Source organism: Anser anser (genome assembly GCF_964211835.1).
Source record: "Anser anser genome assembly, chromosome: 6".
In the NCBI taxonomy this organism is placed as follows: Eukaryota; Metazoa; Chordata; class Aves; order Anseriformes; family Anatidae; genus Anser; species Anser anser.
Window position 1 is genome coordinate 37,105,275 of NC_139726.1, and position 249,738 is coordinate 37,355,012.

Below are 249,738 nucleotides of genomic sequence, written 5' to 3' on the forward strand. Positions count from 1 at the left end.
GGGTGGAATTTTTAAGAATTGGATTGATCAACCTGGGATTCAAGGTGCCAGGCATAGGTGGAGGCCAATATCCGCATACAGTAAAGGTGATTTACTTAAAACAGTTGGATTGATGTTCTTCCTTTATACTTACAAAAAAAAAAAAAGGCTTGAAACATCTTAATACAAAATATTTCTCCTGTACATTAAGATTTCAGTATTGTGTTATGTGTGAAAAATCTAGGTTGACTGGAGAACTTAATGAAACTATGGCATTGCTAGATAATATAACTGAAAATTGATCAACCTGGAGATTTGGTCCGCCAGCTATGTTTGAATTTTAAGCTTAATTCCAATAATTAATTAACTTTTTTCAGAAAAAAAAAAGTATTTTATTGTCTTCTGCAATACCACCATTCAGTAAACATGAAACTCTCAGAAATACTTTTAACTACAACCTCAACAGGAAGAAGTGTACTTGGCACCAGTGTCTTTGTGGTTACAAAGAGAAAAAATTAGTCCACAGAGTAATCAAATTTTTAGTTCTTTATATAATCAAAAGTAACAGGAAGGGAACAGTGTGACTTGCTGCACAACATGCATACAGTATCTGATATTTTAATGTCACTGAAGTAGTTTATTGGTTGAGGAGATCCAGCAGAACAGAAATGATAGCTATTTCATGGTAAGAGGTTTTACAAAAGCAGAAATGCTCCAAATTGGTAAATCCATTTCAATACAAGCCATGAAAATATCTGATGCCTTGGGATTTGCCCACCAGCAAGGAATCGAGCTCCTCTTTCCTAAAGCGAAGCTGCAGTCACTGAGACATCCCATGTGGCTTTTGAACCAAGCCTGGGCAAAAACCACTTTGATGATGAGGTGATGCCACCTCCACCAGCATTGCTTTGTCTGGAGGAGCTCCCAGGGACTGGAGCAAGACCTAAATCGGGCCTCTAAATGTTAACTTTCTGGTAGGCGTGAGGTGCCAGGAGGAAAGGAACGGGCTGGTTTGTGGCTGATGACATGAGGCTGCAATCTGATGTGCTGCTGCACCGCCTTTGTGGCTGGGGTTTCTGTGTCATCACAAGGAGCCGGAGCGCTCTTTTCCCCGTATGTGTGATGTCAGAGCAGCTCGGCTGTGTTACCCACCCAAGCTGCAGTAAAATGGTTCCTAAAAACCTGTTATCACTATGAGTAAGACTTTATTTATTTATTTTAATACCCTGTTTTAAGACATCCCAAACTGGCTTGGCTTGTTTCAAACGGTACCATTCCAGAGGTGCTAAATCAGAAATGACTATTTACAGTACCCGTGCATTTCACGCGCATGGGTAGCTTTCAGGAGGAACTGTTTCCTTTGTTATCCTAGCTGGGCAGGAATGTTGATGTTACACATGCTCATAAGACGGAGGGGGGAACATAAAAGCTGCAGTACAAAACCCCTTTGAGTTGCCAGTGGCACTTGAAATGTGCTGCAATGGCAGGTTTGATGCTCTGAAAAAAAAACATCTGCTCACCCATTTTTGGGCCAGGTGGGTGGTTCTTAGGACCTCTCCTGAGCTCCTAAATATCAGTGACAGCGTGCAGCCTACGGAAACCTGCGGTGCCTGTTATGTACTCGTTAGTCACTGACACAAAGCTGTGCACATCAGAGAGCAGCTACAGGTGCCAGGGGGAGAAGGGGAGAAGAGGAAGAAAAATGTGCCGCGCTCCGGGGCGAGCAGCTGGATTCCCCACTGGTCCGCGGGAGGCTGAGTTAGTAATGTATGAAGCACTTTGCTATGGATGGGATTTGTTTAGCCCGCGCAGGATTTGTTTTTCGCTGCTAGCACAGAGCTGAGCAGCCCAGACCGTGTCTACACGCTCCTGTGCGGGCAGCCCCGAGCCACGTCCCCAGCAGCGCTGCGGCTGTTTGCACAGCGCCGAGGGCAGGGACCTATTCCCACGCTTACTCAGCACAGCGCTGTGCCTCCCCTTTTTTCACCAGGTGTTATGGCCACATCTGACTCGTTAGCAAAACTCAACCCCTTCCAGGAAGGCGGCGAGCACACATGGAGGGTGCCGGGAGGACAAAGAGGAGGGCTGGTGGCTGGCCCAATGTCTTCTTCCAGCTCTGTGGCACTGAGAACAAGACGTGGTTCCTCTGCCGAGGGCACTGACCTGGGTGAACAAGATAACTTTTTGTCATTCTTTAAGATTAGAGGAAGGCAGAAGTCCATATTACCAATATTGCCAGGAAGCTTTCAGGAAAAAACAGGCACCACCACAGAAAAAAAAAAGGGGGAAGGGGGGGGGGGGGGAAATCCCCGTAAAAAAAATCCAAACCAAATTAAATCTTCAAAGCCTCCATCCTGGACATAAATCCCTTATATTTTTTTTCTTTGGAAGGTTATCATTAGATGATGCAAGACCGATGCTGAACTTCCAGCCCATTAGCCTTCGTGGAGCCGGCTGGCGGCAGGGTGGTGTGGTGGGTCTGCAGAGCAGAGCAGTGAAACCCTCCTGGGGCAGAAAGAGCCAAGAGGTAGGTGCTCCAGGGCTCGTGGGGCTGCCACAGAGGGTGTCCTGTGACGATTCATGCAGGAATCACCCCTGGCAGGGACTGGCCCTGCAGAAGGTGTTCATAAAGCTTTTTGAAATGTTGACTCCCTTGGCTAAAACAGATGGAAAAGGGCTCGGCTTGCTGGTAATTTAAGGGTTGGTGAGCCACTGCAGACAACTTCCCAGTGCTGGCTGCCCTGTGCTGAGCCACATGTGTGTGAAGCAAGTGACTCATCTCACTCCAGGGGAAACGCAGAGGTGCGTGCAAAGCTGTGCCCCACTCCAACTGCTGTTCTCCCTCTGATTTTAAGTATTTCTCTCATGTATTGGCCAGCCAGCCGTGACAGCAGGGCTGGTTTAAGGGCTCTCAGCACGTTGTTTTTTTTTAGTGGAAAGCTGATACCTATTTTCTCTAGATAAAAAAGGAGGTACTGTATGTGTTTGCGTGTCTGTAACTGGTGTCCTTGTGGACACAGTGGGGTTATTCTGGCACGGCCGCAGTGCGAAAGTGCTAATCTCCCCCAGCTGCACTTATTAAACCATTCAAGTAAAGACCCCTCTGATGAAGGAGCAAGGCTGTGAGGTCTGGTTTTTGCTATAAGACTCACTGGAGATCCAAGAAACAGCAATTGTGAATGTTAGGGGGCTTTAAGCCCATAAATCTTTGGGACTTGTCACTCATGGTTTTTCAGATCTCCAGTTGAAAAGACAGGACTAGCTCCTATGCTCCCCATCGGTATGGGGGAAATTTAAACCGATATTCCTCTGGGGTGTCGTCAGGGAAATCATGACCCCAAAGGCCAAATACTGTGCGCTCAGGAGATACTGAAAGCAGCAAGCTGCTGTTTCCTGGAGTCACCAAGACACCAGGGTCTGCTGCTAGCTTGTTAAATGGGCATGCTTCAGGGAGCTGAAGTGTAATCAATGTTAAAAAAAACAGCTGACCAAATCCGTAGCTTTACTTAGGAGCTTGTCAGAGGTAGGTAATGGCCTAGTAAAACTTGGTGAAAGGTGGCGTTTTGGGGCCTCTGTATATTTTTAATCTCTGCGTGCAATAAAGCACTAAGCATCAGCTCTTGCTTTTGCTGGCAGATTTCTTGCAGGAAGACCTACTTGGGGACTCCAGTAGCTCTGAATACCAATCAACTGAAAGGAAAGGGGGAGTTTGGACCAATTTCTCTGCTGGCATAACTCCATTAAAGCCAGAGGGTGAAATCACAGTCCTGTTGAGATGCATGGGATTTTTGCCAGATACAGGACTGCTGAGAACTCTTTTAATAACTCAACCCTGATTTTGCTTTGAACAGAAACCTCCCTGTGAATCTTAGCCTACAAACATTCATATCTTGCACGCAGAAGAATGTTCTGCAGCAAGCAAATGAGCTTGGAAGAGGATTTAGCTTCATCACTGGAACCCTGCTGTAGAATTCGTTGCAGGCAAAATTTGACTTGTGTGGGTAAGGCACTGGCTGAATGGCACACACATTCAAGACCCTCCATGATGGAAAGGCTCCTGATTTGGCTGCAGTCACACACTTTACCAGATATCCCGTGAAGTGCACAAGCACAGTTTTGGTGCTGCCTCTTTGGCATGACCCACTCATGCAGCCAGTGCTCATTAACATTTTTAAGACCAGATTATTGCAGGAGTCCTAGATACTGACAATGCATCTCTCTCTTCTCCCATCCAATTGCATAATGCTGTCATGGCTTCTGGGCTTCTTTTTTGGCCAACTTGTTGTTCCTGAGTATTTGGGAGTCTTCTGGAGGGTCTTGTGCCTGAAGATACACCAGCATCAGTGCCTTCTGTGCTTATGCTGTTTGTGGAAGACTGACTGCACCTCCAGTAAGGAGGTCAGAAGGCTGGTGCTTCCATTGCCTGCAGATGCAAGTAGGTAGCCTTATCATCCTAAGGTTAAAAAAGAAGCAGGAAAGATAATGCTAGGAAAAAAATATATATATATATAAAATTCTGGTTTCTTTAAACATCATAAAGAAGCAGTGGTTTGCTTTGCAGGTCACCTTCACGGCAAATGGGAATCATTCAATCACTGCCAGATAATATCAAAGTCATTCTCAGGGGCTGGCAATTGGAATGACAATTGAAAAAAATATGAGTAAGATTTTAAATGTCTCTTTGTGAGACAGAGCAAAATTGTTCATCAGTGGAACAGATACTGGAAATACTGTCTTAAAGTGGATCTGAAAGGAACATGTATCTCCTTGACAGATAAGAGAAGATGGCCAGTTCTGTCTTCCCAGCTTAGTCCCAGCCCTTTACAGATACAGAGGGAGTTTGTGACCTTGCTTTCCTACTCTATGCATCAAGCTTAGTAGAGCTCTGGGTTTCTTTTTGCGCTTGAGAAGACAGACAGGAAATTTTCCATAGAATCACAGAATTGTTGAGGTTGGCAGGAACCCCTCAGATCATCCAGTCCAACCGTCCTCAGGCAGGGCGAGCTAGAGCAGGTTGCCAAGGAACATCTCCAGCTGAGTTTCAAATATCTCCGTGGATGGGAACTCTACAACCTCTCTGGGCAACCTGTTGCAGTTTTTGACCACCCTCACAGTAAAAATAAATAAAAAAATGATGTATTTTCATGTGTTCAGATGGAATCTCATGTCTTGATTTGTGCCTCTTGTCCTGTCCATGGCACTACTTAGATAAGTCTGCTTCCCTCCTTGTTGGGATGGACCTCTCTTGAACATGGAGGAGGTGATCGTTGAATACCAGACAGCATTTCTGGACCTAGCCTCACCAAGACTGTAGCAGATCTCCAAAGAGGCCAAAGTCTGTTCTTCTGAAATCAAGGTTGGGGTCCTGCCTTTTGCCCTGCTTGCTCCTTTGATAATCCTGAACCACACTATCTCATAGTCACTGCTGCCAAGGCTGATCCCACCATCACATCCCCAAACAGTTCTTGCTTGTTTTTAAGTATCATGTCCAGGACAGTGCCCTTCCTTGTTAGCTCCTTGATGACTCGTGCCAGGGAGTTGTCACCAGCACACTCTAGAACTCTCCAAGACTGCCTGAGCTCTGCTGTATCCAGGGCTTGGGTATCAGGGTGGTTAGTCCCCCACGACAACCAGGACCTGTGAATGGGACGCTTCTTCCAGTTGTTTAAAGACCCCAGTGAGGGCATAGTCCTGTAGCTAACTGCACACACACTTCCAGCAGGTCCTGAGGAAACAGCCGCAAGGGAAGGGAGTTGCTGAGTAGCAGCAACCTTATGAAGTTCCGTCTGCCCCTTCCTTCTCCGGTCACATTCACAATTAGTTGAATTTACACGCTAAACCTTCCAGGCCTTGCACCTTTTTCTGGCACCATCGGCACTCCAGCTGGATGTACTGACACTCAGCTAATGTCAAAAAGCTGTCACAGAACAGCCCAAACTGCACAGCAGCTGACACCAGCTCTCTCCGTCCAAGTGCTCCTGATGGTTTTGCAATTCAGCTCTTCCCCTTAGGAAAGGTAGCAAGGCACTTTGCTTCCCCTCTGCAAAAGCATACTTAGCTGGCTGGGCTTTCCCCTTCTACTCCTGTAAGCACAAATCTGTAGTTGACAGCAGTTAGGAAATGCTTGGCCATATGTTCTGCCACACTGGGGCTCTGGTCACACAAACGTTGTGCAATGCTCATCTGTAGGCCGTGGAGCAGGCCTGCTGGGTGCAACTCAGTGCTCAAACAGGTGCTGGACGCAAGAATCTGAGGGAAAGGTGGTACGAACCACAGGAAAATTTGCTAAAGCCCCCAAGAGCTTAATACCACACTTCTGTCCCGAATCCTGCAGTCAGTGCAGATAGGGAGATGACAAACTCACTCGGTGGCCTCTCCCCTGCCTGTCTCTTCAGTCCGAGCTCCCTGGTTCTGCAGCCCTGTCCTGAAGAACCCCAGCAGTGACTTTAACCTGGTAATGCTAATGCCTCCAGAGTGGTCGTGAATTGCTTTAATAGTCACTTGGGAAAGAGATCAAACCAAACTCCTTTCCAGGAGCACCAGTGTCCCTAGCAAAGGTTAGAGAAAAGTATTTTTATCTGTAGAACCGGTAGAGTTTTTTCACGCGGCTGGCGGCCCTTTCGCCTGCCGCTCTGGCCACTCGTCCACAGGCAGCAAGGCGAGCTGTTCCTGTCCAGACAGCCCCCACCACAGACCGCTGTGAGCTCAGAGAGATGCGTGATGTTGGGGTGCTGGGTTTTGTGCAGGATGGAGCTCCCGGCGTAGGAACCGTGCACGAAGGCTGAGGTTGCTCGGCTAGGTGGCTGCGCTCCCTGCGGGGAAGCTGCCATCCATTAATGTCCGACCAGCACGTCCCCAGCCTTCACAGTAACGTGTCCACAGGTGGCTTCAGGGCGCACGCACGGGCTTTTTGTGCGTGTGCCGAACAGGATCGGGTCTCGTGTTTTTGCCACAGTAAGGGTCAAAGCACGGTAAGGCGCGTCCCCAGGCCGTCCCTCCCCCCGCCCACCGGGCACCCGGCTCCGGCAGCATCATGGCGGGGGACACGCATCCCCCCCCCCCCCCGGGCAGCAGAAAATGGCGGCGGCGCGGTCCAATGGCGGCGCTCCGCGTGCCGCGGACGGTTCCATCCGCCTCCCCCCGCCCCCCCGCCCGGCGCCTCGCGTGGTGGCGGCCGAGCGCTATAAAAGCGGCCGCGGAGCACATGCTCGCTTCAGTGCCGGCGGCAGCGGGACGGGGCGGGTCGCGCCGCCGTGTCGGGGGGAGAGGGGGCGGTGGGCGGCGGGAGAGCCTTCCGGTCAGCGAGCAGCCCTCGGTGCCCGTGTCCCCGTCCCGTGTGAGGGCTGCCGGTGCCCCCCTGCCCGGCCCTGCGCTGCCGCTGCCCCGCGGGATGCGGGCTCGGCCCGCCCCGCCGGCCCCGTCCTCCCCGCCGGCCGCAGCATGAGCGCGGCGAGCGACGCGTACCTCTTCATAAAAGACATAAAACCCGGACTGAAAAACTTAAATGTCGTCTTTATTGTGCTGGAGATCGGTAAGTGGCGCCCGGCACAACTCCCGCACACGCCCCGGGCTGCCCACGCGTGTCCCCCGTGGGCGGGGGTGCAGGGCGGGGGTGGGTGCCCCCGAGCCGTGCGTGGGAGCTGTGCGCCCCCGGGCTGTGCTCCCACCCGAGCTGTGGGTGCTGTGCAGCCCCCCAGCTGTGCTTCCACCCGAGCTGTGCTTCCCCCCGCAGGGCGAGTCACCAAGACGAAGGACGGGCACGAGGTGAGGTCCTGCAAGGTGGCCGACAAGACGGGCAGCATCACCATCTCCGTGTGGGACGAGATCGGCGGCCTCATCCAGCCCGGGGACATCATCCGCCTGACCAAAGGGTGCGTAGGGGCCTGGGGGACCGCTGCCGGACAGCACAGCCCCCCCCATGGCCGTCAGCCCAGTCCTGGGGAGCCTTCTGGCACACAAGCGACGGTTTGGGAGTGGAAGCAGGCTTTGACTCCTTGTGGAAAGACACAGATGACACAGCTTGCCCTGTTTGGACCGTGTCCTTATTCCAGAGGCAGAACCCTGAGATCACTTGCCAAATTAAAGCAGTCTCCTCCGCCCCAGAACATGCCTAGTACAAACGTATGCTCTGGTGGATATGTAGGGAGGGCTTGTATTTTTAATGAGGAGCTGGTGTTTCAGAGACTTACTTTGGCTTTAGAAAAGCTCTTTAGGAGACCACTTCTCTGTAGGAGGGGGGAACATGCAACAGTCACTCCTCATCTGTAAATCAAGCAGGGCAATGAAAAACATGTTCTTTTTTTAATAGCTAGTCCTTTACTCTAGCAGTCAGCTCCTTAATGAAAGGAGGGAATAATGAATGTCCCTGCAACACAGGAAAGTTGCTTTTGATTGGGGTGGATTTAACAGAAATGACAGGCAGAGGGGAACCTTCTCAAATTCACTGTAAAAATTTATATTAGGACTACGCTGTAGAGCTTGGTTAGGTGCGATTGGATTTGTCACAGAGAGCCAGTTTAATTTAAAAAACAACCACATTATGTTTCTTAGCTGAGAGAAAGTACACTAGCTTAAAACAGAGTTTAAAAATACTTTTCCATGTTACTTTGTCAGTAGCAAAATTATTGTCGATTTCATTTGAGTTCGTGTCAGTTAGTTTACACTTAAAGGTGTACTGCATTGGCACTCCGGCCTACAGTACTGCAGGAGATGTTGGTGCTACAACAAGTACAGGTCCTTTTAATCTGTTTCTGTGAAAAACTAGGTAAAAGTTCCTCAGTGGAGCTGCTAACTGAGCTCTTGTAGTGGTTCATTCGAGTGTAATTCCTGCTTTTGGAATGAAATTTTATGACTCTTGCTACCAAGACTACAGCTGCTTCCTGCTATGCAAATATCATTCTCTATGAAATAGGCTGACTCCTCAGAGGGAGGAGGTTTTGGGGAAGCCTGCTTGCGTGGAGAACACGTGGAGCGCTGAAACATGCAGAATGAAAGCAGGGCTCTGGGCCAGCACAAGGCCTTGTGTGTAGCTGGTGTTGAAACAAATTGTGATACTCCTCAGCAGCCGTACTGTGCTCTGCTCTGAGACTGGCTTACTGTGGCTGCTTTGTTAGTTTGGTGCTACCAATGGGAGGGTTGTTCCATCTCCGTGTCAGAAACGGAGTTTGGCTTGTATGAATTAAATCTGAGTTGACATCAGGATTTGAGGGTGGCTAAGTCATGCCTTCATGTATGTAAATTGCAGACTTGCTTAGGACTGTGTAATGGCTAAAGCTAAGCCTGTTCTGCTTTGGCTCTTTTGTTAAAAAAAAAAAATGCCCTCACACAGGCATACAGGGTTCTCTGAACACAAATTTATATATAACTCGGGATTCAATGTGGGATGTTGCCTTTGAAAGGCAGGTAGATTTTGATTTCTTCTGGCAGGTTAATCTGACTTTCCAGTGCTTACTGTTGCAAGTAGTAAAGTGTAGTTAGGCCCTATGTGTAATTACCCCTTTCTTCTGCTGAATTTCAAGCCATTAGATGCATTCCTCCTCAAAAGCAGACGCTTGCTGATTTTGGTCGTAGGCTGACTAACTCATTTACAGGAAGCTGCTGCAGTTAAGAACTTGGAATTTAGAAATACTGAATTCAGTGTTTTATAACCAGCTCCTTCTGAAGCAAAAACAAATACCTACATACCTGGAATACCATTGTGCTGGAGATTATCATGATTTGCTGGGTCTTGTCCCAGTAAACAAATGCTCTACATCTCTCACTTGTTTCTGCTTTCCTTTGTGCTCTGCCTCAAGACTGTCAAGCTAGCTTGTTATCAAGGGTTAAGCATAGAGGGGATCATATTTAAAGCGTAAGGTGGCGTTATGAGGTGAAGAGCATTAATCTTGCTTCTGGATGGGAAACTCCTGAGACGTGCACCAAAGTGTGGACCCACCTCTTCACTTGCTATGCTGAGATACAGAAAAGGCCAGCACTGAACTGGCATTGTGGTCCTGCTCTGCCAGCCGGGCCCCTCCGTGGTGCCTGTGTTAGAGCCCTGTGAGGCAGGATGGCTCCCAGTCTGAGTAGATAAGGCGAAGGGCAAGAGAAGGGCCTGTTATCTATATTTCGTAGAAACCTGGAGCACAAGGAAGTGGTGACTCGTTGAGATTATCAGTGACTCCTGACAGCGGAATGTCTGGGGCTCCTGCTTCCTTTGCCAGATCAACACGCCCATATTCCTGTTAGCTCCCTTGCGCTGCATCTGCGCTTCCAATGTGCATTTTGCAACGCTTCTCTTACATGATGCTCTTCCATGGAAGGAAAACTCTGTGGAACGCTTTGTATAACTCAAATTCCAGTGCCTGGAGCCAAGTGCCTCTATACAGAGAGTGCACTCGTGCTCTGCCTTGTAAGTGACTGTTTCTGCAATCCAAAAATGATACTTTTGCATGTCACTTGGAATGCAGTGATCAAACTTGTACCTTGGAAAAAAAACAAAAAGCAAACATGGTAAGGACCTGTACTAAAAAAGTAAACGCTTACTATTACACACATTCAGTAGCAGTATCCTCCAGTGAACAAAGTTAATTCTTCCTGGCTGCTGCTGGAAGCATAGTAAGCCCCAGACCTGAGAGTTGTAACAGTGGTAACATGGGTACTGCTTTTGGCAAAGTGCCTTTCTTCCGCAGGAGTAGTCACAAGGTTTGCTCCAGCCAGGGAAAGAGCATCAGATCTCAAAATACTTGGCTGGTTTCCTGGAATTCCCAAAGGGTTCAGCCAAGCTTCCAATACCTTTTGCTAGAAGTAAAACATAGGAATCTATAATCTTCTAATGCACTAAAGCTGCACTCGAGATCTCTGGGAATTGTTTTTAGTCCATTAATTCTGATAGGAAGTAATTTTTTTTACCTTTGAAGATGGCATGTTTCTGCTTGCTTTTTCAGCACTGGTCTTTTTTATTATCTAAGACTTTTTTTCTTCTTTTCTTTGGCCAGGTATGCATCTCTGTGGAAAGGATGCCTGACACTTTACACAGGACGAGGAGGCGAGCTGCATAAAATTGGGGAGTAAGTATTGCATGCTTGTATTTGTGGTGTTACGTGGTGTTCCCAACAGAGCATCATGGTAAGTATAGGATGGGGTGGCTCTCATTAAATAGAAGCTTGGTCAGCAAAAAGGTGCTGATCGGCCTTGGATAGGTACAGTACAGACATCTGTGATGTGATTTTCCACATGGTATGGTAATGAGTTCCAGTCCTCTAAGGATTTTAGGCATATTGAGGTAAATCAGCCTCTGTCACAGTACAGGTCTGGATTCTACCTGGAGGTGGTGGTGGGGAAGTGGATAAATGATGAGGGACTTAGTCTGCATTGCTTCCTTAGACCTCAGGTTGAATAACCACTTTGGTGGAAACCCTGTGTCTGTCTCATGCTTGAGAGACAACCAGTGTAAAGAAGACAAAGGTAGCTTCAGTGAATCATATCTAAACAGAAGCAAGCCTCATTAAACCTCCTTTAAACTGCCCACAGAGTGAGGCGGTGACTTTTCTTGACTAAGAACAAGCATGAGTAACATACTTGACAGGCAACAGGGAAAATAGCAACCTTTTTCTAATGAGAAGAGATTTTCCACTTCACACAGTGCTGTAAGAGGCCTTGTAGTCATTAGGGAAGTAGTGCTGTGGGGTGGCCCCCTCTTACAGGGTTCAAAAATGCCCTGGGCTCATCTGGATTTTAAGGGATGACCACGTTTTCTGTGGTGCTAAGTCATTGCTACCGCTTCCATGTGGTTAGTTGGTGGGCCTATTGCGTAGGACTCCCTGTAGGTGGAAAAGGATGCTTTGAATTTCATCCCTCGTTTCATACTCCTCTGTGCTATGGTAATGGAGCTCTCTGTAGTATGGGAGCGTGTGGGAGTATTTGTTTTCCCTTGAGATCTAATCCAGCCATAACTGGGAGCAGGCTGGGTGAGTCTGTGCCTCACCTGACCTTGTGAGTGGGTGCTGGACAAGATTGTGTAGATGGGAGAGGCTGAGGGAGCTCTTTTGTTACTTCTTGTTTTCTTTAGACCATTTTACCTCCTAGAGTAGACGTGTACTTGCTCCTGCTTAACTGACATACCCTCACCTGGACGAAGTGACAGCTTTACCACAAGCCTGTGAAGGGATCAAAAAGCTAGCAAGGCCTTTTAGTACCTACAGATACTTTCTGAAGGTGTGAGATCTGGGTTAGTGACTTCTTGGTGGTGGGATATGTGCAGAATATATATTCCTGGAGTTGCAGAGTTGAGAACTTTAAGGACGGCTCTAGAATGTCATCATAATGCTGATTTCTTCTCAGGTTCTGCATGGTATACTCAGAAGTGCCAAACTTCAGTGAGCCCAACTCAGAACACATTGGACAGAACAAACTGGTATGTTAAACTTGTCTGAGACTTCAGCTATAAAGTGCTCTTCGTTCTGAATGCTTCACACTAGGCTGTGATAAGATATGGTCCTTCTGGAAAAATGGATTTGAATTGATACATAAATAAAAGTCAATAATTAGCGTAGCAAATAAATTCTATGTAGAGCCACAATAAGAACACAGGAGAAAAATCCCGTTCTGTGAATCTTTGGAACTTCTTTCTGACCCGTGTCTTTTTTTACATTTCTCTGAAGGCACAAGGTGAACAGAATAATAGTTCTGCATCAAGTAATATGAGTTCTTGTACATTCGGGCCACTGGGTAAGTCTCTTTCATTTTGTGGAGGTGAAAGTATAAGAAACAGTTAATGGGAATGAAAATAAATTTACCTTAAGGGCTTCGACACTGGGGGGTACAAGCCTGCTCTAAAAAGTGTTTTCACTTGGGGCATGAGTCTGCAAGCACAAACACAGACATTTCCTGAATAATGGTTTCAGGTTTTGTCCCCAAGAAGAGGAAGAAAATATTCATAGTGTCTGTGTCATGTAAAAAGACTTTACTAATCCTAGGTTGTTCTGATGCTTTCAAAGAGTTCTGGCAGCACTTGAAATTCTGTTTATAAAGTGGAGTAGCAGGAACCATTTATTTTTTAAACCACCTGAGACCTTGGTCTTAAAAATGCCTTCTTTAATCTTGCCAGTTACCATGGCTTTTCTGCCAGGTTAGCTCCTCAAAATAGATAGAAGTGGAGGTAATCTGAATTCTAATATCTGACCTGACTGCATGGCTTTGTGATATACTACTTAAGCTTTAATGCCTAATAAGAAGTTGCTTCAAAGGCTTGAGTGGGTGTAAGCTCAGAGGGAACCTTATTTGTGGCCTGCCTACACAATGCCCAGATTCAGTGCCTGGTGTTTTGTAGCTGAGTTTTGCTGGTGGATGGCAGCGAACTGATCCATAACTTGCTGCTGGAAACCTCCATGTCACTTCAGTTTGGTGACTGACTGGTTCTTCCTTAGCAGCATGATGATCGTTTCTTACTTTAATAAGGAGCCCTCTGTGTTCCTTTGAAAATAATGCTTCTGAGCAAAGAGCCCTGCCTTTCCTTTTCCAGGGTGAGGCAAGTGGGCTTTTAGCCCAGTTGGTGTGCAGGCACCTCCTTGGTGTCCCGGTGTTGGGTTTTGGGCAGCTTTGTTTCTGCTGACCTCATGTTCATGAGAACTTAGCGCTAGCTGACTTGCTCCTGTGACTGGACCTCACAAGACAGCTTTCTATTTCTGTCTGCTAGCAGGGAAAGATGCAATAAGCTATGTGCAGCTTGATTGTCTTCTGCTCATTTCTACTTGACTTCTGCCCTGCTATATCTCTGGAACATCCTAGTTGTGTGACCTACAAGCCAGAGCATGTTTCTGAAAGCATCAGTCTAGTTTTATTAGACTCCTGTCTCTCCTGGGCAGGGAATTAGCATGCAACTCCCTGTGGCCCTTCTTGCTTTTGTTGGAGGTGTTGGGGAAGGGATTAGGGGGGAAGGTAAGCTGCAGTTGGGATCTTGGGAATGCCAGAGGGACTTTTTGTAGTGCTCAGGGTTTGCTGATGGCTGCAAACTCCATATGTTCCCTGTTGTTAAACTTGTGTAGGGAAGCAGTGATTTCGTTCAATGGAACATGTGATGACCTCTTTTCTGTCTTTTTAGGAAACGGTTTACAAACTGGACCTGAATCAAGTGGATTCCCATTTACATATAATCATGGCCACTCTTATGCAGGTAGTGGGAGAGGCAATGGACGAGGACCTGTAAATCCAACAACAGCTAACAGTGTTCAGCCTCTTCCCCCTGCTGTCAGTAATGGGAGGGACCCACGCAGAGCCTATAAAAGATGACTATGCCAAATGTGGTTGTACAGCTTGCTTAAACTCTACACTCTACTTGAACACTTAATTGCACTTTTATTTATGGTTAACTGTGAACCAGTTTGTCCTTCGTTTTTTACCTTTTGGTCTATGGAGCAGACGATGTGATCTTTTGTTTTGCTTAGGGAAGCACAGTGAGTCTTCCCCGTAAATTAAAGGGGTAGAGGGAGAAGGTGGATATAAGGACATAAGGGTAATGGTTTGAAGAGCCTCAGTTAAAACTCAGTACTGTTTGCTAAATGGAAGAAAACTTCAGTTACATGTATGTATTTTTCTGTTTCTGTTGGTCAGCCATATAGCCTTAAAAGGTCCGTAATGTCCTGTGTGCACATAACGTTGATTTCCCATTAGTGTTAATGGGAGTTCTTCGTACTGGAAGAGAAATGAGGGAGAAGGGCAAAGCAGCCTTAGTAAACTAGGTGTACTTGGAATGAATACAGCTTGTAAAAGCAATAAGTGTAAGGAAATGGTGGTGCCAGTACTTTGTGGTATCTCCTAAATCAGCAAATGAATAACCCAGACAAAAGTCAAAGACCCGGTGAGCATGTTGAAACTTGACTTCTGATTCCAAAAATCAGTATGCTATTTTAAAGACTAATTCTTCATCATGCCAATTCCAGAGAAGGCATATGCTATTTAAAGAAAAATTCTCCGTAATCCACCATTATCAGTGTCAAGGAAAGCAACGTTAATTTTTTCTTGTTTTTTTTTGCTTTGGGTAAAAGCCTGGATGCTCATTCTTGCTTTGCCTGGAATGTGAAAGGAAGATCTAAATTCAGACAGCATTGGAGAATACTGTTAGTAGCTGTAAAAGCTCAAAGTTACTTTACAGGACTCTGAATCTCCAGGAAAGAATGAGTTTCACAAACTTCTCAAATGCTGCATTACATATCTTTTTAATGAGGCTGAGTACTTTTCCTTTCTTCATTCACTTTTCCAAATGAATTTTGTATTAGATCAAGTTGTATGTGTGGATTGCAGAGGCACTGGCCAAGCACACAGCTGCAGTTTTGGTGCTGCTAAGCTTTCCTTCCTCTGTTTTATATGGAATATCAATTATCCCTTAAAGAACTTAACCCTCACCCCACTCTCCCTTGGGGGAAGCTGAGTTTTTTTTTCCAAGATTACAAATGCCTTGACTCTAGGTAACTGTCCAGTGCCATATTTCAGATCAGGTTTAAAAAACAACTTTGAAGCTGAGGTGTCATACTGGATTCATCTGTTTAACTCTTCTTTATAGCTGACCTCTCAAATAAAAATTGCACTAACTATTTCAAAAACAAATTAACTTTCTTTCTGTCAAGCCATAAAGACTTAATGACAAAAGGCTATTTCTGAATTGCAAGTTGTCTCTGTTATTCATGTTATTTGAAACTACCCCTAAGTTACTGATGTTTACAAGTTACATTTGATATTTGTTTGGTAGTCGCACGATTTGTTGACAGTTGCCTCTAAGGGGCAAGTTCCTTGCTTAATCTGAAATACCAAAATGTCTTTAAAAGCGGGCAGCAGCAACAACAAATACCTGAAGGAAGTTTTAGGGAGACCTGTATGCTGTTTGCCTCCGATTTGTTAAAGTGCTACCCTGATGCCTGTTGCCAAAATTTGTCCTGCACACAAAAGAGTGGCATGCCTCCTGAGGTCACTCGCTGGTGCTGTTAGGGGAGAACAGTGCTGACTTGTAAAGCATGCAGTGAAATCGGGGAAGTGGTGTAAGGTGATGTGTAACTCAGGGACTTTAAATTGCTTACATATTTAGAAAAAGTCATCTATGGAGTCTAGATGTATAGACAACCTTTTATGTGGTGTTGCATTAAGATGTTTGATACGCTTGTGAGAAGGAATCCAAGAGGACTTCTAAACCTGTGAAGTACGTGTGACGTGTTCCGAAGGTAAATGAGCTGTAAGTATGGTGTGAGAGCTGTGCTTTCCAGTTGTAACTGTAAAGGTAGTAAGTGAATAGTTGAAGTGATGGCATGGTGGTGACTTCATATTCGTTGGGGTGTATCAGCTGTGGATCTCAGAAGTCCTGGTGGTCTTGGTTTCTCTACAATAATAAAGAAGGTTGAAATAATGGGGAACCTGGTTTCAGTGTATGCAAAGGTACCTGGTGTTTGCAGCTTTATGCATCTGGGCTTTTATTAAGCTAATAAATTAAGTTGTTCCCATTCAAAACTGAGAATTGCTGATAAATGTTATAATTGAAATGTTGCTGTCAAGTGGATGACTTTCAGTTGGGAGGAAAAAAGCACAAGAGGCTGGTCTCCATGTTTTCAAGGTTAGTAGCATTCCTGCCTTCATCTTTCTTATGTGAAACTATTTCAGTTTATTAATAAATTTTTACTTCTTTGCAGGGGAAATCTGTGCCCTGAAAAGTCACATGGACTTAAAGTAAATGTAATAGCAACTTTTCAAGGTTCCTCTGAGCTTCCCGTGAACCTAAGACAAGGAAGTTATTTCCCTCAGAGGTATCAGTGTCAAGATAGTGAGTTCTCAACTTGCAGAGGAGTCTGGGAGCCTGCCTTACATCTGGATCCTATCACCTCAGTGTATGGAGGCTTTGCACAGAAACGTTTCCCTATGTAAACAAGCAGTGGTCATGAGTTACTCACACTATAAGCTGCTTCACAGGGTTCAGTGGCTAGGTCATTACGGAGTTTTTTTACACCTATCTGTGGAAGACACCAGAGGTAGGATTTTTGTGAGGGTAGTTTCAGTCTAGGTAACACAGGCCACCAAAGGAGAAAGCTGGAAGCTGTCCACTTCCCCAAACAGCGTTCTGCAGTGTGGCTGAGTAGTCATGATGCACTTGGAGCCACCATACACCCAGCTCATGTCACATCATGGTGCCACTCTCCTCTTCCTCCTTAAAGGGACTTCAGCAGTAGGGAGTTCTGTTGCTTATCTGCTGCAGTCCTCTGTGCTGCTTTAGTCCTTCCTCAGCCTGAATCCCCTTCATCCACAAAGTGGAAAAGCAGCCCTCTATTGCCAAACAGTGCCTAACCCTCAGTGTGCTTGGGGGCCATGCAATCTACATCCACAGTGAAAAGGGGAAGGTGCTGTAACACACAAGTGCTGGAGCAGGGCATGTGATTGCATAATCACAGGTCTCACAAGACATCTCAATAGCTTTGGCCTGAGAACTGGCAGCTTGCTGTCCTGTGTGACAGCTATTCCTGTCCTTACAAACACCATTAAGAGCATAGGCTCCTGATAGGCACCTGCTGCCCGTGCAGAGACGCTGTGGGCTGTGTGAAGCACCTTTCCTGTGTCAGTGCAGTCTCTGCAGAGATGATGCCATTAGCAGAAGTGCAAGGATGTCAGTCATGGTCTGTCAGTGAACATGGCTCACCTCTGAGCCCAGGGGATCATTTAGGGGAGGAGGAAAAAAAAGTGTTAGCTGTCTGGGTCCTTAGCGTTTTCATAGGCTTTAGTGTATAGCTAATGACCTGGCTGTACCCTTCCTGTAGGGATCTTTGTATCTAATGTCCACACCCCTCAAACAAAGGGTTATTATCTGTTTCATAAAGGCACTTTACATCAGCAGCTCCCAAAGTGCTTGCTAGAACTGGGAACTGGTAAAAGCAAAGGGTTTTTAGGCATTTCTGGGACAGCTTTGCTGGGCTGCTGCGTGGCCCATGTGTTCTCAGTGGCCCAGTGATTTCCTTGTTCCTCTTTCACATATGTAGATTTGCTCTTTTTATTTTTCCCTAAACTTCGAACCAAGCAAGGCTTTGCATGGCCAGGTGCAGTCTCGCAGTGTTTTCCAGGGGGGTCCAGTGAGGCGTGTGGCTCTGTCTGTCTTGCCAGTGGCTCGCTCCTGACTGGTTTCAGGAGTTTCTGCCCTTAGCCCAGCACCAGTGTGCTACTGAGGAGACTGCGGGGCTGTGACTCCACGTGGCTCTGATGAGGCTCTGTTAATGATTACAGGAGCAGTAATGATTTCAGCAGTGTGTTTAACCCAGATGCTCCCCCTGCTGTGCTCTTCTGCTGGGTGAACCCTGCCCTTGCTACCGGGGCACAGGGTGCCAGGAGACCCCCAGCCAGCACCCTGCGTGTCTGTCCCCTGGGTGCCCACCTTGGTAGCTGTGCTCAGAAGGAAGCATGGGCAGTCCTCATGGTGCTGGTACCACCCTGGTTTCTTTCTTTTTTTTTTTTTTTTTTTTCTGGTTTCTTCTGCAGTGGAAGACGTGACAAACCAAGCAAGGGGCGACCGCCTGACAATCTCTTCAAGAATTCATTCAGAGGTGCACTTTCTGACGTGAGCCTTAACCACGTTACTGATTCCCTTATTCTCATCCAGGGAATTTGAAGTTGTTGCGGCCCTTTGTAGGGATTATGCTTTTTGATCTGTGATGGGCGTTTGTGTATATATATATTTATATGTGTATACACAGCATCTTGCAATTGGGATGGAAAAAAAATAATCCTAAAAAACCCTGTTTACTAAACTACAGAGGATAGACTTCAGAGGGATTAGAAACTAAATGTGGAAGTTACTAAGGGGAACAGTTAAGGACTTCATTTAGCTTTTTAATTAAATAACTATTTTTTTCCTCAGGAAGAAAGTAATGTAGATATAGGAGCTTCGTCTAAAACCACCTCCCAGCTGATAAACAGGCTCTGGGTTGTATGTTTCCTAGGGAGCAAGATTAGGGACGGAGTAAAACATCAGGATTTATCAGAGCTCAGGAAAGAAAATTCTTGTGTGCTGTAAATGCACGTTCAGAGTTAGCTGTTTCCCGTGTGAGCTGAAATGGGATGAGGTCTGCTCTGCAGAGGGACAACCCAAGGCAGTGCAGTCCCTCCAGTGCTGACTAGCTACCACGTTAGGTAAGCTGGCACATAAAAGACAAAATCAGCTTAGTAAATCATTAACCAGGACCCTCTAGGAGTGTGTAGCTGCATGTTGCGTGACCCCATGGGGGTGGCTGGGAGTTCCCTCTGAATTTAAGCGTGGTTTGCACTAGGTCCTGTGCAGGCAGCAGGTTCCCATCTGTGAAACCAGGGGTGGTCAGGCAGACCTGTTGGAAGCTGAACTCCTAACTGGTGTAGAGGCTGAACACAGTGGAAAACCTGAAAGCCACAACCAATGTGTAGGTTTTTCTTTCTAAATCAAGAGAAGTTTAGAAACACAGGTGAAGCTTGCTTTCTCCATACCCCGCCCCCCCAAATCCTGCCAGGTGGGAAGTGCAGCTATTAGCATCTGATCTGCTGCACCTGGTGGTACTGCTCCACTCAGCTCCTCCGCGCCAGGGCAGGCGTGGGCTGATGCTCTCAGGCGCATTCATGCCTGCTTGGAAAACCAGGATAGCTTGGAGATGCTGGGAGAAGGTCTGTGGCAGGAGGGCTGGTGGAGCTGGAGGAATCTGGCTGGTGGCTTCTCGAGTCTGTTCTGCAGGTAAATGTTTAAAACATTGGGCAAATGCTGCCAGGGGTGGCTTGGGGAGGGGGAGTTGATTTTGGCACAGGGCAAGAAGGAGGATGCATTAAATGGTCTACTGTAGCCCTCTCCACCGTTATTTTCTATGATACATGCATTAGCTTCGTTTTTGTAATTTCCTCCTTCATAGGTTGATTAATACTAAATTTAATTTTCTGTAATCAACTTGAGCGTGTAACTTGGAGAGATGAGGTTTAGGTTGATTGCAGTAAAAATCTACCTAGCTCACATAAAGCAAAACTATTTTTATCGCTAAATTATGCAATATTTTCAGGGAGCTCTGCAGCCTACTTATATTTAACCTTTGAATGGAGTGCTCTATTTTTTCAGATCAACTAATGCAAACTTTGTAAATGGGTTTTTTAATTATGAGAGACCCACCTGTATGCCATCAACAAAATTATTAGCAAGGCAGAGAAGGATAACCAAGACTGCTGTCAGACTTCAGCTGAATGTGAAAAACATTTAAATGCCAAGAACAGTGGTTGCCAAGAAATAACTTTAAACACCAGGTGCTGGAGGAACAAATTAATATGACTTATTTTTAGAAATAGCAGATCGAGGCCTGATGCAGGCATTTCCATGTACAGCAGCAGCACTTGGCCATGCAGTAGGACTAGCAAAATCAACGCAACCTTCTCTTAAAAATAAAAAACAAATAGATGCAATTTAATTAAAAGCTTTTGTTAGGGAGGGAAAGAGAAGCTGATCCCCTCTCTGTTATTTGCAAGACTCCAGTGAGCTGCTCCTGTGCTGTTGCTTATTGGACTTGCCTGTGATGTGGCTTAGGATGACCTTGAGGTAAGGAAGCCCTGTGCAAAAGCCATTTTTGAAATCTTTGCCTCGGCACTTGCAATCGAGTTTCATTTTGGCTGTGCTTTACTGCTGGCAGGGCCCATTGCTAAGGACAGTGAGCCTAAATGTTCTTGCTGAGCTTATTTCCTTCAGTAGTGGAGGGCATCAGAGGTAATTTCTAGAGGAAGCAGGACCCAAAACGTAAGTAAGTATCATGAAGCCGCTAAGAAGGCTGTGTCAACTTTGGAAAATTGCTGCAATTAGCTTCCCATAGCTTTTTTAGCAAAGTGGATTTGTAGAAGCCTTCTGGGGCACTTCATCAGTGTTTCAGCTGAAGACATGAGTTACAAAAACCTGTGTCTTTCTAGTGGATGCACATGGCTGGAAGGGGCATTGGGAAAAAGAGGTGCATTGATAAGTTACTCTGTCGCATGTCTGGTGACAATTTAATGATTGGTAGTATCTGTAATGACTGTGGGTTTTTCTGGATGTGCTTCAGCAGTCCATTTTCACTGGGCAGAGTTTTCATTTTTGGGGTGTGTGTGTGTGACAGGAGAAGGCACATCCTTCTATGGTTTTGGAAATTTGATGACCAAAGCTGGCAAATTGCAGTTGTTACCACAGGCTGCTATGTTGGCCCAGGTGGTGTTGCTGTGCCCCCCAAGGAACTGACTTAAGGGATCAGGATGATGCATGCAGGGATTGTGATGATGTGTTTAGCCTGGGATCAGAAGTACTAGCCTCCCAGAGGATGCTGCCTGTCGTCAGGGTGTTCTGTAAGTGGTGCATGGGAGGTGTCCCTGCGACTGTATTTTTAGAGATTGCAGGTGTTTCCTGTTCCTCCAAAGATGCTTGGTTCACCCCATCCCACGACATGAGGACTTTGTGATTTTGTTTTCTTCTTGTGCTTTTGTTGGTGTTTCAAGGGAACTTGCAAGAACCCCACTGTGCAGCTGTTTCTTCTCTGTCTGCCCCCTCTTTTATCTCTCCTGAGAAGGTCTGTGCTAGCAGCAGTGGCAGGTTCTCACCTGCGGTCCTGCAGGAACTTCCTCTGTCTCTTGCTTATCTTCTGCCTTGTGGCCTTGCCCTGCTGCCAATACCCAGTTTCTTTCATATAACTCACATCTGTCTTGTACGTGTTATTAGTCATTTGGTGTTTGACAGGTCTGTCTCTTATCATTCCTGCTGGTTCTGGTTCCCTTCTCTCTTACCGAAGTAAATTGCAGGCCTGCCCAATTAGAATCGTAGAATCATAGAATATCCCGAGTTGGAAGGGACCCATAAGGAGGATCATGGAGTCCAACTCCTGGCACCGCACAGGTCTACCCACAAATTCCGACCAGGTGACTAAGTGCACAGTCCAATCGCTTCTTAAATTCAGACAGGCTCGGTGCAGTGACTACTTCCCTGGGGAGCCTGTTCCAGTGTGCGACCACCCTCTCAGTGAAGAACCTCTTCCTGATGTCTGGCCTGAACCTCCGCTGCTGCAGCTTGACACCATTCCCTTGGGTCCTATCGCTGGTGACTAAAGAGAATAGATCGGCACGTGCCCCCCCACTCCCCCTCGTGAGGAAGCTGTAGACTGTGGTGAGGTCTCCCCTCAGCCTCCTCCAGGCTGAACAGGCCCAGTGACCTCAGCCGCCCCTCATACGTTATCCCCTCTAGGCCCTTCACCAGCCCTTGTCTGGATGGACACTCTCCAACAGTTTTATACCCTCTTTGTACGGTGGTGCCCAGAACTGCACACAGTACTCGAGGTGAGGCCACACAGCGCAGAGTAGAGCAGGACAATCACTTCCCTTGACCGACTAGCGATGCCGTGCTTGATGCACCCCAGGACACGGTTGGCCCTCCTGGCTGTGAGGGCACACTGCTGGCTCGTATTCAGTGTGCTACCAACCACAACCCGCAGATCCCTCTCTGCGGGGCTGCTGTCCAGCGTCTCGTCGCCCAGTCTGTACGGATAGCCAGGGTTGCCGCGTCCCAGGTGCAGGACCCAGCACTTGCTTTTGTTAAACTTCATGTGGTTGGTGACCGCCCAGCTCTCCAATCTGTCCAGATCTCTCTGCAAGGCCTTTCCACCCTCATCCGAGTCCACAACTCCTCCAAGTTTGGTGTCATCAGCAAATTTGCTCAGAACACCTTCTAGTCCTACATCCAGATCATTTATAAAAACATCGAAGAGGACTGGCCCTAAAATGGAGCCTTGGGGGACCCCACTGGTGACTGTCTGTGTCAAAAAAGAAACGTGTCAAAAGCTTTACTGAAATCCAAAAAGATCATGTCAGCTGGCTTCCCTTGATCGACTAGATGGGTGACCTTATCATAAAAGGAAATCACGGTAGTCAAACAGGACCCACCCCTCGTGACCCCATGTTGGCTGGGACCAATGACTGCATTGTCCCCCAGGTGTGCTTCAGTAACTTCAAGGATCATCTTCCCCATAATTTTGCCGGGCACTGACAGGCCTGTAAGAACGCACCCGTCCCCGAGCCGCTCGCCTCGGCGGGTGACTGCAAAATGGCCGCGATGCCCGATGCAGACGGCCCGCCGCTGCCGGCTCTGCCTCCTCAGCCTCCCTCACGAGGGCTGCAGGGTGCCGGCGGCTCCCTCAGCTGCTTCGAGCGGCCTCGATGCCGGCCAAAAAGCCGTGCCCGCCTCGATCCCCCGCGCCGCTGCGGATCGCGTCTGCCCTGGAGCCGATTGCCTCGGCAAGTGGAGCCCCCCGTTTTCTCCTGAGGTACGTGTGACACTGCATGCCCTCTAGCAGCGCTGCCCCGACGCCGGAGCCTCTGGGGCTCGGGAAGGCATTTCGTGCATCCTCGTAACAAGTCGTTCACAACTCCCCGGGCACCGGGCTTCAAGCTCGGCCTTCGAGAAGACTTTGGTAAAGAAGAAAGGATCGTTTTTTTCCTGACGGCTGCAAATGAAAAAGCTTTTCACTTGGGAGTTGCGGGTCATATTTATGGAAATGTGGAGAGCACTTGCAATATTTATAGTGGTTACAGAAGCGATTGAATCTATCTTTTATTGATAAGTATTTACATGCCCACAAAAATCCTATTGTGCAGTATTTGAGAGAATTTTATTTAGATTTAGTATTTTGAAGTAATTTTTTAGTGCTTCTTTATTATCCGTGGAGTGCAAGATTCAATATTTCAAGTCCAACTGTCACCAAACAGCCAGAGGTTTTTAAAAGACTTTTATTTTACATAAAGATAAATGTTGAAGACACATTTTGCAGAGGCACCATCTGTTCCATGTTGACCTTAATTTTCTGGATGAGTGCTTTTCCTCAAATGTTTTAAGTCTTGTCTACATTTCATTTGGTTGGGAGTGTTTAGGTTATTTGTTGAACAGGAAATCAGATATTCAGAATGCAAACACACCATTACATTGCAAATTATTCCCTTTGTATAATTTAGCAAACTGCTTGGTAAATAATTCCATGGAGTTGCGGGTAGAGCTGCCTCTCTGACATGCGGCAGGTGCCCTCGGTGGAAGTGGGTTTCTTTGAATGCCACCGCCATGCCTGGTGCTGGGAGGTGGGCTGCGGGATGCCAAATAAGAACTGGTGGTGGCAATGGTGTGTAAATGTCTTTATTCCTTTTTCTGTAGGTGTCTTTGGGCGAGGATGGGATAAGGGCTTGTTGGCTGGCTTTGTGGCCCTGGCAGGGTTTGCTGTTCAGGCTGTCTGGACAACAGTACATGATTCTAGCAGAGGGAGGTCACTGAAGCAGCTGTGTCTGGTACACATCATTTCTGCAGGGCAATATTGCCAGCCACCTCCCTTTCTTCCTTCATATCCTTTTGCTCTCACATCTTCAGCTACAATAGGCTTACAGATGAATTCTGGCTTCTTTGCCCCCAGCCTTGCTCTGTGGCTTGTCTGACAAACTCCCTTGTGTTTTTGATGCAGGTTACCAAAACTGGGCTCCTGAATCCTGACCTTACACTGCCTTCAGCTGTGGGGACAGGAAAAATACCCTTATCCAAGTTGTCTACCTCCTTACTAGTTCCTTCCTGCTTTTCTTCTCCATAAGATAAAACATAAAAGTCATAACACAACTCTAGGTGCATGCTATCTCTGTTGATAGGTGGTTGATTTGGACTGATGCTGGCCTGCAGCAGCAATTATTTCAGTGACAAAATGTGCACTTGGCAGGGGCGGTAACGTCTTTGTGGTTTTGGGTTGCGAGCGGCATTGTAATCCTGCCCTCATGTTTCTTCTCCTAATGTAGGAGATCCTTTCACCCCTTCTGTGCTGCAACATCTATAGTCTGAACATGGACAGGATATTGATTTTTTTCCCCCTAGAATATGGATTTGGAAATAAAACTAATGATGTGGTAGAAAAAGTGATAGAAATTATTATTATTTTATGCTTCAAGAAAATCCCAGAGGAGAATGCTACAAGGACCACGCTCTTCTGAATCAACCAGCTGGTTTCCCTACAGCTCTGCTGTACGAGTGCCTAGTAAAGCCCATTTCAACGTCATACTGAGATTTAGGGGAAAATGGCTAAACAAATATCTAAATATCAAGATTGTGGTGTTTCTGAATGCCAAAACTTGTGGAGAGAGACACTGGCAAGGTGGTAGCTGGTGTGCTGGTCACCAGCCTGGCTCTGTTGGGCAATACCCATTGCGACAGCAAGTTTTGAGGGAAGTGCTGGAGAGGGAGGGAGGTGCTGACCTGTAAAGTAATGAAATGCGGAGCAGCTAAGTTTTGTCTCTAGTGGTAATCTCTAGCATCTAGATTTCTGGCTCTATGCAAGGATAGGAGTGGTTGGTATTTGAGAAAAGCTAACGATGCTCTCCCCCTACTACCGAAACAGATACCTTTCTGCTCTTTGAAGAACTGAGAAGTCTTGCAAATGGGAAATGTGAGCGGGTTTGGTCACTTCAGTCTTGCTTTGAGGTGGTGATTTATAAAACATGTTGAATTGCATGCCTGTAAATGGGTGAAGAATAACTCAGCAGGAGAGTGTCAAAACTGTCCCTTGCGCCTTTGGGGTTGGCCCTTTCAAAAGGCAGGATGTCTTGCTTAACTGCTGGAAGGTCAGCTTTTAATTATTATTGCAGCTAATCTCAGTTTGATTTTCTTTTTCCCTTTTAATCCTGTCAGCAGTGGCAGAAACAGCTGTTAAAGGAGGCTCACTGCAGAGCAGGGCCTCCCTCCTGTGCTGAGGCAGAGGTGGGCAGTCAGGCGGGGGCTAACAAACACAGCATTGGGCTGGTGGACCTCAAATCCAACCTCTGACTTGGATGGCTTCAAACATTGGCCCTATCAAGAAGCTAGACGTCTGTCTTTCACCAACCTAAGAAAATACCCGGAGTCTGAGCAGCAGCTTTAGCTAATGACAGAGAGATTATTGCCATACTGCCTTTAGTGTGTGGTGTCTGGACACATTGCAGCCTCATGTTCCTGCTCATGCTGCCCTTCCTAGCTGGATTAGCAGGGCTGGGGCATTTTGGGGTTATTATTTTGGCTCCCAAACAAAATGTGAAACCAGGACGGAGCCTGAATCTGAAGTAAGGGGCTGTTGGGAGACTACAACATTGGTGGAGTAAGAGAACGAACAAAACATGCCCTTTTCAAGATATATCTACATTAAAAACGTTTCTTTCTCTTTAGCAGAGAAATGTTTAGTTTTACCAAAGAACAATACGTTTGTTTCCACACATCTGCCTTTCCTCAGTGTCTTAAGAAAATACCTAACTTTGGTAGCATCATCATCGAATAAGTGTTTTAAAACCATTTGGGGTACATTCATTATGTTTCTGCAGCAAGAAGTCTGTTACACTTTGTGCAAATAATTCTTTTGAGACAAAGCAGCCCACTTCTATGTGATCTAAAGAAGGTATCCTGCAAGTACTGCCTTTGCTTTGGCATGGACATATCTGCACAGCAGGACTGAGTGTATTTAAGATGACCAGAAGTATTCTGACCTGCTGGATTGCAAGCTAAATAGTTATATGGTTTCTATAGCAATAGAAGTCATTATTTAGAAGAGCACAACTTTCTTAAGTTGGAAAGAGGGGAATGAAAGCGAAATACTTACCCGTGTGAATGCCTGAACTGTCATGAGATGACAATAGATATAACATCTGTTGTAAATCTAAGGGGCTAGGGGAGGAAGCTGCTTTCTGCTGGCATGCAGGAGAGGTCCCTGCTTAAAATAATAAAAGCAACTCCATTCCCCCAAACCTTCAAACCTCAGCTCCGTGTTTTTGCATTGCTAGTACTTTTAGGTTTGTATTGTGATGAAATCCCAAACCCTGTGTTTGCTGGTTGCCCAGGTCTTGTGCGTGATGCTACGACAGCCGCCCTCCTCGCTGGGCTGCCGCTGTGTTAAAACCCGAGCTTCAAAGCAGTGGCCTGGGCTTGGGAGGAGGGTGGCCAGAGCAGAAGCCAGGTGGGTTTCAAGAACTGTATTCAAATTCGCTTCACACAGGAAAGAATTGCTATCGCTGTTTTGTTTGAAGCTGTAGTTCTCATAGAGCATGCTCCACTTGGAGGAAATTGCAACAAATGCGCGTGTTGAAAAGCAGAACATCGTTTTGCCTTATTAGAGCTTGCTACTTACCCTGTGCAATCTCTGGATTGTAACTAATTAATATAGCTACACCTAAATACTGAGTTAGCTACAGCTGAGAAGGAACTTATTTTTCCTGAGTGTTTTTTTTGTGTGTCTGCTGGAATGAATGGGTTCTCGGGGTGCTCTCTCCTTTCATCCAGAGTTATTCACCAGGAATTGGATGTTGTAGTGATGTAGGCTGGCGCTGCTGTGCCATAAGCTCTTTTCTCCCTCGCCTGGGTGGCATTAGCACTTGGGGCCCTTCAGCCGAAATCTGAAAGAGAAAAGGATGTGCCTTTGGCTGGTCTCTGTGAGATCAAAGAGCATGGTGTTACAGTTTGAAGCCGAATGTAGTCGTAAACATCATTTATTGGTTCATCCAAATGCAGACAAATAGTTTTCCCACTTGCTTATGAAAATAACATCGTTTACTCGCCATCTGTTTATTCTACACTATATATACTTTTTCCTTCCAAGACAAAATGAAGATCTTCTGATTAGCAACTACAGTAAAATGTGGCTGATTTATTTGAGAGAGCTGCTTTTTGCCAAGTACACTGCTGTAACAAAAGTACTGTTTGTTATGACATTGTACTGAGTCACTTGTTGATGCTATTTGAGGGAGAGAATGTAGTTAAGAAACTGGAACAGGATGTTCATTTTATTTCAGTACTTGTAATCCTGAGTCATCTCTGATAGCTGATGAAATACAGAAACTCACATTTTCGGCAGGGCTTCTCTTAACATAATTTTGGGATGCTGTAATTTGATACAGGGTGGAAAAATACACAAAGCTGATTTTATGCAGAGAGCTTTATTTTAGTTGTCACTCTCTGCTGGAGCGCTCTTAAATTTTATACATCTGTGGCACTTCGCCGTGTCTTTAAATGTTCTGTCGGTGGGCTGAAACATGAGCTGATGCCTCTGTAGCACACAGGGCTATGCAGGTATTTAAATTTCGAGGACACTGGCTCAAATATGTGGTTTCTGGCTGGTTTTGGAGATCACCAAGGTTGCTTCTTGGTTGGTCCTGCTGGCTGCTCGCGACCTGCTCCCACGGCAAAGGTGGGAAGTCCAGGGGCGTCCGGCTGCATGCCCGTGGAGCAAAGGGAAAAGGTCCACTTCAAGTTTTAAGTGCAGTTTTGGATATAATCTTATCCGAGCCCGTTAACCTGCCGGAGTATGATTGTTAAGGTGACTATCAGATTAGTATGAATCATCAAATGTGCATTACTATTTCCTGTGTGAATTCAATAATGCTGGTGAGATCCTGAAGCCGAGCCTGTTTTCTCATCGGGGCCCAGAGACCTTTCAAAATAATTTGCATGCATCGCTTCAGCTTCACTTCAGGGTGGCAGGCAGCAAATCTTTAAAAGCCCAGCTTACTTATGGGCAGAAAATAAAGAATATTGACTCTGTTAAAGCTGTGGGAAGAATTTTTGTAGGAGGAATGTAATTATTAGATCTGAAGTCTGACCAGGATTCACAATACTGCCATGAGATGTGTGTGAACCAAGCAAGAGTACCCCAAAAGTCTCCTTCCCCGCTTAATAGGAAAGTAGAGTGAATACAGGGTATGGAGGTAAAACTGTACAGTTAAATTATCTGCAGCCGGGTAGTGAAATGCATTCATCCCTTCTGGCACTGCTGCTAATTCATATTTAAAGCGATATGAATTTCATGAGCATTTAAAAAAATCATATTTTAAATTCAATTTGCTGTCAACTCATTTGATGTTTTGTGTAAAGTCATTTCCCATAAACAGGTTACTGAATATCAAAAGGCTTGTCTCATCCATAATTTTTGGAAAGAAATAATATTATAATAAAGATGAGAATGTGGTTCTCATGAGTCAGGAAGCACTTTGGGGATTGTTGGTGCTTTTTGGTGCTTCCCTTATCACAGTCAAGGAATGGCCTGGGCAAGTAACATGCGTTCTGCAATGATGATATTGTTTTCTAGTAGGTTGTTCTGAAAATAATTAGTGTTATATATATTATTATAATATATGTATATATACAAACATATATTTCCAGATATCAAAGAGTTGGATGAAAATGGATTACAATACCTCATATGTGACAGACCTCTCAAGCTGTACAGCCCATGCAGCATTTAATGAACCGGGTAATATTAGTGGATATATTGAAAAAGTAAGGTATGTTTATTTAGAAGTGTAGAAGAAATAACTGCTGTATTTTCTTGGCGTGGGTTTCTTACCTGTGCTTGGAGATGGCTGGCACCTGGGAGGTGCTGCACTATGTGAAACAGCATCGAAGCTGCTACAGAGCAGAATCCTTTGCAAAAAGAAATAAATTGGTCTCTGGATGCCACCAATCTCTCTTCCAAGTGCTGAGTAATGTGCCCTGGGTGTAAGCACATAACATGCAGGTAAGCAGCTTGGGCTCTTGCGAAGATTTGATGGATTCCTAACACAGCAGATCGGGCCAGTAAGGTTGAAATAGCTTTTTATTTATTTATCTGCTTACTTGAACGAGCTCCATTGTAAAAGTGGACATCACCCTCTGTCTTTGAAAACTGCTAGAGAAAAAAATATCAAGCCCCCCAGTTTTCCAAAACCTATGTGTTTTTCCAGTGGATGATTGCCCTGGAAGGGTTTGGTTTTTGTTACTTCAATTAGAGAAGAAAGCTCTGCCTAATTGCTAAGTGTCAAAATGCCCTCAAAAGTAGAATTTCTGTGCTTGAGGCAACTCACCTGAAGCTGCTGAAGCATTTCTGAGCACTAGCACCCCCTTAATTCAGTTCCTTCTTTCAGCTGAGCTCGTGCACAGCGCTGTCTGACGGGGGTGGCCAGCCTGTGCTCCCACTTCAGGTGGTTTTTTGAGCTTGTTGAGGACCTTGGGCTGGCACGGAGGTTTCTGGAAGGCATTCTGTGCAGGAGTCAAAGCAGCAGGGATGGATGAGGTTGGTCTTATTTTTGTGGATGCTGGGAGTTCGCAGTGCGAGGGGACCCTGCTGAAACGGCCCCATCCCAGCCCCTGGCCGGGGCCCGCCTCTGCTTGTCCCCAGGGTTCGTAGCACAAGTCGTGTGGTCCATCCCGCCTGTCCCCGTCGTGTCTGGCCTGGCTCCAGATGTGGGACCCACACGGGGCCTTCCCCTTCTGAAGGAAGTCCCCCCTACAAGTCTTCCCCCTGCACGTGCTGCAGGATATTGTTGGTGAGGTTAGGGAAGACCCAGGGCTGAATGGAAGATTTGGGTGTTTACGTGGTAGCACTTCCTGCTGCTCATTCCTTGTGTTGCTTTTATGAAGAAAATTAAATGCATCCCGGAGTGTCACAGGCGTCTGGGCGTAGCCTGAAAATGCCGACACCGTTGCCTGGATTTGATTCATGGAAAAAAAATCAGAGCTGGTGGAAAGTGGAGCATGGGTTAGGCAGAAGGGGGGAAATGGGAATAAGACCAGCTTTCCCAAGTGAGTACGTAGCTTTGAAGGAGTAGGAGCCTGATGTGCACTGGTAATGCTGCAGCCTGCACGTTAAGGTTGTTATAGCACAAAGCAGATGGACAATGCCCACAGCAGGAAGCTCGGACCATTACAGTGGGATCAATGCTCTCTTGCTGTGGAAAAAACTTGGGGCACTCTGAAATGTGATGGGTTGTGTTATTAAGGGGCTCTGCTGAGATGCTGCGCTCGGTTCCTTGCCCTAAAACAATGGCTCGGGCACGTCGATAGGTGGTGCAAGCTTGCTGCGGTTTGTGGGGATCTGGAGCTTTTTGCTCCAGGGCTGCAGTACCGCCGGTAGTGGGATCAGGGAGGTGAAAGCTCGGTGCTGTGCCAGCCGTAGGGAAACGCTGAACCATAAATACAACCGGGGCTGCCCCAGCCTCGCCAGCGCCTGAAGCCGAGAGGGGGAGCTCGGATAGCCCAAATGAGCTCCTGGAGGAAAAAAGCTGCGGCGGGGAGGAGAGCCAGGCAAGGAGACTGCTAGTCTCCATCCTCAGCACGGCATTAAGGGGTCGTGGCGACAGGTGAAAACCTTGCTGACGTGGAGCAGAAGTCAACGTAGCCCCTAGCTTGTCATTGAGAGCTAAAAAAAAAAAAAAAGAGGGGGGGAGGGGGAATCTAAAACAAAGCTGGGAGCTGCAGTAGAGCTTTGCAGACTCAATACGTAATTGCACGACTGCTGATCAGGCTGTGTAAGTGTCCTGTAGGATTCGCAGATGGGTTGTGTCGCGGGTCTGGGAAATCTGGTGTAAATCAGAGAGGCAGAGCTGGTGGTTTGCACGAGCAGGAGGCCATCAGGACCTCCACCGCCAGCGGAGCTCTGCCATAGCGTTAACGGTGGGGTTGTGGAGTCTGAACTTATTTGTATGGAAATATTTGGTCCAGCCCTCTCTTTGAAATAGCTCCCTGCGGATAGGTGTCTGCAAGTCCACCCAAGGGCAGCTCACCACACTCAGGCCCTGCAGTGTTTGATGCCGGGGGGCCATGAAGCCCAGGAGGGAAGCACAAGCCCATGAGAAGCAGTCTGTGTGCAGGAACAGTTTCTACAAGGGTTTGTTTCCCTGCTCGGGAGCTGGCAGACCGCCTGCTCGCAGCTGTCCAGGGAACGATGATTTCTCTTTGCGGCAGCTTTCAAGGTTTTTAACCGTGTCTGTTTCATGTAGAAACAAACCAAAAAAAAAAATCTTCTGGACCGTTTTAATCAAAATGGAAACATCTGGCTGGGGAGTAAAGATAGCGGGTGTGTTTCCAATGCAGTGCCAATTTTGCTTCTGCCTGCTCCAGTGTTTGTTAGGTGCCAAGACGGGACGTTCAGTCCCCCCATATAGCACTGACCTGCAAAACCCAGGGGGTGTGCGTCTGCTTGTGCTCTCTGCAGCCCTGCTGCATGCTCTCCTGAGCAGGTGAATTGAATCTCCAAGCTGAAAGGTCTTCTGGAAAAACCCTGTGCTTCAGGAACATGCTGCTTGGTTAACAATGTCTTGGGCAGCAAGAATGTAACTGGAGATGCAAGCAGAGCAGATAACGGGGTTTAGACAGCTTTTCGGCATGGACACATGGACAGCATGGAGACTTTGCCGGGGTTGTTGCCTGACCAAGGCCTTTGGCAGATGGCACAGCAGAGGAGCAGACTGCCACCATCCCCAGGCTCTGCCCAGCACGATGGGGCACTTCTCTCTGCGCTGGGTCAGGGGGTGGGGGCGCTCTGCGGTGCAACAGTGAAAGTGCTGCATCGAGATCTCTCGTAATAATCCTTGATTAACGTGGTTATACTGCTGTTAAAGGCTGTTGCTGGACGGGGTTAAGGAAGAAAGACCCGTGAGAAGCAGGACTGGTTACGCGTTATCTCTGTGGATCTTTTAATCTCTGGTGTGGTACAGCCTGATGTTTTCGAGCCTGCCTTGTGAAATGGCAGAGAGAAACATATTGCTGCTGTCTGGGAGCTTTAATCTTCACATGGAAATAAGCTTTTCTTGCAGAAGTAGGCTGCTTTTTCAGATGCTTTCAGAAACGCTGATGTTGTGCCTTGGTTGATCTGGCTAATTAAAAATGAGATCCTGTCAATCAAAACCATTACTTTAATGGCAATGGCAAAAACGCAAAGAGCAGCTCTAGTAAATCAGTGTTAGAGAGAAATGCGCCTCATTTCCTCCGTCTAATTTACTCAGGAAAAATTTAGGCTTTTATTGTGAGTCTTGATATTCGCAGACCTTTCTGTTATTAATTTTTACTGTTTTAATTACCGCTGGCTGCCCAGACAATCGATGCAAGTTTATTCAGAATACTTCATTACTTGCCTGAAGTTCGGGGAGGTCGCAGCGAGGTCTCTCCTCCAGCTTTTATATACCAAATTTCTCAAATCTTAGTAAGTCTCCAGGTGCCTTAGTAATTAATTAAGCTCGAAATGGCAAATATGACCACCTAGCAGCAAAACCTAATCACATGCAAATAGTGCATTTGCTCAAGCGGTCCTCAAAAGCAGCACCTCCATCCCCCTAAAAACCTGCAAGACCTCAAAACAGCAAAAATGCTTGTTTCAGATATTTCGCTCATCTGTTCCCCATGTACATCTGAGGAACAGATCCTGATGTTCCTCCAATCAGCCTGGCTTGAATCAGCTCTTTGGCTTGCGCTTTGTCCCAGTATTTGCTAACCCCAGCACCGCTCGCTGTCTTTGCAGGCATTCCCAGAGTCTCCCTTGCAGCGTCCCCCCGAGCCTGCCTGCCCCTGAGCTCGACCCCTGCCGGCTTCTCTTGACTCTACCTGTGCCGTTTCCCAAAGAAGTCGGTGGCACAAATTTCTGACCCCTGCTTCAGCCTCCTCTCTGAGCACTGGAAGTTGGCAGGGATCTGACACAGATTCCGCGCGCGTTAACGACAGAGCCTCTTGCCTTCCCGAGGAGGAAGCCTCAAAGAAAGTATCTATCTGCTCGGGTATTCCAGCTCTCCTAAGCCCCTAATTACAATTTCATGACTTAATCATAAGCTGCCTTTTCCTCAGGTCTGCTCGTAACATCTTCCTCTTTTCTGCTGTTGACACATGGGCTTTCCCTTTAATGTCTCAGTTGTTCAGCTCTGAGGTGAGTGATGGGACTGAAATACCCGATGACAAGCAGGGGATCTTTCAAATTCCTTTTGAAATACACCTGGAAATTGTAAGTTCAGTTCTCAGATGGAAAACTCAACTGCCTGCCACCCGAGGGAGGCAACCAGGCAGGAGCTTCCCGCATAAACAGGCGAGTGGCACAGATACAACACACGGCCTTGATCTTCAAGGGTCTCTGCACTCCACAATCCAGCCCTGCTCTTTATTGGGTGCCTTGTGACAGTATTTTCCTTAAGGCTTAAGCTTCCAGTCTTCTGATTATGAGAGACTGCTTTCATTAACTAAAATTGGCCTGAAAGCATGAGGGCGATCAACAAGGAGATGTTACAGGCTGGAAAACTGCGAGGCAAGGATATATAATCCTATGTTGTAAAGCTTTTTGGCTTTAGAGGTCATGGCTTCTTTTTGAGGAAACCAGAGGTGATAATTTTGGTGTGTTAATGGCAACTATTCGCAGCTGGCTTTTATGGTTAAGGGTTTTTTCCCCTGGTTTTGTTTCTTTAGGATATACCTCCCTGTGAAAAGCCTTGTTTATTTGATTTTGAGAAGTCTTTTTGTCTTGTATGATTTTTACATTTGAAATGTGTTTTTTCTTAGACTGGGAGATCAGGATTTTTAGCCAAACTGCTTTGAGCATGGCTGTTGAGGTATGTGAAGGTGGAGGCAGCCTATTCCAAGTTGTCTTCTTCTGGTCACATCTTCAGCACCTGTGTGTTGAGGTCATTTCCCCTTCGGATGATACGAACATGCAAAGGGCAAATGAAAATTTATTTATTTATTTTGACTTTATCGTAGTGAGAAAAGAGAACACGTCCAAGTGGGGAAGAAAGCAAACCCCGTCTACAACAGCTCCAAGCTAGGATGAAAAATGAATAAAATGAGTACCCTTTATTTCCCACAGGTCCTGCAGCAAAGGTCTGCCTTATCTTTCTAAGAAAAAAAAAAAAAAGATTAATTTTGTGTGTGTGTGTGTGTCTTCTCGACCCGTTTAGCTGGCTCAGGTCTCCACACATGGTACTGTTATTGGCGGACACACCTGGGTGGCTGCCAGGATGCTTGCTGATGGCTGGGGAGATGCTGCTGTATGGAAAACCCTTCTCTCCTTCGCCACTTGTGTGGTTTGTCTGCTGTCATTGGGCTTGTGCAGCTCGGCCAGGCTCGCTTTGCCCTCCTGTGGCTGACAGAGGATGTTCAAGACGGCTGCGGTGTATCCTGTGGGTGCATCCATCCATCAGCTGTCCTCACACCTCACCCTTCGCTCAGAGCGTCTCCTTTGTGGCTGTGATCTGTACTTTGGGCTTGCTTCTGAGGGTCTCCCCTGGTCACCTAATGAAGAGTTGTAAACACGTGATCCGTATCGCCTGTGTTGTTTTGAACATCGCTAACTGGAGTAGCTGGGAGAGAAAATCACCTCAGGGTTTGTTTCCTCATAGCGAAGTACAGCCAAATTCCCATCAAGAGCACCCCACTGCCAGTTCTTTCTATGAACCCCGTGGATAAAATAATTGACCATAACAGGAGCTTCCTCGGTGAGAGACGGAGCATTGAGTCACTTCTCGAAACACATGCACTTCTACCCCAAAATAACATTAACGTTGTCAACCTCCTGCAGAACTGCTGTGCCCTCAGCTCTTCAGCTCTGGCTACCTCAGGTGCGTGCTGCTGACGGCGATTCAGCTCTTGCTTTGTTTTCAGCATCTGGTAAACCAAATACATCGAGAGGGCCAGGACTGGGGTGCTGGCTCTGCGTGTGGCTGCCTCCTCAGCCGCTGCAGAGGTGGGCAGTGTCGGCAGTATGCAGGATGGCTCCAGCGCAGGGGCTGGCCACGTCGCAGGGCCGTCCCGTGCCGTCGCGGGGATGCTGCCTCCCGGTCACTCCGATTAAGCAGCCGGGACTGCAAGGTGATGGTTTTCTGCTGAGAAATTGGTTTTCTGCTGAGAAACTGGGGGTGTCGCATGCGAGAGCGCGAAATGGCTTCCAAATTTGTAGCTGCTGCGTGACAGGGTGACTCATTTGTGGGCAGGGGAAAGAGGCTTTTTTTCCCTCATTGTCAGGTTTTGAATGTGAACGTAAGAAAATCTCACATTTTAATAATGATGAAGAGAAAATTACTGAGACAATGGATGCTGCTGATCTTTGTGTTTAACTGAAGTGGACTCAGCAGGTACTTGTTGGCAATGCTTCACGTTTCAGGCTTGGTTCAAGGATATAATCGGGATATTTTGAATTTTTAGGTGGCAAAAGTAGAAGACAGCATGAACAGATGCAAAATAAAACTTTGTGAAGAATTATGTCTTTAAAATACTGTAACTGGATCAGCGGTTCACTGGTGCTTCATTTAAGATAGCCAAGATTTAAGCAGTTTAGGTCAGGTAAGGGCTCTTATTCTCTGCAGACTTGTTGTTCCCCATAAATCTCATTTAACTGTCTGTAATGCTGGTGAAGACGAAAAAGGACAGGGTCAAGGGAACGAAACTTTGAGACACTTGAATTGGAACCCTTTAAAATAAATAAAAGCCACCACTTCAGATGAATGCAACAGACGAAAGGAAGCCAACAGATAATACAGCAGCTCCTAAAGCAGGTGGGAGCTCTTCCCTTCAGTGCTGTGCCGACGCTGGCACCCCATTTGAGTTGATTTTGGTCAGCACTGTGTGCTTGTTGCTCTGGCTGTGGTGCCAGTTCAAAACTTACCCAAAATCATGTTTGAAACATTTTATTTTTGTTTAAATAAGATTTTGGGCTGCAAAATTATTTTTTTCAACTCCTTGTCCCTCCTACAGGTACAACATACTTGTTTGGTGAAGCTACAAAAAGAAATCCATCATTATAATTCTCTCAGAGTGATGGTAACAAGATCTCTCCATGTCACGCTGGAGCTGTGTTCCTTCTTTGCGTTTTTTTTTAATAGAGGGGGGTGTTGAGTGTTGTGCACTTTTGCAGCCAAAACTCCGGATGCGGTAACTGGGACGTTCACAAAGTGAGAAATCAGCTTCTTGGCTGCAGCATTAATGATTGCACGTGGCTTAGCTGGGGATGGGTGCTGTGCTTGGGAAGATACGTCCCTGCCTGCAGCCGTGAAATTTCCAAAGCAGGACTGGAGCCCTAATGTGATTATAATGCAAGTCAGGACGTAATTCTTAATGCAGGAGGGGATGTGGGAGTGCAAACCCTGTTTGATATGGTAAAATCGTCGCAGTTCTGTAGTTCTCAGCCTGAAGTTCTGTGCCCATTGAAGATTTCCAAAGTTGGAGCTTTAGCATTGCTTTAATGTGAAATATTTATTTTTACATTACAAAGAAAATAATGGCCTAGAAAGGGAAAGTGTTCACAAAACACCAGGATTAGGACTGTGAAAAATTGCACAGAAAATTACTTTCAGGTCCACGTTTCAGGGCCAAAGTGGCCTGAGCTCTCAGATGTGACAGGCAGTCGCGGGCTCCTCTTCAGCTCTCCAGGAGCTGCTGAGCGCTCAGTGGGTGTCTGGAAATGAGGCCACCGATTTAGGCTGCTGTGTGGGGACTGAATGGCCTGAGCTGAGGCAGCCACTTCAGGAAGTTTTCACTGGATTCACATAAACTCTTCAAGTCAGAGTATGTTATTTCACATTTCCTGTGTCCAGCTGGAGACAACTCCGTTCTTAAGTTTCCGATGCAGAGCTCGCCTACAACCCTGGGAGGAAGGCAGGTATTTTGAAGCAGTGTTGCTTTGAGGTCTGTTTGACCTCTCCAAACTTACTTGCTCTTCCGTACGAAGAGCTGAGTGGGTGCTTGATGGCAGCTTGGGGGCAGGCTGGCTCCCATCCCTGCCACTGGACTTAACAGGAGGCTTGGTGTTGCAAGCTCTCCAGAGGGTTGAGTCCCACTAGCTTGTCCAGCTACAGGTATGTCGTCCTTGGAAGGGATTTGGCCGTCCTGCTCCTAGCTGTGTCTGGTGATGGATGCTCCTCAGCCCCCCAGCAGTCTCGCTAGTGCCTCGTGGTGGCTGCTGCTAGGAAGCATCCCCTTCTGATGTTCTCTGTCTGCTGACATATCACCTCATTACTTTTTCCCCTTCCTTTTGGGAGATAATATCTAGATTATCCCTTCCTAATTTTGTAAAGTCCTTCTCATATATAACATTTAGGAAGATTTCCTTTGATCTTCGCTTTGGGCAGGAAGGTTGAAAGAATTACGACAGATTTGTTTACTGTTCCTTTGACACTTGGCTCTCTCCAGTTGGCCACAGATTTTTAAATTTCTGAGGTCTAAAGACGGCTGGGGTTGTTGTTGTTGTTGTTACTCCGTGGGGATTTGTTATAGATGCTGCATTTTATGATGCAAGTCTGCAGTAGGACATTTTTGGTCCGATTTTATTTTATAGCTCCTTGCCACCATTCCAGCAGCGTTCCTGCACCACTGCCTTGCCCTGCCCTGTTTCATACCGGCCCTAAGTATAGAGCATTGCATTTTTCTTCACAAGAGTACAAAACAGGTTACATTTTTAAGACTGTTGGTTCTCCTGACTTGTCAAGATCATGTTCATTTTAGCCCTGTCTTCAAACTTCCTTACAGCTTTTGTCATCTGCAGAATTAGTAAGCATGTCCTTCTCCATCGTCCACGTTATCTGTGAAAGTGTTCAGGCCACCTAAGACAGATCATGGTGGAAAATAGCCTTTCAGTTTGACAGCGAGCCGCTGGTGCTGCTCTCTGAGGAGAGTCTTGAGCTTCTGCACTCTAGGTTATGGTTCATGTTAGCTAAAGATGCCCCACGTCACCCTGCCTGTCAGCTGGCAAGGCCAGGGGGCCTGGGCACTCAGCACGGGGTGTGCTGGTCGTTTTTAGCCATTTTTATCACCACTGTCCCAAATTGCAAGATGGGGCCTTCACCCCAGCCTGCTTGGAGGTGCTGAGGGCTGTGCCTTGCTGGGCTCGGATTTGCCACCCCGAGAGCTGGGTGCTGCTTGTCCCAAACCTGCCGCCCTGAGGTGTTACGGCCGGGCTGTCGCTTTAGTTTACAAATGACCTTGTGTATCTGTGCGAGGAAGGGGAAATCCTGTGCAGTGAGCCCCACCTAGAGAGGAAAATGCCGAGGGTGGGTTTCAGCGTGTCCTTGGGCTCTGCTGCGTCGCGTCCCGCATAGACGAGCGGTGACTCATAGCTCCGCGACAAATTCCAGTCTCTAGAGTCCCTTCCTTCCTTCCTTCCTTATCTGCCTGGCTTTGCTCCACGCGGGTCAGCAGGACGGGGTGGCTCAGGGCCTGCTGCTCAGGCAGCCCGAGGGTACGGGCTGGGGAACGGGGAGGGAACAGTGCCCTAATCACAATTTGCCTGGGACAACTCCAGTGCCGTAATAAGAAGAGATTTTGTCCCATGATTTGTTGTGTCTGCTAATGGGAGGCTTGAGGAATACACAGCATTCTTTCTGGATACATATTTTCCCCTGGAAGGCGATTCCTCACCGCACACTTTTTCCTGGAGCAGACGCTGTGTTCTGCACGCAGCCCGGTGATAGCACCGAGCGAGGCACGCCAGGCGTTCTGCACCATGTCGTAATTGGTAGTCATAAAGCTCCGGCTCCCTCGTGGGGAGGAGGGGGCAGAGCTTTGAATTAAACCCCCCGTGGATGGCAGGAATACAAGGAATGCTGATTCCTCAGGGTTTCATCTCGTGAGGTGTAACGTAAGCTAAGCTGGGGAGCAATGCTGGTTGCTCCATCTCCTGAGGCGTTTGAGTCACCTCTGTGCTGTCAGAGGGCAGGTTTTCAGTCAAACTGACATGCGGCAGTGGAACCAGCAATAATAAGAGTTCTTTCTTCTGTGTTGTTTCAGTGGTGCTAAGGACCCGTGCCTCGGTTCCCTCTCCTGTGCTTTCAGGGCGAGTTAGATGGATCTGACATTCACAGCTTGTTAATCACCAGCACCCCAGGTAAAAATAACTGGATGCTTTAAGTGCCGTAAGATTTTCTACTGACGCTTAATAACACCCTGGATGTTTCTCTTAGCTCCTGTACCATTGTAGTAATTTGATCATCGCAGCATAAACCTGTTTTCGGCTGCACGGAGCAGGCAATGGGCTGGATGGCTGGAGCTCTAAAAATGGTCCTGCAAGTTTGTGTTAGGCTTGGCAGTTTTGTTCAGGCCTGTTTTATTCAGCTTATTGTGAGAGGGGAAAAACAGGGACCCTCAAAGTCCCACAAAAAGGAGAATGAACACTGCAACTGATTTTCTCCCCTCCTCTGGGTCGTGGAAACAACCGATTTGTGGAGTGCTTCCAGAGGGCTGCTGAATGCCATTTGGTCTGCGGAAACCTTCCGCGTGCTGGCGGCGGAGATGAGTAACAGGTCCCGTGGGAAGCTCGGGCAGCCTGCCCCAGGGAGTACCACACCTGAGTGCCACATCTCAAAATCCACACGTCTGATTTCTGCCAGGTGTATTCGGGGGATGCCTGTCTCCAGCTAGAACAAAGCCACCTGAGATAACACTGCCCTGTGTCTGGCCTTCTGGGGAGACATAAAAAATACCAGTGGCTGTTAAAGGATTCTCCGTTCATAGCTGGTGTCCCAGGGTGTTGGCAGCCGGGTGATGCTCTCGTGTCACTGACAGGAGAAGCCTCTGCCAGAATTTGGCTAGCAGTTGCATGGGCCCAGCCCCAGTTGAGAGGGATTGCTAGTCAGGTGCTTCTTGGAGCTCCCACCTGGAAGTTTAAGAATTACACCACGCTACCTGGGGCCTGAGAAGCTAATTTTCCTCACTTGCAAACGTGAATCAATTGGTTTAACAAGCAATACTTTATTAAATGGAAAGAAGGTCTTGAGGGAAGAGAAGCTAAGTAACATAAAACACACTTAATTTTAAAGTGCTCTAATTGCTCCACAGTCCTGCTGTGGAGGCAGCTAGCTGCTTCCCCTTCCTACAACACCACCTCACAGGTTGGGGGCATCATTTTTGGGGCATTTGTCCCTGGTCCTGCTGGAAATGAGGGATGATGGTCTCGCTGTAGGAGATGCTTCTGCGGGATTCAGGACTAATGCAGTTTTCTTCAGTGCTCAGACTGTTCGATGACCTCCAGCTCACAGGAGACCCACCAGCACGTTGTCAGAGTCAAAAATGTTGAGTACCCATAAACGTCAATTTTGCTTTCATCTGGTGGGAGATCCCGCTGCCTGATCGGACCCTGGTGTTGTCTGAGTTGGGGAAGCCCATGATCTTGTGACATTCCTGGGTCTCTGTTAGGGACCGCTTCCATTTTGCATAGCTTCATTTACACGGTGTGTTTGGCCGGTATCCCTGATGGGAGCTGCCTTCTAACCTTAAAGCACTGGAAAATACCGCAGGTCTTGTCTGTGCAGCGTTGATGGCATTCCTTACGTTGGCGCGGCATGACACGCTCATTCCAGGGCAGGCAAACTCTGCCGTGGCTGTGCTTGTGTTAGTTCCAGGGAATGCTTGTGCTGGAGGGAGAGATTTACGCATCAGGCATGTCTGAATGACAGATCACTCCCATAGTAATAGTTTTAGGTTTTAATGCTGCTCTGACAGTTTGCTGGAAAGCAGATGAAAACATCCTCGCAAGCACTGATACACGAAAATTCCCTTCTAAGCTGAGGGAGGAAAGCTCACCCTCCCTCCCCTCCCAGCTCACACCTTATGATGTCCCTGTTGTTATTAAAATGGGTTTAAGGACATTTAAAGTTTGAAACTGCGCTTGGTTTGTCTCCCTTGGTCTGTCTCCTCAGCTGCTGCTGCTGCCTTGCTTATCTACGCTTTGATTTTGCTGGCATTTCTTATCTACTGCTTGGGGTCTGTTGGACACATCTAGCTAGGAAAGTAGTAATACTACATAATAGAATAATACTGGCTGGTAGGATAATACTTCTGCTCCGGTATAAGGGGACTTTATACTCTTGGTAACTTGGAGCTTTGAAATGATCTGGTTTTACTGGACCTGTTCAAGATAATTGATATTTTTGCCTTTATGTCTGTGTCTTGAGGGCTGAGCCCACATTCCCTGGGGGATGGAGACAAAACCGTGGAGCCAGAAGCTGTGTTGGGCCACGTGGGATCCAGATGCCTGAGTGCAGCTGGTGACTTCCCCCAAGAAACCTGTTGCTTCGGTGGCATAAGGCTCTGGGTAGGTGTTCTGCTGGAGCTGTGATGTCTGTCACCAGCTGGTCATCATCTCCATGTGCGAAGGAAACCACCCAGAGGAGCCATGGATCTCCTTGAGGCAGCTGCTGGCAGGGCTTTATAGGGCTGCAGAAAATGTGTTTGACTTATTTGGTTCTCCCAAAGCAGGGTGTGAAGCTCTCCTGTGGGAACAGAGCTCCTTTACCCTTAGGCTAAATAAATCTTACTTCCTGGGCGATTGCACGACAGGAGCCCAAAGCTGGGTGGTGTTCTGCGGCAGCGGTGGGCAGCACATTTACCTGCTTGTGGAACAGGGTCTGCTGTGGGTGCTCCGGGCTCATTCACCTGGTGGGTACCAGTGGGTACCAGTTCATTTCACCTACTGGGTGCCACCAAACAGTCCATCTGAAGCCTTTGGAAGCAGCTTTCTAATGGGTGCTTGCCTGCCTTAGGAAAAGATGCTACCCCTCCTTTTTTCTTGCTAGCTTAGGTTCTGAATTAGTTTTTTTCTGACATAGCTGCTTTTCTCTGAGAGGTGACCCACTTGAGCAACGACCCTTCTCTGCCACGTGCAGGTAGCGGTGCTGGTGTGCAGCCCATGCTGCTGAGCCACACTATGGCTGTGGCACACAGTGTGCAAGCAAGCTGCCCACATCTCAACCCAATTTGAGCACTTTCTTTTTTGGAGATGATGTCCTCAAGAGTGTAGTCTTCTCCTCCACCTCTCATGAGGTTTGCGAACATATGAAATATTCTGAGGATAATAGGGTCTGCGTCTCTGTTTGGATGCCTGCTTATCGCTGTGAGACAGGTGCCTGGAAGCAGTCCTCTGGGGAAAAACCTGCTTGTTTCCACTATTTGCACTTTATTGTGGCAGTATCTGAGAGTCACAGTTAGGGTTGAGAGTTGTGTCGTGCAGGGAACCGATTACGAGCGAGCCTGAGATGAAAGAGGAGAGTTCCTCAGGGACAGGCTCAAGTTTGGTATTTCTCTCAAGTTTTATGGAAAAATATATTAGCTTCTGAACGAGCGGCAGAACTGGTGGTATTTACGGCCGGCACGAGTGATATAACTTATTTCATCATCTTACTTCAGGCTCTGAGCAGCAGAAGGCTGATCCCTGGGAAGAGGATCTGGTAGGCCAGGCTCTGAAAGCATTGCACACCTGAGTGGCAAATTTTGCCATTCTTACCCTGTACCTCTGGTTTTGGAAAATGCTAAGGTTAAAAGCAGGTGTGAAAAACGCAAGGAGTCAGATATTCACCATGTATCAGAAGATCTAGCAAGTGTTCAGACATTTTTGTGGTGCAGGGTAAGGAAGTTGGTAGGTGCCTGTGAAAACTCGGTTTTCTGTCAAGCATGATCTTTTTTTCCCTAGTTCCCCCTTTCTGTTTTATTTATTCTTTTTTATTATTAATGAGAAGAAGCTCCTTATGAGTTACTGTAGATCTAGTTCAAAATCTCTTCCTAAATCACCGAGATTTTTTTACTAGTCTAGTTCATGCTGACAAGCAGCACAATCCACAGGAAGCACCATTAATTTCAAGGAACAATTCGGCTTTGGTAAAGTTGATTAGTGAAGAGTATTAGGTAAGAGTTTCTGCAAAACTGAAGGTGTCAAGCTATTACCAAATCTTACATTGATTTTACCAATTGTCACATTTCTGACAAGCATTTTAATTGTTGACTGGAAGAGAAAATGAGCATTCGTGTTGTTCCTCCTTTTGCTGCTTCCTTGTTTTAGGGAGAGGAAGAATTCATTATCCCGTGGATGGAAAACAATTAAAATGTTCTTTCTTTCATCGCTGCATGATAATGGAGCAACAAAATGGTGTCTCAGACCTGAAGTCCTGGAGATTTTTTTGGGGGAGGAAGGAGTGCAGTGTGCTGCTGAGCTGGCATAAGAGATGTCTCATTTGCCATGAACCAGGGGGTGATTGAAATCTCCCTGTAAGCTACTCTATGAGACGTGTTTATGCATTGCTGAAAAAAAAAAAAGCAGGCTGTAGGAGAAAACACCACTGCAAGCAAAGCTTGAATAGTAATGCTCAACGTGTAGGCAGCGCTCTGCTCACCTGGCTGGCTGCCAGCCTGTGTATGATACAGGCATCGGTGTTTGTTTAATGTGGCCCTTATCAAATCCCAGAGCTAATATTTGAGGTAGCCCTCCATGACGGCAAACAGGAAGTGTTTGAGCGAGAATTAAGATATTGTGTAGCCTGCTCCTCCGAACAGGAGCTGGCTGCTTTACCTTGAACCCAAGGAAACGTCTTGCAGAGGTATATTCGATCTGTGCTCAGGGAAAGGTCTCTTACAGGCTGGTTTGTGTATTGCTCGTGTAGGTGTAAATAAGTGGATGGTGGAAGAAGTGATTCTGAGAGGTCACTGCTGATGGATGTCAGGACCACCCTCCCCTTTGCTCCCCTCCAAAAAAAACCCAGCCACCACAAAGCCACCAAAAAAACCCGCCAAACTTATAGTTAGGTGGCTGCAAAGGTTAACGTGGGTTAGTGGAGGCCTGGTGAAAATCAACCTGATAGTGCCAATCGTGGTGGTAATGGTAGTGGATAGAATCGGGACAGAAAAGCAAGAAGCTTGGAAAGCAGCAGGCAGAGCAGCGAGGCAGGATGGGGAAGGAACAACAACCACATTTCCTGTGCTAAATCCAGTGAAGAATGAAGCTATTATATATATTAAACGTAGGTGGCTTTTCCTCACCAGGCAGTATTCACGTAGCACACAAAGCTGAACACGAAAATCTGAAAGCATCCCGATGGTATCTAAAGAGAATGATCGTGCAAAAGAAATTTGTGGCTGTTGGGAGGAGAAAGGAGCACTTCTTGCTAAGGGCAAGACTTAACTATTGGTGTAAGAACAATAACAACTTGTAATGCTGCTGATGGTGAAGGTTTGACGTCCCCAGGCTCTTGCCAGGCTCGCCGTGTGCTTTGTCAAGTTAAGTGCTGGAAGGAAGCACGCTGGCTGGAACTTGCTGGGGTGCGTTAGGTGGAGGAGAGGAAACTCTGTTTCCTGTCAAATCATTTTTTCAGCTAATGCTTTTTTGCAGTGTTTGGCCAGCTCCGTAGTTGAGTGAAAATTCTATTCAGGGAAAAATGCAGAGCTCCTTGAATAATGTATGATCTTACAGACGAAAATATCCCCATTGTGGTGGGGACATGGAAACCGTCTAAAACTTGTCCTCACCTACACAAAGCGTTATTCTGGGCGAGCTCCTTGAGCTCTGTGGATCTCAGGAATGTCAAGTAAACGTCTTACTGTTTCTTTTACCCCGAGTTTGTTGTCACCTGGGCAGCAGCGCGGTGGCAGGGGAATGCTGCTGGTGGCAGATCTGGCCGTGAGTTCTGCACGTGGTCCCGGCGGTGACACAGGTCCCCGTGTCGTGGAGGGGCCCACGTGCACCTTGCTGCTGAGTCCCCAGGTGTATGTCATGCCACCTTGCCTGGAGGATTTAGACCAGAAGAAAAGCACTGCAGAATATAGCCGATCGTTTCTGTGCTCTCACGCTGAAGCACGGTACAAAGAAAATGAGAGCAGACACTGAGCACCGCACAGTAGTGTGGTGATTAAGATTTATAGAGCCAAGTACTCTTTCAGATTGCTCCTGTAAGGGTGCATCAGAGAGGAATTTTGCCACACTTGCTGTTATAACAAGCAAATCAGATAAGTTCCAAGTAGGCAATTTTTTTCTCCACCTTCAGTATTTACTATATGTAACACAATTTGAGATAATTTCCTTTTTCTTTTTTCTTTTTTTTTTCTTTTTTTTCTTTTTTAAATAGAGTTTGCAGATCTGATTTTGTTCTGTTGCTTGGGATAGGATTGACCCCCCTACAGGTGCGTTGCTCGTGCAGACAAAACACCCTGGCTGTCGCCGAATGGAGACGGTCTCACCCCGTCCGTGTTTGAGCTGACCAGGCGTCATATGGATGCAGTTAGTGTGGTGCCCAGCTCCAGCTACTACGAGATGTGGCGCGTTATCTTGGGGTAGCATCTGACTCTCACCATGCCTTCCAGTTGGCCTGAAGCACGGGCAGGGTGAGCTCGTGTCTGTCTCAGTGCGACCGCTGCCTCTGCCTGAGAAGTATTGCACAAAACGGTGCGTGAAAGGCTTGCAAAGGGCTTTTGCAAAATCCTTACCAAGTGAAACGTTGTCAGTAATACAAAGCTGTTGCTGTTAGAACTGCTATTTGAATAACTTTTCTGCACGATCAAGAACCACCAACTCAAGATCTCTTATCTCTGATTTTCTCTAAAAACATTAAGACCTTATTCATCTCCCACTGCCAGCACCGATTTTGACTACTGTCACATCTCATGAATGGAGACTGCCTGAATTTGTTCAGTTTTTCAGGACGGATGCTGAATACCACGATAGTGTAGGCACTGTAAGAAACGTCAGGAGGAAAACTTTTGAGGGGCTTTGTAATTATCAGTTGATAGTTAGTTAAAGGTGTCTGAAAATTAATGGGACTTGGGTGTCCAATATTTTTTTAGGTTTTAGTTTGCTAATCCTTGATGGTGAGGTTGGATATACAGTTGTGCAGAGAGAAACTTCTCTTATATGTATACATATGCATGTATGAGATACATATATGTTGGGGAATTTTAGCAAATGTAGCAAACTTGAGAGTTTCTGGAAAAGTACAAGCAAATGCCAGGAGCAGAGCAGGAGAAAGCTGCTGCTGACTTCTGGGCAGCATGGAGAGGAGGGGAACCAGCGGGTCTGTGCCCACCTCCCCGCAGAGCCTGGCCCACGCCGTGAGAAGGGACCAAAAAAAGGCACGACTGGAAAAAGGAACCGAGGTGAGCCGGGCAGAACGGGTTGGTTGTTTCTCAGCAGATGTGTAGGAATGGAGCAACTCCCGGGGGAGGCCAAACATGAGGGAGAAGTGGCCCAGTGTGGTTGCTCATCTCTTAATATAGCAGACTTCTTGGCAAAGCAAAGGGGTGAGGCCCGGGGAGGGAGCAGAGCTGGGTTTGCTTTCCCAACCGGCTTGCCATTGCAAAGAAATCCCACTGCAATGGGAAATGTGCACTCAGTGGGGTTTAGGTGGCTGCCTGGCCAAGAGGACACCACGTTCTTCTGTGACCAGTGTCTGGCCCCGCCACCCCTCCCTGCAAGTCTTTGTGGAAGCAAACAGGCATGGCAAATATGTGGTGGTGCTGCATGAGCAGGATTTGGCCCAGAATTATTTCCTGCTGCAGTGCTGGCTACTTGGGAAGGAGGGTGAGAATAGATACTGCGCTTTTCCTCACTGTTGATGTCGCACTGCAGCTATCTCCCAGTCTTTTTACATTTCTTACTCCTTTTCCATCCTTTTGAACCCTAGGCCTTACTAACTCTCATTCTCCTTTGGTTTCCTGGTTTTGTTGCTGCCTCTTAATTCTGCCCCATCCTTTGCTTTGAGGTCTTTGTCTGGTTTCGGTGCGCTCTGGCAGTCTCTTCTTGGTGGCCTCTCAGCTCCTTCCTCCCAGCTCCCCACCCTTCCTACGGATGGCTTCCCTCTCACGCTCCATCTCGCGTGCACGTCCTGCTCTTCCGTTTCTCACCTACCTTTTCCTATTTGTTTCTCCTGCCATGTACTTCTCCCTGTCTCAATTCCTCCCTCTGCTCCCAGCCAAGTGTCAGGTATCATATAATTAAGAAGTAATAGGAACTGCTTAAAAAAATGATGGATTTATAGGATTCTGTTCATCTTTTTTAGTGAAGGAATTTGCAACAATTCCAAAAATCCATAAAAAGTTTTCCAGGTTCTCACGTTATTTGGAAGTGGATGCCATATGTATCGCGTATATGTCATACGTAGTGTTTCAGAGCTACTGCATAACGTGGTCTTGTTTGAGTTGAGCCCTTCATGCTGTCAAACCTGAAGCAGAAGTGCATGCTTTGGAGCATGGTGGCCTCAGCTGTTGTTTGAAGAGGTGTGCAGCAGCTTGTGGACGTTGTCGTTCTCCCAGAGAGCTCACACCTGGACGTGCAAGCAGAAAATCCCCTCTTTCTGGATTTACGTAGGGCCTGTTTACACAGGTCTTACACAGCCTGCCGCCTCTTGACGTTCTCAGTCATAATGTGCTCAGTGACTTTCATTCTCCACCAGTCATCGACAGAAAAATGGTAAACACGGTAGGAAAATGAGAGTTATTTGTAAGAGGTAGCAAATTGCATACAGCTTTCCCTGTGATAGCGTGGAAACAGCAATTGACTCTGCAAATATAGACAACTTGTGTGCTTTTGTAATTTGTTTACTGCTAGCCAGACGTTCTCGCCGTCCCCTTTCCCATGTCTCTCTCAGTGCTGTGTCGAGCTGTAACGATTCGAGGACCAGGCAGCTGGGTAATGCAGCTCATGTTGTCACCCCCATGGGGCTCATTTGCCTACAGGCATGTCAGAAGGAACAAGTAATATAAGGGTATCTATAACCGTAGCTGGCAGTGCACTGAAAAGATGCTGAAGCTCACTTTAAATGAATAGCGTAGGACAGCGGGAGCTAAGGAGCTGAGAAGTAAGACAAATCTGCTTGCACGGAGCATTGCGTTCAGGCAGTTAGGCTGTGCCTAGTACTTGATCTAAATGAGGTATGTGTACATGGTCTGTAGTGTCGGCATCCCCTGAGTGCTCTTTGTTCCTAAAACAAAGTTTCTTGCACGTTTTCAGCATCCAGCACCATTGGCGTCACCCGCACCTCTACAAAACGTACGAGTTGCCCAGAAAGGCTGCAGAGTTGGTCCTTGGTGTTCAAAACCCATCTGGCCACAGTCCTGAGAGACCTGCTCCGAGCTGCGGTGTTGGACCCCGCTGTCACCAGAGGTCCCTGCCCGCCGCCACCATTTGGTCATCCTGGCTCTCCTGCTGCATCTCACCGTGCTCTGGGTTCGGCCTGCACAGGGACTGCTCCTGGATGAGGTAAGGCTTGCAATTTACAGAGAGCATAAGTAGGTGTGGGCAACGTGCGGGTCTGTACGTCGCTGACACTCCTGTCTGATGTTGTCTTTCATACACAAGTGTAACACAGTTTAGGGTTTGATAACTTCAGGCTAAGAGGTGGAGTCAATGGCAGAGGGCATTACAGTGACCTTCTGTTCCCCGAGTTCAGAAATACGAAGGCGATCGTTTCTTTTTCCAAACCTGCAGGGAGGCGTTTTTGAGTCTGTGGAGTGATTGATACCACGTTAGCTGGTGTTTAGCTGTGTGCTGGCACAAGCCTGTGCGTGCTGCTGCACACTGGTGAGGCAAGACAGAGCCCAGTGTCCTCGGTGCTGCAGGCCTGGGGTCAGGTTAGCTGTTTGGCGTTGCAAAGCAGTGAGACAAGCCTGTTGTCTCCCCGTTTCAAATCATGACTCTTCACTGCATGTGGGTGTCCTTGGTTGTTTTGCTCATCTTCTTTCCTAATTCTGCTCCTGCAACAGACACCTTGGGTTTTGTGGGAGCTTTGCGCCAGCGTGCAGCAGATTGCATTGCAGGGGAAATGTGGGAGACAGCTGTGGAAATCTCTGGTGATGATCTGGTGTCATCATCTCTTGAGCTATCCCAGGGAGCTGTGTGGTTAAGTTGCTCCCCAGCCAGGTTTTCACTTAAGGAAGGAAAGAGAATGGGATTATTTCTGAATTAGCTGTAACTCTCTTTGGGCTGTGTATTGCAGCAGTGCTCGGTGAGAGGAGAAACACGGGAGAGCTGAATGCCCTCAGTGGGCAGAGCGGCGATGCTTGTGCCACCGTGCAGCTGCTCGTCACAGCAGGGCATCCCGCTGGGCTCAGTTCCAGCTGCCAGACCCCAATTTACTAACTGTGGTGGGGAGGACACAAATTCCCTTTCAGAAGGTCAGTATCATCTACGGTTAGTGAAAACAAGGAAACTTCTTCCCCTTCTTACAAGGGAAACATTGCCGTGGAGGCTTTAGGAGCCACCCGGCTGTAATGAGTAACGAATGTACTGGGGTTTGTGCAGTGTTTAGATCGGCCTGGAAAAGGGAAAATAATGGGAGTCTCCTCTTTCTGCCTGTGTGTTCAAACGAAGGAAAATCAAAGCTGTTCTACTAGAGCTATATATCAGCTAATATATTTTAGGAACTGTGGAATGATCATAATTACAAAAAAGTCCTCCGGAGAGAAATTATGACTCATAGTTTATGTTCTCTTTAGTGTTGCTATGGAAAAAGAGGTTAGTGCCAGTGGTCACGCAACGATATTAATCTGTGATCCGAGAGAAAAATAAATAACCATCTCTAGCTTAACCCAAAGCAGAGTTATTCTGTTTCAGCAGCGCGCTGCGTGGAAGGGGATAACCGCGTAAGGGAAGTTGGAGATGACATCGGTTATCAGCACGAGGTTAGGGAGAGCCCCTTGCTTCAATTACTGCATGCGTCAGGCATGCGGCTTGGAAGGAAAAGAGGAAGGGAAGAAAGGCGTATTGATCAGAAGGAGGGCAGAACGGATCAGCCACCACTGAAAGCTGCAAAGGTGCTGATTAAAATGTCTTTGTGCACCCAGCTTGGCCTTGGTGCTGGTTTTAAGGTGGTTTGTGAAACCAAACCCTCGCAACAGGCGGTTTCAAGTGGTGGAAAGTGGCTGTTGGCCTTTTTTTCCCATTTATTTGGGAAAGCGAGGGCGGTGAACCAGCCGGTGGAGGATGCTTGCGTGCTGAGTCAGCACCTCCCGGCTGCGCTGGCAGCTGCACCCGCACCCTGCCTGTTGTTTTGTTGCCTAGGCAAAGCCCTCACTGGGGCCAGACTTTGGCTTTGCCCTGCTGCTGGTGCTCTTTGCAAGTGAGAAAGCTGCCTGACATCTTCCTCATGGCACCCAGGGCTGGCGTGCCTGTCTCAGGGGCTCACTGTGTGAGTTTTGTACCTGCGCGCTCGGTTTTGTTGTTACAAACCTGAGCTATGCACGCTCCTTGGTGTACAGTCACTGGCAGCAAGGGGTCAGACCCTCGCTTGGTGTTTTGCTCGTGAGGCATCAGTCAGCACCTCTCTGGCACTGCAGCCTGTAACAACAAATGGCTTTCGTTGCGTTGAAGGGTACACGGGTATATTTCACCCTCTGGTCCTTTTCTTCTTCGTCCCTTTCCTTTGTTTCTTTAATCATCAAACATGTTTCAGTCAGGCGAGGGTTTTCACTGTAATTTGGCAGTGAAGTGCCGCAGAAAGCCACTCTCTGTGCCTTTGCCCTGAGCAGCCTGCCCATGGGGGAGCAGTTTGGGGGGCAGCAGGATGCTGTCATTCCCCCCTGAAGCGGACAGAAATGTCAGCTGCATGGTTGCCATTTCAAGTGTCCGCAGTTACCGTGGCAAGGAGGGTAAGCCAGCAGTTTTTTAAGAAGCAATTGCGTGAACAAACCTGTCACCACCAATGTGGCGTACCCCTGCATGTACTTGACACCTGCCAGCATGACAAGGTCCAGGCACATATTTGAGATGCTCTGAAAGGCTACGACCGCTGCCACAGTCATTCTTCGTCCTGAAACAGCAAGTTTTGTGGACTAATCTTTTTGGTTAGGACTTGAGAAGGGAAGGAGAGGGGAAGGAACAGACCGGAGGACATCTAAGGAGCCTGAGCTGCTCACTCTGGTGTATATGAGAGCACAAAAGCAGACGTTTGTGAATTGAGTCATTGTCTTTCCCTCTTGCAAAGCAAGTTTTCCTCTTGTTAGGGCTAAAGACCTGCTTGTACTTGTAAAGTTGTGATGGAGAAAAAGTTTTTAGTTCTGCAAATGATCACTGTGTGTGTAGTGTATACTGAAGTGGGTACATGGATTAACTCATTAAGGTGCTTAATACCTGTGTTTTCTATGCTTTTTGCTGAATAGCATTGTAATGCTCTTAAATCATCGCACCTGTGATTCATGTCAGCATCTGTAAACCTGGACAAAGCGTGTCCAGGGGCAGTGTCTGAATTGCAGCTTAGCAGGACAAACAGACCAGGTGTGTCTGGGAGCGCAGTGGGCAGAACACACCGTTCAGTACAAATATGCTTTCAGGACTATTTCAAGCATTAGAAGTATGCTGCAGTCCAAAAAGAGTGCAGGAGGAGCTGGCAGGTTTGGGGAACTGCCTGGCCATGTTCAGATGTGTTGGAGATGTGGCAAGGGTCTGGGAAGCAAAGCCTAAGTGCTGGTGTTCGCATCGCTAAATAGCAGCAGAGGGGGAGAAGGAAAATGGAATAGGTACAGTGGGACACCTGTCATAAATGCTTGGCCTTTGAATTTAATCTCTGCTGTCTCCTTGCACTGCTTCTCCCAAAGACTGACATGGCCGTGTTTCATGTTATGCTTTTATTTGTCATATTTGTCATTAGTTACAAGTAAAAACGCTGGAAATCCATTGTAGTTAATACAAAATAAAAATATAGCTGCACGAGTTATGCCATGATTTTCCTTGCGAATAGTATCTCCTATACGATGCCATATACTTGAGAGCTTAACTCTTAACAGTACTCGCCTACAATAAGCTCTTATCAACTAATTTCCAGTGTGATTTACTGGTCACAGATACCGCCCCTGCAGAGCAATATCTGTTAATCATTTCACAATGGTATTCCTGTTGTAGCTTTTACTTCCACTATAATTTGTGATTTTAAATACAAGTTGAAGGAAGCAAACTTTTAGTGCAATGTTAAGTATCAGTAGAGTTATATGTATATATTAAAAAAAAAAAAAGACCCACTGCATAAACAAACAAGGATGTAAGGTGACAGTTGTGGGTGTTGTGCTTCCCTTTCCTCCCCGCACCCTTACCTTTGTATAGTGACAAGAATGGGCATTCATAGTGAACAACCTCCTCTGTAACCTCTCGTTTTCCCCAAATTTTGAAAAATTAAACATGCAATTTTGAGGGTGTGGAGGCAATTTTGAGAAAAGCTATTAGCAGAGAATCAAATCTGCTTTGCAGACTCTTCCTTGCAAGAACTCATCCCTGCCATCGCATTCAGTCCCTAATGCAGTTTTCCCTTTACACATGCCTAAAAGAGCATTTTCTCCTTTTTGAAGTAATTGTCCTTACATCCCTGTAACTATCTAACTCTTCTGTGTAGATATAGCTCTATATATGAAATACTTTGTAAAAAGATAAATTATGCTATTTCCAAAATACTCTGAGATACAAAGTTGTGCAGGTGCAAAGTTCAATAGTATATTGCTATAAGGATTAAGAATCAATTAATTAGTGTTATCTGAGTATATATTCTTAAAGCTGGGAGTACAGATTTAATATTGTCAGGTTTTGATTTTGCCCCTTTTTTTTAACATTTCATAGCATTTCATACTTCAGACTCTTTCTGTTTCTACCAAATTCCTTTTTTTTTTTTTTTTAGATTTATGATCCATTACAGGTACAGTACCTGATTACACATTCATGCTTGTCACTAATGTATTTCCATAACTCCAGTAGATTGAAAAACATCTTCTCATTTCCATACAAACGCAGTCATTTCTTCTAAGCGAGAGACTACTGGCAAAAAAATCTTGTGCCCATTGAAATTGATGGATCCAACTTTTCAGTTTTGCTATGCCCTCTGCTCTTCTGGCCTTACGGCGTGGCAGAGCAAAGCCCCCCACCAGCTACAGGGGCACGCAGCTACCGAGGCTGTTAGTATTCACAGAGCATAGCAAGGAAACTGAAATCAAGTGTTCTCGTCGGTATTTCTACATTTACATACAAAACTACTCACAGTGCTAGGAAAATCTGTGAGGGAAGAAAACAGAAATGTTTGGGTTTTGACTACTCTCCCTGCGTTTCTCTGACCCAGCTATAACAAAGCCAGCTAACCGGCTTGCTTCTGCTAGACATACTCTTTTCCTGCTAGTCTCTTACGCCAGCTGACAGCATCTCTACATTAATAAACACCAGTGAAATGGCCTAAAAATTGGAGCACGTTGCAGCCTGTCGTTGACCTCACTCACTCTGCGTTCCAATGTGATGCAATAAATTATCATTGCAGAGAGCAGGCTGGAGGAAACTGGATTGCCGCTACCACCTGTGTAGCAGAAACCAGTCACTCGCCTAGGCAAAACCATGCGTATCCAGAAGGCGGAGGAAGGCTCAGATATTTTACGCCGTTTGGTTTATCTGCAGAACCGCTGCTTGGGTCGTTTCTTCGTCGGACTCTTCCATTTCCCCGCTGACCGGTTTGTTCCTTTCGTCATACAGTTTCTGGCTGGGAACTTCTAGAGGCACCCCATACTCTTCATCATCTTCAACGATGGACAGCTCGATGTTGTTGTTCATCACGGCGCTCCCTTCCATCCTGGCTTCCTTCTCTAGAGAATCGACGACTGCTTTGCTCTCCTCGGTCAGAGATGTGGTGGGTGTCATATCTGAGTGCATGTCGGCAAATGACATCTCCTCCTCGTTCTCGGCTTGGTCGTTGCTCGCAGTTTCTGCAGGTCTGTCCTCGGCTTCGGCAGGGCTTTCTCCTTCTCGGCCTTTCTTCACGTTGAATGTGAGGGGCGACACTTTGAAAGCTGAACTCTTGGAAGAGGAGGATTTCTGATGATGTACTGTAAGCGATTTCTTGATCTTCTCTCTCCGTTCAGGCGAGACGATCTTTGTGCCGATCTTGTTCATCTTCTTCTCGATATTCTGTCGGGAAAATGCTTTTTTGAGGCTGTCAACCTTCTTCAGGCTGGATTTCTTAAGTTTCTCAGCTCTCGATTCTTCTGTTTTCTCCTCTGCACTGTCACCCACATCATCTTCGTGAGGCATGTCGTCATCTGAAGACAACTCCACTGTATGCAAGGTTTCTTCCAGTGTCTTGTTCTCATCCACAGGCTCTTCTTTTCCTTCTGTGATGCTGGGAACAGGCTCTTTTGCAAAAACACTGGCAGGGATTTCATTTTCCTCCTGAAAGAGTTGACAATATTTGAGTTTCATAGTTCACAGGACACAAATTTAATAAACAAAGCACAACCCTGAACAATTACTTCATTTTTTTCATGAGATGAAGGCTGCTGAACATTTCTCGTTGTTTCAGTATATTTAACCAGTAACAAGCCACTCAAAGCCCACTGAACCATTATCTGATACAGTTTAAGACTAATGAGCTGTCAACTGTACGATTTCTCTTTTGGAGTGAGTTGGGATGTATACAGAATGGCAATCCTGCTCTTTGTCATTTAAATTAGGTACTGTTATTGAACAGTTTAGCTATGAGGTTGTGCGCCTACCCCTGGGGAGAAGGGATGGTATCATGGTTGATGAGGCCCTGTTACAGACCTTGTGTTGACCTAAAGAAGTCGTGTAACCCAGTAGGGCCTTCGGTTTCTCTAGGCAAAGGCTGGGAATGTCTCTGCAGAGATGCTGGGTGCATCTGACAAGCAAATGCAGTTAGCATCTTCCCCTTATTTTGGAAAAAATGCGTGTTGCTGTTAAAACTGGATTGTTGGTACTGAGAAGACTCGAAAAAACAGTGAAGCTTCTGGCTGGCACCGGGCTTAGCAGGATGTAGGGCATGAGCTGCTATTCCTTCTTCTCCTTTATATCATTGTAGTGGTCTGAATGTTACTTTCAAGAGTCGAGGCAGTCAGCTTTTGCCCACTGGATGCATGAGAATAAGGTTCTGGGAGACGCTCCCCACTCCCTGCCTAAGTCTACTTGCTTTGGGTGGCAGGTACCATCACTGCCATGGCCTGAGGTCTTTGGGGAAAAAACTGTCAGGAGCGGGGCTGGCCAAAAGGACCACAGCTAGTGTCAGTGTGCCATAAATGTGCTTGGAAATCCTCCGTGCTGCATAGATGACTATACTGAGGCACTGGGGGAATGCCTCTTGTCATCCTGGGGAGAGGACGGGGAGTCTGGGGAAAATCTGTCGATTTCTTCTCCCACGGGTTTTGCTGTAGCCAAGCGGCCCAGGATGGTTAGAGCATGTGCTGTTCTACAGCTATTTACAGCACAGAAAAAAAATGGTAAATTTGGTTGGTGTATTGGGAAATATTAAAAAATGTGGACAGGGCAACTCTGTGGAGAAAAAAAAGCATACGACATACAAAAATAAACAAATGTATCACATAGAAAACACTGGTAGTCACTTCTAGTTAAAAAGAAAATGATTGATTTTTAGAAACAAAGCCAAGAGAGGGCCTGGAAGGAAGGAAGGTATCTAAAAACCAAGCAGACTGAAGAAGGGCAAAAGGTGCAGCTTGTACGGAGCCCCGGCAGCTCAGGCGCAGCACAAGGAGACACCTGCCCGTGCCAGGAGAGCAAGGCTCCCAGCACACGCACCTGTCCTCGCTGGACTGCTGCTCCTCACACCTGCATCCTCTGGGCTTGCTTTATCCATTGCATAAGAAAGCAGTAAGTGCTGAGAGAATTGGCTGCAGTAGTCTCATCTTTGTCCCCAGAGATGTGGGCCTGGGATTACAGTTAAAGGGGTAAAAAGGCCACGCGCACTTCCAAGTTCATGCTCATTGTTTCAGGGCTGAGCATACAGTTATGATTGCTGAGAATAGTGCCTCGAGTTAAATTTGCTGGCCAGGCTGCATAAGGGCGTCCTGATGAACAAGCAGAAGATGCCACACTACTTTGTGCATGGCTGTTTTAAAAACAAAATAGCAAAGTCTACCTTAGGGCATTCCTGGAACTCAGCAGTACGCCGGTGAATAATTTTACACCAGTGGGACCGAAGTGTGTTGGTGAACATCCCTTGAGGATATAAAAATGAAGATTATCACAAAATTGATGGTTGGGTGCAGTTTGGGTGCTCTCAAGGCTTCCACGTGCTTTCCGGGATGAGAAGCCTCTCTCGGGTGCACTTGCACAGACACTGCTTTCTCTGCAGCAGGACACCCAACGAAGCCAGCACCCTTCTCCATGCACCCATCCAGTTGTTGCAGCTATCTGCAGCAGTGACCAAGATATCAAAAACAAAACCAAACAAACCTGCACTAGCTGTGAGTGAATGGAGCCCTGGTACAAATATTTGTATTTCTCTCCACTGTAGATAATGAAACGTGGATTGTGTGAGTGGGTGCAGTGCTAAATTACTCCTTAGAGCATGAGAACTTGGTATAAAAGGTAATTTACTCGTCTTGTGCGTTCTTTGCAAACCTAGGTAATTGCGTAGGGTTTTAAACACCTCAGTGTTCAGGTGTGAGCGCCTGAATGGAATAGAAAACTCTGATTTTAATGAGGAAAGGGGGCTGTAGCTTTTGAAGTATCAAATCTAGGAAAGTGGCATCATACAAAGCTGACCACTGTGGTCTGATCCACAGGTGGGTCGGCACGGCTCCTTTCAAGGACAGATTCGTGCTGTGCCTGACGTGGTCATGTTAAAGTTTTCATTAAACTACTGCATGATGTCCCTGGAAAACACTGGGTTAGATTTTATTTCAACTTTTATCATGTTTGTGAGCAAGTAGAAGGGAGACTGTCGAACTCCATATTTACTAAAAGAAAAAGTAAATCAACCAAACTTCTCTCTCCATACATTAATGAGCTAGTGACTCAATTAAAAGCAGGCACTAGGTGGTCTTTGGCTATCAGATAGTGCTGACATTCGAGAAATCCCATCTCGGTCTAAGCTTCCTGCATGGCCTTGAAAAACAGCAGCCTGTGGGCATCTATTACTCTGCTTGTAAAATGGGAATGACATGCTTTCCTATCTGATGGTTGTAAGAGACCTTAGGATCACAGGAACCATTAAAATGCAAATGGAAATAAATTAGGTAAAAGGCTTTGGAAATACAGAGGAGGTATAGCAGCGGTGCTCTGTGGTGGAACAGCCTTTTCTATTTCAAGTAGAGTTGCTGGTATCACGTCGTAAGTGGGCTATTGGTAACTTTTCAGCCTAACACAATTACGTGGCACCTGTGTTCTGTTTTGATACGTTTTTCAAGTAGCCTGGTATTCCATTTAGGAAGACGAGAACAATACACTTAAAAATGCCAACTGTTACAAACTGCATAGCTATTTTCCATGTAAAAAACAAAACAAAAAAAACTTTGATCTTTTCCTCTTGATCTAATCAAAAATTCAGAGAAAGGAGCGATACATATTATTATTTTTACATTTGAGCTCAGAAATGGTACCTGCATTTTCTGACACAAGTTTGTATCTAGCCTAGCACCTCTGAGTTTTATTTGTTCTATGTAGGGTCTGAACAGAAGTGTGCAAGTTCTCCGTGCACAAGAGCTGTTGTTAACACCAGCAGTACTTGCAAGGCTAAAAGCAGTGCCCTGGTTTTCTCTGATAAGCCATTCTTAACTTCCTGCAGGTCACCATCTCACCCACATCTGTTACTGCAAAAAAGGTGACATCCGTAACGGGGTAGTGCGAAACTCCACAGCCTACGTGAACGGGGGGGGGGATTTACCTAGAACTGCTGAGTCTCTGGTGATGCTGAAGGGAAAATCTTTTGCTTTGTTTTGGATTCCTGTTAGATTTGCCATACTGCAAGGAGTAAGAGGCCTCAAGAAGAGGAGACTTTTCTGCGCCTACGGCAGTTCGTGCTGCTCTGGTTGTAGATGGTGTTATAATGCCTAAACGATTACAAGCCTCACACTTGTTTTGCTACACAAAATAGGTATTTGTCAGAAAATGACTAATGCTTCTAAAACCAGCAGTGCCTCCACCTACTTTCCCTGAGGCACGTACAAGCTCCTCAGACCAGGGTGTCCCAAAGCTGCTGGGACTGCGGGTGAGGAGGAGGATGTTGCTGGCCACCATTTGCACCTCCTGTTCAGACTGGGGTGGTTTGGGCCTGGCCACAGCAACCCTCTGCCCCCACAGCACAGCTGGATTGAGTCCCGAGAGCCACATGAGATATTTTTTGTTGTTAATCAGTGTAAGAGTTATCAATATAAGAGTATTCATTTGGGGATGAAGCATTTACCAAGAGCAGCATCTGAAAGGGGCTTGAATATTAGGGTGCCTGACCCCTAAGCTGTAATTTTGTCATATTTTATCTGGCCTATTCGCTACTAAACATGACATCTTATTGAAAAATTAAACACCAGCCTTTTTTATCTTGTATTTTGCTTCTGCAGCTAAAAATAAAACAACCTACCAAACCGCCACCAAAAACCTGGTCATGTGGCAAGCACAAAACAGAGGGGAACAATGCCAGAGCTTAACGAGGATTTTTGAAACAGTCACTTCAGTGTTTTGCTAAATTGCTGTGTCATTTGTAATAACTTTTGCCTCCTCAAACGCTCGGATGCAGCGCCACTGGAATATGTCACCAATTAAAAGACATGCAAACTAGGAACAATGCGGACAGTCTAGGGAGAGAAAACTAGGAGCATTTGAATGGCAAATATGTAAGTAGCTGAACTTTCCTCAACACAGCTCACTCTCAGCATGTAGGCTGGGGGAAAGCTGCTGCTGGTGACTTGCGGCATGGTTTCAGAAAACAGTGATGTACGGGATGTGCTCAGTGCTCCTCCGAGGTGTCGGGGAGCTGGAGGCACACGGGGAGCGAAGCACAGCCCTGTTCTCATACTGCCTTCCTAAGCTGGGAAAGCAGGGCCTAATGAGACCTGCGTGAGCTTTGTTTTTAGTTTTAGTCAAAAAGAAGTCTCCCCAAAATGAAGACACACGCATCCAGACTTCCCTTTGTTTTTAAAGAAATCTGGCGTCAATATGGCTTCATTGACTTCTCCTTCCTGCTATTGTTTTTCTTTGGAAAATTATGGTCCCCCAGCCGGCCTTTTGCTCTGTTTTCCTCCCTGCAGTTCTCCTGTGCTGGCCAGCAGCTCGTCCCACCTCCAGCTTCGGCAGGCCCCTGGGTGGTTGCGTGGCAGTGGGTGCATCGCTCGGGCTTCTGGCAAGGCCCCCCCTGGGTGCGGCCACTTCCCAGTGGAAAATCCCAGCTCCTCCCAGGAGAAAGCCCCGGGGCTGCTCTGCAGCACCCCAGTCAGTGCCTTCACTGAGCTGCCATCCTCCTTTTGGTGGTAGCCACCCTCCAGGAACGTGGTCAGCACCATCCTTGTGATGTAGGACCCGGTATTAAGGGAAGGCTCTGACTCAAGTAACCAAGGCTCTGACTTTGCAGTGCTGTTCAGCAGCAGGAAACAAGCTGTGGGGAAGCTCCTTGTCCTCTGACCCCTTCCTGGTCAGGGTTTACCTTCACCCGCTGCTGCAATCACACCCAGGGGCAGCAGCAGTGGGGGTCCCACCTGCCCAGCACACACACAGCTGTGCGTTTGCCTGCCCTCTCCCTGCCACTCCTTCCTAAAACACTAACATGTCAAGTGCTTGGAGAAGCCCAGGGGTACACGCCTTTCAGTTTAGCTCCTTCATGGACTAATTTCCACATTCCTTCTGGGGTGGAAACTGCCCTGCTCTGGACAGGCCATGGCTCCTCCTCTTCTGGCTGTGCCACTGCAAGCTGTCATTTTGGGAGAACAATAAGCAGGGAGGTGGGGGCTTCCTCCCTGGAAGGACATGCCTTGGGCACTGGCCAGGCTGCCAAGCTTTAAATTTTTTTTTTCTCTCCCCCCAACAGAAAAAAAAAAAACAGCCTAAGGAGCAGAGTGAGCAGCTGACAGCTGTAACACGTTTTCTTTCCTTCCCCCAGCATGTTGTGTAGGTCTATTTTTTTTCCTTTCTATTTTTTTTCCAGATGTAAAAGTCATGTCCTGTGTTTAGTTAAAGCTCGCGCCGTGCTCCGTCCAGCCCATTGCTTAAAAAGGGGAAAATATGCAAACTGCTGCTATCACTGGATGGGCTCCCAGGAGTTTTAGCTGAGATTTTAGCTCCTCTCTGAATGGGGTGGGAGCAGGGCCGAGGGCTGCGGTGCTGCCCTGCTCCTGGGGGCAGAGGGATGGGTGCTGTTTGGGGGCTGCCAGCAGCGAGCAAAAGGAGCCCCTTCCTTCCCCAGGCTTGCTGAGTGTTAGCAAATTGGGAACTTTCTGAAAGTTTCCTATGAGTTAACAAAAGGGGCTCTTTGCCCAAGTTTGCTAAAAGTTAGGAAAACAGGGATCTTTGTGCCAAGTTAGCGAGGAGTCAGCGAAATGGAATCCTTCTCAGAGCTTGCTACGAGCTAGCAAAATGGGCTCTTTCTCTGCATTAGCTAACAGCAGGAAAAGGCTCTTTCTCAAGGTTTGCTGAGAGCAAAACGGGATCTTTCTCAATACTTACTAAGAGTTAGGGAAAGGGGCCCTTTCCCCTAGGTTTGCGAAGAGTTTGCAAAATGGGCTCTTTCCCCAAGCTGGCTCAGGGCTAGTGGAAAAACGAGATGGAGAAAAAAAGTTTGGAGGAAAAAAGAAAAAGAGGGCCTTTTCTGCAAGTTTGCAAACAGTTAGTGCACAGGGCCTCTTTCCCCACGTTAGCAAAAGAGGCTGATTCCCCTGTGCTGGCTAGGGCGTAGCCAAACGGGTGCTCTCTCCCAGTTGGCAAAGAGGTGGCAAAACGGGGTGCTTGTCCTCAAGTTTGCTCATGGGTAACAAAGCGAGGCTCCTTCCTCCTTGGTAAATTGGTGGAGGAGGGCTCCTTCCCTGGTTTTGGTAAGAGGTGGTGGAGATGGGGACCTTGCCTCTGGCTGGGTAGGGCCAGCGGGACCGGAGCTTGTCCCCAGGCTGGATAGGCCGGCAGGACGGGCCCCCGGCCCCCCGGGGTCCCCGTGCCGGGCCGTGCCGGGCCGTGCCCCCCGTGCCGGGCCGTGCCCCCCGTGCCGCCCAGCGCAGCCCCCCGGCCCCCTCACCTGGAAGATGAGCACCTTGAAGCGGTCGCGGCGCAGCAGCTGGGCGTGGTGCTGCTCCAGGCGCCGCACCTGGGCGCACTGCCTCTCCAGGCGCTCCCGCACGGCGCGGGTGTGGGCGCACACCTTCCGCGACTTCTCCAGCAGCTTCTCCACCGCCTCCCCCGTGGCCCCGTGGCTACGGCACAGCTTGCCCAGGTCGCCCTGGATGCCCCGCACCGCTCCCTCCAGCCCCCGCTGCCTCTGCTCCATCTGCCGCTGCTGGCCCTCCACCGCCTCCAGCATGGACACCAGCTTCTCCAGGAGGGCCAGCACGGTCAGGGCGTTCACTTGCCCCCCGCCGGCCTCCGCCGGAGGCGGCGGCACCGCGCTGCCCCCCGCCGCCTCCCCCATGGCCGCCCCGGGACGCGCCGCCGCCCGCCGCCGCCGCTCTTAAGCGCTGCGCATCCCCACCCCGGGGGAGGATTTGGGGACGGGCCCGGCCCCGGGGCTGGCCCGCCCCGGGCCGCCCGGCACCGTGGCCGGGCCCCCTTCGCCCCCCCCGGGTGAAGTAGCGTGGCGCTGCCTCCCTGGGAGCATCGGTAGGTGGCAGGAGACACCGCGCAATGAGGCGGGGTGGCGGCCCCGGTGGCCTCGTCGTCGCGGGGAGAGGCAGGGAGAGGGGCCGTGGAGAGCGGACGAGGCCTCGGGGCTTGAAATAGTAATAGCGGTAGTGATAATAGCGGTAATCATAATAGTAATAGCGATAAGAGCATCATCGTCAATGGTGGTATCGTCATCAACGATCGTATCGTCGCCAACAGCAATATCGTCATCGACAGTATCATCATCAACAATCATAGCAGCAGCAGCAATATCGCCATCAACGTTAATATCATCATCATCAACAACGGTAATAATAATAGCAGTCTGGTGCTGGACAGCTCGCTTGGTGGAAGGAGCACCAGGAGCTGCTTGGCGGGCAGGAGCACTGACCCCATTATTTAGAATAATGCACAGCTGCTCCCAGGGCTGGTCCAAAGTTGGTCGCTTGGGGGAAAGGCTCTGAACTTGAGCAGGCTTTGGTTGCTCATCCCTGTGCTGATGTTCCCAAGCCCAGGACGTTTCTTTTTATCTGCTGTGCCTGGCGTTTGCTTGGCAGCAGGACTGCCTGTTGCAGCACAGATAGTTTTGGTCATCGTTTCTAACACTTGGGTGTATGCAAGTCCTCCATGACTTTCCTGTAGACTAAGAGCATGGATTATTTGGAGTCCGAACAGCCCTTTTCTCTATGTAGGAAACAAAATATTTTAATAACGCTGCCTTAAAAATGGATGTGAATCAATGGCTTAATGCAGATGAGTTAGTTGATTCAATCACCAAATGGTCAAACCCCCGAAGGTCCTGCAGCGCTGCTGTTGTTACCTCATTCTGTTATTTTTGTCACTTTTTTCAGGCTGCAACTTGTATTTTGCAAGTTGTGGGAGCTTGAAAAAAATGTTATTTCGTGAGTAAATTCACTTAGGAAAAAACCCACTGAGTCTGCCAGAGTTGTCAACAAGGAAAGTATGCCAAGACTGTAAAATATGCGGGCTGGGAGGGGAGTGGACATATTTTAAAGGGAACAGCCCCAGCAAAACCCTTGTGTTCCCGCCTGCCCTCCTGAGGAGCACTACCTGCTATGTTGTTCCTGACCCGCTGGCATTTTCCCAGGCTCCCACCAGGTTGCTGCCTTTTTCTCGTGTTGGCCAGGCTGTTCTGAGCCTTCTCTGGAGGTCCTGAAGGTTTTTGAGGTTCTTCCAGCTCCTGGCCCGCTGTGCATCCTAGAGAAAACCTACGGCATGGTGGTCAGCACGAAACACAAGAAGTATTTTCCCTGTTTATCCCCCGCCCTGGTAAAGCAAATCCAGAGACGACATCACTGCGTTAGCAGCAAGGCCCCTCAGCACCCACCGTGGGCCACTCCTTGGGGTCCCCGTGACTTAGGAGGGTCTCCCTGGGGTCCCCACCCCAGGGACATGCTGCGGGGGAGCGGTGGCACGAGGCCGGCAGTGAGCCAGCCCCGGGATGGTGCCGCTTCCAGCCAGCGCCGAATTCCAGCTGTGGGGTCTGACACCAGCTGTCAGGTCTGATTACGCGGCACATTTGTAACAAAGCTGTCAGGTTGGCTGGGCTGCCTGGTCTTTGAGGAATCGGAGTGTTTTGATCCAGTTTTTATTATTTTTTTTAAGCTTTATCGATTAGTTCAGAAGAGCAGTGGAGGAGGTTTTTTGCCAAGTTGCACTGCATGTTTTGCTGGTGAGAAACTTCGTAGAGGAAAACACTTTACATTTATTTAGAAAGAAGCAGCATTAAAGAGATTAAATTTATCAGGGTCATCTCCTGTAAGTCAAGAGTTCTTTTCATGTAAAGTCAATGTGCGTGAATTATACGGGCAGAAATTTGAGGTTAACTCACTCATCAGTCACATGATGCTGGGGATAATAAATGTTTTATGCCGGAGCATTACTGATAATTTATTAGGCATGGAATAATAGGTAAAACAATATGACAGGAGTGGAAGGAGAGGGGAGCTAATAGGGGAAGAAGAACGGCAGGGACTGTAGACATCATCCTCAGCTTATCGAATTTCACGTCAAAGCTCCCACCGGCTTTAAAGGGATTGCATGAGGCCATCTACCCGTGGAGAGCTGGGAGGCAAAGAGCTGATTAAATCGCTTCTGGCCTGGCCCCTCTCCTAGTGCTAAACTCAGGCCATGCTCCTGCCCCAGTGGCCACAGGAGGGGCTTATGTGTCACCTCTGGTCTGGGGCTGGTCCGGCTGCCAGGCGGGGACACTGCAGTGACCCAGTGGGAGGGATGTCCCCCTCCTCACGGGTAAGTCACACTCGGTTCTGCTTCATTTCAGGTTGTCTCGGAAGAGGAGGCATTAAGCAAGGTACAGAAAAATGAGATTAAGTTGGTCCCTCAAACCATAATGCTGCCTTTTAAAAATATTTAAAAAAATGAAATCCTATGTATGTTATGAGCAGGTTCACCGGTAGCATCCATTTTGCCTTGTGCTATAAAATCGTTATAGAAGAAAGGTAATTACAGAGGCACAGTGATGGATTTACATTGCATTTGTCACTAAGCGCCCAGTTTGGACCAGTACAGCGAACCCAACCCTGGGGATCACTAACTGGCTGGCTGTGGCCCTGCTGAAGCCTCATTTGATCGACTGATCATTCATTATTTCAGGCAGACAGGGCTATTGCTTCGTCTCTCCTGTCCAAATTGGGGGCTGTTGCAGGCTGGAGTCTTAGGAGAACAAATATATGGGAGTGGGAAATTTGGAGAGTCACTGCTGGGAGAGATTTTAATATTTGGGGGAAGAGAAAAAGATGAGGATGCCTGGCAGGAAATGTATCATCATAAAAGAACATGAAACTGCAATTTTGCTCTCTTGTGCAAATGGCATCCAGCGGAACTTAATATGCAACGAAGAAATCCACTTCCACTTTATCGGCCAGACTAAATCATGTTATGCACAGGAGACTTCCTTTTGCCATGTGCCAAATAGTAATAATTTTGTGCAGACTTGTAGACAAGTAAAAAAATAAGCCACATAAAAATACCATATGTGCCAAGCATTTTCTGTGTATTTCCTCAGACGTTTGAGGAGCTCAATAATAAACTACAATTTTTCTTCGAAAAGCAAATTAAGTTTATGTGACAGGGGAAAAGAATAGCTTCCTTAGCTTAAGATATGGGAGAATATTTCAGGCACTCGGTTGGGCTTTTCAGCAGCTTGAGCAAAAGCGAGGTCAGGACACCAGCGGACACAAATTGAACAGCATATGGGCAGTCAGGCCGGGCTTGGCAATTTGTTGTTTTCATCTAGAGAATATGTGGGGCACCGAGCAGGATAGGCAAGTCCATTAGTATCAGAATAATGATTTAAAAAAAAAAAAAGGGAGGTGATATTAAAAGGACGTGGAAAATGGCAGCATCTGCAGCATGGCCCGTGGGTACCTGCTGGGAACTAGCTTTGCTTTTGGGGCGAGGACCCAGCTCGGTCCTGTAAGCATCCTGATGGATGTGGTGTTCCTCCTGATGGAGGAGGTGTTCAGTGGCAGGCAGATAGCCCTTCTGCTTCCTCTTCCCTCCTCCACTAGAAGAGAGTAAAAATTAGAAAGCTTTTAGAGTTTGCACTGGATGCACATGGATACTTTTTACACCAGGACCCTTTTTATTACAATGCATTTTCAGTGATTTCTTTTCTCATGGAACTTCTCAGGGAACGCTGGGCAAAACAACCTTCCCGGCGAGGACGAGGACAGCCCGCCCCCCCGCAGCCTGTTCCCGTGCTGTTACAGGGGGCTTTGCTTGAGGCGATGCCTCTTCCCCACGGAGGGGAGCTTTCTAAGGGTAAATCGGGGTTACGATCAGTGTTTTGCTAAAAAGGAAGCCGCCTTTCTCTGGCACATTCCTCGGGACTGCCATTATTGGTAAAAAGCTGGCAGAAGAGCTTTTCCTCACTTGTAATCTGGTTGTTTGGAAGACGAAGATAATGAAATCACATTTAATGGAAGCAAATAGTGCATTAATTATGTGAGAAGCAGGTGAATTTAGGCGATCTGTTTTCTGCAGATAATTGGGTGACTCGAGCAACCTTCTGCAGACGTACCGCCGTGTGCATCCCTCGACTCTTTTATTTGGGATGAGCCGTAGCGGAGCTGGAGCCCGGCGAGTGCCTTTCCCTCAGTGCCGAGGCTCCTGTCGTGTCGTGTCCTGCTGCTTCACGGTCTTCAGGTGACATCGCAGGAGATAACAGTGCAATGCAAAGCGAAGCGTCACAAACACGACGTGGCATGTCCAAAACAATACTTGCTCTTAGTAGATCAGTTACCCTTTAAAAGCGAGCGTTTAGGTTTGTCCTCAGATAATTCGATGGCTCCCATCTCTGGAAGGAATGATATCAGCCTGAGTTACTCCTTCTGATGAGCGGCGATGATGGGACAGGAGGGCATGGAAAGGATGAGAGAGCATCACGCTGGGGGTGCACATCCCTTGGCTCAGTCTCACGCCCCTGGTCAAGGCAAAGATCACAACAGCGATGTAAGAGAGAGGCGAACAGCAACCACCACGGGCCGGCTGGCCTCAGTTCTCAGTGGTAATTATTTTCAGTGGCTGAAAACACTTATTAATTTAGTTATATAAAAAGCTGCATATTTTTCAGAGCTCCTGTTGAGGTTAGAAGAAAAAAAAGGTTAAATCAGGTACCGAGCATCCGTGACGCATAGTATTAATATCCTATTTATTATCACACAGCTATTAAGTGTTTTTATTCAGAAAGATTGAATAAGCAGAAAGTCCTCTACATAGGACACGGCTAAAATGTCAAGCTGCAAATTAGTTTGTTTACTCAGCGAGTACCGAGGCTTTCCGAAGCGCTCCTTTATGTGCTGTCATCCCCTGGGTTGCGGGCAGGAAACTTGTATTCAAAGCAAAGCCACGAGCTGGGTGAACTGGTTTTTTAGCCTGGGCACAGATCACTAGGAGTTATTTACAAGCGTTGGCTGCAGCGCTGAGCCCTTAACCATTGCTCTGTGTTTCAGATGTCCATGTGCTGGTGCCCCGGTGCTGCCTCCCTCCCCCAGTTCAGCTCTGCCCGTGCTTCCTGCTGTCACCCCAGACCTGCTGGAGATGGTCTGTCTTCTGCGAGAGAGGAGGGCGAAGCCCCCTGCCACTAACAGCTCTTTGCCAGCTCTTGCGTTGGTTGGGGTTTGTTGAATGTGTTTGAAAAAAATCTGGGGAGAAGTTTAGGTTCTCTAGGAACTGATGGTGGGACAGCCATCTCCTGCACTGGCCTCTTGCTGGGCGTCAAATCAGGATGTCCTTCCTGAACAGATCAGCCCTGACTGCTGCTCATGCTGCCAACACGAAAATCAATTAATCCCTGCCACATGGGCTGCTCCAAGCAGGAAAGCAGCACATGGCAAACTGGTCCGGCCCTGCAAACCCTTCTGTGTCTGTCACAGAGGGCCTATCAAAGGGGAATGACCTTGTTGCTGCTATGTGATGAGACAGATGTGAAGCGATGACCCAGATGTGTAAGGCAGCCTGTTGCTGGTCCTCCAAACCCACCAGCTGCTGTGCCATTGCTTTTCAGCTGCCTCTCGCACTGCTTCATGCCTGCACCGTGCTGCTTGAGTAACTCCACAAAACCCCTCTCTGAAGTGGGACATAAATCAATGGCACGTGTAGCTAGCCCTGCCTGGACCACGGCGGGTCCCCAGATCCCACAGCATCGATGTCTGGCTGCCACGGAGCCTTATCTCCTCTGCCTCACCTTGCTTACAGGGTGAGGAGGGTTGGCTCTGGGGACTCAGGGCACAGGACGGGTACGTGGGCATGTCCCCCATCCTGTAGTTTTCCTCAGCTTGGGATTTTTTTGGTAGTGCAGACCTACAATTAAAGGGAAGTCCTCTCTACAAAAAAAAACAAACCGAGCCATTTTCCCCTCCAAATCTTCTGACGGCATTACAGATTGCTGAAAGAAAGGTCTTCATCTGGGGAAGGTTTTTTCTCCCAGCTTGCTCTCTTCACAGTTTCACTTCCCAACCTCTTCAGTGCTTGCCAGGAGCAGGACCCACAAATCTAATACCTAAAAGGAGCTGGCAAGGCCACGGCAGGAGAAAGTTGTGATTGAAGAAACGGAGCCTCAGGATTATATTTAGTAAAATGTTTTCTAAAAACAATAGTAAATCGAAAACAAACAAAAACCTGCTTCCTGACTGCTAAACACGTTTGTCCAGCCTGAGAGCTTTGCTAATAGTGCTGCAATGTTTCCTAGCGCTCAGCATCACAGCAACTACTTTGCAGTGTATTGCTTCACAGCGTTACGGAGGGTTTGTTTGCTCGCTTGTTTCTGCATGATCTCCAGGCATCAGGGGATACCCCGGTGGGGTAAGGCAAGTGAGATGCTGCAGGGGTGTGCTAGATGCTGTTTAGCTTTTAACTCTCATGGACAGACAGCAAAAAAGAGCTGGCTGTTGCAGATTTCCTAAATGTGACTCCAAGAAATAATATGAATGGAAATACTCACTTCTTTAGCTGACTGGTGATGAAAAATATCATTTAAGAGATTCAGAAAAATACCTTCTGCTCTCAGACAACGCCCAGCTGACTGAGAAGCTTACAGGGAAAAATGCAAGCTGAATTTTGCATTAAAACGTCTTTCTTTTCCATCCTCTTTCTCTCTCTCACTCTCATTTTCTTACATGCTGATAAACCTTTCTCTCCCCAAGCTTATCATCACATCGGTCCGCTATTTTGTGTAGGGCAGTAGCACATAATTCGAGGTAACATAGCCTGAAGGGGCAGCGTGCTTTAAAGATGCTTATTTATTTATTTATTCCCCACAGATTCAGCATTATTGGGTCAGGCAGCAGGTAGCTAGCTGCCTTCTGTAGCTTTAATGAGTTTCAAGAGGACCAGGTCAACAGGACCAGCATCATCTCTGTGTCATTTGCCATATCTGCATCGTGCATCCATGAGAGCTCTCCATCCTGAGATGTAAAAGTGTGGGTGTTAATAAAAATGAAGCAGTTAAAAATAAAGCCTCTGGCCAAGCTGCTCTCAAGATATTTGCCATAGGGATGATGCACGAGGCTTGCAGCGAGTCGGCGGGTGATTTGAGGAGCTCAGATCCAGGCTAAAAAGAAAATAATCAGATGTTCTCCACCGCATACTTTGAGCGAATACTTCCACATCTCCAGTTACTAAATGCGGTAATATTTGGACAATTAGAGTCATACAGAGGAGGACATGAAATGTCAGGTTGTAGGAGGTTAAAGTCTTTTAACTTTTTTAACTTTTAACTTCCCGAATCATTTTCCTCTGGCATAAAAAATTTGATTGCCTCCAGAATAGCCTTGTTTAGACTGCATTTGTTGATCTTTATCTTGCGAGCTTACATCCTGCAATGAAACCTCAGTGCTTGCTGCTTCCTGGGCTGGTGGGCTTGTCCATCGCCCTGCCCAGCGTGCTGCAGGGTCGTGGCCCCGTCTCCATCCCTCTTCCTGAGCCTGGTCCCGTCCGCTGCTGTTCCTTCTGAAGGACAGCCAAGTTGTCTCATGTATCACAAGCCCTGTCTCGCGGAAATTGCTCTCGACTGCATGGTTTCCTTTGCCGCACAACTTCTAATTAGGAAAAGGTTAATTCCTCACTGTGGTTTGCTCTCAAATATTATTCAGGCTCTGGTTACCGTTCCCTATCACCCTCCTTCCTCTGTCTCTCATGTAAAAATAGCTTTTAAAGATAAGTCGGATTCAGATTTCTGTATTTTTGCCTGTTGCCTTGTATGTCTCTATCTAAAAGCATATTACTTGCGTCACTTTATGTGAAAGCCATGTAATTATTATTACTATTTTTTTTTTAGTTTTGAAAGGATTTTTCTTTTAAAGGGAAAATGGCACATCTCTGCATTCTTTGTCTTAAGAGATGTGGGGATTGTGAAACTTGGCGGGAGGAGAGGTTTGACAGCCGGCAGTGACAAATAGCAAGAAGGGCTAGCTGATGTCCCTTGACATATTCATTCTAGTTAGTGGACAACAGTGGTCATCTACACAGGCTTTTCAGAGCTGAGCTTTTTTATTTTTGGATTTAGGTTTTGTTTTCTCATCAGAAGTATTAATTGAGTTCAGCATGACTTTGCCAGCTGGCCAGGTAGTTGTCATCAATGGTTATTCAGTCCGTAAGGCTGCCAAATTCTCCTGGTGCTTTTTAGTTTGGTTGCACACACCAACGTTTGTGAAGACATGCTTCCAAATGACTTTCCAGCGTTTGCTGGCAGAGGACAAGGTGGAGGTGTACAAAAGAGAAAACCACCTCACAGTGGGTGAGGACAAGACCCCTGGCCTTGCTGTTACTGCTCACAGCAGCAGTGGTGGTTCACTGCGGCATCTCTCTCCCCCAGGTCTCCAGGCTGCCCTTCCAGGGACCCAGCAGTGTCAGTGGAAGAAGGCCTGAGGGTGACTCTCAAAAACTAGCACTAGGAAGCACAGCCAGCATCGAATGGAGGTGCTGCAGGTCTGCAGGGCAGCTGAGAAACAGATCTGCGGTGCCGCCTAACACCAAAGAAACCAATGTAAGCCATACCGTGAAAAGATGTAGAGGCAAAAGCTACTGGAGAACATCAGGGCTGCTGCTCTCTGGTCCTCCTGCAGAAGAAGTGTTGCGTCCTCAAACCTTCCGAGTGACTTCTGAGAGCTGACGTGGGGAGGCCATGAGTGTGATAATGAAGGTAAGAGGGTGGTGACAGGTATTTTTAGCAGTGGTTGGGATGATATTTGGTGGCATTAAGGCACTGGGTCTGATGGCACCTCAGAGGCCTCCTGGGCCCCTTTGGTGCACTGTGTCCAGCCCCAGGCTTGGGCCTCAGGTACAGGCAGCTCCTTGGTCCTGGCTGGCTTCACGCTGCTCTCTCCAGGAAGCACAGCACTGACAGGGTGAAGGTATGCAAGAGGAGCACTGTTGCGTGTCCTGACTCTCTGCTGTCATCTGAAGTCAGAGACCAGAGGCTGGGCGGCTGGACCTTTGGTACGCCCTGGTGTGGCTGGTCCTAGGTGCTTGTAGCTGCTGGCATAGCAGCTGTGCTGGTCTCGGGAGGTGACCTGCATCCAGATCAGGCCATTCCGTTCCCCATGGGAGAAACAAAATCAGTGATTTGTCACCTGTCATTTAAAAGCAAAGTTCCACTTGGTAGGGCACAAGCAGTTAAAAAACAATATTGCTGGACCAACAAAGCTATGTACGTTCACCTCTCCTCCCCTGAGGGTCCCAGAGGAACCCTCGCCAGGCTCTCCTGCAGCGTTAGGGGAAGGACAGGCGACGAGCCCTGCGCCAGCCCTCATTGCAGGCCACGGGCTCCTCAGAGGGGGATGGTCTCTGGGCCTCGGCAGCCCTGCTGCTTGCTGAGCCCTCGGCTGACGGCATCGGTGCCGCTGGGTGCGGGAGGACGTGCGGGAGGAGGGCTGCGCCTCGGTGGGGGCTCTGCTGCCTGGACAGACCCATGCTGGGTCAGAGCCCGCGTCCATCCGCCTCCCGGGGCTGCCGGCCGGGCTCCTCCACACAGAGCAGCTCCGCAGCCAGGGCCATCGGCGACTGCTGCTGCTACCGAGCTTGTTGCTGCGTCGCTAATGAGCGAGTGGCTGCGAGTTCATTTCCCTCCCCTGCACTGGTTTTCCAGACCCCTTCTGGAGAAACCACACCAAATTCTGACGAAAGCAACATTGCAGTGTGCTAGATAAAATTGCAGCTTTTTTTTTTTTTTTTAATTTCCTTTTAGCTGGCGCAGAGTCTCTGAAGGCATCAAAATCAATACTTTTTGCATACACTGTGCTGCAGCATTTGAAACTATTTGCTCTTATTAGGTAACATTTCCCTAAAAGACATCACTATTCCTGGTTGAATATCATCCTATGCAGCTGGGGAGAATGAGGATTTCGAGGAGGAGAAGGCTTGATGCAGCCAAATACCGACAAACAAACACAAACCAACCCAACCGCCGTTTGTGCTGCTTTTGACATGTTTTCCACTGACATCTGAGAGGTTTTCTGTGAAAAGAGCAACAGCCAGAGATCGCCTTCCTGCACTGAAAACATCAGTGAGCAAAACGTTTCCATCTTTAGAAAGGAATATGTATGTTTGGAAGGAGCATATATATGTGTGTATGTATAGAGAGATATATATATATACATGTATATATTTTTCTGCATTTTTTCGCAGTGAGAGATGCATACATACCATTTGTGTCCCATCCCCATGCCAAGCCCACCCTGCTTGCCACTCTTTCCACTGTTTGAATCCCCACTGCCATGGGCGACTGCTGTGAAACGCTATTCCTCTGCAGGCAGGAGCCCCTCAGATTAATAGTATGTCTGAAGTCTGGAGAGAAAGAAAGAAGAAAAAAATCATTTAAAACATCCCATTAAAATGCCACTCCACATATGAAAGAACCCATTAAAACTTTTATGGAGCTTTTTAGATTTGTTTCCCTGTTCTGCGTTTCATGCTGAAGTCGGGCACGCCTCCCTTGCCATTCCCTGGTGTGACAGACATTTCTGCCTGTGCCAACAGGGATGATTGGCTTTCGAGGCTGTCCTTGCATGTTCTTGCTTTTCATGGCCATGGTTTTACAAACTAAACTATCAGATACCCTGTGGGTGAGAGATGTAAAAGCTCCCAAGGCTTGTTGCAGGACCTGGGTCCTCCTCTCCTGGCCAAGGTTGGGCACGTTCCTGTGAGCTGCTGTTGCTACTCGTGTTCCCCCCAGCCTGCTGGCCTCTGTTTATACAAATATAAACATTTAGCATTTGTTCTGGTAACTGTTGTAACTGAGAAGCACCAGAAGAGCATCGCTCTGTGTCTGCCCTTGTTTCACAGCCCAGCACGTGGCTGCGGCTGGGGGCACGGAGCGGGGACGTGTCCCCATTGAGCTGCTGCAGTTGCAGCTTTAACCCTGGGCCGCTCCTAAACAAAAGCTGCTGGTCATGGCACATCGTGCATTTGGGATGCCAAATAGTTCAGTTGCTGCTTGGAGAAGTTGTGTGTTTATGAATTTAAGACCAGCTGCTGGGGCTTCCCTGCTGCAGACCGACCCACCTGGCTCTACAAGCCTGGCGCTGGCTGCAGGAAGGCAAGCAGCCTTCGCCCTGCAGCCACACCATGTCTCCAGAAACCTTTTCATCGTGTTCCTCGTTGCTCCGGAGGATAATTGCTTCAAAGAGCAGCCCCGGTGCCTGGTATTTCAGTTTGTCTTATTACCTTGGTGCTTGCCAAGCCAGCCGTTCTTGCCAAAAACGGAGTGACGGCTGCTGGCAGGACTGCCTGTCTTGCCTGCTCACCCTTCCCGCTAATTTTTCCTTGAATGCAAACCTGCCCTTCATTTTTTGGTGAATTAGTTGTGCCCACACAACAGTTTCAAAGGGCAGGATTTAGCCCATGGTTTCCTCTCTGCAGGCCATCAAAGGGTGTTGCTGGAATACGCACTTGCCGCGGGGAGCAGCCGGCTGGCACCAGGCAGGAGCATTGCATGGAGCCGCATCCTGGCGGCAGTGTGGACGGACAGACACAGGCATGCCTGCAGAAACGCAAAGCTGTTTGCTGCAGGACGGTCTTGTAGCAAGGATGGAGGTAGGAGGTGGCAAGTTTGGGCTGGGGGAGTTTTCCCTGGGCTTCGGGAAGTACAAAACAGCCTCGGGACACCCGTTGGACGGTCTGGATATAATCGCCTCTTCCCCTTCTAGCTTTGGGTTTATTGCAACATCCTCGGTATAAATTTTTTAGAAGTGTTCAGTGCAAAATGGCGAGGCGGTAGCAGTTCCGGCACAGCTGTGCTCATGGTGATGTGCGTCGGGGTTGCCATCGTGGTCACAGCAGGGCACCATGCTTTCTATCGCCGTTTCAAATTACCTGAACAGCCAGGGGTTATTGTTACATCTTTAAGATCCCTAAAATTGGACATTCCTCCAAAAAAAAAAAAAATTAACAAAATCTGATGCTGTTAACCAGGGGCTGGGCAGCAGTTGCAGGGCTGGACGAGGTGGGGTGGAGAAGCACATCCTGAATTTGACATTTTTGTGTAGGACAAACCCACCGCCAGTGATGCCATGGCTGTTGCTAAGCAGCAGGTGATGGTCGCTATAGCCGAAATTCGGCTCTTAAAGGTACATTTGCGAAGAGCAATCTTTTGTGTGCGTGAAATTAATTTGCAGGTGTATGGGTTTCTATTAGGTAACGGTGATAAAGTTTTGAAGTGCTTCGGTGCGGCACTAAAACAGGATACAGTGTGTCGTGAAGCTACTGCGCAGCAGAAAAGCATTAAGCCCTCCCCTTTAATTAATTGGAATTTAAAGCTGGGCTACCTTCCTCACCAAAATAAATTAACAGTAAATCAGGTTGCAGAATAAATTAACAAATTAAGCCAGGCTGGTTGCAAAGTTTAAAAGACAGAGCGTCTGCGAGCTGCTTGCGTTGCAAATGCAAAGCGTTGAGCCGGCCGGGAAGGCTCTGGCATAAAGATGTCACGGCTCGGCTGCAGGCTGGGGCAGGCTTCTGGGGTCCCCTGGGGCTCGGGGGCAGCTCAGCCGCTGCGGGGAGGCTCGCCTGCCGGCAGCGGGGAGAGGGGAGTCGTGGCGAGGTGCTCAGCTGTATTACTTTCAGGTGGTTGCTACATCTTTTCTAATTAAAATAAAATCATCTTAGGACTCCTGAAATGAATATTTGGTATAATAGATTCAGAAAGTGATGAAAATGTTTTCATTAAATAGTGAGAGAGGGAGAGAGACCCTGCAAGGCATAGCATTTTATCTCAAGTCTCTAATAACATTAATAAACTCTTTAATCTTTGTCACGTTTATGACTTAATGGCAGTCCTTAAAGACATGACAGACAAGCAAGCGCTGCCAGGTTCCTTTAACCTCTACACATTCATATTCTTCCCGGGGTTTTCATTAAGTGGAAAAATCCCTCAGCGGCAGGCTCGGTGCTCCGTGTAAAGCCGTGCGTGGCGGAGGAGGAGGCCGAGCCCTGGCCGGGGCCAGGCGGTGGCATCGCCATCCTCCGGGGCCGGGAGAGAGCGATGATGGAGCCTTCCTCTGCCTGCCAGGGGCTGTGCCAGCCCTGGAGCCACCGCACTGACCCTGCTCCCTTCTCCCCACATCCTGCTCCATCGGCGTCCCAGGGGGCTGCTGCTTTTCGTGGAAGGAGGGCATCCGGGATGCAGCACCCAGGAGAAGGGAGAGGCCCGGCCAGTTGCGTGGTCAGGGTAGGACGTGCCGTCGGTTGCTGACAAACACATGCCTGCGCTTCCAGACAAAATCATCTGCTGCGAAGAGCCGCGATGAGGCTGCGTGGTCAGTGCTGCAGTTGTGGCTGCCAGCTCTAGAGCTGCCGAGCACAAACTTCGCTCTGCCCCTGCACGCCGCTGTCCCGTGGGCCGAAAGAAGCAGGTGTCCTGGGGAAAAACAGTGTGTGCTGGGGTAATGAGAGGGCTGCACGGCAGGATTGCCGCAGCTAGGAGCTGAACCCAGCCTTTCTGCTTTCCTTTTTTATTATTATTTTTGCAGACTACCAGCAACCTGGCACTTTGTAATCTTTGAGTCTTTGACTATAAAACCTAATTAATGCTCTTTTAATGTAAGGTTGTTTTTTTTCTTTTCCTTTTTTTTTTTTTTTAATCGTTAGTATCTTTTTAAATGTTATGTGGAAGTGCAGCCTTATTTCCCTCTGTTGACAAGGGTTTGGCCCCAAAATAGTCACTGCCACCGCTGCCATCTGAGCAGTCATGGTTGGAAGCAGATGGAGGCTTCACCCAGGGGGGCACCAGCTGCACGGCTCCACGTGGTGAGCCCAGAAAGAGGTTGTCAGCAGCAGCTTGGCCCCTTCAGACCATCCCTCCCTGCCTCTCTTTGTCCCTTCCCCAGCTCAGGGGTCCTGGTGGGGCCAGGGGCAGGATGGGGCAGGGATGCTCCCGTCGCAGGATGCACCCAAGGGTGGCTTGAGAGAGTCTTAAAAAAAAGTCTGGGGGGGTCTGTTTAATAATAAAAAGCGATGGGTGACTTAGAGATGGGGCAGTCAAGGTGAGCTTTTCAGGTAATAAAATTCAGAACAAAACCGCTTTGGGGACTCCTGAGCCCACCCAGCTCAGCACCTAGTGTGGAAAGCTGGGAAGCCTGCCCCTACCCAAAGTGACCCGGGGGCAGGGGGACCTGCCGTGTCCCAGGGCGAGGCACCAGCCCGCTGCAGGAGGCATCGCACCTGGGTTTGGTTCAGCGTCATCTGCTGTGAGCACAAATACCAGCTCGGTGGCTCGGCTGTTGTCAGTGAGGAGCTGAACCATCTTTGGTTGTTTTGCAGTCAAACGCCAGTAAAAAAAATGAGGAATCACCATTAACCCCCTCCTTGATTTGCATAGTTTTGATGCCATCAAAAAAAACAGACAACAGTAATGTAGCATAAGGAGAATTTTTAAATAGAAGCATTACATTTTAAAACCCTAATAAAGATAAAAGCAAAATAAGCACTGGAGTTTGAGTTTAGAGAATGGGGAAAGAAAGATTATTCTGTGCTGGTAAAGTAATGAAGGTACTGGCTGGTAACAATGTTTAATAGCACATTAATGCTGAATTACTTTGGAATTTCTGCAGAAGTCGAGATGACATCCACATAAACACCAAATGAATTCCAAATGATTGGTATTATCATAAAGAGCACCAAATGAATTAATAATGATGGAACACTTAAACTAAAATGTTATCTTCCCTAATCTTGTGTCTCTCTTATGCACTGCTCAATTCATTTTTACCCAACTATGACCCTTTCTTGCATTTGTCTTTTCATTTAAAAAAAATATGTACTTTTTTCATGAATGTTTCTCGCCTGTGCTGTGTGAAGCAGGTCTTGGACCAGTCTGTCTTCCTGACGGTTTTGTGTTGGCATCACAAAATTCAAGAGCTGGATGGCAAGACATCTGGACGAGAGACACGTCGCTGGGAAAACGACTATGACTGATTATAGCCATCATAATAACAGTTCCTGCTTGATGGATCCACATGTGCGCAGACCTCGGGGCACCCTTAACAATGCTTAATAAAGCAAATGAGTCCCTCTGCAGCCGACACCAAAGGTCTCCCCCTCCCGTGGAGAAGCCCAAGAGGTAAGGAAGCCTCACCTTGCCGTGCAAGCAACCCAACCGAAAAGGATGACAGGTGAACCTGAAGTGAGGGCTCATTTTGGGTGCTGGGTGGTGCTGGCCTGTGGGTGGAGGAGCCAAGCCCCAGTGTGGGCTCACCCCCGGGCAGACTGGGCTGGTGGGATGGGGACACCAGTGGAGGTGACAGCACCATCGCCTTCCCGCGCCGCCCCTGTCCCATCCTGGTGATGTGCCAGTGGTGCATCATTTTTCCACGGTGTGGAAAAAAAAAAAAAAGAGAAGGGAGAAACTGAGCCAGCTTTGGGCTGCCAAGGCACGGGGCTGGGTTTTGCTGGGGAGGTGGTGAGGCCAGGGGTGGCAGCATGTGCTGCAGGGGAATGGGCTTTTCTTCATGTACAATATCCACCAAAATACATAGCGATATGTGTTTTACACTTATATGTACATATGTGTGTGCATGCTTAGCTGGCAGTTTTCCTTCGCTGCAGAAATGTTTGCCGTGCCATTGCTGGCGGGCCCTGGCCCATCACGCACGATTTGCTTCTGTGACAGCAGCAACATATAATTACATTACAAATTAACTTGCAAATGCTGGTGGAGACAAACTCAACGGTATTAAAAAAAAATAAAAAAGAAAATGGGTTTCATCTTCCCACGTGCCTTGTAGCTGGTCCCTCCAGCCATTCTGCATCTGTCAGAATCAGTGCCCTGGGAGCACTAATCATTTTTATTAACCATTAAACAAGAAGCTTCTTTTTATTTGAAAATGTAAAACATGCAGGAAGCGCTATCTATAGCCTCTAATCCAGGTCACATTAACCGGCTCTTCCTCACCTACACCGCTGAAAGCGCCTCGCTGTAAAGCCTGCCTCTGTGCCGCATCCAGGCGGCCGCACGCAGAAGCGGGCTTTTACCCTGAGTAATTACACCCGCGTGTGGGTGCCCTGGTGCAGAGCAGGTCCTCCCACAGCTTCCTGCCCTGTGGCCTTGCGAGGTGCTGCCAGGCTTCGTGCCTGTTCCTCGCCTTAACACCTTGTGCTGGGGAGTGGTGAGGAAGCCGGGGCCGGGCTCCGATGCCCATCAAAACTGCTCGCTGCTCCCTGACAAAGCCATCAATAAGCATCAGAGAACAGAGTGCTCACCTGGCTTTTCTTTTTTTTTTTCCCTTTCTTTTTTTTTTTTTTTTATTATTATTATGCAGCCTTGGCTGCTTCTGTGTGAGACTGCGGAATATTTTACTGCTTTGTGGCTCTCATTCAATACGGTTAAAAAAAAACATGAAAACTTGTTCTATTTATTTTTTTTTTAAATGCACCTTTGTTTTCAGCAGCCCTCCTGCTGGGACAAAACTGTTAATTAAACTGGAGCTGAACTAAGCTAAACCCACCTAATATAAAAAGCATTACGGCAGACCGAAGAGGTGGCACCGAGAGACGTGGCTGCCTCTGACACGTCTGTCTGTCTGTCTCTGCAGTGCCCCAGCCTCCTGGCTGCCCCCCATGTGGTGGCTGTCTGCGTGCAGGGCGAAAAAAAGGAGCATTTTTGGGTTCCCGTGCCAGAGAGACCTGAATTTAATGGGCTCAGTTGGCCGGGTTGTGGCTCATCCACACCATAACGCTGGATATTATCAATAATAAATAGGCTCTAGAGACCTCGTTGTGGTGGCTCAGAGTATTTCCATCCACCTCTAAGTCCAGCTGAAGTCACTGGAGGGGGGAAAACAAACTAAAAAAAAAACCAACACTACAGCAAACCGTGGGCCTTCCCGGCCCCACTTCACCTACAGATGCCAGTGCCTGTAAGCGCCGTGCAGCCAGGCGCAAACCCATGAATAAAAGAAAGGTGTGTGGACTTTGATGGGCGGTAATGAGCCTGGCTTCGACGTGAGGTGGTAACTTCCAGGCTGACGAGGAACGCCGCGGCACAGCGGCAGGCGTAATAAGGGGTGAAAGCAAGGATGCGGAGCGAGATGTGTCTGATGTTGGATGAGAGGAGAGATAGCCTTTAATCATTTTGTTTTCAAAGAAGCTTTAGCGAGCGCTTTGAAGAGGAAACTTTGCGAGAGCGGCTGCTGGAAAAGCGGAGGCAGCGCCAGGCGGCGCCCAGCGGCACCCGCCCCCTCGCTTAGCCTGGCTGCGGCCCTCGGCCCTGGCTGCGGCCCTGACCTCCGCGGGCTGCGGCCTGCTCGGCCGTGAGGGAAAGGGGCTTTTAACGTGGGCCTGATCTCGTGCTGCCTCATCTCTGCCGCAGCAAGAAAACACAGCCCAAATTATTATTATCTGGTACTTATGATCTAATTATTATATTTTTAAATGTTATTATTTGAGGTAATCACCGTTTCTCCTGGTGCAGAAGGCAAGCTAAAGGGGACAGTGGCTACAACAGGCTTCCCAGTCTCCCTTCAATATGACTGTACTGATGACATTGTTAGTGCTGGATGGGAAGGAGTGATAGCGAGCATCTGGAAGGAAGAGCATTATGATGGCGGGGTGTTTGGGGAGGGAGAAGGCATGGCTTGCATGTCCCGCTCCGCAGTTGGGCTGCATGGTGTATGCGTGGTACTGATACATGCTGCTGTTATTGTCAGCCTGCATGCCCACACTAGCATGTTGAGGCCTCCGTTTTGGCGGCACAAGGAGGTCTCTGATGCTCGGTGGGAGCCGTCCCCTGGGCATTACAAACAACATCACTTTCCTCTTTCTGCCCTTAAGTCTGCAGCAGGTACTTAAAACCAGTCTGGTTTTCGGAGGTGTGAAGGATTTGTGGCAGGCTCTGCAGCTGGGGATGCAGCCAATAACACCTCTAAAACGCGGGCTGTTCAGGGATTAAATGTGGCACTACACAGTAAATGCAGGGCCAATAACTTCAGCAAGGCTAGAGACGGTGTGTGGGACTCCTATTTCCACTTCTAGCTATTTTCAGATGGGCTAAGAATTGCTTTTTTTTTTAAAAAAAAAAATGTAATTTTATTGCTCTAGCTACATGGCTATGTGTATGTGTTAACATTTGATTTTGCATTTCATGTAAGTGACTGAAATAAACAATCCAGAGCTGATAGTCCCAGTGGGGCAGGGGGACGGGACATTTGGATGCCGCTCAAAAATGTGAGTTTGTGACAAGGCTGGCCTCCAACACCTCGCTCAGAAAAGCACAAAGCACGCGGGGAGGCTGAAGCCCAGTGCTCCCGCCAGCCCAATCCTCAACCCAACGCTGCGGCGCTCCCTGCCATCACTGCGGCGCCTTCAGCTGGTGGAGGAAGCTGCAGAGGCGCAGCGTGGTGCTGCTGAGATGCCTCCTGCCCGCTGCCTGCCCAGGCACCGCACTCCCACGCCCATCAATCAGCATAGACCAGGTGCTGGGAAGCATCTCTTGCCAATCGCCTTTTATTACCTTCAAAAATTCAAGAAACCCACAACAAGACAAAAACTGAGACCATGTGAACATCATGCAATGGATTCACTTTAAAGCAGGCTGGGGTGGGATGGTGGGGAACCAAAAGCCATGTTAGAGCAGAAATACTGCTTCACCCATGTCTGAAGGCCAGATATCGGGTGGGCTGTCACCAGTAGGGCTGGTGGCGACTGTTGTGAGTGACCAGGCTAATGCTGAAGGCAGGAGATGGAAACACACACATGATCCATCACCTCGGGTAACCCCAGATCTGATTGAGCCCCAGATGCAATTTCTTACATGGAGGTGACGGTGAAAAATACTCCTAATGTTTGTCATGAGTAGTTTGAGCCCAGGCAAATTCTCTTTGAGAAGGAGAAGCACAGTGAGTAATGCTACAAGTTGTTTTGTTTTTTAGTTCAATTATGTTACTTAGTGTGACCAGTACTCCAGCAGTCAATCAGTGGAGTGGATGTGCTCCAGCATGAGTGAAGAGCCCACTCTCTGCCCTTCAGTGTCACTCTGTCATCTTCAAAATTCATAGCACAAACTCGAGTAATATTAGCTTCCCAAAAGACAGTGTTTTGGAGAGTTTCAGCTACCATGGAAATAACTTTGCATCTTGTCCATCATGTGGATGTGACAAAACACATGCCCTTATTTTCCTGAGATATAGCCAACATTTGAGTTCGTTACATTTAATGGAGTAGGGTCACCCATAAAGTTATTCGTAAGGTATTTTCTGAGTGGTTTTTCACCTTCTCTTTGAAAAAATAAATTATATCAGCATGTTCATGAGGTACAAATGGTGCTGGCATTTCAGCTGTTATTATGTTGTTAACTTTTTTAACCTAATAATTTTCAATCAACAGCAGGAAGCAATTTTCACTCACTCCAGTGACCAGAGTTGGAGATGCTGCAATGCATTCTCGCAGGGTTCACCTTGACGGACACCTGATTCCCTCCCAGACTGAGACATTACCCCCGGCACTCCCATAAGCAGTTACCAAGAATTTCCATTTCCCCTTCAGTTAGGACTTAATTTAGAAGGCAAGGATTTTTCTAAGCTATGGGAGAGTAAAGATAGATGGTATGGGAGAAGGTAGCTGATGAAATGTAGTTGAGTCCGGATCTGAAATATTTTATCCCTCCTCAATGTAGGTTAAATTATTCTTCACCTTTCCCACATCCATAATTGTCGCTGATCTTGGACCAACTCAAAACCCTACTACTGAGCTCAGTAGACTCAAAATTGCCACTAGAACTGGAAAAAGAAAGAAAAGAAGATTTGTTAGTGTCCATGTACAATATCCCAAGACTATACACAGCTATGAGATACAGCAAATTTAAGAAAGCCAATTTTTTTCTCATCACTGAGTATTTATTATATATAACAAATACATGAAAAAGAAAAAACTATATTGTGTGATATAAATAGTTTATTTACATTACAGAAAAACATCAAGACAATGTATACTATTTCAAATATATCCATACATAATCAAATATAGCTGTAGTACATGTTCTCATTGGTGTAGATTACCACAAATGCAAGGCAACATGTGTAGATCTTGTCTTAATCTTTTGTCTATAATACTGTATTTTGTAGTCCAAGCTCTCTGCAGTTAGTTTGGCCATTGTGGAAACATGCGCTCTTTAAATTAACCTTGTCGATGCTCTCGTCGTGTTGTCTGAACTGTAGTGCCCTGTGTTTTGCTTCTGTCTGTGGATTCTGTTGCTCCTGGGACATTTCCTGGAAAAGAGAGTTGTAAGAGCACGCAGTTCGCAACAAGGCATCTGCTGCATAGACGCCGCCCGCGGGCAGCAGTGGACGTGAGTGCTAAAGAGGGACCTTCTGGCACTCCTCGGGTTTCCTCCTCGAGGCGATGGGAAGGGCTGGCTGATGTCGAGGGGACTGTGCCTCACCCCGTATTGTCAGGGGACAAAAACACCAAGCCATAAACAAAAGCATGGTAGGGGAAACTTTTTAAGATTCCTGCTCCTTACTGCAGCCCCTACTGTGCTGTGGTGCTCAGCTGTAGTTGGGCAATTATTTAAAATACTGAGATTATTTTCAGCAAGGTGCTGTTGGACAATTTAGGAGGGTCTCACGCTCACCTGCCCGGCACCACAGGCCCAGAAAGTATTTACAAAGCAGATGCAGCAGTAGATGTTCCTGCTGACTGTCCTGAAGAGCTAAGCATCTACAGCCGCTATCAGGTTCCAGGGAAATGCTCCATGCTTGGGACAAGAGTGGGCAGCACCTTTCCCTGTGGGTGTCCACACCTTTCCCTGTGGATGCTACACTCCTTACAGCAGCTGCACTGGAAAGACAAAGCCTTATTTTCTTTTGACTGGCTGCAAAAGCAAAGCTCTTTTGCATTGGGACCAAACCTCATGGTGCTCCTTGGCAAGGGCATGTTTCAACCTTGCACCCAAAGCAGCACTGGCTATGGGGAACGTTTCCTTCCACAGAGAGGCACCCTTAGACAGAAAGTGTGGGGATGTCCAGCCCTTGGTGACAGTCACAGGTTACAAGCAATGGAAAGCCAAAGGGTTGTAGCTGAAACTGCCGGGCTAGCAGAACTGCAGCAGGGTGACACCAACACCTTCTGAAGATCTTCGCACTCCTTGTATTTGTGGGATCAGCAGGAAAATGGTGAGCTACAGAAAACCAGCCAGCAATAGGATCAGTCCCTCACGGGGGTGACCTAGCTGGCATTTTGCAGAGAGCAAGGAACAAGCTCCTCCTGAGGCAGCCACGCTCCTCTTGTCTCCAGCTGATGCTCAGTAGGAGTTACACCCACCTGGAGCACCCCAGAGCATGCTGACACGGAGGAGAATCCCTCTGCACTGAGCTGACTTGTTTTTCTGTGCCATGAAGCTGCCTTCAGCGGCACTTTGTGAAGCCCTATAGGTCATGCTGGGGGGGGGGGGGGGGGCACCCCTTCTCAGTGCCATGCAAGCTCATGGCACTTGCCTTCAGCTCCCTGTCAAGTCACTCTCTAGCAGCAAAACGCAGTGAAAATTTCAGTGACCCTTTCCAATCAAAAAGGCTAGGGCTTTTTTTTTCCCTGTTGAATGGAAATGATGCTATAGTTTCATGACTCCAACTGAAAGGCTAAATAAGAGCAAGAGCATGAGGACTTACGAAGCATTTCACATTGCTGAAACACAATTATATAAGTGTCTAACGAAATATGGGTCAGATTGTCCTGACTTGTCGCACTTTTAAGCCAACAGGACCACCCCCTCATGAGAAACTGTATAGCTGTGTGCTAATTTTGCCTCTTTCCTTGCTTGGAAGCAGGAAAGCAGTCTGCTATCATTACTACGGGAAAAATCGGCTGGCATTCCCACCGCACTCAGAGGTTATGGCAGAGCTTTCATTATGAAAGTAATGCAGACTTGGGCTAGTTTGTGATTTCACGACAAACTCATTGTTCACTGCCTGCTCCCCAAAAGGCCGCCAACCTTCCCCGAGCAAGTCGGGGAGCCATCGTTAGCAGACGCTGGGCTGATTCATTCAGCCCCACACCTGGTGTGTGCTGACAGCCTCCCAGCCCCGACATCCCCAGGTGGCCTCTCCTGCCCCTCCTGCCAGCGGTGGCGCAGCAGGACCTGGCAGGGTGACCAAGGATTCCTCCCACGTCCCCCATGACAAGGATCTGAACCAGGTCTGTCCCAGCCAAGCAAAGCAGAGTTGGGGAAAAAAAGCCTTTGGTGGCAGTTTCAGCCGGGAAGCCACAGCTGATGTGGCCAGTGGGAAAACTGGAGTGGTTTTGTAAGAAACACGGAGGGAGTGGGTGGCTGAGGGATGGCCAGGGCAGTCAGCAGTCCCGGGGGATGTGGCCGTGTGCTCCTGGAGAACAGAGGGTATGGACTGCTCCAGCTGGACACAAGGAGACATGCACCTTGCAGGTGCTTCCCCAAAATCTGACAGTACCTACACGGTCACTCAGTCCGAGGTTGAGAGAAATCGATTCAACCATAGAGATTACTCCAATTAAGGCTATGAGAAAGCATCTCTTAACCCAAAATACCCGTGTTTTCATTGCATAATACACTATGGCACCGATCGATGGAAGCAAAGATGTACTCTGGAAAGGCACCAGGGCCAGGTTCTGACACGACGACTGCTTAAATGCAATGCTATTGGACTTACAAGTATGTTGTGTCTGGGTTTCTTAAGAGGGGTGTTGGCATTTAACCAGCCTTTCAGATGTAATAATCACTTACTAAAAACAGAGTGACAGCTTTTCCTCAGCCGTAACTTTTACCGGAAGACCTCTGTGGCGCTTGGCGGTGGAGATGCGCTCCCTTCCGACCACGGCAGTCACAGCGGTGTGAACGAGGCACCAGAGCACGGGCTGCCTGCCCACCCTCCACTGGGGCTTGCTCGCAAGCGTGAGTTACTCACAGTGCGATTCATAGCAGGTGAAACGCATTACGCATTCATTTTTAATTAAGTTATTTCTTCACATAAATAAGCTGCAGTGACTAAACATTAGGGAAGCACTAAAAAATGCAAAGCCATAAAGAAAACTGCTGAAAATCATTATGACACCAGGCCGTACCTACGTTATTTACCATCCTCCTCCGTTTCCATTGCTGCCTGCCCTTTGCCTTATCTCTACACTCAAAGTCCTCTGGCGCAGGGCCCGTGCTCCATCACTTTCCCCCGTACCTCTTGCTCAGTGGTCCCCTAATCCTCCACCCCAGCGCCTTCCCCAGTGCCTTCCTTCTGCTGGCACTAGTGATGAGTAGCCAGGGGGCCAAGCTCATCAAGGAGCAGAGCCCTTGAAGCCCAAATCAGGGCCTTCCAGCACTGGTAGCCACCACCCGTATATGCACCATTTTACAGGTAAGATTTTAGGAGCAGTAACAACAGCTAGAATATTTACAGTGGTATTCTCATGCAGCTCAAGTGCAGGGTTGGGACACAGTGCACCAAGCTCTTTTGATAAATTAATTAGGTGAAGCTGCACTGAAAAGAGCAGCGAAGGATGTGGCTGTACTGGCCTCTGACTGCGTGCAGTTTCACTGCTTTCTCCCAGGAAGCTGTGAGGGGGGTTTTAGCATTTTCAAGAGTTCAGGGCAGGGAGTTCAAACCAGTGCAGTCAGGTTCTCTGAAGCAGATGACTTCAAAAACTCAATTACTTATGCATATGCTGCCACAACACTCTCCTGTCACATGGATTTCTCTTAAGCCACTTAAGAGTACACTTTTGCAAATGTATCTCAAATCATTATGCCGGGATGGAGAATGCTCTGCAGTAATTACACGCATTACAGAGAAAAGTCAAAAGATCGTAAATTAACTTGGTTACAAAGTCTGTGGGAAAAGGTAATATCTATGTACGAAAACAGGGTGATAGGTAATTTGCATTGCAGTGCCAGATCACTCAGCGCATACTGTCTTCACTCTTCAGTATAAGGTACTTTGATTTACTGCATGAAGGTGCCAAAACCACAGTCGCTCAAAAAAATGATACTAAGCATTTTTTCCATTATCAGTTACTACACCACCTTCTTCCTACACAACCTTTTTGGTTGTTTGAATTACTTCTGCGAATACCACCACAATATTATCCATTGCCTCTTCCAGCATCTAGCATTGAGTTGATGGCCTCAGCTTAGCCAAAAAAACAGCTTGGTTTCATCAGATGGTTTTGTTTTATGCATTTAGGCCAGAGAAGGATTTACGATTTTTTTTTTTTGTCTTTTCCAGGAGGAAATGCTACGTTTGTCTTCCAACCAGGTAGTGCAACAGAGGGACTGAAATATATTAGAAATTTTGTTTTCTACAGAGGTGTTATACCTAGCTTTTACTTTCTTGTGTTTTTTATAGAAATTTATTTCTAAAAGAGTGCTGTATTGGTGCTGCCAGCTGAGTGAATTTAACCTTGTGATTTCTGAGAGAAGCCTGAAGATGCCTGAAGTTCAGAACTCACCCCCAACCCTCCCAGAGACAATCATATAGTTCAGAGGGGAAGCACACGTGGAGGGACTGTGTTTATCCCTCCCTTCTGAGCCACCTTGGGGCTGTTGTTTCCATTCAAATAAGCCCTTCCTCCTCATTAAAAAATAATTTAACACATGGCTTGGTGTGCCACCGTCTAGTTTAGACCTTAAACATGTGCAGTACCTTTGAACATGTATACGAGCCTAATGAAATCATTTAATCAATGGGATTGCAAACAGGCTTAGAAGTTTGCATGCTTTGCCTGATTAGGACTAAGGGAATGGGCCCTTAAGGAAACCAGATGGAGATACGATTAGTTTTATTAAGTGTTGATCCAGCTGCCGTATTTATATCCCCCTTATTTATATGAACAATATTTGTCCAAGCATCTGAATACAAAATAGGAACCTTCATTTGCTGTAGGAACCATCGCCACCTAAGTTTGATTAAAAAGCAAGTAAAAATGCTGTTGTAACAATAAAGGAGCACTGGCTGGTGGGACCAGGCGATATCACCTGTTTGCTGGTGAATTAAATGGTATTTGTTATCACAAGTGTCACTGCAGAAATCTGTATAATCAGTGCATAAAGCAGGAAAAAATGTCCTTTTTTTTTTTCTATTGCAAAGTATCAGAGATACTGACCTTGTAATACAGAGGACTACAACACAGATGATAGCAATCTGGATAGTTCCAATCACAGCTGCTATTAAGACATACTGAAATCGTACCGGACCTGGAACCACATATAAAACGCTGTAGTCCTTTTTTTCACAGTGTTGTCCAGTATAGCCGGCATCACATCTGAAATGAAAAATACTTCTTCCAGTTACACCTGCCAATTTTGAACAACTCTGAAACAAAGTGTATCTAAAACATAAATAAATAACCAGTGGCTTAAGCACGAGCTTATGCATTTTCTTTTTGCAGGATGGGTCCCCAGCAAGAGCACTGGTGCCTTCTTGGACGTCTCATAGGGAAGGCTCCAAGTCCTGTGTCACTGAGGTCTGTGAGTGCAAACCACAGAGGTTGTGCTGGGAGGTGCCCAAAGGACCACAACTCATCTAGCACCGGTGGAAGCACTCGCACGTCAGAAAAAGAATCCATTTAGTACCTTGCACAACATATTTTAGATTTCTCCCTTTCTTTGGGGAGGTGGGGGAGGGCTGAAAGCCATCTAGTTGTGGCTCCTTATGCAGATTACCCCTAAGGAGGTGATAAGCAATCATCCAAGCTCCATATGAAATGTGATTAGATGTTCCTGCAAGTGGATACATCATTTACATTTTGTCTGGTTGCTATAAAAAACCCCGTGTTGATGCTGCAACCATCCACCCCAGTGCCGCCCGCTGCGCTGCTCACCGGTTCCCGTCCTGCAGCCCTGCAGCTCCCCTCTGTGTTTCTGGGGAACGGGCAGCGGCTTTCCCCTTTAGCTCTGTTTCCACTAAAAAGCCCATGCAGGAAGAAGCAAAAGTTGGTCAACAGCAGCAGCAACCACGGTGCTTTCACCACTCCTCCTCATGCTGCCCTAACGTCCTCCAAAGCCACCTCCCACCCAGGGGGACCTCCTTAACCCCATCTTGCTGCCCCGCCACACTGGGGACAGAGCCCTGGTGGCACCCCTCTCCTTCAGACCGAGGGTGGCTGCCTGTGCACTTTGTGCTGTTTCAAAAATATTTAAACACACCTGGAGGTTACCGAGTGTTTTTACAATCAATTAACACTGTGCATAACTCAATACTGCCTTGCCACATAAAGCGGGGACTTTGTTGAATAATTAAATCCTAATCCATTTTGCAGCACAAAGGGCCGAGGTTACCATCATTTTCCATAGTTTATCTAGAGTAAGTATTTTTGTAAGTTGATATTTCCGTGCATGTAGCTTTCCCTCCTCAGCAGGACAAGGGTTACCTGCAGGACGGCTCCAGCATGTTAGTGGAGTGCTCACACTTGCCGTGCATGCAGAAGCCATTGTAATGCTCTGGACAGGGGATGTAGATCCCTCGTGCACTTTCTTCCAGTTTATTTGCATTCTCTGTGAACACAAGTGAAGGCAACGTTAACCTGACAGCACAGGGCAAGGTGAAGAACACAACGTATGAAAGAGAGGAAAATCAAAAGGAGGAGATGCGGAAGATGTTTATGTGAAGCAAGACAAGGTTTGGCATCTTGAAACAGGTGCTCAGGCAGGAGAAAAATAAACTGATGCAGACGTAAAGCTTTGCAGGGTTTTCTGTCATTCTTCTGCATAGCTAATTCCTGTCGAGTTACAGCAAATGAGACACCAGAAAAACAAAATCTGACTATTCCCAAACTGATTACAGAGCTGCACATGAGAGATGCTCCATCATTTCCATTACCCTCTACAGATTGCCCCCTCACCCCCAGGCAAGGCTTGTTTTGGCTTGAAATATAATCTAGGATGCACTCCTCTTCTGTTTGGGAGAAGTCATAATCACAATATTTCACAGTTACCAGAAACAAATTTTTCCATGTAACCAGTGCTTATCATATCTCAAACAATAATACTCCTTTTCCTGTGATAGCGTCATCTAGATACGATTATTTTTTAAAAAAAGGAGAAAAACTTCATGGTGTCTGAGGAAATGCCATTTGCACACTAGTGAGCTGAGGCACTTGCATCCTCCCAACGAAGCCCCTGGGTGCTAAGGCCCAGCTGCGGTCCGTGCTGTGCCCCTCAGCCACGTGGCCGGCTGCAGGCATGCCTAGGCATCCTCCCACCTGTGGGAAAAGCGCGTGCGGCAGCTCCAAGACTCAGATTTTCAGAAAGAATTTCTTTCCTGTTGCTGCTGTCCAAGGAGAGTTTTAAGAGTCTCTGACAACTTGCACTAATAAAGTAGGCGATGTTGTCCTTATGTTAAGACAGACAAGGACAAACTCCCAGAAAACATGAATGACAGGGCACCCTCTACATCCCTTTAGAGAGCACGAACTGCTCTTTCATCTCCAGGACTTTCAGGACATTTTGGGATCAAGCATGACATTCTCCTCTTTGGGAGAGATGAAAGAATAGGGTTGAAGGGATGGGAGGAAGCAATGCTAGACTTCTTCCACAGCCCTAGCTGTTTTCTCTTAACCTCCAGAAGAAATCTGCAGCAAACACAAAAGCACAGCCCATGAAGTCATAAACCGAACCAACAGTACTGAATTTCCACCTTTTTTATTAAACAGAAGGGATTCAGTTCCTATGCTTCCATGAGATACTCCAGCCTGCGGGTCCCTAGGGAGGTACAAGCAGACACCGAGCTAGTAGCACTGGTCTCCAGGAGAACCTGTCAGTTTCCTATGAGGCTGCCTCTGTCCTACCAACACTGTATGTGTGTGGCAAGTGCCAGCCACCAATGGACCTTCCCAGAAATGCTGATGTCCCAGGACTTGTTGGGCTCCATCCACATGCAGTGCCCCGTGCCCGATGGTTGCTGGCTGTGCTGGACCTCTGCCATGGTCCACATTCAAGTATGTTTAAGGAAAGGTTGGACATAGTGCTTAGGGACATGGTTTAGTGGGTGATATCAGTGGTAGGGTGATGGTTGGACCGGATATCTTGGAGGCCTTTTCCAACCTTAATGACTCTAGGATTCTGTCCTGAAAAACGCAGAAAGAAATAAGGGATCCTTACTAACCTGAATTTTTTTTCTATTGCTTCTACTTGTTTCCTTCCAATCTTCCTCTGGTGGAAGTTTGCTTCCTTTCTGCAGAACAAGAGAGTGCTCTGCCTGTGCCTGTGTGTCGGGCTCCAGTCCTTCCCTCCTAGGTACCACGACATCTGTGTGATGCCTGTGCACCAGCACCAGCCAGCGTGAGGATCCCTCCTCCCTCGGATTAGCCGGCAGTGTTACTAAAACAGTCAGATACCATTTGGTTTCAGTTTTCTTAAAGGCATGCTTCAAGATGGTGAGGGAAATTGTTACTTTCAGGACAGCCCGATCCGCCAGGACCTGAGAGGGGGATGCAGATGCTCTCCACCATGTGTAGGCCGGTAAAGAGACGAACGATTTTCCCTCTTCCCACAATCGTGTGGGTAGAAACTGTGTTTTCCTTAAAAGGGTCTCTAGCACACTTTTAAGCAAATCTAGGATCCCACAGAACTTGTAATTACACCTACAGTGTAATGTTAGGATGGAAAAAATGCTTTGCTGAATTAAAATGAAATGGCCTTAGGCCTTGCTAGCGCTTGAACAGGACAAACACTTCCTAACACATCACCTGGCTAGGAACAAACCACAAAATTCAGACATGAGTTGTCCATAGACTCTTGTTTTGACTGCTGACTCTTCTAGAGCAGTTAGAAATTGAACATAAAGGCAGAGAGGGTGGAAAAGCTTATTTCTTAGTTTGATCTGCCATTTCAGTCATTCAGAAGGCAGACCACTATAAAGGTACCATTTAGTTCAGACTAAGAAGTGCCCCTCCTCTTCAGGCACATTTTGAATTCCCCCAAAATCTTTCCCCAACTTCAAAACAGGTTATTTTTCTCATTACACAAAACATCTTCTCAGACTCAAAACTGAGATCCAAACACTGAGACGAGCTTTAGAAGTTCCTTCACACTGAACTGCCTGCTCACGTTTCTGAGGGCGCTGTGCACTGTTCAGTAATACAGCCATCGATGAGACAGCAACTGCCACCAACACATCCCAGGGTCTACATCGGTGGTACCAACTGTGGAACAAGATCCGTAAATCATTTCTAAAAAGGGAGGATATGAAGGAAAATATTCTTCAAATACAAATGATGGAAGAACTTGACAAAGTTCAAGAAATGAAAACTAGGCATTAAGTCAAATAAATTACAATTCCCCCCCTTATTATAATTTTGGATTACTTGTACATTCAGTGCTGGAGGCAATCCTCGTTAATCAGATCACAGCACCACCGAGCTAAGGAGCCCCTCTACCACGCCAGCCTTATGCCTACAAAGAGCAGAGCCTAAAGATGAAGTTGCCCACTTTCTGCCACACGCTCACCGAGCACTCACAGAGCAATGACAGGGACCAAAGGCACAGCTAGTCAGGTTGCAGTAATGCTAAATTCAGTAGCAACTCTTCAAACATCAGGCTTGCGGCACTGTTATTGGCAACTGTGTGCACCAGAAGGATGAATTCGTATGTTTTTCTGATGGCTAGAATTTGAGACAGAAAGGTGTAAAGCCTAAAGATAAAATTGGACTGACTCGGCCAGTCTTTCCTACCTCTGGACAAATGTAATTCCTGCCACAATCCTCAAAATGCTTCTCCTCTTGATTTTAAAAAGAAGTACACCCTCACCCTCCTGATAACAGTATTCAGGAACTTTTTTCTTGGAGCGTTTTCCTGACAGAAAATGCCAGTGTGATGAAACCAACATCTTTGCATTTCTGCAACATTTTTTTGCGTCTTTAGCCTAACATGACATTTCATATTGTGCGCATCTTTTGTTACTGTCAGAACATGACATGATAGCCTATCATATGAGATACACTAGTCAAAACAGATTATTTTTAAATGCATTGAGGCCAGATGCTACTTTGTGTAGACTGAAGCAGCTTATCATCTTGAGTACTAGAAGAGTCTCCTAGTTGAACATTGCTCTCCAACCTTTTTTTTGGATGGCAGGGACATGCTGAGATGATGAGCTATTTTGCTGGGGTAGGAAATTGGGTCCTGGAAATTATCCGGTGTGACTGATCTTCATTCTCCTGATGGATTATCTTCTGAGAAGTTATACAAATTATTTAAAGCTATCTTGTCTAAATTCCTTAACATATGGGGCTGTTCCTCTCCTCTCCTTAAAAAAAAAAAAAAAAAAAAAAAAAAAGGAAGAATTGTTTCAAATATGTTTTGTACTATTTTACTTTCTGGTTTAACTATATGCCTTCCTTTCAAGGTTTTTGGAAACGGAATGTGCACCGTGAGGATTCTCAGGTAAGTCTCTCAGTGAAGGCTGAAAATCAAACCATGAAGCAGGCTGTCCAGCTGTGGGACCTGACTTTGCAAGTGATGAAAACAAGGCAGCCAAACTATTCAAGAAGGCAGAAGTATGGAGCTTCTGTTACACAACTGAACGTTTGGAGTAGCTCCACTGACAAAGGAATAAATCCATTAGTGCCCTTGATGAGGATTACATGAAGTACTGCCTGAAGTGCACAGCAAATTCCTCCCAGGCGTAAGTCCCTGCAATCCACTTTGGAGAAAGTAGATAAAAATCTAGGCAAAAATAGGATTCTTATGTCCAACAATTGACTGCCAGGCACTTAACAATCAATTGTGCAGGGCTATTAATTCTGTTGTTCTTGTTTGAGTCAGGGAGACTTTCCAGATGGCTTCAGGCAAGCAAAGTGGAGGGCCACAGCCTGTAAACTCTCATGTTAGCATTTACAGTGCTGAGGAGCTTATGGAAGTAATAACTGATCGGTTATGTCCATATGATAAAATATGGGCTCAAGTACAGTGCTAATACCTTGTGTACAGTCATCACAGGACTGAGAGAGGTCCTGCAAATACATATATACACATATATTGTATCAAATAAAGGAGGAGATGGTAATTGATGTGCAGTGAAAAATATTTTGACACCTATCTCATTGGAGACAGTGGTTAAGGAGAATAGACTTAATAATTTAAATCTTTTAATACTGCTGAGGTCAGTCACATTGGCAGCCAAAAGCTCTCACTGATATTGAGGTACTGACTCCTTATACATCACATTTTCAGAGGATTTATAAAAGGGGAAGGGATTCTTGGGTTAAATATACATCCTTAACCTACTCAACCCCTTTTACTGTTCCCCCCTTCTACATCCTTGGCAGCTCTCCCAAAAGGACACTGCCTAGAGCATAGCACCGGAAACTTATTTAACAAAGCTCTTCTGATCTGTATGAGAGACTCGGTGAGACAATTCTTATCTGAAATCAAAATAAAGGTCCAGAGAGTGCTGCCCTGTGGCACAAAAGCAGAGGATGCCCTGAGGTTTGTCGGAGTGACTGGCTGCGGGTGGGAGCCCGTATCCTGCGGCTGAGCTGAGGGACAGGTCATGCTGCTCATCTGCAGTCCTCGCAGAGTAAGCATCTGCTGCTCTTTTTGGGGAAAAGGGACTCGGCAGCATTTGCAGTGTCTGCTGAAATTCAAAGGTGCCGCTGTGAGATCAGGAGGAATGAAGTGAAAATGGTGTCATGTCTGAAAGTGCAGAACTGCTTTAGCAGGCTTTCTGGTACCTTCCCCTCCCTGGTATCATCCACCAGGAACTGAGGCCCCACAGCAACTTACGAGGGTGAAGCCCTTCAGCAGGCTTCCTCTGTACCTCCAATGAAGAAGCGTACTGAGAAATTCTGGCTCTGCTGTCCACCAGCACAGCCCTGCCTTGCCATTAGCAGCTGCTCTGACCTGACCTATTAATTATCCTGATCCAGTATGTTCCTTTCGTTGAAAACCTTGTGAGCACCTTGTTGCTCATGATCTTGCGAACAGAGCGGCTCCGTACATGGAAGAAAAGATGCGCAAGCAACCTGCCTGAAAATTACAGCTTGGGTAGGCGTTGGACTGGCAATTTAGGAGGAAGTGCTCGCTGCCACTCGAGAGGGGATTCACCAGCCCACTCTCCCTGCAAGCTGGTGGAGGTGAGACACCAAATGGCAGCTGAAATTGTCTGGCACCAGTATGCTGTAGCCCTAGGCTAAATGCATCCTGCAGCCACCCAAGTACACATTTCAAGCTAATCTTTTTGCATAAAGCACACAAAAAAAATACCATCCCCATATTAGCTACTTCACCAAGAGGAAAAAAAAGAAATGTAACCTTATGAATTAAATTACATTCACTCCTTTTCTCAGGCAGAAAATAGGCTTGCTCATCACAGTAATTTATTAATTTTAAATGTCCCCATGCAAATGAGTTTCCTGGAATAAGCTAACATCCACTTTCCTTTTTAAAAATAATCTAGTGCTTTTTACATTTGAGATGATGGTAAGATGTCCTGATACACTTCGAAAAAAAATATTGTGCTCCGTCTTTTGCAGCAGTGTATCACAATTATTCGACCTGCTGCCAATTAGTAATAGAAACTAATGAATTAAGACACTAATAATCACAGATGTTCAAATGGACAACAAAATACTTGAAGCCTGTAGGCAGATATCTACGGGCTATGGCGTATATGTTAAAGCTATCTCGGAACTTTAGAAATTCAAAAGTACTTTCACTGACGCCCATGAATGTTTCCTCCCTATTTGAGATGACTGCTTGACATTGGGCAACCTGTTAATCTTTTTCCAGTACACGACAAGTCTATTTGTCAATTCAAAAGTAAATGTAACCTTTTTTTTTTTTTTTAACCTTCTTTTGTGTTTTTCACTGGCCACAGCCCATCCATATTCACTGGCTAGGCACAGATGCCTCATCCTAGAGACTGTAGAGACCCCCAGCACTTGAGGCTCTACCCACATGAGCAGCTACTGCGGTACAAGGTGCAGTGCAACCCCACACCAGCACAGCTGCACAAGTCCACGCCAACAACCACTGCTCAACCCTCTGGACAAGAACACTCTGCAGCATCAACCAGGCTGAAGGGGAAAAGAAAAAATGCCCTGTGGGCTAAGGCGCTTCTTCAAACCTCATGTCCTCAGCAGTCAGGTGCTCATATCAGACACACGTCCTCTCTGGAGCTACCGTTTCACTCAGGGACGCAATGAGCAGGGTGGGCTGCCATCTCGCTTTGTCCTCTACCTCCCCACCACCACGTTTCATCCACTTACCCCTATAGCGGCCCTTGGTAGAAGCAGACTTGCAAAAATATATCCACGCTTGGTTTGAGGCCATCAAGAGACGACAACCTGACTGCCTCCTCCAGCAGCTCCACAGAGTGGTGCATCACTGCGTGTTTGGGGCCAGGGTCAGCCTAGCTTCTGGGGCCGGCTTGTCACCACTAAACTGAGAAGGTCTTCAGTACCCCGTAATGTCTCTGTGTTAGCTGTTCCCATGCTTTTGGGGACAAACTAGACTTTTTAAGATCGCCACTGTAAGGGCACATCTCAGGGCCTTCAATCATTTCTGTGGATGTAATTCAATGACGCGAGGCCTTATTGTGGATGTATCAAAGCCCTGGGTAGAGGGGACCTGACAGTCTGTGCTTTCTTCTTTTGTTCCAGGATTGAATAAATCTGCGTTAACACCATTCCTAGAATAGATTAAATCCTCCTTTGTGCTAACTCAGCTAATCTTTGGTTTTGGCACGCCACTGATATCCCCGTCACTCAGGTCCCCCCATACAAGAGAGGCGAGGCGGGCCCCACAGGAGCTGCTTCCTCCCCGTTCAGGAACCAGATGAGCGGCCAGATCTTGTAAAGGAATAAAGCAGCACTTTTTCTCCTCCTGTATGATCTCCTTAGGCAGCTCATGACAGAGCCCTTAGAGAATGAGTTAACCTTATTATCATTGTAATGCTGTGTGGAAAGAAAGTTGTTGTCAGTGTAGAGATTTGTAAGGTTCCCTCCAATTAGGCTGTGTGCCCGAAGGCAGCGGCGAAGGCTGCATCCATCACACGTGGCGCGGCACGGGCAGAGCGGGTTGCACCGCTTCAGCGAGAGCCCTCTCGATGGCTGAGAGGATGGCTCGCCCCCCTGCCCCTCCACCTCTCCTCAAGTTTCTCCTTAATGCCAGTGCTGGACGTGGTCATAAGGGGACCACGGCTTCTCTCTATGCATCCTCCCCTCTGAAGAACTATGTCTGGGAGTTGCAATTTACTCTTTAACACCAGATTAAACAGAGATAGAAACACCATCCCAGTTTGCGGTTGTTACTGGCAGAAGATGCTTCTTTACATGACCAAATCGTGTGTCCTCCACAGCAAACAGGCATGGATCTGCAGAGTGAGGCAAAAGGTGGCTAGGAGGGATGACGACCTAGAAACCAAATAGCATACAACCCTCTATGTTCAGAACTGTCTTTCAGGGCCCAAATTTTAGTGCACCTCCAGAAAAAGGGTTCTTTGCACTGTGCACGCAACAGGGGAAGCACTCAGGTTCAGGACCCAGCCCTTTGTCCCTGTTGTGCAGCCCTGTGCAGCACTTATCCACGTCTACGTCTCCTCTAGAGCAAACTCAGCAGCTATTCCCAACATGCAGCGACAGAGCAACATTAGTTAACTTAGTTAAGTGGTGATTAAGGAACAAAACTCCTCAAACTTGACCGAGTGGTGTCCTGCTGTTTCTGCTTTGTGTGCTACCATGCAATTTCTATATCAAAGCTGCCTTGCTAGTGCAGCACTGGAGAGCAGCTTATTTATATGTAGATGCAGCTATATGACATTTCCAAATGCCATACATTTGCATATGAAGGTTCCACGATTTTTTCCCCTTTGAGTAAACAGAGTCTGCTGTGACTCCAAAGCAATGCCTTCAATAAAGTAGAGCTTTCTCAGAACCATCCTCCTTAAGAGGCTAAAAAGCCCTGAAACAACTCATTTTCATAACTTGGCAGCCTTAGCTATCAATACAGTCTATGGGCAGGTCTTCTGCTTTACAGCTCTACCTTTGATACCGAACAGAGTGCATGGAGAGCAAAACTGCGAGACCTTAAGATTTCCTATGAAATGGCTGAAGAAGATCTGCAATATAAATCAGTATTTGCAAATAGGCCTCAGACATCTGATGGAACTTGTGGCCATCCTAAAAAAGGCGGTTGGACATGCTCATTACAGCTATGAAGACAGCATTGATTTTTGCTGCTGATCTTCCACTTCTGAACAAGAGCAGGAGATTGTTGCAAGAGCTGCTTGGGACCTCCAAAACTGCAAATATCAACAGAAACCACAACCTTACGTAACGCCACGAGAGCCAACTGGACATTACATAGTCAGCTTTCTCGTCAAAGAAAGATAAGGCTGAGCAGATGGTACGTGGGCAAAGTTTCAACCTGAATACATTGCCTTCTGAACAACAGCAGTGCTAGGGAGGCATCCCAGTTTCGGAGCATGAGGCAGCTGTATGTTACCTGCACATTAAAGAGCTGCTCCTCTGCTGTCCTATGTGGGATCACGGAGCTGAAGAGCTTCCCACCAGTAACATGTGCGTGGAGAAACCAGACTCTCAACACCTCCACTTTGTGAACATTGGCACTGGGACGAATAGCAGGATGTGGCACCTGGGAGCCACCAGAAAGTGTGGGAGTGCTGGTGGCTCTTGCAGCAGATCGTGGAGTAACCAGGAATCAGCTGGGATTCTCACTTGTGACTCAACTCAGCTCCACGGTGGCAAGAAGACAGCCCCCAAGTCCTCCCACCCTGCCGAGGTGAGGAGGAACCACCTCCTGAACTCAACCTGCTGCCGGGTGACAACAACAGGAGCTTTCTGATTGTAACAGCAGGCACAGCAACCCCCAGGAGTCACCTTTAACTATGGCTGCAGTCCTGTTCATCATGGCTTATAGAGTTTCACCCACCTGCCACTGTGTTTCTAAAGGACTTCACCTCCCTGACTGGCGGATAGCATCGATGTGACAAATGGGATGAGGGGCCAGAAAGCTGATAAATACTTCTGATACAACTCTAAAAATAGTGATGGGATATTTGTACCCTTCTGATACTTTTTCAGCAGTAGATGGATATGCATGAGCTAAGTTTTAAGACAGGTGTCAAGAATATTGATGTATGGAGGGAGCTGGATCGTTTGGCCGGCTCCGCCACGGGGGATGGCTGTGTGACGAATGATGCTTCCCTCGCCCAGGAACGTGTGTGGGGAGGGGCCCAGGGGGCTGTGCCATTGGTGCCCATGCAGAAATAAAGGATTCTGGTTGCAATGGCAGCTTTGCCCACCGAGGATGTACGCTTTCCTCCATGGGGATGACGGAAGGGGAGAGGCACGGTGCCAGTGCTCTCAGTGCCTGGTGGGACTTGGCTTGGTGGGCTGGCATGGGCCTCTTACCAGCTGTGACTTCTGCACGGTCTGAAGGACTACATAGGAATTAAGCTGCCTACAGATGAATTTCATAAATGTAATGGGGTCAAATATGCAGCCTGGTTTGGATGGAAGAAAACGATACGTTGGGTAAGAGCTATAAACACCAATTTGGTGCAGATTTGTTGTGGGGGATTAATGAAAAGGAGCACTGTAGTGCCCTACGTGCCTTGCAACTACAATCCTAAATTCACTTCAGGATTTCTGACCCACCTCTGGAAATATGTAAGTCAAATCTGCTTTTTCCTCTCCCTTCCAGGCCCTTCATTAATGTTTACTCCAAGGGCCACAGATTCACACGTACTATCCCAATGTCCTCAAGCTATTCCCTCTTTGGCACCCATGAAGCTGGCTGGCAGGAATTTTCACATTGATGCAAGTGGTGACTCTTCCAATATTTAAGTACCATGTTGATGAAAATTGCTTTTAAGCAATTTAACTGTGGATTAACAAAGCACATTTTCATATTTGCACGGAGATGTACTTATCATCTGTATTTACCTGATTATATTCATAGGAACACACACATTATATAACAAGATTCTGCATTTCCATCAATCCTCACCCCGTCTCTTCAGTGATGTGAGTGGCTTTTACTGGCAGAATAATCGGGCAGACAATCAATGAAACAAAGCAGGAGCTTCATTTTGAGACACTGCTGCAAATAAAAGCACACCCTAATCCAATTACCAGGCTGTCCCCTAATTTCCAATAGGAACTCCAGGTCTGAATGGATTGTTTTCTGCTGAGATCAATGGATGGCATGAGGCAGTATTTGAAAAGGTCTCCGACTTATTTTTAGGCCCACCAGCATGATGTTATAAGAGGTTAGTGTTTGGTTGCACACTTCAAGCAAACTCAAAAAATTACAGCTGAGAGCGAGTATGAATGGCAAACCTGCCAGAGAGGTCTGATCGCAGGCACGGAGACGGAAAGGTTAGCCCAGGTACGTGACAGAACGGACAAGCAACGTCATTTTAGCTGCAGTGCGTCTCCTTCAACCCTTTTGACAACCTGAAAGTTTCACAGCCCTATTTTTGCACTAACTTTATATTCCATTTTGACTACTGAAGGCAATTTTTTCTTTTTTTTTTTCATTTTATTTTTTTTCAGGGGGGTCTTATGTCTGTAAGGTGCTTCCAAGCTTCGGAGTGATATCCAAAAGCTCCCTGCCCTCCTTTTTCTTCTTTTCCAAGGTAGCATCTGTGCTTGTAAGAACATGGTTCCTGAGAGAATTAACCCAGGAAACTGAAGAAAGAGCTGTAAATTTGTAAGAAAATAAGAGACTGAAGTAAAAATGCCCAGCTCCTATTCATGGTATTTTGAAGGCGTCTTGAACCACATGCCTTGCAAATCCCTTGCGCAACCCTTGGTTATTTTAGTTACCGGAACACGACCCTGAATGGCCCAAGACTATTCAAGAGAGATGATGTTGACTGATGTTGACTAACAAGCATGGTTTCAACCTAGCTTGTCACTGCTTTTGTTCAGATTATACAGAAAAGTAAATACATTTTATTGGCATGTTGCTCAACTGTGATCATTCCTCTGCACTGAGCAAAGCACTGCACTTTTGAAGGGATGAATCCTGCTCAGTTTGCTGGCCTCGATTTTATTCACCTGTCTCCCCTGAGGAATGAATCATAAAACTGATGGCAGTGGCCTACAACTTTGCTTTCTGTATCTGCCCAGTTGTTGTTAAAATCTTTTGCAACACCTGAGAGGATTGTTTTTTAGCAGACTGTGTGTTAGAAATTCCCACTCAGTAGTGAGGAGTTCAATATGTTTCCTTTCGCATGCCTCAAGCTGGAAAGAAGCCAAATGGGAAAAAAGGGCAATTTCTCGAAATGGAAAATTTAATAAGAATGAAGATGGATGAAAAAATGTCCAGAGAAATCAGGAAGCCATTTAAATTCAGTGGCCATTCTCCCACTAGCCTCAATGAGGCCCGGATTTTACCTACTGCCTCTTTAAATCTTATCCCCTCTTCTAATCGTATTTTAAACCAAACAGCTGACATCCTTCTGCCCAGCCAAGGCCCTGTAAATCACTGAAATACAGGGTAGAAAAAGAAATCTGCAGTGCCAGATGTGTCTAAAAACAGTCAGAGTTCTCGTAGAGGCAAGCTGCAGAGGAAGATGTTTAGCATACATTATGCCTGACAAAACACTGATAGTTTATCAGTTTTGGTATTATCAACCAACAGCAAGCCCTTCCACGGCTCCTTCATTTGCAGAGCACACAGACAGGCTAGACTTACGCTACTTGATTTCAGAACGATATTTTTTACCTAATCCTTTCCCATCCCAGCTTGATGGAAGCATGCTTCCATTATTAAATGAAATCGTAAATGAAATACCCTGGGGAGGGGGTGTTTTTGGTGTACACCTGACACAGCTTTAAACTACAGATGAAAGAGGGAGATTAAAACCATAGGGAGGGTTTTAATTTTTTTTTCCCATCTAAAAAATATTTTGCCGTTATGTAATGCTGTCTAAAATGGATAAGGCTGGTCAGAGCAGCAGCGGGCAAAGAAATGCATTTCAATTCAGCGTTGATAAAATTATGAAATGCGCCACCACTGATTACATAACAGCACATTTCGGTTGCAGCTGCTGCATTTACAGGAGGGGAGTTTCACGCTACCCTAACACTGACGGGTACATGCTAAAATGACAGCCCGAGGCGGGGAGAAGTCACCTTGCTAAGCAGGTAGATGCTGCTTTTGAACCTCGGTTTATAACAGTGCTTCCTCCTGCTCAGTGGTACGGATGTGTGTCCGGAAACTCCACAGCTGGGCTTCTCCTGAGTCCAGAGGAATGCTCCTTTGGCAAGAAGGAGTGGAGAAAAGAGAGCTGGCATTCAAATGCTGCATCTCCCACAGCGTTGCCTACTTCCTATAAGCACAATCCTTTTTTCTTATGTCACAAATTTTTGTCACTAATGGTTTCAGTGTCTAATACACAAAATGTTAGGAAATGTGAAAAGAATAGATACATTGCATTGCTTGGCCAAGCAGTGCAAGATGCATGTTTTAGCAGATATGTTCGATGAAAAAAAGTGGAACCATTCAAAAGTGAAGTAAGCAAAGTGAAAATAATATTTGTCTGTCTTTACTTTCTTTACCAAAATATACTAAGCTAGGCAAAACCTGCTACTTTTCTCCATATAGCCTATTTCTGAAGGTCTCCCAGTTCCTTCTTCTCTTCCCTAACCAAATTTCTTTTCATTCTACCACATGCATTTGTAATTTCTGTGTCTAGGCTAACTCCTTACTTATCTTTAGGCTTAGGTTACCATTTCAGGTGTCGAAATGAGCAAATTATCTCATGTTTGTACTGTAATTTGACATGATGATACACCTTCTATAAAAGATGTTTTAGTCAGTTCTGAGTAGCAACTTTCCTTAATATACAACTTATTTATTACAACTGTCATATACTTTCATCTCGTGATATTTTGACATCCAACATTTCATAAAGAATGCCAAAATACCCATGAAACAAAATTCTGAAGAAATTCAGTTCCATGAATATTTCAAAATATTTTTTTACATTTCAGACTAGATCAAACATGAATATTTAAATGTTGATGTTTCCTGAAAATGGATATTCCAGCAGCTCATTACAACTTTAACTCTCAAATCCTTGGGAAGAATTCCTAACAGCAGATTTTCAGAGACGAGGCCCAAAATAGAGCTGCTAGGCATAAAAATATACCACGATACTCCTCAACTCCCATTAACTAATTCAAATTAGTGTTGTGGATGGCAAACAGCTGCTGGGCACCATCTTGAGCAGCATCCTTCAAGGACAGCTCTTGAGCTAATCAGAGCACATGGAGCCCAGAGGAAGGCTGAAACCGAGGGTGAGAGAAATTCCTCCCCAAACGCCGATAAACCTGACACCAGCTGGGTCTGGGCCCACTTGCAGTAAATTTAAATATGGGTCTGTGGAAGCCATTTAGCGGCTGGACCCTTCCTGCACTGTTGGATGGCGTTAACGCTGGTACTCTTCCCATTAGGGGCTGCACCTGGGGCTATCTTAGCTCAGAACCGGCAAAGACACAGAATTGACTTGGTGGCACAACATGATTTAGTCAGATATAGAATAACCTTTTCCTTGATAACCCTAAGTCCTGCCGCAATGACAGCACCCACGTGCTCTGAGGGGCCATGCATTACGGCAGGTATTCCAGATGTTCAAGACAGCTTTCTAGGGGGATTGTAGATCGCGTTGCTGGTTCTTCATTTCCAAAACCCTCTGAAAACAAAGGCTGGGAAGAAACAGATCCTGTGACTGGTTTTAAGTAGAGCATAACTGCATGACTAACAACCATGATGCTGTTTTTCTGAGGGTCCCCTCCTGCATTTGTTTTTTCTGGGTATCCCTTGCCTGAAGTGATCCTATTTAGAAGGAAGGCGTCTGGTTAAGGACAACTCAAGGAATCAGGCCTGTTTCAAGCTGTGTTGAGTTTTAGGGATCACATTTTCATGTGGAAGCAGCAAGGCCTCTTTTCTTTTTCCTGCAGGCTCTACCTCCCTGGGAGTTTATTCACGCCTCTCACCAAAATACAGAACAGAGGACAAAAGATAAGCAGGCTTATATTTGCCCAGGAAGGTGGATTTCTATATTCCAAATACAACAAAATACTGAGAAATGATACATGTTTATGGACTGGGACACAAATGGAAGAACCTGTAGGAATGCCTACGTGAGCCCTGGTCTGCTCATCCCTATACCACATACCATTCTGTTTTTATCCATAACCTTTAACAAAGCAAAATGTTACAGAAGACTGGTTACACAATGGTGTAAGAAAATAACAACACGTAAGGTACACGGTCCTGGGGAAGCAAGAAGTGGGAGACAGTGCGTGAGCAAAATTCACGAATCTTGAACAGTTTGGAAGTAGACTGATAGAAGAATATACTTGTATTATGAACTCCACCCCTGCCCCCAAACCTTGATGAAGTTTGACAGCTGAATTCATTTTCAGGACTTAAATATTTCAGGGAAGCTGGTAACAGCAGAATAGCCTAGTCCAACTTTATGGTTTCAGGCTGCCCATGCTAGTCCTGGTGCTGCAAGGCGGTGTTTGCTTTTCCTGTTCATTCCCTGCAGATCAAATTCTTAGCCTGGACATAATGTATTTTCAGGTTACTGTGCTTGTGCCCAAATGAAATAGCTTTTATTATAAAGTTCATTCACAACATTACTGAATTTGTTTATTAGGGGTAAAAGCATAAACTGATTCGCAACTTCTGATTCACATTCATTAGTGACTAAATTAAGGTCTAAGCTTTAAAGGCACAAATGGAAATGCTCTTTTTTCCCAAGCTACGTAAGTCTCCATAAAGAGATGTCTAACAGTTCACCTGAGACCCAATTTAAGTTTTAATGCTAACAATTACAGGTTCCATGAGCATGACACCGGGAAATCATAAGTAATGAAAAGGCACAATTTCTCTCATTATAAAACCACACGCACACACAAAAACAAAAATCCAAAATAATGAGGCACATTTTACCAAGCTTACCATACGCAATTCAAAGTTAAAGGAGACCTCTCAGGATCTAAAGATAAATTTAAGACTGTTCTGTGTAAGAAAAGCACTCCATAGAACTACTGCTAGTCTTGGGATAGCCTAGGCGGCAATTCCCACACCTGCAAAATTACATTAATGCCCCAGTTTTTCCTATTTCAGAAGGAAAACATCTGGTCTACCTGACGACACAGAAAAATGCCAGTGGGACTTTCTGCACTGCACCTTTTGAAAACGAGGAGTTAAATGACAAAAAGAAGCAGCTGCAATTTTTCATTTAAAAAAAGCTTGCAGGACAAGTGAAGGTTCGGGGACCAAGCTGACATTGCTGGCTACTCACACTTTAGTTCAGAAGTAGCTGACAGTGAGATTTATTAACCTACCAGGCAGACTCTATCTTTACATTTTTTATTTTCTTCTGGATATCACCAACGGTGGAGGAGCTGAAAGGCAGCAGAGGGGCTAGAGACCATGGTGCTATCAGAACATGATAATCTCTCTTTTGCCTTTGAAAATCACTCAAAGAGCTCCTGAATAGGAAGAGTTTTCTTATGTGTTTTATTGTGCTACATAAATTAAACTAAGCTACACACAGTCATTATTTTTGAGTCAATGCTATATTGCTTTCTGTAAGCTTGATTTTGGAAGCCTCCAGATCCCAGCCAGAGAACTGAGACGTTTCCTCTGCTTTACTTCTTGGAAAACTTTTCTATCAGGATTGCCTGGATTGAATAGACAAAAATGCCTTCTCCAGCTGACTCTATTAAGAAAGTATTTCTTAAGTTAAGACCAGCTCTGTTCTTACATCATATTGAATTTATAAGCCCCAGGCTTCGGTTGTTTGTAGACATTTACATTTCTGAACAATCGGACATCTTGAAGGCTATCTAGGCACATGGGGCATAATACAGTTGTATCTCCTGGAGGGAAATGCCCTCATTGCTTTCCCCAAGTCACAGGCCAAAAATATCTGAAATGTATGGCCTGAAATTCAGTCTATATGGAGCTCTTTCACTGTTTTGAAGAGCTCATCTGTTGCCTTCTGTGGATTTTCACTGCAAATAAACCTTATGTGTGTTTTAATAAAATCTTGCACTTGTAAATGCAGCTAACAATCCTAGCTTTATGTTTTTAAGAAATGTATAAATTGTATTATTCTTGTATTCACAAGTGTCAGTAATGTGTGTGAATGCGGGTGGCAGCCACACCGAGACAGCATTCCTGCTGCCACACAGCTGTCAAAATAGTAAAATATTTTTTTTTCAATTTTTAAGCAATTCGATGGAAAAGCAGCAACATTTCCTAACTAATCTATTTGTTTAGTGTGACAACCTCTGACTTAGAGCCTGACTAAATTGAAAGCCAAGCAAATCTGCATATGCAAGGATGCAATTTTCCTAGTGCTTTTACAAAGCTGAAGATGAGAAATGGTTTCTCTCTCTCTGTGATGGATGCACGGTGTTCAGCTCTATGTCTCACTTGCTAATTCCATTAAGAAGAAAGGCAAGTCTGGCTCACAAAGGCAGAGCAGAATTGCACGATAGTTTATATGCCATAGCTAAGCTCTGGGGCTTTATTATCCTTCACCAGTTTAATATATGTCTGACAAAAATTAATTTAAAGGGGCAATGTCTAGTGGTTTACACTCAAAACAACCTGGAAACTTGGAAACTTTTACAATCTGGAGAAGGAATCCACTCTGAATTTCTTATTTTATTCCTGGAATTGGAAGAAAAAACCTCACACTTTGTAGAGAAATTTGGTGCTGCTGCTCTGATTCTTGGGCCCCACCCAGGGACTAGTACAGATGATGAAGACGACTGTGGCTGAAGTCAGGGGGGTCGGCATCAAGGCTGTGAAGAAAGGCATGCATCACCCACTGGTGCTTCCTACACATTCTAGATCAGCAGATCACTCTCAAGTTTCTTAGAGAAGCGTGGCTTCTTCCCCCAGTCAAAGAGATTAGAAGTTAATGAAGCAGAACGATGAGGTTTCACCAAGTTTGAGGATAGTTTTCTTTTTTCAAACATAAATGTTATGCTGTATTTATTTTGGAAAAGGCACGGTCCAAGACTCTTCTTTATCCCTGGAGTGAACAATCTGTGGTAGTTCCTGTGGCCTCTGTGCCACAGACTTGGCCCAGCCAAGGGCAGACAGTGTGTTGGCACAGATGGGTTTTGCCCTTTTTGGTGGAGCATTCAGTTTGCTTTCACAACACAGCCATCTGCTAGTGAGCAACCCCAAAATACAGCTCAAAACAGCCATTTGTGGATGTGAATTTTCCACCAAAAGAGACTATCATGACTTAAAATGCCCTTTTTTTCCCTGTTTTCATCATCTTTGCTGCATGGCTGGAGTTTGGCTGCTGAGACTTGATCTAATCAATGTTCATAGAGAGAGTTTTGTCTGGCCTGCAAGATCGTATTATTGAGTAGGTCTATCAAATTTGTCAGTGTCTTCACTGACAATTTTCATGAATATATAACATTGAAATATGGCTCATCCATGCCCACTTATTCTTTTTAGTCGTTAAAATGGCTTGGAAAAAAATCTTTTTAATTTGATAATGAAAAAGGATAAAATCAGTAAGGGGTATAATAGCTAATATCCAGATCTTAAGAAGGGAATATAAGCATTAAATAATAATAATAAAAAGACAAATGAATAAACAAGATGAAAACTCCTTGACTGCTCAGACTATTTAATGCAAAAACGCCACTGAAACAGCCAACTTCTTTATGCAGAGAAAGAAAAACAAACTTATCCAAGAAAACATCCTTCACAGGACTTTCAGACACTACTTTCTAAAACGTACATTACACTTACAATGCTTACAAATATTTTTCCATAGAAGTTGTGAGATCAAGTACTTTTCTACTGGATTTGAAGAAAAACCCTGCCCTTTCATATATTGGCTAAAACTGAATGCCATCTCACAAACTCGATCAACATCAACAAGCTGGTATTTGCTGAAAAGAGTGAAAATCCCCCAAAGTCTGATAAATTCTTCGGGGTGTCAGAAAAATGAGAGGGGCCAGAATTGTCCAAGTAGAGGCACGGACACACAGATGTACAGACACTGTGCTGACACGTGTTACACACACAGGCACGGGGCACGCTGCCTTCTGTGTGTCTCAGGCATTTTCAACTCAAAAGCAAATCATGCCTGCATGAAGAAAGAGCACTTAAAAAACACAAGGCTATGCCAAGTTAATGTAAAGATTTACGTTCCAAAGGAATGAGTGCTCTCAGCTTTGCAGACTGAAAGATTTACGCGTTCATTAACTGGGATCAATGGGCTTCAAAGAAGAACAGGAGGGAGCAAAGACATTGATTCAACAGACAGTGTGAATGGTTCATAATGAAAAAAGTCCACTGGCTGTTGGATTGTCTGCAAAGGAACTGCCTCCCTGGGACCCCAAGATCAGGGTGCGTGGGTTTTGATGTGCTGTTTGGTTACTACCTATCCCGTTTGGTTACTGTCATTTTTACGACGAGCATTTGGCACCACTGCATTAGTGTAACAGACAACATGGACTCATAGACTCATTTAGGTCGGAAAAGACCTTCAAGATCATCAGGTCCAACTGTCAACTTGACTTACTAAGCCACTTCTACAACAATTATTCCCACTTGTTATTCTTATACTAACCATAATCAAACTTTTCTGCACTTAAGGAACGTGAGTAGCCATAGCTCTGCCTTCCCTGCTCAATAACTCAATTTCCTCTTGTGTTCCCTGCTTGACTTCCAACTTCCATGAAGCTTTGCTGCAACCAAATTTCTCCTCAGGACTGCTACCCACCATCTCTCCTTTCGAGTGTGGGCTGAAATATCATCTGTCTGCTAAACTGGAGCTGTTCTCCTCCTGCCCACTTCTGAGCTGAAGGTGCCTTCTGTGCTCCTCTTCCTCCATGACCCATGACTTTGCTTTCTCATCTCATTGCTATTATTTCCTCCTCCTCCCTCGTCTTCAAGCTGCCTTTCCTCCCATTTTGTTACAACTTGGTTGCTTCATGCTTAAACATGCTGTCTCCTCTCTCTGGGTGATGTGGGTCACTGCCAGCTGGGAGCTCAGTTACCGGGCAGGAGCGGAGTAGGACAGGTTGCACAAGATTCAACGAGGGGCTGCAGGCCTTCAGTCTGATTCGGGGACCCTAGTAATCTCCCCAGCTCTCCAGCAAGGAAGAGAAAGGATCTAACACAGCTCTATTTCTTGTCCTTATTTCTGACTCAAAATAAATCATATTGGCCTAGTTTGCCATAACTTCTGCCCACCCCAGGACACAACCTCAGCTCTTCCAGTCTTTTAAGAAAACTGACTGCAGATTTTTCTTTCTGTGCATGACTCTCTTCACCTGTGGAAGGGCTCCTTGGCAGCAGGAAATATCTGGACCATGGCACGTCTTTGATCTTTTGGAAAGTAATCCCAGCATTCACTTTCTGTAGAAATTTCTTCCTTCGCTGCTTTGTCCTGCAGCCACCCTGACACCTCGAGCTCCTCTGGCACATCATTTATTCATAGCTCTATGTTTTAATCATCACGTACCATTTTTAAAGTAGGATCAGAACAATCAGTTTCTAACGGTTGGGTGTCATATCAACACAGGGCCATCGTGCACACAGAGCCCTCACAAGGGGTGACCAGACAAATTCAGTAACACTGAAGCAATCTCATGGTAAGAGATATTAAGACCCGTGAAACATCAGCTGGATTTCACCTAAGCCATGAGCGAGCTGCTCAGGTAAACCCAGCAACTGGCATCTATTCTCTTGAAAGACCTCCTTTTGAAATACAAAAATCTCACAAACCTAAGCTGTGAATACAACACCTGACACATTTTCACCATACCTTCCTAAATGCTTGAATTCTCAGCATGAGCTGTGAACATTTGGGTGAGTGCATGCGCACCCACACCCCCGCACACACTCAGTTTCTAAATCAATCCTCCGAGGCAAAGGGTGTAAAGCAAATACCTCCCAAACCTCACTAGTATTTACATGCTTTTAATTTCAAATACCATATAAGGCTATTTGGCCATTATGTTTTACTGTAGCTTCTAAATATATTAAAACCGTTTATCACTGTAAAAAACATTTCAAGAACCTTGTTAACTTAACAGTAAAACACAGACAGATAATCTTATCTATTATGGAAATGTTTCATCATATCACAGCTGTGCTAGGCTCTGGATTTTCGCTTTCTTAAGCCTGTATAGATCATGAAAAGAATATGCATACTATATGCATAGTAATTCAATAATTTTCATCAATGTCTGTTAATTCTGGCAAACAGTTTTACAACATTTATTATTTCCACTGCTGGAACAGGTGCTTTATGTTCAGAGTATCTGTACATTGATAAAAATGGAAGAAGCCCATTTGTTAAGGAGATAGCTCCTAGCAAAACAAAGTAATAAGAACACAATGTTTTTTAAAGCAAACAAACAAAACCATAGCAGAAGATGAGGACACATCACCTCCGTAAACAGAGGAAAAAAGCGACTTACATGTTCTTGCCAACTGTGATTCTCACGGAATAGGAACCATACCTGCATAATCTGTCCGTGCGTAATGCCCATCTTCAGATTTTGTAGTTGCTGTGGTATTATCTGTGTTAAAAGAAATACGTTGTATTGCTTGGGGAGCCTCCACTTCCTACTGAGTACGCCCCAGTGCCCATGCAAACATAGCATCCCTTCCATGCACAGCACCGCTGCTGGCTGCAGGGCTCCCCTGGGCTTGCCAGGTGAAAACAGCAGGAGCGGGCTTTTTGGAATGAAACACGAAATATCTTCCATTAAGAAAACACATTTTTTCTAACAATATGTGACAACAGATTGCAGCTGGGATAAATCTATCAGTGTAAAGCAGGACTTGTCATTTCTGCTCTACTTGAAGTAATTGGGGAGTTTTAATATGTACCCTGAAATGAACTGTCACGTAGGGCAGTTAACTTTAAAGAAATGGGAATAAATGAGAATGCCTAAAACGTCTAATAGACAGGTATAGTATGGCCTTGTAAGTAGACGTACTGAGGATTTATAGGTCAGAAGCTAAGGGGGAAAAAAGCTATTAACTGTCCGAGCCCCAGTAGACACTTTATTTACAGGAGCTATTTAAAGGCAAATTTTCTTCATTTTTATTTCTGAACAGACTAGAGTTTTTAAAGTCAATTCAAGGGTCACACAGGTGATAAAGCACCCCGGGAGCTGGGCACAGAGAAGCATGGTATTCGTGGCAAACACAGCTAGTCTCGATGTGGTATTAACAAAATTTCCTTCCAGGCACTGCTGGCATCCCATGAGCCCAGCAGATGAGAAACAAGCACCAGCACTGTGTACCATACACATTACAGGAGTCTAATGGAAATGCGAGAAGTGCCAAATAAGAAGCCAGCCCCAGTTCTCTTTTTTTTTTTCCTCTCTGAACGAAAATTGAAAACATTCTTTGAAATGAGTTTTGTTATGAGCGTTACCTTGACATCGACCCAAAGACATGACTTCAATTTTCTCCTGTTTCTGGCATGATGCCTCTTTGATTTGACATGCATTATCATAAGATTTCCCATCGGAAGCACAAAGAGGATTGAAGTTGGTTTGAGAACAGTCAATGTTGCACACACACCTGAAGAGACAGAAGAGAGAAAAAAGAAGAGGCTAATATGAGAAAGTTCTTTCGTGACATCATAAATGCATCTCAGAAAGAAAAGTGTTTGTATTTTCCTGACTGAACAATGCAAATCAACAGAATGAAAGTGGAAAATTCTCTTAAAAGGTCATTTGTATTTCTGGATGGAAATGAATGCAGGGAAAGAGGAGAGACACAGAAAACAAAAGCAAGAAAAAGGACACGTTAAAAAGAGAGTTATAGATGGAAAATTAAATGACAGCATTACCAACTGCAATTTCTTGTAAACCAAAGAACATCCAAGCAGATATATGAGTAATTTACGTTGCTGTACCCTCTTAGATTAAAGAAACCACAAAATTTACCTCACAGAATCACAGAATTAAAGGGGTTGGAAGGGACCTTGAAAGATCATCGGGTCCAACCCCCCTGCCAAAGCAGGTTCCTTAGAGCAGGCTGCCCAGGTAGGCGTCCAGACGGGCCTTGAATATCTCCAGAGAAGGAGACCAAGGGAGACCTCTGCTGAGGTGCTGCCCAAACAGCATGGGTATGTAACACAGAATCAGTGTTATCCATTAATTATATCAATTTAGGATCAGGTAATATGGCAGCTATAGGCATTCTGATCATAGTACAAGGAAGAGATGTTGAAACCACATCTCATCCTACAGGGATGACCCCCCGTGCCAAAACGGAGGGTGGCACCAGCGAGGCATCAGGTGCATCGCCAGGGCCATGACCCAGCTTGTGAGCTCCTGGGCTGCTACAGGATGTGAACCAAAAGCTTGGTGAGGACAGCTGGGGGTCTTGCTTTAAAAGCATGATCTGGATCTCAAGTAACATGCTAACGTGGACACATCCTCACGTTAGCGAGCCTTGCCCATTGCTCAGAAGTTGGAGAAGCCTAATTACTTCCACCACCTTCCAACGCAGCCTTTTTTCTTTAGGTTTCTCCTGTTCCATTATCATTAGTGATGTCAGACACCCTTGGGCATCATCGGTGGAGGAAAGCCATGCTAATCTTCCATCCTCCGCCCCCTGTACCAGGCAGCTCAGTCTCGGTGAGGCTTACATTAACACCGAGGCAATCCTGCTCGGGGACAAAGCCAGAGGTCTAACCTGGCAGCCGCTTCGGCTCTTCTGAGCATGTAATTGTGCACACGCTGCTATCCAAACTCTTGCTGGCTCCTTCTGACATTTAAGGTAGAGCAATGCCAGTGCCGCTCCATCTCCAGCCCGCTGGTCGCACTCAGTCTCACAGTGCCTGCTCCGCGGCTGTGCCTTTTCAAAGTTAAGTAATGGAAATGCCAGCCTGCCAGCCTCACTGCTTGACTTCAGAAAGTGTTTAAAAGTCAGTTCCCCTTCCATTCACATCACGCATTCGGACACCTTCAGCCACGGGAGGTGCAGCAACAGAAAAACTCTGGGGGCAAGGACTCGGAAAGAGGAATCACAGGGAATCAGATGGCGTGGGTCAGATTTCTTCCATCACCCCCCCTTAGTCTCTGACTTCTGCAAATGTGCCCAGTGAAATGAAAATCTGGGGAACCACAGCTCGTATGCATTTAGGCTTACTTTACATTAGGTAGATCACTAAATACAGAAAACTTCAGCTCAAAGAGAGGAAAAAGGTGAAAATCCAAGGCTATAAATTAAATTAAACAATTTCATAACTAGTAGAAGATGGGAGTCTGGCTCCCTGTGTAGCAATTTCACCACACTGATGAATATACAGAATATAGGAAAGCATCCAGTCCCTTTCCTAAGAACCTCCTTATCAGCGGAATAAGGATGTTCTGCTCCCCCACAGTATTAACAGCCGTCATTTCTTCCTGCAGTCATTTCCAGCTTCCCACCTTAGTCAAACTCACTTCATTAGGAACAGTTTACTGCTCGAGTAATCAGAATTTTTTTCCACGTTGCTCTACCATTTGCATTTCAGATGGGACACAATCAGCCATATGCTCTTTTTTTTGGTAATAAACCAGCTAAGAAACAGCTTCAATACTCAACACCTAGCTACAAAAAATGAGTGTGGGTTAATATATATTATGTCTCAAGTCAAGAGAAAATTAAGTCAATGAGAAAATTAAAACAAAAGGATACTCTTTAGGGGAAATCTAAGCAACTTGGGATGCAATTTAAAAAACACCCAGGGGATGTACGAAGCTAATCTTAGAGTAAGGCACTTAAGAGACGTATTTTTAAAGGTGTTTAGATGCTTAAAGATGCATGCAAACATTTTGTGTGGGATTTCTGAAATCTCAGAGACCTCTCTCTCGCTGACTTCAAAGACCATTTTAGAGCTTATTAGGCATTTGTTCGCATCTTTTGATACCTTACAAAAAAAAAAAAAGTTCCCCAACGACTTTTCTGACCTCTCTCAGTAAAAGTGAGAAGAAAACAAAGATTTTCTAAACCTCAAACCTTAACTGCGAGACCAACCTTTCCTACCAGGCAGGAAGCCTACAGCAGCACAGTATGAGCAGGATGAAGCACGTGCTACTTGTGCAGACGGCAGGATGCTCGTGTTTGAGGGACACCAGAAAGGGACAACTGCTGCATGACACTATATGCTCAAGTCTTACGGGAACCCCTGCATGAAGCCTGCATTTTGGGGTTGACTAGATAGGTGATGAAAAAGCACTGCAATACACTTGTCACCAGGATCTCCTGACTGAGAGGTCTGTTTGTCATCCACCTCTCGCACAGCTCTGAGAGGAGAGCTTCTGGCTTGCAGCTGTGGCTTCTTATGGCTTCTGCACTTGCATACACAAATCCTATTTAAAGACTGCACAATTAAGACAACATTAAATATATGTCAGGAAAAGCTAAAGGTAGGATTTCATCATTAAGATTAATGTACTGGGTTGCTGACTCTGTTTAATTTATAGTGTTCATCTTATCAGGGAAAATGACAGTATATTAAAGCACATTTTTTTCAGACTAGAGGAACAAGCAGGCTGCCATTTCAGCCATGCCCACAAAGTCAAGAAGAGCAAATTACAGGGAAGAAGGTGAAGCATTTACTGCAAACGTGCGCGTCCAGGCACGCACCGCCACAGAGCACACATCGTTCTGGAGCAGGATCCATCGCTTACAGAATAAATACGAAGTGAGTGGCACTTCACATACTCCATTTAATGAAATCCTATCGCTGGAGGCAAAGCTGCCTTCACTTCTTGAAGCATGATGACCATCTCCTGCTGGATGAGGAGAACCAAGCTGTGATGTCCCTGCTTGGGCCCCAGTGTGAGGTGCCAGGCCAGGCGAGACCCCCTTCAGTCCTTCAGATCCTGCACTACATCTCTGATTTTAAGCAATTTGGCCGTCTCACCATTTTATCATCCTGGCTTTGACTTCCGATTATAGTTACATCAATAAATCCATTTGGTTTCCGTATTCCTAAGGGTAGCACTGCAGAAAGCTCGGCAGCACAAAGGCTGGCTGTTTTTTCCTCGGGCTCAAGAAGCTGCGAGAAGGTTAATGAGGTCTCCTAAGGGTCACAGGATGAAACTGTACCCAAGAGCATACACAAAATACATGTGTAAGGTTTACCCATGCTTTCTGCAGGGGAAAAAAAGCAGCTTTAAAAGCATCTGTGTGGAAGGAGTGCTTCTAAGATGTCAGCCGATACCCTGCAGCTCCCCCGAGAAAGGAAAAAATACTGAATGTTGTCCCACAGGCTCAGTGCATCCTGCAAGTAATGGGGCTCACAAGTTCATTGATTAAAATTTGGGCTGTCACTGTAAACAATCATTAAACAAGGCTCAATTTCTTACATTTATTCTTCCAGGTCATTATGATTGACTCTGATGAATTCCGTTTCTTTTATATGCTCTATTCTATGCCATTTCATACGATTAAAATCTTGGAGAAGCTCAACATCCCACAATCCACTTAATTATTTTGCTGATCACAAAAGCATAAAAACAAAACAAACTAAGAAAACCGGCAAACCTGGGCTCCTCCTTGGGGGATTTGGAGCTGACTGCCTTTGTACCTCTTGTGGCACAGCTTTGTGGCATTGCTAGACCCTGCAATGAGGACATCGTGTCAAGGCACAACTGGAAGATCTCTGTAGGGAGCTGCCCATTCCTATCCAGATCTGGACCATGAAAAAGGACCTAGCCAGGCCTCAGTGAGGTCTGCATCCCAGAAGTGATGGCAATGCTGCTTGGCCAGCTGGAACAGCCAATTTGGCTTTCTACTGAACTGGTCTCTGTAAAAATTAATGGGGTCAGTGAACCCGCCCTGGGTGAGTACACAGTGAGCGCCTGGTCTCCCACCTCCCCACTCGCCTGCAAATAGCATATAGTATTGTTCTCTGAGCACAAAGAGAGGCTTTGCCTGCAGAGAGAATGCTGCTGAAGAGAGGATTCACAGCTATGATGGACTGTCCCTGGAGTGAGGAACAGCATTTTAAGGAGGTGTCTCAATAGAAAGAGAGAATAGTTCCTCACCCATAAAGTGCAGGAGAATGCTATAATTATACTTCCTTAGTTCATGAATATAGTATAATCATCAGTGACATAGAGATGATAAAATGAAGCCCACTCCACACTTTATCTCCGCTCCTAAGACAACTATTCAGTCTTTGTTTTCAGCAATGTACAAATGAAAAATAATTAAAAAAAATTACTACACTCTATCTGTATGTAGCATGAGGGAGGTTTCATACGTAGCTTGATAGGAAGCAAGAAGGATAAATGTGACCATGCTTCTAAAAGAGCAGTTTTACTGGGAACAGATGCAGGAATGTTTTTGTCAGAGTGAGATGGCAATGGCAGCTCTTCCCTATTCAACATATTTTAATTAGCCTGCCGTAGTTTGGAAACCTGAGAGCATCGTTGGTACTACCTCTGTTTATTAAAGATTCATATTCAGACTTTGCTGGCCATGGGTCATTTGCTTTTTGGAACCTGAGCAACAGAAAATTGTGTCTGAGATATCTGCAAAAAGTACTTAATGAAATGACTAACGTCTTCAGCCAAGTGTCTAGTTGATTACAGGGTCCAAACAGCAGAACAGCAATAAATCTGCCACAAAGAGAATTGTCAGTCAAGAAAAAAGGCATAAAACCAAACAGACAGGGAAGCAGGAGCTAAAAATGTGAAAATGCAAATCCAGTGTTATTTTTACTAGTCAGAGCTCTGATATTTGAGTGCATATGCTAATTTGGTCAAGTGTGAGATCCAGCCATGTCTCAGTGCACACTATTTTACAGGGAAAGCGATGTTCCATTCTGCAGTCATTTTAAACATGTCATATATTTTCTCCAGGCAAAAATAAAAAAGCAAGGAAAAAAACAACATTTTGCAGCATAAAAAAGCCCAAAGCCTTCCCTTTGCCATAAAACAGTGTATAAATAAAAACACGCTTGTTGTACATTTATGATATTTCCGCCAGTAAGATTTCTTACCCTCCTCTGTTCTGACTTTAAAGCAGTGATCAGAAACTCAAATTTCTGGTCGGATATCAGTAGTTTCCTCTCCAAGCCCCTGCCCCTCCAAATTGGACATTAAATGGCCATTTAAAGCTAACCTGGCAGTGTACGCCTGTACTGAGAGCTCCGCAATCACTCCCAAATGTTTTCTCCATCATTTGGATTCCTGCAAGGTTTTTCTTTTTGGTAGACAGGGCACCTTTGTTGACATTACCAGCAGGCTAGTTGAAATGAAGCCAGGCTGAACATTATGCCTCAATACTCCAACAGGCATTGCAGCGTGGTTCAGCTGGGTGTCAGGAGGCAGGCAGGAGTGCTCATTTACCCGGGCAGCTTTGGGCATGTTGAATACATCTCAACACAATCCCACGTGGAGATACTTCCACCAGTTCTGAGCAGGGGCTGGCGAGGTTAACCAGGCTGGGCAGGTCCGTGCTCACACGCCTCAATTGCCTCCGCTGTTCAGACCACCTCTGTGCTGTTGCACCATGCCTTGTTAAAACACACCGCCTGATAGAGCCCTTTACAGGTCACTTCTGCTACCAGCCTCACCACCACATCAGGGCAGCTCAGCAGTTGGATTCCTTTGGGGGGGCCTGTGCGCACCTCCATTTCAGTAGCAGGCCATCAGTGGACCACTGATCTCATACAGACCTAGAGCAGCCATGATTTGGTGTTATTATATACATTTTACAGAGAGGTAAATCATACTCCAATGTCCTCAAAGCCTCAATGTTGAGTCCATATGGACTTCTGGTAGCTTGGTCAAGCTCAAGTGAACTACAGTGGTCTCTGCAGCTTACAGAACACAGCCCAAGAAGATGGCACCAAAGCTGTGCTCCAGGAAGAAGGCAAAACTGAGGCAGGCTGAATATCACGTACACACACATACATCCATATAAAACAGTATGTAAAGCATGTATTCAGAATGCACAGACACAATTTTTACCTCATTCTATGAATTATACCTTAACACCTGCTTGTGCATGCTGGAAGACTGAAATCCTATTACCGCACTCTTAAAAACATCATTGAAAGGCTTAGAGTGTAGAGATGCTGCAAGTCTACTTCAAATCAAACTTTATTTTTGAGGCAGATGCAAAACTTTAGCTGCAGTGCAGAACAATAAACAATACATATTTTATAATGGCAGCACAAAAATAGAATGCGATATTACTTTCCTGGGTCTGCTGGTGCTTCTCTTCTGCTTTAAGATCACAAGAGAAGAAAAAGCGTGGCTTTCTTTGAGTGCCTTCCATTCAATGTTATCTAGTTATTTATTTATTTTTCCTTTTTGTCCTTTGTAGCCTGGCTTCTGCTCTGAGCACGTCTACTTCTCACAGTGGCTTCCCTAGGATATTTTACCTATTTCGACTGTTCAAATGTTTATCTTCACCCCGAGTAAAAGGAGAAAAGCTTGATTCCCTCAGGGTGATGCAATGTTTCTGCATGGCATTTCAATAGCACACTGTTATTCAAACAATTAGAAATCACAGAGACCATGCAAGGAATTATCAGCATCCTGCATAGAGAGTTTTATTATGCAGTGCATAATGAAAATGATTTGAAGGACCCCAAAGCATCATAACAGAAGGAAGCGCTGAATAATCAGGTGTTGTTTTTTTTTTTTGTTGGACTGCAAGAGCCCAAGATGTTGTTTACTGGACATATGTCAAGCTAAAATGCACTAAAGTGGAGAATATATTTATTGCTGTCCTTCCCTGCATACCAAATGCAACAGATTTTGTAAGCCTAGCTGCAGCATGGAGCCAGGAGCCGGGGTAATCGCTGTACAGCTGCCACGCTGCTGCTAGAGAGCAGGGAGTGACTGGCAATGCTTAAAAACGGGAGGCATTTTTCAGAGCACGTTTGCTCTGAAATTGCCACAATGACAGCTCACGGAGGTTGTTTCAAAAGGTTTCGTGAGTGTCGTCTGGGCACCAGCTCCTCCATCATGCTGGACCTGCCTGCCCCGGTGAGGAGCTGGTCCCACACTCTACCGTTTTCCAAGGCTTCAGCCTGGTGGCTGCAGCTCGTGAAACGGCTGCCTTCATCTGCTGTGTGAGATGCTGAAAGCAGATTCCTAATCCTCCTTTCTTTTCTTTTTTTTTTCATAACTTTCTTTACCAAGTTTTCTGTAGGAAACATCACAAACTTCACCTTTGCTTCCCTCTTACAGTTCAAAGCACCAATTATAATATGACCTTCATCTGGCTTCCTGATGTCTCTGGTGCCCTCAACAGCACGTTGAATTGTATACTAACACCTTCAGGGCAAAATAAATGTTTCACTTAATTTTTTTTTAATATCGTTTCCCTTTACAAGGAACTAAGTTGAGCACGATAGTCTTTGCTAGACTGGATGCTTTAAACACAGAGAATTATAAGGTTGATCATTGGGTTTGAAGTGCAATGGAAAAATCCTCACCCCAACTGTGTGACTAGAGAAGAAATTTCTAATTCTGTTCATTGCCAATTCAAGTGTCTACAGGTATCTAATATGTGAAGTTTATTTAAAGCACGAAGAATAAAACAAATGCGTTCTTATGGCTTGCCTTCACTTGGTGTCCTTCACGTCTCTACTGTCTGTGTTAAAACAAAGCTTTGCTGACTCCTTCTCTCCCTCTGTAAACATTTGACGCTGTCCTTCACCAACATTTTATCGCTGTGTGCTCCAACTGCTGATACCGTTGGCTCCGGTTTTGCAGCCGACATTAAGACAGGAGTTGTTCCAATGAGTTGCCGCGTTCCACCCCGGCCTGCGAGGCCCGTCGGGAAGCAGGGGACAGCGGCCTAGCTGCAGGTCCTGGCACGGGCCTGGCCACACAGGAAGGCTCCATCTGCTCACCAAGAAATGTGGCACCAGCTGGGCTGGGACCCATGGCAAATTTCTGGTTTGTGCTTCCACATAACAGCTTTGTTAACGACACTGGAAGTTACTTCTGAAAGCGGGCCTTGATTTACGAGAGACTGAAGGGATGAACACCTGTGTGTCACAAGCCCCATACCACACAGCATGCGAGACATCCACTGCCGGTGGGGAAGGCAACATTATGAGTGACCTTTGTATCACCAGTGAGATGAAAACCACAGTAAACTAATTCCTCCTTGTAAAGGCTTCCTTCACACGTGCAGAATCAGACTAACCCTCACCACAGACTGCTCTGTGTCCTCAAAGACCCGTGCCTCCCGCTTCTGAGGAGACCTGCCTGAGGCAGGACCATCTGAACTGGCTGCTCGGCAAGTAGGCTGACTTCAATTACAAAATAAAATCCAGTCTAGCTATTTAATGAAATTTTAGGAAGGTACTGCAGGCTCTCCTCCGGGCTTTGCACCTCCTGTGCTGATGGAAATAACGCAAGATAACCTCATGTCATCCCGCACAGTGGTGAAATGAGATCTTGGTGCAGCCCACAGGTATGAGACTGGGACCTGTGCAACTTGGAGCAAATCGCTTCACATGTACAAGAAGAAGAGAGCACTGCTAACCCTCTTTTTTTCTAAGAAACCCTCTTTTTCTGTAGCTGAACGCTGCTGTAGAAGTAACCCTCTTCAGGTGTGGGACACAGATCAGTGCCACCCACCTGCACCTCCCAGGGGGACTCGTGTCCCAGGAGCGCCTCAGTGTGGGAGGCCTTCGTTACAAAACCGGCAGACCGAGAGACAGCAATTAAGTCTTTGTGTCTGGGCACATCCCACGCAGGCTTTTAGCTGTGATTTGCTTTCTAGAGAACCGCCTGCATCCTGCAAGCACACGTGGGGAAGGTCCGGCGTCGCGGTGGGCTCCCCGAGGAGCGGGGCAGGAGATGGCTGCTGTGGGGAAGGGACACCTGCCAGCCTGAGGTCAGCCCTGCGCTTTGGCTTGTATTGAGCTTTTGCCAGGCTGATATTTAATGCATGGGATGTATTTTTAATGGCTCGGATGTGTGAACACATCATGGCCTTGATGTTCCTACATGGGCATGTGAAGGAGCCGCCGACCTTCTGCGACGGATGTAGTTTTAATTTAATAGTTAACATAAAGTGGGATGGAAGAGATGAAGTGTTCTATTAAGACATTTGATAATAAATTGGAAAGTGCTTTCCCAGTGCTTTATGTAGTTATTCTCTCTGCTGATCTATTTAGCCGACACTTGTAATTCTGAACTACAAAGTTGTATCCCTGCTTTCGTAAACATACTTACATAAAACCCAATAACAACACAGCCTATTTATTGCTAAAATGCTAGTAGGAAATTGGAAAAGGTATAAATACAATTCATTGCTGGTGATCTCCTGCCCCCTGAAGGCACTGTAAGACTCCAAATCTTGCTCAGTTCACAGCATCATAAAACTGAAGCAATAAATGTCACTCCTTTCTTGATTGCGCATTAGGCCAATCGGCTTTTTATTGAGACTAAATAGGCTGTCATGAAGGCACCTTGCAGTTTAGTACCAGGGCACGGCTTTGGCTAAATGTGGGGCTGGGGAGCAAAGAAAGCTTATTTTTAAGTAACTAAAAAGGTAGCAGTAAACAGGAAATATGAAAAAGCTGCAAAAATGCATTGCTCTTCCAGGTCTGTGCACTTGTTCTTTCATGCAGTAATGCCCTGATGTACACAGGTGATTATGTGTCAATGCACATTAATATTTGATGTGCATTATCATATTATCTCTTATGTGCACTCTCGCAATCAGGTGAGCCCAGGGTCTCCCAGACATGGGGTTGCACAACCGGGTAGCGGCTTTGACCGGGAGCACCTGTGCACAGCTCTGCAAAGTCAAACGGGGCCCTTTTGTGTGCCGCACACAAAGCAGCAAGGCTGGGAATGGTCTGCACGATGCCCTGCATTACAGCGACAGCACAAAACAGACTGCCAAAACCTTTCCTTCAAATGCAAATAAAGGTGTGCACTCAGAAAGCTGCTACGCTTTCCTACCAAGGACTGAAAGACGCAGTCTCAGCTTGTGGGAGAAAAGAGAAGAAAAATCCCCCAGGTTCATTAGCTCTCTTGTTAAACGGGGCACATAAAATGGTTGCTCTGCCATGTTGTTGTGTAGGCTCCCCAGTGATCTGCACAAAATGAAAATACAGAGGGATGCTGCTGCTTTCTCACGCACCCTTGTAACACTCATGGATCAGCCTTCACGCAGCCCACAGCCAAAACCTCGAGGCCAGCAGTGCTGCCACCCCCACGTCCTCCAGCACGTGTATGCCCCACCATGAACATGTTTAATGTGCCTGCCACACGCTGCCTGTGGAGGCTCAGGCAGAGCAAGCACCGGCGAAGAGGACCTCTGTGCTGCCTACAGGTAGGGCCTCCATAATCCATGGTGGCTCCTCCGTGCTGCCCAGCAAACAGCAAAGCAGAGCGGCTGGAAGTCAGCTTTAGGTTATCTCCCTACTTTCGCAGCCCTCTGTCCTTCCCCAGTCTGTCCCCAGCATTCCCTGCCGTGACCACCCACTCCTCTGCTGCCTCTGTGTCTCCTGTCCACAGGAACGGAGTGGTGGGCCCCTAGGCTGTGTAAACCTGACACGAAAACTTGGCTATTTTGAGCCATGCTTTAAAATTGCAGTTTTTTACTTTTACTTTAAGTTGAAAAGACTAATCATTGTAAAGACAGGTGACAGCTCTACATGCCTTATAAGCTATTCCCCCCTTAAATTTCAGAAGAATTTGTGTCTTCCTAGTATAGGAGCATTGAAAGATGATAAGACAAGGAAACAAAACAAAAAAATCTCAGAAGCTATTTTTGGCTTTTCACAAATCAATATTTCCTCTGAAGCAATTGAAGCAGTCAGTAAGCCAAATTCTGCTTTTATCATCACAATTTCCAAGTTTGCACTCTGTGAACAACTGTGTATGGAGTCTATTCTCCCTTCTGCCAGTGAAAGGCTCCACTGGCTACCAAGAAATTATTCCCTGTTTACGATACTGGGAGAGAATATTTGCCTCACTGAAGTCGGTGGAATAACTTTCATTGACTTACATAAGCTGGAAGTTCACCCTCTGAAACTGAAACTGAAACCCAAGTCTGGACCAAGCATCTGAAAGGATAAAAATCTATAAGCTTTATGGCTGAGTAAGAGTGTTATCCCCTGGACACATGGTGAGTTTTGCTATAATTGCAAAAGATAAAAAATGTACGTATCATATAGGGTCCCTAAAAGACTTACTTGGGTGAATAGTACAGATGGAACACAATGCAGTTTTGCATTTATCTGAGAACATTTAGAGCCATGATATATAGTCTATATGACAGACTTCCTTGATGCATAGAGAAAATACAGTCAATTTCTTTGGGTAGGCTAAATTATTTACCAGACCGCTCCAAAGTGTATTGGTAATAAAACACTATGAAGTATAAGTAACTCTAGACAATCTTGGCTTATGTTAAAAACATTTTTTTTTAAAGGATGTTATTAGGAAAATAAATCTTGAGAATCTGGAAAGGCAGGAGCTTGTCAAGTGAGCATAAGGCTCTGAAGGACTGTGGTCACTCAGTGGATGGAAAGGTCAAATTCCCCAAAGTACCAACCTGTGGGAGTTAGGGACCAAAGTCTCACTTCCAAATTAAATAGGATACTTTGGCACAGGATATAGGATGTAAAGATGGTAAGCTGATTTTTGGAAACTTACCTGACTGGGAAAAAATGGCTGTTTTAGACTAAAACCAAACTAAATGTATGCAGAGTAAAACAATTTCAGCAGATGTCCAAACAAGTCATCATTTTTCCAAGCATTACTTCTTTCTGGCCAAGCCACTAGTGCATTCAACTTAGAAATACAACGTGCTTGTTCCTGCCTCCCACTCCTCAAAAAAGATTGGACCATAAGCTGCTTTTAGAGAAATGCTCTCTGAAGATAAACGTAACTTCCTGTTCCCCATATCTTCCCTTGCTCTTTCTACGGATTCATCACTGAGAAAGGAGAAAATCACGTCTTGATCTAAGGCCCTTTTAAAGCCAGTGGGAATCTTTCTCCGGACATGGTTGGGCACTAACCTGGGCTGGTTTTAAGTTCAAACGGTCTACTGAAAGATACCTACAATACCTCAGTAGCTTGCCAGCGAGAAACCTGAGAGGAATCGTGGCAGACAGTGGAGGCAGCTCTGCTACTAGGCCAGGGCTAAGATCCTCAGAGGGTGTAAGCTGCTTGGTTGTCTCCTGTTGTGCAATGCAAAGACTGCATGCCACAGTCCCTTTGCTTTGCTGTTATTAGACATGACTACCGTGCTCCCCATGAAGATCTATGCAGCAGCAACCGTGTTTTATGCCTTAGGTATGATCTCAAGTTAAGCAGAAATGTTAGCCTTTGCAAGATTGAGGATTTTAATTATTTAATTCCATTTCGGTGTTTATTTGAACCATGAATCCAACCACTATGTTTTAAGACCTACTACTTTCTCTGGAAGAGAAAGGAAAGCAGCAGGAAACTGCCATATAGCTACTGTATAATGCACAGGACATTGCAGATGTTAAAGTAGCTCGTTGTTTCTGCATCTGGAACAAGTAGGTCACACACAGTTATTATACACACTGCTGAACATGAAGCAGCCAATACCCGTGTAAAGTATGTGAGCTTTCAAACTACCTTTTAGTACTCTATAGTAGTACAGCATCTTGTTTGCAGATGCTTTCGATGAGAGCAACTGATGGAAGGGGGAAGGGACCCAAAGCTGACTGACCTAATTGCTGGGTGGATTGAGAAGCTGGCAAAATCATTCGTTTCTTTTATGTGTTTTCTTTCTATACTATAATAAAGATAAATATTGATTGTTGGAGCAGTATTGATTACAGGGGTAGTGGTTGATGGCAGCTGCATGATTTGCACAGATATCTTTCATGTACAGTGCAGTCTACTTGCATGAGAAAGCAGTTTCACCATCCTCACGTGTTGTGGATTGCCTGCCTGTTGTACAGGAGCATGCACCCGCTATATATTAGTGATTAGCAGTAAGATATGAAACAAAAGACTGGAACAGTTCACCTTCTTAATACATCTTGAGCGTCTGTTTGCTGTGGCTAAGTGGAGTTTATTGTCTCAGCCATGCGGAAAGAAGCACAGGACGCAAGGGACGTGCTGCAACTCCACCGCCTCCCTTGGGAACACCACCTGGCTGCACGTCACGCAGGAGAGCCTTGTCCCTTCCTTCACCATGCTCAGCATCTCAGGAAGGCTGCCTTTCTGCCCTTCTGGGCCAGGCATCAAACGCTTCAGGAAACCTGCTGCCCTCCCCGGATCCGAGGGTGGAGGAAGTGGGATCTGAGGGACTTCCCTCCTTTGCCCTAGGCATCGAGTGTGCCATGCTGCAGAGCCCTGTGCAGCCCATTCGAGGTCAGGCACTTGTGGCCAGGCACGCTGCTGCCTCTCCTCTTCCTCCTGTGGGGAAGGCAGAGGAGAAATCTGTAGGCATGGCCTCCTTGGACACTGCCAGGCTGCAGGGCACTCTCTCCCGAGCGTGTTGGACATCTCTGCGTCTCCTTACTGCAAGCAAACTGCATCTTATCCTGGGCAATCCTGCACTTTGAGTCTCTGCTGCTGGCTGACCTTCTGATTTTGAAATTCAAAGGAAAAGCACGCATATCTAACCCCAATTCATCATTCTGATTTTGATTAACTCTACAAGTCAGAGGTTTGTAGGCTTTAATCTTGCTTTAAGAAAACACTCCTGTCCTCTCTTCTCCGTGTCTTCCAAAAGGAAATTCAACAGAGGGGTTTTTGCTATTATTTATCTCCCTTCACTTACTTGGACGTGTCATGGACCTCTGGAATAGCTGCCCAGTATCCATCCAAACCACGGCTTGCCCAGTGTGGAGTGCTCTTATTTCCTCGGTGGCTCATAAGGAGGAGATTGATACTGGAATCTAGGTTTTTGACATGGTTATGTACTGACACTAAGCCACTTTAGCAGATGAGCAGGCACTCCATTTGGTGAGTACTATTTATATACAGTGAGTGAGTATTTCATGGATGCTTTTTGGAAGATCTTAGAAACACACCACTGTTCAGAGCGTTACGCTTCATTCTTCATTTCCTTTTAAGTATATCTCTCGGGGTGTTATGTTGAGTAGCCCTGTCTTACAAAATCAATTATTCCTTAGGCAGCTCAGAAATAAAACCCAAAGTAAGCAACACCAAATGTCTAATTTACCAATAGATTGCAATCCAGTGCTAAAGAGCATAGCCACTGCCCTGCTTTAAATATTCATGAAGCTCACTGGTGCAAAATGCATTAAAGGTGGGAATAATGCCAGTAATACACGATCTTCTTAGTGACAAGAAGCTTTCACATATTAAAGTAGCAAGATGTTAAAGACTTTCAACTGAACAGTCTTTGTTTTTAACCCAGAGAAAGAGATTCACTAATGGAATGCCAAATTGCATTCACTCTTGTGATATTAGACTGCAGAATAGGATAATAATATATGTGTGTTTTACCATGCCTCAGAAAACCTGTTATTACAGACGGTTCTTTTCTGCCTTTTCTTCGTACTTTCCAGAAAATGTTCACACACGTATCTTAGCCCTTCGAGATGTCTTTTATGTGGCAAAACCCTACCGAAATCCCAGGAGTCTAGCCATTAACAGATTGGTTTTAAGCAAATAAAACGATTTAAAAATAATGGTGACACACTACAATAGCACAATTCAGCTGAGTGACAATTGACAATGAATAACAACAAAAAAAGAGTTAAACCAGAGACAAGGGACTGCAAAATAACAGACTGTGGCAATGCAGAATAATGTTAATTGTCGCTTTAAATCATCAGCAGCCCAACCACATCTGCTATCACACCTGTGCTCTCTCCTCTGATCTACTCTGACACCCTAGAAATACTAGGCAAACAGCCAGCCTCACATCTCCAGCTCTCTAAGGTCTGGCTCTGCTGCCAATGTGCATCCCCATTACTTAGAGTGGACTGGACACGGATCCTGCACCCCCCTGATGGATAGGGAACACCGCTAGTGCTGGGCTTCTCATCCCGTAACAGCAGCTCTGGGGCTGCTGGGAACCCTGACCTCATTTGGACTTTTAGAAACCTCATCAGTTGGCTGAGATAACCAGAGGAGCCCTGCTTACATCTGAAATTAGACAGGTGTAAAAGCATCGATTGAACAGTAAACTGGAATTTCATTTCCCATTTAATTTAAGGGCATTTTCTGCACACCAAATCTTCGCAGGGAGAGGGGGGAAGTGCACCAAGATATAACTATCTGGTGCCAAACACGGAAATTCAATTAATGTACATTTGAAAGAGGGATCTAGGTTCCCCATACATGGCCCGCTTTTATTCCAGAAATAAGAATAACAAAGAACTAACACCCGGAAGGCTCATTTTTTAGAAAGACGCTTATCCACGACTAATCGAGGGGCAGGGACAGGAAAGCAGAGCTCTGTTGTGGCGTATGAAGTTGTTTACTTCAAAGCGGACCTTTAACAGGCTTTGCACGGTCTTTTTACTTCTGGTTGGAAATCTGCTTTACTGCCTTTTAACATCTTCCCAGCAAATGCCCTTCCCTGCTTCCCGCCCCGAGAAGCATCTTCCCCTGCAGAACGACTACCTGTCAATAAAGATTGAGAACTTCAGCTCCTGCAGCTATTCCGCTGCTCTGTATACGCCAAGCTGTTTCAAAGGGGAGGAATTAGTTGCAGAAGCTGTAGTGGGAACGTTACTGGGGTAAGTTGGATCCGGCTCTTTTATCGAACTATTTCTGGAAAAAAATAAACACTGCTACACAGTACTTGTGATTAATAATGTTATCTGGTAGCTAATTTTATTCCTCGCCCCTCTCTTCTGCTGCCTTCCAACTTGAAAGTGCACTTAATTATGAAAACATGAGCATCAGACTGTGGATTTTGATATATTAATTTAACCATCATTTTGTTTCAACACAGCACCACCAAACTCTCAAGGATAACTGGTCAAGGAGACAGCAAAAATCCTGACACCAGAAGTAATTTCCTTAAACAGAGTCAAAATTAAGCACTTTCATCCATGCAAATCTCTTTGCGTTATTGCAAACCTGTAACCAAGATGCGTCTTGTTCCTGTTTTTTAACACAACAATTTCTTTTGGTAACTGGAAACAGAGCAAGACTTCTGTGGCTTGTTTGCTTGGTATTTTTTAAAGACTAGAACAAGAGGTTATTAGAAGCTTAGCAAGACCAAACCAAAATGAGCACAAATGGATTACCATATTCCTAAGCTGCTTCACTGAATAGCAGAAATGTTTATAATGTCATGCCTGACTAATATCACATGGATGCCCTGTGTGGATGAGGTCAGCTGCCCAACACTGGTCCCAATTATCATGTTCATCATTCATTCATTCATTCCCCTCTGCTCCATTCTTACTGTTCAAGTTGAAGTTTGGGCAATAATGCCTTACTGATATCTCACTGCCCAGTTTCTCTATCCATCCTCTAACTGCTGTCAGCCCTCAGCTTCAGAAGCATCATTCAGATCAAAAGCTCTAACATTTGCATGATTATTTTGTTGTCTCTCTAAGTTTATATTAATTACTTAGAAATATGAGTCTTGCTATAAAGGCAGCCTTAGAAGTACAGCTCTGTGAATAGCTGCTTTTTGATCTACATTGGCTGTTCCAAAATCACGATGAAATGATTAGTTTAAAGTTGACTTACTATGAAGTATTTGCATAGTATCTAGGCAAATTGAAAAATTCAGAAAAATATTCTGAGTTGATAGAATTATTTCCCTTCAGCTTATGTGATTAAGGTTTAAAACAAATGAACAAACAAGAAGATTTTAAAAACCTCTTTTTAAAAATAAAAAATAAATTTCCATTGAGAAAATGCTTGAATGTACACTCTATTTACTTCAAACGTTTGAGGGTTAGATCTTTGACTCCAGCAACTAGAAAAAAGTGAGACAGATTTTCCACATTTCTAATGCCACACATGACTTAACATGATGATAATATTAATGATACTTTTTAACCAGAAAAGCTGTAGGTCAATTAGTTTTCCCAGTTCTATTTTTATCAAAGAATAAAGCTGTAAAACCCCAGATGGAGTAACATAAGTTGTAACTGCAACAAAATGGATAACAGTGTTTCTGGACTTTTTCTAAATTGTGCATGTTCAAGAATTATAAACCAATCTGTTTTATACATTTTTTTAGAGTAATAACCACCTCAGTCACTGTCAGATGAATCTCTGGGTGCAGAAAATTGAATATCCAATATTTTAAATGCTTTCTAACTCACAGTATATTTCAATAATACAACATTCATTAAAATAGAAGAGTAGACCAAGTTACTGTACCAAACATCCTCTGCATCTTCGTCACACTCTGCCCCAAACTGGCAAATGTCACAGGTCGATGTCTCTTTTTGATTGGTTTCACCTGAGCCTTCATTGACTGTTTGATGGAAAGCAGAAGAATACACATTAGTAAAGACAGCACCGTAGCAAAGCACTCCTCTCTCTCTAGAAAAATCTATTCGCCGTGTTAGCTTAATGCGCTGCTCACAAAGGTGACGCTTGGCCAACAGACAGCGTTTCTGAATGGGACCTACACAGAGATTTCCTTGTTGGCCTGTGAGAAATTCCCTGCGTTATGGAGTGAAAAGGAAAAGCAGAGAAAAGCCCTTCCTCTTCCTTCTCCCTTCAAACACTGACTCCTTCCAGCTGCAGCTTTGGAGGTCTGCATCACCACTGAGCCTCACTGCCTTGTTCCCGGGAAAATAATTGAGGCGCACTGACAGCATCACCCGCTGCCTTGTGTCCTTTACAGGTGAAGCCTTGAGAGGCACCCACGGGAATGCTTTCCTCAAAAATGTTTTGAAAGCACCTGCCGCCTGGTACAATTTTATCCACTCCAAAGACAAAACGTTTTTCTCTCCAGAAGTATTGCTACAAGCCCCGAGGACCAGTTATCCCTGGCAGGAAAGATTTAGTGCTGTCCAGAGGAGGGGACAATCTCCAGCACGGGTAAGGAAATCTATCCAAACCTCCTTTCATTTCCGAAGCATCATTATTTTTCCAAAGGCCCCTGCAGCACAATGCTCTCCAAAAGTCCCAAGCAGTGCAGAGACAAAGCTCCACGGAGCAGCGTCCTTGCTCCATGCACCACGTGGACAGCCCTGCATGCTGACCATGGCACAAGGCAGGTGAGATGTGGTGACTTTTAGCAAAAAACAACAAACCAAGTGAATCCCACAAGTCCCCAACTGGCTTTTGCCATCCAGCGCTGCTGTGCTTTGCTTCTGGTGCTCCCAGCCTACTTGCAAAGAGCGCCTAAAACCAGGCGGCCCTGCTGCTGCTGCGGCATAACCTTTGAAAAGCAGGAACAGCCCACCTGAATTCTGCATCTAAGGGCACCAAGAAGAGGGTTTGTACAAAGAGCCTCAAGAGGCATTATCTACATTTGTACACAAGTATACAAGCACCTTTTGATATCTTTCAAAAGGGGCTGCTTTCTATCAAGACTCTACCTAGCGATATCCTTGCAGAATAATTAAGCCAGCCCAGGCTTCAGGTATCCATCAGCTTTGACAGATGCTGTTATCTGCAGATACGTTCCCTGCAGCACCACCCTTTCATTCCTCTCTTCCATTTGGAGTCAGCACTGCAGTGTGGGTTTACTGCATGTTTTGGCCCAGCCAGCTGAAGCTGTGGACACACTGAAGCGTGTTGGTCACCAGTAACACCGATGGGACAAACTGACTGCCTGATGTGCATTTACTGCAGGAGAGCATTAACCGGAGACTTTCGGGTTGGAGTGCTCTGAATTGAATAGGCTGCTTTTGTTAGGTACTCAGGAAAGAACCAGAGGCACAAGCTTTCACAAAGCGTTTGGAGGAGAAAGGGTTTTTGCCTCTAAAAGAGAAACTGTGACCCCAATCCCCATTTTCCAACACATCTGCTTTCATACCCTGGACGAGTTATTTAGCCTCTGCCCTGTTCCCTGCTTTGTAAAATGGGAAAAAATGACATTTTCTGATGATCATAAAAGGAAGAAAGAAGAGGTTTTGCCCCATTTGTAGAAGTCTGCTCATCTTTACATCCATAATACTAATCTGCAGAAAGAAAAAGGGAAACTCAGAAAACACACTTTGGATTTTCGTTCTACTGCAGGCTTTGTAGGGAGGGTCTGAGATGTGTGTTTTCTCTGTCCTTCAGTGACTGAGGAACTTGCTAGGCTCGCATCTTGTACGAGCCGATGTACAAGAGCGGACAGGGTGTCTGAGTGCCGTTGCCTCACACCATTAGCATCTCCATGGGCCACGTGTGTGATCCTGAACCTACTGCACTGGGGAGCTCACGCTGCTGCTGCCGTACAGCTCCTCCCCACTTCTCTGCAGCTGCATCCATGCCCGGGTTTTTCACTGATTCTCCCCTCCCCCCGCCCTTTTTTAATATATATAGAAATCTTTTTTCTGGAGAGACAACTTTGACAGGCGTTCTTGGCAGAAGATTTCCAGTGGCTAAGATATTAGGCAGGAAACACGATCTGGATTTATCAAGTCACGTTGCTTCTCTGTGCCACGGTTTCTCTATCTGTAAAAGGGGAACAGTATTTGGCAGACTCCCTGGGAGCTGTAATGAATAACTGTACAAAGGGACCCATGGGCAGAAGACTCTTGTGACAGTCAGGCACTCTTTACCTACCAGGAATATGACAACTGCTCCAATCCACGAGCGTGAGAACATGTTCTTAAGGAAAGGAGCAGTCATTTCTTTATTTTGTTATTTTGCAAATCACTTCCCTCATAATTAAAAACATATAATTAAAACCACTTCCTTTAATTAAAAGCAGGCGCCCTATTTTTTTCCTCCCTGTAATGTTTCTACTTATAATAACCTAGCAGGGTTGGTTTGACCAGGGACTTCACACGGGTCCGCATCGCTAGCTGAGCAAAACAGCTACTTAAGTCATTAAAATACATAATTTGAAAGATTCAGCAGTCTGAATAGAAGGAACTGATTTCAATGGGAACATCCAAACTAAGGCGCAATGCAGTTCTGAATTTCCACGAGAAAATAACAGGTAACCCCTCCATGTTTTATAAAGAAGCTCTGCATCCAGCATGCCAATGTACACGCTGTCATTACATGTCCAAGCATACAGCAGCCTTCATTAAAAAACACAGCTGTTTCTCTTTCTCTCCTCTGTTCTCAGTATCTACAGATAATATTATTATTTACATTTCCTTAAGGTGTGTTTTCTCTTCCTACACAAACACACATACCCGCATGAGAGCCCCCACCCACAGACCAACAGATGCAGAGGTTTGTTTTCTGCATGCTGTGCAGGTAAGTGCCTGGATAAATCTGGGCATCTTAGAGTTATTTTCCCAATATTCCCTGCTGCTTCTTAGCTTGAGGACTAGCGGATGCTTCTTTTCTAAGGATACTCTTTTTCCTTTCTTATTCCTGGCTGCACTTGCTGATTTGCACTTGCTTTCATATCTCAACTGAAAAAAAAAATGTTAGTGGGAATAATACAGATTCTGGATTCCTCTTGCTAAAAATAAAACCAGTACGATTCTTTGTTCTCACACAAGTTAAAAAGTTCTCATATTAGCAACTGTTGAGGTTTAACACCAGGACCCTGCCTGAACGTGGCAGGCTCCCGGGGAGCTAATTGCTGAAGCCCGCTGCTTATTACACACGCAGCTGAGACATGTTAAGCTGCAAGTTCCTATTTGTCTTAGCAAGATTAGCAACTTGCAGAGTTCAAGGGAATGCGCTAACATGGGTTAGCAGGTCACTAACATTATCTGAAAGTCACTTCAGAGACTATCTCACTCTGCTAAGCAATACAAATTCTTTAGCTGGGACACAATTTACAGAGTCAATGGGCTGTGGTAACCACAACAGCTCCTGTTTAAATCATTTGGTCCTTTTCTGGCATTCTCACTGCACTCAGATCAGATAGTTGTGATTTCCGAAACATCTGTATTGTTTGCAAGCCATACAAGAAAGAAACCGCCTTTGAGAGATGTTGCTTTGCTTCTGTAGGTGAAAAACTAGATTGAAAGTATCATCGGTACATCGCTCTGACTCTCTTAGTATCAGGAGAAATCCAGAAGCCGCAGACTGGCCACCCCTGTAGGTACCTCTTTTTTTTCTTCATACTTCCATCTCTTTGAGTCAAGAGTCTTCTGTAGGTGCTGCAACCCTGGCTATAGGCACGGCTTCCCAGACACACACACTGCTAGGAACTGATGACTGGTGGTTTATCTGTTTTAACAAAAGGACACCAGAATATCTGTGCTGGAGCTTCTGGATAAACTCACTTAGTGCCTTTCCAAGACATTCCAGGGACGTCCAAGGTGGAATGGAATTAAACTCTGCAAGTTCCAGAAAAGGCGCTCAAATGGGGTCATCAGGACTATGCAGAGCAGTTCACGGTCTTGATCTGAGACACACGGCGGCACCTATTTCCTAAATGACACAAGGACACACAACTTGCCTGATCAATCATACTGTGAGGAGCTGAAGAGGAACGAGGAGTTGGTGAGCCATGAGGGAGAGAGGCACTTGGGTGGCACCCTCAGCTAAACACTCATCTCACTTGGCTAAAACCCTTCCACATACATGTCTCTGAAGGCAACAGGGAAACTCAGGGGAGTCTTAGTTCAGTTTTCATAGGCCTTTGTAGGACTACTACTATTATTACAATAATCCTTATTCAATACATTTTAACTTTACTGGAGAACAACAACAACAAAATGTATTAAACATCATCATCACACGCTTGAATATACAAAAATATGAGTATAAAAATTGCTATGATTTTTGTTTTGGTATTATGCAGTATTTCTTTGATTAATGCGATCAGATGTAAGCTGATTGCAATCCCCGAGCAGGCGTGACCTTCTTGCTTTCATCATGCTTAATCCTGACCAAAAACTGTGGGATTGCCTCAGCAGAGTGCTGAGCCCAAGCTAACACACCTTGGGCTTCTTAGCCAACATGTTTGTATGACCCAGCATCTGCAGGAATTCACTGCGTAAAGACACCCTAAGTCAGGTTTTTATGTCTACTGCAGTCCATGTGATGCACATCTCCGTACGCAACCCAACTAGCAAGTAGTTGTAAGGACAGCCCAGTCCATCACAACCTCTCTTTCCCTAACTGCAAAAATGTCTCCTGTCAGGGTGGGTTTTTACAGATCAACTTTGCACTACGGCAATTATAAGTAACAACTGTTAGCATTCTGGTCACGTGCAGAAATTACGACAGAATTAATACTTGACTACTAGACTTGTCACAGCCGGATGTCTTTGCTCTCGCTGAAAGAAGAACTTCAAATGAAATTGATCTAGATCCCTTTAACAGGATTATCCACTAGTTTTTAGCTATAAAATCTAGGTAGTAACAAGAATCACATGAAGATGAGGGGCAATGGCTGTTTTTGTGTTTTGGAACGAAAGACAACATGCAAATTAAAATGTGGAGGAGGAGAAGGATGATAATCTCCAGAGCAGCTGAGGTGATCCTGTCACATGCTGCAGTCTGAACAGGATTGCTCTGGACAGGTGACAAGGAAGAGCAGACAACGTGAGAAAGCTCTGAGAAACAAGGGCAGGGAACCAGGAGAATTTACTAAATGTGTTAGAACAAACACTACCTGCACCTCCACCGAACAGCTAAAAACACCTCACGGACGAGGCCAATAAAAGCCCAGATGCTGCAAGTGACTTCTTTCTAATCAATAAGTCTTTTTTCCGAAAGCATTAGCTCAGTCAAAACCTGCAAAGTGAGAAAAATGAAGGGTGTGAAGCAGGGGGTGGACTCACGAATGGCTCTGCTCTCAAAGCCTGGCAGAGGCTCAGAACGACATTATGGTCAAAATGAAAAGAAAATGGTCTACTGTGTCAGTAATAAATCCCAGCTCTGACACGTCTTGTTCTGCTTTACTCCTGCTGTCTGGCTCCATCTCAATAAATACAAATTTACTATCTCTCTTTCACACACACAAACATGCTGGGGAAATTACTTATCGCATGAGGAAGCAGCGTCTCTGCCCGGCTCAGGACCTGACTCAGAACTTCTCAAGGGGACCCAAGATATTCTCCCCCATGTCAACAGGCGCTGACTGCATCGGTTTCTCCATGCCACCAAGGGTCACTCCTTGAAATCACCTCTCCACCATCGATAGGCAGGTTATTTAAGCAGTGCCAAGCTTGTGCCATAGCTGAGCTGGATGCCCATAAAACCTGGTCATGTTTTGCAGGGCTTATACTGCTTCAGGTCCTGCTTTGGGTGTCTTCACGTTGCCATTCCCAGCTGGGAAAGGTTGGTGGGCTGAGTTCAGCACGATGCACGTACCTAGTGAGGTTTTCAGGGTGGAACTAGATGTATCCAGCCAGCTTGGACTGCGGATAAAGTCTGTTCTTATCTTCTTGCTAAAGACCATGCAGATACAGCCAGGCACTGCTTTGATGCCAATCAGATTCAATTTGCAGTGTTTTCCAGCTCTCATACATCTGCTGTGACTCTCAGGTTATATATTTTCTTAAACTCACAGCTGGTGGATTATCTCAATGTAGAAAGATCTCAGTTTCTACATGTATTTGTTTTGAAAGGTATGACTAAGCTTTAGGGCTGTGGAGAAAAAGCTTGTGAGTATAATAAATGCCAGAAACTATCAAGTTTATCATTTTTGAAACTCATTATTTTTATGGGGCTGATTCACGTTTTTGCAGTCATGTGCAATGCTGTGTTTATGCTGAACAGGAAAAAAGCACTTCTGAACCAGAGCTCGCGCTGTGCTGAGTTCCCCTGCACTTTGTGCTACCAGCTCTGAGTCTACCATGGATACAGTATAATTTGTACAAGAAAACAGAGCCTGAGATGTGCCTCGAGTTCAGTCAATAACTAGTGTAAAAATTGCTTTGCATTATCTCTGAGCACTGCTGCTCTCTCTGGTTCCATCTTTATTTTTTACCTCCTATCTTGCTTTCTGTCATGCCTTTCTTCCCATGATCTTTCGGCTTCTTTCCTTTCCCCAACTTTTCAGTTTCCTTTCAATATAGAAACTAAGCTGTAATCTCTAAGATTTTCACTAAATGACACAAAAAGCATTCGGAGAAAACCAGAGATAAGCGCCCAGCCACTCACCAGCTACCTCCCATGAGCTCAACACAAGGTGTCCTTTGGCTAATGCTGAGGTGTAAAGCCTCTGGTGGCCTTCTGCTGGCTGCCCACTACATGAGATGACCGGACACGAGATGACAGGACACTCACGGTTATTATCAGGCTTTCGGCACCTGCCTGGGAGCTCACTGTTGACCAAACCCCAATTTGGGATGATCCTGAGTAAACTCATCTTTGGCTTTTCCTTTTATTTACACATGCCTGTCTGAGCTTAGCAACTTGAACAAAGGAGTCTGATGAAATAATGGGAGAATTACGATTTACAATTTCCACTTCACCTCCTCTATACTGAATAATAAGAAGATGGCTTAACAATACACGTATTTGGTTTCAGAGGAGCAGAATTGCTCCTCTGTGTCTATCTGATTGCAGTTCTCTCCTTTCAACGGGCGCAACTGGAGGTCTCTAAGAGCACCTGGGTCAGGACACGACCGCCTACAGACCTCTGTAGGGACTTGCCTGTATTTGCACAACTGTTGCCAGGAGGGAATGCATTCAATTCTTACTCAAAGTTTATTTATTCTAAATAAACAGTATTTGCTTGTTTCTGTCTCATGCATATCCCTGCTGCTCCCACAGTGCATTTGGTAAAAAATTAAATACGTTTAGTTGAGGCCAGTTTCTCCTAGCAAATATCTCTAATGGCATTTCAAAAGGAATGGCTCATTGAATAAAATCCTATTGTAAGCTTTTTGAATGCTGACATGAAACAGCTGTGATTATTGCACCCTTGTGCGGTCCCTCTACAAAATTTGATGTTTGCCTGGTGCATGTGGGATGCCAACATCTCAGATTTATGAAGGTGTACAATGACCAGCACTGACAGTATTTGCCAGCTTGAGGAAGAGGAGGTTCATTTAATTTTGCCAAGAGCTTCCTCTCATAAACAGCATTGAGCAAAAAGCCAAATAGCACGTGGGGACTATTCATCTTTGCCTTGCATTAATTTAATTTTAAAGAGAAATCACTTCCTTGCAGGAGAATTTAAGGAATAGATGCAGCTTGTTGTAAACACGCCTGCGATGCTGCCAAAGCTTTTGTGGCACCAGTCCCTGCTCTCATGTATTCCAATATGCCCAACAGTGCGAACAAAGCAACCGAATGGACATGCCCACAGCTGGACGGATGCAATACGACGGGTCACCAATCAAGGCTGTTATTAAAGGGCCAGGGAGGAGATTACTATAGTCCTAATTGCATGGACCAGATGATCCATCAGAATGGAGGAGAAACAGAAAAAGATGTCTGATTCCTCCCTCAGGTAGACTAGCCTGCCTGCACGGATCATTAAACCCCGGCGCTGTGTCAAGGGAGATGGGAAGCTGCAGTTCAGGAACATAGCCAATATCATAACACCTTTCTTACTGTCAGGAAAATATCCCTCAGAGGCTACCCAGAAGGAGGATCAAGCCTGAGCTTTTTGAGGCCAACTGGCCCTATTTGCCAGAAGGGAGGGGAGCCGGCCAGGCTCAAAACCCCCTTCACCCCTTCTGCAGATTGCCAAGGTGGCCCCAAACATCCTTTCTACAACTGCCCTTAGAGCAAGTTCCAGTGAGCAGCAGACACCAGTTCAGTTGGAGGAGCACGGATCAGCAGTGCCTACTGTGTGGGAAGATGTCAGACGTAAACCCCAGAAATTACCTGCCCGTGCTTTCCTTGACCCCAGTCAAGAATTCACATCCAGCCTGAGATCCTAAACACTTACTCATTCTAGGCAGGGAGGAACTTGGATCTCTGAATTTAAAGAAACTCAGTGGGGGAAAAAAAAAAAAAAAAAAAAGGAAGGATCCAACCCATGGTTTCACAAAGCCCATAATAAGGAAGCCCAAAATGGGTGATGTGACTTTCCGGGACTTCTTGCACTGAAAAGTGCTTTTGCCAGCTTCCTGCCTGGTGGAAAGATTAACAGAAGACTTGAATTTGAAACTGTATAGCTGCTCAGTTTTCAAGAATCTGAATGAAAGGAACAAAGATAAAGCCTAAAAGAGCTGTCTAGTATTCATTTGGTGACTACTTCAGTTTTAAGGTCTTTGTTGCTTTGCTATTGATTTAAGTCTGTGTATCCTTTTGAATATTAGTATGGCTAGCAAGATAGCAACATCATACATAAAAATGTTCTTTATTCCAGAACAGATGAAACTCCCAGTGGTAAAAGAAGATTTAGGCATCTCTGAAGATTTCTTATCACTGTGCAACATAACTCTCTAATGGTTCAGTGCCTTGGAGGGTCATCTGAGATCACTTATCACATAAATCAAATAGGTGGCAGGCTATAAGAGCGGAAGCCTATAGCAATTTCATGTCTTTGCTCGCAGACATCAAATCTATCTTTTAGGCAGACTATAGAGGAGATAATATGCCACTCCATTTAAGCCATTGAAGAAACCCAAATCTGGGTATTAACCAATTTTACAAAGCTGCTTCCAGTCTTGACTGCACCACAATTATCTTGGGTTTTAAATTCTAAAATGTGGCCCAGAGAAGCTGGGCCTGGTTCTAACTTGCACAAAGGCTTCCGTAAATCACTGGCAATGGAAGGTGGTGTCAGAGCGAGCGAAAGTCCAATTTATTTTAGGTCCATTTACATAATCAGGGTGGTGTAAAGAGGCTCTACGGTAAAAATGAGCTGGGCCTACCTTTCACTGAACTCGAGAAGAGAGTGGTTTTCTTCATCCGCTCCACTTTTCTTCTAATTTATATTAATTTCTGTATGTTTCTGTGGTGCTCGTGCAGGTTAGGCACGCGTAGCCTGGGGACTGAGCAGCGGAGGAGGCACGTGACAAACTCACACTCCGTAATGGGGCCTCAGAAGGAAACCAGCAGCCAAAAACTGGGCTCAGCAAGGCTGTACCCTCTTGGATGGGAGCCACCAGAGATGGGTTTTCAGCTGCTTCTTCCCCCACCAGCTCCATCATCAGCCTGTATGAAAACAGCAGGCCCCAATCCCCCCCAGTCCAGTTCCTGGCCCAGAATAATTCCAGATTTCTGCAGGCACACTCCCTGCTCCTTTGTTTTCACCTCTGAGCCGAATCTCTAAACTTTCACAATCAGGGCTCATCCCTGTGTTTGCTTGTGATCTGTAAGTGAAGGTAGTATGAGGGGGACTGCAGAGTTTATGAGTGCTGCAGAAGATACAGTATTTATGCAACACAGATCCCATCTTTTAGGTAACCTTGTCCTTCAACAAATACAAATACATGTTACAGCAGTTAACGGTGTGAAAACGTCCAGCACTAAGATAGCCCTTCAGGATAAATGGGAAAAATCAGCAGAACCATTTGCTGGCAGCCTGAGCAGAAAGGCAAGGGATCTCCTGAGTGGCACAGTCTCTGCTGGAAGGGTGGCAAAGGTTTAAGAGAAGTAGCCTCCCCAAGCCAGCTGTGTGGATGAATTGAGGGATGCCATTTTTGTGCCAGCAACTAGAATTTACATAACTGCACACAGGAAAAAAACCCCAGTCCCCTACAAACAGGGCAAACAGGACGAGTGCAACATGTCGATCTCAGCCCTGATATGAGAAGCAGAGAGCAGGGGCTGCAAATCCATTTACACCAGAACAACATTGCCCCCCAAGTGTAATTTTACAGATGTGTTTATGATAGGGGGGAGCCATATGGCATGAAAGGTTTAAACATTTAATTTCACTTTGTTTTAATATGCTGCATATACAGAAATTTGGAAGCCCAGCAGGAAAATGCCAGATTTCATTCTCACTTAGTTGTGATTAACCTCTATGAGCTCGCCCAGAGTTTTGTCATCTGCAAAGTCATTCAGATCAGGGAGGATGTGAAAGCCCTGAAATTTCTGCTCCGGCTAGAGCACAGCAGCTGCTGAGCTGGAGCTCTTTGAGGGGACTATCCACCCCCAGCATCGCACCCTGCTCCCCACCTTCCCCCAGGCACAGGCAGTGTAGAAGGGGCCGTGGGGAGATAATGGTCTGGAGAGACTTTCCTTCCACATCTCCTCCAGCAACTGCGCCTCTTGGCACCGCACGGGTTGCGTCCGGAGTAGCCTCGCGGCGGCAGAAGACCACCGAGCAAATGGGTGGTAGGTATCAGGCTTTGCAAATATGCTCTTTCTCATTAATATTGATTCACGCACACAAACACTTTAGCTATATTCGCTGATTGCATTACCATTGCAGAAGTGTAATTAACAAATTAAAAGGGAGGACTGTGATTCAGTTTAATTTGGGGAAAATCTTTATTTAAAAAATGAGTCTGGTGTTTGAGGATCATTCCCCTTTGGTATTCATTTCAGTGCCTTGGACATGCTTTAAGAGAGGTGCTTTTATAAGAAGAAACACATCCTGAGTACGTTGCAGTACTGACATAGGCAGGTATATAAAGAAACATCAAGACAAAACCCAAACAAATGAAAGAAATCCTGATGTGCTAAACCAGATACTAGATTGCAAATGAACGCGTGCCATCAGTGAGTGAGGAAAGGGGCAATGCCAGTTGGAAGCTGCTCAGACTGATCGGAGACTGAAGGCTTGCTCACAAAACCTTGGGAAAAGCAACACAGATTACGCACCGTCAGTTCAAGAGAAAGCTAATGCCACAGGTATCTGTGGGAGGAGGGAAGGGAGAAAACCTCCTGTACTTGCTGCCATTCTAGATGCGTACGTGATAAAATAAATCAACTCTGCTAAGTATAGGGACGTTTGCAAGAGCAGTCAAAACTCCCAAGGAGCAGCTGGACTGCTCTTCTCTCCCCAGATCAGCTGAGCTCACCTGGAAGAATGGCTGGGAAATGATGCCTCCCTCCCCTCCCATCTCCTACAAAAACCACCCTTCAGGTGATCTAATATTATGAGAAATCATAATCATTAAGGATTGATCATGCTAATATAATTTTCTGGATGGCTTATTAACCTACTAAGACATGTTTTTTCTACTTCCCTTCATTAGCGACAGCAATAATTAGGTAAGGCCAGAGTAGCAAAATTGATCACATGCTACTGCCGAAGGGGACAGAGAATGTATCATGCACATTTAGCATAATGTTCTCCAAACTCCAGATGCATTAATTATATTTAGTAACACTGCTATTTTCCACCTTTGATAGAAGGAATCCATTAAGGTAGGTATTGTAGAACAAAGGCTTATTTTTCTCCTGTTCCAAAATTGAGTGTTTTCTTTTTCTTTTATTTTTTTTTTTTTAAATAGTTCATGATACAAAATGAAAGGGGAGAAGAAAGCATCCTTGTCTCGAAGACCCACTGATCCTACGCCCTTTTCTTCATCCAGCCCTGGCTGTCAGAGCCCAGGTGAGAGCAGGAGGGCCACGGGGCTGCGGCTCGGAAAGACGAAAGGCAGGCGCATGATGCGCTGCCACCAGCAGCCTCCAGAGCCCCCTTCCTCATGCCTCTGGGTGGGCTCCGGACAGCCCACATCCCACCTGCCAACCCTGGGCACCCCAGCCAAGTGCCTGCAGGACATTCAGGTGGTCCCACGCAGAACATACATATACTTACATCTGTAAACGTATGACATGCTAAGGTGCGTAGGTGCCTGCATGCTCCCGACCTGCAGCCCCCATGGTCCTGCTTTGGCCCAGGCCCCACAGCAGGCACCAGCAGGTACCAACCAAACCTCCTCCCAGGAACACGGGGGACCACAGCGGAACCCTGTTGGGGTCCCTGCGTACAGCCACAAGGTGTCCAACGCAACACCGTGTGCATCTTCAGAGGTCCCTTTCAACCCAAACCATTTTACTATTCTACAGATATTTGGAAGACATTTTTCACGATGAGGGTGCTGAGGCACTGGAAGAGGTTGCCTACAGAAGCTGCCCCATCCCTGGAGGTGTTCAAGGCCAGGCTGGATGGGGCTTGGAGCAGCCTGATCCAGTGGGAGGTATCCCTGCCCATGGTAGGGGTTGGCACTGGGTGGGCTTTAATGTCCCTTCCAGCCCAAACCTTTCTGAGGTTCTGCAATCTTGTGAAAACTGCTACACTAACTTCTGTGAACCGCCACACCACCCTGCTAGCATGGGAAGCTCGTGTAAGCACGAGATTGACAAAGGAAATGCAGCGATGATGAATTTTTACATCTTTTTTTAACGTTCTAGCAGCTGGCTTTCCCTGAGCTCTCTCCCCATGTAAGCAGTAAGCAGCTTTCTGGAGATAAAAGCATTAAAGGGAGCTGAAAAGAGTTGACATTACAAACTTGGCACTCCGATGTCACGCTGCACAAACAGCGAGAGGGAGGATCTGCCAAAGTGAAAGCCAGAGATAATGTGAAAAGCATAAAACCAACATATTGACCTTATTTAAGCCCAAACAGTTTAACACTAGGATATTTAACACAAAAATGTTGAAACCACTATTCCGCACGCACACGGATGTTTTCTTTAAATACGCAATTGACTTGATATCTGCAATCCCCCTCTTCAGATGCAAAACCCAAAATAATGATTATATCAGTCACTGCTTAATACATTCAACTGTGGCCCTGATTTTCATGCCTGAATGGTCATTTACATATCATTACCCACAATGCCTTCCACTCCGATTTTTCTTTCTAAATAGAGTAATGCATTTAAAGTTGTCATTTTAAAACAAAAACGCTTGAAAGGGGGACTTTCATTTCTCGTTATCTTATCTATGCTCTTAGCAGCTAATAGACCAGAATATTAAACTGGGAAATTCTCGGTGTGTGTGGCAACTACTATAGCGAGGAGATCTTATAGAAGAGGCAATTATCAAGGGATTTTGCTGAACTTTGGAAACGCAGATAAACACGAACAGAAAAGCTGGAGCAAACCAACCAGAAGCAAAACAGTAATTATAGTATGTTCTTCTATTTTCCTAACACAAGCCCTCATTGGGGGCAAGACTAGTTCCACGCTGGAAAAACCACTGTGGGCACGAGGGGTGGCTAGAAGCTCGCCACGCATAAATTACTCTTTTTCAATTAATACTGCCAGGCCCACAACAGAGGAAAGATTTATTTTTTTTTTCCTCCTCCCGCTACTTTTAAAGTAATTTTCTGCTATGTTTAATTAGGAAGTTTCTCTACAGAAGGGAATGTGATAGAAGATTAATTCTCTATCTTCTCCCCCGCTGTGTCAGTACACACAAGCGGACGCCATAAACCCCAGTTAAATACGACGAGGGACGATCGAGCACGGAGCTCCTTTCAAGAGGTCGCGTCCACAAACCGTAGATCTCATTCCAAAACAATAGAAACGAGTTAGAAAATGGTATCTCGCCCTAGTGCTGGGCCACAGAGGAGTGATTGCGAGAGCTTCACGGCGCGAGGGTTCACCATGCCGGCTGGGAGGGTTTGCTACCACGGCTAACGATCCCCCACGCCGCGGGATGAGGAATGGCATCGCCACCGGCACTGATGCTCTGGGTCTTTTTCTCCCATTCGCTACTAATAATTAGCCCTCTAGTATTCACATCCTATTTTACATCTTTTATGCCACGTATGAGACAGCAATTAAACAATAAATAATGAAATGTTCGCTGGCAGGCAATGTAGTAGAGCTTTTTTTTCTGAGCGAACAGACAAAGGGTGCAAGCTGTATTTGTTTTTAATGAACAGTGAAGGGAACAAGCTATTTACCCCGAGGACTTAAAATCCTATGAATGGTCTATTGCCACCAGTGCTGAGAATATCAGGTTAACGTTCTTTTTTTTTTTTTTTTTAAATTGAAATCCAAGGCAGAGTAAGAACAATCAGTTAGGGAAAACTCAGACCTACAAGATAGTGGGACTTGCAAGACACTAGCCTTTGACAGAGAGGGTAAGCAGTTTTCTCCGAAGTTTTATTAACAGAGTGGCTGCACATCAATACAGAAAATGCATGAACCATTTAGAGGAGGGAATTCAGACATATAGCCAGGTAGAGACTGGGAGCCCTGCTCACTGATAAACTAGGACCTTGTTTTAGTATGACAGAAGCTGTCAGTCTGCTCCTGGGGACAAGCTGGGTCAAAAGATGACAACTGGCAGGAAAAAAAAAAAAAAGGATAATGCAGAAGAAACTCCATCCTCCATTTTATTTTGCACTTTCAAAAATAAACCAACATTTTGGCTAGTCCAATGTCTGTTGATTCCCTCCCATTCTTAGTTGTTTATAGGGCATTCTTACCCTGCTCTGCTTGACACCGGTGTGGTTTCATGTAGAGAAATGCTCCAGCTGAGCATTTAAGAAGGGGCGGCTACTTTAGCAGAGTCCAAGGGAGAGCCACGAAGGTGAGGTGACTCAGAAAACGACTTCCATGGTGAGCTCAGGGGAATGGAAATTTTTCACTTTGGGAAAGAGAAGATTGAGAAGCGACTAGTCGTCTGATATAAAAAGGAACGTTAAAAAGGCTGCTATAAAAAGGATAATCAATTGTTCTCCACATCCAGTATTTCTGAGACAAGAGATAATTGATTTAATTTATGGCAGAGGAGATTTAAGAGAGGTATTAGGAAAAAAGTCTTTCCAACTTCTAAGAACTATCAGGTACTGGACTAGGATGCAGAGGAATGAAGCCAGTGTGCACTGCCCTTCCGAGACTGGTCTGTGCAGAGCTCAGCAAGGAACAGTCTCGAGAAACAGCAGACTTGAGAAAGATGGATTAGATGATCAGGTGAAGCCACTTCCAGAACTATTTATCTACTACTTTATGATCCATTTTCTGCAGGTTAGGCAAGGGCTAACTGTGTACTACACATGATTGAGTCTTGTACAAATTCCCATTGAAGTCAAGGGGCATCTTTTGGTAACTTCTTTAAAACGTCTTCATGTTGGCTGGGTGCGTGATGTCTGCCCAAGTATGGGGCCAGTATATATACTTGCATAATCTCCACAAGTTCCTGACTCCTGCAAATTCAGAGGACCAGGTAATGCCTAGGACCTCGTGAACAAGCCTCCCCCTCTTCTGATCCTGAAAAAGCAGGGGAGCTGTCTTCCTCCCCCTGAAGTGATTTTTTTAGACATGATTTGAAAATGTCTGTTCCAGCTGACCAACTTTTTAGTTCCATTACAATCAAATATCTTTTAGAGAAAAGGCATAGAACTCTCTTAATGGAAAACATTTTTTAAAAATTTGTTAAATGGGTTGTAAAATCTATGTTAATATAGCAGTACAGGTAGTGCACTGCGCTTCCCTGAGCGGTCATGAATGCATTTCCAGTGCTATCTCTTTGTTTGTCTCTGGGGATATAAAACCCAGGGGCTGCTCCTGCTCAGGGTGGGGGTCCTGCCCAGCAGTGGGCCACCCCAACATCTATCTGATGCCACCCATCACGGACCTGGTGGTGGCTGTGTCCCCATACAAAGCTGGTGGAGGGATCTGCCGGCTCCGAACCTGTGGGATGCAGAGCTGAGCATCTCGGAGCTGTGCTGCATCGTCTGTCCCCATAGCAAATCCAGCCTTTTGTAGCAAATCCCATCTTCAAAGCTTCCTCAGGTGCTGGTGCTCGCAGTGAGTGCCCACACCGTTGAGCTGCCAAGGTGCACATGGATGCAGGTTTCTCCCCTGTTTTCCTTTGTCAGGCCCAGAGCAGAATTATGGTTTATTTGCACAGTGATATGGTTGATTTGCACAGTGCCTTTCAGAAAGGAGATGTAAAATGATGAATCAGAGGTCCAGACACAGCCATCTGTCACATCCAATCAGCATGCATGTGCCATGTGAATGCCTGGTCACTCCAGTAATTAGCTGCAAAAGCTGAATGGGCAATTTTCAGCCAGGAATTCATCAAATGTATTTTGATGCACAGAACAATTAAGAATGTGACATGCAAACTTCCAGATACCTTCACATTTTCTCTTCACTTAGCTCTGGGGGAACTCGCCCTCTTTAACCTTGTTAGTGCAAGGGGGCACAGCAGGAGTCAGGCAACGGTGAGCTGAATAAATCTCAACCAGGCAGTCTCTTTTTAAAATGCAACTTTTCCTTCCAAAACCTCTTAGATAATGATGGAAAAATAGTCTGCAGTGAATTCTGATGAAAAAAAAAAAAACAAACCAGAATAATAAATGTGTCCTATGTGACTGCTGGGAAAAATGAAGGGTCTGATTCAGGTCCTGTTCTAATCAACGGGCCTCTCTCCATTACCTCTGCTAACAATCGCGTTAAACCTTTTGTGTTCGGGTGAGTAGAGACAGCCCATAGATAAGAAGCAAGGAAGCTCAGTAATTCAAATGGCAGCTGAGCATCAGGCAGGTCACCCGAACGCACTGTGACGCTGTAAATGCGTACGTACGAATCCAGAGAGAATGGATATAGATGCACAGAGATGGTATGGATGTTATTTCAGCAGAGGGCCAAACCCTTATTTTTTCCTCCTAAACAAGGGAAGAGGAGATCTGGACAAAACAACACAAAACATACAGAAGGCAGCCATGTCCTTTAAGCACATGGTAGATGTGCGTAGGTCTCTTTGCAAAAGCCTTTTCAGAGTGGAAGAAATGTAAACATCACCTAATTTAACCACTGCTTTCATGTACCTTATTTTACACTGAGTTGCCATAAACTATCCCCGTAGTATTTTGTTGTAATTACACGCAGTAAAAGGAACAACCGGGTAATTACCTCAGGCTCCGCAATAATATTTCCACATTAAAATGTAAGTACAAGGTGCACAGCTCATGTCTGTGTTTTAACTGTAGGAAGAACAGAGGACTACTCATTTGAGGGGAAAAACATGCATTAAGCTCTCTGCCAGGTCCATGGCTGTCATAATTTAGGCTGGGCACCTGCCTTTGCTTGGAGCCCTGCTGCCAGCAGTGCAAGGTTTTATAAACAACCCCTGGTGCCTCTAAAGAGCGCTCATCCTCCCTGAGAGCCCAGCACCCCCAAGGTGTGCAAAGGTAAGGTTAAAAAAGTCCATTTATAGGTAAGGAGAAAAGGAGAGGCGATGGTGTTGGGGATGGAGACAGAATGGAGAAAGTGGTCCCCGCGCATGCCGCTGCCTGGGGTTAAAAGGTACATCGGGAGAAGCTGCTCCTCCCCACTGCTGTGGGGTGACAATTACAGATGTTCTGGGGGAAGGTGGCGTGGGATTATCCATATTTCAAGTCCAGAGGGTTGCCTTTCACTTTGAAGGATTTTCTGTCTTTCATCAGCTTTTGCGCTTCATTTAAGCCCTAAATAAAGCACAAATATCCCATGGGAATAAACTTTACTCTCTACCTGTCAGAATAATTTCCTACCTGAATTAACTTGTGGATGCACTTCAAAAATAGACATATCTTCTCTGTAGCATGATTACTTGCCTGCTTTATTTTCCAAATGTCTTTTAGCGCTGCTTTTCCATTTTGGGTGCAAGCAGAATCACGGTAATGGATTGATGGGGTGAAAAATAAACACGGGCTCTGATTTTGTGCAACATATATGAGCTGGTTTACAGAACGCCCCGCAGGCATGGTTGTTCGCTAATAGCACCCACAGGGGCTCTGTGCCTGACCAATTTCTTAGCACCTGCATGCTTTGCAGATATATTTGTAATGAATTCTTTTAATGGGAATTTTGCATCCTCTGTTATCATTCGGCATCAGGCAGGGCTACGCAAAGCCCCCCCAGTCCTGCCTGCTGGAGGCAAGAGGGGGAGCCTTTAAGATGCCCCGTCACGAACCTCATAAAGACAAACTTCAAAGAGCAAAAACAGAAGGGGAAAAAAAAAAAAAGCAGAAAGAAACGTTGGTTAAATAACACCACTGGCAGTGTGGATAGTAAACAAACGTCAAGGCGATAGCACTGAGCAGTCACGGTTCGTTCAGGCTTTTCCCCGAGAGCCGGGGACTGCTTCAGCCCCTCTGTGCGGGGTGAGCTTGTCCATCCCTCCTGCAGCCCCACCGAGCTGCAGCCCTCCAGACAGAGGCGATTAATCCAACCCACCGCATCTCCAGCCCACTGACTGATAAGGTTTCTTTCAGCTTAACAAAACTGTGTCTCTCTGTCACATCTTTCATTCCAAGATTTTGGAAAAAAAAACCAAAAACAAAAACCTTGGTGGTGGCTGTGTAGCATCACCTTTCTGGTTACATTGGTGGAACAAAAACTATTAAAAGTTTTGATTCATTTTTCAAGTTTCTTTCCAGCCTGAACATCCGCATGGGAGCATTCAGAGACGAAGGCATTTTTTTTGCTTTGCTGCACAGGATTGAAAAGATAACGGTGGATGTACGAAGTCTGCATGGCCTCGCTTTTGGTAGAGCAGAACACTTCCTCTGCCCTCCATCACTCAGGTGCGAGGTGAGGTCAGCCTGCATGGATGGCTGCTGATGTTGGGAGAAGGCTGGTGGGCAGCGGGGAGCCAGCCAAGGGCACCCAGCTGCACGCACACATCCACCAGATGCTCCTTCTTGGGCTGTGTTACCGCCTTATTAACGGAAACAGAAATCCTCTCTCACAGCCTTCCTATCGCAGGTAGCTTAATCAAAGAGCTAAAAAGGCAAGAGGGTAAAATCCCAGCCGGGCGCTGCACTACCTCTGAGGAAAATGCTCCGCGGGAGCAGAAACCTCCGGCGTCCCGGTCGCTTATGTGCCCGCACAAGTGGTGCTCACCACTGGGAGCTCTGGTGCGCCTACCTGCTTGGTTAATGCAGCTGTTTTCCTAGCAGTATTTCTGCACGAAAATAAAATTCACACACTTCGCATCCCCTGCACAGTAAAGGACTTTTCAGGGATAAAATATAATTGCTGAGCGCATCAAGCATGATTGATCCCTCTGCATTTCCTGGTAATTACCCTGAAGAACAGCGCGCATTAGACCCTCCCTGCTATCAGAAGTAGTGTCTGGGGTCGGGTGGTCAGGCTTACTAAAATACCGCCTGCAGCAGGCGACCTGTAAGGCATATATGCACATCCTACTTCAGTGCATTCGGTTTTGTTCTTGGATTTGCATCTGATCAAAGGAAAACTTCTATAAAGCTATTCTACCACACCATCGTTATTTAGAACAAGCAAAAGAAAATAGAGAAAAATAAATAGAACAGCATTGTTTTCTACTGGCTTCCACATTTTTTTTCTTATTCATTTGATTTACCACCCTTTATAAAATGTATTTACAAACTGAAGTCCATATGTAGACTTGATTCTGGATTTTAACCTTTACAGAGCATCTATTTCCCCTCAGGAAGCATAATTTTTTTTACAATGGGTACTTTCTATTGACAACATAGATTAACAGCAATTGCTGCGTATCAGAAAGCTCCGTCTCACCATTTGGTCAGGTGTGCCTGTGGAAGAGGTACCTACCTGTTCCCCCTTTTGGCCAGCACTATCTACACCTACTGACAGTCACTGCCTCTCCTGACAGGTCCAGAATAGTTTATCCTTGTTCTGAACTCATCCCTATTCAAATACAGGATCTGAGGCTGAAATATATTACTATTTACCCAGTAGTACTACAGCTTTAACTTTTGCTTTGAATCCCATTATTTCTGATCCTTCTAAACCAGTGACAAACCTAGGTGTACGTGTAAAAGCCGTCCCAAATTGCTTGTGCTCCTTCAACGTTGGCAAGGTAAGACGGTGCACCTGCTCTTTGCCTGCCTCTCCAATATCTGGTTCAGAACCCTTTCAAAACCAGCAAGGGTATTAAGCAGTTGAAAAATGTTGTAATCACCTGCACAAATCCTTGCCAGGTCATAAACACCACGTCTCTGTGAGCTGTTCTTCCCTCTTGCTCCCAATACTCAAATGGATGGATCTAAATGGTTGAATTCGCTGGGCTCTAAATCACGTCAAAGGCATCATTAACAAATGGATAAAACAACACAGGTCCTTCTAGGATACATTCAACTTCCTGTAGCCTATGCAAAACCCAGGTGTTCCCATCCGTTCTCGTCACTATCCTGGCTTGAGAACCCAGAGACTTGCCCACAGTTCAGTGATTTATTCTTGGGCAGTCCTTGGGCACACTGTGCCATTTTTTCTTTACCTTCTGCAGCCAGCACCGTGCCAGCAGACGTTCCCTGCCGTCTCCATAACGCCTCAACGCGCTGTTTGCTGCGTGCAGAAGGCCGAAACTCCTTAATATTCGCCCTCTCTGTGCTGCTCTCGCTGAGCAGCTGCCAGCCTCCCTGTCTGCTCACACTCTTCGGCGAGTCCATAAAACACTTCTGCAGTCCCAAATTGGCCTCGTGACACCGCGGCTTCTTCCTTAATTGCTTCCACAAATTTTAAACATCGCTATCGCCTCTTACTTTGGAGTTAGATGGGAAGGAGTGAACCACAACCTCCACCGACTACTCAGAACAAGGTATTTGTTGCAGATCCATTTTTTCAGACCTCTTAAGTACACTTATAATTCACAGCAATTTTGTACAGTGCCTGTGCAGAGCAGGCTGTGGGGTGAAGACAGTGTTTTCATGCTATTCCTAACGCATTTTTCTTCTCTCTACATATCCAGCACCCACCCACTTCATCAGGTTTGGGATTTTAAGTGCTAAAAATATTGTTCCTAGGAATGGGCAAGCCACTGGTAAGCTTTGAAGGTTTGACCCCAAGGACGCTTATTCTGCCAGGATGACTCCCATAACCACAGCATAGCTACCAGACTCTCATTTACAAGTCATCTGCTCTCAAAGCTGCTGAACGCCAGAGGAGAACCCAGCAAGAGCATCCTGGAAACACTCCCATACACGTTAACCTTCAGCTGGGGGACTCCTGAGCCGGAGGAAGAGGGAGGCTTTGCACAGGGGAGTGGTGGTTGTGTGATGCTGAAGGCAATGGGAAGGGACAGGGGACAGCCAGTGAGAGACTGGCCACTCTCCTCAAGGGCTAAGGGACTAAGAGCTGAACTCAGCTTTACAAAAGCGGAGGCCAATGCTCTCACTGCCAGGCAGTGTTCCTCTTCCAGTTCAGCATCTCAGCCTGGAGCAGAAGGCTTTCTGGCAGGTAGGGCGTGCGATGATGAAGCAGTACAGACACTTGGCCTATCCTGCTAGAACACGCAGAAAGCAGAGACACAGAACACCAGGGCCTCCACCATCGAGTTTTGGAAGAACCATGCTAGCGACGCCGAAATTTGTGCCTTGCCCACCCAAACAAGACCACATCTGCATCTTTTAAAAACACAAACTTACTTCAACTATAAAGTTCATATATATCATATTTTTAAGGCAATTCAGGTTACTGCAGCAATTTAACAGACGTACAGCCAATACAGTGCTGTCTGGGTAGCGGTTCTGAATCCAAGTGGCTACTAAGGGCGCAAGAACAAGAGTTAACTCCAGCCTTTAAAAAATAAGCAAACAAACCCCACCTCTGTCTATCACTCATTTTATAGACCTCAGCATTTCATGAGGCTAGGCGTATCACTGAGTAAATAAGCTTGTGGACTCAATTTGACCATTTGTACAAATGATGATACCTTGAGAAGGGAAGGAAAGTCATTGCATTACAGAAGGGAGTTTGGCTGCGTGTGAATAAAACCTAGCTGCCACTGCATATACTGGAAAATGACCTGAAATCAGATTTGCAGCTGTGCTGCCAGGAGATTGGAGCAGCAATCCTCTGCTAGACAGGAGCTGATATTGTTTGTGATCCTCCAGCATATCAGGAAAATGTCCACACCCCTCCAGCAGACAGCAGATTTGCTGAGCTCCATGCAAGCCCTACAGAAAGGGACGCAGCTTGGACACATCAAATCCCAAACAGGCTACATGCCTATGAAGAGGGGCTGCTTGCTCAAGGTAGGAAAGGATGAACATGTGAAGTGTGGAAACTTTCAGACGTCTGGGATGAAAGGCTTTTTTAAACAAGCGACTTCCCTCAGAGGGGTCTGGCAGAAGAAAGGCACGGCTGGAGCTTTCTCCTCTGAAACTCCCCGCAGTCCATGGCAGCTCTGCGCTGCCCTGGGTCAGCTTTGGACCCAGCCACAGATGCCAGCAGAAGCCGTCCCAAGAATGACATCGCCGGTGTGGTGCAGCCTGCCTGCACCCCGCACAAAAAACATCAAGGAGGAATGCGGAGAATTATCCCAAGGGAAAGAATTTACACTTGGGCAAAGCACAAAGCTTTGTTTTTGTTACCCCTTTCCCTGGGCAAATCTTCTCTTTCCTCTTTCACATTCACCCTTGAATTCTTCGTTTACTTCTTGGGGATGCGGGCAGGTTTCAGCTGCCACAGCAGATTTTAAACAGCAGACAATAAATAGGTGATCTTCTCCACAGGGGCCTGCAACTTTCTTAATGTTTCATTACAAGCACATACAGCCAGCTTGCGGTGCACACAGTACAACTTGAAAGAGCTACAGGTCGAGGTATCTCACAGCAGAATATTACTGTGGATTTAGCACTAATTCCAGCTTTATTCCTTTCGTAATTCCTGTATCACATAGCCTTATCTACACAGATAGAGTCCCTTAAAGCGCACTTCCTTTGATGCATAGATGGAGGACTGCTGTCAAAAAATGTAAGATTTGCTTAGAAAATAAATCACGGCTGTATTTAGACCACAGTCCACTCCAAACGCCCAACAGAGTTCAGTGCAAACAAGCAAAGGCTCCCCTTGGTTGCCTTCAAAAGTTACATTGCAGACAAACCAGCAGTCTACCAGGGTGATGGATTTTAACCTCTTACAGTATTTCGAGGATGGCCACCGTCTCTCAAAGCTAACACCACCATTATCAGCACAATATTTGCACACCGTGCAGCTAATTTCCCGACTGCCTCCGAGTATCAGTGTCCCTGAAGGGCGTACTATTGATCCATGGGTAGATTATGTTAGTTGCTTGGCTTTGGGAGATACGCACTCGCTCGCAGCACCCTTGCAGAAAATGGCTATACTAAACGAATGCTTTGCCTAAGTTTTCAGGAGCTCTTTAAGCCAAATCATAATGGTGCAAGACATAGATCTTTTGATGTCAAACCCTGTATGATTTTACAGCTGGCAACAAAGAAAATTTACATTTATAGTAGACAGCAACTTTCAGCCAGGAGGATTTCAAAGCACTTTATGAACGATCATTCAAAACAAATAATGCTGAATAAAGACATTTCTGGGTTGAAATATAGCAAATGTTGAGCAGAACTACTCAGCAGCTCAGGGTAAAAGGTGAAGAATACCCCATCCAATTGAGCGTGTGTGATGCAATTTTAGTTAGGCAGGATGCAATTACAGAAGTTGGAGTCTGGCCAAGCCACCAAGGTTAACTACTCCATTTTTTCAAAAAGTATCATGGGATTTTCTAATGACCACAAGTTAATGATGTTGTGTCTGAAAGTCAGCATCTCTCCCCTTACAGTGGCCTTTACAATCATTTAATAGCAACAGTCTGGTACTGGACCCAAAGAGAAAATCCCAAATTGCTACTCCCACTGTTTGAGAAATCAGAAATTTTCTCTTAGAAATATAGGATTGGAAGACATCAAGTGAGTCAATAGATGCACTAGTCTCGCTCTCTAGAATCACAAGAAAGCTCACACCTATAATCACCACACTCATCTGGAGCCTAGAAAGTTCAATACACCTTCTTCCAGACTGACTTCAAAGTAGGAACACCATAAACTTCATACCTTTCACAAAAGGACCTGCACAGATATGTGATAAATTCATCTTAGTAGCATCCTTCAATACTTTATAAGGTATAATATGGGCTGTGAACTTTGCAATAACTTGCAATATATATACTCTTTCACCATGAAACGGAAGGATCTAAGATTAAATACACAACTGTCGCATCAGATTGCTATGGACTCTAATAGGAATTGATACATGGATTACTTAAGTAATAAAGGGACACTGCTCCATTAATCCATCAAATCAGAGATACAATTAATTACATAGTAGGAACATATCCCTGTGCAACACAATGAAAAATCACTTGTAAGTCAAACGTGACTTTTAAAAAATTCATGAGATTGTATTAAACTTGCAGAGTTTAATACAATTAGTACAACATGAACTCGGTGTTCTTTGTACCACTTTTTCTGTCCTCAGATATGAACACTGGGGTACAAATCTTCAGCTGAAAAAATGACAAATAAGTCACATGCAATTCCCATTTTATTTGCCATGCCTACCTTTGTTCGAGTTTATCTCGGCCTATCCATTTCTTTTAAACCAATGCTTTCAGGCTGTTCGCTCAGACAAGCGATGATCTGTGTTTTCATTTGTTTGTCAGATAACTCATTACAAATAAAATGCAGAATTTAATCTTGGTAACAAATGGTACTTGCAACAAGAGGAACAGAAAACCTGAAATCCCAAAGGCAAGTATAATCTTCCACTGAGATGTTGAATATTGCCTATGTGGACTAACCCATCAGGTACTACTAGGTGGTGAACATATGTAGCACCACTGCTACCTAATACAAAAATTATACAGGTCAACGAGCCTTGGGAATCACAGCCATGATCTACCAAAATCAATGGAGGTTTTTTTGTTAACCTCTGTATGCTCTGACCGTCACATACCAGATTAGGACAGCTTACCACCTAAGGAATCCACCCAGCTCGTTGCCCATGTACCTTGTTGAGCGCTGATCTGATCAGGTAAACGAGGTATTATGACTGACTGACCTTTCAAAAAGTTCTCTATTTTGCCTTTCTTCTGCAAGTTATTAGATGAGTAAGTCACAACAGCCTCTGGTAGCCTGGCCTCAAAAAATCCAGTACTCTAAACCAAAGGCAAAATAAATCAGTCTCGGAGAAGCTGGGGCAATTTCTCATGTGGAATGAATCAGAGACCTCCTCTGCCAGCCAGGAAGATCTCAGCTGTTATCAATGCACCTCACACCTTGCTTATAGGATCCATCTTTTGGTAATTCATTAAATACTATGCAAAACATATGATAGCTTTGCCACTTGTAACACTTAGCACATTATATTGTCTTTTGCCAACAGTTACTTTTTCTTGGTGCCAACATCAAACTTGCAGTGCTAATGAGAACTTAATGGAACTGAGATTCACATCGAGTTTGCCAGAATTTCACATTTTCACACTTTGTAACATTATTAATAGATGGTTCTTTGAGTTCTCACTTGTTTAATTGTTTGCAGGTGAAACGGTAAACCTGATCTTTGCTCTTACATTAGCTGGAAGTGAGCATATGTTTGTGAATATCTGTCAAGAATTTCTCATCTGCGAATTCATTTCCTGCAGATGAAAAACCTATCTTCTGGTCTTAATACTCTGATCTTTATTTGATTAAAAGGATTCATTCAGATTCATCTCCCTGTGATACTGCATAATATCATGGTGCCCTGCCTGTTTTGTGAGATCTCCTTGGAGGACATTTCTTGGCCTTGCTCCACGTCCCCCACCCCTAAAGTACCACTGTGGCCACACGGCTGGATTTCACTCGCTGCCTTGAAATACCTGAGGGTGCTTAAGTATGCAGGAGATGAAGCCAAGCTATATTCAAAGGTCTCCTCTGTCATCCGAACTCAGAATCTAAAACCTGATGTTAATATTAACAAAAATGGTTTGGGAATGGAAGTTCCTGATGAAAACAGAGGGATGTGCGCACACTTAGTTTGGATTAAACTTGTGGTGACTGAAACATTTTCCAGCTAGATGTGACCAAACAGAAACGAAAAGAGATTGAAGAAAATGTAGTTGTTAGGACTGTGTTTTCTCCCAGCAAGGAGGGTTTTACAGCTGTGTGTTTGGAGAAGGAAAAAAAAATAACAACATTTATGTACCTTGGTATGAGTGCAATAACTCAGCAATAACCCAGCACATAAAAAAGGAACACACAAAAGCCTTCGGGTGAAACTCTGTGCTGTGCAGATTGCTTGTTTGTGTTGCCGGTTCACCTTCCAGCTCTCCACAATGGCAGTTTTAGGCCTGGTAGAGGGAGTGGATGATGCTCGGGCTTTGCCCACTAAAAGCAGCCCAGACAGCTGCCTTCGGATATTTGGCTCTTTACACTCAAGCCCAAACTTGAACACACCAACCAAAAGCAACGCAGATGGCTGATGTGTTGGATGGATGGATGGAAAATGAAATCATTAGGAAACTAAACTGGACTAAAAATTCATCATTTTTCTTAAATAAAAAAGTCCTTTTTAACCGAAGTATGTGTTTCAATGCCAAAGTTTCTGTTTTAAATTAAATTAAGGTTGGTGAGGCACTGGAAGAGGTTGCCCAGAGAAGCTGTGGCTGCCCCATCCCTGGAAATGTTCAAGGCCAGGCTGGATGGGGCTTTGGGCACCCTGATCCAGTAGGAGGTGTTCCTGTCCATGGCAGGGGGGCGGAACTAGGTGGACTTTAAGGTCCCTTCCAACCTAAACCATTCTGTGATTGTATGAAAATGTTTGTATTGTTTGTGAAAGAGCTCAAACTTCTAACTTAGGTGGCTCTATCCATTACAAAGGTGTCACAGTCACTGAAACTAACTGGTATTTTCAAGGCTTTCTCTTAATGACAACGCCTCCTGCCACCCCAGCTGTTAGGACACTGATTCTGCTGCTGGGTTGAGAGTAAGTGAACAGGCATAAGCAGCAATTCAGCTGGCATTTTTCTTATATGAGAAATATCTGGGATCCAATTCTGTGCAACGTATCTTCCCAGCGTGGTTGTAGTCCCAACACGGTGATGCCAGTAGGACTTGCACACATGTACCTCTCCAGACAACGAAGATGAAAAAGTATTTATTTTCTTACAAGATAATAACTACACAACTCTAACTAGAGACAGGCAGAAGAATAAAGGCCTTTATATTCACAAACTAAAACTATGGGGGTGGCTGAGAATTCATCTATGTTAAGTGTCTCACACTTAAAACCAGATTTTTTGTGATCGAGCCACTAGAAGAAGTTTTTAAGAATGAAAGCAATAACAGAAATCACAGTGTAAGTGCAACCATATTTAGAAAACATTCCTTTCTGCTCTTTTTTTCCTAAGCAATAGCCTCTGGAAACCTTGCTTAGCTGAGCTTTCTAGGAATCACAGATCATTCTGGTTCTGATTGTAGCTGATTTTTTTTTTTTTAATTTTGACATGAAATCGGATGATCTAAACACTGGAGTGGTTTTGGCAGCACAGCTTTTAAACTTCTAGGAAACTATTTTTTTATTTATTTTTTTACTTCAACTCCTTTCAGACTCATTGCTGGACCTCACACAGCCCTTCCCCTCACATCTCTGAACAGTCATTTGAAGAGGCTCAATATGTTATGTGTGCCACATATTCTTGGGTATAAAGTGAGAATAACTTGCCAAAATGTCAACATAGCTTCCATATACATGAAGACCATGAAAAAAAAGCTGCCTGTTAAATGGTCCTTAGGACACCAACTTTAGGAAAAGCATATTTCAGAAAATAGAACAAATCCCAGAAAACTCTCACTTCCTCAGGAGGAAAGAAATGACCTGTCCAAATCCACCACTGATCAGAATTTTTTGGAGCTCCTGCTGTTCTGCATCAAGTAATGGGGGTCTTTCACCGCCTTCCATTTCTTCGTTCTAGAAGAAATCTACCTCATCTGGGATTTCATCATTTTCTATGCAGTCTTACAGCCCCAATCTCCAACGCTGCCAACAAACAAGGCTCTTTGCCAGCAGAAACATTCTCAAACCTCTGTCCTGACCAGCCCTCCCCTCCTCCAGCAGGCTCGCTCACACCTCCTGCAGAATCACGATACTTTTTCCCTGCTCCCCCACATGTTTGAACCCCCTGGGACCTCTGGTCCTCAGGTGTCAGTCCCACTCCCTTCTCCTCTAGCTCTTAGAAATGTTATTAACCCCAACACCCACAGTTTTGTGCCTTTGCTACAAGACCTATGAAGTCCATAATCCTTCGTCACACTTCTCCTGGACATCATCTTGTGGCATGAATCATACTCCAAAAGAGAACAAATTCAGCAGCACAGTCAGAGGGAAGTTACGTCGCCGTGGTGTGACCACAGTCCATTTTTACAGCTTCGGCTGTATCCTGCAGCCTTTCTGTAATTAGAGGCTCCACTCACTCACCCTTCTACTTTTAGAATGTGAACTCTCTAGGTCTTCTTTTTTAGCCAGGAGGAGCTTAACACAGTATGGATATTATCACCATAAATAATAAAATAGTCTTCTATCCACCTGCATCAGTAGACAAGCACGGATCTTTATAGGTGCTCCTACAGAGTGTTTCTTCTTTAACTCTGAACTGGGATTTATACAGAAATGCAAGCTCTGATCCACAGACGTATTAGACACCATGATTTTAATGGGAGTTTAACAGTCTGATGCGTTATTTGATTTCTAAATGTAGTTAGCGCCAGCCCATCATTAGACATCAAGGCAATAAGGTGGCCCCAGGGAATGCTTCCCCCTAGGCCCTAATCATCACTGTTGGCCCTTAAATTTCACGCCAAAGTGTTAGTTCATTCAACGTTTTGCTCTTTTTTGTTACAGCTTAAAGAAAAGGACAGAGGGTAATTTCATACACAAATGTGCTAGAGATTTGGTGTTCATCTGGTGTGAAGAAGGCAATTTAAAAGCTCTTTTATTTAGAAAATCTAAATATAAGAAACTTTGGCCTTCATTTATTGGGATTCAGAATCAGGTCTGGAGACCAATAATAGTTCAGCTCACAAACCATAAAGACATGTAAGCCCCACTAATTTCATGCTCCTTTAATCTGCTTTCATCAACTGTGTGGATTTTGTAAAAGCATTCGAAAATTAAATGTTACCATTTAGTAAAAAGCACTGACTGACTTCTAAGGGGTTAGCTTGCAGCACTGCTGAAAACATTAGTGACACAGTGAATAATCCAGTGCTATGAGCTTCCCAGCACTACATGATTTCTATTCCATCAACATAAATATTACTGTATGAAAGATATTCTGCTCCCTTAATAAAGGGAGAGGAAAAAACACTTGGCCTGGATGTTGATCTGCTTCCCATGAGGTTATAAATAAACTGTTCCTCGTGGTCTCCAAGAAAAACCAGTTTGGATGTGCTCAAATATCATATTCATTAACATAGATTATATTTACACAAATAGAAAAAAGACAATAGCGAACAAGGCCATTGATTTCAATGTAACAAGCAATGCAAAGCAATTGAGCGCTGTTAAGCAACAATGCAAGCAATATTGCTTTTACCAGTTTCATAATAAATTTTTCAACATGTATTTTCTTCATTTCTATGATCATTGTTATCATGAATAATTGCATTAAGAGTGTCGGTTCATCAAATTAACTTACAACTGCAATAACCTCTCATGAAGATTTTTAGGATAATAGTTACTGTGAATACGGAGAGCTGAGTTCTGAGGAGAAAAAAAAAGAAAACACTTAGCACAAATGAAAACACATTGTGTACAGCAGATCCCGGCACTGTGTAATATAGTCACAAAGCATTAACGGAGAGCAAGCCTGATGCCATTCAGCTCATCAGCTATCATCAGTTTCTTGACTAGACTTTAGAGTCAAATTTAGATGGTGGTGGCAATGTTCAAATCGTAAGAAATACAACAGGAACAGCAACACCACTGGGGCACTGAGGCAGTGATGGAAAGACCATAGCCAATCTGGCTGTGGTGTGATTGTGAGTAAGGCAACAAAACTTTGGGATTTTTCTGATGACATATTTCTCCAACGGGAGAACGAGATACGTATTAGTGCCAGTATCTGAATGCTGTGCTCAGCTCTGGCTAGCCATGCTCAGGTAATCGGAACTTCTGGATCCAGCAGAACTGGTTGAAAAGAATGGCTACGGAAATGGAAACGAAGAAACAACTACATGAGATCACGGCCTGTTTGACCTAAGACAGAGGTTCAGAAGAGGTGTGATGGCTATTATGGGACATTGTGGGAACAGAGAGAGAAGAGATATGTTGGAAAGTGGGAAGAACTAGGTCTCTGCCAGGGCTATATGTAGCTAGTCAGCTGGCTCCTGTCAGAGGACATTTGGAGGGTCACCATGGCCAACTTCTTTCCTGATAATTCCTTTCCCTAATTTCCTGATCCACACTCAGGAATTCCAATAAAATTCAGCTTTTCTGTTTGAACTTTTACATTAAGCTTTTCACTGCTCTGGAAGAAAATGACAGCATTTCTAAAGGTTTTAAAACCCTTGATGATGTCTTCCAAAGTAGAAAAAAGGAGAAGGAGAGAGGAAGAGGAAGAAAATGCATATGGAAATATTATTCCTTGATGAAATCAATCAGTATTGGTTTTGATAACATTATATAGCATTTGTCATGCCCACTTCCCTCCCCCTCTGAAAGAGGCCAGTAAAATCCTGACATTATGAGCTCAGCTAAGTCTGCTCTGGTTACTGCATGATCTCTGCAATAATGAGATCCAGGCTGGGTTAATGTTTCCTAAGGAATGGAAGATGTTTAATAATTTTTACTCAAAGACTGCTGCTAAAAGTAGTAATAGGTTCATTTTGATGCCTTCAGCGTTCAGAACATATGGGCTCCGGTGACTTTATCACAGGCCTGGTATGGCTGAAACTCACTGGAAAAAAAATCACCCATTTCACAACTGCGTCCAGAATCAACTGGTAAAGCCCTTTATAAACGGAAAACAGGGGAGGTGAGGAAAAGCACTACATGTATTTGTTCAAAGTACAAAATGTGCAAGTTAGATCTAAGGAAATAGTACTTGATGACTTAGCTGGAACTATACTATGCAAGGCCAACCTTTTCTATACTGTCTAGAGACACGTTGTTCATAACCTCGGGCCACTATCAGCAGTGTGTTGCCTGCAACAAAGTACTATGCGCATATCAGTATTTGATGAACTGAATGAATAAACGTTAAATCCTGAAGCAAGATGTTCCTTGTGATCTCTGTTAAAAGTCTGCAACCCTATAAAACAACAGTCTTAACATCATAATCTTTGTGGCATCTACATAACCGTGAGAAATGAGTTAATTTTCCATACACCGTGTTCTGCCAAGCAAAGTTATTTTTCCAAATACTTCTTATGTAACTGTGAGACAGGAAAGGCGAGACTGGAGCTAACCCCTCACACGCCCAGCCTGGCCTGATGAGATGCCTTCTGCTAATTGGAGCAAGCTTCCGTTCAGCTTCACTCGCCTTTGGCTCTTCATCTTCTTTGTGTACCCTCAGAGCAAGCCCTGGCCGAAGTAATGGGAAGCAGCTTCTCCACTACTCGTGCAGTACTGGAAAATCTGCCTTGTACTGGGAAGCTGCTGTTTATTTCCCAAAACGTATTCATGTCAAAGCACTTTATCGAGATTCAGACTTTTCAGACTGGGACATTTGCATGCAGGACCCAATCTACAGTCAACAGATTTCTGTTAAGTTGGATGCTTGGACTGGCCCCATGAATCTGCATTTCCAGAGTTTACTTTTCTCCACTTTAAATACAGGCTTCATTTAGGGACCTTTATGCGTTTCTATTCTTTGTAGTTACTCTGGATGACCATAAAACAGGGACATGCAGGATAAATCAAGTTATAATGCAGTGCTGTTACGAGGAGTGAGCAAGCAAAGCTCAGGAAGAGTGGCTGCAGAGCAAAAGTTCAGCAAGCAAGGACAAGGATTCAAGACTGATGAGGAAGTACAAGAAGCCCTGAGACTACCTTAAAAATAGTATTTTTTTCCCCTGGGTTTCAAGACTGCATTTCCAGCTCTCTTTCTACCACTGAGGGGGAAGAGAATCTCCTTTAAAAAAAAAGAAAGCTTGGGATCTTCACTAAACCACACATAGTTAACTCTGAGCTTGCGTATGAATTCAAAATACCACAGAGCCCATGATAAAACCACACAACTCGCTAACAGGTGACACCCCCTGCTACGCACAGTTGGGACAGAGGCAACCTTCCCAAGGCTCGTAAAGCATTTACGGTTCTCTTGACAACATACACCTAGAGCTGAACTCATTAAGCCAATATTAGCATTCCCAGTGCTTTTAATGATCTCCGAACAAGGCCTCTAGAGACAGCTGATCTCTGTCCGAGACAGAGAAGAGAAAGCCAGTGGTACTGAGACGGGCGTTTTCTCAGCACCCCACAGGGAGGATGAGTGGCAGCTCCCCAGAGGCTTGGTTTTCCTGACCTGGACCAAGACGTGAGCCTGCAGTTGCACCGAAATACAAAAAGCAAGACCTGATTCGGGCATAAATCAAGAGGAGACAGAACGAGGCCTAAGGGGAGCAAAGAAAAGATGGAATCAGGAAACCACAATTAATCATTTATCTTCTTGGTATCCTGCTAACAACGGAAACTTCCAGACTAATGATTATTTGAATGCAGCCTTACAAGTCATGTATCATCACTGAACAGAGTATTAAAACATCAAATAAAGAGTTTTAAGATTAACAGGATGTTTACAAATAATTATTAGGAGGTGATTGCCTAATTTTGGACTTTGGTTTGCTGTATTTACTTTCTTATATTCAAATATCTCCATATTTTGTGATATTTACATATATCTAGTTTGTGGCTTCACATAGTATTGCTATAAAAATGCTGATTTACTACTTATTCAGACACAGTATGCATTTTACTGTACCACAAATGCAATTTGCCAAGCTGTTTTATTTCTTCTTTTGTAGTTCTGTGATTAATTCCTTTGATTTTCCTTTATTTATTTTGCTTAATAAATTTTCATGCATTTTGTTCAACAAATAAAGTTTGGTTCTTGTTAAAAAAAACAAACAACACACTACATAATTTCTAAAAGGAAAAAGGTCTTTCCTCTCAGTCTTTAGGTTTATCTCTTTGCCTAAATATTACCCCTCTATAATGATGAGAATAACCGTATTGAACGTCCATAAAATTCCACACGATGTAGGAACAGCAGTGTTTTCTGTCTGGAATTGGTTACTATCATTTGCAAGAAAAAGAGAACTGCCATGTAGATAATCCATTATAGGTCAATCTGATTTACAGGCTGATGCTTCACCACTGAACAAGGCTGGAACATGCCCTCCACAGGAGCAGGAGAGGTTCTGGTGCTGTGGGATGCTCTTACTATGGTTTCAGGGTGGTCCACGGCTCAGTTGTGCTAGGCGCTGTACAAACAGGGACGTTGTAGCTATTGCAGTTATATTCAATTTTCTTGGGTACAACCAATATGCAGTAATTCTTACAGGATATGGTAAATTGACTTCAACACATATTTTGAGCATATTTCCCTGCCCATTATATCCCATGGGTAACCCCAGACGCATCACAAAGTCCTTGAGCAGAAAAAACGCTAATCGTTTCCACATGAACGTCCTGTTAACAGCACCAAGAAGGTCAAAATTCTCCCTAGGCCACCATGCAGGAGACAAGTACAGGACAAACCCTTTGCCTGTCCCAGCTTATGGCTTCCTGCAAGGGGGTGAGGGCAGGTAGGCCCGGAGCTGTGGAGAGGGGCCAGGCCTTGATGTCATCCCTGCCAGCAGAGATGATGCTCCCAAACACTTCTGTCCTGGAGGCGCTGGTGCCTGTCGTCTCTAAGGTTTATATACACATTAACACGCAGAGAGACAAAAACACTTTGGAGGGCATATAATAATTCAGAGGAAGAGCTGAATTTGAGTGCTGTGAAGATCCTCCGGCCCAACCTGTCCCACTTGCCATTGCCCACGTGGGTAACCGCAGCTTCCCCGTGCAGGTGCCTACGTCCAGGGGCACGCAGACAATGCTAGTGCCTCCCTTTGCCCTGCGACAAGTGCAGGAGGCATCGGAACAGAGCACCTCCCTTGCATGAGTAATTATACTGGAAGGAATGTAATACTGAGGGAGGAGCAGGTAAGGTGATGTGTTCTTTCTGGGTTCTGGTTAACGACATACCTTTGCTTCAGAAGGCAAAATATGCTTCTACCAATGCGACTACATGAAATTGTACATACGTACCAGTGCTTGTTGTGATCACAAACCAGCAACACTTCTTACTATGTAATTTTGATCAAGAATACATACAAACACTTTCTATTTAACTGTTGAAAATGCTTAGAAATCAAATTCCGGGTACAAAGAGTGATGTTTCTGAAAGCACCTATCTGGGGCCAGAGTTAAGGATAAACACATCTGGTAATTTTCATTTCCTCTGTTCTTTCAGAAATCTGTTTCCTCCACTGGCTCATTTAGTCAGGGTCAGATTTATGAAGCGTGAATCTGCACTCTCAAAGCTCCTTCTACTATCTCCAGAAAACTATTACACTTATCTAACGTATCTCAATTGCTTATTTGTAAAATGAAAGTAATGGCACTTCTCATAAAGGAACTTCATCACGAGATGACGTACACTCTGACTGCTAATGCTGCAGTATTCTTCTTTAAGCCATACCAATGCTGACATTTTACTAGTGTTTTAGCTTTTCTCCTCAGTATTGTTAGAGCTAAAAAACAATGCTTCATATCATGTACTGAAATGCCAGGGCAAAGAGAATAGTATAAATATATAAAAACAAAACAATCTAAAAACGGTGATTTTGATCTTTCAAAAGACAAATCACAGATTTCTGCCTCTAATGAGATATGGGATGATAAAGGTCACGCTGAGTAAAGAGCTAAGCCAATGGACCAGTCCAAGAGTTTCAAAACTGATATTGCTCCTCTTGTCCCATCAGGGAAAAAAAAAAAAAAGTGATCCTTTGTATGTATTGCAACAAAATATTAGACACACTAAAGAGACCCATTAACTGTGCTTAATGCAAGGCCAACTCTAAGCTTACCCAAGGATGTGAAGGCTGAAGCACAGCACTGTGGTATTTTAAATGCCACAAAATCATTCCATTTATTCTTTCAAAATACGCTTTCAGTCTGAAACCAATAAAAGCTCTTCCACCGCTGCACATCTTTAGGAGGATTATTAATGTGATATAGCAGAAGTTGCCAGGTGACTGTGAAAGGACCTTTGGTCAACAGTAACTTGAATTAGCTGCTGACATGAAAAAAGAAACGCATAGTAACACAGCTTTGCTCAGTTTGGGACTTGCTAGTTCAGGAGCTGATGCAAATCTGATACAGATCTGCTCTAAAGTACGAGCACATCAGCAGATGACTTCTGTAATTCCTAATTTCTGGCTGAAGGTTTTTTTGGCGCTTCCTTCACTGAGGGGAGCTGGGAGGGGAGTGCTGTCATGAAACACATCCCCCGGTGCTTCCCAGCACAGTATGAACTCTAAGAACCTGTGGTCTCCCCCACTGATGCAGAGGTACAGAGCCACTGGACTTCACCTCCTGCTCCTTTCTACTCAGCCTGCACTGAACTGGTTTGGCCATCACCTCTGAGCTCTTCAATAATGGGTACTGCCTTAACACTACCTAAGCAAAAAGTCTGAGAAAACAGCCATACAATTTCTTCTGAAGAGTTTACCCTTCTATGTCCCCAGCTGCACAAATACTGCAAGGTAGAAGCTGAAAAAGTGTCATGCTCTCTGCCTTTCTTTCAGAAGCTACTTTAAACAACTTCTGGGTTAAATTTGTCATTATGCTCTTAAGCAACAATCAGTCTGCACTGCAATAATCAGCTCCAGCAGACTGTGCAGGCAAAGACCAAGGGAAGCTGGTCTGCAAACTGGAGAAGGCAGCAAGAGGAGGAAGTGAAGAAAAGAAAATGAGGGTACATTTCTAGTGAGGCTGTGAAATGAAGCAGTTTTGCTGTTTTATTTACTGCCCAAGTGAGCTCATTATTGCACAGAATCTGGGGAAGATTGATTAATTGCAAAGGGGCCTAGCATGGACATTGCTATTGTCCTTTTAATTCCAAATAAATACAGTATCATACAAATTGCATCTAAGGGGAACAAAAAAATCTTTTGTCCCTCTCAGCAGTAAGGAAAATACTAAGTAAACAGTGTTAATAATAGAAACAAAGGGATGGAGTCTAGCAGAGCTTTTAGGTCACTGACTCCATTCATGGAAGGGGGAAAGAAAGGAGGGTAAGGTACAATCTAACCTAATTATGGCTTTGTAAAAATTATTTTCAAGCCATTAACTGAGATTTGGCCTACTTAGATCGTAAACTTCTGGGGGCAAAGCCTTGTTCTTTTTGTATTTGTATGTCTTGCAAAACACAGTCCGTGTCCCTGATCAGAGCTCCTGCGCCCTGCTACATTAACACACCGGTGCCCACTGCAAGAGGACCTCCGAAGCTTGCACTTGGCCCAAACAGCTGGGAGGACAGAACTTAGTTTGAGATTTAGGAGGTGGGAAAAATTAAACTGGTTAGTTTAATTATCAATCTTTCCTAATAACTCCTCATAATAATGAAATCCTAGCATTCCTGGTTTTAGAACGTGTAATCATGCTCTCCATGCAGAAATCAACATGAGTTAACAGCCATGCCAGGAAAAACATATTCCTGAGAGCTCACGGGTATGTATACACATGGTTCCACCCAAAATCAGTCAACCCAAATCTGGGTCAGTGTAAGAAAATTGGTGGAATTACAAAGTTGTGTGGGAGAAGACCTCTTGGGGAATGATCCCAACCATCCTCCAAGCTGGAAGTGCTATTCACTGAGAATGAGCACATTCTTTTTGATTTTCTATTTCTTCCAGGTCAGCTGCCTGCCCAACCTGCCATGTGCCAAGAACCACTTACTGTCATGATTTTGTTGTGAATCGCACGGTAATTGCTGCGCTTGTGCAGACCTCCGGTGCTGAAACCATGAAAATGCACAAAGGCTTTGGTGGAGCTAGTGGTGGAAGGACTGTGGAGGAATCCTGCCTGACGCTATGATTGCAGAGAAAAAACTTGAAAATATAACTGCACCTTTAAAGATCCTGAAACCAAAGGGGAATAATAGAACTGAATAGAACTGAAACACATTATTTTAAAAACAAGCTGATTTGGGAATCATTCCTGATGTTGAAATGTGCCATGACAGAAAGAGCGGCGTAGAAATTCTGTGTTCTTAAATAGCCCACACCTTCCAGCAGCACCACGGTGATTACAATTCAATTGCAGGTAAAGAAGTTCCACAGTGTAATTTATAAGTCATCTCAAATCTGTGGAAAGCTCTGGTATATTACAGGTAAAAGCACCTCACTTCTTATACAGCAATCATCAGATGTCAGAAGTGCAAGTGCTTGGTTCTACTGGTATTCAGCCTCGTGCATAGGTTGGAAAAACACGTGCAGAAGATTTGGCCAGGAGCATTATTTTTTAATTAAGAGAGGAAAAAAAAATCTTTAGAAAGCATCTTAAACCGACAAGGTGAGGTGTGTGGAATGACCTGAGACAGACAGGCACTGATTGAAAGCCATTGAGGTAATTCCAGAAGTAATTAGATCTTTGGACAACAAAGTGATGAAACAGGACAAATGACCTTTTCTCATTCGCACACTACCAGCTTATTTTTCTGATTTGTTTCACTCTCCAGGAACAGTATTTCTTTTAAATACTAGCAGAAAAAATATGGCTATGGCACTGAGCTGGGATGCAGAATATCTGGATTCAGTGCCTGGCTCTGCTGCAGATTTCCAATATGACCTTGGGCACATCCATTAATCTCTTGCATCTCAGTTCTTTTGCAGCAAAATGGGAGGAGAGCTACTACTTTTTGCTTGCCCACTCGCCTGCCTTCTCTATGGAGACTGCAAGCATTTTTTGAGCAGTTTCCTGGCATAACCACGTCTATAAATTTAGCAGAGGCTTGGAGGTCAAGCGCTGTGCTAAAAGTCAAGCACAGAGAGGCTACCACAAGAAGCCAAAGATAGTGTTTGGAAGCACTCCCCGGTGTCCGTGCAGACTGCCAAGCAGCTGTACTAGCTCTGCCCTGGGTCTTTGCTTCGGGCCCAGGGACAGGAGCACTCCTCCAGCCCAGGACACACGTGCCCAGCTGATCCTCCAGCACGGGGCTGGCAGGAGCAGCGCTGCTGGGCCAGCTAGCAAATGACACGGAGTTGTCCTCCTGCCTGGCCACCAGCGACCACCCAGCTGTGGTGCACATGTGAGACAGCTCCCAAGCTGCTGGCTGAAGGATTTCGCTCTACCCGAGATAACAGAATCATTTTATTGAACTCTATAGGCAATGTTATAATTTTTATAAGATAAAATATCAGGAAATTATAGATTGCCCTTACAAAGCTGTTGTGAAAAGTTACAGTCCCCGGCGTCTAATCACCACTTGCCTGCATGAATGAGAGTGCAAATATATAAATATACACCCAGACACTGACATACACATTCTGTCTGCATATCATATGCGGAGATACCTATGTGTGTATGCATACATATCATTACACACCCACACATGATCACATTTCAACATGAACAGGAATGTCAGAGTTCGTCTACCATCAGAATAAACATCCAACTTGATACATTTTTCATAAGACCTCTGTGAATTCAGTATAATTACATTTTTGAGGATGTATTTTGCAAACGTGCCAGATAATGCCAGAAGCACAGCTTTGAGTTGACTGCATTCTTACTCCCACCAGTGTCCTTGGTATGACAGTTTTGATACAAACAGTGTGTATTAGATCATTAGTACAGAGACAACCCTCTCTCCCTGCCATGCTTTTGAAGCTCAGGCTGATGAATGGGAACTTGCTACTTTTGCATTCAGCTGGGCCCATGTATCAGAAAGCTATGCCCAGGTAATGGCTTTTAGATTGCCTCTGACCACACTCCTAGGGCGTTCCCTCTCAGCCAAAACAAAATCAAGAAAATACATAACATGCCTACAATCAATCAAGGTATAATTTTCTGGAAGCATATAGAAAGTCATTTATTGACTAATAAGGCAGCCAATTATCCAGGGTCCATTAAGTAGCATGAGTGCTCAAACCTCCACCCACATCTGTAAGATTTCTCAGTGCTCCATGTGGACAGGAGCACACGCATGCCTCTGGGGGTGATGCAGTTCCTCTTATAAAGCACAACAATATTAAACTTAGAGAAGCAAGCAAAGAATAACGAGTCAAAGATTTCTGTGCATGAAACAGAAACGATGATTTTTTAAAAATCTTAAAACACTTGGCAGAATATTTCAAAAGGCAAGACTTGTAAAACTCCCTTTGCATGAAAATAGCTGGGAAAGGTGACAGTAATTACAATCAGGAGTTGTCCAAGGATGCAGCTTTACGTTCTGAATCACCCTTTTGCTAATCAAGTCCCTGTATTGATCACTCTCCTTGGATGCTTTCCCTTTCACCCTGGGGCGCGTGCGGTGCTCTCCGTATGGGAGCCTTCACAACTCCATTATGGCAAGGCGCTGAATTTCATTTGGAACAGAGCAGGGAGGTCCTGCACAACACATACTTCAGATAAGTAGGAATACAACAACCTCTTTCATTAAAAAGCCAGAAAGGAAGCCTCCTTACATCACTATTTATAGACTTTGTTATTTTTCTTTGAGATCAAATACTGGCATAAACTGCCATTTCTCTGTTGACTTTGCAATTACACACAACGCTTACACTGGCTACACACTCATCCTGCTGATCCTCCCTGTCATATTTTACTGACTTGCTCCTGTGCAACCTCTGCTCTGAATACAGCAACGATGCTCTGCTACCTCTCAGAGTCAGCAACTGGTTTTAAAAGATTTATCCCAACTTTAATTAAAAAGATAGTTATTACATTCACATTTGAAATGCACTTTTTTTTTTTAAATGGCTTCTTTTCTGCTATGATAATAAAATTGGAAAAATTCTGAAAGTTCTAATGATACCAATGTGTATTTAAATTTCAAGACACACTAACTTTAGAACAAGATAATGTGGCATTTTAATTATGGCTTTTTTATTTATATATTTCCTATGTGGCGCAAGACCCCTTTAATGAAAGCATGTTTTGGAGGAGCTTCAACACCCAGCATTATTGCAAGTTTTTGAATGTGCCAGCAGCTTATCAGCTAAAATATGTTAATTTCTCTAATGGGGTAATGAAGTCTAAATGCTTTCAGGAAGACATTGCTATGATAATGGGTCTACTTAAAACACAACATTAGGAGAACCTTGATTACAGGTTGCTCAGTAGTTTTTGACTTCCTTAGGAACCAGGGTTTTTTCCATACCTAATTTGCTGCAAGAGCTGCTGGGAAGGAGACTCATCTCCATTTACTTAGTCAATCACCTTTGATAACATAAGCAAAGGGACCGTTTGCTGTCTGAAGAAAATCTACAAACACAACTGCAGGCTTGTTTTTACAGTCAGGAGTGCCTCACCATGGCAATTGCCACCACGTATTAATTTGGTGCAATATTCAACTCACAGTCACACAGCTTGAAGGGGAAAACAGGGAAGCAATGCCCAGTATAGAGGCAGTCAAACACAAGCTGATGGGTTAGTGAAGTGGGTGACAATAATACTCAAGCGGTTTTACATGCACATCCAGAATCACAGAATGGCCAGTGCTGGAAGGGACCTCTGAAGATCATCTAGTCCAACCCCCAAATCCATGTGAGTTGCTCACGGCAGCGCCAGACGGGTGGCTTTTTGAGACCGACTTAGAGCTGCAAAGGCTTGGAGGATGAAGCAAGTGAGGCTGTGACACATGCAGGGGAGCACGAGACAGGGAGGTGACAGCACTTACATGAGAAGCTGATGGAAAGTCACAATGAAGAGACAGGTTTGATGAGAGGAGATAAAGGAAAGAGAAGAGTTATGTAAAGTGATGAAGATGGCATGCCTGTTGAGGAAACCACCTGACCAATGTCTCTATGCATCTCCAAATCAAGACTCTCCATTTGTATTTGTACAATGCTGGCTAACCAGAAGACTCTCCCACAGAGGCTAGTTTTCTAAATTAGGCGCTCCTCTTAGCTTTCTAAACCTCTTGACTCCCTAAGATCTGAACCTTATCAATGACTATTTCTTTCCGCTTCAACTTACACCCATGCAGACCTCAGTGCTCACCTTCAATTCTCTCACACTTTGGTCCCATGCAAAGTGGGATAACCTTGTGCTACTTCTTGATCATTAAGGCACAGAAACAGCCATGGTATCTGCTTCTTTGTCCCAGTCAACACATTTACACAAAGCACACAAAGCCGTAAACAAGGCCCCTTGCAGCTTAGTCCTGAGGGAGCTACACCCTCCCTTGCTTCAGGGATGGGGTACAGATGTACCCTGTATTTTACCATCTTGGCCCAGCAGCAAAAGGCTTTTACCATGGCTGTTTACCACCATACCCATTGCTGCAGTTGGCTGCCTTGTTTTTGCTGGGCCATGAGTTCACTGGCCAGATCATACATGCATATATCATTTCTGCATATATCCTACCAGCTGCAGGATCAGGCCATGACTGCCTGGGTCAGTCAAGCCTGCAATGGCTCAGCTTGCTACTGAAGGGAAAAAAACAAGTATGTGGCACATAAAGAAGCTTGTCAAGGTGCACCCTGTGCAAAAGCTAGCAAACTTGTGCTGAAAATTAAATAAGAAAACTACTAAAAAAAAAAAAGAGATACTACTCTGCTTCCCAGTGCACCACACCAAGTTCTGACCTCAGACATCACATCTGATTTCCATTATAGGAAAATCAAGAAAGCCTGACCCTGTCGCACAGATACGCTCTTTGAAAGGAAACGAGCTTGCTATTTGTCTCAGTGTGTTCAGCAGGGACATGCACTCCCACGTTTTGGAAACAAATAGCTCTGTAAACCCAGCAGTATTGAGCACAGCGTGATCTAAGTGAACTAAATACTCTACCTTGGTATTCGCATTTTCCCCTTTATCAAAACAAATAGTAATCCACTCATTAAATCCAGTATTTCTGGAATTAATTCAGCAGTCATTACAAATCACCTTTAATTGGATTAGCTATAATTACAATAAAATAATTCCCTGAAATCATAAGAAGTTATATTTGTAAGTTGTTTTTTTTTTTTTTTTCATAGAGATACAAATGTGAGGCGAACATATTAGAGCCAAGAAACACTTCAGAGGTAACTATCAACCCCTCCTCACTCTCATTCTTGTCGAGCATGCCTGTGCATTGCCTGCTTTTGGCCCTGGTGGACCTGCTGTGTGCTCGGCCCTGACAGGCCCCAATTAGCCAAAAGAGTGATTTATGTCTGCTCTGACGCTTGGCCTGGCCTGGCCCATGCTGTGGCAGTCCCTGAAGAGGTGACTCTTCTCCTCAGGCATCGGCCTGCCCCTGATGGCAGGGCATCAAAGCCAGGCCTGCGCTTCCCAATTGGACATTTTCCTCAGCGCAACATGACAGGACTTTATGGGGCCAATTCCTCACAGGTTAGGCACCCACAAACTATTTACTGTACTCCGGGCCTAATCGCCATCTTGAGAACATATCTAGGCCCTGTCCTGAAGTGCCGGTAGTGCTGTGATTTTGGGCATGAATTTCAACCTAGGTCAATAATCAACTTGACCAACAATTCCTCTGCCTTTGGAAGGCATTATTTCATAGCCAAAGGTGCCATGGACCAAACTTGCCTCTCAGGTTGGCTCTGCCTCTGCTGACACACATCAACGCAACTCCAGTGATGCTGGCCAACATCAGCTGGAGTCTGGCGCACAACGTGTACAAGACGCAAGATCCCTTGTCCTGCACATGAGTTTATAGCCTCAGAAGCCATCCAGGTTTCTCTGCTCATATTCTGGTATGATATCAAATGTTGTGTAAGGAAGGAATCAAACAAAATGGGGCAATGACTTATGGGCATGGCTGACCCTGGACAAACAGAGTAAATTTGCTGTAAATAGAGGGTTTGCATTCGAGACCTTCATTCTTAAAACCAAATTACATGGCACATTGGCAGGAGCCCTGACCCTGCTCTAACACCAGTCACAATTTCACATTTAATACATGCCATAAAAATAGCACATTTGATTCACACGAGCATGTCATGTCACATAAATGTGTAACAGCATGCTGCAAGTTACATTTGCTACCACTTGTATGAACGTGCTGCCCTCCCTTCCATGTGGCCCAGTTCTCACAGCTCCTTGTGAACAAAAGTACAGCAGGAGTTAATCAGACTGAGCAATCTGGAAATGCATTTTGAAATAAGAGAAGTCAAATTAGCTACTATGAAGTATAAAGCACAAAAAGTTCCATAGAAAAAAGAGGGAGTTGAACCAGGTGCTGTATTTTTAAAAATACTCATAAATTATGCACATTTTATGCAATCTTACTTTGTCTAAAGCTCTAGCGTTTCTTTTTAACTAATCCCTTAAAACAAAACATTTCTCTAGGGCTTTCAACAGCATCTCTTCTTCCTTTGCTGTTGCTAATACATACACCTCTGATCTGATCCATCTCCCGCTCCCCATTTCCCACAAAAGGTTCAGGGCTGGTGGTGCAATGTTTGTTCCACTTAAAAAGCAAATTTTTTTTTCCCTGAGGAAGAGAGAAGTGGGACTGAGGACCACCGTTTAACTGCACAGCAGCTATAGCATCAAACACAGGTTCGCCTATCCTGCCCGCCTTTTTTGCTATACGTCATGGGAAGCTGGGCCAGGAGCTCCTGGAGGCCAGCAAGGGACAGGGTGGCTGTTTCTGGAGGGAGAACCTCAGCTTTGTGCCCCTCTTTGGCTCAGGGCCCCCATGTGAGACAGCCAGCTGAACCAATCCCTAGAGAAACATCACGTAATGGTGGCTCGAAACGTCTCTCTGGAGAAGACATGACAGTCAACTCTGAGGTACTAATCCTACAACCATCTCATCTAAGTAAGTGGTGGCTGCCCTTCCTCAGCCCCTTCCCCGAGGCACTTCTGGACGGGGTTTGGCCCCATGCTGAGCCATTTCAATGCAACAGTCAGCAGAGGATGAAGCAGCGGACACGCCAGCAGTTTTCTGCTGGTGTGGTGTACTGAGGCCAGGAAAACAGCAAGGCCAGCAAAATGCAGGGCAGGACCTCGGCAGCCCGCAGCGAGATGAGCCGAGATTGCTGTGCTTGTCAGAATGGCCAGATCAATATGTAAAGGAGAAGGAGGGTAGAGAAAGAGTAATTAGGAAAAATAAAGCACTGCTTTCCTCAGTTTCTCTTCAACTTCCATTGCCAATCATGGCACAAATGCTCACGGAGCTCATATTTAGGACCTTTGTTCAAGAAATTGCGTGCCCCAATTCATTTTGCTTACAGTGTGTATACTGCATGAAAATACAGCCTCTGACTTGATGCTCAGACATTAGGCAGACATTAAGTATTTTAATATTGCAGTTGTAATTACATGGTTTTTTCTTCTAATTTTGGAAGGATAATTCTTTGGAATAATTACTCTGAGTCTAACTAAGTTCTGGGGAATGTCTGAGTCACCAAGAATCACATCTGCACTCCAGTAAAAAGGCTTGGTGAAATTTTGAACATTTTTATTCCTACTAATTACTAGAGCTGGGAAAAGCAAAAAGGATCCGTTGGTTTCTGCCTTTAAGAAACACACAGTCTGTTTGGAAGATGCTACAGGGATTTCCTCTAATGGAAATAGTATAGTTGCTATGAGAAGTTTCTAACTTAAAATTTGCTGAAGGTTTTCCAATTCACAATTAGAACAGTATGCTTATATGATACTCTCATGCTTAAAGAGCACACAGCCAAATTACTAACAAATCTCTCTCAAATCTTACAGGCTTTCCACGCAGAACTCCTGCAGAGTCATAGACAAAGCACAGGAAAACATGCAGTCCACACCATGCAGACAACTTGAGTTTGTAGTGCAGTCACTGCATAATAAGACACTAAAATACTCCCAAAAGAACTGAAAAAAAATTGCATATAACCGAAACTGCCATTTAAATGTCAGACTTGCAGAATCCCACCTCTGAATTTGCTTATTTCAAAGCAACCAGTAACCCTTGAACAAACAAACAAATGAAAAACAAATGGAACTTTTCGGCGTTCAGAAAATGTGATTTTGCAACCGAAAGGTCTAACGTTTTAACAAAGTCATCAGCAGATGAAATAAAGTTCAAGTGGAGCTGTTGTACTTTATTCTCCTCCTTCCTTGCCCATTTGTAATGGGGATTTATTTCATTAGCTCAGGGTCTCTCTCGGTGCTGCTTGTGTGTTACCCATGGGTCTGGAGTCCTCTATTCATTCACATTATTTGAATAATAATGCATATGTATAATCCTCCTTCCTCCTGTAACTGTTCTACTTGAAGAACCAATTAATTCCATTTGTTACTTCCTGCTGTATTATTTCTTCTCTACAAGCTGGAATCCCTTTAGGATCCAGCCCCGTCTGCCCTTGACTACTGATGATTTCCTTGGATTTTCAACCATCAGAGCCTCTTCCTGTGGATTTTAGAGCATTATTGAGATTGTCAATTTTAATAATTCAGGTTTTCATAGCCTGTGCCTGCAGCAGGCCTTAAAAAAATAAAAAAGAACAATCATGCTTTCTTTCAGTTTAAAAATGAACAGACCATTATTTTGTTATTTTTTAAAAAATGCAAGTAACCTAATCTTTTATATTGTACGTTGATATATTATGTGCTACCTATACAAACACTGACACAGCCCTTCTCTTCTGCTAATGGCCAAAGCAACAGCTACAAAGTGCCCCAATCTTTATCCTTATATGTAAAGAAACAACCAGGCTGGCAAAGAGAGGTGGGGATTCCACAAGAACCAAGTAAGGAAAGGATCAGCCATTTAAATGACTTTACAGAAAACACCGAGTGCTATTCTTCTTTGAATCCATAACCTGTTATGGAATGGTACAAGCCATTGTATCTGATACAGCTACCTGACAACTTCTTTCAAAACATTATGGATGAAAAGCATTTAGTATGTTTTCAGGAATTCTGCTGTTGTGTAAACACTCAACTACATGGTCTGTAAGCACTTGAATAGATACTTAAAGGCACAAGATTTAGAAACAAAGGCATTTCCTGAGGCATCACACTTTAGGGAACCCAGTTTCAGATTTCCTTGTACTCCCTTTTTCCCTATTGCATGACAAGGAGAAGCATTAAATGCTGAAATTAGTTTAAGTGAGGACAAGGTAGCTAGATGTCAGATTTCAGGCAGAGCTACAGGACCAGGCTCTCTCCCAGAACTGCAGCAGATGAAGCTTTAAACCTCTGATCAATGTGATGGGTCTGCCTATACGCAGAGCACTCTGGCTTGGAGTGGATGAAGGGCGTTAAAAACCTTTCCTGTTCTTCTGCTTATGTGAACAGCACAGTAACACCTTTAGTTTTAGCAAGGGTTTCTACTGATCTTTGATAGTTTAACAAAAACTGTAAATGTGAACAGAAATGCCACTTTCCCTAGGTACTCTTCCCATATCACTACCACCACTTGGGGCTGAGAACAAGAGACAAGTAAATGGGCAGCTTTTTCCTTTCTTTCCATTGCTTTGGTGCCACTGGCCACAGCAGGCCAAGCTCTGCAGGATGTGTCCCCCCTCCCACTGCCTGTTAAGGTGCCCGCAGTGCCCACAATTTGCAATGGCCAAAATGCAATGACCAAAAACGTGGCTGTGGGGCGTAAGAGACTTCTTGCTAAACCTAAGAAAACCTGTGCTTCAGGAAGCTGTGACATCTGGCCTCTGAGCATCTCCTCCCAAGCAGCAGCAATGCATCCCTTCTTCTACTACACCTGGCTGTGCCACGTCACAACAGGAACAATTTGGACCCCAGCATGCTACTACCTCTAAATGGGGAACGTCAAATTGTTTCCCTTTCTTTGGTTTGACCATGACCTTTAAAAACAACTGTTTTTTTTTTTAATTCTTTGTGGCAGTGCAAAATTAGCTTTAGATCTGAGTTTCCAATTACGCCTCCCTGTAAATAAGCAGCACATCTGCTGTCAGAGCTGCGCAGATACCGAGAGGCTCATGCTGCTGAAGTTATCCAGGACCAGCTGAGATTCAGCTCTGCCCCAGTTTTACCCAAATAATGATTTCCAAATTAAACCCACCATAAGGCCACTGATCAGACCAAGAGAGAGCTTACAATATCTGTAAGCTTTCAAAAGCTGCCTTCATTTCCTCCTTTTAGTTATTGATCTATGCGAGTGTATGAGTTGATCTGTTTTGAAGGGAGCGTTATTAAAAAAGAGGGCACACTGCAGCCAGTTATGTCAGGTTATGGGAACGCACCGCAGTCAATCGCCTAACAATTTGTAACACTACTCCTTATAAATAAAACTAATAATGTCCCATTAGCATATAAAATAGCATACAAAATATACAGGGAGGAAATGGACAAGTTGAAATGTTGGGAAAGAAAACGTTCTCAAGCATGGAAGTGCCTCCCTAAAGGCCACATCTCTTTTGCAGGAGAACTGAAGCTGAAAGGGGTGGACAGATGCATACAAAACAAGAACCAGCATAGGGAAGGGTCCTGCATGAGCTGACAGCTCTTGTGTTCAGCCCTTGGAATCCCAGGAAAAGAGGATATTCAGGGAAATGACGAGAAACACATTTCATTCTGGCAAGGGGACCATTAAGCTCACGACCATATCGCCAGAGCCCAGGATTCATATTCACAGTTGATTCTCACATACAAACACATCTTCTTCTTCTATGAGACCATTCATGTTCGCATCTATGAACCTCGACGCAAAAGCCAAGCGTTCACCGGTAGGTTTTAGCAAGTAATTTCCCACTAGGGTAGTTCAAGGATGAAGCTTCTTTCACCTTCTTTGCAAACAGCTGCTCCTGGCTATCACCAGTGACATGATTTGGAAATACATTGACCCCAGTCTGATTCATTATGAATATTCACATAGGAACATAAAAACTGTGTGCATGCATTTATACACAGTAATGCACACAAAATATGCATTAGGCTGCCTTGTAATGCTCATACCTACAAAAGGTTAAATAGCCCTAGGTGACAGAGAGCTATTTAAATGGACCTTTTTATAATGGCAAACAATAATGCATTCTGGTTACCTTCTGACATGGCTTCCTTCCAGTCAGCATTAAGGAGAATTACTACCTGATTTTAATACATCTTGGTTCAATTTCATGCAGGCTTATTGTCTTCTAATTATCAACACAACAATTTGATCTGCATCCAGATTAAGGCACTGCCCTGACTTCTAACACCAGAGCAAGGCATGTGGTGGTGCGCTGATTTCTCAAGCAGTAAGCAGTTTGCTGTTGTCTCACGTCCCCAAGGCACAAATAAGCAGATGCTGCATTAAAGCTTGTTTTACAAAACTGCTTCAGTTGTGATATACATTTTTAATATAATATACAGAGTGCATTAAAGTGAAAACTGCCAGGGCCAGAAAACTCATACAAATTCATTAGCAAGGCCAGCTTCTCAATTAAGCTGAGTTGAAGACTAGATCTAGTTGAAAAGAATTGTCCAGAGCAGCTGAAACGAGCGAAAAGCTTGATCGTGTTTGCCATACGTGAGCATAGCTTGGTTTAACATTTCAGGTTTTTGAGCACTGGTTGGGATTGTTTCTCAGCAAGGACAAGCCTCACTGACCTTTCTCTTCCTTTCATCACAAGGATACCGTGGTTGGCTTGAAAGCTTGAATTTTGTAGAATATTGCTATCCTGAGCGTAAAAGCAGAGGCGCAGCTTTTCAGATACAGAACGGGTTCTGCGTAGGAAACACCAGCAGCCAAATATTTTGGAGCACCTGCTGACATGCCTTCATTCATGGGTAGGTTTCAAAGATCAGAAATTACATATTTTGCTTATGAAAGACAAGCCAAAGTAGAAAGCCACATTTTCACTCTCTTTAGCTTATTTGCATTTCTTATCTACGCTCTTCTCCCTCAATTGACATTGTCAGTTATAGGATAACTGAAGAGCACCTCTGGAGTACTGTGTAGTTAATCCGCTGCACTGCCTGTAAACTATATGGTGAAGTGGCAATTACACCAGGAGCTTTTATAAAGCACAGGCTTTGCTCTTGCTGCAAACGGAGGTGAATCTTTGTCGCGCACTTTGAAGAAACTCAAGTTACCAGAGGATTATTGTTACAAATACGTTTAAAGATGATGCAATGTAAAATATATCAAAAATTATTCCAGTCAGCAACAGATTAAGGATTACAAAAAGCATCTGCTAGCTGCCTCTGGTAAAACATTACATTTGTCTCGACTTTATTTCTGGGATACCTGGCTACTGCTCCTAAGAGCTGCGTTGTTGCACAAGGCTGCTATAGATTACCTTAAAGGAAGAGAAGCTGTGTAACACAGCCTTCTGCAGCACAGTCACAGGATTGCTGTCCTTTATGAAGCCCTCCAGCACTGAATCTTTCCAGACAATGACAACGCATCCACAGTAAACGGGATGAGTTGACAGAATAGTTTTCTCCCTCACTGCTGGCTCTTTCTTCTTTAGTTTTTCCCTTCGCTGTCTCTCTTGGATTCCCAAAAGCTGCTCACCACGCCAGGGTGGCATGTGACATCTTCCCCCTCTCGACACCCACACGCGCGCATGAGAGTATGCTCACTTTGGTCTACATGAGACCACAGCACCTTAATCACAATTTTCTTTTGTCATGGAAGATTAATAAAATGAGGGCTCCCAGTACTTTCGGCATGTTTATACGTTCAGCTCAGACACCAAGCTGAACCGGTCCAAACCCTTGCAAATGACAATGAATCCTAAAAAAAACAAGGAGAATTTTCATCACGTGCCCCTCTCTGAGATACTGCCATTTGACAAATGACAGAACAAAATGACTTGCCTGTGCCTTAATTTCAGGCTAGAATTGGTGTGGATTTATGCAGTGACACTTGTATCATACGTGCTAGCAGCTTCTACCACCATACCAGTTGTGGGCACTAATTCAACCTGACCTTAACAACTTGTGCAATCTGACAGCTCCCCATGCTGTTCACCTGCTGGCAGATCGGAGGCTGCCGAGGCTCTCGCATTCCCTCCACGTCCCTTCAAATTAACAGCGTACGATCAGTCAGTCCTACGGTGCCGCTAAACACAGAAACAGCAGAGATGACTTTCTGCGGCCCTGTCTTGAAGTCACAGCACTCCGAAGGGAAGGGAGAAAATGCGGATTATTTGCCTCATCACCATGCAATGTCCAAGACAAACGAGGGTGCATATTCCTAATTGCTTGAATTGCACAAGCAATCTCTTCTTCTAGAAAGAAGAGACTTCTGAAAAGTTTAATGAAACACGATGAAAAGGTTTTTTGTACCACCATTTTTCCTGCCCCTAGGATCAATCAATTTTATTTTTAAGATAAAGCAAAATCTCTCCTTCCTATGAATTAGGTTAAAAAGGAATGAGGCAGGAATATCTAAAGATAAAGACAGCAAAACACGATGATGGTGAATTTCTATGCTACTACGTGTCGTGGTTTCTTCCCATTTGTTTCTCAACTCTGAACCTTCTTGTTTTGTGTAATTGCTTTTAAATAACTATAATGTTCTAGAAAATGACTTCGTATTTTCTTTCTAATGCTTAAATTACTGAAAGATTTTTTTTCAGCATTACTTCCACATTAAGGGTATTTGTTTTTTGTCTGCCCTGGCACTAGCTCGAGACAAAACGTAGATTATTCTCAATCTAGTTGACTTCTGTAAAAACAGACATAGCTTAGGACTGGACTTCCTGACTGCCTAGTGAAATCAAGAGCATCTCTTTTAACCAACACATGCTGTAGTGCAGCAGACAAGATGGAAAAGAGATACTTAAACTGTAAGTGTAGGGTAGATGGGCAGGCACAAAGAAAACAGAAAAATCCTGTTGAAGACTGCATCTTGCTTGTTAAAAGTGTTACTTACAAGTAGTAAGAACAAGTGTCTTAAATATTAAAACCTTTCACATCTTATGTACTATTGTGAACTCAAAAATTGCTCATGGTATTGTTTTCAAGTAGCAAAAAATCCTCCTTAAGGATTTTTCCTTTTAGAAGGAAAATATTAGCCCAAAAGCACCCGCCATCCAGATAAAGACATCCAGAGAAGAGTACCTTATAGCAGAGGAGTTAGAAAATGCTGCAGCTTTCCAACCCGTATCCATATTTAATGGTAATGGGTTCACTTACAGATGTAATTCTGATTGGAAAAGGTTTTTTTTCTGTGTATAATGCTCTCTTTTTAACAGAAATGTTTTTGCTGCTGCCTATTGGTGATGCTTAGACATCCGGTCATTTGGTGCCCTCACCTTTAGCAGAATGCTCAGGTGTTAGGATGGAGGGCTTCAAATGTCACCTACTTCACATGCTATAGCCTAGTAGAGCATAGCACGTGAATGGTAAATGAAAACCAAAGGAAAATGCCCAAACGCGTTTTTCCAGGACCCACAGCATAGGCAAGTTGTGAGCTCCCCCTGCTGACACGAGGGAGCCCTGCCTGGCACCACCACTGCCACCACGGCTGGGCCACCAATGCCACAGCAAGATGCTCACCACCAGCGGGAAGAAGCCAGAAAGAGCTCTGATAGCAAGGCTGGAGCCATGTGCAGCTCAGCCCCGGCATCTGAGATCTCACGGTTTGACATCCTAACTGGCCGAGTGCCCTTGGCTCCTTTTGGGAAACCAGCTACGGGCAGTGCAGGAGAGAGCTGGGTCAAAAGGGGTTAGGATGCCAGGGGTGCCGGGCATGGTGGCAGCTGGCTTCTTCCCTGCCACTGCCCAGGTGGAAGCTCCCAGCACAACTCCTGCTCACGGATGGCTCAGTGGGGCCATCTACACCACATCTCCTGCTGAGCACCTCCAGTGCTGCCTGCAAAGGCTTCATATGGCAATCCTCCCACTGGCTTTTAAAGGTCCCCTTCGGCTCCTTGGAGTGACTGGAAGACACCACCCTTGAATTCCTGAGCCACCAAACGCAGTCCTGTCCCGCTGAGCCACAGTTTCACTTCCAGCACAAATACCCTGGTACATCACCACCGATGCTGGCACATCAGGTCACAGAAGGAGAGAGAAGATACCAAGGAGAGGCTTTCTGAGAGCCAAGGAAGGAAAAAAAGACTAACAAAAACTGAGAAAACCTGTGCCAAAACCACCTTAGACACGTATCCATGACTAAGCATTATAGCTACGCTGCTGCTGCTGCACAGAGGGTGCTGATCTCTGGTCATGCCCTAAAAGCACTGATGCAACAACACGCACAGATTAATTGCTGAGAAGCTTACATATTAATAGCAGAAGTTTTGGTCAGAAACATGTGAAAATCTGTAGGCACTGGAGCAATAAAAAAGAACTGGGGCCGTATGGTGAGTGAACAAAGTCTGCTGAAGAATGGTATATTTCTGCCTTTGACTGGGACTTTCCAGAGCTGTCAGCTGAGCTGCAGAATTAGAAACCTAACATTGCAGCAGTCAGTTTTTAGATTTCAAGCTGTTCAAATGACCTGTCTCCAGGGAGGAATATCTAGCATGCAGGAATCAATAGCAAAACAGGTAAAGATGCCAATGTCTGGGGGCAGCCGCCCCAACAAAACGCCCCAGTCAGCCAGGCCAACCTACTGAGAAGATGTGAGAGAGGGTGATGGAAAATCGTGCTCTCTCTTTGAATCAGTACAAGAGATGCTATGTACTATTCACTATATATGTGAAATTGTGGCTTGACTATACCCGATTCCACATTACAGACTGATCTTCCATACCCCCTCAGTTCACACTGTGGCAGTGCTCCGAGCTACTCTCCAGTGAGAACCTAAAAGAGCCCATTTTATCATATCTTCACCCCTGAATGCATTACAAGTGACATCGCTTAATTTTAGCCAATCTGAACAGCTAATTAGATGTAAACAGATTGAAAAATTGTACACACGGGACAACTCATTTTTCAAAAGGCCACTAATCTAAACAAACCTTAGTCCATTCATTTAGTTCAACATTTGTCTAAATAAATTACAGCACAGACTTGTCCTGCACTGGCCTTGTGATTCACACAACGGGCTCCCTCCTCTTTTGATGAAAATCTCAGGCGCAGTACAAAAGAATAAGTTATTTGTTTATCAAGACTCTGTAAGAACAAAGATGAAGATGCCTCTGAGTCTAGTGAAGACATGTATGAGCCGAAGCAATTAATCTCTCCCACCTCCCAAAGCCATCTCACACAGTAATACATCAAAGCCAGGGAGGCTTTTTGTAATAACAGATAAAATCAAATGATATTTAATTGTGATCAATACACATTCCAGCTTCAGAGCTCCTTGGGTGCGATCCTCCTCTCTGCTCCTGCCCCCTTATGCCAGAATAAACAGGCAGGAAAAGGATCCTGGTGCTGGATGCGGTTGTACCAGTCCCTGCCCTGAGAATCAGAGAAGCCCTACAGGCCAGAGGGGAGCCCGACGGTGCCCACTGTGACTCAAGAAGGTCAATGGCTGCTGAAGTTATCCAGCACAGGGCAACATCAAGAAGTCTTGGGATGAAATGCACCATAGCGTGGCCTATTTTTAAACACAGAGCAATCAGCAGGGCATTATGCGTGAGGTTTTCTATTTGCTACTAGGGCCCACATTTCCTCCATTACCTGCATATGTAAATGTACACAATTAGATAGGAGAGAGAAGAGATGGAAGTGTTGTGGATTTTTAAATGAACAAATATTTTCACATCATCAGTCCAGGTTTCTTAACATAGAAATCTTGCTGAACATCATCTCAGCCTATTTGGCATGCAAACCAATCTACAGGACCAGGAATTAAGGGACTGCTGAGCACCTGCTGTGACCTGCCACGTGACACAGGCTCTGGGACTTCCAAACTCATCCTTGTTTGAGCAGAGCAATCTAGGCACGCAACTGTCAAAACTTCAAGTGACAGAGAATCCGACATAACTTTTAATTGCTTGCTTCTATCTGCTGTTGCCTCCATTTCTAAGAGTCTAACCTTCGTTTCCAGCCTGACATCTTGTTAGACCTTTGTCTGTCAGAAAAAAGAACCCTTTTTCTGCTCATTTCTGTTCCCCACAGAGCTACTTACAGATTGCGTCCTACACGCCCCTTTCCTTTCCCCAGACAAAGCTCAGAGCATCAAAGCTTTCCCAGCAAGGCAGCTTCCCCACCACCACCCCAGCTGCACACGGGGGGCTCTCCTGCTGCTCAGGACCTTTGGAGCTGGAGGTGCTGCCTCCGCTACATCAACACAAAAGGTGGAGGCAATCTGACATCCTCAAGAGTCTACTTCTTAAATATACAAGGATAATGGTAGCCCTTTGGGTTTACATAGGAATCTCACAAAAAGCCCATCAACTGCCAAGGCTCCAACTTTCTTTGTAGCATCACTGGTTCCCTGGGGGTTTCCCCACCTTGCTCCTCTGGTTTCCCCTCTTTGTTCCACGGTTGTGGCATCACATTTGACCCCATCAGAATGCCTACTCCTTCTTGTACCAGTGTGCCTACCAAACGAGATCGGATTGTTTCTGTGATCTGTTCATTTCTTACCTCCCCAGCCACATCAGCGTGACCAATGAGTAATGTATGTTCCCACCCGAGCCACTGGCAAAGAGAAACAGATAAACAGCATGAGGCTGATGCCTGTGCTGGCCATATGAAAATGATAAATCCACTTACAGTCATGTTGTGAAAGGCAGTTTTTACTCCACTAATTATGTACCATGTTAATTTTGCATGATTCTTGTTCCTTAATCATACTGTCGTGTACTGGCATGCCAAATACTTCACTGACATCCACGTACACTACATCAATATTGCTGTCTTTATCAAGCAAATTTGTAGCTTCATAAATAACATTTCAATTAATTGACAAAATCTGTTACATCAGCCCATATTGCTTGGCATTAGTTCTCATTTATTTCTTTATTAATCAGGTCTGGATCAGCATGTCCTGCTCTACCTCGATCAATGTCAGATTGACAAGCCTATAAATAACTAGATTTTTTCCCTACCCTTTTGAATACCCACATACCTACATTCTCTCAGACCTTTAGAACTCTTCCATGTTCTCAGATGTACTAAAAACCACAAATTAAGGTCCTTAGCTAGCTCTTTTTAAACTCCTGGCTCTAGTTATTTGGAGCTGCTGAAGTAAAAAGGGTCCTGTTTCAGCAGCTGCTTGTTTTAATGGGTTTAAATAAGCACCATCATTGTCTAACTCACGAGTAGCTAGAACAAGTGAGATCGAGGAGTCCAAAGCATTAAAAAAAATCATGAAACACCACGGAAGAGTTCTGACATCTTTTTCCCCAGATCATATTATTTTCAAAATGCAATTTGGAGTTCTTCCTATTATGTAGTATTTAGGGCTTGTATTCAAGTGTTCTCCTGGCCAACAAGGACTAGAAACATTTTACAAGTTTGCTTTAAATGAGAACCAAGCATCTTCCATACCTATTCAAAAGCCTGGGCTGAGAGAGTGATGATATCATCTTAACTGGTTGCACTGTACCGTAAAACTCTAACTTGTCTGAATTTGATGAGTTATTCTGAATTCTTGGGCTTGTGAAACGCTCATTAAACTTACCCTATATGTGTGTTTACATAAAGTAGCCAGCAATCTCTAGTTTACTAAGTGTCTGGGAAGCAGTCATGCCCTTCCTGAAGATAAATTCCCACTGACTTCAAAGAGAGCAGGCAAAATTTCTGCTTTTATTTACTAATCTCTGAAAGGGAAGAAATCCTCTTAGACAAAAGGGAATGTAAGCGTCTGATGCAGAATGCATTAGATTTTCCAGATGCAATGGAGGTCTGAAACGTAAGAGTTAAAGAAAAGCAAGTACACAAACCTTGCGAGAGGACTTGGCAGTTTTCACCCTATTTGTTCTTTGTTAGGTCTCATGAGAGCATCTAACAAATCCTATGTCACGCCAAAACCAGTTCAAAGCAAGTGCCTAGTGAATCAGCTTCTTCAAGCAATAAACCACAGGGAACCTAACTGAAAGATGCACAAGGATCTCAAGACCTTCTGGTCACTCCTGGACTGCCTCAGGCCCCACTTGTGGAAAACATCCACATCGAGAAGTAAACTTTGAAGTCAATGGTATTTAAGGATGTGCTAAAAATTAAGCACATGCCTAAACACATACTCTGGCCCATGAAGTAACAATGTGTTCTGAGCAAGCGTAACAGAGCCCATGGAAAGCTTGAGAAGCATCTTTCTTCCCTGTGGAAGAATTTCCTGTGTAGGAAAGCCAAACGATGAGCTAGATTCACCTCTCGCTGTCAGCACGGCTAATCTCCCCACTTGTCACAGGGAAAATTAATCCAGGTTTACAGAGATGTAGCAGACAAATCTAGTCCACTACATTTCTCTTTTGCTCTGTTTACAGTAACAGACCAATAAATGAGTGTTTGTGATAGGATGCCCTCTTTTTAATCTGTTTGCTGGAGTATCATAGGATTTGTTTGCTGGTTTGATGACTTAGTTATTTGTGGATTTACAGATTGCACATGATTAGACAGCATATTTTGGATTTTTTTTTTTATTCAGTTTTGGTGTGGATGGGTAGTTTGGATTTTTAAAGTGAAACCAGAGCATCCTCAGGATATTATTTTTTTTGGTGTAGGTGAGTATTCACAGCCTCCTTCTGTAGCTCTGAACAGTTTTAAAGAAGTACTAAAAAAATGTAAGAAATTGGATCATTTAAGAAAGCAGCTATGAATGGAAGTCATTCTGACCTCTTGTCAGCAAAAGGCTCTGGATCCTCAGGGTATCTTCGATTTGTTTTATTGGTGATTTTTTTTTCTCCCCAGGAATGACTGAAAAACAGGCCACATATCATTCACTATGGGCCAACTCTTTCCCGTGATATTTCTCAGCGTTGACTGTCTACCTGATGGCAGTTGTGCATTCAAATCAAGAACACAGCAAGGACTTTGGCCCATTAATAACAAAGTAAGCACAGGGATAAAGCACAGCACATTTCACGGAATCCTGCACTATAATTTCAGAAGCAGTAAGCAAAACATGGGCAGAACTTGGGCAACTAAATCCAAAACCAGCATCTTCCAAGCTGGCACTTATAAATAACCCCAGAGAGCTTCAAGTCCGGAGGAGCTCTGGGGAATTCGCTGGAACATCTCAGGCAGGCAGGGTCAATTAGCTCAGTGTTTAGCTCAACTTTACAGGAATCCAAAAGCAGGATATTCTTATCATTTCCATACCTTCCTAGGATTTCCAAAATATCTACTGCATCCCACCCAGTGCAAAACACCAACAGTGGGGACCTAAAAGTTCACTGCTTAGAAATGCCCAAGGACTTCCCATTCGGTCACCAAATACACACAAGATTCATCCTTTCCCAGTTTTTTAAAGGCCACAAAGAGATGCTAACTGCCTTTTCCCGAGCTAAACTCTTACACAGGTCAGATGTGCACCAGCCCTGAACTAAAAGTCAAGTAATCACGTTAGGACAGTGAAAAGCTTGAGCTAATAAACCCAGCCTTTCACAGAGCTTATTGGTTTAGGCTCGGTGCCACGCTGAGGTTAACAAGGTAAAAACCTGTTTAACAAAGAAGACATATATTTGACCATCCACAGTCGGGTCAATCATTTAAGATTTAAACATTCCCTCCAGAGGTATTTACCCTGTCACACGCACGTTGCTTATAGTTGCTTTTGTATCTGCTGATACTGCTTTAAATTATACTAACCAAATGAAATTAGAGTAGAAGCAGTTTTCCTACTGCCTTATTGCAGTTGATAACAGCATGTGGGGTCTGCAAATATTCTAAACTCACATGAGAGAGCCCTGTATTACCTGTTATACCCAGCTAAAAAAAAAAGAAAAAAAAGGACAGGATGTGCAGGCTCAAAACACGAATTCCCTTTCTTTTTAAAGTTAAATTGGAATAGTCCCATTATTTTCACATATACTAATACACGTGTATATGTGTGCAGGTCAGCATTGCATTTTATACACCATTTCATTCAAACCAATAAACACGCCAGGTTTTATGGAGTATTTTGGCTCAACTGTTATTGCTAGGACGGTGTTTACAGCAATATTCATTGTGTTCTGCATAGCCCTGCCTATCAATCAGCCCTGAAATAAAGCAGAAAGAGAAATCCAGGGAAAAGCAGCAGAGCTGCTGAATCCAAGCCAGTCACACAAATCCAGCATGGACACATGGGCAAAGGCAAGTGGGTCAAAGTAGCTGTTTGGCTGTTAATTAAATAAAAAGATATATGCATTGTATTATAGTTTGCCTTAAAAAACAATTCAGGCCTCACAGCATTAAGTTTTCTTTCTTCTCTTTTGACTGTATTAGTCTCTCAAGATGACTGTTGTTCCGCACAGATTCATAATATGTACGTGTTTACTCACACATTTCCAAGCCGACAGGAAAGGCAGACCAGAATTCCAAATGTATGATTTGATCTACATGTTGGCACCTACGAAGAGCTGCAGGACTCCAATTTTCTGGATAAGATTGAAGGCATAAGCCGAAGAGAACAAACAAACAAAAAAGCCATTCTCATCCTTAAAATACACAAACAAAATGAGACGGAGAAAAAAAATGACTGCCCAAAAGGCTGTTGATTCTCAGGTATGCCTAACAGCAGCACATTAGGAATAACTTTAAGAACATTCTTTGTGGATTGCATGTGAGCCTGCTGACAAGCAGTATGGTTCAAAAGACAGAGCACCAAAGCACCGTGCATTATCGCCAGGTCAGCCACTGGAGCATGATGCGGCTTTCAGCCTTTGCCTAACTTGGACGTTCAGGCTCTGCTTCACAGATTTCATCCTCTCCCTCACTGCAAAGAAGTGCCTCACGGTATCAGGGTGTACCATGCTGGAGCCCTAATCTTATAATTAGTGCCCCTAGATGCTACTCTAAAATAATGGTGACGATGATACTGATGAATTATGACTTGTTTATTCATTCAGCTTTAGTCTAGATCATGAAGAATTAACATAAAAACCAAACTCTGATAAGATCTGCATACCCAGGGGCCCTGTACGATTCCCATTAGAGTCAGTGGGACTTTAATGGAAATTGAATGAGGCTCTGAAACTAATTCGATGTAGGTGCTTGTGTATTGCAGCGCCGGGGGATCACAGACACCTGGCGTGATCGGCACCCACAGTAAATCGATCAGGCTATGAATGCAAGCCAATCAACGGAGCTAAGAACATGGATAATACACAGAGGGGGGGAAAAAGCCTTCAATGCAGAAAAGAAACCAACCAAAGATGTTCTTAGTCTGTTAAGTACTATAATAAAATACTGCATCTTGAGTATGTCACTGTTTGAAGGCAGCTAGGAAACGAGCACGAATTCATTATGAACTCACTCAAGACCAAAACATGAATCACTGGGTTCTAAAAAAAACCCGCCCAGTAGTCTAGAGAACGGCATAGATGAAAATGAATGGAATCTCTTTAAATTACTCTGTATAAACTCTTTCACATTCATTCTTTCTGCCGCTGATTAGTATCTCTCTGTGATACTGGCTTTTAAATAATTCCACACTGTACTCAGTTTCTGCAATCAAAACACAGAAACAACTCTTGATTCTGCATTTTTAGTCTTCGTTTACTGGGGAAAAAATGTCTTCTGTGGTAAGAAACTTGACCACCTACTATTCCTACCCATTTACTGGATATCCCCAAACGTGACTGTGTGCCAATGGCTCAGTAACCCAGTGACATTAAATTTCTCCCATCACTTTACAAATAAGGGGACTTTTGTATTGCTTTATTGAATATGTGATTGCTGCCTAAAGCAGTAATACATCACCTCTGGAAAGCCCCCAGGATTATTAAAATGATAAGAAGTTGGGAGCCCCTGCTCCCAGCAACCCTGAAAGTAAATCAGAAAACTCTAAGACCTAAATACTAAAGCTAGAAGAGCTTTCTGCAAACCCATATGGGAATGAGCAGAAGGGAAACGTGGCTGGCAAAACATGACCTCTGGCTGTACTCTTTCTGCTCTACCCAGCTTCCTGAGAAAAATGAGGCTTGTGTGACCACACGGTGCTGTTGTGGACATCTGTCCATTGCACCAACCCCTTTCCAGGGATTCCTGAACCATCATCCAATTATGATTTCACTTGACAAAAACTCCATTGAGGAAAAAACAGGACTGAGAGCTGAACTGTTACCAGTCATGAGGTAAACCACCACAAAGCAATAAGGTTGTCATGTTCCAAGAACTGGAAAACATTGTGTCCTCTACCAGTTGGCAATTTGAGTTAATTCCCCATTAGGTGCGTACCTTATCAGACCACATAAATCCAACCACAAGATACAAGTCTGTTGGAAAGCTAGTATGCTCATCTTGTGGAATGATACACAGAAACGGTGCAGAAATCTATGGGAATAATATGGAGGGGCTCCAGTAAGAAGCAACATCCTTGTCCACCTCCGAGTGCAGGAAGGCAGATGTTCCTGCCGCTAAGGACAGTCCCCAGGTACTCACACTGATCACACTGAAGGATCACCCTTTATGGGTGCCCTCAAATAGAAATCCACCCACCCTTTACCCAAGGAGAGCGAGCCCTACACAAATACTCTCCGTGACCCAGATCCTTTTTCGCCAAGTACAGATGCTTTTGTACTAGATCACACAGCAAAGAAGAGATCCCTATGACTTCCCAGCCCCACTGACGTTATCTGGCTGGATTTTGTTTGAAAAGTCTTTTCAACAAGAGTCTCCTAAGCCACCGGTTCCAGGAGGCTTTGCCCAGCCTGCCCGAGCCCCCAGCAGGCCTCCAGGGCCCCAGGCACTGGTTGGCAGCTTGTTAACCAGGGCTGCTTGGAGAAGCTTACGAAAGGCAATCTTCTTTGTCTCTTGTTTTTCTGAAAATTTTCAGAAGACCTCAGACTTCTCCTAGAACAACTTCCCACTCATGACTGTTGGAGTGGATTTTACAAGACTTATTGTGATGACATCCAAAATTTATTACAGCTTTTACAACAAGACCATGTGTAGTAAAGAGTGATGTAGTGACAATATTTACTTGGCTGGATTTAGCTTCTTAGGGCACATAAATATACTTTTGCACTTTAAGAACAGCAGTGGCTGCCTACTAAATCTTGTATAATACAAGGCAGCTTTGTAGACCTTTAAGCACACACCAACTTGACTCTGTCTACTTCACAAATTTGCTTCCTTATTATCTGCCTAGTCAGTCCCCATGGTCCTGTTCTGCTCATCTTCTGTCAACCTCAGCTTTTAAAACGAAATTGTTTGGAAATCATGCTTTTAAAACCCTATGCCTTCTGAGTATGGAATTCATTCCTTTAGGAAGTGGGCATGTGTGTTTCCCCATCTCCCCCAGTTATAAAACAGACTGGAAATCTTATTCATTTTCCTTAGTATGTACATGAAAAAGTCACACAAAATCCATCATTTGAAAATTGATTATTGACTGAGTGTGTGAAAATCCCATCTTAAATTGTAGATTTCTGTTAATCTGAGATCTGAATCAGGAATCTCTTTGATCTAGTCCAGTTCAGAAAAAATATTTAAAGGGCGTGAGAGCAAAATAGGAATAGCTAGACAAAATTTTTTAATGAGGTGTAATATTTTCAGTTGTGATTTCTGGGAGCCAAGTCTGAAGCATCTTAAAATGTTCTGATTTCCAGAAAACAAACCAAGTCCAGTCTCTGACAATTAGGCCCCTTGCAAATGCCCCATGCTCAGGCTGTTGATTACTTCACAGGTAAAAATAATACTTCACCAAAACGCTGCGCTCTCCAGCATGCTGGTTACCAAAACTACAGGAAGACTGGGTGATACTTTACCAGATCGCAGAAATGTATTTGAAAAACCTGAATCCAGACAGGACTGACAGCCAGAACCAGCCACAAAACTACACAAGAGCCCAGACCTGCTGGCTGCCTGATGCCGAATCCTGGCTCAGCTCCCCATGGCCACCATGGTTGGAGGAGCCTGGCAGCATCCCAGCCCAATGCTGACCTTGCCCCTCACCTGCCATGGGTCTCCTGCAGTGCCTGGGCAGAAATGAAGGTAACTCTTCAGGGCAACCCTCTGCAGCCACCCAAACTAGCCCTGGTCTCCTAGCCTCCTGGGAAGCCTGACCCACCAGCCCCACAATACAAGCATCTCCCAGAAGCCACGTTCCCTGCCCTGAGGTGAGGCACTACCCTGAACCACTACTTACACTTCCAAGAACCGGTCGCACATCCCAGAATCAGTGTTAAATGAACAAAACGATAAAAAAAAATAAAATAAATAAAACCACAAAGCCAACCCTCAACTTAAATGCAAGTTTGCTACTGTTTTACAGCATCCCCCGTATGCAGCAAAGGGTTTGGACTATTTCCCTGTTTGTTTTTGCTGCTGCTGTTCTTAGAAGAAACACATAATTCTTCTCTTGTGACATTTTTCATATCTTTAAAAAAATGCTCTCCAGTACCACAAAATATTTGGCTTGAATCCTCCAGTGAGAAGAAGCCAAAGGTTTGGCTCATGTTTTAAAAACAAAAGGAAATATTACTCTAAGCATAAAACAAACGAGTGCAACAGTAACAGTAGATGGAGATAGAGCTCCTAGCACAACATATGAATAATTCCAAGTCCTATTAGAAGGAACACAGCTTTCTGAATTTCCCTAGAAAACGGCATGTCATTAACTAGGTTCCAGCTTGACAAAAATGCAAAATGTCACTTTTTCAGAAAAAAAGTCCAGCAAAAGACAATATGTAGTGTAACAACAAAACTGCAAAGCATATCCCCTTAGAAGCTGAAATTGCAAAAGACAACGTGTGTACACATAAGCAGTGTTATTAAAAGATGGCTCTTACCTCCATCCCCAGATCCTGAGCCAGCATCTGAGAAAAGAACAGAATGAAATTTATATTCATGTGCTACCGTATGTCCTGTAAGCATGTAAGGCAAGATTGTTCAGTCAAATGTATTACAGCGTATCTCATGTTTGATGTCATCCCTGGGTAAATTGTAGAGATGTAATCTGAACGTAGTTCACTCAAGCCGTCTTTCTCATGTCTGAACTCTCTTACTTTAAAGTCTCTATATAAGACTAAAATAACGTAAGCCCTGGAGTGCTGTGATGTTCTCAGAAGCCGCTGCCTCATTTTGTTGTACTGAGACTGATAAAGCAGCTCCAGGAGCTTTGTTCCCAACAGTTGTGCAAAGTCGTTTCACGTGGCCACTACTAAACCCTCAGCATCAAACAGGGCTTTTAAACCCATCTGTTTGAGGCCAGACCAATTGGAAATTCATGGCATTGTCTGCACAGAACAGTGACATCTCATCAGATCACTAGTTTGAATAAACCATTTAAATCCTTATTCAAAGTCCGTAGATAAATGATCAAAATGCCATTTTTCTTAAGGTTGTGGCCGAGGTTCAAAACCAAGCGTTTTTGTTTTCTTCTGCTCAACGTTTTGCTGGATGGAATGACCAGATTCACAAATTCTGAAAGTGCAACATCGCAAAATCTCCAAGCCCTGAACTTCATTATGATACTTTCTAACCAAGACAAAGTACAGGAATGCACGCATGAGTAGGGCTAGAAAATCCATACGAGGAATTTCTCCCGGAGGGAAGGGAGGGAGGCTGTCACCCCTTACCTCCCTTAGCAGCGGGTTTATCCATTTATCGGCATCAAGAGTAATAGAGTTTGGAAAGGCTGCTTGGGGATTCAATTACCCTATGAACTGTTAGATCTAATTTACTGACAGTAGGATCTGGTGGATCTGAACTGGCTTGCACATGCCATCATTACTCAAAGTTAAAAAATTGAAAACCTTTATTTAAATAAACCTGTCGCAAAAAAGGCACAGAATGATAGAATTGCACAGCAAGACTCCATGGAAGAGAGACAAAAGAGGGGTGGAAAATAGAACAGAAAACGACTGGCTCTTTAGAGAAGAATCCCACGTTTCTCCTCCTGCCCTACCCTTTGATGCCCAGACCTCTGCCAGCCCAGGTCTCTGCTGGGGGCCTGTGCATCACTCTGCCCTGTTCCACTGTCAGTAGCAAGCAAGGTTGGGAAAAGATGAAATAATGCACTCAAATCAACCCCTTAATCATGAAGTCTGAACAAAAAAAGACCAGTTGCTGTGCTGAGAGAATTTACCGAGTCAAAGAAATCCTATGCCACAACAGGCTTTGTCAGCCTGAGCTCTACTTAATATCAATTTATAGACAAAAAAAAATCTGCATGTGTTTTTTTCTTGAAAATTGTCAGGTATCAGCTTCAGAGAAATTTCTTTTCCTGGATTTTTTTTCCTCTTGTATGTATGAAACACAAAAAATCACAGCACTGCACAAAGTCTGCCTGATGCACTTTTTTATTGACACCTCTATCCTCACCTGAGAAAAAAAAATCTGCTTTAAGTTTAAAGTGCTCTCTCAAGAACAAAGCCTTACTCCTCCTATTCTTTTCAAGTTAAGTTCACTGTCCAGCTCCAACAGACACTGAGCACAAAGGAAAAACATCAAGAACCCCTGTGCCTACGCAACTCGGTTTTCCTGACTGATGTGGCTCATTCGCTCTTCTAGCTGCTTCACAAAAGTAGAGACACGAACAGCTCATGATGCTCAGAGTTAAGTGAGGGCGTCTCAAATACCAGTCAGTTTTCACACATGTTCTTCAATGAGTTCTTCCAACAAATCCAGAAAAACAATTTATTGCGCAGAGCTGTTCATTAAGGGTTTTTTGGGCTGGTATAAACTGGCTTGGCTCATTACAGTCAGTGGAGGTCTGCTGAACTACCAGCTGGGAAGCAGGCCCTACACACACAAGAAAAAATACTAAGGAACTGCATTACAGGCAGTGATGCTCCAGGCCTACCCTCTCCAGATTACAGAGTAGGTTGCTGTAATCCAGATGCCCATTTATCAAACATCTGCTTGCTTAATCTGCTGTCAGTGACCTGTCATCATGGCCCCTAACTGCAGGCTGGGCTGCGTGACCAGCAGCACAGGATACACACTTCAAAAAAGGCATGAAAAAACTTCTATGCTGTACCCTATCAACCTATGTGAGGCTAGCTGTTTAAAAGGAAAGGATGTCAGCAGCATCTTCTCACACTCAGGACTGCCAAGAATTAACCCACGACAAACTCAAAGGAGGGATTCAAACAGCTCCTGCCCTCCGCAGGCAGTTTTATCCAGGGGCACGCAGCCTGGAGCACACGGTACGTACCGGTCGCGCATGATCCTTCGGACACGAGGAGGATTTCGCTCTGCTGCTTGCAGGCAGCCTGCTTCAGGTAGCACTCGTTCTGGTAGGTGTCGCCGTTGGAGCCGCAGACGGGCACGTAGTCATTGTTGCACTGGGGAGAAAGGCCAGGAGCGGCAGCGTTAGCCATGCAGGTGGGATGGATGGATGGATGGATGGATGGATGGGGCAGCCCCGATTTGTGTGCCCCCCCTGCCCTTTCCAGTACTAACCCCTCGGGAAAACAACAAGGAGGGAGGCACTGCCTCCCTGCTTCACATTTACAGGGGCTTGAAGAGAGGGAGGGGGGATGTGGTAAAGAAGAAAGGGAGAGGAGCAGCAAACAGCCTTGTGCGGGTGAGGGAAGAGATCGCCCGAGCGAGGCAATATTCAGCAACCACTCACTGAGGTGTCCCCTGTGAGGAGGAGGAGGGGGCACTCCCAGACAGGGAGCATCGGGCAAGGCAAGCGGCTCCTCTCCGCAGCAGCAGCGGCTCCTCTTGCCTCTCCACTGGATGGCAACAGGCAAATTGCAAGGAGCAGGCTCTCCTTTCCCCTCCTCCTCCCCATCCGCACACCCTAGTCACAACAGAGATGCTCCTGGGTGCCCAGGGAAGCGTCCACCTGCCCTCACCCCCCTGCTCCAGCACCCCGCTGCAATTAGAGCTGGAGGAACGGGGCGAGGGGACAATCGGTGCTGAGCTCGGCAGCCCTCTCTCGGCAGGCACGCAGCGGCCGGGATGCTGCTGCTGCGCCACGGCCGGGCGCTCCCCGCTGCGCCCGGCGGGCAGGGGCAGAGGTGCCGCAGCTCGGCATGGAGCCGTGCCCCTGCCTCAGCCCAAACTCCTGCCCAGCTCGCCAAACCACCCCCTTCCCCCCCCCACCGCTGAAGGATGGTTTCGCCCTCGCCTGTTCGTTTTAATAAAAATAATTCCATTTTATATAGAAAATTGGGCAACCTACCGGGTGCCGTTATCTTAAGATAATCACACTCCGAGGCTTAGCAATACTTGGATGTACCCTGTACATGGTAATTATACTGGGGATATGATTATCTCATGATTACTGTACTCCTGGTATGCCTCATTGTTTAATTATAACAAATGGAATGATCGCAATTATTATTTACAAATGCTCACCTCTGCTTAAATCCAAGTAAAAATTAAAAAGAAATCACACTGCCTATTTCAGCTATCTCGTGCCACAAAGTGGCAAAGGTGTGTTCCTAACGCGCAACCTAAAGCGCAGAACCGAAATCCCAGGCATGTAAGCATCAAACAGGCTTCAACGTGAATGACTACAGAAACAACTAACACAAACAATTGCACAGACTGCATTAATTGCAGGCCTCCATGCGGAGCGGCTGCCAAGAAATTATTCATAGTTGATCAGAGTGACATTTTGATTGGGCCGAATCAAATGACATTTTCCTCACACGCTGTATTTTTTTAAATCTTCCAGAGCTGCGTCCCACCTCCAGTGTCCTCTTCCTTCAGAGCAGGACAGAAAACCAGCAGCAACAACAGGGAAAATCCTTTTCTTCCTCTCCTGACGAAGGGCTGCTCCACGCAGAGATTATTTTCATGACTATGCTCCAAAGCTGAACAACGCTGCAAGCAGAAAACACCGACTTCATCCAAAAGCTCTACAACAAACGCTGGAGGGTGATCTGGAATACTTAACCAGGACAATTAACACAATCATGCAAATTTTTTAAAGCATGAAGATTCAAATCATGCTTGTTTTACACATCCTCTCTGCTTGACACCCGTGGGACTTCTTGTCAGAGCAATCTGTGCAGAACTCGGCCCAAAGCATCTCAACAAGCCCTCTGACGTGTAGAAACAATGCTGGACCCCGTTCCCAAGAAACACGGTGGAAACTGCTGGTTTCGCCCAGAGCCAGAGATGATCTTTTACACTGACTCAGCTTCAAATCTGAAAGGCCAAGCAGCCCTATGTTAACAATATAAAACGTCAAGAGTGAAATCTTGAGCCACACAAATTGGCAACAGAGCTGCTGTTAGCTGGGCTAGAACTTCTTCCAAAGCTCATAGATGCTAAGACACATTTGAGAGACACCAGGGCTCCTGAAAGGATTAATTCTCCTCGCAGAGGTTTTCCCCATCTCTCGTGCAGCTGATGACACGCTCGAACTTGGATTTGGACGGCAGAGGTGGAGGTACTCCACGATGAGCACTAGTGATGCATCCTTTTCTTTCTCAAGCTGTGCTGGTCCCAGAGGCATTTCTTCATCTGCTGCCTGTTCATCCCACCACCACCTTTGCACAACTGCTGTTTGGATGGAAAAGGCCAAACTAAGGAGCTGCAGGGAATGTGAGAAGCAAGAGCCTCCAGATGGATCCTGCCTTGGTTTGGGCTGGGGGGCTCAGAAAGCCATGATGAAGCCATGGTGGAAGTCACCCAGGAGAGAAAACGACTGCTGATGAGAAGGTCTTGGTGTTAGAAGTCAAGTAACTCGTGGCCTTCTTTCTAGCACTGGAGGATATCAGACCTTGACTATCATGGTTTCCTCAGTCTAGCAACACATTTGTGCCACTGGTTTAGGACTCCGTAGACCAAGCCCCAGACATGAGTACGATTCTCCAGCCCTAAAGTAAGGCCTGATCAAGCACACAATGAAATCCACGTCAAAACTCCCAGAAACCCAGCAGCATGGTGCCATACTGTCATGTCCTCTCTTATGCACTTGGGTTTTTAAAATACACCTGTATATAAATGTATCCAAACTCAACCAACTATCAGCTGGAGGTGGCCTTTCTCAGCATGAGCAGCCTTGAGCACTCACAATCAGCCGGAGACAAACCAGCTCTGGAAGTGCTGGGTCGGTGCTGTGCACTGAAACCATGAAGGTTTGCTCTCTAAAGAGAACGATGAACTTGTGTAACTCCTTCTCCAGGTAACACTGTCAGAAGCTTGACCTCTTCCTGCTCTCAAACTCCACTCCCAAAATGCCAGCTTTGTTTGGAACCAAGTAGCACGACAATATATTCCAGAAACGTAATACCAAGCTGCAAGCTGGCCAGGCGAGGCTCCAGCTCCAGAAATGCAGAAGCACAGGAGGGATTCAACTTGCGTGGGAACAGGGCTCCTCACACACAGAGCAGTGAACACTCGCAGTCTTGGTCAAGAGATGCAATGCTGATGGAAACGCCCTCGTATATTTTTGGATTCATTTGTAACATCTGAGAGGGAAGTGATCCCAAGCTGCCAGACGATGGCTTTGGGAGGACTTGAGTGTAGAGGGAGCGGTGTCCCCAGCTGTGGCTCTGCACCTCCTGGTGGCCCCGCTGAGCTTGCTGTGCGGTGAGCAAGGGTGGTGGCTGCCACCTCGCTCAGCCCCACCGCTGGAGCCAGCCCCCGGGGCTTCAGGTGGGGCTAAGCGGGATACAATGTCCTCTGACACAACGCGTGGCTCTTGTCACGAGGAGTCCGTGAATGGCCCGTCATTTTGTGAAAGAGAAAGACAGGAGAGCCAAGGAACGCACAGCCCTGTCTCAGCGCGTGCCCGCTTGCTCTTCAGCGAGAAGAGTACAACTCAGATCTTCCAGAGCAGCCTGATGGGGTTTACCCCCTCAACAACAATTATTAATTTTTTAACCCCACATGGATAGACATGATGTACATCTGCAATCCTGGTTCATGGGAAAAAAAACACACACAACCCCACACAAACCAAGGCTGCAGCAGCCCCAGTTCTGCCTCCCCCAGGACCTCAAGACCCTGGGGTTGGCCAGCCCAGGCCTTTCAAACAACACGGAGGCAAAATTAGCTTTCAGTCCTTGTCTATTCTCTCAAGCTGCAGCGAAAGCCCCTGGCAAATTCAGGAGAAAACATAAAAAGTAATTAGAATGATGAGGAGCCTGCTATTGATTTGCTCACTATCACCCCAGAGAGCTGTCACTGAAACGGGACACCTGAATTCTGAAGGAGGACCCCCTTTCTCGTGACATAAATTACCTGGCTGGCTCTGCCTTACTTGGCCAGCCTCAGACACCGCATTAGAAACTGATTTTCTACTCCGGCAGCGTGTGGCTCTGGCTTGTCACTTTGTCAGCTGATGTTAAAGCGAGGCAGCCCCCTGGGCGGGTGCTTTTCCCTCCAAGGTTGCAGCCAGCCCCGTGTCACCACAGGGGGCTGCAGTCAGCCCCAAGCCACCAGGGACTCGTATCCTGCCTCGCGAAATCACATCTCCCACCACCCCCAACGCCTGGCTGCACTCCCTGCAGACTACGAGTCCACTGCTTAATGCCAAATGGGGCACCGATGATGGGACCCGAGCACCTCTGGGGGTCCCCAAAGGTCCCAGCACCAATGGGGCAACGTCTGCCCCAGCAGTGGAGCAAGGCACCGCTGCTGCATTGCATCACAGCCTTTTCTTCGAAAGAGAAAACAGAGCAACCCTTAAATCACTGCACATGCTGAGCCAAGGCAAACGCTCCTTGCTGCTCTGCTCAAAACAGCATCCTAACATGGATTTTTGATCGCACGCAAGCTAAAAATGGAACACCAGAAATACACGGTCAGTATGAATTCTCTCCCCACGCAAGGAAACGCAGCCACTTCAGCAAACTGTCTTGTTCTTCTTGCAGAAAAGTTCCTTCTTTGTTTTAAAGGAAGGAACATTTGTTTAATGTTCCTTCGTTTGGAATTTTTACCCAAAGTGAAATTTGGCTCTAGAAATATAAACGATACTTATCACGCTTCAAAGCGAATAGCCAATCAAAGCTCAATAATAAATTAATCATTACAGACGTGCACAATCTTGAACTGTGCACTATTTGGCCTGCTCTACTGTAAACATTCACATCAGCATTGCAAGTTCCACAACTTCACAGATCTGCATTAAAATGCGAGAAACCACAGAGGCATAAACGTATATGCAACACGTGCTGGTACATGCTTAAAACTCCTTTAGTTTGCTCAGTTTTTATTCAGGTCATTATGGAAAGCACAGCTGTTTTGCAAGTTGGCTAGAACATATTAAATGGAATCCTTCATAATGAAATTGTCTGACTTTGAGGATGCCTGAGGTTTAGATGTAGCTGCAAGAGGGAGAGAGACGGCACAGGAGGAGAAGGAAAAACCCCACTGCTCAGCAATAACCCGCTACGGCTGTATAAAACCTAAAGGAAGTTCATGATTTTGGAACAGAGGGATTTCTCTTTAATCTGATCAGCTGGGCAGATAAACAGTCAGAAGCATTGTCACTATGCAGCCCTTCCTGAAAATATTGCATAAGCACATTACAGATCCATTTCTTTAACTAGATCAGAACTCTGAATACAATAAGCCACGATCTGTATCAGAAATGAATTTAGAAAGGACTCTAAATCCTTGTTAAAAGGGCAGAGAAACAAAATCAGAAATGCACAACCTGAAACTGCAGACCCGAGGGGACATTTAAAGCCGTAGCATCTGCATTTTCCCAGAGAAACTTATGTCTTCTTGACACCAGTTGGTTCTCCTGCCAGCTTTTATACATGCTGCCAGGTTTTCCCTCTAACTTCTCTGCACGTAGAGAAATAAATTGCCAAGTGACGGGTTATAAAGAGGGATCCTTGCTTTGTATTCTCATTAATGAATTACAGAAGGAAATATCAATCTTCTTACCTTGAACTGACAGACACAAGTCACACTGTCTCCAATCCTTAAACACTCCCCATCAAATTTACAGGTATTGGTGTCGCAGAGAAAGAGATCGTTTTCTCTGTCATCGTAACCTCGAATGTAAAAGGAAAAAAAGATGTCAGCTTTGGTCTGGCAAGAGGAACAATACAGGATGATTGTGTTTTAATGCACAGAGCACAATAACCTTGTTGATGAAACGATACAGTCCAGATTTTCTTTTGTCCTTCCCTGTCCTCAGTTTTCCACTTTTTCCTCTCATCTCTCCCTCAGTCCTTCTATTAATCCTTATTCCCCACAGCCTCACGCACTTTTTCCCCCTCTCTATTTCACGACTCAATTTCCTCAAAAGTCACCCAGTAATTACGCTATTTCACTGCTCCGGGTCAGGAATGTCATCAACTTAACCCCACACAATCGCAGATCTGTTGGCCAGAAGACCAAACTGGAATTTCTCCAGCCCGTGGTGCAACAAAGCCCCCCGTAACGAAGACGAGCAGGCTGCGTGCCTTCCGCGATGCTCTGCCCGACCCCAAGGAAGTCCGCTCTCCCCAAGTTAACGGGAGGAGCGCCGGGCTGCCTGCAAGCCGCCGAGCGACGCCAGCTCCCTGCCTTCAATTCCCCCAGCAAAACCCGACAGATCTGCCCAGAGACCCAGATCCCGAGCATGAATTTCAGATCTCGCTAGCCGACTTCCCATGCCAACGGCGCGCGGCAGAGGATTAAGCAGAGCAGCTAGATCACGTTCCGAGCCCATTAACATTTAAACCCATCATTTTTAGTTTTCTTCCCCCTCTCCTTGAGCCGCATCGCTCCATGCTCCCAGCCAGGAGAGCGCAGTGGACGCCCCGGGGGCAATGCGCACCCCGCTCCTGCAGACCCCCGCGTACAAACTCAACGCGGGGGTCAGAGCTGCTTCGTGGGGATGGGAAGGGATGGGAAGGGATGGGAAGGGATGGGAAGGGATGGGAAGGGATGGGAAGGGATGGGAAGGGATGGGAAGGGATGGGAAGGGATGGGAAGGGATGGGAAGGGATGGGAAGGGATGGGAAGGGATGGGAAGGGATGGGAAGGGATGGGAAGGGATGGGAAGGGATGGGAAGGGATGGGAAGGGATGGGAAGGGAAGGGAAGGGATGGGAAGGGATGGGAAGGGATGGGAAGGGATGGGAAGGGAAGGGATGGGAAGGGATGGGAAGGGAAGGGATGGGAAGGGATGGGAAGGGATGGGAAGGGATGGGAAGGGATGGGAAGGGATGGGAAGGGGGCTCCCCCCCGGGCCGGCCGTGCCGCCCGCCCGAGCCGCCTCCCGAGCCGGGGTGCGGGCCGGGTGCCGGCGCGTACCGGAGCAGTTCCAGCCGGTGGGCGTCTGGCAGTCGCTGAGGGAGGTAGGGAAGGCCGCCAGCTTGTCGGGGCGGGCGAGCAGGAGCAGCAGCAGGGCGGGCAGCAGCAGCCAGCAGCAGCAGTCGCACAGCGCCCAGCCGCCGCACTGCCGGGGCGCGGGGGGCTCCCCGGGCACCATGACTTCCACACTCAACTCTCCGGCGGCGGCGGCAGCGCGGGGCCCCCGGGGCCGCCGGGCATCCCGCCCCCCCGGCCAGCGACAGCGGCGACGACGGCGACGGCGGCGACAAGTCGCTCAGCGAGCGGCGACCGACGCCGGGGCGCGCGGCGGAGCCCGGCGGGGCGGCGCGGGGCGGGGAGCGGCTGCCATAGGGGCCGGGCGGCGGGGAGCGGGGCGCCGGGCGACCGCTGGGGCGACCGTCGGGGCGGCCGTGGGGGCCGTCGGGGCCGCCGCGCAGCCGCCGCCGCCGCCGCCTGCCCCGCTCTGCCGCCCGCATCCCTCTGCGCGGGGGAAGCAGCGCGGCCCGGCCCGCCGCGTCACGTGCGGCCGCCGGCGCGCCCCCATTGGCCGGGCGGCGGGCGGAGGGCGGGGCGGCGGAGCCCCGCGGCAGCGCCCCCGGGGGGCTCCCCCCGCCCCCCCGCCCCCCGGCACCGGGCGTGGCGGGGGCAGCCGCCGCACCCCACGCGGGGCTCGGGGCTCGGGGCTCGGGCCCCGCTCGTCCCGCTGCGGGCTGGCAGCCAGCCCCGGGAGCACCCGGCGGGCAGCGAGCGCCGGTTGTTACTGCCTGCTAGCGGCCGAACCGAGCCTCGCCCGTCAGCTGCTGGGGGCTCGCGGAGCGCCTGCCGCCTGGGAGAGCGATTGTGTCCTCCTTCAGCACTTCGATTCACTTTTTTTTTTTTTTTTTTTTGCCGTGTCATTATTCCCTTTACAATCATCTTCTGTTTCCCCTCTCACCTCCTCCTCTTTGCGTTTAACTTGCTTGTTCTCTCTCACATTGAGTTGGCGTTGCTCACCGACACTCTGCTCGGGTGGTCGCTGAGGTGCCCAAACCCCAAGGCGCTGGCTGGCCGGGCACGACAGCCCCGCTGCCTCGCCAGGAGAATGTCCTGCTTGCTCCTGCCTTCTGCTGCCTCCACCCGCTCCTCGTTTCCTCGTCCCACTCCACCGGTTCCATTTTCCCATTCGCAGTTACCACAGCCCCCGGTTTCCCTTCTCATTCTCTTTTTCCCATTTCCTCCACCTCCTCCCTTCTTCCATCTCCAGCCCCTTCACTTCCTAGGCACCGATCGCACAGGCACTGGCAGGCTCCTTATTTGCAGGCCCATCTGACCGGACGGTGCAGGGAAGCAAACTATTAGACCAGCCTCACAGCCAGGCCCTTTCTGATCCGTCTCTCCTGTCGCTATAACTCACAACCGAGACGATAACACACGAGTATCTGGCATTCATAGAGTGTCATTAAATACAGCAGCAGAAGCCCAGCTATGGCCCGTCCTCTCCCCAGAGTGCCGTATAACACGGCAGTGACTGACTCTCCTGCGCACAGTTCTGACTTAGATTTACCCTGTTTTATTTTCAGCCTCTCAGACAACAGGCACTGTCTGCTGAGACAAAGGAGCCCCTCTATTTTTATGCTTGTTTTCTGACTTTGGAATATGGAAGCTCCACCAGAGGTCCTGTAATTGTCACAACACCATGCCTGAACTACGAACCTGAAACCGCCCGAAGGGCAGTCTGGTTAAGGCACAGTTAAAGGGGTTCTGCTGTGACTAACACTGGTATTTTCGTTAAAAAGGTTTTCCCTGTTGATATGTAAGCCTTACTCATAAAAATATTTTTATGAAAAAAATATATCTGCCAGTGTTCCAAAAGGGATAGATAGACCCACGAGCCTCGTTTCTCCGTTACCCTCTCTAGCAATTTCTTCTGAATTGTAGAGACTGAGATACAACCATTTTTTCATACAGTTCCTAGCTCCAAATCAGGAATTCTTTTGCCCTACTGATCCCGTGCTGCCCATGCAGTCACTTGCCAACACGCTATTCCCGGCTGCACTTCAGCACTGTGGTTAGCTGACACCTGCCATCTCGTACTCCCTGGCGCTCCCACCCCACCTCACTGCTACACAGAACTACTACTCGTAAGCCACGCAACGAGCTCACTGCCAAGCAGGCAGCTTTACGCTCGCATGATGTACAAATCGCAACCAGCATCCTCTGAAAGACATACTGAGTCCATGGTACCCCGTGTCAAAGCCAGGTACCAAAGAGCAACAGCCATTGGTACAGTTCCTTTTAGTTATGTGCTTGGCTCCAGTGCAAGATAACGAGTATGTAATAAGGGAAAACTACATCCTGTGTATGAAGCCCACTATCTGGGCAGCTTTTAGTTGCCTTTACTACATAAAATAGGCAGCTGATAAGGATGTAGTTTTATCCAATGCACGTGATCATCTACATGTGTTTGGAGGACATCAGCTCCCAGAAAATAAGCAGGCTGAGATGTTTCACGTGCTCTAAGGATCTGTGGGTGAGGGCAGGGTCTGCCCTGGCTTGTACCGCACCCCTCCAGCTACGACTGGTCAATGGCTGAGGCCTGCGACCAGGCTGCACCTGGTCCCCGTCCCACGTCGCCACGTCTGTGAGTAATGCCTTCTGTTGCTGCGCTTGGCTGGGAGACGATGTACTGCTGACGAATTACGCAACCTCAGTTATTCACACTTGCACTACATCTTGGCTGTGCTGCTCTTGGAAGCCTGCAGTCTCCCACAAGTTTCCCAGAACTTGGGAGAAGCCAACTGGTACAGAAGAGTGTAGCAAAACCTCCTTGGCAATATAAGCTACGGGTACATGAGACCTGTTCTTTTTCTGCTCTGTCTACCCAAGACTATAAAGCTGAGTTCATGGATCCTTGTCTTAAAAACACTGTATGGCCTGTGTCTGAGGTCTCTAAAGGCCCTAGGATAATGACCTTGGTCAAGAATGCTGATAAAAAAAGGCTTCTTTTTACAATACAGCTAACGTTCATCAACAACATTTTCCTCAGGTCAGCACCAAGAGTACGGGACCTAGGTTCCACAGCTGCTAAGAACAAATCCTACTAAGGGACACTTGAGTTAGCCTCTTCACTACCTATACCGTATTACCTTATGTTCATGAAACACGTATGTACAGAATTTTGAAAAAAAAACAAACAAACAAAAAACAACGACAACAAAACCCTGCACAATTCTTGAGAGTATAAGAGCTACACTGCGTGAGTGAACTATTGCAAGATACCACCACTAGTGTTAGTTCCTAGAAATGGTGAAAAAAATCTATTAAGTCTACAAGAAAGAGAATTGAGCAAATAAGGTCCTAGCCAACACTAACAAGAAGAGTACAAAGGGGGTCACCTGTTTTCAGTGGCAGTTCCTCGCATCAAATGAGCGGGTTTGATTCTAATATGCAAAAATCCCACCAGAAATAGCTTGGGAGTGCAGTTCCCAGTTAGAGGAACCAACCCTGAAGGAAAGGTACATGACAGATGCCACCTGCTCCAGCAGAAGACCAGTAAAGGAGACACAACCTGGATGAACTTGCTGTGTATGAAGCTGGAACTCTTCCCCTTCATGGAAGAACAACACTCTCTTAAGGCCTGTGTATTTTCAGGCTTGGTTTGACCAAAAGTTGGCAGACTTAGCCTACACATGTTTCTGTCAGAAGTCTGTGAGTCTCTAGCAGATTTTATGTTCATCTATTTTTCATGTGTGCAGGAAAAGTGCATGTGGGCTCACTCAAACGCACAGGCAGTAGTCTTTGCCTACATGTTATTTTACAGATTTTATACAGCTTCCAGCTAAATCACATATCTCAATGCAAAGTGTACCATTCCTAGATATCACATGAACTTTTAAAGCTCTGAGCGATCCTTTGGGTCTATAAACAACAAGTAGATTACATTCATCTACATACAGTCAAGACTCTTTTTCTCCCTACTGTTGAGAAAAACATGGCTCTTACTCTTCACTTGAACTAGTGTGTAATCCAAGAACAATTCATGGCCAGCTTTGAGAAAAGTGTGCTGTATTTTTCATTGTAATTAACCGCTTCAGAGCAAGAATCCTCATGTATAAAGATGAAGAAAGGTCTCAGCTTTCCTTGAAAGATGGTTTGCCTTTCAGCAATGCGTCTCACACTTTGATTTTTGACTGAAACATTCCACTGCTTTGGTGACCTGTTATGCCAAAAAAGCTGTCTTGTGTTATGCTTTACTTTTAACTGAATGTTCTGGCACATACCAAGAAACAGAACAAAGTATTGCAATATATACTGGAACACTGTTTCGTGCTGCTCCACACATGAAATTGATGTCAGAAAAAATTGCACAAAGGGCATGGAAAATGTGAATATATGCTGTGATCCTTTTACCTTCAGTTTTAAATAGATGGATTGAAATGCATGGATGCTAAAGATTTATGCATCTGTTTATAGTCCATTCTGGAGTTTTAACATTTCATGCAGCTTGTAGGAGGGAGTGTATTATTTATATAAAGTCATGGTTATTCAGCAGTGTTTATTCCTGAAGAGCAACAAAACATCTTCAAGGGAGAAGAAGAAATTCATAACTCTGGTTGACTACCAGGGTTAGCCAACTTAAATCTCTTAGTTTTTGATTTATGAAGAGACTTGTTCCTACATGCACCTTTCTAGCACTCCTACAAGCACCTTTGTAGCACTAGGCATCTTGTTACCAGCAGCAGGCATCACCTCCTTCTCCCCAGACAGACCGCACAACAATGGATTAAGTGACTTGACAGCTCTTCAGAGAGTCAAGACAGACAATTGGTCTTTCCAGTTATCTTATCTCACTGGAAGTGTAGAGGTTTATTTATTTATTTATTTATTTATTTATTCCCCTAGTGGGTAATCAAACTGTTTAAATGAAGAAGAAAACCAACCTGGAGATGTACAACATTTTCAAATGGCATTTCTCAGTCAACTTGTAGCCTCACCTTCTGTGAAGATGAATCTTGCAGAAGTTTAGTTCAGCTCACTTCAATCAACTGTATTGTATCCTTTTCTTACCCAGGCATAATTCCTGCAGACCACCAAGGCAATTTAGTAGTTTAACTGAGCAAATCCCAGGTAGTCTGTCTTATCCACTCTTGGCAATACTGTCAGCAGAAACACCTGAACTGTATCTATCTGTAGAGGCAAGAGAGCCCAGCCATGGAAGACGCATGAGCTATTTCTGCTTCCTTTCAATAGATGCTAGAGGATGGGCAGATAGGACCGCTCAGTAGTTTAACAGATCAGGTACAGCAAGGGAGAAGTGCTCTTTACTGTGAGATAGCTGTCATTGCTGAAGGCCCACAGAAGACACTACACGCTGTGCTGAAACACCTCATATGGGTCCTCTGACATGTTGCTAAGAGTAGATCAGAGCAAGACCACAGGCGTGGTTTCCCCATAATCTCACAGGCAGCTGGAGGCTGGGACTTCTCAAGGACAAGAAATAGTTAGTATTTGTGTGGTTAACAGCTCCTGATGGATTGTCTTCCCATGAATTTCCCATGAACCACGCAACCATATGGCAGCCAGGAGGACCTGTGGCCATGAGCTTCTTGTACTGTGTGAGAAGATACTTTCTTAAATCAGGCACCTGCTAACGTCATTTGATACTCCTATTTCATGCATTATGAAGCAGTAAACAATCATTTCGTATTCAGTGCCTTGTGTCAGACCGTATCTGTAAGCCCTGCTCCATGTCTCCCGATGTATTGCTAAATCATTCTCACAGATAACAGCCTGTCCGTGCTTTCCTTTCACATATGGACGGAGATCTAGCATCAATGTCCCTACACAGGAGAAGTGCCAACAAACAATGTCTGACCATTGTGTGCACTGCCCGCATGAGTGTCCCTGCCTCTATAACTGAGCACATGCTATGGGCGTGCTCACAAGGACATTATCTGTCACACACGAGGCTTTTGGGAAAAAGGACACTTGTATGCCCCAGGCAAGCATCAAGAGATGGATAAACGTGGACTTCAGTTCATTTACAACAATATGGTATCGTGCCAAAGTGACCAAGCCAGCATGGTAGCTCGTTCCTTTGCAGTGAAAAGCTGTGGAAAGCTTATGGGCAACCTTCACCTGGCCTCTATCAGGTCAGAGGATGAAGGGTCACAGGAGTATTCCTGATTGGTCTTGGGAATTTGGCATTTATGAGAATTAAGTATAAGAGAAAAATCTCTAGTTTTAGCCATGGAAAGACTCTTGAAGGATTTGCCTAAGAAGGATTCTCACCAGGATCAGAAATCCATAGGAAATTTTTATATGTATATACACGTGCTTCAAAATCCACCGTTTAGGTTTCATAAAGCCAGATTCCATATCTGAGAAGAAAAAGGCCTGGAAGAGCTATAGTTCTGACAAAACGACCATTTAGCATTTTCTGTCCAAGGACCTGCAAGGGATTCTTGGTCAATACCAACGCTGTAAGCAGCAGACCACCACCTACTCGATGATGTTCTAAGGAAAACCAATATTGTTTTCCCATTAACATATAGCACCAATATTTAGCCAGGTATAATATTTCATCAAGCCACGCTAATCTCCAACCTGATATGGGAAGCTATCATGCATATATTTAACTACCTTAAACTAAAACAAAACAGCAATACAGAGAAGCATTGTTGAAACCAGGAAACATTTCTCTCCTTATCATGTAATTAATTTTTTATTCAAAATGTCATTGCTTGTGTGTGATAGAAACATTTTTTATGATCAGTCAGGCAAAAGTAACTATTATTTAGAAATGATTTGAAGGCATACCAACTCAAAACAGTGAAAAATGCAAATGAAGGTGCTTCACTACCTAAACCACTGATGCTAAATGATACATATAAATAGTAACTTTTTTTTTAAAAAATGACTTGTAAAGTACATCAAGTAAAGCTCTGTAATAATAAAGAGACCCTTGCTGCCTTAAATTGAAAGTTTAATAGCTTCCATTTAAAGAAAGAGGGATAAAAGGCAGCGTATGGCCCTAAATACCAGCACAGAGTGATTTTTTATAGGTCTGCGATGTGCATAAACAGAAAGTATCCTGGGTACTGATTGCCCAACACATGGAAATTAAAGTGCCTTTGGCACCTTTGTGCTTGTGACAGCCACGGATTTACTCATCCCTCTCTGCTGAAGATCCGTTCCTTTGCTGATCCTGCTCCACTCCCAGCACCTCTCCCGTGAGGTTCGGAGGCACACCATGCATCATGCTATCCCACGGTCCCCTGCTTTTTTCTTTATTTCATAAAACGTGCTACAAGTTTGGAGCAAGGTTGCTACTATTCCTATTAATCGCTGCGCAGGAGAAATACACAGCAGTTACAGCACAGTCCTATTCATGCTAGACAGTCATTTTACGTGGCTGCGGGCACGATCCCCGTCTGCCAGCAGGGTGTGGTGGTGTGGGATGCCAAGCTCTTGGGTTTAAGTTCCTCTATGAGGACCTGATCACACAAGAGACTTACTCTGACGTACTGCTGTGCAACCATTCAAAACAGATTCACAATAACCTCAATTTGTAGGCTGGGTTTTTGCTCTAACAGGCTCCTTTTGCCTCACCTAAAGGGCAGAAAACGGATGCAAAGCAGATAATGGCAGCGAGCGAGTGGAAAAGTTCGCTGCGGTCCCGTACCCTGCGTAAGCCATGCTCTCACTGCGAGGCTGTGGACAGGACGTGGAGGTGTCTGGTGGTGGAAGGCCTCCCAGACCCCACACAGATGATTTACAAGGTTAGACTGCTTCCAATAATTCTTAGTTATATCACAGCAGGAAGACGTAAAATCTGCTGCATGTCAGCTCTGTAACTGAGAAGGGTTTTGTGGATGTATAATATGTGGATAACAGATAAGGTGCCAGTAGATGGCTCTCAAGATATGAGGCCTATGGCTTTTATAGGACTGAGACAACTTCTTGGCTACCGCCTAACAGCTGCCTTTGCTGCCTGACAGTTAGTTAAAAAAACACTCAAACTGTATTTTGGGAAGGTGAGAGGATAGAGACTGCATGAAAAAGGGCATCTTCTATCCAGACCTACTCAAAAATATCAAAGCTCTTAGCTTAGTTATTTTTAATTATTCAAGGCAAAAAATGCAATCTCCTTTCAGTAAAGCATGCTTGAAATTTCCCTGTATTTCTTTAAGTGAGATTTAAGGGCTGCTCAAGCAGACTTGTTATAGCTGAGAGAATACTTTTGCAGTACCCCTGTTTCTCTGTGAGAGAGGTGCTGGCAGCCCCAGCACAGTAATGCAGTAAGTTACATTTTCTTAACTAAACAGAGGAGCTGTGTCTCTTCAGAGTTGGTTTTCTCAAGCATATGAACTAACGCCCCTAAAGTGAGGGGGTCCACGAGGGAAGCTCACAGTTAGCAATGCTATGGAGGTTTGAAATTAATTTTTAGTACTGTGTGAGTGAAGTAGATAATATTTAATTGCCATTTTTGAGAGGAGAGGGAGAGGAGATCTCATTCTAAATCTGGGCAGTGATTTATATCCCAAGCCCAAATTTTGTGAATTGAGCAAAGATAGATAACAGCAAAAGCAATCAAATTCTTCCAGCTATATAATTGTGTCTAAAGGAAGGGAGAGGATTTGTACAACATAACTTTATTCAGACAGCTGGCCATGTAGTGTATGAACTAGAAGTTCTGCTTGACAATTTATTCAATTCTTTAATTAAATTTGTTTCTTTTGATGCTCTAAATGCTGTTTTTCCACATAGCATGTCCTGAGGCCCACGCCACCCCACTGGGATATATTTTCCTGGTCAGTGACCCCAGTCTATATTTATTATACTCCTTCTGTTTCTTGGTTTCATGGCAGGGACAACTGGAGTGATTGCTGACTAAATAATTAGCCAAGGGAACTCTTTCTCTGTATGTATCTGTACTCATTAGGCTAGTGAGAAAACGTAACTTACTTTCATAATCTATTTCCCTATAGGTACCTGGCACTTTCTGGGAGCAAAGTAGGGAGAAAATGCAATTGCTAAAAGCTCACACACTCATTATTAGACTAATGATACCTGTTCCTCTCAATCTGGCCTGATAAAGGCAGCTACAGAAGAGAAGGTGTAAAGCTGCTGCTTCCCACCATAATAAAAGGGAGAAATGCAGGCTTGAAATATTCCCCTCCTGCCCTCAACAAAAGTGGGAGTGCATATAATATTATAGTATTATATAAGGTAGTAGAATAACATAGTAAAATAATTATTGTCATTCACAGCCACAAGCAAAACAAGGGTGAAGACACAAGGCACATCCTGAAACTGCCCAGTGTCAGGAATCCCCTTAGTGACCTGGTTTCCTTCTGTGGCCACTGCAAAGAGAATTTGTGTCCTCCAGAGGCACAATAGTTCCTAATTTCGGGTCTTGCTCACATGGATGTCTCTTTCCTGTTGCTCCCCCCCATCCCCTCCACTCCCACCACAGACTGCAAAGGGAATTTCAGGAAAACGGCTGGGTTAGTTTAGCCAGGTAAGTCAGGTTTCCAGCCTGTTTCATATGTAGACACTTCTCTACTTTCAGCCTACTAAAAAAAAACCAACCACCAAACCTTGCACAGAACTCTGCTCTAAGGTTTAAGAGAGAACTGTTGAACTTAAACTACACCAGTGTAAATTGCAGCTCTGAACTGCAGCCTATCAATGGGTATACCGTAAGCTCTGGGAGTCATGTAAAAAAGCTTCCATAAGATCATAATTTCTATTTTTTTTCCAAAACTCCTCGTATACAAGGAGGTAGGGACTGGTGGTATCATTGGTAGAAAGTCAGATGACATTCTGATTCCACTCGTTATTTCAGTTAGCTGGGATTTCTCTCATCAGCTTTCATGACTAATATAGTCACTCCTTGATTTACGTACTATTATCTCCTTATGAACTTTGGAGAATCCAGTGCCCATTTCTTTTTATTAGAGCGCTAGAAACCATTAAAGAAAAGCTCACCTTGAAGTGTCGAAGACAAGGTGGTTCTTCTGCAAATATGGGCTATCTAATGAACTCACAGCTTTCCCTACAGAATTGTTCTGGTTGTGGTGAGGGATAACAAGAGTTTCTGAACAGAAATTTGATAAAAAGGAAACTCAGAGTTGCACTTATCATGCTTCTACTTTTACGGATCTGTGCCCTGATTCAGGCTGCCATTCTGAACATCTGGTGTGTCTTGAAAAGAAGATTCTTCCATGTGGAGTCTAGTTCCCAATTTCCTCAACTATTATTTATTACACCGTTTGGGTTTTAGAAAGGATTGTTGAACCAGTGTGGATAATCTAAAAAATAAACTTAATCTAAAACTAATGCAAACTGCACAGCATAGGAGATTTAGAAAAGCCTACTTAACAGTCAAGCAAAACCCTTTCATTTATCTTGGTACTTCCTGAGTCTAGCTCTAAACAGATATGGGACCACAAGGAAAAAAAAATTAAGAAGTACTTTCCAAGCAACCAGAGGGCAGAAATTCTGCACACAAGCCTACTTGCAAAAGATGGTGAGAGCAATGCTGAGGGATCAGAAGTTTGGACCACCAGGCATCGCTCAGTGCCTGCCCCGTTCAGTCTTATGACCCTCTCCGCATCAGCACACCCCAGCTACAGCCGACACCGATGTTATGCGAGGGAAATGCAATCAGGAGGAGCAGCTCATTGTGCGAACACATGGACTGTGTCTCAGTTGCAGAGCGGTACCAGAAAGTTTCAGCCCTTGTTTTGAGAATGGTGTCTATTACCCACACTTAACCCCAAAGCATCTTTTTTAATTTAAATGATGGTTGCCTTAATAGCTTACTGCCTGAAATGTTCTTTGATGCTGAGGCATAACGCTCCCCAACTGTGCACAATCCAATATAAGGCGCCTGTTAATGCCACATGCTGGCACAAACTGTGTTTGGGAGATGGAAAGGTGATTAGCACCTCCTAAGCTCTATCCAAACAGAAAGCTAAAACAATCTGGATTGGATGTGAACATCACACACAAAATTCTTTAGTGTCATGTGTCTTCAGAGCAGAGGTTAGCGCCAATGGTTTCAGCAAATGAAGCAAAATAATCACAGACTCAAGGCTGTCAGGAGTTTGAGCAGCAGTACGGTTCTTATGCTGCTCGTTAAATGTGGTCCCCTAACGCAGATCCCCAGGAGCTCGTGAGTCCACATGGAGCACTGTGTTTTTCCTGTGGCCTTGCAGTAGTGGACACTGACTCCAGGCAGGGCCAGGTGTCCCTTGCACTAGATGCTGTACAGCAGACCTTCTTGTAGCGAGAGGGATCCCCCACTCCTCAAGCAGAGTAAAAAAAAAGAGTAAAAAAGCTGCCATTTTGAGGGGCAATGATATTTATTTCAAGTAAATACTATTTGATTACCACACTTTTTTTCCTCTTTTTTTTTTTTTTTTCTTTAAGGCTAACCAGTGCGAACAGCTCGCATTGCAATAACAGTGCATTGCTTTGCAATAACAACAGGGAGGATCCATCCAGGTACCTCTGCAGCAAGAGTGGCACGAGGCTCCCAGCCCAACCAGCAGGACTTCAGGGCGCATGTGGCCATGGAGGTGTGAGAGAGCCGAAGGCACTGCTTATCTAAGCAACCCCCACCCGCCAGGGACAGCAACCACAAGGCAGACGCTCTTGTGTCTTGTAAGCAATAACGTTTGTTAAAGACCATCAAGCAGCTAAGAAGTAAGATTTCTGGAAAACGTACAAAATGAAAGCAAAATTACAGCACTGCTGTAGATAGTGACAAAGCATGAAGATACATCAGCATTAAGCAAATAGCTAGCTTGGGGTTTTCAGTTGCAATTACCACACGCACACTCTGCTTCTAATACCTAGGAGACCCATAGCACATTACAGAATTTTGTTAATTACTAAGTAAGTGAAGAAAGAGAGAAAAATACTGCAACCAAAATATATATTGCTTATTGATTTAGAGAATTGTAATTTAGGTTTAATAATTTATCATTTCTCTTAACAGGCTAGGCTGCATTTTATAAAAAGTAATGAAACCATAGGAAAACAGAGGAAATCACTTCAGCCTCTGTCATTTGATCTTTGCTGAGAAATGGGAAGGAGTGGTTTGTCTTCCCCCTGCCCTATTTATAAAATGTGCAGCTTGGCAAAGAGTAGATTAGCAAGATTACAGACTTTTCTTTCTTGTTATTTATCATGCAACAGTGGACAAAATAGTAACTGGTGTTTGATGTTAAGAGAGTCTTCCCAGGTAATATCCCCAGGAAGTAATCACAGGAGCACTCAAAACTATCACAATCATTGTCCCATCAATTTGAGCAGTTCAAACCAGCAGCAGTTGCTTGGCTCATAGAATGATAATGAGATCATCCAGCTATTGCTAGAAAAGCTAAGCCACTCGAGCTGGTACTTCCATTAGTTCAGAGCAAGCATGCTGCAAGCTCTTAATGAAATGACCATTGGTTTATATGTAACTGGAGGAATAACCACAAGAAAACTACCTTGTTATGAGAAATTATTTAACTGTGTTGCCGCACACATATGCAGTCTTGGACTCTTTGAATGTATGTGCCCATTTGAGATAAAAAATTTCATAAAAACACCCTCCGAAAACTTCTGGGAAAAAAGCTTCAAGGATTTCAAGCAAATGCTCAATATGAAGTTCCTACACGTGCTTTGTTTGTAGAAACGTTAATCGCTTTCAGTTACTGCTCATTTTCAGCACAGGTAACAAACTACTCCTGCATCCCCGCTGTCCACAGCACAGGTGTCAAACGTGACTTCATGATACATCAAGGAGGTCAGTTCTCAGCCTTGTTTCCAGTGGAAACAGGGCTTACATGGTCACACTGATTATGAGCACGCAACTCTTTCCTCCCTCATCCTTTATGTATTTCATTGCCTGCTTTAACCAAACTAGAGAACAACAGATTTCTTGAATGTAATCGAATCCCTTCAACTTTCATTGAAGCAGATGAATAGGAAAAGGACAGAGACCCTAGAAAAGCTCATTTTTCATAGACACCAAAGAACCTCAAGAGGAAGACCTCAAATGATCTCAGCCACACATGAAAATCCATGTGAAACTTTGACCATTAGATGCAAATCTAGTCCTGATGCTCTGGGAGGTTCTTACATGCAGAAGATCCTCAAAATCCAAGACATTCAGCATGTTCTGAGTCTGAGGTATACTACAAGACTGCTCTGAACTAGATTCAATCACCAGTGAAAGAATGGTGAAGGCATAACGTGCTACAGCCAAGCCAGCTCCCCTGTTCCTCATGAGTAGCCCAAAGCATCAGGAAGTCATGGAAGAGATTTGCTTTGCTGAATCATCACCACCTACTGCATACACCATGCATTCTGCATGATGCCCCTAACCTAAAGTTTAGGACACTGACCTAAGGCTTGGAGAGAGAGTAGTTCTTCATCTCACCTTCTGGGTCATCTTAGAATCATTGTACAAATCCTCACCTATAAAATGAGAATGGCAGTGTTGGCCTGCATACAGAAATGGCTTATAATGTACTTGCATAGCATGGGACCAGAAAGGGAATGCCTCAAATACAAAGATGAAATAGCTGGTGGCATCCCAGGCCAGCTGATACATTTCCAGGGGCAGCCTGTATTTCAAAGAACCTCTGCTCTTTGCCTACAGTTTGATTCAGATCCACTGTTAATTCCCATGGGATAAGCACAGTCTTCACTTGAGACTTGGTCGTTATAATGTCAACTGCCCAAACTTAAAAAATGTGAACAGGTCTACAGACAAAAGCATCACAAGTAGGAAAAATATATATGTGGCTATCACCTACTCTATACCTCCACCTCCACCTACTCTATACCTCTCACCTCCATTTTAGGGCCAGTCCTCTTCAATGTTTTTATAAACGATTTGGATGTAGGACTAGAAGCAAATTTTTGAGCATATTTGCTGACGACACCAAACTTGGAGGAGTTGTGGACTTGACTGAGGGTGGAAAGGCCTTGCAGAGAGATCTGGACAGATTGGAGAGCTGGGTGATCACCAACCACATGAAGTTTAACAAGAGCAAGCACCGGGTCCTGCACCTGGTACGGGGCAACCCTGGCTATCCGTACAGACTGGGCGACGAGACACTGGAGAGCAGCCCCGCAGAGAGGGATCTGGGGGTTGTGGTTGGTAGCACACTGAATATGAGCCAGCAGTGTGCCCTGGCAGCCAGGAGGGCCACCCGCACCCTGGGGTGCATCAAGCACGGCATCGCTAGTTGGTCGAGGGAAGTGATTGCCCCGCTCTACTCTGCGCTGGTGCAGCCTCACCTTGAGTACTGTGTGCAGTTCTGGGCACCACAGTACAAAGAGGGTATAAAACTGTTGGAGAGTGTCCAGAGGAGGACGATGAAGATGGTGAAGGGCCTAGAGGGGATAACGTATGAGGAGCGGCTGAGGTCACTGGGCCTGTTCAGCCTGGAGAAGAAGAGGCTGAGGGGGGGCCTCATCGCAGTCTACAACTTCCTCGTGAGGGGGAGCGGAGAGGCAGGTGACCTATTCTCCATAATCACCAGTGATAGGACCCGCGGGAACAGTGTTAAGCCAAGGCAGGGGAAGTTTAGGCTGGACATCAGGAAGAGGTTCTTCACCGAGAGGGCGGTCGCACACTGGAACAGACTCCCCAGTGAAGTAGTCACTGCACCAAGCCTGTCTGAATTTAAGAAGAGATTGGACTGTGCACTTAGCCACATGGTCTAAACTTTTGGGCAGACCTGTGCGGTGCCAGGAGTTGGACTTGATGATCCGTATGGGTCCCTTCCAACTCGGGATATTCTGTGATTCTATGATTCTACTAACAGCCATAGACAGAGGGCATGGCATCTAATCCACTAATCCCCAGCAGCTGGAGAAAGGTCATTACTTACAGAAAAGCTCAGATCTTCCTAAATCCTGATGTCCCTTTATAGCTATACTCACTTTTTACATACTACGTTTGCAGGGATGGGATGCAATAGCAGAACAGGGGTAACTTCTCAGGAACACACACAGTTCACATATATATCTTAAATGTATCATGTACAGTTTTGTGCTTTTTTTTTTCCCCTCCCATTTTATTAATATTTCTCAAGCTCAACTTTTATTAATTGGTGAAGTTCTGCTCCACTTAGGATAATCTCTTTCATTTTCTCTTCACCTTTTGTTATTCCCAAACCATCTCCCTTTTTAGAGGAGAAAAAAAAAAAGAGAGAAAACCACAAGATCTGAAATGTCAAATGCTTAAGGAAGGAAACTTCTATTTATTTCATCCAGGTGAAATGAAAGAAGTAGCCATTTCGTATACAGTGGACAACCCAACAACAGAAACTAAGTGGCTCCCCACAGATCCCTTTATGTCCATGCGTAGATCACCTTGCTGTTGCACAGAAGAAACTGAAAGTAACAAAGACTCTCCCATACGGCTGGAAGACTCGTCTTCAGCTTAAAAGACATACTTGTGTTATAGCTCCCTGTGATTATTTGTATCTAAGCAGCTCAGCAGACTACACAGCTTGCAGATAGCTAAGTAGATCTTAAAAGAGCAGAACGCTCCCGGTGTCACACCTGAGTGGCACGGTCTATTGCTCTGCCAAACTACTGAAGCCCAAACCACCACAAAAACTCAGGGTAGCAAAACAAGATGCATCTGCCAACTCGAGATGGACCACTAAGTCGGCCTTCACTTCATCTGCTCACAAAGTTTGGTTCCAATTACACCTCTGAATTGCTCATTCCTTGAGGACATCTGGTGCAAGTTGCTTTCTGAAAGGTAGCCACATCTTTCACAAAGTTATGCGGATACAGCAGCTGTTGTATACACAGCCACACAAAACCAAGAAGTGGCATTCTGCTTCTCCCCCATCTTGGAACATAAGCTCACGTCTTTGTATCTACTGTACAAACAGAGTGTGACTTTTTAAATTTTTTTTTTTTTTTTGGCTGGCTCCATTTCATCACATGCAAACTTAAGCTTGCAAATTACAGATGCTGTGTTGCTAAGTTCTGGCTTTATACCTAGAAGGCACTTCAAAAAAAAAAAAAAAACCAACAAAAACCTGGCTGTGGCTATGCTGAGTGCTGCGTGGCTGTTTTGGTAGCAGCTGTTTTCTCTGAGTCAGCTGGAAAACAGCTGTTAGCTAGATACCTTCCCCTTGGTCAGAGGGTGCTCACTAGAGGCATCTCTTGGCTTTGTGAGACAGCTTCATTTGCAGGAGATCGCTGGGCAGATACTGCTTTTCCCTGAAGTTGGAAGGCCACTTCTGCAAGCAGCTGTCATGTTTTGGAAGGCGTTACAATTTTCCTGCTTTTGAGAGTTTGGTTAATCAATATAACGTGAATTTTGTTCAAAACTCTATGGGTCCAACCCAAAACTCTCTGATATCAACAGGAATGTCTCCACACACTTCACTGCACTTCAAGTTAGATTGTGCGAAAGACGGCATCCTTTTTTTTTTTTTCCCCAGCAGATGAGGGTTGGAAACTAAATTCATCTGTCTGCAGAGAGATCAGAAAAAATCTATACCCAACTCAAGCAATGCATAAACTTTGTCAGAGTTAGCTGCATGGTTTCATTCATCTCTCATTTGGACTGGCTTGGGATCACTGTAACTCCCTTGACCTCCGCAAAATTACTCTGGATTTACCCTGAAGAATGGGGACAGAACAAAGGCCACTGTGAAATAGCATAACGTGCTACTGGGATGGATCCTTTGAAAATACACACGAAGCATACAGTATCAATGTTTACCAATAAAGGACATTTTTAGAGAAAAATAAGGATGCTATTTACCTTTTGTGACCTACCATGAAATAGATGGGGTGACTTGGGTCTTGGCCCTAAAACAGCGAATAGCAGAAAAATCAGTAGATCTTTTATAAGCTGCATTTTTACCAGGATATTTTCCTATTACAGGAGAAGTATCTTTGCTCATATTAGCTGAAGGCCTGTTTAATAGAGCTGCATGATTTGGTATAATATACACTGACAGTATATATACCAGAACTAGAATTTTGATGGGAAAAAGGGAAATAAAAGTATTTGACACAGAAAACCAAGGAAGCATCTCCATTACAAGATTTTCCCCAGCCTTTACTGTAACCACTCAGTTCTGTATGCTTACCTCCCTACTTGTGTTTGTATGACTATATACTTTCTAGATTTTATGTGACAGACTCAGCTTCTGTCTCCCTTTGGGACGCGGATAGCACACCTGGGTTACTGCAGCCTAAATAATAAAAAATGACTATCAGTAGGGTAATTATTGCAGAAACACAATTGTGAAATGTGCTAGCTGTATGCTAAGTGGCAGAGCGTGCTACATGAACCACAGAAACAAATATGCATAGAAATGTACAAAACCCCATAGACCTCTTTAGTTTTCCCCTATTTCTTGGCATTATGGATTTTTTTCAAAATCCTCATCAGCCTGTACCACAAGAGGCACGCAAAAGTATAATCATACAACAAGCTATCTAAATATTTATACTACCAGGGGATGAGAAGACATTTTAAACACTTAATTGCAGCAAGAGGCTGAACACAGAAGCCAACGCATATACTGATCCTCAGTCCCTCCCTGTTAAGGAGAAGGACAAACATTAAAATAAAAGTACAGTCAGCTACTCCTGATAAAAGGTGTTAAAGGGAAGTATTTCCAAGAAGCTTTACAAGGCCTCTTGGATGGTTTTGCTGCTTTCTAAGGCTCAGCACTTTGGGTACCTATGCTCAGTCTCCACAGCTGAGAAACGGGCTGGGGACCCGCTGCTCCTGCAGCCCATTTGACCATTTGCTTGTCTGTCTGTCTGTCCTCCCCCAGTGTCACACTTTAAAGGACTGCTCCTGATAACAGGATTTGTTGGCAGGAGCAGAAGGAAGGATTTTCTTCATAGGGGGAAGATTTTCCCCCAACAAACTCATGCGTTGCAGACCTGTGCACTCTTCCTTTGCCTGCTGCCAGACTGGCTCCTGCTCTCTGATGCACACCGCTTTTTTCTCTGCTTCATCACCAAGGATCTACTCTCCTAAGGAGAGATTTATTTTAGGGGAAAAACAGAAGCTGAGAGTCCTTGCAAGGAGCAGCAAAACTCCTGAATAAATTGGGGCCACAACCTGACTTCACACAAACACTGAAGTGCTTTAGCAGTTACAGGAATTGTCCCATCTTTGACAAACCTTAGGTTGCCGTTTCATATTCTAATAGAAATTAAAGAGCTAATTACATACAGTTTAGCCTGCACATGAGGGACATGGGTTCAGCTTCCAGCTGAGCTGGGAAAACTGTAACTGTTTAGTTTGAGGAGGATTGTACTTGGAGGCAAAAGCAGCTTTGGATTCTGGGTTAGCAGTCGTTAGAGCAACTCATGATCTTACAACTGTTAGCTTCCCCATTTGGCTCCAGGAACAACAACGGTGAGGAAGAGGCAGTGACTGTGTAGATTAGCCCATCGGACCCACAGTCAGCCCAGCTAATGCCCATTAACCCAAGTGGCAGCACTAGCACGGACCCACCACCCCTGCCCTGCTCTGTCTTTCTGCAAGAACACCTGGCCACCCCAATGCCAGGAACGACTGCAGCAGGAAGCCAGGACGTTTGTGTGGCTATGGGATGTCCCATGGGGAGATGGAGGCCCCACACTGGTCAACCGCATGGGGAACATTTAGGACCCCAAAAGCATTGTGCTGGGAAACGACCACATGAAACAGAAGGAAGGGAGGCGCTGTTTCTCTGGCCAGCGTCAGTGCCACCTGACCGACCGAGCATCTCTCCTCCTGCCCCAAAAACCCGACAGACGGCTTCCAGCAGGGCTAGGCTGCTGCCCGAGCCACCCCCAGCCCCCCAGCCACAGGGCATCAGTGTGCCAAAACCACGAAGCATGAGAAATTTGAAGGCGTCTTCTTTGTATCGCCCTGGGAAAATGTCCCCATGTCTCGGTGGCAAACGTATGGATTTTAGGGAACTTTTAATATTGGTTACTTCTCAGCTGCTCTCTTTTCCCAAAAGCACACCCGTCCATTCCTCCCACTCCCCTTTTGGTGTCTGCCACCACCAGCTGCGTACAGTCTGAGCTAGGCAAGGGACATTATTTAAAAACTGCTAATGTGTAGGATTTAAATGGCATCTTTGTGTTGACAGATTCTGTGCTAGCGTGCAGAAGGGGGAAGCAACAAAAAAGCCCACAACAGTAAATTAGGAACTTGCAACAACAGTGAGATTTAACGAGAGACCATTCGCATGGAGTTGCTGAGGGCAAATTAAACGAACCAAGATGGATTACCATCTGCTTTGGGCAGGCTCACTTGGCAAGGGTCTAAGACCAGAAGGGACTGTTGTATCTTCGCTGTCTGGGTCAAGGCACCACGCTGCCTCCAACAGGCTCGAGTCCGGCACTGAAACGAAATCGTCTCCTTCAACTTTCCCCCATGCCGGAGCACTGCGACGCAAATGCCTTTTGCATAACCCCCTGACAAGTTATCTGCAGTATTAATCTCATGATGTGCTCAGCTGAGTCTCCGGCTGTATCTATTCTGTTTTAATTGTGGCTGTGATTCAGTCATCACATCCCTTTTTGGTGATCGCAGTGAAACTGTTCCACATTTATTCAGTAATATACTCGCTTTATTAAAAAGATAAGGAAGCAAATATAAAATAAGAGCTATTAATAAACATAAGACTGACTGACTACCTCAAACTACCATGTGAGTACTCATAATTTAAAAGAAACTAATCATATCAGTCTCTGAATTAGTGCATCTTAGGAGCAGGGCTCCATTTTCTAGGGACTACACAAATCCATTATTAAGAAAAAAAATACAGTTTCTGTTTTCAGGCAAAAATACGGACTCAAAGCCAATGACTCACCACCAACAGGGCAGAGACAAGCAAGGCTTTGGGAGGATGTTAGAGGACCTCTGAAGAAATGCGGGCTCAAAGCTGTACACGCAGCCCCATCGGTCCCTTCAAAGAGAAACTGCAGGAGGCTATGATAATGCTACTGAACACGTACCCGGACAGGCCACTGACAGAGAACTTTTGGGGCAAGAGAAATGAGAATGCTTCCTCCTTTAGTCCTGTCAACATATCCCAGCACAGGTGTCATGACCCGCTGAACTCTAGCTTCTCTCTTAAGTAGCAGAAAGGCTGCTGACCCAGGCGAACGGAGCTGCTGTTTCTTACCAGAGAAAGAAAATTATTATATTAGTGTGATTACCTTCTCTCAGCCCTTGTTATTACAGAGTTAACACACTGTTGTGGAAAGGGAATACTGCTGAAGGGAATACTTTATTTCTGGCTCTGCTGGGCCTTGGTGTGGGGAAGCGGACACGCGCTCACCGTGGCTGCGAGCTCCTGCCCCTCGCCCCCAATTATACTCCCAGGGAGCAGCATCCCTTTGCTAACGGTGGCACAGGCACCTCCGCCAGCTGGCCGACAGAGAACTGCCCCCTCTGAGCAAGTAGAGAACACTTATGTTATCCTTCAAACTTTCCTTCATATTCAAAAAGTCCAGAGAAATACCATCTTTAAGTAAAAAACAGCTTTCCATATAACCGCGGGATTCTTGGAGCGCTGGCTAGAAGAAAACATCCAAGCATTGAAGGTGTCTGAAGAAAAAAAAAAAGGCATGAGAAGTGTGAGCCAGTTATACTAGCATTTTAAATGAGAATGTGAATTCCTCCAGCACATGGGGATAGTCAAAGAGAAGAGGAGTTGAGGATCACGCTCAGGGCAGACAAGGGCATCGCTGGAAAGCGAGATGAACGGAGAATCTGGCAGAATGCAATTCACAGGCTGCCTCAGCTGAAGCAGGTAAAACTTGCCCTTTTCTTAGTGACCTGTTGTTGTTGTGGTTTTAAAACTCTCTTTTCTCAGCCTCCTGCCTATCTTCTTGCTGCAGATTTTAAGAAATAGACGGTCGGTGCATTGTGAGATGAAGAATAAAAACAAAACACCTTATCATTCCCCAAGCTCATCCCCAAAGCCACAAAAGGGGCTGCGAAGTAGCTGCTCCCCAGCCACCCGCAGAGCGAGCGCCTGGTGCGGCTGTGCTGTGCCAGACCCCTGGTGGAAGAGCCAAGAGCCGGGGGAAGGCAGCGGGACGAGCACCAAGACAGACAGCCTGGAGGAGGCTGGATGAGAATTCAGAGAGTCACAGCCAAAAGTAAAGGCTAAAGCAGAGCGCTATATTTAACCGAGCTGCTCAACTGAATGTTGCTCGAGAGCTCAGGTTTTGGGGGATCGTGCAGCTACGGAGTAACTTTAACTTCAGTGCTTCCTCCCTGCTCTGCCCCCTCTTTGCTGCTCACACCGCATTTGAATTCAGGTCGCAACTTCTCCAGAGCCCATCTTTGCACCGGGCATTTCCTTGAGCAGCTGGACACACCTAAGAAGCCTTCCCAAATATTATGGACTGCTTAATTTAACACCACTGTCCTGAAGTAATAGCACGCTATAGAACACTTTCTAAAAATAAATTATAAATTTGGCTTCTATAAGGGCTGGGGAGTGCCGAGAGTTCAGAAGGAACCTAAACTCATTTTTGAGACGTTTGATTTCTGCTTGCAGAACTAAATAGGAGAGAGAGAGAACTTAAAGACAAGTTAGGAATGGGCAATTATGTGGAATTCCCACTACTTCTACTCATAATTTTTGGATTTATAGAGGTGATATGTCCTTTCCAACAACTGTAAAATAATCTAAATAATCTCTATTACAGCACAGAATATTACACCACAAGTCCATGCAACTTCAGCCACATATTCTATGTTACCAGCTTCAGTTAATTCTAAAGAACATCCTTAGATTCGATGACAATACACTGATCAAACCCTATTTGGTAACAACATATTGATTATCCTGGTGGAATTCATATGGCTAACCATGCATCTGATGGCTCACATGGAATCACACATAGGACAATACTAACAGTTGCTGGCAAAGTTACACAGGACTATATTAAGCTTGAAGAATCTGAAATAATTTATTTGGAATGTCTTTATTCAATCCATAGAGTAAAAAACAACATCCAGGGTGGGCTCAAAAACATGAAAGATCAATTGCTTCATTCTATCTCTATACAAGGAGTAAATTGGATACTGGTTAACTAGGGAGAGATATTTTGAGATGAGAGACTGGAATATTTCAGAGACCTTTCTAGTTTGCTATTAGAACTCAAAGACAACAACACGTAATAAAAGCTGAACAACTTGATTATTTCCCAGGAAACTGCCATTAAGAAAATTACCATGTGTTATAAAACCATGTTCTGGTAGCCATATGACCCAACCCAATGTCCACTGTAGCTGGAGGATTTGGGAACAGACTTGTAATTACCTCTCTAAAAGTCAGAGCACTGGTGGATGCATATGGTGAATACGGATTTGACTTCCTTTGGCAGAGCTAAGCCAGTAACGCCAGCTCAGAATACAGCCTCATTCCTCTTGGACAGCAAGGTGGTGTGCCGAGAGCACAGACCAGCTCCGTGGCAGATGAGAGACCAGGAGCTCCTGAGATACAGCAGAACTGTACGTAATGATCTTCTCCAAGACTTAATTACGCTTAATGCTCTCCTGTGACAGAGAGAGGTGATAAGAGAGACTTCCCGTGCCTGTTTTCCAACAGAAATACCAGAGCTAATAACAGTAGTTTCTAATAAATTCCATCTTCAACTTCAGAAGATGACCAGCTGTCATCTCCTCCCCCCCCTGCTGGGACACAGGGACAAGCCAAGGAGTGCAAACTCCCACTCTTAATTACCGGACAAGTAAGTTGCCATGACACGATCGCTTTTACCATCGTGTCAGGCTTTACCAACATTTTCAGCACACCATGATCTGCTCTCCCTCACAACAATAAAGGTCTGGACCCGAACCCCCGTGGCAGCCGCAGCCACCGATCTCCCGCTGAGCAGAGACAGCGCTGGCACCGCACGTGTTTCAGGGAGTGTGTGAGAGGGGGGATGAGCTGCTTGGTTTCTGTCCTGGAAGATGAGGAAACCTGTCCGGGATGGCTTCGGCTGTCACTCAGCAGAATGCCAGACCCCATCTGTTCTCATGCAACAAAACAAATCAAAGTCTTCTGCTTAATGTTGGAAGGTACAGAAGGCTTTGATTGAAATAAGACTCCTTTATTTTTAACTCTACTGGATACACAAGTAAAGCTATTTCGAGATATTGTGGAAAACAAGAGCTTTGGCTCTGCTTTGTATCCACTGCATGAACATAAGGAAATCAGTGTGAGGAAGCCCAGCATAGATCTGTGTTTGGGCTCCATACCTCTCGGACACATCCAGCACGGCGGTGGTGACAGCCTCAAGATTGCTGCAGCGACACACAACGAGTGCTGCAGAAATAGCAGGAATGTGTTCTTAAAGGGAATATTCCAACTGTAAAAACTGTATATGGTTTTTGGAGAAAAAACACAGTTATTTAAAGGAAAGATGGGTTGCTTGATGGTTGTGGCTTGGATACGAACAGGAGCTAAGACTGATAGAGGGAATGGGCAATACCCATGGACTTGTCAGGCCTTTCCACCTCCTTGAGATGCTCCCTTTTCCCAGAGTTGAAGGGGCTGCAGGATTTGCCAGTGGGTCTCTCAGCCTGTTCTTCCCAGTGCAGGGAAGACAGCTACCTCTGAGCCTCACGCCAGGATTAGAAGGAAGGAGGGAGGGAAGGGATAGCTCTGACAAACAACGCGGTTGAGTTCACGTACAGCACCTGATGGGCAACTCAGGAGAAGGTGCCTGCAAAAGCTACTCCTGGACAATTACAAAGACCTCAAGAAGTGATGGGAATGCCCAGAGGCATGGGATTTCCTGACACTTCCCACTGCAGGACAGAGAAGGGTGCCTGAACCCCCAAATGTAACAGACTGGAGCCCCCAAAATGCAAGCTCCTAGAAATGCTCAAGCTGGAGATAACCAGTGCTTCTTAATAGAGAAGTCAGAAATCACAGATTTCCAGCTACGTGCAGACTGCAGGCTGTGTGCTCCACACACAAAGAGAGGAAAAGAGAAATGCAGTATCAATAATTTTTCATGTATAGGTATACACACACATATTTATATATATAGGAGATCTGCAAAGATGCTAGAAAAACTGTTTTCCTCCTTCCAGTTAAGTAAGACTAACACTTTCTTCCAGGAATTTCTAGTCGGGTGCATATTTGGTTTCCTGTAAACTATAAATTCGCGAAGACAAGCCCCCACAAACCAGCATGAGCAGCAATCATCTCAAGATTTATGTGTGCGTGTCGTTTTCAAAAAATTCCCGCAAATCATTTATACAGCGGGATGGGTACGTGCTGGCTGCGAGCAATTAATCGAGGAACAACATTTCATAACCATTGGAGGTGGGGCCTGAAATACAGCGGGGTGGAGAAAAGGGAACTCACGCATCTTGTAAATACAAGAGAAATCTCCACACATGCCTAGACGGGAGAATTACAGAGGAAGACTTGCATGTGTGTTTACTGGGGAAGTGAGGAAGAGCTGCCAGCATCTGCTGAGATGTCTCCTCGGCTCCGTGTCCATGTTGATCACAAGCTCTGCAGCCACGGAGCAGCATCCCACAGCCACAGCAGCCTCCGGGTGGCATCACCAAGCTCCTCCTAAAGGCTTCTGAGCTGAGCTCTTGGATCCCCTTCCATGTGGAGCTGGTGGGGTTCTCCAGTGATTTCACCCCCACAGTAAGATGTTACACGTCCCTTACAGTACAGAAGGAAAGATGAGCTCCTGCTGGCAGTAGCTGACAAATAACTATTTTAAGGATGCTAAAGAAGCACCAGGAGACATGAGGTTTGAACACCACGCCATTGCTGAAGTTTCACATGAGCAAGTGCAGCTCAGGGCTGTTCACTCGAATAACAAATTGATTGTAAATTTATGATTCTTGTCGTTTCAGGGAAGTGTCAGCACATTCTCCAAAGCTGAAAATCTCTAAGGCTTTTTAGCGAGCACAGAGGGAATTATGAACTGTAATTCTGCAACAAGAGTAACCAAAGGCAGGATATCATTCCCAATGCAACCCCCCGTGGCAACGTTCCTCATTTTGCCTTAGACCAGCCCTCAAACAAAACTGAAATCAAGGCATATCTCCAAGCTACACAGTGGAAAAGCATGCAGGTGAGAAGCCAGACACTAGCCCTAGCAAACAACACAAAGGGTAGCTGTGGTTTCCCCATCTGTGGCTGCAAATTCACCTGTTTAACCAGAGGCGCTTTGCTCCACCTCCTAACACCTCAGCCACGGGTGGGAAGTCAGCCACAGTGGGCACGACTGGAAACCTGGATTTTCAAAACCAGAAATCAGCTTCTCCAATCCAAGCACAGATTCCATCTGATCTCTTTCACGCAAGGATGAATAACGCAGATATGTTTAAATCTGAAACATTCTTCTGGTGAGCTTTCTCTTCCAGCAGCAGCAGATTCCTGTCCTCCCTCCCCAGCTGAGCCAAGATATTCCTGAATATTTTATAACTAAAAATCTTTTTCTCTTTGCCCTCCTATGTAGATTCCCACACCCTGCAGCCCAGCATGACAAGTTCTTCTCTTTGAAATATTCAGCCTCTTTCAGTAGGTCTTGTCAATCCTTTACACCTATTTTAATTGAGTATTTCAAAGCAGAGCGAGATCAGAGCGCTCCGCCTGGGTGGGCACTCGCTGGTGATGTCAGGCTCTCCTTCCTCACCCCCAGCTGAAGTGATCACATATCTCTTGTCCTCGCACTGAGGGCATGATGGATGTCAGCCTAATGGGTGAGAAGTGGTGATGAAAGAGCTGGAAAGAGATGAGATAAAGCATTCCAAATTTACGAGCTGTTTGTTTTCAAGTGTAACGTGAGCTCATGTAAAAAACGTATCTTGTGATTATGCAGTGCCATGACATCTCTGTTCCCTAGCTAGGACCAGAAATGCAAAATCAGTCTATTTTCAGTAGCAAGTTTCACTGTTGTTTTTTCCCTTCACATCTCCAAGTTCATCAGTCTGGATCACGCAGGTAGATGTAGCAGCCAGGCCTGCTCTAGGTGCAGCATCTCACCATCCAGCTGCAGAGCTCCTTCCAAAGGAAATCAATGCAAAACTCTACAGACTTGATATTCTCCACACCAGAGTCAAAGCAGCGGATACATGAGTTTCCATTCTGCTGTAACATTTAAATCTTTAAAATAGGATTTGAACTACTACAGAGAGGCTGAGTTTCTCAAGCAGCTTGTGAAACTTCTGGGTAAAGGAGATGGCAGCATATAATGGCATCCCCAGACCTCAACTGCATGTCTTTGCTTCCAGGAAAAGCAGGTTTTGGAGGGAAGGATCGCAGAGGGAGTGCCTGTCTGAACCCAAAAACGCTTTTCAGGGTGTTCCAAGTATTGGTGACTTTTCGCTCCATTAGCATCAGGCTGCAGGCAAACAACTGAAGGAGGCTGTCAGGAGAAGAGCCCTGAAGCTGAGTGCAAGTCAATGCCAAAGAAGGACAGCATTTTCTTGAAAGCAAGACAGTCAGGGAAATATTGCTAAGATGTTTTGACATTAGAGGATTTTTTTTTCCCCTGTAAATCATCAGTGTGTTCTAGCAGGCAACGATACTGTGAAATTAATTGTTTCTCTGTGCTGTCCCAGGCAGAATCCCCTGCAATTCATTGATAAACTCCTATCTCATGCTCACGTCTCTATCAATTTAGTGTCTTTACTTCCCATTAGAATTAGTTGTTTACGGTTGACAAATATTATCTGTATTTTCCTTGCAAAAATGATCATGGGGATAAAACTTCCATTTCTATATTCACAAATAAAGCTGAACAATTAAGTGGCTTTTGGCATAAACAGGAACACAACAAGACTTCCCTTTAAATATTTTTCCTCCCTTAAATTCTCTATTGTGGTATTTTGGATTCAGTGCCTGAACATTCAGTGTAATTAATTAAGCTTTTTATCCTCAAGAGTATTTTAGTGGGATTTGCCAAAAAATGTTTGGAAAATGGCTGTGCATTTAATAACATACGCATTGGCTATTGCTGCAGCACTCCGTAAGAGTAGATCATTGCAGTAAGCATAAAATTAGAGTTATATCTGGGAACCGTAGCCCTGGTACGTGAAAGTGCCTTAAAACCAAGGGATGAACACCTGGCCTTTCTACCACCCCATGCCATAGATAATATATAGGGCTAAGAACCCAATTGTAAGTGAAATGGGTAAATTTGCCTGGAGGGCAAATGGAGGGGAGCCGGCCCTTGCAGTCACCCAGAGGTGAGGGCAATTGAGTGAGAAACACACCTCTTGTGCTGTGGTCAGAAGGGAAGGTTGGCAGCCCCAGCCTTGGGACCATACATCTCACGCTGTTTGTCCTCCCCTCTGCAGCTGCCACCAGCCCTGCCCCAGCTTCTCCTCAGCAGCGAGGTGCCGGTGGCCTTGGTGTGCCCCAGCGCTGCCCTCGCTCTCCTGCCCCAGGCAGCTTCTGCTTTTCTGTGCCTATGGCTGGCAAAAAAAAACCAAGGGGAGCATTGCCCAGCCTCCTGCTCTCCAGATGTGGTAAACAGCTACGCAACAGAGGCAGCCACAGCTGGGCCTGGTCTTCTATCAGAGGGGAGCTCTAGAAGGTGTCTGACACATCAGTCAGCCCTAGGAGGTTTCTTTCCTTCATCTTGACCTGGGTGCAACCTCTGGCTCACAAAGCCTCGCCTTCATTCTTACATCTGCTTTTTCCTTCCATGTTTATTCTACTGTCAGACTCACTGGAAAACAGGCCAATAAAACAGGCATTAAACCCAAATAGAAGATGCAAGGAGGCCTCACAATATGGTCACAAAATTTTTTTGGTACCCAAATTATCTAGCCTAGAGTTTACTCACAAATCTCAATGTTAGAGTGTGCTCTGCAATAGAAAAAACCTCTACTAGTCCTCAGCACAAGCCGGGGCTGCCCCCAAGCACCCCTTTGCACAGGATCCAGCTCAGTACTACTGTAATATCAACAGTAATGAAAAAATAATAAATAATCTGGTCACTCTGCTTACTAAGGTTTTTGATCAGTGAAGTCACTGGGGTTACTGGTTGCCCAGTCCTTGAGCTGACTTCAGGTTGCATTTCACTGGCCCCAGAAGGGAATAAAGGTATCACACCAGAGATACCCGATCAGCGCTAACATGGTGCAATAGCATCACCTGAAGTTGCTCGGAAATGAAAAACAGGATGCATACAGCTCTACGCTCAACTTTTCCCTCTCGCTTACAAGGTAGAATAAGCTGATAATTAAAAATCTGAAATGCTTCAGGTGCCATGTGTGTTATTTTTTCCAAACAACTTCACTTTACACGACTCTTTAATCAAGGAAGGAAAGACGACCAACGAAGGCTGCCATATGCTTGCGTGCTAGTAAAGGCGGGATGCTCTTGGCTTGGTGCAACATACGCAGTGCTGGCAGACCGCAGCCTGCTGCTGATAGCTGCTTTGCCCCATGTGTTTTAGAAGAGCTGGGATGGGCCCTGCTAGCAACATACCCTACGAAATACGGGCCTGACCCGGCACTGACTGAAGTTAATCGGATTTTTTCCATGACACTAGCAGAGATGATTTTAAGCCCCTGGAGCAGAAGCTGGCTCACAGTGGTGCATTTTCTCTCTTGTCATTCACAGGAAAGAGAAATTCTACAGCCTCTTTTCAAGATAATGGCTGAGCTTTAAATTCATGCTTTTATTTTGCGTAAAGACAACCACTTTCTTTCAAACAAAACGGTCTTTTTAGCACAGTTCTGACACGTTTCAAGGGTCAACTTCTAATAATAGTCTGCACAAAAAACAGTTGTGACACATTTGTTCTGTGGTGCGGCAAACAATGAGGCTGTAATGATGATAATAATTGTGTTTATTTTTGCTTCTGGACAAGTGTCAGCCATTCTCCACCCAGTCCCGTTGTGCAGGGGGCCTGAGCCACGGCATCCATGAGGATCAGCGGGCACAGCTCCACCTGGCCCAAATTCACAACAATCTGCTGAAATATGGTAAATATTTTTTTCTGTGCTTTTCTCACTGCTGAATAGATCTCCTATAAGAGTCATTACCTTTAATTTATGTTACTAAGCTAAAGATAAACCGAAATAATAGGTGCTAATGATCCATTTAAGACATTTATGCTGTGGAGGACAGTGGCAAGCACCATGTATCTGCCACAGAGGTCGTCCACCTGCTCAGTGGAGGATCACCTTCAACAAGTAAGCATCTCTGCCAACACCCGCCAGCTGCCCTACGCCCCACTTTTAAGGGAATGCCCCATGCAATCCTTTCTACTGAAGTCAGATTTTTATTTTTCAAACGATTGAGTGTTCAGATTTTCATATTTAAATGGCAGCTTTTCAGGGTTTGCATTTTGCAGTTCAGCAACACACATGGATGTCCCTTCACAAGGAACAAAGCACTGCTTTTCTATAAGCAACCCTCTGTGGGTTATGCCTAGTTTTGTGAACAATTGTGGCCCAAGTGACCACTAACGGTGAGCCATTGTCTGTTTTTCACAAACATGAAACAAAACACAACCTCTGAATTATTCAGTACCAGTTAGATAATACTACCGCTCAGGCATTGATTTAAACTCCAAATATTTCTGATCAATTCCCATCGAGCCACTGGATCCCTCTGGTTCACTCAGGACACGTTTGACGCATTTAGATCGTGAGTTGTGTGGGGTAGCTGCCGCCTCAGACTGCACGTGTGAAAAAGGATGGATGAAAAGGGGGGTCCCTAGAACTGCCTGGGGACGCTTTAATGCCATCACCTGATTTGCAAGTGTCCTCCTACAGAAATTCAGTAAACTACTCATTTTCAGGAGGTTTTTCACTGAACATCAATGTAACCAATGAAGTAGGCTAGAAATATCAATTAGAAATGTGCCAGATGAGCCACCAGTAAATGATTTAACTCAGAAGACAATGGGAAATATCTAAGTAGTGACAAGTTTTAGTTTAAATTTCTTGCAAGCTTGCAGATGGCCACTATTTATAGCTGGAATATGCATGCCTGGTGCTCAAGGATACAAAAGAAATAAGTCTAAAAAGTTGATTTTCTTAACAGTGTTTTGAGTCATCTGATATCTACCCCACATTCTTCTGGGAATTTTACACAATTTTAATACAAAAAAAAGAGTAGTAGAAGAAAGGATGTTTCTGGCTGTTTCCATAAAAAAGGATGTTTTATTTTTCAGCTTGCTCCGCCTCCCCGTAAGTTCTTCCACCAACTTTTTTTTAATGCAAATGAAGAATACAACCACCACTCTCCATCTACCACCTTCACTGTTTGCAGTACAAATTACCTTTGCTAAATACAATGCAAATATTTTCTCAATTCATTTTTCCAGCAGCCATGAAGGTTGCACTGCTTTCAACTTTGCTTGTGTAAGTCAAGAAAACTTTATGACCCTTAAAAAAATTCTCTCTAAATATGCATGAAGAAAAAGCATTTCTACCATGCTGTAAAACAAAAGAACCACAAAATTTCTAGAGTAAAAGAATAGCTTATTTAAGAGAAGCATGGAAGGCCATCAGCATCTGGGGTCTGAAGAGGTTTGGCTTCTCCTGGAACATATTTCCCTGCCCCACCAAGCTGGATACTGAGGAAGGATGAGGGTGGGAGGGACAAAGGTAGGGTGTGGGAAAGGAGGGACTAATGGAAATTTGACATTTGTGAGAAGCTTCCCCCCCCCCCCCCCCCCAAATTAGGAGCTAACTGGAAGAAGTGTATCTTACTTCATTAAAGTTGAATACATTCTGAGTATGTAGTTGAACATATGCTTCAGGTGCTCGCATTAAGAGAAGCTGAAGGCTTAGCATCTTCCTATTACCAAGGAATGCCCACTACCTGCACACAAATGATTTGAAATACATTTTATCCTTCGCAAAAGCATTTACAAATTGTACTGCAGATCTGCAGTACAACAACGGGATTATTCTTTACAGCAGTCCCTACTCTCTGTAGGCTTACTTTTAAGAGAACTGATGCAAGCCTCTTCCTTACCTAATTTCTTGTTTTCCCCTTCTGCTTTTGTTAACAGATTTTGATTTAATAGTTTTTGTTGAAGAGGTAGTTCATCACTGTATCAAAGATGGTAGCATCCAGCAATTTACCTGTCAACCTCTTCTCAATACACAAGCAATTTTTCATACAAAAGAGGAACTTACTGGAGCAGTGGTCTATTGTTATGGCATATGGACCTATTAGCGTAGTAAATTTATCATTACACATGACATAAAAGATGCATTATCATCCATTAAGTTCAGGTAGAAGCAAACCATTGGATGTCTACCACTGGACCTCTCTCACACCACAATATCCTTTCCAGTAATGCGTGTGGCCGTTGAAGAGAGTTTCCCTTCTAAATGGCAGGCCACGACTAAATGTGCACAGCTTTAAAGCACGAGCCAGCTCCAAGATACTGGCATCAACACTTATTGGTACGTAACGAGGCCCAGCCCCGTTAAAAGTCCATAAATTATTACTTGTTTTAATACGAAACCTGTTTTTGGCCTTGAGCATTTTTATTATTACTACTAATTATTATTTGTTTTCCCCCAAAGCTCTTTCATTACTGGTTTTCTATTTTGTTTTGATGCAGTGGTGCTAGGAAGGGAGGGGGAACAGCCCTCAGGTCCTCTGGTGGAGGAACAGGCTCTCCAGGCACAAAGCCCCCGCACCCCAGGCGCACGCAGGGATGCCTGAGATCTGAGGCTTTCCTCCTTCCAAACTCTCAGAAAACAACCCTCTTCAAAAAAAAAGTGGTGGAAATAACAAAATTCTGCAGTGTTGCCCTTAGAAAAGTGTGATTTGATCCAAGCTTACACCTGTAGCTGACTAGTTTCAGCAGGATGATTTTTCTATTGAGTTTTGCCTGCTTTAATTTTAATAACATGCTTTGGCAAAGCTGGAAAGCTATATTGGTTGTTTGTTTTTTTCTCCTGTTTTCTCTCCAAGAAGTCCAAGATGGGATCAGAAAGGGCATTCTCCCCTTTCCTGTCTCTCCTCCATGCTGAGACATGTTCCAGGACACCCTTCACTGTAGCTGCTGCACCCAGCCTGACCTCCTCCCATTGAAGTCTGCGGGAGCTGCAAACCAAACCTTAACAAAAGTTACAAACCTTAACAAAATCACTCAAAAGTGCAGAACATGTTCATCTAATGGGTGATCAAATCTATCTCAAATTCTCAAGTTTGATCTGAAAAGATGAACAGCTTTCTTGGTGTTGTTTCTACTCCTCAGGCACTTTCCAAAAAAGGAGGGAAAAAGGAGGGGGGTGGTGAAGGAAAAACCCTACAATCCTACAACACAAAACCTTGATTTTGAAGTAACCAGGCCCGTATCAGTCTGACTACCAGAGGAAGAGCCTCGCACACCCTGCATGCTACTTTCCCCCAAGCTGGTGGTGTCACCAGAAAGCTGTCAGTGGAGAGTGCCCGTGTCACATAGGAGAGAGTCACGGCTGAGTGGAGATGAAAATAAGGAGGCCAAGAACAAAGCACCCAAATCTTACACTGCTCCTGAGAAAACTTTTGCATGCCTCCATCTCTGCTGATGAAATAGGAAAAAAATGTTTGCATTCCACCCTGACAGTGACGGTACAGTCCTGGAAGTAGCATGTGTCGCAGCAGACAGTCTTCTTTAAGTAGGTGCCAGATACCTAGACAGAATTCTTGCCTGTGGGAAAGGTATTTTAGTGTTGACTGCTGGAGGAAAGAAACATTTTTCCTTGTTAAGTCAAGAAAGCAAAAAGGCAGAATGTAACTGGCCTCACTTAAAATACTCACATCTATAAGGGACAGTGGTTTAGTGGACTTTTTGCAGTTGAACCACCATTTTAGAAAACACCCACTACATTAAACAAAGAAATCCCTTGTTAATCCCTCAGTCAGAGCAGAAGAGGCGCACAGACCACCTGCACAAGCATGGGCTGGTATCACATATTGCAGCGCTGCTGCTCTAGACACAGAGCTGCGTCCTGGGGCAGCGACCTGGACTCAGCTGGCTTGAGCTGAGCACGCACAAAGGGGCTGCCACAGGGGAGCACGCAGCTGCCCTGGGCACGTTAGGTCCATAAAGGAGGTCCCATGGTGTCACTGCTCAGCTGAGAACTACACAGCATCCTTCTCACAAAGTTTGTACTACCAGCAACTAGCTTCAAAGCTTTTTTTTTTTTTTTTCATTTTGGTTGGTTAGGAGGGTAGTAAGAGAGGTTTCCTCAGGGCTCCCATCGCCCTGGGTTGGCGCAGCCTCGCTGCTTCCAAGGACACCAGGATCCAGGTCTGACTGTCCTTCCCTCACTGCCCAAACCAAGAGGGCAACCCGAGGAAGAAAAAGCGCTCCCTAGGTAGTTTCTTTTATAAATTGGTGGAGGGAGGAGAAAATCCTCTGGAAACTCCAGGACCTCAATTAAAATGTGGTTGCGGAAACATCACGATCTTTTTATGTATCGAATGCTTTCTGAGCCCAATTAAGCAAAGTATAGAAATGGATGGAATGGCCCTGCATAACCTTTGTGCAAGATAACGCTAACATGCCTGGAGCACAAAAAGCCGTAGAAGCTATTTAAACCCATATTTTTTTTGTCCATTTGCACTAGCAGCTATCACCGTGCGTTACGTATCAATGGACTGGCTTGTCACTGGATGAAGCCTGCTATTAGCCAACGAGTAGCATGGTTTTATGCCCCTCGGAGCTTAAGCAGTGCTCAGCCTTCCCTAAGAAGCACGTACATATTGACAACACATGCATTTCAGAACATTACTGGAACACCTGGTACACTTTGAAGATATAGATTATTTACATTTTTACTGCAGTGCTGGGCCTTGTAGTGAATATTTAACATTAAGTGTAATTATTTTGATTTATTGAGTCTATCCCAAGCTCTAGATGTCTGTACAAGACTTATTAAAAAGGAATCCATGCAGATTCCCATACGTATTGATATACATTCAAATTCCAAAGCATCTATATTCCAGCATCTCTGCTGGGGAAGAGCAAATTTTAAGCCTGATCCACCAAGTTCATCTGAGCAATGAAGAGAATAACTAGTGAGTATTTCCAAATAACCAAGAGTCAAATATTTGTCCTTCTCCCCGCCTTGGTACATTTAGGCACTCAGAGGTACAGTGAGACACCTGGATCCTCACCTTTGACTCAAATTTGCAGTCCCATTAGACATACTCATCCTAAATCCAAAACACAGCACCGCACCAGCTACTGGGAAGAAAGTTAACTCTATCCCAGCTGAAAGCAGGGCAATCTGTAACTTCCAGCACAATCTCCTCTAAGCACGTGAAAGTAAGTTGTGTAAAAGCACTCCCATTCCCCACTCCAGGGCTCATTTTTCAGCAGTGCATTAAGGAGAATGGTGTTGTGCTTCAACAGGGCACGCGTGAGAGCTGTCAGGGGACTGCAGCGGGAAGGAAGGTCAGCAAGAAGGTTGCCAGAAATCCTAGTGGCGGATGCAACACAACAATCTTTAAGGCCAGAGGGCTGGGTACGTTTTTGTAATAGCTGTGGAAGAAAAATACAGTCATGAAGCATCTTAGATAACCGTGACTGGTATTTCTCACCAGCCAGTGTCTCTCCAGGACACATCCATCTTAAAGCTCCTTGGAGTGAAACTTTTTTTTTAAACAAAGTTTTAAATTCACTATCATATTTCTCCAACTAAGAAACCAGCCTGAGTGCTGTGCATCTCACATGGGAGCGGTGACAAGGGTGCTTTGCACATTTGATTGTTTACAGCATTAAGAAGAAGAATCGGTTAACATTGAGGATTTATGATTGTGTCCATCACAGTCAGTTTTAGCAGTGTTTTTCTTTGTTTGACCAAGAAGAACCGAATATTGTAACAAGGATTGACCCTGTCAGCACTGCTCAAGGCAGTTAAACATAAGATGTTATCATTGGAAACAAATAGCTAGCCCTTTATTTTTATGGATGGTAGAAGCAGCTTGTTACCATGGCAATGTTGCATTTTCGTATTTTGAGGCTACAGTTGAAAGGGGCAGGCAACCTCTAAACTTTACCAGCGATGTTGTGGGACAAAATAGAAAGCAAAAATATTAGCCTTTTTGTTGAAAACATATTTGTAGTTTTAGGGGAAAATGCCCAGTGCATCATGCGCGTGGTTATGCTGTTGTGTGACCTCACCCTTACAAGAGCACAGTTCATCTTGGTGTTAAGTAGGAATTTTACTGCTGCTCACATCACCTGTCTTCGTTATCTACAATGCTAAGTGGACATGGGTCAGAAAATTAACAATTTTAATTTATTATTGCGAATTAATTAGCAGAGATTTTTACATTTATTTAAATAATGATATTTAGAAGCGACAGCAGTTTTGCTTCCCTGTGGGAGCAAGGAAGATGTTCTTCAATGGAATTGCATTTTAAGACCTAAAAAAATCAGTATGCACGTATACATATTGAACACAGGCATGAGAACTCCTCATCAGCTTCAGTCATTTAAGCACCAGGTGAAGAGTCTTCCTTTATGAAGGCTCATTTGCTCAACTACAAGATAGAAAGGCCAGAAGGGAAGCACCATCGAGCATGTCAAGAGAATCTTTCTAACCAGACAGTTGCCCTAAGTCAGTGCAAAGGGTTTTTATCGAAAGGCTCCCCACCAACCCGTTGCTTTCATTGTCTGCAAAAAGCTAAGAGAAACCACAAGAAAACAGAAGGGTAGCTACCTAGCAACATTAACCGTAACTCATTGCAGAGCAAATGTGGATTAACACTTGAACATACTCTCAGGAACAATGTTTGAAATTCGTTCATGATGAGCAGACTCAGTTTGTCCAAAATGGAAAAGATACATGGCTTTCATTTAGATGTTTCCATTTGAGCATCTGAGCTGGACGTTGGGCACCGATGGAAGGAAGAGAGGAAGAAAAGAAGTGAGGAGAACTCTTACTGTGGTCTAGTAATGAGCTTATACCACAAAACCTTAAGTTTCCTCCCAAGCTGTTTCAAATACACATTTTAAAATTTATTAATACTTCAGCTACTTTCCCAACTCTTACTAAATTTCTCTCTAGGATGACTTCTCGTGGCAATGACTTCCATGTCTTAGTACACATTTTATGAAAAGAAAAAAAATCCCATCCAACCTCCCAACCTTTAGTTGCCTCCTTTCCATGTAACCTGAGATTCCTTTGACTTCTCACTCACTTAAGGAGGGAAAAATAATCCTCAGTCAGCTTTTTTCCTTGGTTCCTCTCTCCACATTTTACCGAAAAGAAATAAAAACTTTCTGACACAAAAGGTTAAGATTTTCTCTTTTTAAAGAAAGCCAGTCTAAGGCAATAGGACTGCTTGAAATGTCAGCCATGAAAACCTCTTACACAGTGAATTATCCATCTGCAGGCTTGGAACAGGAACAATGCAGACCTCGTATTTGGACTGATGTTACCATTTAATGCTCTTTCCAACAAGCCATTCATAGAATTCATGGCTACAGCTGATCCCAGTTACTCTGCTGCCTTTTTTTTTTTTTTTTTTTTTAACATATTTGTCTTGGAAAGCCTATTCCCCATCTTCACAAAGCTGGGCGCAGAAGAGCAATGTTTGACCTACACCAAGCTACAGGTCCAATGCTCTCGTCTGCAGCAATCATGCAGCAGTGGTCAATTAGCCAATTATGCAATCACTGACAGTGCATTTGATGATTTTCCATTTCTCTCCATTTCCAAAACATGTATCCTCAGAAAACAGACAACTCTGTAGGTTCATTATTTGTTCTTGTCCCTTTGCAGGAAGTGGGAACCATGCCACTGAGTTCAGTGAGAATAGAGGGGACCAAATGCATAATTGGATGAAACTAAACTGCCACATTTCTGTGAACTCTAATTTCTAGCTATTCCCCCATCATTACTTGTCCTCATCCCCCCACCTTTTTTTTTTTTCTTTCTTTCTAGATGCATGATAGCAGAGGTTTTGACAAAAGGATCTAATAAAAGCAAGGCTGTTCTCATTAGGATTTTAAACAACAGATTGTTTCTTTTTTTTTGGAGGGAAAATGTCCTACTAATGGCTGTTTCTCTTCAGTACCAAGTAAACAAAAGTTGATGCTTCTCAATGATATGCTTCTGTTCAAAATGGAGTAGGTCAGGGACAACAAAGGAAGATGCTTGAATGGCTTCAGGAAAGGATATTCTAGGTCCTGACTCACTTCCTAGATGCATCTCAGTATGCCCATGACACTGCAAAGTCATTTTAAATGAGATAATACCCCTACAGATGCACAGGGCACTTAAGTCGACTGCAGTTAGTCAGGCACTCTCTGATGACTCTAGGCAGGGTATTTTAGTATGAAGACATTACGCCTCCGTGCCCACGTCTCTCAAATTAAATTGCTCTTGGGATTGTCATTGATAGATCTTTACTGAAGAGAACTAGAAGACCAGGAGTCACATTTGCTAATGCATAGCAGTCATACGAGGGAGCAGCTGCGCTCTCACTAAAGGGGATCCCTGGCCCCTCCACTGGTTTCACCGCATTAGATAACAGCTAATATAAAAACTTCACACTTTGCACACCAATTAGTCGGAAGTAAAAGAACATGCCACTGAAATCAAGTTGGCAGAAAATTTAATTTCTAAGCGATCCTTTGAGCCTGAAAAACTAGTTATATGATGGACATGGAAGGAGAAATGGGAGATGAGAAGAATGCGTTGGTAGTACTGTTTAATCCACTTCTGAAGAGACAGTTTTGCCACACGTCTGCTGCAGAGAGAAAAAGACAAAGGATATTCTCATAAATAAAGTGCTGGAGGCTACTCCATTGTCCTCCTACACAGTACACCTGCTTTTCATCACATACCCCATCAGATAGTTCTCATGGCTTAGCCTGCTTTGCATTTCCATATGTCTTCAGAATACTTTCCTGCTACTTAAAAAACAAACAACAGCCATAACAAAGCCATCAGGAGCTTTTCTATTTACCATGCTCTACACATCTCAAAAAAATAAAAGGCTCAGACTCTTTCTTCTCTACTCAGAGCACAGCAGATTAATTTAGTTTGCCTTTATGTCTGCAGAAGAGCATTTCCATGATGAAAATTTGGATGTCAGGGAGAATTCAGTACTGTATTAGGAAATGAGACATCTGTTATGGCAAGCTTTGGCAAGAAGTGATGCTCTGTAATTGAAATGCCCAACCTCTGGTGGGTATCTAACTCAATAAACGTCCTCAGTGTTGGTGAAATTTTTACAGACAGAAGCTTCTTTGCTTGTGAAACCAGCAACAAGCCTTGCTTCGCTGTACAGAAAAAAATCTGACCCTCATACATATAATTCATAGGATGTCAGCAACGAGGGAGACAAAGACAACTGTATTTATTCACAGAGAATGGATGAACCTCATTCCCCTCCTGAAAACACTTTTCAGGAGGTGTTCATTCCAAATTTGGATATTGGCTGAGTGGCTAGATCAAATGCACGCTGTAACATCTGTTTTGCAGTTATGCACAGCTGCTTGAGCTTTATAAAACTGTCAGTGTCTTGTTTTCCATCATGACTACAGCATCTTTCAGTTGCAGATTTAATCCTTGGCAGTAATATTCTTTAAATCTCTTCAAATTTGAAGAAGTTTTTCCTCTAAAATTCTGGTCCACAACTTCTATGTTTGATATATTATCAATGGAAAGGTTTCATCTGATTCAAGTAGCTAATAGTAAAATGTCTGCTGGCTGCACTGAAATATCTACATGAGCTTGCTTTTTTTCCCCTCTACGTTATAGTTTCTTTCAAATAAAGAAGATACCTGTCCTATTCTCTCTTTTACAGTAAACAGTGTCATGCCAAATAAAATATTATTTAAGAACAACCTGGAGTCAATAACTAGCCATGGAAAACTAAAAATCAGAAATATTGAATCTCTCATCCAGCAGCAAACACGCACAGAAACTCCAGTACATCAGAAGTCCCATGAAGCAAGCTGTATCATAAACAAGGGCAAAAGGTAGGGGGCACAGGAACGGCAAAAATGGAAAAAAGGTCTGTGATCTATGACAAAACTACAAAAGTGCTCCATGTACACAAAGGTTTGCACTTGCAGTTCCCAGACGAAAAAAACAAACATCAGGAAGCATCACTTCAGGAAACTGATTCATGAGCATCCTGGGTTAATTCTACAAGTCAGGTGTCAGGTCTAACGTAGGCAAAGGCCTGCTCTTTGGCAGAGATCACAACCATCCTCATCTCTGTGGTCATTTTCTAGCCCTTGAATAAAGCAGAATAAATATCAGCCAACATCTCCAGCTTAATTCTGATCAAAATTCACCTCTAAAAGGAAGCAGCTACAGTGGAAGAAGTTATCCTCCATACTGTGCTATAAGAAGGGAGAGGAACCAAAAAGACAAGTCACTTTACATACAAATTCAGTTTTACCACCCCACTTAGATTCCAACAGCAGAATCAGATCATACTTTATCACCACTGACACTTCAATATCCCTTTATTTATCTGTAATTTCTTTCCCAGTCATGTTCATCTCAAGCAGACAGACAAGAAGGGAAATCTGCTACTACATTCTGAATATTTGAAGATTCTGCTTCCCTTACAAGTGAAGAACTGCTTTTTGAGTATAAGCTTCTATGAATGCATTTAATTTACTGCCGCATTGTTGTTGAGGTTAGGGGGTTGTGGTGGGACCTGGCTTACAACAGAAGGGAAAAGCACAGGAATACCTTTAGCTGAAGCTATTTCACATGCAACTTCAGCAGCAGCTCACGCCAGTGGTTGAACTGGCGTGAATTGAATTGAAACATATTCAATTTCAATAACTAAATGCATCCTTCTGATTTAAGTCAAGGGAATACACACGGGGATGGTAATGCTAATGCTACCAACATACCAGTGGCACAAGAGGCCTTGTCACACAGTTGAAGGCCCCTCACTTATGCTGCTGTGAGGACGTGGCTACCCCTCCAGAACGTAGAACACCACAAGAGTTCCTGAGTCTGAAATTCCTTCTACTTTGCCAACAGCTCTGACAAGCCAGGGTGAGAATTCAAAATCAGAAAGAAAAAAGTAGAACATTAATGCATGGAATCAAATACTTTAGTATTTTAGGATATGAACAAGGTCACTGAACTAAGGAATTTTTGAACAAATCAGATCTTGAGTTTGTCATCTTTAAGTTGTTCCAGCAACACATTTTGAATTATTTTCAATGTAAAAGATCACACTGGACACAGAGATACTCCAAGTGGTCAAAACAAAATGGTGTTTCCTGGCCTTCCGAAACTCTTCACTTAAGGATAAGCTTGCTCTCCTGCTTATTATTTCATAATACAATTTCATAATATAATCTGTTTTTAACTATTTACCATGAGGAAATGAAACAGGACTTCATGTAACTACACGGTATCTATAATATCTATAAAGCACTATTACTTGTTGCTCTATGAGACTACATTACCTCTGTTGCTATTGCTTGTCTCTAGGTGAAATAAGCCCTGCGAGGAAGCTAGCACAAATTGCTCTCATCCATCCTAGGCTTAAGTGCTCTCCATCTTTTTATGCTTGCTTCCTGCTGCAGCTTGATCTCACCACAGCACGTTGGTCACCACTCCACAGCTACGACTGCTAGCTTTTGGTAAGCTGCTGTGCCTGGGCTGTAAGGCTCTCCCAGCCATTTCCCTCTTCCAAGGTTTCCCAAATTATATACCAAGCCTTTACTGGACTGGTCTGATTTCTGAGAAAACCAAGTGCTTTATTAGCTAACCTTCTATAAACATATTACACGTGTGTGGTGTTCTGTTTGACCACCCCGAAATAACTTTGTAGAAATCTATAGCCAGGTGTACATTTTAGCCAGTAATTGTTTTAATACATAGGTACACAGAGAAGAAAAGTTACAAAGAGATGGTTAAAATAAGAGGTCTGCTTGGAGGTGAGTACAGTGAACTGTAGGATCTAGACAACATGAATATAAAATGTAAGCACAAGGATAATAGAAAAAAATATCAAGACCTACAGAGACGTCTCTGTAAATGTCAGTGCAGAATTTGACCTTTTGGTATCTATCATACATTCACCTGTCTTTGTTTGGGACTGGTATCTCCAATGTCATTTTGCATTTCTTTGCAAATCCCATGGTGTCTACGTAGAAATAGTCCACTGGGAAAATCCAAGAAATGAGGCAGACAACTCCAGACACTATTTTTTTTTTTTTTTAAATACACATTAGCAATACACCATGAGGCTGAGATGGACTGATGCTCACCTCAGGGCAGATGTGGGCACTGAATCCTGCTGCTGGCCTCTATCACTGTACCCATTTAAATAGCAGCCTACAGAAACCAGGAAGATTCCTCTGGTTTCAAAAGGGAGGCTACATGTGCCTTGCAACTTGGTCTTTGCTTTTCACTTGGTAACTTGAGAAAGAGGGTTTAGGGAGGAGAAAATTAAAGGTGGAGAGAAGTTATTCCATTAACTAAAAAGGGACCCAGAGGACCTGGATATGACCTAACATTCTTATGACATTACTGAAACACCGATGTCACCAAAACCCATCCAAATTTTACATAACAGTTGCGACGAAGCAGATGCTATTCCAACAAGCATCAGATGATACCATGGTTCTCCTGAAAATTACTAGGCTTGTTCCACCAGATGGAGGTTGAGGTCCCCATTCAGTCCAACACGCATACACATAGCAAAATGCAGGAGAGCTACAGGCAAGGAGTAAACTCAGTAAACACCAGGTTTCCCAAATCCTAAACTGCCTGCAAATTCATCCCATCTCTAAACACCTCCTGGAGCAGACAGGGGGCCTGTGACCTCTGAGTATCTGCACAGGACCTAGAGATCACTGCCAAATGGCTAAGTCCTTCACACCTGGCCTCCCTCCTAACACAGAGGGATGGCAACATAAAGCCCTGTTATTGGTCAAATCCATCTTTTTCAGGAAACAATCCAAGACAGCAACTTAGTAGTCCACGCTTCATGACAGAGAGATTTCTCAAATCATCCTATGATCACACCATCAGAAGCAATGCCATGGGTACAAACACTTTATTAAAAAACACATAGATGGTGGCTGTTTAGATTTTTAATGTAAACAGAATAATCATAAGTAGTACTAACAAATTGATTACAGGTGCGTACATTTTCGTTAAGCTCTTTCTCATGAAGCAGAGAATAAAGCATGTCAGCTGAGGTTATCGTATCACCTATAGCTGTGCAGAAAGGTTAAAGAGCTCTTGACTGGAAGAAATACATTGCAGATTCTCTCTCCAAATCCATTGCATAATAATGCTCAAACTCATGGCCTTATTGATTTGCACACTGCTTAAAAAAACAGTGGTGGGCTACCTTGCAGCATGCTCCAGCTGGAACAATATCAAAGGAATTTGGAGGTTGAAATCCCGATCCTGCTCAGAAGAGGTTATCCATAAAAATCTTCAGGAGTAGGATTTCATTTCCCCCATATGGGTAGGTAGTAGAGCATGTCCTGCATTTCTCACGTCCAAGCATGCAGCTGGGATTATGCATCTGCCACTGCAACAGGAGCACACATAACAGAGAGCTGAAGTCCTCTGGAAAGCAATAGAGGGCTGCAGTTCAGCTGTGTTTCTGGACAGAAATATTTAACTTGGCATTGGGGTTTTATACGGGCATACTGGATTGTACAGTACAGCACAGAGCAGTAGATGTTTCATAAAGTAGACTTTTAGTTATTAACTTTTTTTTTTTAAGACATACAATAATTCCTTTTGTCGTTGTTCTTATAAACAAAACAGGAAAGCGACCTTCTGACACTGAAGACTAGAAGCAGCCCACGTGAAGACACTGATCACCCCTGCCACCAGCAGATCCCGTCTAAATGGGAGGGTAACGTTTCCAGAGAAACAAACATCATTCCTCTGAGGCATAAAAACACATTCTTTTTGATTATTGTTCAGAAGAGCGGAGGAAAGCGTAAAGGAGACAGAAGCCGCTAAAGATATGATCAACTGGAGCTAATCCTCCCTCCGAAGTGTGAGTTGCTTAATCAGGGCTCTAAGTGCCTTGTTATTGATGCAGAAATAAGCACTCGCACAGACACCAAGCCTGAGCTGGTTTCACATTATGTGGAACTACATACTCTCACTGCAAGAAATACTTATTTGTAGCATTATTTTAGCACACTTGTATTTTGCAGATTTGTGTTCGCGTCACAGCAAAACTCGTGATTCATTCCAGGATAAATATTTGGAGTTGGTCTTGATTTGGTTTCCCTCCCTCCAATCAACATTTTCCTCTTGGAAGTTGTTTATGTGAGTGGCAGAAATATTTTTCCTTTTCCAAATACCTTGTAATTCAGATTGACGTTAATGATTTGAATGTTTCGTTCAATTAATATTATTAAATGGAGATACCCAGAAAAAAGGGTGGTAGTAAGTTGTAGCATCCCAATAGCAAAAGCAATACCAAAAAAACACAGCATTTTTTTTTAATTTTAGCAAATCCCACCCCCACTTTTCCCTCTGAAAGCTGCCTTAAAAGCAAACAAGCGCCAATCCCTTACAATACACAGGTTCAAAGACCAGCAGGCTCAACAAATGCAGAGGGAGAGCAGCCGTGGCCAGAGAGCATCTTTCAGACCGTCCAGTCTGCCCGGCACCTGCAGCACTTACTCCTTTCTGGTTTCCTCTGATTTCTCCCCTAGGTCCGGCTCAGCCGCTTGCGTTCCCCTTTCTCACCAGCCTGCACACGCTCTGCCTGCCCTTCCCAGCAGGCAATTCCCACAAGCAGTGGCTCAAGACCCATGGACACTTGGCAGCCTTACCCTCAGGATCAAGATTGATTTATTTACTACTGAAAGACAGAATAAAACAGCCCACCCTATCCCAAACCTCTGAAAAATAGATCTGAACAGCACATTTTCAGGAATCTGGGGCTGCCTGGGGAAAGGTGGGAGGAAGGTGATCAAACAGGCTGGCTAGCTTATTAGCAGTGAATAATTCTGATCAAATCCAGTGGCTGATACCCGCTTATGAGAACCGGATTTTGACCAATAACTTCTCCCATTTCCTGCAACAATCTTGTTGCGATCAATAGACTACCTGACAGTGGGTACTCCTGGGATGTGCGGGTCAATACACATGCGGAGAGACACTTTTCCTTCCAAGCTAACAGTGAATAAATTTCTGCTGCCCGCATCCACCACCGTACCCTTTAGCACCTACTCTTTATTCAGAGCTGCCAGGCCAGGCTATTTGGAGAGAGCTATTTATAAAACACTCACACACCAACCCTCCACCCCCAAAACCAGACCCGGCGCGTACCTGGTAAGCATCACTTTGAGATAAGCAAACAATCTGGAGAAAAAGTGCATTTGGATACATTTAGGCTGTTTTCCTACTTGTAGGAACATCTGTGGGATGCGTCCAGTCTTTGAGATTATTCACATTTAGGAGAGAAACTCGCCCTCTCTCCAGAGGGAAGAAACTGTTTGCTCAGTACTAATGTCCAGATTTAAAGCCATCAGTGGTCACCTGCCACTTCATACCTTTTCAGCTAACTGCCTGGATAAACGAAATGGGACCTTACACGCACTGTGGGCCCGATCCTTCTTTGCTTGTAAAAATGCATCACCCTAGGGCTTTGCTCCTAGCCCCTGTGTGGCAGGGGATGGCAGCTCTGGTAGGAGTTCCTTATTAGCATTGCAAATTTTTGGTAATTTCAGTTTGCTTTAAACAAAGCGTTAACTAGAACTTACAGAAAACTAACACAAGAGGAGCAAATTCTGACATCCTCCTGCCCCAACCTCCTACTGAATCTGGGTAAATAAATACAGGTTGTTGGTGGCCTTGTTTCCTTCCCCTAGTTCTAAGCAAGTCCATCGGGAAGGACTTTACATCACAACATACAGACACGCATTTGTACCATTATTTATGTGATCCATCATAAGAATTCCAGATGCATTTGCATAACTGCATAATTTTGTATATATACTTTTATATTAACAGGGGAACAACCTTGCCAGAAGCTGACCAGAGTCAGAAATTCCAGGCTGAACTACGTACAGTTGCTTGGTTGATAATTATACGGCATTCGGCTATTCTCCTTACCCATTCTGAACTTGAAAGGCTTTGGTTTCTTCTGTAGTTCCATAGTTCTTTCCTCCATAGTTCTCTATAGGTGCAATTGGTACCCAGTCTCCCAAGCCAGATATTTAAATCAAAACTTGACCGCTTCTGGGTGCGCATGAACCATGTGAAGAGGTTACCTGCCACCATCTCAGCTTCAGCTGTTTATCAGTAATAACCTCCTGCCCATAACCAACCTCTTCGGATTTGCTCTCCCTTAGCGTTGGGTAATAGAGTTTGTACAGTTTTAGATCCACAAAATCCTCATTGCTTTTCCACCCATTCACAGTGTTGGGTTTAGTTAATACAACAGCAAATAAATAAATAAATAAATTTGGGGCTTTCCCTTGGAAAGAAGTATTTTCCCCTCCTTTAAGGCAACAACGCTAGCTCCGCTGCACAGTGCTGGAAGATTTAACTACTTAAGCAAGACTGTTGCTTAGCACACTAATACTAAAAAGGATCCTTCAGTCACTGACTGATGGAGCCTTAATCTCAGACTCACACTGTGTTTAAACAAGGGCACATTCTCCTAGAAATCCAGGTTTTAGGAATATAATGAAGAAAAGTGCCACAGCTGTCACAGTACTTCTCTCTGATGGTGGCTTTCTTTGATGCAAGTTAATCTTTCCATTGGGATGCAAGATCGATATCAGCATCTTTCCCTCATAGCTTTGCATGGACTTTTCTGATGGACAGACTGGTCTAAGGATGTTTGAACACATTTCTCTGTTAAGTAACTGTTGCTTCAAAAATCAACTATTTGAGCTTCCCTTGTTTCAGCCCATATCTCCTTCGTTCCTACAGGCACAGACCACTTTGGTTACTGGCTTCCAAGATGTGATTCTACATCCTCCCAAATGACATAACTTAGAAGTAGTTACAAAACAAGTGCTTTCAGAGGTTATAAAAGGAAACACAGAAGCAGCCACAACAAATCATTTCAGGGATTTAGGTCCGTGCTCCAGCTGAACCATGAACAGCTCAGGCAAGCAGACACGAAAGAGATGATTGCTCCCCGTGTACACTGACCCAACTCCTTATTAAATGGATTAGTTTAGCCACTGCCACTCTCCCAGTCCAGCCAGGCCAACACTCATAGCTGCTTGGCTGGCACTGACAGCCTCTGCTACCGCCTGCTTTATTCTACACCACTTTTGGAGGGGCAGAGGCTCCAAAAGGGAAGACAACGCTCAGGCTCGAGCTCCTGCCAGAGATTTCCCGCTGGGAATTTGTCAAGCAAAATGAGCGAATTCTTGCTTCCTGGTATCTAGCCTCAGGACACCCTCCCTCCTCCAGGCCCAGGGAGACCCTCAGGGTATTTCGGAGTGCCTTGCACAGACCGTTGCACCTGCTTTCCTGACTCCCTTCGACTTCTCCCCCCAGCCCCTCCCTCCGCACGCTGCAAGGCAGAGGACAGCATCTGCCTCCAGGACAGCGCAGGACCTAACAGAAGCCCCATTCTTGTTTTCCTGGCAAGGAAATAGGGTTAGGTGCTTCAGTAACACATCACGCATGGGGAGCGGGAGGGGGGAGGGATGAAAGAAGCCAGCCATTCCTGTTGACATGTGCCATTTGGGTGCCTGTCTCATATCAACATAAAGTACAAACAATTTATCACTAACTCAATTTATTACCTATTTGCATTTTGGGATCTTAAAAATAGAGCAGACAAATCATAATGCACGATGCCCCCAGTGATTTCTATTCCCTAATTACGCTGATAACTTGCTTGATTAGCACGATGCTTTGTACAACAGGACTAGCTGGAACAGAGAGAGTCTTTATTTACTTCAGAAAGGCTCTGGATATGATTAGCAGGAGTGCATAAATGTACATTAGCGCACATTAATGCAGCAGCTAATCTAGACAGTGGACAGAAAAAATACGTATTGTATTTTTCCACCCGGTATGTTTCTATTTGAAAATTCCTTCCACAGCAAGTGCCTCTGAGGTACTTACTCTAATTTTCCTGTTGCAATTTGTAATTACTTTAGATTGATATGTCTGTTATTCTAAATAAATTGCTTTATTGGCAAAAATATGCCCTCTTTGTAAGGAGATTATAATTACTGCCACACAGCACACACTTGACTTCTTTCTCTTTGGGAAAGGAGGGTCTGAACTCCTTGCTGGGAGGTTGCTTTTCTTTCACTTTTTTTTTTTTAAAGGAAATTAAAGATGTTTTCTGTGCAGAAACACAGCTGCCCTGCAAATGGTGGGGATGATTCTGTCCACCACCTTCTTACTGATGATATCTGTATTTTACAGACTTACACTGGGATCTTTGCATCAGTAACAAGCAGCTTTTCTACACAAAAAAAAGTCTCAGAAAATATGGTTAATACCTATGTTTTCTTAAATTATATTTAGTAAAGTGTTTAGTATTATTTACATTTATGATTTACCATGACAAATATTTTTTATATTATCTAGGGAAAAAAAAAATCATACTTTCCATGCACCAGCAAAGTCTTAAGCACCAAGAAATGAAGAGGGAATCCATCCCCACCACCCATTGGCCAAATTGAGAGGGGTCACAGGAATGGCAGAGCTATGGCAGAGGTCGGACAACCCAGCTTGCTGCTGAAGGACGGGGGGGCCAGAGGGGAACATATGCCGCTTTGGGAACACCACCTCTGCTCAGTGGTAGCTGAAAGTCAGGTAGGTCCTTGGAAGAAATGCCCTCTTCCCTATGTTCTGTTCAACACTATCCATATTTGATGGAAGACTCATTAGTTGCTTTAAAGTTATTTAATTTTTAATGCAAAACCCTGTGAGTGTTTCCATATTTATTCTTCTGCGCAGAAAGCTCTTGGCTATGCTGTCGTGACAGTGAGTGATTGGTGTTTAACACTGCAATCATCTCCAATAGTTTTTCGATACAAAGATACAGGGTTGAACAATCTTCTGTTAAAAAAAAACAAGAAGAAATCTCCCCTCCCAAATTACAAGATACACTGAGTAGTTGCTGTCTACACAAGCCAGATTGACTAGTTCTCTTCTTTCCTTGCCTCAGAAGCAATATGCGTACTTTCCTTACACTTACATGCAAGCATACACTTTGTGACACCACTTGCTCTCCTCCTGATTTGGCCGCAGGGCAACACGTTGTACTGTAGCTTCTTGGATACATTCTGCTCCTCTCTTGCTAATCAGGTTTCACTGCTGGCAGCCAAATGGATGATGCCAAGATTTCACGATATTTGGAGCATTGCAAATTCCCATTCTGCTGGGTATCTGACCATGTCAATATGCTCTCTTGCTTACACTTAGCTGAGTAATTTCACAAGGTTAAATGCCAATACCAAATCACTAGAAGGATTACAAAGACTATGCTTCATACGTGCATTGTGAATCACTGCGCTAAAGCAATACAAAGAAAGGTTTGTCACAACAGTTGAGAGGAAGGAGGACAATGCAGAATGAAATTGTCTTTAAAACCACATGGCTGATCATACCAATGCTTTGGAGGCTGCGACACGCTTCAGCTGAGCCTACAGCTCAGCATGCAAAGAGCAAATTGGAGGAAGAAATACTTGGCACTTTGTTTAACTGCAGCCAGACAAAAATGTCTCACCTTCTGCCTCCAGAACAGGGTGGTTAGATTAGAGACTATGAAATTGCATAGCTTTTCTGATGGGAAGCTACTCTGCAGTATCTATCATTTAGCTTTCAATTTCTTACCAAGAGTTATGGGTCAACGGCTAGAGTCAAGTACAACCACTTCCTCGTGCTTATAGTAATTACTAACTCCCACTTTATCACGATGCCTTTTATCTGA

The 249,738-nt window shown here is 45.1% G+C and overlaps 4 protein-coding genes across 7 annotated transcripts; 2 read left to right on the forward strand and 2 right to left on the reverse strand.

Annotated features, from left to right (window-relative positions):
• The first annotated feature begins 7,041 nt into the window (after positions 1–7,041).
• NABP1 (nucleic acid binding protein 1) lies at positions 7,042–16,452 on the forward strand. Its single transcript, XM_083842947.1, has 6 exons — positions 7,042–7,510; positions 7,712–7,850; positions 10,956–11,027; positions 12,301–12,373; positions 12,621–12,687; positions 14,060–16,452. Exons 1-6 carry the CDS (start codon positions 7,057–7,059, stop codon positions 14,245–14,247), a joined length of 993 nt encoding a protein of 330 aa, XP_083699073.1. The 5' UTR covers positions 7,042–7,056; the 3' UTR covers positions 14,248–16,452.
• A 155-nt stretch (positions 16,453–16,607) lies between these two features.
• Positions 16,608–101,794, forward strand: LOC310902053 (uncharacterized protein). Of its 4 annotated transcripts, XM_083842949.1 has the most exons (6): positions 16,608–19,678; positions 20,452–20,521; positions 48,453–48,701; positions 67,001–67,166; positions 70,363–70,689; positions 92,339–101,794. In XM_083842949.1, exons 1-5 carry the CDS (start codon positions 19,549–19,551, stop codon positions 70,657–70,659), a joined length of 912 nt encoding a protein of 303 aa, XP_083699075.1. In that variant the 5' UTR covers positions 16,608–19,548; the 3' UTR covers positions 70,660–70,689; positions 92,339–101,794. The 4 variants fall into 4 exon arrangements, 1 of the variants encoding a protein (XP_083699075.1); XR_014586423.1 differs by lacking the exons at positions 16,608–19,678; positions 67,001–67,166; positions 70,363–70,689; positions 92,339–101,794 and adding exons at positions 36,452–36,648; positions 39,479–39,575; positions 58,163–58,573 and having other exon boundaries at positions 19,685–20,521; XR_014586424.1 differs by lacking the exons at positions 16,608–19,678; positions 20,452–20,521; positions 67,001–67,166; positions 70,363–70,689; positions 92,339–101,794 and adding exons at positions 36,655–38,930; positions 39,479–39,575; positions 58,163–58,573.
• Positions 52,049–61,873, reverse strand: CAVIN2 (caveolae associated protein 2). The gene is made up of 2 exons (XM_083842926.1): positions 61,426–61,873; positions 52,049–54,629 (listed from the first exon to the last, which is right to left on the reverse strand). The coding sequence occupies exons 1-2, from the start codon at positions 61,813–61,815 to the stop codon at positions 53,838–53,840; spliced, it is 1,182 nt and encodes a 393-aa protein (XP_083699052.1). The 5' UTR covers positions 61,816–61,873; the 3' UTR covers positions 52,049–53,837.
• TMEFF2 (transmembrane protein with EGF like and two follistatin like domains 2) lies at positions 80,454–201,256 on the reverse strand. The gene is made up of 11 exons (XM_083842925.1): positions 200,864–201,256; positions 199,506–199,615; positions 193,858–193,987; positions 191,489–191,515; positions 128,292–128,388; positions 110,423–110,571; positions 109,497–109,556; positions 88,365–88,488; positions 87,099–87,257; positions 82,157–82,243; positions 80,454–81,754 (listed from the first exon to the last, which is right to left on the reverse strand). The coding sequence occupies exons 1-11, from the start codon at positions 201,039–201,041 to the stop codon at positions 81,658–81,660; spliced, it is 1,218 nt and encodes a 405-aa protein (XP_083699051.1). The 5' UTR covers positions 201,042–201,256; the 3' UTR covers positions 80,454–81,657.
• Between the last annotated feature and the right edge of the window lie 48,482 nt (positions 201,257–249,738).

What these genes read in the sequence shown, in the direction of transcription:
- TMEFF2 (XM_083842925.1), bottom strand. Translation starts at nt 201,041, where the DNA reads ATGGTGCCCGGGGAGCCCCCCGCGCCCCGGCAGTGCGGCGGCTGGGCG. An exon ending in CTTGTGTCTGTCAGTTCAAG is followed by an intron (nt 193,988 to 199,505) that starts GTAAGAAGATTG and finishes CTTTCTCCCCAG; the next exon opens with TGCAACAATGACTACGTGCC. An exon ending in GTAGTCCTCTGTATTACAAG is followed by an intron (nt 82,244 to 87,098) that starts GTCAGTATCTCT and finishes TCTCTTTTCCAG; the next exon opens with GAAATGTCCCAGGAGCAACA.
- NABP1 (XM_083842947.1), top strand. Translation starts at nt 7,057, where the DNA reads ATGGCGGCGGCGCGGTCCAATGGCGGCGCTCCGCGTGCCGCGGACGGT. An exon ending in GAGCTGCATAAAATTGGGGA is followed by an intron (nt 11,028 to 12,300) that starts GTAAGTATTGCA and finishes ATTTCTTCTCAG; the next exon opens with GTTCTGCATGGTATACTCAG. An exon ending in ACATTGGACAGAACAAACTG is followed by an intron (nt 12,374 to 12,620) that starts GTATGTTAAACT and finishes ATTTCTCTGAAG; the next exon opens with GCACAAGGTGAACAGAATAA.
- LOC310902053 (XM_083842949.1), top strand. Translation starts at nt 19,549, where the DNA reads ATGCTCTCAGGCGCATTCATGCCTGCTTGGAAAACCAGGATAGCTTGG. An exon ending in TTCTCGAGTCTGTTCTGCAG is followed by an intron (nt 19,679 to 20,451) that starts GTAAATGTTTAA and finishes GTTATTTGCAAG; the next exon opens with ACTCCAGTGAGCTGCTCCTG. An exon ending in CAGCTCTTGCGTTGGTTGGG is followed by an intron (nt 67,167 to 70,362) that starts GTTTGTTGAATG and finishes TCTCTCCCCCAG; the next exon opens with GTCTCCAGGCTGCCCTTCCA.
- CAVIN2 (XM_083842926.1), bottom strand. Translation starts at nt 61,815, where the DNA reads ATGGGGGAGGCGGCGGGGGGCAGCGCGGTGCCGCCGCCTCCGGCGGAG. An exon ending in TCAAGGTGCTCATCTTCCAG is followed by an intron (nt 54,630 to 61,425) that starts GTGAGGGGGCCG and finishes CAACTCTTTCAG; the next exon opens with GAGGAAAATGAAATCCCTGC.